The sequence below is a fragment of the Onychostoma macrolepis genome, chromosome 22 (genome assembly GCF_012432095.1).
Source record: "Onychostoma macrolepis isolate SWU-2019 chromosome 22, ASM1243209v1, whole genome shotgun sequence".
In the NCBI taxonomy this organism is placed as follows: Eukaryota; Metazoa; Chordata; class Actinopteri; order Cypriniformes; family Cyprinidae; genus Onychostoma; species Onychostoma macrolepis.
In genome coordinates, this window is record NC_081176.1 from 11,856,155 (window position 1) to 12,144,512 (window position 288,358).

Here is a 288,358-nt window from a genome sequence, read left to right on the forward strand (position 1 = left end):
CTAAAGGGTCGTGTGTTAAAGGATTGTGCTTTCCAACTAACTGGTGTCCTTACCCGATTGTTCCAGCTCCTGTTCAATTGTAGGGTGGTTCCAAATTCATGGAAACAAACAAAGATTGTCCCAGTACCTAAAATATCTAATGCCAATCAGTTAAAAGATTTTAGACCGATTGCTTTAACATCCATGTTAGGTAAATGTATGGAACGAGTACTAATAAGGCATATTTGGAATGGTGTGGTTAAAGATTTGGACCCCCTTCAGTTTGCTTATAGGGGAAAGGATGCTTATCATCATAAGAGATGATGCTGTTATAACCTTATGTGATTTTGTAGCTGAACATATTCAGATGACTACAAATTATGTTAGGATTTTATTTATAGATTTTAGCTCAGCTTTTAATTCGATTCGGATTGATATTCTTTTGCAAAGATTAATTAACTTAGGGGTGAATGGTGATCTTATTTGGTGGATTAAAGACTTTCTTTTAAATCGTCCTCAAAAAGTAGTTGTTAATGATATGGTGTCAAAGACAATTATTGTAAATACAGGAGTTCCACAAGGAACTATTTTATCACCCTTACTTTTCTCATTGTATACAAATTAATTTAAGATACAGGATTCAGATTTTAATTTATTTAAATATGCGGATGATATGGCACTTGTTGGCAGGTTGTGTAAAGTTGGAATAGAGGGAGATATGCGGTATTATAGTTATATAAACTTGCTTCAAAATTGGTGTAAATTGAGTTAACTGGAGATAAATGTAAACAAAACCAAGGAATTGGTCATTAGTAGGAATAAATCAGATTTTATTGAAGGGTTAGAAACTCTGATACTTGATGGACATCAAATAGAGAAGGTTGGAAGTTTTAAATATTTAGGAACATTCATAGACAGTAAATTGATATTTGCTGGTAATGTGGAGTATGTTTTTAAAAAAGCAATGCAGAGATTACATCTTATTAGGAGGTTACAACATTTTGGAGTGAGTCAACATATTTTAGAGATGGTTTATAAGAATCTTGTTGAGAGTGTTATATGTTTTAATATGACTATGTGGTATGGATTATTGCCAGTTAAAGAAAAGCAAAAACTGGGTCGAGTAGTTAAAATTGCTAGTGCAATTGTAGGACAACCACAAAAACAACTGAATGAAATTTACCAAATAAGAGTCAAACAAAAAGCACAGGTCATTATTGAAGATTGTTCTCATCCCTTGAATATTAAATTTCAGCTTTTACCGTCAAAAAGACGTTTTAGGCAACCTCAAGTAAGGAAAAATGTGTATCAAATGTCATTTGTGCCAACTGCTGTTAGAATTTTAAATGCTAGGATCTGAGTGCGAGAAGGGGTGATTGTGTTTTTTTTTTTTTTTTTTTGTAAATTTTGTGATGTTTAAATGTATTTGTGTGGTGAAGCCAAAGACAAATTTCCACTTGTGGACAATAAAGTGACTAAACTAAACTAAACTATACTTTTTATCATTGAAATTATGACCTTACCTGTCTAGTATCTTTCTGAAAGGGGGGGGGGCACTGATTATTTTCAAGGCTAAATAATCTAAATGCAAGTCAAACCCAATCATACATAAACATTTTAAAGGATTTACCAATTTTGCAGAATTCACACATTCCACAGATTTCAAACAATACAGTCCGATGGCTTATTGTGCCCTACTTGTCATGATAATAGCACGTATAACCCCCACATTTCTGAACATTATCACCTGGCCCTCATGCATCAAGCACACATTTGAGCAAACAAGTTAAGCCCAGAAAAGAAAACAGAACCAGTTAAGTATATTTTAAAATATAGTTTTAAATATTGCATTACAAATATTATTTTTTTAATTCGACTTGAACTTATCATTTACTGTAATAACAATTTAATTTGCAATAAAACTCAAAATGGTAACAAATAAGATATTAATAATCAATATTATATTTTGTCACTGATGTTACGTCCCAGGACATATGTTTATATATATTTTTTTCTGTGTGTGTTGTTTGTTTCTCCCCCACCCCACCCAACTCGCAAGTAGGAGGTAATGGCCGCCACCTGTCACCAATGATTGGCTGTTCACACTGATTGGAGGATGAGAGGGAGCAGTGGGGATTTAAGCAGCATTTCCACCACAGAACTGTGCGTGAGAAAAAATTTTGCTGATGAAACCTTACACAATACATAGATTTGCTTCACATTTGAAGGACTGTTACCAGAGGCGGACAAAGTACACAACTTCCTTACTTAAGTAAAAGTACGGAAGTACATGTTTTTAAAACTTAAGTATCAAAAGTAAATGCCTTGTTTTATTGTTGTATACTTACAATAACTTATGCCACTAAGGCAACCTACTGAATACACTGATTAGCTTGTATTATCTTTGGAATTAAGAGCTTTTATTTTACAAAACATTGAAATGGAACAACTGAATGAAGATAATCATCTTTATTTTTATCTAACACTCCTACAACTACATTGAACTCATTTTAATACTTGTTTAAAAGTTTAAAGTTCTTTTTCATAGAGATATTGAACAGAGCAAACATTGAAAAGAAAACAAACCATTAATCTCTTATATATATGGTAAAGTGAGGGCAGTCAATTTTGACAGATATATTACGCTACCATTTGTATTGCCATAGTTTAACTACAAAAATTAAACTATAGTTACTATAATGAAACTATGGTAAATTTGTGGTTACTGAAGTTACTACAAATAGCATAATTATGGTTATGTAGTCAGATAATAGTAAATTTGTGGATACTGTGATTTTACTGCAAATACCATAGTTATGGTTACTATAGTAAAAATATGGTTAATTTTCCAAAGGGCTTTAATGAGTTAACACCTGCCTTTTTAGAGCGCTTTTAGCTGTGCAGTAGCGCAGACGTTTACATTAGTTTAGTGGGGAAGATCCAGAGGTTGCCAGATTTGCGTAAAATATATCAGCCAAATGTCCATTCAATGCTAGGCGGAAAACTGCAGGCTTAGAAATTCTGTAAGACTTGGCAACACAGGAAGGTCCTGGCAGATCGCAGGCCGGATTTTCACAGAAAAAAAGGTTCAGTGAATCTGAAATGCACACACTGTAGAAACTGCTACATATAACGACTTTCTACTTGGGGACCTTGATATAAAAAATACAATATTTGTCTTTCAAATATAGTGAAGTTAAAGTCGCAAGTTTCCAGAAAAATAATACTCGATGAAAGTACAGATACTCAAAACGTGTACTTGAGTACAATACTCAAGTAAATTTACTTCATTATTGTCCACCTCTGAGTGTTACAGAATGACATAATGGTGTTCCTCAATAATATAAACACGTGCCCAACCTGATCATGTCTAAAAGGTGTTTGCCAACCAGATTCATTTAAAATAATTCACTTTTGTCAATTTTTTTGTCACATTAGTAGGCTTTCTGAGATTTGAAGGTTGAATGTGGTATGGGGAACTTTTAAATAATGTAGGCTACAGGTGTAAAATATGAAGATAGCCTATTGAATATAAAGTTTATTTTTAGGGGTAAGAATTTCACCCTCTCAATTTAACACAGAATAGCTTCTTGTTCATTTATGAACATAAAACTGAACTTTGATTTTTGTGATTTTTAATTTGTGTTCAAAAAATTGACAACAACATGGTGCCCTAAAGGTTATTGTGCAATTTAGAGATATGTGAGGTGCATGGGGCACAGACGAAACACATTGTATCAACTCAAGGCCTAAACATTTTGGTTAAACTGATGGAGGCCACAACTGCATCTGACATTACAATTAGTAACTGAATAAGAGTAAATTCATTAATACTGAGTTTGTGAATTAGTAATTTACTAATGTAACAAGCAAATGGTGTTCTAACTGCACTCAGTCTAGTCTTTACAGTATATCTTAAGGTTCATGAAAGAACTAATATGAACCTTTTACCACAACAAAGGTTAAAAAAAATAACTGCTAAATAACCAGTGGATCATTATAGAACCTTTAAGCTCAACTTTGAACCTTTTTGATGGCTAGAAGTTCATATTTGCACTTTAAAGTTCTTTTTTTAACTCTAAAGGTTCAATCTCTTGTACACAAGAGTGTACCAGTGACATCTAGTGGCCACTTTCAAATGATCCACACATCTTGTCGATTCCAGTTTCAACACAAAAGCAATGCTCAGCAATAGCAGCTGAGTCTTCATTCTGAGAATCCTTGTCCACACATGGAAGTCTTACAACATTTTGAAATGTCAATTTACTAATAAAATGTTTAAAAATGTTGTTCTGTTACTACTTATACATACTTTAAACATGATTCAGGTTGATATGACAGGCTTGTGCTGTAAACTGAGATGAGAGGTATTTCAACATCAGTGTCTTGGAGGTATGACCGTAGGTTTATGAGAAGTTCTTATGCAATTCAGTGGAAATTAGTGATGGAAAAATTAAGCTTTGCGAAGCACCTAGGCTTCCCCTCAACTGTATCAAAAGGTTCATTACTCGAAGCTTTTCAAGACGATGCACACTAACGACATCTTGTGGTCAAAAGGTGGAAAAAGCTGCCTTAGCGTCCCAGACGACCCAGCCATTTTTGGATTGTTTCAGATAATAAATCAGTTTGTGCTATCAAAATAAAGCAAAGAAAGTATTCACTCTAATAGGTCTTTTACATGCCAGTCATTGTTTTACACAATATATGAATGAGTCTGTGAATAAATTTGTGGAAACAAAATAGGCAAGAATATATGATATGCATATATGATCAAAATAAAAGAAGATTATCAGAATGGTCAGCTGAAGTGATTGTGAAGCGGGAATTAATACAAAATGAACATGCACAAAACTACATGTACAAATATTTATTCGTATGATTTATTCAAAGAAGGTGAGTGACACTTCAAACTGCGAAAGTGGTTCGATCGTGTTATTTTAAACAGAACAGGAAGCAGTCACGTTTTTATTTTTATTTTATTGAACAAATATAACAACAAGTACAATGTCACAATTAAGAGCAAAAATAAACACTAATTCAGAAGACAAAAAGCCAGTGAAGGGAAGTAAAATAAAAGCAAGTCAAAATAAAAATAAATACAAATAAAATTGAGCCAGGGGTAACAAAAACTTAAACTAAATTCAAGAGAGAGAGAAAAGCCTTGAGACCCTTTTGGTTTTCATTACAAAAAAGCTGAAATATTATACTTTGTGCAGATTGTAACAGACTTTAATGCTTTGGCATTGTTAGAAGAAGAGATGGTACCCAAATAACATTTAAGGTCTTTGCAAAAAATTATAAAAAGAGGTTTGACAGACAAAACTTACACTTGTGTACAAAAAACTTGGCTAGAAAAATAAATAGATTTATAAGAAAATATTTGTCTTTTAAATTTTGGTCAGAATTATAAAATCCAAATAAGACATCCTTAAACATCAAAGAAAAGTTGACTAATAAAGAAGCACGTACAAACAGACAAAATTTCTCCCAAAAAGTAGCTACATGAATACAGTCCCAAAAAAGATGAGGAACAGACTCGTCTTCCACTCCACAGAAGGAGCAAAGGGGATCCAACTCTGGAAACAGGAAGCAGTCACGTGGTTGTGTGCGAAACGAAGCTTCGGACGTCACAGATCACGTGGTTTTGGCAAAGGCCGTTTCTCAATACCAAGTACGCAAAGAGGGGAGTGTGGACTGCAGAGGACGGGAGGACGCAAGTCCGGTAATTCTGCAAATGAAACAGCAGCGTACTTGATAACATCAGTCAGCTCGCCTTGGCTACTCCGGTTATCCTCACTGTATGTTTTTACAATACGACGAAATATGATATCAAACACCACTGCCTCTTTTCGTTTTCTTTTAAACATATTAATAGCCGCAAAAATGTAATTCAGGGAACGTACATACATTACAGTGAAACAAAATATTATATCAAACAGCATTGCCTCTTTTCTGTTTCATTTAAAATAGCCACAAAAATGTGGTTCATGCAACACGTACATGCATTACAATAAAACGAAATGATATCAAACACTGCCTTTTCATTTTCTTCAAAATATAAAGCACAACCCTATTCGTTTTCATTTTAAAAATATAAAACATATTAATATGTGGTTTAGGTAATAAGTCAAGTCACCTTTATTTATATAGCGCGTTTAACAATACAGATTGTGTCAAAGCACTTAACAGTAACAAATTGGAGGATAGAGTGTCAGTAATGTATAATGATAAGATTAAACACTCAATTAAATGGTTAAAAACACACTAAGGACAGTTTTTCAGCAAGTGGAGAATTAAACGTTTCAAGCCAGTCACTGTCCATATTGAAGGCCGAGGACACAACTGGTGACTTAATTGTAATGCTTGTTTTCCAACCTTATAGAACTGCATGGACATTACTTGCCTGAGAAGAAATATAAAAATTCTGTAAATGTTTTCTTTTTTTTCAGTGAGTGTGTGATGAACATTTGTATGGGAATCACATAGTTCTGAAACTTGTGAAAATGGTTGCTGTATATTTGTTTTTCATGCTATATCAACAATACTGATGTGCTGATACCCAATTTTGTTTAAAAAATAATAATTCTTCAAATATACGGACTAGAATTGCCTGTACTGGACAGTATTGTTTTATTTAGCAATCCTATTGTTGAGTTAGATATCTGTTAGTTTTGGTGCTGTAATTGAATTTTATCTGAAGATGTTGCTGTTAACAGATTAAACATCTTGTCTGACATTGAAAAAAAAAATATATATATGTGCACATATACTCCGATTATCTTCACTGAATGTATAATAAAATGAAATGTCAAATTGTACTTAAACAACAGACTTTTCTCCTATGCCTATTCTTGCATTCAGATCTGCATCCAGTCCCCTTAAAATAAAAAAGTGATCGTAAAAATTCAGTCAACGTTACTGGATTTTTTTTTTTTTTTTTTTTTATATGTTAGACTTGGATATATGTCACAATATATAAAAGATCTGTTTCTATTTCACATTCATTGTTTCAGATTCTAATGTACACAGGTTGGAAGAAGCTCAGACTTTCAAATTAATAATGCAGAATTAATAAAAACATACATGTACACAAGTAATATTGAATGATTAATCTTGTTTAGTGTTCATACAAATCTTTTGGTTTTATTTACAGGTGGAGCAGAGGCAGGAAAAGGGTCTGGTCAGAAAAGAGATGGGTCGAATACGCACGAGTCTGGGAGTGCATTATGGGGCCTGAAATCATGATGTTTGGATTAAATCCATAATGAAACGATTCAAATATTGCTAAGCATAATTCTGATTGTAAAATTTAACACTAACATATATCAAATGAACTAAAAGTGAAAGTAAGAAATGTGAATGTTAAATTGTTGTCTGTATGTACAAAGATCTGAATCTGTATTCTCAGTATGTCCCATTTTTATATTTTTAAATATTTGTAGGCCATAATTCATTTTGCATTTTTATACATCATATATTATGCATTATGCATACACACTTGCATCATACTTCTTCTTTTTTTGCATCATACTCATATTTATATATTACATAAAATGTCTTCATTTTTTTTGTATTTAAGTTTAAGTCTGTTTTAATGCACAAATATATATGGACATGGCATTGTGTTTGGTACATTTCCAGAGTGCTTATTGCTGTTTTTTAATATCTGTGACCGAATCCTTTGCTAGTGTCATCCCCCTGTTGTTTTTCTGGCCCCAGAGACCTCACCTCTTTACATGTTGTGCAGCCCAAAATTGATTTTTGAATCTGAGGTCAGTTGTATTTAGTATTAATTTATGAGCTTTAATAATACAAGTTTGAACTAAAGACTAAATTTGTGTCATGTATTTGTGTGTCACTGAAGATCTTGACAACCATTTGAGAGAGAAACGTGCATCTTAATAATCAAATGCATTAGTATAATGTAATCAAATCTTACGCAATTACTTATATTGATTTAGGATATAATGCTGCACCTCAGACTGCCATCAGTCTACTGATTGAATGTAAAATGTATCTGCAGTTTCTCACATCATGTAAAGTGTATTTATGATCACCAGCCATTATCAAAAGTCAGCTGTACAGGGAATGTAATGGTATTGGGATAAATAAACTTGAATGAATGATAGTCAAGTTGGGACAGGAAAGATCAAATCTGTTACATATACAGATGACATGCTCCTTACAACAGCTGGATAAATTTACTAAAGTATGGATATAAGGCAGGCTGCCAGTAGAATGGAGGCAACGCAATTTAAATTCCCTTTGCAAAACTAAGAAATGCTTCTTCATTAGCTGATAGTTAAACCTTTTGCCCTCATAACATAAATACATATGTAGCCTATCTGTAATAGTAACCTACTTCCTAATACAAACAGACGGATTAAATGTACGAAATAAATACAAACCACAGGATGGCAGGCATTTACAGTATCCAGCTAATAGTCCAGGCACAATAATGAATGTAGTGTTTCAATAGCGTCTGTCTGCGGACTGCAAGAGAGGGGCGTAACTGGAAGGAGGCGTAACTTGAAGAAAGGGGCGTAACTTGAAGTTGTCCAAATCACACAGAACCACGGGAGATGTCAAAACGAGATGTTATTGGCAAGATGGACGCTTGTATAGAGACAGGGTGAGAATATTTTTTTCCCCCCGAAATAACCGTTTAAATTGAAGTGTGTTAGTCATTTTCATACAGTGGTATTGTTTATGGAGTTAATCATCTTTTAAAACTAAGGTGTAAGCAATATATAATTCAAAAGGTGTAAAGAAGCTATCCCCCAGTTTCACAGACAAGGCTAGTCAAGAGTAGTCCCAGACTAAAATGCATGTCTGGGCTGTTTTAATTGAAAACAACTTGAACTGACTGATCTTAAAATAATTGTTTTGTCTCAAGATGCACATCAGTAGTGTTTTTATCCAAGGCATGTTTATAAAAGCTACTCAAATGTCCTAATTGAACTATGACCTAATCCTGGCTTAATCTAAACCCTGTCTGTGACCTACATAATATATAGCATATTTGTGCTGACTGAACTGGTGAGCAGAAGGTTCCTGGTTCGTCACCGGTGTGTCCTTCAGCAAGGCTCTTTTCTCCAGGTTGATCCAGAGGATTGTGGGTCCCTGTAATAAGAGCACTGTAAATCACTTTGGATAAAAGCTTCATGACATTTTTTGATGATGCTTTTGAAGCTTCTGAAAGTCAGCCTTCATTGTATGAACAGAGACCAGCAGAACAAACTTGACCAATATCACATCCTCAATGTATTTTGGTCTTTCTCTAGATGTTCTCGCTGGCTCTGGGGTCACTGATGATGAAGAGACCACAGCAGCATCTGGTCCAGATGAGGGCAGGTGCAGTGATGGAGCGTCTCATTCATGGCACTGGACCATTTCCAGGATGCTGCTGTGGACTCTCCATCCTCAGCGCTCACAGCAGTCTGCAGACTTTTCAGATCATACAAAAAACGCCCAAACATAATACAAAATCAGTCATTTTAACAGTACAATGTCATCTGAACTCCGTATTAGAAGTAACAAAATGATCTTACTTTATCCTTTTGTTTGAGGTTTTCCCTTTTTTTCACAAATGTCGCTGTCACCTTGCCTTGCAGGCCTGCTCCACCACAGAAGATCTGCAGCAAATGCACAGGAATCAAGAATCAGAAAAGTGCTGTAATAGCTCTGTTTGAAATTACAATAATTACAATAAACTACAATTTAAGATTTAAAAGATGTTTAATTCATTTCAATAGTGTACTCACTGAGAGACTTTGATGGCAGCATTCCTTCATCAGTCACTCTTCAGCGGATAAACACTTGTGTGTCTCTTCTGTCCCTGTAACATCCAGACAAGATTCAGTCAGCTCTGTGATTATCTGCTCAATACTGCATTTACATGTTGAGGTAGCTGCTGATGTAACTCCCTTTTTATCCAACACAAATGTTCCTTAAATTATTAATATTACTAATGGATAAATAAAATAGATAACTTATGTTCAGTTACTTTATGTAGATTTGTTTGTTTACATGACTTACATTCATCTAAAGCAGTGTTGACGACAGTGAACTCTACATAACAGCACACATACATAACACACTCAGATCTGTTTCATGTCTATTAGATGTGCTCATCTACTGATCAAAGATAATCCTGTCAGATGTTAAATAAACATTTAGTAATCATCTTTAAGATGTATATGGTTTATGTAAATCCACTTTTGAGACGTATGTGTACTTAATGGAGCTCTCCTGTTAGTTATGCATTATAAAACGTGTTTTTACAGCAAAATCACAAATATGCTATATATTATGTAGGTCACAGACAGGGTTTAGATTAAGCCAGGATTAGGTCATAGTTCAATTAGGACATTTGAGTAGCTTTTATAAACGTGCCTTGGATAAAAACACTACTGATGTGCATCTTGAGACAAAACAATTATTTTAAGATCAGTCAGTTCAAGTTGCTTTCAGTTAAAACAGCCCAGACATGCATTTTAGTCTGGGACTACTCTTGACTAGCCTTGTCTGTGAAACCGGGGGATAGCTTCTTTACACCTTTTGAATTATATATTGCTTAGGTACACCTTAGTTTTAAAAGATGATTAACTACATAAACAATACCACTGTATGAAAATCTTCTCGTTTTGACATCTCGCGTGGTTCTGTGTGATTTGGACAACTTCCAGTTACGCCCCTCTCTTGCAGTCCGCAGACAGACGTCAGTAAAAAACCACAAAGACGAAAACGAAAGTAACATTAATCTACACACGTAAACAAAGAAGCTATTGCTGGGAATGAAGATGTCAGAATGACTAAATGAGACAGATCGAATCGCTTCAGAAGTCAAACACAGAGCAGTTTAATGTCACGGAATACTTTACCAGACACTGGAATTTTGTTTGGATTCTTGCGACGTGACAAACAACAGGCCTAAAGGACAAAAAAAATGTGCTTCAGATACTTCTAAATTCTCTTTTTGTGCACAAAACTGTAAGTTTGAATAATTTCTCTATCACAGTTATTTTGGGAAATAAAATAGGGCTTTCAGAGTGTATATGTAAACGCGATTTAAAATTTAATTTACAGGAGGCCTAACGTTATCTTATTCCGGGTTTGTTTTTGTTTTTTTCTTCATAGGCTATATTCCGATCAGAGATAATCAGACGAAGAACATTCCAGAAATTACATGTATAATATGAAGTTTATTGGAAAGGGGTTTTGAAAATCGAAACTGGGCTGTTTAAAAACTGTTGTTTTTGAGACGCGGAATCGATGGTCTTTAGCAACTCTCTCTCTCTCTCTCTCTCTCTCTCTCTCTCTTTCTAAAAAGAACGTAGCATAAATCTGCTTTTAATAAAGTGCATATTTCTGTTAACATAGCATTTTTATTATATTATATATTAGTTATGTAGTATGGCCACTATAATTCAGGTTACATGTAATCAATTGGTTATTTTAGGAGCACATGACTGTAAAATTATATTAAACTTCAATACAAAAACGTAACAAACTGGGATCAATTTAAGCACAGTGTCTATTTCATGAACTTATAATTGGAGCCATGTGTCAGTTAAACTCATTAAAGGATCTGAAATGATTAAGAATTCATTAAAATGGCAATATTTTTTATTGTAACTCACTTTTTTATTTTTTTGCCAGCTCAGTGTTCTTCATTATTTTCTTGAATAATAACTGCCATGTTGCATCTAAGTAACATCATCATCTCCAGGTCAAACTGAACGGCTGATATTTTTTTTTTTTACAAACCAGTGTTGATCTGTTCAGCTGCAGTATGTCAGAGAAGCGAAGGAAGGACTCTCTGTCTGAGATGAGTCTCTCGGAGAAACAGAGGTAAGACTGAGTCTGTTTTCAGAGAACCATTTTAAACTCTGTCAAGGTATCTTTTTTTTTTTCTTTCTTGTATGAATAACAAAACTTTAACAAGCATTGTTTTATATTTGCAGATGCTTTGCAATCTATGTAATTATGTAATTTTTAACAAAGCATCTTAAAAACAGACCTGTTGCTCAGAACAGTGCTTCTGCTATGGCTGTAGATGATTTGGGACTATAAATTCATCATTTGTCATCATTGCAAATCATTATAGGTAATAGACATGACTAAAAATGAACATAAAAACATTTTAAAAAGTAGCCAGTATATATTAAATATCTAACATCTGAAAAGCAAAATCATTTACAATTAATCAAATTTACAGTCACAGTTCAGCACTAAACCTCAGCACTGGGTATGTAGATAGTGATGTAAAACAGACATTTATTGACAGACAATAACTACACAGTTAATTTAATTGAAGTATGCTGACTGAACTGTGTAGCGACAGCATCTCAACTGTCCATTGAAAAAAAAAAAAAGTTCAGTTAGTCAAGTATTTTTAAAAATCATGAAACATATATATTTAATCTCACATCTTAACTACATTAGAACTCCTTAAACCAATGTGAGCCAGTAAAGTAGAATGATTGTTAACTTTTAAACTGTAAATTATGTGTGCATGCATGCATTTTTCTGGAGGAATAGAGAAAGCACATGCAGATATCAGACACACATGAATCTCATGTAGTCATTTTTTATTTTCTTTTTGTCTATCTACTCTTGGTATCATTAGTGTAATATCAGGCTCACATGTGTCCAGCTCTGTGTCTGTGAAGAGTGACCAGTCAAAAGGTGACATGCCGAACCTCAGTGAGAAAAAAACATCATCAATCAAAAGGTATTTCATGTGTTGTACATTATAGCATTGCATTATTTCTTCACTGTGGTATATGTGATATAACCTGCTCCACCCTCTTAGGATGAGAGGAAAGAAAATGAGGATCCAGGAATTGAAGGAAAAAAATGTGCTAAGGGGATCTGCCTTTATGTTGTTGAAGTTAGCTTATTTAAGAAATTCATAATAACTATTATTAAAGCAAAAACATTGTTGAGTGGATGATGCATGATGTGTTGTTTATTTAAACTGCAGAGGTAAAAATAGATTAAAATTTGGTCAGGAGTTATTTTCAGTAATTCAGTTGCACAGGGTCCGTCCATAGTCGGGAGGACAGATGCACAGCTATACTGCATTTAATTACCATTTTCAACATTTAACGCTTTTAAATGAGACTGAAGTATCTGCTGTAGTAAAATGTTTTACTTTTTCCATCTCTGTTCTTGTGTCATCAGTGATAGATCAGATTCAGATGTTTTCAGCTCTGTGTCTGTGAAGAGTGACCAGTCAAAAGGTGACATGCCGAACCGCAGTGAGAAAAACAATCAACTACAAAAAGGTATTTCATGTGCTGTATATTATAGCATTGCATTGTTTCTCTGCTTTGGTTTTTGTGAGAGAACCAGACTGAATACGTTTGTAAATTATGAAACACAGTGTCTGGTAACCTTGATTGAACTCGGTTTGGATTTTCTTTCCAGTAATACAGTTACACAGGCAGCCACAACAAGCTTACATTTACCATGGAAAAGAGATCATGCAACCAAACATAAATGTTCATCAATCCATCAATAGTCGTGATGGACAGATGCACATCTATACTGCATTTAATTATCATATGCAACATTAAAACCTTTTCAAATGAGACTGAAGTAACTCCTGTAGTTAAAAAAAAATGTTATTTGTGTCTTTAGTGATAGATCAGGTTCACCTGTATTCAGCTCTGTGTCTGTGAAGAGTGACCAGTCAAAAGGTGACATGCCGAACCTCAGTGAGAAAAAACATCATCAATCAAAAGGTATTTCATGTGTTGTACATTATAGCATTGCATTATTTCTTCACTGTGGTATATGTGATATAACCTGCTCCACCCTCTTAGGATGAGAGGAAAGAAAATGAGGATCCAGGAATTGAAGGAAAAAAATGTGCTAAGGGGATCTGCCTTTATGTTGTTGAAGTTAGCTTATTTAAGAAATTCATAATAACTATTATTAAAGCAAAAAACATTGTTGAGTGGATGATGCATGATGTGTTGTTTATTTAAACTGCAGAGGTAAAAATAGATTAAAATTTGGTCAGGAGTTATTTTCAGTAATTCAGTTGCACAGGGTCCGTCCATAGTCGGGGAGGACAGATGCACAGCTATACTGCATTTAATTACCATTTTCAACATTTAACGCTTTTTAAATGAGACTGAAGTATCTGCTGTAGTAAAATGTTTTACTTTTTTCCATCTCTGTTCTTTGTGTCATCAGTGATAGATCAGATTCAGATGTTTTCAGCTCTGTGTCTGTGAAGAGTGACCAGTCAAAAGGTGACATGCCGAACCGCAGTGAGAAAAAACAATCAACTACAAGAAGGTATTTCATGTGCTGTATATTATAGCATTGCATTGTTTCTCTGCCTTGGTTTTTGTGAGAGAATCAGACTGAATACGTTTGTAAATGATGGAACACAGCGTCTGGTAACCTTGATTGAACTCGGTTTGGATTTTCTTTCCAGTAATACAGTTACACAGGCAGCCACAACAAGCTTACATTTACCATGGAAAAGAGATCATGCAACCAAACATAAATGTTCATCAATCCATCAATAGTCGTGATGGACAGATGCACATCTATACTGCATTTAATTATCATATGCAACATTAAAACCTTTTCAAATGAGACTGAAGTAACTCCTGTAGTTAAAAAAAAATGTTATTTGTGTCTTTAGTGTAAGGTCAGGTTCACCTGTATCCAGCTCTGTGTCTGTGAAGAGTGACCAGTCAAAAGGTGACATGCCGAACCTCAGTAAGAAAAAACCATCATCAATCAAAAGGTATTTCATGTGTTGTACATTATAGCATTGCATTATTTCTTCACTGTGGTATATGTGATATAACCTGACTGTAAAGAACAATAAATAAATGAACACAATGGATGCTTCTCATTTCTTATTTGTGCATCCTCTTTACCTTTCCTTGAGTCTGAGCTCCACCCTCTTAGGATGAGAGGAAAGAAAATGAGGATGCAGGAATTGAAGGAAAAAAATGTGCTAAGGGGATCTGCCTTTATGTTGTTGAAGTTAGCTTATTTAAGAAATTACTATTATTAAAGCAAAAAACATTGTTGAGTGGATGATGCATGATGTATTGTTTATTTAAACTGCAGAGGTAAAAAATAGATTAAAATTTGGTCAGGAGTTATTTTCAGTAATTCAGTTGCACAGTCCATAGTCGGGGAGGACAGATGTACAGCTATACTGCATTTAATTACCAGTTTCAAAATTTAACGCTTTTTAAATGAGACTGAAGCATCTGCTGTAATAAAATGTTTTACTTTTTCCATCTCTGTTCTTTGTGTCATCAGTGATAGATCAGATTCAGATGTTTTCAGCTCTGTGTCTGTGAAGAGTGACCAGTCAAAAGGTGACATGCCGAACCTCAGTGAGAAAAAACCATCATCAATCAAAAGGTATTTTGTGTGTTTTTATTTTTGGTCACACATAGACTGTGAATACAGTGAATACTTATTATGAAACTTTTTAGTTTCAAATATTTATCACAGTACTCACAGCCAATGCTTTCCTTTTTATTTCTGTGATAGTTTGCCTGGATATTCAGTGTTTTTTTTTCTTTATTTGCTCACAGACTTCAATATGAGACATTAGATTCAAACTCCCAGACTCGCAGGAACCACAAGAATTTCACAGACAATCTTCTGTGGATCTTCCAGGTAGGAAAAATATATTTTCATAAGTTTTTTTTTTTTTTTTTCAACTACTGCATGTGCATCTGTGGTTTCATTTTAGTGCAACTTGTTTTCTTAAGACACTAATAGTTTACGGAGGAAGAAAATTAATGTCTCTGTTACAATAACTCAGACAAACAAGGGACTTACTATTATTGTTGTTCTGTCTTCTTTTTTTGGCTGTGTTTGTAGAATCTTGAGAGGAAAATAATATAATTTCTGAAAAATGAGCTGGACAATTTTAAGAAAATATTACAAAAAGAGAACACACAAAACTTTGTGATGGACTTTAATGAGAATAGATGCAGTATCAAAGAAGCAGCTCTTGATCTCACACTCCACTTCTTGAGAGATATGAAGCAAGATGAAGCTGCTGATACTCTAGAAGGTAAGAGACCCACCATAAGTAAGAATTTTAACTGATTAATACTATCAGTTAAATGGTTTAAAAGGTTTTTTTTATCATTATTTTTTTATTAGTTTTTTTTTTTTCACAAATATTTAGTAAAAATGCAGTCTGGGAATGTGTCGTCACAGCGGCAATGCATTCTGGGAATTTAGGGCAAGGGAGCTACAGCGGAGACTGAGTGGTTTTAGTTATAGGTAGACGTTTTATATTATTTAATGTTTATATTATTCTTCTTAAGATCGTGTTGCAGTGGTTAAGGCTTACTGTATCATCAATTGCTATATCCCTTTGCACGGCCGGTGTGAAAAACGTGCTTTCTCCGCGTTAGAAAGCCGAAAAAGCCGAGGTTTTATCTGCAGACATTGATAAGGGCTATGGCTGTTGATCATTCCAACACGATCTAAGTTGAATCATATAAACATTAAATATGTCTACATTCACTATGGAACTCGGTGTCACGGGTTGGGAGGAACGAAGACTCAAGTGCTGGCAAAAGGAATCTTCTTTATTAACAAATTATAAAATAAACAAAAACACAACTGAAACCACCCCGAAGGGGAAAAAGCCAGAGCAAACACAAGTACTGAAAACAAGACATACACGAGGCACAGGGCAGACGTAAATAACAGGCATACCTGGCACAAAAGTGAGACGAACGAGAGCAGAACAGAAAACACAGGGAGCTTAAGAAGGGACAGCAATCAGGAACACAGCTGGGGCAAATTAAACAATAATGAGGTGAGTGGAGTTTGGGGAATTGAACTGGGAGACAGTGACCTCTGGTGGTGAGAGGGAGCGTCGTGGACCCGGATTCATGACAGGACCCCCTCTAAGGAATGGCTCCCAGACATTTCCAAGCACCCAACCAGGGGATGGCCAGGCGGAACGGAGCAGGGGAAGGGGAGGGATGGGGGGGCCAGGTCCATGTGCTGGTGGGGGACCTGGAGACTGAGGCAGCGCCGGCGGGATGGGGACCCAGGGCAGAACCAGCGGCCACCACAGCAGCGTGTGCGGAGCTGCCACCCTGAAACGGGCAATGGCTGGCTCCGCTGCTTCGGGAGCCTTGTGAACGGGCGCCGCCGCCTCGAGAGGATCGTGAGCGGGCACCGCCGCCTCGAGAGGTTCGTGAGCGGGCACCGCCGCCTCGGGAACCTTGTGTGCGGACACCGCCGCCTCGGGAACCTTGTGTGCGGACACCGCCGCCTCGGGAACCTTGTGTGCGGACACCGCCGCCTCGGGAACCTTGTGTGCGGACACCGCCGCCTCGGGAACCCTGTGCGGACACCGCCGCCTCGGGAACCTTGTGTGCGGACACCGCCGCCTCGGGAGGACGCGGCGGACACCGCCGCCTCGGGAACCTGTGTGCGGACACCGCCGCCTCGGGAACCCTGTGTGCGGACACCGCCGCCTCGGGAACCTTGTGCGGACACCGCCGCTGAGGACCGCGAGCGGACACCGCCGCCTGAACCCTGTGCGGACACCGCCGCTGGGATCCTGTGAGGATCGTGAGCGTTACCGCCGCTCGACGATCGTGAACGCCAACGCCGCTGACGATCGTGAACGGCTACCGCCGCCTGAACCTTGTGTGCGGACACCGCCGCTGGAACCTTGTGTGCGGGCACCGCAGCCTCGAGGAACTGTGAGCGGGCACCGCCGCCTCGAGGAACTGTGAGCGGGCACCGCCGCCGAGAGGTTCGCGAGCGGCACCGCCGCCGAGAGGTTCGCGAGCGGGCACCGCCGCTGGGAGCTTTGTGAGCGGGCACCGCCGCCGAGAGGTTCGCGAGCGGGCACCGCCGCCTCGGGAGCTTTGTGAGCGGGCACCGCCTGGAGCTTTGTGAGCGGGCACCGCCGCCTGGAGGAACTGTGAGCGGGCACCGCCGCCGAGAGCTTTGTGAGCGGGCACCGCCACCGGAGGAACTGTGAGCGGGCACCGCCGAGAGGTTCGTGAGCGGCACCGCCGCCTGGAGGAACTGTGAGCGGGCACCGCCGCCGAGGTTCGTGAGCGGGCACCGCCGAGAGGTTCGTGAGCGGGCACCGCCGAGAGGTTCGTGAGCGGCACCGCCGCCGAGAGGTTCGTGAGCGGGCACCGCCGCCGAGAGGTTCGTGAGCGGGCACCGCCGCCGAGAGGTTCGTGAGCGGGCACCGCCGCCTGAGGAACTGTGAGCGGGCACCGCCGAGAGGTTCGTGAGCGGGCACCGCCGCCTGGAGCTTTGTGAGCGGGCACCGCCGCTGGAGGTTCGCGAGCGGGCACCGCCGAGAGGTTCGCGAGTGGGAACCGCCGCTCGGAGGAACTGTGAGCGGGCACCGCCGCTGGGAGCTTTGTGTGCGGGCACCGCCGCCGAGAGCCTTGTGAGCGGGCACCGCCGCCGAGAAGGCCTGAGATGAGCCCTGCCCTCAGAGAAAAGCTCCGCGGATATCCCCGCCGTAGCTTTGTGAGCGGGCGCTGGAGCCTTGTGAGTGGTGCCGCCGCCCTCACCGACATCAGCGGAGGATCCTCCACACTGCGCCTCGGCCCGGGCGGCCAAAGAAAGACCCCGAGACACTGGAAGTGGCTGGCACGATCCGAGGAGGTCTTGGAGCAACAGCCCAGATTGGGAGGGGGCACCCTCCCGCAGCTCCACCTCCTTCAAGTAGATGACGTGGTCGACCATCTCCCAATAGGACCTATCTCCCCAGCTCCTCCCGGTTGACAGGCTCATCCAGGCCCGCTAAAACAGCTGGATGAGGTTGCTCCTCTAATCCCCAGCTCCTGGCCTACCTCAAGAGGTCTTCGCGTAATACCCAAAAGGGCGATTGTCTTGTGGGCAAGGATGTGGCCCACTGGCTGGGGCCTGATTCCTCTGTCGACCAGGAGTTGGTACAAGAAGATTCCCATTGCCGCTGAGTCTTCAAATGTCTCGCTCACTGTCACGGGTTGGGAGGAACGAAGACTCAAGTGCTGGCAAAAGGAATCTTCTTTATTAACAAATTATAAAATAAACAAAACACAACTGAAACCACTCAAGGGGAAAAAGCCAGAGCAAACACAAGTACTGAAAACAAGACATACACGAGGCACAGGGCAGACGTAAATAACAGGCATACCTGGCACAAAAGTGAGACGAACGAGAGCAGAACAGAAAACACAGGGAGCTTAAGAAGGGACAGCAATCAGGAACACAGCTGGGGCAAATTAAACAATAATGAGGTGAGTGGAGTTTGGGGAATTGAACGGGGAGACAGTGACCTCTGGTGGTGAGAGGGAGCGTCGTGGACCCGGATTCATGACACTCGGATGAAAATTAAACTGAAACTCGTATGGTAAACATCTAAAATAAAATGTGGCTTTATAATTCATCTCTGTAGATTTAATATATTATAGATACAGTGATTTGCATTAAACTGTAAGCCCTCACACCACTAATAGAAGGAAATCATATATGGTAATGTTATTTGCGGTAGCTCGTTAATACCCGGCCACTTTTTGTACGGATTAAGTTTCGTTATTTGATCGCTTGCATAGTTGTTCGGCATCGGTTCGGTCAAGTCAATGTATTTATTTACATAGCATCCACAATACACATTGTTTCAAAGCAGCTTCAAGTTCTGTTACCTCTATAATGGCTTGAATCTTAAAGGAACACTCCACTTTTTTTGGAAATAGGCTCATTCTCCAACTCCTTCAGAGTTAATAAGTTGAGTTTTACCGTTTTTGAATCCATTCAGCCGATCTCCGGATCTGGCGATAGCACTTTAGCATAGCTTAGCATAGATCATTGAATCCTCTTAGACCAGTAGCATCACGTTCAAAAATGTTTCGATAGTTTTCCTATTTAAAACTTGACTCTTCTGTAGTTATATCGTGTACTAAGACCGGCGGAAAATGAAAAGTTGTGATTTTCTAGGCTGATATGATTAGGAACTACTCTCATTCCGGTGTAATAATCAAGGAACTTTGCCGCGGCAGGAGGCGCAGTGATATTACGCAGCACCTGAAAGTAGTCCCCAGCTAGGTAAACTAGTTATAATATAGCTGGGGACTACTTTCAGGCGCTGCGTAATATCACTGCGCCTCCAGTCAGTTTTAGGACTGTCTGATGTAGCATTACATAATACAAGCCCTCCAAAAACTCATATATGACCAATTTTGTCTTTGATTTTGGATAACTTTAAAAAAGAAACTCCGTTTCCACATACCACTTTTTTGTCAAATTAGTAGTTCACAACCCCAGGGTGCCACTCAGTCAGTTTTAGGACTGTCTGATGTAGCATTACATAATAAAAGCCATACAAAAACCGCATATATGAACAGTTTTGTTTTTAAATTCAGATATTTCTAAAATGGAAATTCCCTGTTTCCACAGACCAGTTTCAATTCATTTTAATAGTTCACTAACCCAGGGTGTCACTGAGTCAGTTTCAGGGCTGTCTGATGTAGCAATACATAATAAAAGCCCTTTTATTTTAAAGGGATGGTTTACTGGGTTTTTTCTAGGCTTGATTGTGTTTATGGGGTGCAGTCTAACATGTCTTCATGCTTCGTTTTTTTTAAAAACGCATTATTTTTCATATAATTTACCTTTATTCCACACCGCTCTGTCCCTTCTCTGACAAACGCCTCGATTATTTCCTGTTTTTAAGAAGCCCCTCCCTCAGAAATACACGATGGGCTCTGATTGGTTAGCTGACTCAGTGTGTTGTGATTCACTAAACCTCCGAGCGTGCGTCTAAATGTCCCGCCCCTCAGCTCAGCGGCATGTGCTCCGGTTGTGTTGTAAACAATGGCGTCGTCTATATTGCTTATCAATTTGAGCCTGATTGAGACGCAGAGGATATTAGTGAAGAGGATCGCGCAGAACCTGTGCAAGCACGGCCCTTAATGGTATGTTTGTTTGTTGTCTCATACTTTTAGATACGCTGTTATTATGCTACTGCTTATGTTAGCTTTTAATATACGGTTTTATTCTGATTAAAGCTTTAATACAGTACGGCACCGCACACGCGTCCATGTATAATGCTTCTCATTGCTATGTGAAAATGTATAATTGGAACAGCTTGTTGGAGCTGATCTGACGATCTGAATGAGAGATGGAGACATGCAGAGCAGGGCGACTTGTGGAACAGGATTGAGAACGGCTGTTTTAGAACATTGATTTTGAAACTTGTGAATCCATTAGAATTGTTAGAAGACAAAATCGCGATTCATATATGAATAGATTTTTACATGCACCCCTAGTTTTCTCTTCCTCTTCTCTAAAGCAGCACAGCATGGCCTCGCCCCCTTCCTTACATGTTCCTGAGGGCGGGGTTTATCTGAGTCTGTGACGTATCAGACCCGGGAAGTAGTTCGTTGTAGTCCCGTACCAGACGTTTTTGTAGGCATTAAACTTCCAGAATTTTAAAAGACGATATCTCTGTTTGCATTGAACTTTCAGCGCTGCAACTTTGCAGATATCGTTTATGCTCAAACAGCAACATTACATACTAACTAACGTTAATGTACCTGAATTTAAAGACAAAACTGGTCATATATGAGGTTTTTGTAGGGCTTTTATTATGTAAGTGACACCCTGGGCTGGTGTACTGTTAATCTAAAGTGAAACTTTTTTTGTGGAGACGGGGTTTTATTTTTATAACTATGTGAATTTACAGATACAAAATGGTTATATGCAAGTTGTAAAAGCCTTTCTTTTTGTTATTTCTCATCAGACGGTTTTTTCATATTAATTGGTCTATTTATTTATTTATATCAGACCAATTTAAACTTTTTTTTTTTTTATTCATTCATTCATTCATTGACAGAGAAACTGACTCAATAAATGAAAGCTAAAGATTGCTTTTCCTCTGATCTGTTTTAACACGCTATTACCGTAACGCGTAGTATATGCGTGCACCACAAAATAACGTGGGGGCTAGAATGACAGTGTTTTTCAAAGTGGAGGCTGGCCTGACCGCAGTATACAGGTGCTGGTCATATAATTAGAATATCATCAAAAAGTTGATTTATTTCACTAATTCCATTCAAAAAGTGAAACTTGTATATTATATTCATTCATTACACACATACTGATATATTTCAAATGTTTATTTCTTTTAATTTTGATGATTAGAGCTTACAGTTCATGAAAGTCAAAAATCAGTATCTCAAAATATTAGAATATTTACATTTGAGTTTGAATAAATGACCATCCCTACAGTATAAATTCTGGGTATCTCTTGTTCTTTGAAACCACAATAATGGGGAAGACTGCTGACTTGGCAATGATCCAGAAGACGAACATTGACACCCTCCACAAACAGGGTAAGTCATAGAAGGTCATTACCGAAAGGTGTGGCTGTTTACAGAGTGCTGTATCAAAGCATATTAAATGCAAAGTTGACTGGAAGGAAGAATTTGGTTAGGAAAAGGTGCACAAGCAACAGGGATGACCGCAAGCTTGAGAATACAGTCAAGCAAAGCCGATTCAAACACTTGGGAGAGCTTCACAAGGAGTGGACTGAAGCTGGAGTCAGTGTATCAAGAGTCACCACGCTCAGACATCTTCAGGAAAAGGGCTACCAAGCCACTTCTGAACCAGAGACAACGTCAGAAGCATCTTAACTGGGCTGTGGAGAAAAAGAACTGGACTGTTGCTCAGTGGTCCAAAGTCCTCTTTTCAGATGAAAGTAAATTTTACATTTCATTTGGAAATCAAGGTCCCAGAGTCTGAAGGAAGAGTGGAGAGGCACAGAATCCATGTTGCTTGAAGTCCAGTGTGAAGTTTCCACAGCCTGTGATGATTTGGGCTGCCATGTCATCTGCTGGTGTTGGTCCACTGTGTTTTCAATGCAGCCATCTACCAGGAAATTCTGTTGACAAGCTTTATGGAGATGCTGATTTCATTTTCCAGCAGGACTTGGCACCTGCCCACACTGCCAAAGGTACCAGAAGCTGGTTCAATGACCATGGTGTTACTGTGCTTGATTGGCCAGCAAACTCGTCTGACCTGAACCCCATAGAGAATCTATGGGGTATTGTCAAGAGGAAGATGAGAGACACCAGATCCAACAATGCAGATGAGCTGAAGGCCACTATCAGAGCAACCTGGGCTCTCATAACACCTGAGCAGTGCCACAGACTGATCGACTCCATGCCACGCCGCATTGCTGCAGTAATTCAGGCAAAAGGAGCCCCAACTAAGTATTGAGTGCTGTACATGCTCATACTTTTCATTTTCATACTTTTCAGTTGGCCAAGATTTCTAAAAATCCTTTCTTTGTATTGGTCTTAAGTAATATTCTAATATTTTGAGATACTGATTTTTGACTTTCATGAGCTGTAAGCTCTAATCATCAAAATTAAAAGAAATAAACATTTGAAATATATCAGTCTGTGTGTAATGAATGAATATAATATACAAGTTTCACTTTTTCAATGGAATTAGTGAAATAAATCAACTTTTTGATGATATTCTAATTATATGACCAGCACCTGTATATGACTAGTGGATGAAAAGTCCCGAACTGCAAATTGATGGGATTTTTGTGATATTAGGTTTTTTCCGCATGTCTAACAGTTAACAGGCAGCGCTCCAGTCTATCCGCACAGCATGTCGACATGTTACAAAATAAAATAAAAAAATAGACACGTACACTGAGGTAGGCCTACTTTATATTTTTACAGAGTGTCTATTTACACTAAGTGCAAATAGCCCGCCTTGTTGGCAAAGACTATTTACACTAACTCCGCACACTAACGTGTGATTGGGTTAGTCAACACTAAAAAGACGCTAATTCAGCATCAGTTTCAGTAGTGTAGATGGTAAGGCACATGCTTTTTGACGCGATCGACCTGATTTCGAGGCCGCCTTTTGCCGAACTTTTTTTCTCCCTTTTCAAATCTCATATCGCATCACAAAGGCATTTATTTTCAATAAAAATGAAGGAAATAATCAAAAAGTTTAAAATAAAAGTATTGGGTAGGGTTAGGGTAGGTGTAGGGAGGGCTTTGTCCCAATAAAGTGGCATCCATTTAATAATTTGAATTAAAACTATAATTTACACTCAATACGTTATTATTGCATACTGTTTTATAATGTACTACAATACTGAGGTGCAGATAATTGCCACTATTTGCAATAAGTAGTATAAATAGCAGAAAATCTTTCTATTTTAACATAGTGTAAATAGAATCTATAGCTATTTGCACTTAGTGTAAATAGCATATCGTTAAAAAATACTGCTATTTTCACTTAGTGTAAATAGAATCCATCACTATTTGCACTTATTGTAAATTGTATCTATCGCTAACAAATATGCTATTTGCACTTGCACTGTCTGATCTGATGGGAAAGCGACTATGCTGTTCTTTAAAGCGCATAGAAGGATCCAGTGTGTGTTTTAGTTTTGTCATCTTAATTTGTTAATTATTTATTTGATATGAAGAGTTTAGATGCAAAAGCCTCTAAGTGCCGTCTGAAATATTCTTCTAAAATTAGCATTTTTATCAGGCTGCTATATTTATGTTCAGTTATTTCACTTTAATTGTACAGAAAAGGGCCTATACATTGCCATTAGAGTAAAATTACTGAACCTAAACATAGGAGCCTGATAAAAATGCTAATTTTAGATGAAAATTTCCAATGGCACTTAGAGGCTTTTGCATCTGAACTCTTCATATATATTTAGTGTAGGCCTATTTATTTTATTCTTTTTTTTATTTCTATTATTTTATTCTGTTTTTCTCTGTTCTCAGAAGCACTGCTGGTACATGATAATTTGAAGATGTGTGAATGCCATTGCATTGCATAAAGGATGCCATTGCTCTGTATGCTGCTGTTTGCGCGTTAAATTAAAATATTTGTTTGTATTTTTAATGTATCATCACAGATGCTTGTCCATTCTTTTTTTTTTAAATACTAATTTATTATTCTAATTTTATCAGTTAACAGTTAATGTTCAGATAACAAGCAGCGGTTGTCGGTCAGGAAAATTAACCGCAATGAGCATCCCTAATCTGTATTTTTCTTCTGTTGTTTAGATGAGCTGTTCTTCATTCATCAGCTAAAATATAGCCTAAAAAAGAAGTACCAATGTGTGTTTGAAGGAATTGCAAAGCAAGGCGATTCTACGCTTATGAATAACATCTACACAGATCTCTATATCACTCAGGGTGGTAGTGAACAGGTCAATACTGAACATGAGGTAAGACAGATTGAAGTTACTTCCAGACGTCATGAATCACAGGAGATACAGGTTGAATGCAAAAACTTATTTGAAGCTCCTGAACAACAAGACAAGCAGATCAGAACTGTACTGACAAAAGGAGTTGCTGGCATTGGAAAAACCATCTCTGTGCAAAAGTTTGTTCTGGATTGGGTGAAGGAAAAGAAAATCAAGACATCAGCTTCATATTTCCTCTTCCATTCAGAGAGATGAACTTAAAGGAGAAAGAAACACAAAGCTTGATGGGTCTGCTAAATGAGTTTTTTCCAGAGACAAAAAGACTGAACCTTACAAAAAGAAATCAGTTTGAAGTTCTGTTCATTCTTGATGGATTGGATGAATGTCGTCTTCCTCTAAACTTTGAGGGTAATGAGACGTGGTCTGATGTATCGTCACCAGCCTCTCTGGATGTTCTCATAACAAACCTCATCAAGGGAAATCTGCTTCCTTCTGCTCTCATCTGGATCACCACCAGACCAGCAGCTGCCAGTAAGATTCCTCCTGACTGTATCGACCGGCTGACAGAGATCAATGATGTACAAAAGGAGGAGTACTTCAGAAAAAGATTCACAGACGAGAATCAGGCCAAAGAAATCTTTGGTCATGTTAAACAGTCAAAGAGTCTCTTTATCATGTGCCACATCCCAGTCTTCTGCTGGATTTCAGCCACTGTTCTCCAAAACATTTTAGAGGAGAAAAGAAATAATGATCTGAAAAACGATCAGGCTGATGATGCCTCCAAAACACTGCAGGAATCAAATACTGAAGACACTCCCAAGACTCTGACACAAATGTACACACACTTTCTCCGCTTTCAGATCCAGCAGAGCAGACGAAAGTATGATGGAAAATACACACCAGATGTTTCCTGGGATAAAGATGCCATTCTTTCACTGGGAAAACTGGCATTTCAACAGCTGGAAAAAAACAACCTGATCTTCTATGACACAGACCTGGAAGCTTGTGGTATTGATGTCTATAAAGCATCAGTCTATTCAGGCATGTGTACCCAGATCTTTAAGGAGGAAACAGGGATCATTCTTTGTACCATGTACTGCTTTGTTCACTTGAGCATTCAAGAGTTTATTGCAGCCCTTTATGCACATCTGTTTCTAGATATGAATAAGAAAAGTGTGTTTGTTCATGAGTCTACAGAACAGGAAAGCAAAAATGAAGCCATGATTGATTTGCTCAAGACTGCAGTGGACAAGGCACTCGAGAGTGACAATGGACATCTGGACCTTTTCCTTCGTTTCCTCCTCGGTCTGTCAATCCAGTCCAATCGACAACTCTTACGAGGTCTGTTGACACAGCAAGACAGCAATGACCAAATCAAAAAAGAAATAGTTCAGTACATCAAGCAGAAATTTGAAGCTAATCTGTCTCCAGAGAGATCCATCAATCTGTTCTACTGTCTGAATGAACTGAATGATCAAACTCTGGTGAAAGAGATTCAGACTCACCTCAGCAAAGGAAGTCTCTCATCTTCTGATCTTTCACCTGCCCAGTGGTCTGCTTTGGTCTTTGTGTTGTTGACATCAGAGGAGGAGCTGGAGGAGTTTGAGCTTCAGAAATTCAAGAAATCATATGAGTGTCTCATTAGATTATCAGCAGTCATCAAAACCTCCAAAAGAGCTCTGTGAGTCATCTAACATGAGTTTTTTTGGCTCTCATCAGAAAAATTAATATAGTCTACCTGTCTATAGTGATTCTTAGCATGTACCAAGTATAAATATGCTTCAAAAGCAAGATAAAATGTTCTCTTTTTCTTTAAAGTATGCAGTCCAGTAAAATTAAAGTCACTCATCAAGTAAATGTTTTGTAGGTTAAATAATTGTGGCTTAACAAACAAAAGCTGTTCAGCTATGGCTACAGTTCTTGGATCTGATAACAATCTGAAAGAGCTGAACCTGAACAATAATAATCTGGAGGATTCAGGAGTGAAGCTGCTTTGCACTGCACTGTTGAATATAAAGTGTAAATTGGAGATACTGAGGTAAGCTGTGAGAAAAGTTGCTAATGATCGGTGAAATGGCCAATGATGAGTTTTCTACTTTGCCGTCTCCTTTGCTCAGAAACATGAACAATGTGCTCAATTTACAAATTTGTAATTTAATATATGTTTTATTTGTAATTTAATATAACTTAATTTTATTTTTACATAATATAACTTTATATTTATATAATAAATAATGTTTTATATTAATTTATATAATTTAGCCGATATATTATTTATATAATAAATAAAATATAACATTTTGTTTGAGTGATGGGGTATGATAATGGTTTATATAATGATGATAAGGGTCGCCCCATGAAGTTAAAATGAGCATTATTTCAATTTTATATTTTGCATTTAAATTATCTAAAGGAAATTTGGTTAGCCTTACACCGGCCAAACACATTAACCTTTATTGTTTAATGCTTGCAACAAGTACTTTGTTCTTGTAAATTCTCCTTCTCATGTTCATCATTTTAGTCTGTGTAAGTGTGGTCTAACAGAGGAAAGCTGTTCAGCTCTCGCTACAGTCCTGAGATCAAACTCCAGTCTGAAAGGGCTTGACATGAGCAACAATAATCTGCAGGATTCAGGAGTGAAGAAACTCCAGAACGGATTAAAAAATACAAACTGCACACTGAAGAAACTCAGGTGAGTTCGGTGAACCACTGTTTGGTTTTAATAATATTATTCTATTTTGTTAAACGTTAACGTATTATGGTAGTAAACTAAAGAAAAGGAAAAGAAATGCTTCTGTCAGATGTTGAATTATGTTCTTCTCTGATCAAAAGAGGAAAAAGTCAAGAAAAAATCCATTTTTTTTTTTTTTTTTTTTAAACCTTTTTGTAGTTGCAAACTTAGGAGAAAAAAAACTTGAAAAGTGCTTTTTCCCCATTTTTGAACAGACACCACTATCATTACAACAAAGACTACTAAAGTCAACAGATTGTACTAATAGATCTACCAATCTCTGTATAAAAATAACATAATGATGCTGCCATCCTTCTGAGGTAATTTTTACCCCCCTGTAACTCCGAATCTCTGGTGAAAATTGTCATTTTGAATCCCCTCTACAAATGTGACCCTGGACCACAAAACCAGTCTTAAGTGTCAATTTTACGAAATTGAGTGTATGGAATGTATGGTTTGTTAGGATCGGACAATATTTGGCTGAGATACAACTATTTGAAAATCTGGAATCTGAGGGTGCAAAAAAATCTAAATATTGAGACAATCGCCTTTTAAAGTTGTCCAAATGCAGTTCTTAGCAATGCATATTACTAATCAAAAATTAAGTTTTCATATATTTATGGTAAGAAATTTACAAAATATCTTCATGGAACATGATCTTTACTTTATATCCTAATGATTTTTGGCATAAAATAAAAATTGATCATTTTGACCCATACAATGTATTTTTGGCTATTGCAACAAATATACCCCAGCAACTTAAGACTGGTTTTGTGGTCCAGGGACACAAGTTAGTGAATTACCCAATAAATATACATCAGTGACATTTAATACTTTGGCTTTTATCACTGTACATGTTTATCTTTCTTCAGAATTATATTTTTTTTTTTGAGAAAATCAAAGATTTTATTAAAATAAAATCTATTCTGTAGACTTTCAGATTGCAGTATCACTGAAGAAGGTTATAAAGCTCTGGCTTCAGCTCTGAGATCAAACCCTTCACACCTGATAGAGCTGGATCTCACAGGAAATGATCCTGGACAATCAGGAGTGAAGCAGCTCAATGATTTACTACAGGATCCAAACTATCAACTGAAGACACTGAGGTATGTTTCCTTAAAAAATAATAAAGTGTAATATTTTTAAGACAGTTTAGCTAATTTTTTTTTGACAGTCAAAAGGCCAGTTTATAAAGGGTTTAAAGGTCCCATGGCATGAAAATTTCACTTTATGAGGTTTTTTAACATTAATATGAGTCCCCCTAACCTGACTATGGTCCTCCAGTGGCTAGAAATGGCGATAGGTGTAAACCGAGCCCTGGGTATCCTGCTTCGCCTTTGAGAAAATGAAAGCTCAGATGCCCCGATCTGGAATCTTCCCTATATGTCGTCATACAGGGAAAGGTTACCTCCCCTTTCTCTGCTTTGCCCGCCCATGAGAAGATGAGCTACTACCGTGTGAGGCAGCGCAATATTTTTTTATTTTCCTCCAGAGACATCATGGCTTGCAAACGAGCGAAGCATGACAGTTGCTCAGTGTTTGGATGAACAAATGAACACCAAAGTATTTTTTTTAGTTCCTTCCTCTGAGCCTATGGCTAGCATTAGCTACATGATAATAACTGTAACAGCATACATAAACAAACCAACTAAAGTACCATATCCAGACACAGTATTTTAAACTAACCATTCGGAGACGTCCTGCTGTAGCCGCTGAGTTGCAACTTCTTCATCCGGTGCTTCTCCATCCGGATCAGATTCTGGGTCAAACTGAAAAACTTAAACGACTGCGTGTCTATGAGCCATTGCGATACATCCACTGTCAACATTAGCGCATGGTAGCGCAAGCTGGTTAAGGCCACACACCCACCCTCCACCTTTCCCTGCCTCTCTCGTCCTTAAAGCTACAGACACAGGAATGGCGCGTCTAAGGAAAGCTCATTGTGGGACTGGCTCATAGTGGCTGAAATTCTGCACCAAGGCTGAATTTCGGGAAACAGACCTCAGATACAGTATTAGGGACCACTTAGGCCTATATAAAAGCATCCAAAAAGCAGCATGTCATGGGACCTTTAAAAATGAGTAAAGGCTCTTTTACAAGTTTGTGAAAACAAATTATCATAAGGCAAGTAATGTCAGTGTACTTCTGTCTCCAGGTTGTTAAAGAATCCTGCTGCAGATGAAGCCTGTCAGTATGTGACAGGAATTGTGGGTAAAAACCCGTTACTCCTGAGAGAGCTGAATCTGAGTGAACGTGAACTAGGAGACACACGAGTGAATCAGATCACTGCTCTACTGAAGGATAAACACTGTAAACTCAACACTCTGATGTGAGTATTGTGTTCATTCACTATTACACTTTTAAAGAATCTTAAATAAATCAGGTGATCATAACAAAATAATTTTCTGTGATCACTTAATATTGGCATCAATTACTTTGTTTTTGTAAATTCTCCCTCTCCTCTTCATCATTTTAGTCTGCATAAGTGTGGTCTAACAGAGGAAAGCTGTTCAGCTCTCGCTACAGTCCTGAGATCAAACTCCAGTCTGAAAGAACTTGACATGAGCAACAATAATCTGCAGGATTCAGGAGTCAAGAAACTCCAGAACGGATTAGAAAATACAAACTGCACACTGGAGAAACTCAGGTGAGTTCAATTTTGCGATTGACTGGTTGAAGCCCTCAGAGACGCCGATATTCATGATTATTTTTTTCACCATTAAACATGTCTTTGGAAAACCATTAGCAATAGAAACCATTTAGTTTAAAATAATATGTTTGACAATTTAAATGCTGTAAGAAATATTCATATCAAAGTATATTTTAAATATAACCTAGTAATTGTGACAATGGTGACAAACTAACTTAGAAAGCTGTATGTTTTGTACCATTCATTGAATATGCACTATGAGAACAATAAGGAAAAAAAGATTGACCCACTAATGACCGTTTTTGCTCTGCTTAGAAATATTGTCTTGAATGTATGTACATTCAACATTTCAGGGAAGAGTGTTACGCATCACTAGACATGCAGAAATAAAAGAAAAAAAATAGATATAAAATATTTTGTAAATAGATACAATTATTCCAAAATGTTATGAATTGTGTCAGCTGTCTGACACCGTTTTATGTAAATTTAGCAAGCTGTGGCAGTTGTGGCAATATTATTTTTCCAACCAAAACTGTTGCTAAGTGAAAGTTAGGTGGTATTTTTTGACTTGACAATTATCTGCTATTTAAGCTTCTTATTATGAGACCAAATTCTAAACATTAACTCATCCAAGACTATACTTGATATAGACTTTCAGGATGTTCAGACCCGGTATTCTGTATCTTTTCTAACTGATTCAACTTATGGAATCAGACTAAATGTTTTTATGTAGTTGTAGCATATTTGCTTTATGAGATGAACATAATTAATCATAACGGGTTATCAATTATATATCCATCTTCAGGAATTAGCTGTAGTATTAATAGTACAATAAAATGATTAGTTCGTCCGCAGTACGGACCCTTCTATTGACTCTAACGAAAATTATTTTTCTGGCCCCGACAAATAATTTCCTTACTGAAACATTGCTCTCCGAGCATTGTAACAAGACCGGACGTTAAAGTGACTTCGTTCTGAGAGCAGCAGACACAGACAACCAAGTGTGAATCGCACGCAAGAGAGAGTATGGCAGGATTTTAACATCAGCTAACTACAACCTGTTATGAACCATTAGATAATCACATCACCTTAATTAAAAGGGGTCGAAGCCTAGAAGCGCATCTAGATAGTTAACAAGCGGTTACTTGCATGGGTTTTGTGGGTGCTGAGTAAAGCATCTTGGCGCATGTATAATGCGTAGATTCCTGGTGGATTCCTTTAGGAGTGAAAGCTTCGTCATCCCAGCCATGGCTTGATTAGTCCGAAGTGAATCGACAAAGTTACTGATCTTTAAACTGCCAGAAGATCGGACTCCCCCCGGAAGGGGAGCCATGAGGTTTCCAAGGTGATAAGTGTGTCTCCAGGGCACCGAAAGTAAAAAGGGACTAACCTTTTGGTGTGGGAGAAGTTTTATCTGTTTTCCCTGTAACACCCATTTTGGTTAGTTTGACCAATAACAAGGCTCATAGTTTCAGCGGGAAAGTGTTTCTTTGTCCCACTTGACACCTCATTTGCATGTTTTACGACTGATCTGGAGACTGGTGTAATTTTCCCCACAGTACAGTAAAAATAGTGTGATGCATTTCATGATCACATAGTGTACATCATTGTGTGAGGAATAAAGAGCAGACCATTTTGATATCAAGAAAGAGACATCTAAAAGGTATTAAACCAGAGATACCTTCATACATCTGAATACGAGTGTTTAGAGCTTACTAACACGAATAACGAGTGGTAACTAGGCTAATATAATAAGGAAACATACAAACAACACATGCATATACCAGATACATTTGTAACTGATTAATTATGGTCTAAATAAAGAAAATGCCTCTATGTGTGTGTTATGTATCTTGTAATCTTGGGGGTAGTCCACAGGCCTGGTACCGAGGGTCATTTAGTTCTCTTGGAATGTGTTTGAAGTCCGATGGAGACACAAGATAGTCGATCTGTTTAGCATATTTTGACACTGGGGGGGACAACCCTTGGCAATTAGCACCCATATAACCGTAGAATGTGGGGCCAGGCTGTGAATTATATGCAAATGTCAAAAGGCTAAAAGGGTCTCTTTAAGACATAAAGTCCCAACGACCATCAAGGATCATAAGCAGATGTTACATAGTGTTCAAATCAAACTTCAGAAGGTATAGCTTTTTTTTTTTCCATCAAAATTTGCAAGGCTGGTGGATTTCTTTTTTACTAGATGTTGACTGATCGGTTTTGCAGATTACTGGTAACTGATTCGGTTATCGGTACAAATCTTAAAGGGGTCATATGATGCTATTTTAAAGATCATTATTTTGTGTATTTGGTGTAACAGAATATGTTGACATGCTTTAATGTTCAAAAAACACATTATTTTTCAAATACTGTACATTATTGTAGTTCCTCTATGCCCCGCCTCTCTCAAATATGCCGTTTTCTACACAGACAAGCACAGTCTGCTCTGATTGGCCAGCTGACCCAGTGCATTGCGATTGGCCGAACATCACAAGCGCGTGTCAGAAATGTAACGCCCCTTACCATAATCGTGAGCTTCAGCTTTCAAAGTAAATTTAAAGACAGTTAATAATGTCCTTAGTTTTACCATCAGTTCAAGCAGAATGGGGAACAGAGTCGCCTGACAGACACAGTGATGATGCTCGTATGTATTTGCAGTACACAAGCCGCAGTTAAGACGATTTCGGACGGGCTGTACGCTGTGATGTAACCCTGTTCCCCTCACACACACACACACACACGCGCGACACACTACTCTGCACTGTGCAAAACTCCGCATTTGAACAATCAATAGCAAATACTTAAACTAATAACAAAACATACTTACAGTCGCTGATTGAGCAGCACCAGATTGTCATAGCAAAGTCGGAACTGATCCTTTGTTTAGAAATATCCTTTGTGCACAGCCAGCCTTGTACTCACCTAGGTTCATGAAACTGTTGTCCATAAATTGCTTTGCACAAATTCAAACATTTGGGTTGTGTTGTTCTGTTGTAAACAGATCTTAACCAATGAGTCCTAATTGCATCTACTTTCGGAAGGCCAAATAAATAGCTTTTTCTTTTGCATAGAAACAGACAGCATTTCCCTGACATGGCTTCTTTGCGTGCACATTTGGGGGCGGCATTACGCAAATATTTCCACATCGTGATGTAGACATGTGGAGGCGTGTTTGAATGAGGCGTTTTAACCCGGTCTGGATCACCCTTCTCTTTTAGGCAGAATGAATCCTTTTATGGAGACTTTGAGCTTTGTAACTCTGCAGATCTTATATATGCACAAACAGCTACATAACTCACTAAAGAAAAGGAAAACAAGAAACTGCATCATATGACCCCTTTAATTTTTACCTAAAGTCTATCTGGTAGTTTTTTTTGGGTTGTGCTCATTGCTGTAGTGGCTAAAAAGGGTTTGCTGTCATTATACAGGACTAGAGCGGCCTCTAGGAGTGTGTTTTGACATGAGAGACTGTGCGCTGAAGAAAGCAGGACACTTCAGATGTACACTTAAAACATGTTTTTTTGTCATAATAGAGTAAGTAATTTGTTGACTAGATGCTGCTTTAGTAGAGAAAGAACAGCAGTATGTTTGCTGTCATTGCAGAGAAGACACTAAATAGTATATCAGGCGGTTAAAACAATATGACAAATATACACAAGTCTGACCCAAATTTTTAATGTCATAATTGTTACTGTACACATTAGTTTTTGTCTGTGGCTTTCTGTGGTTCTAATAATGTCTGTATGCTTCATGTAGAGAGCTATAATATAGATCGCCCTGTTTCTTTTTGTTTGCTCTGTTTATTTCAAACACTGAACTTAAAACTCATCGATGCCAGTTTGTTCATTGTAAAAGTGAACGTTTGCCTGTTTGGTGATTAGATTAACTGTTTTGGACTGGAGTGTCCGATGTGCGGTACCTGTAAGTTGTCCTGGCTATTTTGTGGAGAAAAGTGATCTCTGTCTTGCAAAATAATGCTCAAGAGGCAGAGTTCCAGAAGTCAGAATTAGTTTATTTCAAGAAGAAAACAAAGCCGAGATGCCTGCAGAACATCTGAATCTGTCTCTGTCCAGACTACCTTTGTACAACTTCATAGTCAAACGAATTTTCAAAAGATTTACATGTGAATTGGAGAGAAATCAATCAACCAATCAATTAGTCATCAAGTTTTTTCAATAAACGGTTATATACAGTGGGTACGGAAAGTATTCAGACCCCATTAAATTTTTCGCCATTTGCTAAAATCATTTAAGTTCATTTTTTTTTCCTCATTAATGTACACACAGTACCCCATATTGACAGAAAAACACAGAATTGTTGACATTTTTGCAGATTTATTAAAAAGAAAACTGAAATATCACATGGTCCTAAGTATTCAGACCCTTTGCTGTGACACTCATATATTTAACTTAGGTGCTGTCCATTTCTTCTGATCATCCTTGAGATGGTTCTACACCTTCATTTGAGTCCAGCTGTGTTTGATTATACTGATTGGACTTGATTAGGAAAGCCACACACCTGTCTATATAAGATCTTACAGCTCACAGTGTATGTCAGAGCAAATGAGAATCATGAGGTCAAAGGAACTGCCTGAAGAGCTCAGAGACAGAATTGTGGCAAGGCACAGATCTGGCCAAGGTTACAAAAAAAATTCTGCTGCACTTAAGGTTCCTAAGAGCACAGTGGCCTCAATAATCCTTAAATGGAAGACATTTGGGACGACCAGAACCCTTCCTAGAGCTGGCCGTCCGGCCAAACTGAGCTATCGGGGGAGAAGAGCCTTGGTGAGAGAGGTAAAGAAGAACCCAAAGATCACTGTGGCTGAGCTCCAGAGATGCAGTCGGGAGATGGGAGATGGGAGAAAGTTGTAGAAAGTAAACCATCACTGCAGCCCTCCACCAGTCGGGGCTTTATGGCAGAGTGGCCCGACGGAAGCCTCTCCTCAGTGCAAGACACATGAAAGCCCGCATGGAGTTTAAGATGGTGAGAAATAAGATTCTCTGGTCTGATGAGACCAAGATAGAACTTTTTGGCCTTAATTCTAAGCGGTATGTGAGGAGAAAACCAGGCACTGCTCATCACCTGTCCAATACAGTCCCAACAGTGAAGCATGGTGGTGGCAGCATCATGCTGTGGGGGTGTTTTTCAGCTGCAGGGACAGGACGACTGGTTGAAATCGAGGGAAAGATGAATGTGGCCAAGTACAGGGATATCCTGGACGAAGACCTTCTCCAGAGTGCTCAGGACCTCAGACTGGGCCGAAGGTTTACCTTCCAACAAGACAATGACCCTAAGCACACAGCTAAAATAACGAAGGAGTGGCTTCACAACAACTCTGTGACTATTCTTGAATAGCCCAGCCAGAGCCCTGACTTAAACCCAATTGAGCATCTCTGGAGAGACCTAAAATGGCTGTCCACCAACGCTACCATCCAACCTGACAGAACTGGAGAGGATCTGCAAGGAGGAATGGCAGAGGATCCCCAAATCCAGGTGTGAAAACTTGTTGCATCTTTCCCAAAAAGACTCATGGCTGTATTAGATCAAAAGGGTGCTTCTACTAAATACTGAGCAAAGGGTCTGAATACTTAGAACCATGTGATATTTCAGTTTTTCTTTTTAATAAATCTGCAAAAATGTCAACAATTCTGTGTTTTTCTGTCAATATGGGGTGCTGTGTGTACATTGATGAGGAAAAAAAATGAACTTAAATGATTTTAGCAAATGGCTGCAATATAACAAAGAGTGAAACATTTAAGGGGGTCTGAATACTTTCCGTACCCACTGTATATTTATTAAGATCAGTGTTTTTCAGTAAACTTCAATATTAAAGTCATGCATTTTTAAAGAACAGCAATATATTTACACAAATTATTATAGTAAAAAGCAATAAAAAGCTCAGTAGCAGCAGGGATTGTCGGTGGGGGGAATGAATGACCCCAACTGCTCCCCGGGCGCCGCAGCAATATGGCTGCCCACTGCTCCAGATGTTTGTTCACTCTGTGTGTGTGCGTACGTGTGTTTGTTAACTACTCACTGCTGTGTGTGTGGACTTGGATCACCATACTTGGAACCACATCACAGCCTTTCTTTTCAATTAAGATATAATTATTCCAATTTTGTGTAGTCCTGCTTTTGATGCATTGGCCAGGATAATGTATGGGCCACTGCCAACTGTCAGCTGATATTTTAACCTTGGTGATATACTCGTCAACCACTAATTTGTACTTTTCCTTAAGTATGAAACTGGAGTGTCCCAATTAAACACTTCCTGTAATTGTTTCTGTGTTTTACACCACTGTAGAATTTTGTCCTTCTCTTCCTTGCAGAACTGCTTCCGCACAGTGAAATTTGTATGCCGACCAGAATTAAATGTATATTTCATGTCTTATCCAGGGGCGTAAATTTCATCTAACAGTAGGGGGGGACAATAAACATAAAATTTCTCAAGAGCAATTTTTGAAGGAGACCCAAATAATACAGCCAAAATTGTACTTGTCAGGATAGATATGCGTACACAGCATGGACCGTGTTTAAATATGAGTTCGGTTCACCACGCGGTCATATTATAATTGTTATTTTGTATTATCTATAGTATTTTAGGTTTCATCTGAAACCGAGTATGTCTCTTTAGATATTCAGCCGCATTAAGCCCACTGATCTGCCACTTAACATCATATTGAGCAAAACCCAACACATAGGTAGGTCTACAATATTAGCCTAATATCAGTTCACACACAAGCTTATCGCCGTGTTAGTTGCAGTGGGTGACAAGCTACGGTATTAAACTTGTTAACCTTATAATCGCACATAGAATAAACATCGGATATCATAATTTTTTTTGTCATGACTAATTTATTAATGATTTAGCATCATCTGTATTAAAGAGAAAGAATCATTTCACCCGATGTTTAAATAGAATAAAATAGCCTTGACAGCCTAAGTTACTTACATGACTAACTGTTACTGAGGAACTTGCTCTCTCTCACCGGACTCCTGTGTGTGCCGGTAAAAGAGGAAAGCAGGCAGTGGACCAAACCACTGTGAGGCAAGGGGAGGGGGAATCAAAACACTTCTGAACTTAAAACGCTTTTTTGCGTTTATTTTGTTTTACTACTCACACAATTAATTTAAGTATATGTCCATTGTATTATTTTTAATACACAGAGTCGCTTGTAATGATATTTTTAGGGGGGACAACCCTCAGCTAGGGGGGGTCCTGTCCCCCCCGTCCCCCCCGGGATTTACGCCTATGGTCTTATCACAGCATTTTATGGGGTTTGGACTATGCCATTCCAAAATTTTATTTTCTTGTTTTCTCACCATTCTGAGGTAGAGTTGCTCATACGTTGTGGATCATTCAGATAATCGACTTTTACACCTTTATAGTTTTAGATAATTAAATCTTTGAAAGTGACTGTAAGCTGTAGAAATTCTGGCCAGTTGATGTCTAACACATTAAAGCTTTCCTGGCCTCCATATTCAGTAGTCAGTTTTTGCTTTGCAGCTAACATCATTTGTACAAGGAATGAAATAAAATTCACTTCAGAGATTTATATTGTTCAAGTAATTTCTAGAATAACTGATTAATCAGTGGAATGTTACATTGCCATTCCTGTTTTAGACTTTCAAGCTGCAGTATCACTGAAGAAGGTTATAAAGCTCTGGCTTCAGCTCTGAGATCAAACCCTTCACACCTGATAGAGCTGGATCTCACAGGAAATGATCCTGGACAATCAGGAGTGAAGCAGCTTCTTGATTCTCCAAAGGATCCAAAGTGTAAACTACAACTGAGGTCAGATATGATTAAAAAATAATTCAGTCATGCTTATTATTTATGTTATTATTTATGGAAATATTGGTTCATTATTGCAGTCTGTTGCATCAAAAAACAATCAAAGATAACACAAAGTTAGCTGCTATTTTTTTTATCACACTAAGTTTAGTATTAATTTGAATTTAATAAATTTAATTTAATTTGTAAAATTTAATTTAACTTGTTTTATCTTCCCCTCTGCAGGTTTTTGAGTCCTGCTGCAGATGAAGCCTGTCAGTATGTGACTGGAATTGTGAGTAAAAACCTGTTACTCCTGAGAGAACTGAATCTGAGTGAACGTGAACTAGGAGACACACGAGTGAATCAGATCGCTGCTCTACTGCAGGATAAACACTGTAAACTCAACACACTGATGTGAGTATTTCACATTGTTTAATATGTTACAGGTGTTTTCATTTGTTTTTTCCCCATTTGTTTTTGTTTTTTTTAAGAAAAAATTTGGCTTTATTTTTGTCATTAGATTAGGGATAAAGTTGAAATTATAGTATTAATTAGCACTAAATTGGCCAAGTTTCATTTTGGAAACAATATAGTGTTTTTACTCTACCAACACAGTTCCAAAGCAAAGCAACAGTAGAAACGTTGACCATCTCCAATCACCACATAGTAGACGGTGTTATGTTCTTGAATGAAATTGATTCAATTAAAGAATTTGACATACAATGACAAAGATATAAGATATATTACTAAATTTAAAATACAAACTATCAAAATGTACACGGACCCCTGTATAAAACTATTTCAATATTTTCAATAACAGTTTTGGATTAAGGCTGTCAAAATAAACTGAAGCATGTTTCATGTCTTTGTTTTCTTTCTCTGCAGGTTGAATAATAACAATATTACAGAAGAGGGTTGTGCTGCTCTGACTTCAGCATTTAATTCAAATCCTTCAAACCTGATAGAGCTGGATCTGAGTGGAAATAAACTAGGAAACTCAGGAATTAAGAAGATCTGTCAATTATTGAAAAATCAACAATGCAAATTGGAGAAACTAAGGTGTGTATGGTCTGTTTACACTTAGAATAGATTCTCATTTTCAGGGTTTGTATTTTAATTTTAATGTAATATAATACAGGACATTGCCTCCCAATTGAGGAAAGATATTAAAAATAAAATAAAATAAAACGCCAGAGATAAATAGTATGTTTCTATTTTTAGCCTACAAACAGTATTGGATTAATAAGAGGCAATATTTTTCCAGGGACATTTTTACTTTTATAGTGGCAAAGTTTCTAGTATAGTAAAGATACCTTTGTCATTTTTATGTTCCATTAATTTCATTCAAGAACAGTAGACAGTGGAGATGGTCAATGTTTCTGTTGTTGCTTTGCTTTGGAACTGTTTGTTGGTGGAGCAAAAATGCTATATTGTGACTAAAATAAAAATTGACTGAGACCAACTTGTCTGCACTTCACTACAATTAAATTTACATCTGCTTCTCACTGAGGTACAATGCCATGTTGGTGTGTGTGCCGTTTTTCATAGCTGTTTTTAGCTGATGGTACATACTGATAATTGCTATTCAACTTCATATGATAAAATTTTAAATTCCACTGAACATTCTGATTGTTTGTGCTTCTGCAGTAATGAAATTGTTTACATTTACATTTAGTCATTTAGCAGACGCTTTTATCCAAAGCAACTTACAAATGAGGACAATGGAAGCAATGAAAATCAACAAAAGAGCAATGATATGCAAGTGCTGTAACAAGTCACAATTAGCTTAATGCAGTATACGTAGCAAGGTTTTTTTTAAACTATATAATAAATAAAAGAAAAACAATAGAAAAGAATAGAGCAAGCTAGTGTTAGAGCCACAATGAACCACAATGTTAATTTTCATTAATGTTTTTATTTTTTGTAGACTTTCAGACTGCAGTATCACTGAAGAAGGTTATAAAGCTCTGGCTTCAGCTCTGAGATCAAACCCTTCACACCTGATAGAGCTGGATCTCACAGGAAATGATCCTGGACAATCAGGAGTGAAGCAACTCAATGATTTACTGCAGGATCCAAACTGTCAACTGAAGACACTGAGGAAATTAATCCTTCAAAACTTTATTAAAATTGTTTTGATTCATTGTTATAATTAGTGAATTATAACAAAGTTATCTAATCTAAATTTCTCTACTACTTCCTGTAGGTTTCTGAAAAGTCCTGCTGCAAAGGAAGTGTGTGATTATCTCACTAAAGTTCTGGGTAAAAGTCCATTATTACTGAAACAACTGGATCTGAGTGGAGATAAATTAGGAGACCTGGATGAGGAGAAGCTCTCTGCTCTTTTGATGGACTCTCATAGCAAAGTGGAGAAAATCAAGTGAGTGAACATGATTTATTCATTGTGGCCTGGTTTCACAAACAGGGTTTAGACTAAGCCAGGATTAGGCCATAGTTCAATGAGGACATTACTCAATTACAACATTACTGGTGTCCATCTTGAGACAAAACAAAGGCATTGATATATTTTAAGATCAGTCAGTGCAAGTTTCTTTCAGTTGAAACAGCTCAGACTAATATTTTAGTCTGTGACTAGGCTTAAACCGGGGGTATAACTTCTATTCTATTCATATTCAATGTACTGTAAAAGACTGTCAGTCACATGTGTGAGCAGATATGAAGAGCTGTTGATCTGATGTGTGTTGAATATGTGCTCATAATAAATAATGCTGTTTTTGTGTTCAGGCTGAATAATTGTAAGCTGACAGAGAAAAGCTGTTCAGTTCTAGCTACTGTTCTCTCCTCCAAAACCATCCTGAAAGAGATGAACCTGAACAACAGCCGTCTGCTGGACTCAGGAGTCAAAGAGATCTGTGAGGGACTGAAGAGTCCTGTGTGTGAGCTGAAGATACTCAAGTGAGTACATTTCACCATCAGCAACAATCAACACCACTAGACTGCGTTACTTTATCGATTTATCATTAAAATATATGGACATGACCTCAATCATTTTTGATGAACTCAGTAATACACATTGTGTTTTATGATGTTTGTTTGTGTACAAAAGAAAATCACCAAAATTTTAATCAGTTGTGCTGCTTCTGTCCTCTCATCTGCTCTCTGTGTTGGAGGGGCGGTGATCAGTCATCTCCTCCACACACATAGAACAGACAGCAACAGCTGAAGAGAATGTTTTACTCAAGAGTAATAGATGTTTTAGTACAGGGGTAGGCAACGTCGGTCCTGGAGTACCGATGTCCTGCAAAGTTTAGCTCCAATCCTGAAAAAACCTCACCTGCCTGTAGCCCTAGTAATTCTGAAGACCTCGATTAGCTTGTTCAGGTGTGTTTGATTGGGGTTGGAGCTAAACTCTGCAGGACAGCAGCACTCCAGGACCGACATTGCCTATCCCTGTTTTAGTAGGTGTTTTCTTGATGACTACAGAATTCCAGCCAGAGATTTTGTAGTATTTAATCCAAATTAACTTTCAAAACCACAATGCATGTGTGTCCAATAATTTTAAGGGCTGGGGAAAATAAACAGCAAATATTAATATTGCAAATATTAAATTGTTAATGCATTAAATAATATCAGATTAACGCATTGTCTGTTGTTTTTCTTCCTGAAGTAACTATGCTAATGGCCACATGCTTAGGCTAGTGTTACAGTCTATAATATTCATGTGCTGCTCATCAGCTCCACAACACAAGAGAGAATGGCCGACTGAGGCCGTCTTATAGTAATAATGTTATAAACCTGAGTGTTTAATACTATAAATTTTATTTACAGAGCAACAGTGGAATTACAATACTAATGGTCATGACTGGTCTAATTTCTTTGCTTTTAATGTTATATGTTATAAACCATAGAGCTTATGTTTTGGTGTAAAACCGCAGGGAGACATTAAAGCTTTTGTTGACAACAGATTTGTAAACGATTCTCATTTTATCGTTATATCACAATTTTTGTTCAAACAATATAGCGTCCAAAATATATTTATTGTGACAGGCCTAACCACCTAGGAATATTACATATCTGGTGATGATGATGATGATGATGATGAAAATGTTATACTTTTTTTGAAACAACGTTACTTTTTCTAACAACAGTGTTTAACTAAAACTTCAATGAAAACTTAACATTAATAAAAATAAAAATGAACACTGAATTATTTTCTGCAATATAATTCCCATGTTCTTCTGAAATGTGCTGCAACTTATATTCCAAAGCAACTTCATCAAACTAAAATGCAGTCAACTAAACATGGAAGAAGTCACAAGGCTTAGCTGACTCTGTGTCGGCCATTGTGACCACCACCCCGCCAAGGTGTCATGCAAAATGCATTTTTATGCATGTGAAAGGTGCTGCTTTTCTGACATATTGGGATGAGAGTAAAGTGCAAAGCCTTGTTTGCATAAATATTTTAGAAACAGAATGTTACATTGCGAATATGGAAAGATTTGGGTCCATGCCAAATGAGATGTACTTGAGCTCTTTTGTTCAGAGTTCACATTACTGTAGACATACTTCTGTCAGATTAATTATTTTCTTCTCTGATCAGAAGAGGAAAGAATAAATAAAATGCTTTTAACCCTTTTTTTAATCTCTTTTCAAACTAGACTTTCAAGCTGCAGTATCACTGAAGAAGGTTATAAAGCTCTGGCTTCAGCTCTGAGATCAAACCCTTCACACCTGATAGAGCTGGATCTCACAGGAAATGATCCTGGACAATCAGGAGTGCGGCAGCTCAATGATTTACTGCAAAGTCAATGGTATTCACTGAAAACAGTGAGGTGAGACATTATGAAATATATAACAAAAATGATATGTAGATTATTTCTAGAGACATTCTTTTAGTAATACAATCTGTTGCATGCATCAACGTAAATTCAAGATAAACTATTTCACACTCAGAATCAGGGACCGGTTGCACCAGCTAGATGTAAAATAAATAAAATAAAAAAAAAGGTTGGGTACAAACCATACTCCGGGCTTAGCTAGGTCTAGCTTTCCAATAAATATTTACATCTGTTGCTGCAACCAAAACTACGACCAGTGTAGACAATGCGCATCAACGCAGACACATTCTACCACAGTGATAGTTGAGACTCCATTCACATTGCTTCTGCTACAAACTTAAATGTACCAATAATAAAGAACTGAACTGCTCATGACATCATAACTGTTGAAACCTCAAGTGTCATGATTTCACTGATTAAACATTTCTTAACAAGTCAGCATTTTTATATCTGAAGCTTCCCTGCACATTCTTACAATGCAAACATCCTAAGCATGTAAATTAGAGATGCACCAAAACAAATTTTTAACTGAAACAACAAAACCAAAATTAAAGTTTTAATTTAGCCTGAAACTGAAAATAAATTCTGTTTAATAATAATTTAGTTAATCGAATTTATTTTAATAATCAACACTCAAAGAAAAAAAGTTAAAATACAACATTCGGAGTCTGTAATTACAACTTGTTTGACAGATTTATTCATGGCAGATTTATTCAAATACACTTCAAAAAATAAAGACAGCGGGTTAAGGGAAAAAAGGAATATGCAACAGTGCACGTATTTATCGTGTATTTATCAATCCTCTCTAGAGTTATTGTTTCTAGCTGACTAATAAGTTTGTGGACAATGAATGGCTTTTCTGAGGTAAATGTAACATTACGTGACACTGTTTGCAAGCTGTTTTATTGGCATCTTTCTGTGGTTGAAACACTGATTGAGAGATTAAATTAGACATAATAAAGTTGTGCGGTATCTTTCAAAATACCTTCTTATGTTCATTCATGTTTATTTCATGCAGTAAATGGTGCAACAGGTATTAGTTCTGCGCAGAGCGATCCTCCCTATCGCAAAATACGCAAGCTTGCTCTCAAAGATGATTTAATTTTAGTTTTGTTTTGAATTTGGCCAGCGTTATGAAAACATGAATGATCATTTCTTTTAAAGGGGTCATTGGATGCAAAATTCAAGTGGTTTGAACATAAATGTGTATTGGAAGTGTGTGTACACATCCATCCTATAATGATAAAAATCCACCCAGAGGTTTTTTAATAATCCCCATTTTAAAATTCCCTTTCTCAAATCAGACTGTTCTGAGATTCCTGTCAGGATTATGTAGTTCTGAAAACAGTGCTGATTTTGACAGGGTAAAGGTGTTTTTTACACTACCATTGAGAAATTTTAACCAAAGTATGTTATAGACTTTTCATTAAGACCCTAAAGAATCATATCAACTTGTGGAAAATGGGCTTCCGATGACCCCTTTAATGCGGTGCGCTGTTGTTATTTGTACGTAAAAATCAGTCAAATCATGTAACATGAATGTCGTACAGTCTCTTGCTCGAGGCTAAAAAAATTAGTTGAAAGCATACTAAGCTGCGGAAGAGATACTGTTTCTCAAGCACTTTCCGCGAGTGGGATTCGAGACGGAGTGAAACACGGACAAATGCGTTTCGTTCATTTGTTCATCACCAGTCATACCCCACTCAACACCTTCCCCAACACAGTTTTGCGCAGGGCCCCCAGAAGTCTAGGATCGGCACTGGTTCTGTGCATGATTTTAAGTACATTTTATGCCCAGCCTAGTCTGACAACTAGATGTACATCCTGCTGATGCAACTGACCCCAAATGCTGTTTTTCCATTATGTAATTATTTATAGTTGATTGTAATCGATTGATTACAATTTATTCCTGCTTTATTCCTTTATTCCTCATCTTCCCTTCTGCAGGTTTTTGGGTCCTGCTGCAGATGAAGCCTGTCAGTATGTGACTGGAATTGTGGGTAAAAACGCGTTACTCCTGAGAGAACTGAATCTGAGTGAACGTGAACTAGGAGACACACGAGTGAATCAGATCGCTGCTCTACTGCAGGATAAACACTGTAAACTCAACACACTGACGTGAGAATTTGATATATTAATATTTTACAAAATATATACAGTAAGTACTTACATTTTACATTTATTACATTTTCAGTATCTATCAGCATCAAAGTCTTATCAAAGAATGTCATCAAGGTTTTGAGAACTAACATTAGTTAAACCCTCATATAGATTTATCCTTCTGTTAATGTAGTTGTGTATTGTGGCTGAAATAAACTGTAAGAAAATGTTTCATGTCTTTGTTTTCTTTCTATGCAGGCTGAATAATAACAATATCACAGAAGAAGGTTGTGCTGCTCTGACTTCAGCATTTAATTCAAATCCTTCAAACCTGATAGAGCTGGATCTGAGTGGAAATAAACTAGGAGACTCAGGAATAGAGAAGATCTGTCCTCTTTTGAAAAATAAAAGATGCAGATTAAAGAAACTGAAGTGAGTATTTTAATTTATCTGCGATTCTACATGTAGAATGACATATCTTTGATTAGATTAACTGAAAACATTAAAGCCTGAACACTATAATTTCTGTTTTACTATTTTCACCTCTGTTTCAGTGTGACTGAGGCTAATATTCTGCCTAACAACTCCTTTTGTGTTTCACTGAATAAAACAATTTATGATAATTTGAAACAATGTGAGGGTGAATACATTATTCAAAAAATGTTTAACTTTTTGGTGAATGTTTTATTTAAGATGTTATTAGGTATTGGTTATTGTATACATAAGGTACTGGTTAATGCATATATTTATGGAGTCTGTTTGAGATTTTTTGCAAATATTGTCAATAGAAACACATTAGATTAGCATACATTTTTGCATACTCTGCTGTATTATACATCTTTTTAATATTCATGTTTTTTTTTATTTGTTTTAGTGATGAACATGCAATAGTTTGTAACAAAATATTTATGAAGTCCAGTAGTATGATAATCTGTGTCTCAACAAAGAATAACCAACTGTTTTGTTCATAGATTGTCAAACTGCAGTATCACTGAAGAAGGTTATAAAGCTCTGGCTTCAGCTCTGAGATCAAACCCTTCACACCTGATAGAGCTGGATCTCACAGGAAATGATCCTGGACAATCAGGAGTGAAGGAGCTCTATCATTTACTACAAGATCAAAACTCTTCACTGAAGACCATCAGGAAATTAAACCTTCAATTATTTATTAAAATTGTACATCTAAAATAACCTTTCTTGCTGCAACGTTACATCAATAATAATTTGAGATGCCTTGTCTTGTTTTGATTCATTCTTTAGTTAATCACATTACATAGTAATATAATTTTATTTTGTTTAAATCCACAACTCATGTAACAGCACATGGATTGTGGATTTAAACAAAAGAAAATTATATTAGGGATGCACCATTTTTTTTTTTTTTTATTATTATTATTTTTTTTTTTATGAGCCGGTTTTTGAAAATATTTTTGGCTGAAAATATGAGCCAAAAAGTTGTGGGTTTTGTAGAACTAACATTATATATATATATATTTATAAAATCTGTAAAATCTGTTGCATAGAACTGAATAAAAATAACATTGATATGTAATATTAATATAATTTCTATCCAGTTTTATTGTTTTACTCTCAATAAAAGTGTGGTTATTTCATCGGCTTGTTTATTTTTTTATTTATTTATTTATTTTTTTATTCCATATTAAAATGATTGAATTAAATTTAAAAGTCTTACAAAATGATTTTATATTATTCAATAAAATAATTAATAATTATTAAAAAGCATTTTCAATTTTAGGCCAGATTGCATCCAGAATTTTCAGTTTTGGTTTTGGCCCAGAATTTTCATTTTGGTGCATCCCTAAATTAAATTATAGCAAGGTTATCTAATCTAAATTTCTCTACTGCTTCCTGTAGGTTTTTGAAAAGTCCTGCTGCAGAGGAAGCATGTGAGTATTTCACTAAAGTTCTGGGTAAAAGTCCATTATTACTGACAGAACTGGATCTGAGTGAAGATAAATTAGGAGACCTGGATGGAGAGAAACTATCTGCTCTTTTGATGGACTCTCATAGCAAAGTGGAGAAAATCAAGTGAGTGAACATGATTTTATATATTATGTCTTCTGTTTATTGAGTGTAAAAGACTGAGTCACATGTGAGAGCAGATATGAAGAGCTGTTGATCTGATGTGTGTTGAATATGTGCTGATAATAAATAATGCTGTTTTTGTGTTCAGGCTGAATAATTGTGAGCTGACAGAGAAAAGCTGTTCAGTTCTAGCTACTGTTCTCTCCTCCAAAACCATCCTGAAAGAGATGAACCTGAACAACAGCCGTCTGCTGGACTCAGGAGTCAAAGAGATCTGTGAGGGACTGAAGAATCCTGTGTGTGAGCTGAAGATACTCAAGTGAGTACATTTCACCATCAGTATTGATGCTGGAGACTTGAGTCTTTATGTAAGGATCAAACATCTGCTTCTGTCAAGTTCATTTTGCGATTTAGTTTTTATTAATTTTCCCCTCGTTGGTGAAATGGTGGGGTCATGTGATGTTAGTAATAAATAGTATAGTGAATAAATGAAATAATCTTAACTAAAGGACATTTGAAACCACGTATTTCTGTACGTTTTGAAATAAGGTGCATTAAAAGTCAGTAAATCCTTGATTAATATGAATATTTGAATTAAAAACATGTCTCCACATACTATTCAATACAACTCTGGTGCATTAATCTATTAAATAACAGTGAACGTTTTTGGATATGAGCAGATTAAATTTATTTTAGTGAACAAAGTACCACATTTCAACTATGGTTTTGTTAGGGTGGTTACACAAAATGTTATTTTATCCTTGCTTCTAAGAAAAGCTTCTTGTGGCCGTGAACATTTAATTTTAACGTGGCTTTAAGCACTATGCATCATTAAAGTTTCACTTTCACCACGTAAAGCCGGTAAATGTCTCCACATCAGTAAGCGATAAAACGAGCATCTTCCTCCAAAGACTTGTCGCATTTCGGGGCAAAGCAAAAAAAACATTGTTGAACAACAATATAAAATGCGGGAAACTATTCATTGGTTATTAATTGAATTACAAATTATACTACAACTGGAAAATACTATAAATTGATAAACTGTCCGGCGTGATGACGTTTAATGTCTCCGACAGCGCCTGTAGTCCCATTTAGCAACTTGTTAGCAACCGTCTTTTTTAAGAAACATAACCGTTTTAAAAAATTACAAGTGGGGTGTAACTGGTGTGTTTTATGTCGTAGAATAAAACGTGAAAGTATCTTGAGCATGTGTGAACCACGGACCTTATTTAAGGGATTTAACCAAAATCTTATTCAAAAAACCCATTGACTTTGGGACGATGGAACCGGAAGAACCGCTAAAATGCACTCGCTTCTGGGTTTTCGCCTACAAAGTGACATCATAGTTCCACCACTCTATATTGAGGAACTTGCTGCTTTGACAAGGGGCGGGCCAGTACTGAAACACCGTCTAAGCTGTTCGCCAATTACAACGCACTGGGACAGCTAACCAATCACAACACATTTCGTTTTTTCGGAAGGCGGGCCTTCATCAAACCCAGAACTAATCGAATCGTTTTTGTCAGGCTGGGGAGAAAGGTATTGTAATAATATAAATTATGTGAAAAATAATGCGATTTTCGAACCACCAAGCATGAGAGCATGTTCTAGTACACCCCAAAACAAAATCAAGACTTTGTAAAAGAGCATAATAGGACCCCTTTAAAAAACAAGACCTGCCTCGGCTACCTAGGTTGTATATGAAATCATGAAATCAAAATTATAGAAATTTAGAGAAACAGTGTCTCATCCTGACTTAAAAATGTTATTTATTTGTTTTTTTTGTTTGTTTGTTTCTCCAAATGCAGGTTAAGATACTGTTATATGACAGGTGAAGGTTGTTCTGCTGTGACTTCAGCTCTGAAATCAAACCCATCACACCTGAGAGAGCTGGACCTGAGTATGAATGAACTAGGAGAATCTGGAGTGAAAAACCTCAGTGATCTACTGATGAACCCACAATGCAAGCTGGAGAAACTACAGTTAGTATCATTATACTGTACAACAGTTACAGTTTGATTAAAGTTTATTTTAAGACTACAGGTCTTAAGTTACATTGTTAATAGCAGTACACTTTCTGTTTTTTTTTTATCTGGTAAGTATTTGGTTAATTTCCAGTATTTGATAAAAGTGTAATGATTGTGTACATATAGAAATTTGCCTTTTAAACAGGGAACGTTAAATAAATACTTAAAAAGTGAAAGAAGAAACTGTATCTTCCTGCATACAGAACTAGTGAGATGGTTTCAAAGAAAAATTACTGTTAACTAAATGGCTGCTGTTACTCCTCAATAAGGTGATCATTACAGATCTGAATAATTGTTCTTTCTCTTTCTGTCTTCAGTCTGTGGAGATGCAGTATTACAGAGAAACAGTGTCTCATCCTGACTTCAGCTCTGAAATCAAACCCATCACACTTGAGAGAACTGGACCTGAGTAAGAATGAATTAAAAAACACAGGAGTGAATCACTTATGTGACGTACTGATGGATTCAGACTGTAAACTGAAGAGATTGAGGTCAGTAACATTCACATACAAGAATCAAAATGCTTAAAATCTCTTAAACCAAAACACTTTATACTCAAGCCACGTTTACACTAGTGCCTTTTCATTTTAAAACACCGTTGATCCTCATCCATACTGGCATTTCAGAAAAGATATCTGACCACACTACATGAAAATGCTGCTACAAATGAAATTTATTGCCATTGTGAATTAATTTGTAGCATCAATTTGAAATACTAAAATTATGAATCAAACTGTTCGAATTATTCTTATTTTCCATTGAACAGTTATACTTTACACCACTTATGTCAACAAAAGCAGCAGAAGGGCTGAATGAAAATGCCAAATTTAATTTAGGAGGTGGTTCTTTTGGACAAGCAGAAATACAGCGATTACCTTGGTTACCCCTGTAAGCAGTGTTGCACTTGTAAATACTGTTTTATTAGGCATTATACGTTGAATTAAGAAATTATGATCCGCACTCACGAGAACAGTCTTCTTTTTCCGGTTTATTTAACAATCATCACCACTGGGGAAAATAATTATATTAGGCATTATACGGAAATAACATGAGAAAATGTCAACAAAACCTTTTTGGAGAAAGTCCGTTTCATTCATAATGATGCCAAGCATGCAGTTCCATGTCCATTCGCGCATTATGGTAATATGATAAGGACTCAGGGAACGATCCAGAAGACCCAATCAGGGGGTGAATGTGGGCAGCCACGCCTTCAAAAGTCACTGTTTTGGTCCGTCTAGACTAAAACATGACCCCCGAGTTTTCAAACTAAAACATGGTCTGCATCATTTCCAGAACTCTCCGTTTTCAAGGGTCAAAAACTCTGAAGTAGTGTGGACGCCAGGCGGAACTGCAGCAAAAGTTATGCGTTTTAAAACAAAAATGCACTAGTGTGAACTTAGCCTCAATATCTCGTGGTGAGTCTGAGATCACAGTATATTCCTCACCTTAATGATTTGTTTTTAAGACGATCTCTCTACATCTCTTTGTCTCTTTCTAGTCTATATGACTGTAGCATTACAGATGTTTCTTCTTTAACTCAGTCTTTGACAAACACAAAAGCACTGCAGGTTTTAAAAGTGCTTGATCTGAGTAACAATATGATTGGAGACTCAAAGCAGCAGCTCATTGATGTGCTACAAGACTCAAACTGTAAACTGAGGTGAGTAAACATCAATCGCACATCGCAAGGATCAGGATTGAGAACCGCTGTCTTAAGTACATTACAGTATAAGAAAAACAATTGTTCTAGCAAAAAGATAAACGCTTTTCGTCAATCAGCAACAAGATGAACACTTTTAACAATACTACCGCAAGCCTTCTATTAACAGTGAAGTCCTCTGGTTTAATTTGACAGAAAATACAGTCAGTAACTGAGGCACAAGCTGATAGCAGTTGTGTTTGAATGAAACAAGTGAGAGCACAGCGGTGTGATATGAGAAAAGTGAAAGAAACGTTGGTCTAAAAATAGGCTACTTGTATGATTGTGTTTTATTCTTCATTAATAACACACCTCGGAATGTCACAACAAACCAATTAGAATCAGGTATTCCAAGTAGCTTTGTAATCATTTCAGTTATTTACTAAGACCAATATAAACATGTTTAAACAAGAGGATAAATGGCTTTAACTAGTGGAACATTTAACTGAAAGATTTTTGTTTTAAGGAAAACTCACATTTGTATTTGTCCTTTATCATTTATTATATATGCCGTACAATGTTTAGCATGTGTTTCTCTTTATAGTGACTCAACAGGAGCCACGCAAACAGACATATGAATGGAATTCGTGTTCTAAATGTATTATATTTAAAATACAAAAACTGTTTTAGAATTATATATACAAGATCATGTAAATGTAATTTTTAGTAAAAAAACAAAAAAAACAAACATACTGTAATTGGAATTAGTTTTTGAAATTTGTTCCTCTAAATATTTTTTCTCTTCTTTTGCACCTTGCAGAGTAGATGAAGATCCATTGTCAAGAGTCCCTGATAGAGGTCAACGGCCAAAAGATGATGAATGCTGTATATCATAGATTGGAATCATGATGAGAGGAGCAGGAAACATCAGGTGAGGATCCACAAAAGAGCTTCACTGCTGTGTCTATGAGGAGAAATAAATGTGTAAATGTGATCCATACAGCTGAAGAGACTCAGACTTTACAAATGATCATTTTGTTTTATATAAAGGTGGAACATAGGAGGAAGAAGCTCAGACGAGTCTGTCTGGCTCTTCAGTTTAAGGCCTACAAATATAATAACAGTTGGATTAAACTCATCCATAATGATTCAAATGTTTCTAGTCATAATAATAATAATAAGTTTAATTTATATAGCGCTTTACAAATCAAAACATAAACACAACAAAAACACCGCCAGGTAGGCAGGCCTGGTGGGTTCCGGTAGCCGGATTAAACACCGTTTGCACACAACCTCTGCGCACCAGCGAGAATCAGAAAAATGAATTGTCTAGTTGAAGTCCAAGTCTGTTTATAAGTGTGTAGATGTAAAATCACATTTAAACAAGACAATTGTATCGAAAGATAAAAGCAAGTCTATAATGTAAAATTTCCATGTCATTTCAAGTAGTTACATGATCTCGCTTACATTTTATACACATTGTTATTCTATTTTATTTTATATTAAGTTATTTATGTCACGGTTGATAGAATCATTGTCTCGTCCTTGCTTGTCTGCTGTGGTGTGCTGTCAGTGGGTGTGTCCGAGCTCGTGATTACGGGCTGATCAGTCCCAGCTGTGGCTCATTACTGGGGCTATTTAAGATCAGCTAACGCTCCTTTGTCAGATCCTCAGAGTTTCTCAGCGTTCCGGTCCTGCACGTTCTGTCTACTGGTGTGTTCCTGTTTCTGTCTGGTGTCTGAGGATTTCTCAGCTGGACTTGGCTGCCCATTGCGTCCCTGCGCCGGTCTTCCATCCACGCTGTGCACGAGCTCTGTTCTGTTTATGTGACTTCTCATTAAACTGTTGTATATCCGCAATTGAATCCTTCTCTCTTGATTTCATAACAATTTATGTCTGTCTGTTGTTAATGTACAGTTATCCAGCATATTGTCTTTGTTCTGTGGATGGAATCTCTCCTTCATCAGTCCAGACCAACTAAACATTTTAATGTAATAACAGCACATAATGTAATAAGGATTACATTATTATTGCAATAAAATATTCATAATGTAATAATTTTCTCAAAGCGTAATAAAATCTCAAGCTTATAATGTAATAACAATTATTACATTACGAGAAATTTATTACATTATAAACTCACCAAAAATATTGTCATATTGTCATAATTTTAATAGGCTTTTTAAACATTAAAACATTGGTTAAACTACCTATGAAATGCACCATATTTAAATATTTATGCAATTATTATTATAAAAAAAAAAAACTCTTTCTCCTTATTTATTCCTTCCCTTGCTAGCTTGTACTTATTTAAACAATGCCTGAGACTTGGTGTTACAAGCACTTCGTTTGTCGGATTGCCTCTTCAAGATGAATCGCTTTATGTATTCCCCAATTGTAAGTCGCTTTGTATAAAAGCGTCTGCAAAATGACTAAATGTAAATGTAAATTATTATTATTATCATCATCATGGTACATTACTTCTTATATATACATAAGCCAAAGACACTTAGGCTTTAGTTACAAGAGAATATGCTAACACTTTAGAATAGGGAACACTTATTCACTATTAACCAAATTGCCTATCACAGCTATGCTGACGATACCCAGATTTACCTAGCCTTATCACCAAATGACTACAGCCCCAATGACTCCCTCTGCCAATGCATTGATGAAATAAACTGTTGGATGTGCCAGAACTTTCTTCAGTTAAACAAGGAGAAAACTGAAGTCATCGCATTTGGAAACAAAGATGAAGTTATCAAGGTGAATGCATACCTTGACTCTAGGGGTCAATCAACTAAAAATCAAGTCAAAAATCTTGGGGTGATTCTGGAGACAGTTTTAGTAGTCATGTCAAAGCAGTAACTAAATCAGCATACTATCATCTCAAAAACATTGCAAGAATTAGATGTTTTGTTTCCAGTCAAGACTTGGAGAAACTTGTTCATGCCTTTATCACCAGCAGGGTGGATTATTGTAATGGTCTCCTCACCGGCCTTCCAAAGAAGACCATTAGACAGCTGCAGCTCATCCAGAACGCTGCTGCCAGGATTCTGACTAGAACCAGAAAATCTGAGCATATCACACCAGTCCTCAGGTCCTTACACTGGCTTCCAGTTACATTTAGGATTGATTTGAAAGTACTTTTACTCATTTATAAATCTCTCAATGGCCTAGGACCTAAATACATTGGAGATATGCTCACTGAATATAAACCTAACAGACCACTCAGATCATTAGGATCGAGTCAGTTAGAAATACCAAGGGTTCACACAAAACAAGGGGAGTCTGCTTTTAGCTATTATGCCGCCCGCAGTTGGAACCAGCTTCCAGAAGAGATCAGATGTGCTAAAACATTAGCCACATTTAAATCCAGACTTGAAACTCATCTGTTTAGCTGTGCATTTGTTGAATGAGCACTGTGCTACGTCCGAACTGATTGCACTATGTATAATCATTTTCTATTCTTAAATGTTTTAAATTCTTTTTAAATCAATTTTTAAAATCACTTTGTTTTTATTGTTGTGATTATTATTATTTTTAATTTCTTGTTATTATGTTTAATGACTATTTCACTTTCTTTTATGTAAAGTACTTTGAATTATCACTGTGTATGAAATGTTCTATATAAATAAAAGGGAGCATACTTTGCACACATTCTGGGCTACGGGTAATGCATTCAGAATTGTAATAAAATGTTTTTGTTTTTTCTTGATGCTAACAGGAACAAATGTCCCCTCACTAAAGTTCAACAGTAGTTTGGTTATTCTATATAAATGCTAAAATTAATCTCAGATGTGAACATATTTGCTTTGCTTAATCCATTCATGTACAAATTAATTCTAATATATATATAGAATATATATAGAGAAATATATATTTCATTTTAGAATGAATTTGTTTGTTTGTACAATCACACACAAACACACAAATTAAAGGAAATATATATATTTCTTATAATAATATTATATTAAACCGGTTTTAAAAACATATTTTTTCCTTTGCTATACTGATACTTTGAGTTATTTTTACAACATATATTTACAGCATGTATAACTTTTGTTGTCAAATTATATATAAAAATTATATATATATATATATATATATATATAATTTATTTTTATTCTCTGTAACACTTTATTTTAGTGTCTCTTAACTAGTTGCTTATTAGCATGAATGTTACTAAAATATTAGCCATTTATTAGTAGTAATTAAGCACATATTAATGCCTTATTCTACATGACCTTATTCTACATCCCTAATCCTACCCAATACCTAAACTTAACAACTACCTTATTAACTATTAATACGCAGCAAATTAGGAATTTATTGAGGAAAAGTCGTAGTTAAGGCAAGGCAAGTATATTCTGTCACTCATCTCAGTTCATCGGTTCAACGGACATGTCTTACATATAATTATATAATTAGAGAGTGGAAACTGTTAATTTGGTGCAAAGTTAAAATGTGTTTCTGGGTCAAAGTGACAAAAATGATGAAGCATGTCATAATCACAGAATTAGTAAGCTTTATATATATATATATATATATATATATATATATATAAGTTCACAGTGTAGCCTAATAAGCCTCATTTCCTTTTAATGTAATAGCTTATTTTACATAAACTGTTATAACATGTTGTAGTCAAATTTATTATATTGAAAGATAATAATATTGTAAATATTGTTTTAAATTGTGTGCTGGTATTATGAACTGTGATTACATTATAAGTTGCCACAGTGTGTTAATAATGTAATAAATTTACAATAACCTATTACATTATGTGAAAAATTGTTATTACATTGAAAAATTATTACATTATGAGCTCAATTTTATTATGTTTTGAGAAAATTATTACATTATGAACATTTTATTACAATAATAGTGTAATACATATTAAATTATGTGCAGTTATTACATTATGAGTTGCTATAACCAGTTAACAGCATTTGTGTCTTTCACTCTGCTCTAGAGTCAAATGCATTTTCTCTTCCTTTCCACCCCATTTACATTTGCATGTACAGAATATACAATGATTTGTTTGAAATATTTATTTTTAATTTATTGAAGCTTCATAAGCAGATGCAGAGAAATTCTCCTTTTTAAATAAAGGTGTGAAACATAAAGCTATGTGAGTAATCATGCTGCTCTGGCTAATATGTAAAGACATAAATGTTCCCGTTGTATGTATATTTAAAGGGATAATTCACCCAAAAGATTGGTTGCCAATATTTTTTCAAGACATCATCTTTTATGTTCCACAGACAAATGAAAGAAACATACAGATTTAAAACTACTTGAGAGGGAATAAATGATGGGTGAATAAATGATTTTAAATGTTATTTTTGTATGAACTGTCCAGATATTTTGACTGAAGTAAATCTGTTAAACACTCAGAATTAAATGAATTACCTAGAAATTGTAAGTAACATGACTGAAGAAGTGTTCAAGTGTTTGTTCACACCAAGATCAAGGCAGCAGGATCTCAAACTGAGGTCTTCTGGATCAGCACTGATGTTGAAGGTGGAGGTTTCGAGACTTCAGCCCCTGATCTTTATGAGGATCCATCAGTAAGAAAACAGAAATAATCACCAAATGCACGGTAAAACGAGATAAACTTTCAAGAAGTCAAGAATCAAAGAGACCTGCTGCATATCAGTGAATTCACTTCTTATGGAAATGCTATATTGATTTTAAGATAAGATTTGCTGCTGTATGATTCAACTTGGTTATATTCTGCTGGTTTCTTCCAGAGTCTGTGTTTCTGGTGTTTGTGATTGTCAGAGATCTAGTTTGATTCACCTTCAGTCTGTCTCTGAATTTGTCTTCCAAAAATTTGCTCTTATTGTTCTGTCTGTTGATTTGAGCTAACGTGGTCATGTTCAAGTAACTACGTTATCATAAATTAGCTGCATTCCTGAAGCCAGCTGAAAGTTAATCCAAAGGAGAAATGTGTGTTCTTTTGTGTGAAATTAGTTTTTCAAAACAAGAGTGTCATTTTCATGTCAATAGTTCCTGTTTTCACCTCATTCATTGTGCCAATGTCTCCAGGTCACCTGTAATTCACCTTTGCAAATTAATTAAATAAGTTTTTTGGTAGATTTGAAACATCAGACTTTAAAACCAAGCAGAATTTGATTAGACAGCGATTGAACGAGGGCAGGAGGTAATCATAACATCTGAAGAAGTTTGTAGGACCTTTAAAGGGGTACTTGGTAGGGTACTTGAGGAGTGTAGGGAGGAGCTTAGTGTCATTTACAGTCATCTGTTTCAAGTGTCTGTGGATACTTGCTATGTACCGACTGCCTGGAAATTTTCATTGGTTACACTTTATTTCGATAGTCCACTTTAGACATTCTACTAACTATAACTAACTTTGTAACTACATGTCAACTAATTCTCAGTAGGGTAGGTTTATAGGGTTAGTAGAATAAGTTGACATCTAAAGTTTCTGATAGTCAGTATATGTTGTATGTTGTGGACCCATCAAAATAAAGTGTTAGAAGATATTAAGCAGACAGTCTACTAATACTCTAATGACTGCTAGTTGACATGTAGTTGCAAAGTTAGACTACTTACTGTTAGTAGAATGTCTAAAGTGGACCATCGAAATAAAGTGTTACCTTTTCATTTATAGTGCCTGTTTCAAAAATATCAAAACTAGCAGTTTTAAATGATCGTTGTCGGGTAGCTTTGACATCTATTGTCATGAAGAGTTTTGAAAAAATAGTGTTAGATCGTGTTCTTTCTGAGGTGCAAAACAAACTTGATCCTTTACAATTTGCATATAGGAGGGGGAGGAGCACAGAAGACGCCCACTTGTACTGTATATGCTGCATAGACTCTATTGTCATCTTGATCAACCAAAGAGATACGCCTGTGTTATGTTTATAGATTTCTCATCTGCATTTAATACTATACGACCACATATTCTAATGGAAAGACTGTTTAAGCTGGTCGTGAATAGCAGACTCATTAGATGGGTTCAGTCTTTTTTGACTGATAGATTACAGTGTGTTAGGATAAGCTCTGCTTTGTCTTTCCCTATTGTTACCAACACAGGGGCCCCACAGGAAAGTACTATCTCTTTACCATACAAATGAATGTAGAGGTTCCTCATCTGATGTTTTTAATGTCAAATATGCAGATGATACAGCAATTGTTGGTTTGATCACTGAAGATAAAGTGGAGTATTGTAGAGGTGTGGATGAGTTTGTTGATTGATGTCAATCTAGTTTTCTTCAGTTAAACATCAGGAGAATTAAAGAAATGATTTTTGACTTAAGAACAAGAAGAGACACACACCAACAAATAACTTTTAATGATGAGTGTATTGAAGTTGTAAATGAATATAAATATCTAGGGACAATCACTGATGTAAAACTGACATGTTATGTAAATACAGTTTACAAGAAGGGCTGCAGCGATTGTATTTCATGCGTAAGCTTCGACAGTTCGGTGTGGATATTCTGTCGTTCATTTGTGGAGAGTATTTTGACTCTCAGCTTTGTTGCTTGGTATTTCTCACTGTCATTAGTAAATAAGAACAAACTAAATAAAATTGTTAATGTGGCTAGTAAGATCGCAGGTAAACAACAGTAGGCTATAGTATGTCAAAACTATGAATTTTGAGCTGTGAGGAAAAGCCATGCAATTCTTGAATATGAGTTATTACCATCTGGTCGAAGGTACAGGGTACCATTATCACGGACTGCCCGTGCACAAAGATCTTTTATATCCTCCAGTATAGCTCTGTTAAATGCATTTTTGTGATATCACAGTTGTCATTTTACATCTATGGCGGTGATTCTGTTGTTGTGAAAGGGATGTTGTTTGAGGCTGGTTGTATTTGTTATGTATTGTAACCTGTTGATGTTTGTTTGTATTTGTTAATTACTGTTGTTGAACACTGAAGAGTTGCCACAGATGCGAAAATAATTTCTGAAAGGACAATAAACTAAACTATAACTGAATGCTAGAATATTTCCAGGCTATCAATGTCTTTTTGGGCGATATATCACCAAATTCATAAATGAAAACATCTCAAAACCAACAGCCGTTAGTGTGTTTATACACACATGCATGTATTTCGCATTAAATGTTAACAGCTTCAAATAACATTGTTTTAACACATGTAAAGTTTATTATACTAATTTGTATTAAAGTTTAAAATTATTACTAATTCATACAGCTGGGGGAAAAAAATCATTATGCGGCATTAATAGAAACATAGGTACATATACACATGTGTTATACTGAATGTTGGTTTAGGATTCATATGAATGATCATTTAGTTTTATTTACATTAGAAATACAGGAGGGAGAAGAGCTCAGATGAGGTGAAATGTTGTTGAGATTAATTTAATCCCCAACATGAATACAACGATTACTACACCTTTTAAACTTTATTGTTGTGCTTTGTCTTTATTTTTTATAGGAAACACCACCTTATTAATCAGAAATGCATTAATAATATGAGCAATCTCATATTATTAGCTTTATTCATAAGGAAATAATGCTGCATCCCTAGTACTGATATATGCTAAATGTATCTGCAGTTTCTAAAGATCACCACTAGAGTCCATCACACCACATGAAGTGTGTTTATCAGCGGGCAAAGTAATCCGGGATGGACATACATTTTTCAGGTCTTCATCAAGGTTGTAAGGGAATATTCCGCCTCAAATGTTTCTCCTCAGGACCGAGTGTTGGTAATAAAGCGGAGCTCAACAGGCTTCACGACCAAAGTTAACACTGTAAGTCTCAGTTTGCTCTAATTTTTTTTTATACTAAATTATATAGTGATGGCAAAATGAAAACTTCTGAAGAGAGGAATTCTGTACATATTTTTAGACTGATGATTTTGTGGACTTGATGACACAAATAGGCAGAAGAGCTGAACATATTACAGAATAAATGAAACTGATAGTGAACACGAGACCTCTTTATTGTTATTTAAAAGTATAAGCAGTTAAATGTAAAAAAAAAAATAAGTTGATTATATAAATGTTTTAGAATATAAGCGCATAAACAAATGTGCATAGATGAATCTGTGTCATATAATCCTTTTTTTTTTTTTTTTTTTTACAAAATTCTCAATTATGACTGATTTAATGTCAAACGATGCATATGAAACCGGTAAAGTTGGTAAATTCAGTGATACTGAATATGTCGAGTCTCTGTTCTGCTACTGTTACTTCAGAAAGTCCAAAGTCTGTAGTTCTGATGTTTGTGATTTGTGATGATTGTTTTTTCCCCTGTTGAGCTATAGAATGCCTTCAAGTCCAAACATCCACAGTATCAGATCATATGTAACATCAGTGTGTAGAGAGACGGAATCTACCTCAGTCACTGACACTGACTTAACCTCACCAGAAACACCTGAAAAACAAACAGGGACCGTTTTAATTGGTCTATCTCTGTCAGTAGCCGATTCAGTTGAGGTTAGTGACTTTCTTAACAGACTGTTATCAGTGTGTTGAGGTGCTGTGAAGGTTTTGGGGATCTTTTGGTTTTGTTGTATTTTGATTTTTGGTCAGTTTTGTGCTTTTATTTCAAAGTCTTTGGTCTCCTGCCTTGTATTTTCTTTAAATACAGTCCCTTTACCTTACTGTGGGAAATGACAGTACAGAAAGCAAATGAACTGAGAAATTGTTAAATCTAATTGTTTCCTGAATGTTTTTTTTTTTTGTTTTTTGTTTTTTTACACTAAATGTTAAAATGGCATTACATGCATATTGTAGGTAATAATAATAGGTAAGTAGGTAAGATCTATCTAAAACACAAAATATTCATTGCTACATAAATTATACTTCTACAATCTGCAATGTACAATGGTGAATAAGATGTTTATTATTTACCATTATTTTTATGTTTTATTTTACTTATTTATTAGCTAAATAGTTAAGTTGCTGTTTTGTCAGAAAGTCTTTTTCAATTGAGTTAAGGATTAAATTCAAAATTTTCTCTAATTAATAAAAAAAAAAAAAAAAGAAAGAAAAATAGGCAAGTTTATTTATATAGCACATTTCATACACAAATTTGCTTTTCATAAAAAAGTGCATAAAATAAAATAGCATAAAAGGAAATAAAATAAAAATACAAAGTAGGAAATAAAAATAATAAGATGAAATAAGATGTACAAATTTATTTAAAAGTATAAAGAGATACAGTGCACCAGGATGCAGAAAACTACATACTGTAAAGTCAAACAACAAACGGCTTGTAGAAATGAACTGAAAGTGTTCAAAACAAGCCTGCTAATAAATTCATCTCTGAGAATAAAAATAAAAAAAGTTACTGTAATGAACTGATCGTGTTTATAGACGGTGCCGTTTCCATGTCTCAAACAGACACTTTATTACGCTTTTTTTTTTTTTTTCTTCGCCTATTGACCCAAATGGAGGGCGTCAGAACGCCCAGACAACCCTACTAGAGCTGGGCTTTTCTCAACAGTGATCAGGAATTAGTGCTTCACAGAAGTATGGAGTTCTCTCTCTTTTAACAAGATTGTTACATTGTAAGTAAGTTTTAACTTTAACTAGTTATTTGGGGGTTTAATTAAATTTGAATTTAAAATATTGCAGATATGTTGTAGACGAAAATGATGCAGCCAGAAATTACATGAACAAACTTTATAAACTATTATAAGGGACATTATTTTTTATTTTTTATTTTATTATTTTATTGTTAGAGTACAGTCTACTTTTTATTCGTGTCTTGCGAAGAAAAACACTGCAGATACATTACCAAGTGTCAAGTTGTCGGACATTGGACAATCATAATTCAATTCAATTCAAGTTTATTTGTATAGCGCTTTTCATGATACAAATCGTTGCAAAGCAGCTTTACAGAAAATTTTATATATAGAACCCATTATATATACTATCTACAGTGGATGGAGACAGTAAAGTGAAGCCCCGGTATATTTCTGACGTACAGATGTATTCCAAGCGCTTGCGCTGTTTTTGACATGTACAAACGGATTTTCCAATCATTACAAGCGATGTAACACATCCAGTGTAGTCAGTCCCAAGCTGTAAGAAATGAGGAAAATAAAACAACCTCAATAGAATGGTGCCAAAGAGGCCATTACAGCAAATTCAGTAGTATAAGGCAATTTAAAAAAAATACAGTAAGTCTCTGTATGTGGGGTCTGACATCACAGAAAATTCCCATGATGCAAAGGGTATTACAGTTATGTACTGTAAAGGGAATTTGCAGTATTATACTGGGTGATATACAGTAAATAACTGTATAAATTACAGAAATGTCTAACAGTGTACTTAAAGGTATTTCATGTGCTGTACATTGTAACATTGCATTATGTCTTCAATGTGGTACATTTGATGTAACCTGACTGAGTAAAACAGTTAATGACTGAACACAATGTCTGATAACCAGGTCTGGAGCTTATTTCAATTAATCGAAATAAACAATAGCCATTAGGGGGCATAAATTCACCATGGAAAGTAGATAATTCAACCGAACATTACCTCTATCCGTCCGTCCATCCATAGTGATGAAGGACAAATAAAGGACTGCATTTAATTACCATTTGCTACATTAGAACTTTCAAATGAGACTTGTGTATCTTGTATCTTCTGTATATATGTATATATCTTTTTTTGTTTGTTTGTTTGTTTGTTTGTCAGTGTGAGATCAGGTTCGCATGTGTCCAGCTCTGTGTCTGTGAAGAGTGATTGTTTAAAAGGTGACATGCCGAACTTCAGTGAGAAAAAAACATCAGCCAAAGGGTATTTCATGTGTTTCTTATTTTTGGTCATGCACACATAGACTGTGAAAACAGTAGGTACTTATTTTAAATATTTATCACAGTACTCACAACTAATGCTTTCCTTTTCTCTTTGCTAAAAATGTTTACAAGAGATTTCTGTGATAGTTTGGCTGAATACACAATATTTTATTATTGAAGAGTGACCAGTCAAAAGGTGACATGCCCGAACCTCAGTGAGAAAAAACCATCATCAATCAAAAGGTATTTTGTGTGTTTCTTATTTTTGGTCACACATAGACTGTGAATACAGTGAATACTTATTATGAAACTTTTTAGTTTCAAATATTTATCACAGTACTCACAGCCAATGCTTTCCTTTTTATTTCTGTGATAGTTTGGCTGAATACACAATATTTTATTTTGATTATTTGCTTACAGACTTCAGTATGAGACATTAGATTCAAACTCCCAGACTCACAGGAACCACAAGAATTTCAGAGACAATCTTCTGTGCATCTTCCATGTAGGAAATCATATTTTCATAACGTTTTGTATTTCTAAATAAGTTATCGGATTTATTTTCTAATTATTTTCCTTTTTAAGAACACAAAATAAAAATGAAAATGATACAAGATCTTATATGAAATTGTATAAACAAAGTTTGTCATGCTTGTTCAATGAACCATAAACAACTGCAATGTGCATCTGTGGAAACTGTTTCCTGTTTACGGAGGAAGAAAATTAATGCCACTGTTCTAATTAGGACATTAAAGATACCTTTCTACTGACTCTGACGAACAAGAGACTTATTATTGCTGTTGTTCCGTCTTCTTTTTTTGGCTTTGTTTGTAGAATCTTGAGAGAAAAATCATACAATTTCTGAAAAATGAACTGTAAAATTTTAAGAAAATATTACAAAAAGGCAACACACAAAACTTTGTGAAGGACTTTAATGACAATAGATGCAGTATCAAAGAAGCAGCTCTTGATCTCACACTCTACTTCCTGAGAGAGATGAAGCAAGATGAAGCTGCTGAGACTCTGGAAGGTAAGAGACTCGTGACTACCTGCCATATTGTCTATTATAAATGTAGGGAAGAACATTTCTATAAAACATATCTGTATTTTTCTTCTGTTGTTTAGATGAGCTGTTCTTCATTCATCAGCTAAAATGTAGCCTAAAAAAGAAGTACCAATGTGTGTTTGAAGGAATTGCAAAGCAAGGTGATTCTACGCTTCTGAATAACATCTACACAGATCTCTGTATCACTCAGGGTTGTAGTGAACAGATCTACTGAACATGAGGTAAGACAGATTGAAGTTACTTCCAGACGTCATGAATCACAGGAGATACAGGTTGAATGCAAAAACTTATTTGAAGCACCTGAACAAGACAAGCAGATCAGAGCTGTACTGACAAAAGGAGTTGCTGGCATTGGAAAATCCATGTCTGTGCAAAAGTTTGTTCTGGATTGGGCTGAAGGCAAAGAAAATCAAGATATCCGCTTCATATTTCCTCTTCCATTCAGAGAGATGAACTTAAAGGAGAAAGAAAAACTAAGTTTGATGGATCTTATAAATCAGTTTTTCCCAGAGACAAAAAAGACTGAACCTTACAAAAAGAAATCACTTTGAAGTCCTGTTCATTCTTGATGGATTGGATGAATGTCGATTTCCTCTAAACTTTGACGGTAATGAGACATGGCATGATGTTTCATCACCAGCCTCTCTGGATGTTCTCTTGACAAACCTCATCAAGGGAAATCTGCTTCCTTCTGCTCTCATCTGGATCACCACCAGACCAGCAGCAGCCAGTAAGATTCCTCCTGACTGTATCGACCGGTTGACAGAGGTCCGAGGATTCAATGATGCACAAAAGGAGAAGTACTTCAAAAAAAAGTTTCACAGATGAATATCTGGCAAAAGAAATCACTTATCACGTTAAAAAACAAAGAGTCTCTTTATCATGTGTAAGGAGTGAAATTATCTCCTTTATGAAATTAACTCAGGAACTCACAGATACCATGCAATAAAGCCATGAAACTAACCTGGAGAAGAGATCTCCAAAGACAACAAAAGATCTCCAAAGAGAACAGACAACACCACCCTAACCTAACTTATCTTCTTTGATCATTTACGACCCCCTTCTTCACCCTGCCATCTCTGCATCTCCCTCTTTCTCCCCAAAAGGGTTCACTCAAAGTTAATTAAGAATATGCAAATACCACATATCATGTATCTTGTGAACCTGTTGTTTTTCCCTTTCATGTTTGGTATCATTTTAAAGGTCTCGGTGCGATGGGTAAACTGGTCTCAATTTCACAGCAGTCACTTATATGATGGGAAATATTGGAAACTTAAGTGAACTCTGTGCCTCTGTTGTGGGGGCGGTCTCATTTCAAAACCTGATAAACATTGCTCTACAGGTGTGACCATTTGGGGCACGAGAACAGCTCCTAGAGAGGTTTCTCATCCCCCATAGATCTAATCTGTTTTGGGGCAGAGAATAAATGTTTATGGGCCTTTTGTTCTGGTAGTATTTAAGGGAAAGTTGCAAATAAGGCGGGGCGATTTGTAGCCAGATCAGCCCGTAGTGTGGAGGGTATTTAATATGTTCCATACTATGTATCTTCTTCTCGAAGCCAGGTAAACATTTTGTTCTTAGATTCATCTTTGAACAACTATTATGTATTTTCTTATTTTTTAATTGGCTTCTTATTGTTTTATTATGTAATTGGCAAGATACGTTTACCTGAGTAATAATAAATTGTTATATTTGATTTATTCTGATCTCTTCTGAAATCATTTTTTCAAGTAGATTAATGGTAGGGGTATTTCCACAAATCTGCGTTCAGGACTGATCACACCAAAGCACTAATGGATGAGCCATGGGGAGCACCATGAAGGAGACTTTGGATTTCTGACTGTCGCTGGTTTAACACGGTGTAGCTCTCGTGGTTATAGGAAAAATACACTCTTTGTTATGCGCATGCAGGCGCAGCTCACTTAAAGGTATTATAATCACTCTGCACCCTCTGAGTAAGTTCAGAACTGACGTGTTTGTGTCATGGATTCACTAAAAAATCGGCCGAAGTGTAATTCCTATGCGATACCTAGTCCCTAATGAACGAAGAATTGAAAGTATGAGATTTTCGGAATAATCAAATATCTAAGTTAATGTACAATCGATATCTGTGATCAGTTTAATTATAAATATTGTCTAAATTTAATGATCACTTGAAATTGGAGTCAGATCAAGCACGGAGCTAGACTAAAATTGAAACTAGATCCTGATAAATTCAGAAGCGCAAGTAAAAGACCGAATACGCGTTCAACCTTTGACCAGGCCGCTGGATTCCATTGTTTGGGCTAGCGGGTGGAGTCTTACACATGTGCCACATCCCAGTCTTCTGCTGGATTTCAGCCACTGTTCTCCAGAACATTTTAGAGGAGAAAAGAAATAATGATCTGAAAAACGATTAGGCTGATGATACCTCCAAAACACTGCAGGAATCAAATACTGTAGACACTCCCAAGACTCTGACACAAATGTACACACACTTTCTCCGCTTTCAGATGCTGCAGAGCAGACGAAAGTATGATGGAGAATACACACCAGATGTTTCCTGGGATAAACATGCCATCCTTTCACTGGGGAAACTGGCATTTCATCAGCTGGAAAAAAAACAATGTGATCTTCTATGACACAGATCTGGAAGCCTGTGGTATTGATGCCTCTAAAGCATCAGTGTATTCAGGCATGTGTACCCAGATCTTTAAGGAGGAAACAGGGATCATTCTTGGTACCATGTACTGCTTTGTTCACTTTAGCATTCAAGAGTTTATTGCAGCCCTTTATGCACATCTGTTTCTAGACCTCAACAAGAAAAGTGTGTTTGTTCATGAGTCTACAGAACAGGAAAACAAAAATGAAACCGTGACTGATTTGCTCAAGACTGCAGTGGACAAGGCACTTGAGAGTGACAGTGGACATCTGGACCTTTTTCTTCGCTTCCTTCTCGGTATGTCACTCCAGTCCAATCGACTACTTTTACGAGGTCTGTTGATGCAGGAAGGCAGCAATGAACAAAGCAAAAAGGAAATAGTGCAGTACATCAAGCAGAAATTAGAAGTTAATCTGCCTCCAGAGAGATCCATAAATCTGTTCCATTGCCTGAATGAACTGAACGACCAAACTCTGGTGAAAGAGATTCAAACCCACCTTAGCAAAGGAAGTCTCTCATCTTCTGATCTTTCACCTGGCCAGTGGTCTGCTTTGGCCTTTGTGTTGTTGACATCAGAGGAGGAGCTGGAGGAGTTTGAGCTTCAGAAATTCAAGAAATCAGACGAGTGTCTCATTAGACTATCAGCAGTCATTAAAACCTCCAAAAGAGCTCTGTAAGTCATTTAATATTAGTGTTTTGCTCTCATCAGAAAAATACACTAATCTACCTATCTATAGGGATTCCTAGTCATATACCAAGTGTAAGTATATTTAAAAAGCATGAACATTTTTTTGTCTTTTAAAGAATGCATCAATGAAAATTGAAGTCACTCATCAAAAAAAATAAATAAATAAATAAATATATATATATATATATATATATATATATATATAATTTTAACATTTTTTTGGTAGATTAAATGATTGTAACTTAACAGACAAAAGTTGTTCAGCTCTGGCTGTGGTTCTTGGATCAGATACCAATCTGAAAGAGCTGAACAATATGAGCAATAATAATCTGCAGGATTCAGGAGTGAAGCTGCTCTGCACTGGACTGAGGAATATACAGTGTAAATTGGAGATACTGAGGTAAGTTGTGTAACAACAGACAAAAGGCTGACATGATGCTGTGGACCTTTTGTTTGTCTCTATATTCAGTCATGAGGTGTTTTTAAATATTTTTTTAAGTTCATTTGAACAAGGAACACAATTCTAAAGCTGTTTCCTTTTTATTGGTTAAAATTGTTCAGGACATTCCTAACATAACTGATGATAATAAAATTTCGGTTCTAAATTGTCAAACTGCAGTATCACTGAAGAAGGGTATAAAGCTCTGGCTTCAGCTCTGAGATCAAACCCTTCACACCTGATAGAGCTGGATCTCACAGGAAATGATCCTGGACAATCAGGAGTGAAGCAGCTCAGTGATTTACTACAGGATCCAAACTGAGTTGAGATGTGGTTAAGAAAAAAATAATAATAATGAAATGAATGATATGCTGGCCAATTACAAACCCGATTCCATAAAAGTTGGGACACTGTACAAATTGTGAATAAAAACATTCAAATTTCAATATTTTATTCAGAATACAACATGGATGACATATCAAATGTTTAAACTGAGAAAATTTATCATTTTAAGGGAAAAATAAGTTGATTTTAAATTTCATGGCATCAACACATCTCAAAAAAGTTGGGACAAGGCCATGTTTACCACTGTGTGGCATGCCCTCTTCTTTTTATAACAGTCTGCAAACGGCTGGGGACTGAGGAGACAAGATGCTCAAGTTTAGGAATAGGAATGTTGTTCCATTCTTGTCTAATACAGGCTTCTAGTTGCTCAACTGTCTTAGGTCTTCTTTGTCGCATCTTCCTCTTTATGATGCGCCAAATGTTTTCTATAGGTGAAAGATTTGGACTGCAGGCTGGCCATTTCAGTACCCGGATCCTACCTCTAAGCAGCCATGATGTTGTAATTGATGCAGTATGTGGTCTGGCATTGTCATGTTGGAAAATGCAAGGTCTTCCCTGAAAGAGACAACGTCTGGATGGGAGCATATGTTGTTCTAGAACTTGGATATACCTTTCAGCATTGATGGTGCCTTTCCAGATGTGTAAGCTGCCCATGCCACACGCACTCATGCAACCCCATACCATCAGAGATGCAGGCTTCTGAACGGAGCGCTGATAACAACTTGGGTTGTCCTTGTCCTCTTTAGTCCGGAAAGCCACACCCCCTGAACACATATATGCTCACAGACCAGAATATGTTTGGAATTGGGGAACTGCTGGGCTACATCATGTGTCATTCACCAGTGAGAACTTTATAGCACAGTTAGTAAAAGTACTACAATCCCAGGAAGGAAGATCGGGTTGTTGATGTTAGTCTACCATTCTCTCTCTGTCTGCACAGCGTGCATGAACACGTTGATGACCACTTAACGGGGTCATGGCGTTGCTAAAAAGAACATTATTTTGTGTATTTGGTGTAATTCAATGTGTTTATGCGGTTTGAGGTTCAAAAAACACATTATTTTCCACATACTGTACATTATTGATGCTCCTCTATGCCCTGCCTTTCTGAAACGCACCGATTTTTACAAAGCTCATTGTTCTGAGAAGTGAGGCGTGCTCTGATTGGCCAGCTATCCAGTGCGTTGTGGTTGGCGGAATACTTCAAGCGTGAGACGGAAATGTTACGCCCCTTACCGTATTGTGATGCTGTGCGATGACACAAAAACAATAAAACCCATTTTAAACGAGGCATTTGTTGCATCCAGTGGGGACATAATTACTGATTATAATGACTTATACTGTCTTTTTACGTGTCACATTGCATCGCACCGCGTAAACATTACCATGGCTGCATTTGTGATCGGAGAAATGACAAACAACAACCACTACTCTTCACTGCGTTTCAAACTCACATTTGAATAGTTAGTAGCAGAAACTACTTACAGGCTGTGAGTCAGAAGCGTCAGACTGTCCTTGCAAAGTTGGAATTGCCCCACTTTATAGAAACAGCCTTTGTGTGAGCCAGCATTGTAGGCTACTCTTCCAGGTTCAGGAAATAGTCCTCCGTAAAATGCGCTGCACAGAGCACACACTGTAATATTTGGGTTGAACTGTTCTGGAACAGTGTTGTAAATCTAACTTAACCACTGATTTCTAGTTGTGTCCTCTTTTGGAAGCCCAAACAAAGTACTTTCACTTTTACAACGAAACACAGCGTCTCCAGGACATGGCGCCGGCAGCAGCAACAACACTACTGTGAGAATAATAGTTTTGAATTCTTTCTTTGCGTATACGTTTGGGCAGTGTTATGCAGATCTTCCCACACCGTGACGTAGACGTGGGGGCGAGTTTAAATGAGCCGTTTTAAGAAGGTGTGGCAGAGTCTTAACTTTTATAAAGAATATCTCTTTGGTTTTGAGACTTTAGTCTTTGCAACTTCAGGGATCTTATCTAAGCACAAATAGCTTGAAACACTCTAAAGAGAAAGGAAAACTTGAAATCGCATCATATGGCCCCTTTAACTTAATGATTGCTATCGGGATGTGAAGAGACTTTCAACCAGCATAACAAAAAATGTTTCTGAAGGCAATCACCTATTGCACCTTTAACTGAAAAAGTATTAAACCATCAAAAGGACAGTTATAAAAGCTTTGAAATTACTAAAAGCTCAATTACAAGCTTATGAAAACTAATCATAATAAAGCAAGTAATATCAATATCAATGTACTTCCTCTATCTGCAGGTTTTTGAGAAGTCCTGCTGCAGATGAAGCATGTCAGTATGTGACTGGATTTGTGGGTAAAAACCCGTTACTCCTGAGAGAGCTGAATCTGAGTGAACATGAACTAGGCGACACACGAGTGAATCAGATCACTGCTCTACTACAGGATAAACACTGTAAACTGAATACACTGATGTGAGTAATGTTTTCATTTATTATTGTAGATTTAAGCTATTTTAAAGGAATCATTTGACCAAAACAGTGATTCTCAGTAGTCAATGAATATTGGCATCAAGTACTTTGTGTTTGTAAATTTCCCTATCATGTTCATCATTTTAGTCTGCGTAAGTGTGGTCTAACAGAGGAAAGCTGTTCAGCTCTCGCTACAGTCCTGAGCTCAAACTCCAGTCTGAAAGAGCTTGACATGAGCAACAATAATCTGCAGGATTCTGGAGTAAAGAAATTCCAGAATGGATTAGAAAATACAAACTGCACACTGGAGAAACTCAGGTGAGTTAAATTTTATGATTGTTTGATTGTAACCCACAGAGACTTAAAGCTGTAGTCTGTAAGTTTTGCCTCTTTGTCGCCATCTCTATTTGAAAACCTGGAATTGCAGCTCTGTGCAGAATTATCTTCCTTGCGTAGGGTTGTGCTCCGGCACGGCTCCAGCGCGGATGAATCTAATGTTTTGAGAAGTATGTGTGCTAGTCTGTCAGTCACCGCACCGGTGTGGATACTGTTCTTAGGAATCACAGATTCTAGCCTATGTCTTGGAATATATGTCCCAAATAAGAATTTTCACCGTATATTGCCATCTGAACAGGTAAGTAACAAGTCTGCCATGTTTGTTCTGACCAACTGAGGAAAAAAGCATTACAATCAATCATGCTACCAATAGTGATTAAATCTAACGATCGGTTAGCTCATTTCACATCTATCCTTGCAAATTATTATTATTTTTATACTTTATTCACAAATTATTAATGTTTACAACATCAGCATTGCGTGACTATGAGTATAGTGTGTATTAGTGTGTAGATTTCAATTTCTGTACAATTTCTGTATTAGACAATCTCTAATTGTCATACCATTTAAATTTCATATTAAGAAATTATTTTAACCCAAAAAGCAAACTATGCTCCCTTCGAACTGGTTTTCTTTAAAAATACATATCTTGTCTAATCCCAGGCTATCTGTAATCAGAAGCACATTTAAAACTGGAATATAATTTAATTTCATTCACTTGTGTTTCATAAACACATAATTATTTCTGGATTACAATCCGCCATCAAAATGATCAGTTTAATTATTCCAGCTGCTGTGAGAAAAGGCTATAAACGATCTGCCACCTGCAGGATCCTCACATGCGATAGCATATTAGCCGGGACAACTTCTTTGTTTAAAGAGGTGACATAATGACGCAGTGCCATGCTCGAATTTCCCACGAAAACCTACCCGTACCACTCAAATTAGAAATCATTATTATAAGCTAACCGTTGTGAATCGGGCTAAAGTAAGGCAATAGTTTTGAACACTGGCTGTTATGTACTTGCTCAAATATTGATTTCGGATCATTTTTAACCAAAAAAGTTACGGACTGCAGCTTTAAGCACTGATCTTAAATCTTCATTAAACATGTCTATGGAAAACGTTTAAATTAGAATAATCTATTTACAATTTAAATACTTCAAATACTAGCTTAGAAAACAATATTTTTGTATAGGCACCAGAGATGTCACACATACACATCTTTTACTCAAATAGAAGTATAGATACTGTTTAAAAAATGTAAATGATGTTTAAAAAGACTCTAAAAAAAGTGTAGTCAGTACATCAACTTTTACCACTCAAATTGGTAAAGACGAATGGGCTATGATGTATGATGTAAAAAGTAGCCATTACTACTACCTGTTGTAGTGTCACGCTGGTATCTGGGCCTCGCATCATATTAATACAAAATAACTTACATTTCAAACTTTGTTAGCTAATGAATGTATCTAGATAGAACATGTAGAAGATTTTATTATAAAATATTAAATTATTATGATGAAAAATGTTACAGTAATTTAATAATTTTTGTCAGCAAGTTTTATGCATCCACTGAAACAAAAAAATTGCCACTGTACACTGGAGAAAAACATACAGATATAAATATTTACTTCTATTAGATTGAGTTTCCATGCCAGATAATTAAGATCGAGCCCCGTATGCCGAATCCTGTCAGAAAATAGAAGTTTTGTCTGGTATCCGTCAGCAGATTTGTCGAAACCTAAAAGCTGTTAATAACAAGTCTTGTCTGGTACCCAAAACTATATTAGGGCAATTCCATGCAAATATCAAAAAGTAAATAAACTCACTTTGTCTAAACAGCGATGATTCTTGAATTTATAAGGGCTAGATTTATGACGTCAAGATGCTTCAGTGCTGTGTCATGTCCGTAACGTTTTAAACATTTAAATAAGTTTTTATCATATATTAATTATTAATGCAATGAACTTGAAACGTTCTGTACAAAGCCAACTTATAGCCATTCTAATTATGATCAACAACTCATCTCCATTCTTTGCTCTTTTCAACCACAATAATCCGTTACGGATGTGACCGTTATGGACGCTTCATATTAAATCTTATGCATACCGGCATGCATGTTTATTGCTGATGACTGATAGCCTGACTGATACTGTGTAGGTTTTCTGCTGTGGTCTGTTTCAGGCCAAAGAGAACATTGTGGAGATTCAGCCTATGAATGTGTGGGTCAGAAATATGAAAAGGCAGACTGAAGGACAAATCACCAAAACTATTTCAAATGTCATATAATGTTCATTGTCAATCTTATCTTATTTAACATTTATGTGTTTTAAATAACTTGTGTTGCTATCTGCGCTGCAGATTTTGTGTCTTCAGCACAAGAGATGTACTGTGGGGCTACATCAGTCTTATTTTTGTCTAAATATTTTTCTTCATTACAAATCTTGTTTGGTTTTATTTTGCATTATTGCATGTTAAAAATAATTCACTTCGTTGAGCAAATGCAAAATGTGAAACTGCAATCTTATTCGCAGACTATAGCATTTTATAAATAATTGTACATTATATTTTTTATAGTTTCATATGTCCAGCATATTTAACTTAACCCGTTTTGTATCTTAATTATTTAATGCATAAGTGAGTGGCATCCGTTAACGGTGGCATCCGTTAAATCTTGATCAATGAATTGCAGCCCCGGCCCGTTAGAACATTGTAAAACATCAAATAGCCTTTGATATTACAGATTATAACTGCATCTGTCTCAGATGTAGACTGGTGAAGATTTATTTTTACGCAGATCCCACACTCTAGCATTAACCTAATATAAATATGGTTTATTATTTATATTCAAATGTTTGTGCATAGAAGTATTAATGCATGTAATTCACTTTATTTATGTTTTAGGACATTTCTAGAACTGATTAATCTGTGGAATGTTATATTTTCATTTCTGTTCTAGACTTTCAGACTGCAGTATCACTGAAGACGGTTATAAAGATCTGGCTTCAGCTCTGAGATCAAACCCTTCACACCTGATAGAGCTGGATCTCACAGGAAATGATCCCGGACAATCAGGAGTGAAGCAGCTCAATGATTTACTACATGATCCAAACTGTCAACTGAAGACACTGAGGTGAGTTAAATGATATGCTGGATAATTATTTATAAAAATGTTACAGGGCAGATGCTGTTAGGGGACTATAAAGGCCTCTTCACACCAAGAACAACAACTGTAACAATATTGGTATTGTTGGGACATGGACTCTTTCAATATATATTGAGAGCACACTCGCTGTAGAACTATTATTACAATTTACATCAAAGTTTAATTTTCACATTTTTCTCATTAGAATTGAGAAATTAATTGAATCCTGCTTCATCTTCTCTTCTGCAGGTTTTTGGGACCTGATGCAGAAGAAGCCTGTCAGTATGTGACTGGAATTGTGGGTAAAAACCCGTTACTCCTGAGAGAGCTGAATCTGAGTGAACATGAACTAGGAGACACACGAGTGAATCAGATCGCTGCTCTACTGCAGGATAAACACTGCAAACTCAACACATTGACGTGAGTATTTCACACGGTTTTATATACGTTATGTGTTGGTCCATGTACATTTTACTATTTAGTTTTTTTATTTAAAATTAAATAAGCAGAGAACAACACTTTTATTAATTTTTCTTCTTTCTTTTTTACTTTTTCTTTTTGTCATCAGGTTCAATGGTAGAAATGAGGCTTGAATATTTTGTTTCCAAAAGTGGGCGAGCATAAAAAGCCCCTTTCCACTGATTGGCCAACCAAAGATCAATCCGTGCCTTCATCGGTTCTTCTTCAACTGTGTGTAATAGTAAAATAGTCTTTTAATTTTTTAAGGTCTTATTGCATCATACCTCTCCAATTAAATTACTGAACCTAGGAATTCTTCGAAACAAACCATAGTCAACTACTCAGGTCAGAACCTAATGTGGCTCTTTTCTGTTTAATGGTTATGTGTGTTAGAGGAATATGAGTTATAGTACCTTAGCCTACTTCTTAGACACACATGCTGTTTTATTTAGCTGTTCAGGTATCAATGTCTGTGTGGCAAGCCGTGAGACCCACTGGACAGCAAAGTTCGGACGTATTAGCTGAGGTCGTTTAAACTGAAGGTAGGTTCTGAACAATGACTCCAGCCCAGGACCCCCAGCCCCCATGTCCTGTCCTGGGTTATTGCTTTCTGTGGCTTTTTAAGATGGGTTAAAAAAAAAAAAAACATCAGTCTTTTAAAATGAGAATCAATTCTCAGCCGGTGTACATGGACCATGCATGCTTAAAGGAGAAGTTCACTTCCAGAACAAAAATTTACAGATAATGTACTCACCCTCTTGTCATCCAATATGTTCATGTCTTTCTTTCTTCAGTCGTAAAGAAACTATATTTTTTGAGAAAAACATTTCAGGATTTCTCTCCATATAGTAAACTTCAATGGTGCCTGCGAGTTTGAACTTCCAAAATGCAGTTTAAATGCAGCTTCAAAGGGCTCTAAACGATCCCAGCCAAGGAAGAAGGAACTTATCCAGCAAAACGACTGGTTATTTAAAAAAATAAATAAATTACAATTTATATACTTTTAACCTCAAATGCTCGTCTTGTATAGCTCTGTGTGTACTCTGTGTATTCCGGTTCAAGACATTTAGGGTAGGTCAAAAAACTCCCATCTCATTTTCTTCTCCAACTTCAATTTTTTATTTTTTTTATTTAAAGAACTTATGACGGCACCAGTTGATCTTTGGTTTACCTTTTTTTTTTTTTTTTTGAAAATGCGAATAAATGCGTGGTTTTCTCATTCTACTTATTTTAGTTCATAATAATAAACAAACTATTAAAATGTACACAGGCCCATGTGAAAATCTTTCAAATATAAGTGTATTTGATATTTTCAGTATTTGGATTGGATTAAGACTGTCATTGTTAAAATTAAAGAAGCTTTCAATGTAAACTGATGAATGTTTCCTCTTTGTCTTCTTTCCCTGCAGGCTGAATAATAACAGTATTACAACAGAAGGTTGTGCTGCTCTGATTTCAGCATTTAATTCAAATCCTTCAAACCTGATAGAGCTGGATCTGAGTGGAAATAAATTAGGAAACACAGGAATGAAGAAGATCTGTCGTTTGTTGAAAAATCGACAGTTCAGATTAGAGAAACTGAGGTATGTATGGTCCATTTGCACTGGCTAAGAATTTATTCTCATTTTTCAAAGATTATATTTTAATTTTAATACAATATAATACAGGAAGTGGTCATCCAATTGAGAGGAGAAATCAAAACCATAAAAAACACCTTGAACGACATGGCCAGAGATGAAGAGTTTATTTCTGTGTATTGCCTACTAGCAGTATTGGATTAACTTTTCCAATGAGATTTATACTTTTTTAGCTGATGGCATGTGTTGATAATTGCCATTCAAATTTATATGATAAACATTTCAAACTCTACTGATCATTTTGAATTAGTTTGAGTCATTGTTCATCAGGTAATGGCTGATCAAGTTCTAGTGAGATTGTTGTATTTTGTCTTTGTGCAGTAATGAAATAATTTGAACCACAATGTTCATTTTAATTGTTTATTTTATTTTCTATAGACTTTCAGACTGCAGTATCACTGAAGAAGATTATAAAGCTCTGGCTTCAGCTCTGAGATCAAACCCTTCACACCTGATAGAGCTGGATCTCACAGGAAATGATCCTGGACAATCAGGAGTGAAGCAGCTCAATCATTTACTACAGGATCCAAACTGTCAGCTGAAGACACTGAGGTAAGAGAAATATTATTTCAGTAAAACAATCTGTTCCATCAAAGTAAATTCAAAATAGACCATTTCACACCCACACAACAATCCAGTGCTGTTTTTCATTGTACCACATTTAGTAGAGAACTGAATTGAATTCTGCTTCATCTTCTCTTCTGCAGGTTTTTGGGTCCTGCTGCAGATGAAGCCTGTCAGTATGTGACTGGAATTGTGGGTAAAAACCCGTTACTCCTGAGAGAGCTGAATCTGAGTGGACGAGAACTAGGAGACACAGGAGTGAATCAGATCGCTGCTCTACTGCAGGATAAACACTGTCAACTCAACACACTGATGTGAGTATTTCACATGACTGAAAATTTATTAAAAAATCGTAGTTGTGTCTTTCTCAGTTTCAGTTGGACATCATCTGAAATTCACAAAATCACAAATTACTAAAGCAAAAGCACTGCAAAATTACTGTTTACCAACACTGTGTCACATTCTCCATTTAGTTTCTTTGCCTTAGAGTTTTCTTGTTCCTGTTTGGGTTAGGGGTGTTTCTGCTAGTTAGTTTCCTTGGTTGTTAATTACACACGTGGTCAGAATTGTTGGTAACCTTGGTAAATATGATCAAAGAAGGCTGTGAAAATAAATCAGCATTGTGAATTATTTTGATCTTTTATTTAAAAAATTTACAAAAATCGAACCTTTCACTGGAGAATAAGAATTTAAAATGGGGGGAAATATCATTATGAAATAAATGTTTTTCTCTAATAAGCATCGGACATAATTAACGATACCCTTTTATTCAGCTATATTAACAGCTCTAAATTTTCTCCTATAATGCCTGATGAGGTTAGAGAACACCTGACAAGAGATCAGAGACCATTCCTTCATCCAGAATCACTCCAGACCCTTTAGATTCCCAGCCAGCTCCATGTTGGTGCTTCTTCTCTTCAGTTCACCCCACTCATTTTCTATAGGGTTCAGGTCAGAGGATTGGAATGGCCAAAGCAGAAGCTTGGTTTTGTGCTCAGTGACCCATTTTTGTGTTGTTTTTGAGGTTTGTGTTTGGATTATTGTACAGTTAGAAGATCCAAACATGGCCCATTGTAAGATTTCTAACAGAGTCAGTCACTTGTTGATTTTTTATCTGTTGGTATTTAGATTAGATTAGATTCAACTTTATTGTCATTACACAAGTACAGGTACAGGGCAACGAAATGCAGTTTAGGTCTAACCAGAAGTGCAATAGCAGCAAGTGCAGTATATACAATGGTTGAATAAGTGCAGGACAAGGATATGTACTGAATATATGTATAAATATATATAGAAAGATGGTTATTAATATAAACAGAATTTACAGGTGAATATGTATAGTGAATAAATATACAGATGGCTATTACTATAAACAGAATTTACAGGTGATATGTACTATATAATATATATACAGATGACTATTACTATAAACAAGGTGTAAAAGTGCAGTGGAAGTGATTGCATATTACAATTAGACATACGGTGCAAAATGTTAATGTAAACATTGATAATGTAAACATTGATAATGTAAACAACAGTCGGCAGTGCAAATGAGCATAGTCCAATTTAGGTATGGTAGTGCAAGATACAAAAGTAAACAGTTGTTACTGTAATAAACATTTACATTCAGTAGTGCAAATAAGGCAGATGTGAGGTAGGAGAGAAGAGTTAATAATATATGAGGAAGTGGATCAACGGGGGGTAGAGTTCAGTAAAGAGACAGCTCTGGGGAAGAAACTGTTCTTTAGTCTGCTGGTCCTGGTCCGGAGGCACCTGAAACGCCTGCCGGAGGGCAGGAGAGAAAACAGTCTGTGGGCTGGGTGAGAGGAGTCCTTAAGGATGCTGCGAGCTCGATGCAGACAGCGTTTCCTCTGGATGTGTTCGATGGCAGGTAGTGGAGTCCCTGTGATGCGCTGGGCAGTTTTCACCACCGCTGCAGTGCCTTGCGCTCCGCAACAGAGCAGCTCCCATACCATACTGTGACACAGTTGGTCAGGATGCTTTCTATTGCGCAGCGATAGAAGTTCACCAGGATAGCAGAGGAGAGCTGATTCTTCCTCAGTGTCCTCAGAAAGAAGAGGCGCTGGTGAGCCTTCTTGACCAGGCTGGAGGTGTTGGTTTTCCACAACATGTCCGCCGAGATGTGGATCCCCAGGAACTTGAAACTGGAGACACGCTCAACAGCCATTCCATTGATGTGGATGGTGTCGTGTGTGCCTCTTGATTCCTTCCTGAAGTCCACGATGAGCTCCTTCGTTTTGGTGGTGTTGAGGAGCAGGTTATTATCAGTGCACCATGTGGCCAGGTGCTGGATCTCCTCCCTGTAGGCAGTCTCATCGTTGTTACTGATGAGGCCAATCACCGTGGTGTCGTCTGCAAACTTGACGATGGAATTAGATCCATACACAGGCTTGCAGTCGGAGGTGAAGAGGGAGTAGAGAAACGGGCTTAGCACACAGCCCTGTGGTACACCAGTGTTAAGTGTGATGGATGTGGAGCAGGTGAATCCTGATCGAACATTCTGGGGTCTGTTGGTCAGGAAGTCCAAAATCCAGTTACACATTGAGGTATTGATGCCCAGGTCTCCAAGTTTGGCTATTAACTTGGTTGGGATGACAGTGTTGAATGCTGAGCTGAAGTCAACAAACAGCATACGTGCATAAGTGTTCTTATTGTCCAGGTGAGTGAGCACAGAGTGCAGTGCCATGGAAACTGCGTCCTCTGTGCTCCTATTGCTACGGTAGGCAAACTGGTGTGAGTCCAATGTGGATGGTAGAGAGTCTTTTAGGTGTTCCAGGACCAGCCGCTCAAAGCACTTCATGACGATGGGTGTGAGTGCTACAGGGCGGTAGTCATTGGGGCACCTCGGACTAGAGTGTTTTGGCACTGGCACAATGGAAGTGCATTTAAAGCATGTTGGTACGGCTGCTTGGGCAAGAGACAGGTTGAAAATGTCTGTAAAAACCCCAGCGAGCTGCTCCGCACATGCCCTGAGAACACGACCAGGGATGTTGTCTGGTCCAGCAGCCTTGTGCGCGCTGATCCGGCTCAGTGCCTTGCAGACATCTGTGGAGGAGAGTATGATTGGTGGGTGGTCAGCTGAGGGATTGAGCTTGGTGGCAGTTTCTCTGTTGTCTCTTTCAAAGCGAGCATAAAAGTAATTTGATAGAATCCATGATGCCATGTGTCTAAACAAGATGTCCAGGACCTCCAGCAGAAATATAGGCCCACAACATCAAAAATACAGCAGTATATTTCATTGTACACATGGGGTACTTTTTATCCCTGTGTAGAACCTGGTCGAAAAGAACGCACACACATATTTAACTTAAAAAAAAAACATTCCACTGGAACTGAGCTTCAGTCATCAACTCGTAAAAGTTACAAATGACCAATCCAACGCTCACAGTATCTGACTAAGCTTCCTGTCGGTTCTCCTTATCATCTCATGAAGCTGGGAGGAGAACATCTGGCCATTCTTTGAAGCACAGGATTTTCAATGTTGGTCTTGACCAGTTTACCATAAATAAAGTCGAATAAACAGACAGTACAAAGCACGGGGAATCTGGATATGCTCCATGCCCAGACCCTCCCTAAATTCTCTGACTGCTTTTGACCATAATTCAATGATGGTATCAACAAGGAAAGACAGATATATGTTAACCAGACTTGAACAAACCTACAGCACAGATATCCTGGTGACCTCAGAGCAAACCCCCTTTTCCAAGTTGCATTCCAAGACGATGCCGTCTCTGGTGCTCGGACATCAAAGACACTCTAGTCACACAGAGACGGAAAAGACTGCTGCTATTAAAAGCAATATATCCAAGAGACAATACATATACAAATGTGGTATTTTATGTTTCATATATCTGACTGTAGTTATCAGAACTTAGGATATTTTAATCTGTGACTTAAACCATTTAGTAGGTAAAATTATAGGTATTCAATATATAACTATCTCATGTTTGGTATTAAATTTCACGTTATGATGAGTCCAGAACATTGAAATAGATGAATGTTGACTTTTAGCCTCACAAGGTATGATTATAACACTTTGTAGAAATCTGCTAGTATATTGTGGCTCAGGTGACATATTTATGAGCAGATAATGTATGCACAAAATATTAGTCATGTGGGACGGGGCTCCACCCTACAAAGACAATGTGATTGGGTCAGACAGTGACTAGGATGGACTTAATTCTGTCCGATAAAACAGACACCCCAAATTTGAACAGTGCTCAGAACAAAGAACGGGGTGAACAACTGGTGAACTTGCAAGAGACTTGGCTGAAAGTCTGGGCGTTGCCCCTCGATCGTGCTGTGAAACATCTGGCTGATCATCAAAAGACTTAGACACCACTGGCCACGTCTGACCAAAGAAAACTTGCAAGCGGCTGCGTAAGATAACTTCAAAACTCGCTATTCGCGCGCTACCAGAGAGTCATCAAATCCAAAGGAGGAATCCCGAGTGACGTCACGCGACAACAACACGTCAGCAGGAAAAGTCCTGGGTTCCTTTCAGCAACTCTTCAAGAAGCCTTCAATTCAACTTCAAACTCACAGCAAGTAAAACAGACAAATCTCTTATTCACTGAATCTGGTTGAATTGAATGAATCGTTAAAAGATAACAATAACTGAGTCTTCCGTTTGTGACGTCCCCATAAGGTCGTCTTTAATTCTCAAGAAAAGAGAATAGTTACCTTCCTTCAAACTGCTTTGATCTTGCCATAATATGTGTATGTGTGTGTATGTGTTTTGGTTATTTGTATTGTGCCTTAGAATAGTAAATAAACGCTCGATTCATTTTTAATGAATAGTCTGGTGCCTTGATTTTCAAATCATTAAACTATTTGCCATAGATCGTGTTACCTGTTGCTCAGGCAAATTTCCCAATCAATCCTGTATTCTTATCAACAATAAGAAGCTTTGCTGAATTATACGTATTAATACTCGCGGGACGAGTTGTTAATAAGGTATAAATTATACAATTTTGATTAATATCAATTAATCAGATCAAAACCGAATTTCTACGATTTGGTTCCCTAAAGCTAAAATGTATAAATGAAGGATAAAACCTTTCATAACGTTACACCTGTGTTCAGCAAACCCATCTTGAGAGTTTGCTGCTAAAATGCTATTTTTTAGTTTCATCTGACCATAGAAGCCAGTCCCATTTGAAGTTCCAGTCATGTCTGATAACTGAATATGCTGTTTTTGCATGAGAGCATGTTCTTTTCTTGGTTTTTTTTTCTTCTTTTTTTTCTTGAAAACTCACTCAAACTCTCCTTCTCACCGTGCATTAGGACGATATAGATGCATGTCCTCTTCCAGGCAGATTTGTAACATTTTATGTTGATTGGAAATTCTTAATTATTGCCCTGATGGTGGAAATGGGAATTTTCACTGCTCTAGCTCTTTTCTTAAAGCCACTTCACTAATTTGTGAAGCTCAGTTATATTTTGCTGCACATCAGAAATATATTCTTTGGTTTTTTCTCATTGTGATGGATAATTAAGGGAATTTGGCCTTTGTTTTGTTTTCCCTCCTATTTATATTCCTGTGAAAACAGGAAGCCATGGCTGGATAATTTCACGTTCATAATCACCCTGGAGTGCTCAAAATTGTAAATATAAATGGAAATATACTTCACAGATATTTTACTCATAAGATTTTTTAGGGGTACCAATAATTGTGTCCAACTTGTATTTGGAAAAAAAAAAAGAAAAAAGAAATTCATAATGAGATTTCCACCATCTTCAATTGTTTTAGTTCAATGAAAGGTTATATATATATATATATATATATATATATATATATATATATATATATATATATATATATATTTTTTTTAAGTAAAGATCAAAAGGATTAATAATGCAGGTTTATTTTCACAGCCTTCTTTGTGGTCATATTTACCAAGGGACCAACAATTCTGACCACGTGTGTTTCTTCACACATATTCTGTCTCATCACCTGTCTAAGCTCTGAGTTTTCCTTAGTTATTTTTTATCCAATCTCGTTTATATCTAGTGTTTGTGCTACTTCTATAATTGACTGTTTGTTCCCTATGGATTTAACTTTATTAAAAATACTCTTTGTGGAATCCTTCTCATGCACTTTATTAGCACAACCACGCGTTACAAATTGTGCCATGACAATAAAAACCTTCAGATGGACAGATTCCTTTATATCTTTTGTTTATTTGTGAAGATTAAATGGTAATAGAAGTTACTAAATGAAATGGGAAAATATATAGAGAAAAAAATAATTTGAAAGCAATAAAGAACAAGCATAAATGAAGTACAACACGTGTGTTTGCCCTCTTGAAGTAGCGCACACACACACACACACAAATCCTTAAATTTAGCTTATCATACAGTAGATCTGATCCATTGTCTTTGTCTTTCTGTCTTCAGTCTGTGTAGATGCAGTATTACAGAGAAACAGTGTCTCATCCTGACTTCAGCTCTGAAATCAAACCCATCACACCTGAGAGAACTGAATCTCAGTGAGAATCAAATAAAAAACACAGGAGTTAATCACTTGTGTGATGTTCTGAAAGATTCATACTGTAAACTGGAGAGATTAAGGTCAGTAACTTTCACATACAAGAACTGAAATGTTTAAAATCACTTCAGTTTAAGCCAAAACACTTCATACTGAATCGCTTATGAAGAGGCTGAGTTCACAGTTTATTTGTGAAAAATAATTCATTATATAGATTTGTTTTGTAATCTGGTTAAAGTAATATCACTTATTGTCTGTGCTTCTTTCTAGTCTAAATGACTGTGGCATTACAGATATTTCTTTTATAACTCGGACTTTGACGAACACAAAAACACTGCAGTTTTTAAAAGAGCTTGATCTGAGGAACAATAACGTAGGAGACTCAAAGAAGCAACTCAGAGATAAGCAACGAGACTCAAACTGTAAACTTGAGGTGAGTAAATGACCCTTGCGGTATAAAAGAGATCTTCATTTACCACTGATATGCAGAAGTATTTTTTAAAAAGTAATTTAGCTTTATTGAAACAAAGGGCTTGGGTTAGAGAGCAAACCAGTTAAATAGATGTAGATAGATCGAAGTGAAAAAAAATCAGTGCAGATTCCAGCTTCAGCTCACAGTCGTCCAGCATCACATGATCAATGTCTTTTTGGTGAGATGGCTCTAAACTGTAATTCATAAATGAAAACACTTCAAAACCAACAGCTATTATGAATTCAGTGTGTTTGTACACACATGTATTTATTTTAGAGTAAATGTAAACAGCTTCAAATAGCATTGTTTTAACAATGTGAAGTTTATTATACTAACTCTGTTACTTTTAAAATAATTACTAATGCATACAGCTGGAACAAATGAAACAATGTAGCATTAAAAGAAACATGTACACGTGGGTGATACTGAATGATGAATGTTGGTTTAGTGTTCATACAAATGATAATTTTGTTTTATTTGCAGGTGAACTAGAAGAAGGAGAAGAGCTCAGATGAGGTGAATTAGCAGGACTAAAGCACTGGATATGTTCAGTAATAGGTCAAAATCATAATGATTCTGAGACTAAACTAATCCATAATGAACTAAAATATTGCTAATCATAATTGTGATCGTCAAATTGAGATCTCAAATATATCAAATGCAACACAAAAGTGAAGGCCTAAAATGAAAGTTAAAGTATTGTGGGCTGCATATATAGATTCAAATCATTACCATCAATGTATTTTTTTATGTATATGCAAAATGCAATTGTACATGTGTATATTTTTACACTACATCTGTCTTATATTATATATATATCTCATAATGTCAGTTATATGTCTCTGTAAATGCACATACTGTATATTGTCTTAGTTATGTGAAGAAACATCATTGTAAGAGTTTGGTACATTGCACATGAGAAAATAAAGCTTTAACTGATGTATGGAGTCTCTCCACCTCCGGACTAACTAAGCATTAGTTTTTCCAGTCTTCCATGTTTGAAGTTGCTTTCTCTTGCACTGGTCCATGTAGTTTAATGCATTTGTTTAATGATTGCAATCTCCTCTTTTGCTATTGCATTGTATAATATGTACTTGCATTGTAAATATATAGTTAAGAACTTGATCTCTTTTTTGTTTCTTTGAAAGCTACATTAGTTCACTAAACAGCTTGAAACTTTGGCTTGAAACAACCATATGAATGGACTTAAAAGGGATAGTTCACCCAGAAATGAAAATAGTCATCATTTACTCGCCATGTGGTCGAATGCCATATGCCCTTCTTTATTTTTCGAACCATAAAAAGATAAAAAAAATAAAAATGCCCTGCACGTGCTTGTCTATTCTTTATGCGCTGTTCGTTTGGGGTGGGTGCTCGGGCTGTTTATTCCACATTTGTGCCGTTTATGGAGGATTTATGATATTTTTTACATTTATATAAATAAATTACAAATATTTTTTAATAGGTTTTTTTATGCAAAAACAGCTTTTTATGTAAAATTCACTTTATAAAATACCCACATTCCTAATTTTAATTAATGGGGATAACATGGCCAGTGTGCCATAATTTAATGCCTAATTGTTTCCATCTATTTGAAAATAAACACTTAAAAAAATAATAATAATAATAACTACAGCTACCAGATGGCTCTAGAGCATTACTCAATGGCTCATTTGCCATTTCCATATAGGTATAGATCCTTTTTAGAAGTTTTTTTTTTTTTTTTTAGATTTATGTTAAGAGATAATAAAATCATTATTGTAATAATATAAAATGACTCTTTGTCAAAGTTTAGCATTTTGTTTGTACTGAAATATCTTTTTTTTTTTTTTTTTTTTTGGAATTATGACATGATTACAGTCAAACCTGCATGTGGTGTTATATTTGTGGATTAGTGTGAATATATGTGTGTGTTTGCATTTATTCTCCATCATGGATGTGCTGTGATGTCCCTCCATCATTTCTGTGTGTGTGAGTGTAATCATTCTGCATTGTGAAGGTGTGGAAGAGCTGCCACTATATTTTCTTGTATTTTGTGGTCTGCATTGTGGTGGATTTAGCGATTGTATTTGACAAATTAAAAAGACAAATTATTGATTTTATCAAACGTCCCGAGAGTAACTTTTTTTTTTCCACACTAACATACAACCAGATATCAATCCAGTTTATTTTTATTTATTTTTTCTTGACAAGCATACAAAGTCTCATGCCATTTAGATAAAGATAACTTATTATTATTATTATTATTATTATTTCAGTAAACGTCATTTGGGGTCAAAAAGACCTTGAACAGTGCCTAAGTGCCTAAGGGCTATAATGGCAGTGTATGGCGATCAACATCAAGCTTTTAGGTTTGGGTTAAGACTGTCAATGTTGTTCATTGTTGAAGAAGGTTTGGAAATAAACTAAAGAATGTAATTTTTCTCTCTGCAGCCTAAATAACAACAGTATTATGGCAGAAGGTTGTGCTGCTCTGACAGCGTTTAATTCAAATCCTTCAAACCTGATAGAGCTGGATCTGAGTGGAAATAAACTAGAAAACTCTGAAATTAAGAAGATCTGTCCTCTGTTGAAAAATGTGCAATGCAGAGTGTGTAGTTTCACTTGTGTAGGCTATATTTCTGCATGTTAATGCATTTATTAATGTAAATTGGTGAGACTGAGGTAACATTCTTCTACTGTACAAGCAATGTTCCCTCTAAGCTGCGCGCGCGCGGGGGCCGCGCAGAGAAATACACACGCAAAGTTGAGTTGGGAAAGCCATTTGATTGTATTCTAGTAAAAACGAAAGAATTGCAATGCTCGGGTAAACCGCTATACAGCTGCTGCCGCAATAGAGTAAGAACCGGTGAATGTTGTTTACAGGTTTCATAGAAAGAGAAAGATGTGCGCCAAATGAGTCGCTGTAGAAACCGAATACTTCAACGTTTGCGGACGTAATAGCTCAAATTGAGAGCCAAAGCAAACGCAATGACGTGAAATAAAACGTCCTCATGCATTAAAGAAGAGTGGCTTGATTAAGTGCTGGAAATAGCGGATGATGGGCACAGAACGGTAACAAAACTCTGAGACATTTACAGTCACACACAGGTGTATTGTGCAAACTGTACTTCATAGGTAGCTATAGAGTTCACGTTTTATTTATTTTTATTTATTTATTTATTTTATATTTAACTTACAGATCTCAGTTTAAATGCTTCAGTTTGTTTTCTATTCTCTGCTTCAGTTGTTTTGATATTATATTATGTTAGGCCTATATTTTAAACCTAATAAATAACTGACCTTGTTTTTTTTTTTTTTTTTTTAATGGAGCCACTTATGCTCATCAAGGCTGTATTTATTTTAATAAATGTATTTTACTTAATATTTTTTTGGAATCTTTTTTCTTTGATTTTTTGATTAGGTTAATAAAAAGTTAAAAAGAACAGCATTAATTAAAAATATAAATATTTTCTAACAATATAAGTCTTTACTATCACTTTTTATCCATTTAACACATCCTTGCTGAATAAAAGTATTAATTAAAAAAAAAAAATAAGAAAGAAAAAATTTACTGACACCAAACTTTTGAATAGTAGTGTATATTGTAACACAAAATTTCTATTTTGAATAAACACTGTTCTTTTTAACTTTTTATTTCTCAAAGAATCCTGAAAAATATCACAGGTCCCAAAAAAAAATATTAAGCAGCACAATTTTTTCCAACATTAATTATAAATTAGCATATTAGAATGATTTCTGAAGGATCATGTGACACTGAAAATTCAGCTTTGCTTCACAGGAATAAATTATATTTTAAAGTATATTAAAATAGAAAACTTTTACTTTAAATTGCAATAATATTTCACAATATTATTTTGTGAAATAATATTCAGTATTTTTTTTTATCAAATAGATGCAGCCTTGATGAGCCTAAGAAACGTCTTTAAAAAATGTACTGATCCAAAACTTTTGAATGGCGGTGTATTGTACTGTAAAAATGTTTTCTCAGATAGCCTAAAATGTACATCATTTAGTTACATCAAGGGTCCAATCAAATATAAATAGCACATTAAAGTGAACAGTTACACACTTTTGTGTGCGCGCTGTACATGTCTGGTATAAAGCTGGAGTTGAAAACCTCTGTGTTGTACTGAGCCACTCATAGTTCAAGCTGAAAATACTAAAGTTAGTAATCTTACTAACTGTATGGAACTAAATGGCTACTCTGAATGTTCAAAAACTTGATAATCATGGATCTAAGCTGCTGTCCTTTCTCTTTCTGTCTTCAGTCTATGTGATTGCAGTATTACAGAGAAACAGTGTCTCATCCTGACATCAGCTCTGAAATCAAACCGATCACACCTGAGAGAGCTGGACCTCAGTGAGAATAAAATAGAAAACAAAGGAGTGGATCACTTATGTTATGTACTGAAGGATTCACACTGTAAACTGAAGAGATTGAGGTGAGGAGCATCATTAACTAGAGTCAAAATCAAGATGAAATTCCAAGGTAATTCATAACTGGGTACTAATGCTTTAAAATTTTAATATGAATTGATATATAAATACTAAAATGTAATATTTACATTAAGTTTTATGCACAGATGCAGCATTGACCTTAAACATTTTGTACAAGATCTGCATGCGATTGAGCATTAAGTGGATTTTCTGGGGGCTAAGGCTAAGAATTTTGAACTTCATGTTATTTAGCATGCTCAGTGGAATAACCATAATTCCTTGCACTTTAATAATTTAATTATGGTGTTTGGTCAAAGCATGAACAATTATAAGAATGTGTGCATAAGCGATATTTGGAATTAACAGGTCTTTGAGCTCTAATTAATATTTAGATTGTTTTTTTTTTTTTGGTGAAGTTATGGTTTTGCTTTCACTTTGAAGTTTCCAATTGTTTTTCTTCTTGTTCATGATGCTTAAATATAAACTCTATTTTCACCTTCATGAAGATTACAAGGGAAATATTCTGCCTCAAATGATTCTCCTCAGGACTGAGTGTTGGTAATCAGATTGAGCTCAACAGTGTTAAGTTCTTTATACTAAATTATATAGCGATGGCAAAATGAATGAGACCCTTTTATTGTTATTTATAAATTGTATTAAACGGTCAAACGTTTCACATAATTCTGAGTTATGACTGTATAATATTAAAAGATGCATATGTATGAAACAGATCAAATAATTCTCTACTCAGACCACGATATTGAATATGTTGAGTGGCTTCTCTGTTCTGCTGCTGTTACTTCAGAAAGTCCAAAGTCTCTAGTTCTGATGATTTTTGTTTTTTCCATTTGAGCTATGAGAATGACCTTAAGTCCAAACATCTACAGTATCAGATTGTTTCTCTGTACTTTAACACCAGTGTGTAGAGAGACAGAATCTCCTGCAGTCATTGATACTGACCTTCACTTCATCGGAAACACCTGAAAAACAAACAAGAACCATTTTAATTTGTCTATCTCTGTCAGTTCAGTTCAGTTGAGTTCTTCAGTTGAGGTTTGTGAATTTCTTAACAGACTGTTATCAGTGTATTGAGGTGCTGTGAAGGTTTTGGGGATCTTTTGGTTTTGTTCTGTCTTGATCTTTGTTCAGGTTTGTGCTTTTATTTCGAAGTCTTTGGTCTCCCACCCTGTATTTTCTGTAAACGCAGACTCTTACTGCAGGAAAAGACAGTACAGAAAGCAAATTAACTGAGAAATTGATAAATCTAATTGTTTCCTGAAGGTTTTTTATTTTATTTTATTTTTACACACTAAAACACTAAAAACTTTTTTACATCAAATATTAAAATGGCGTTACATGCATATTGTAGATAAGATAATGTGATATCTAAAACACATAAGATTCATTGTACAGAAAGTTTTTTTCAAATGCATTAAGGATTAAATCCTATTTTTTTTTCTCTGATCAACAAAAATTCAATGAAAAATGTCCAAGGCAAGTTTATTTATATCGCACATTTCATACACAAATTAGTTTTTCAGAAAATAGCATAAAAGAAATACATTAATAAAAAGTAGGATATAAATAAAAATGAAATAAAATGTAAAAATGTATTCAACAGTATAAAGAGATACAGTGCACCAGGATGCAGAAAACTACATACTGTAAACCCAAACAACAAATGGTTTGTGGAAATGAACTGGAAGCAGTCAAAACAAACAGGCTAATCAACTCATCACTAAGAATAAGACAAAAATAAGTTACTGTAATGAACTGATCTGCTGTGTTTCTGAAAGGTTTCCGTGTCCCAAACAGACACTTTATTAGGCTACTCCCTTTTACTCCCCTAATGACACAGAACGCCCAGTCAAACCCTGTTTGTACTAAAGCTAGCCTTTTCTCAACAGTGATCAGGAATTATAAGTGCTTCACAGAAGTCTGGATTATGCTCTCTTTTTTCAGCAAGATTGTTACATTGCAAGTAAGTTTTAACCTCAACTAGTTATTTGGGGGTTTTGGTTATATTAGCATTTACAATATTGCAGATATTTCATTTTATATTATTATTTTATTGTTAAAGTACAGTCTTCTTTTTATTCGTGTCTTGCAAAGAAAAACACAGTACTGCAAAAACATTACCAAGTGTGAGGTCGTCGGACATTGGACAATCATAATGTAAATACAGCACAAATGTATAAGGAACGACTTGCAGATACAAATGGGGTAAATAGTGTTTGTTTGTGTGTGTGTGTGTGTGTATTTTTCCTATAATAAATTGAACATTTGCTGACCGCATATCACATTATTACATTATCAGCACTGTTGAAAACATGTTTCAGGAATACAGTGATACACATAATGATATTCTGGTATTTGTGTAGGCTGTCCAGAAGGAATTTGTTGTCATTTGGGCTATAGGGCAGTGCATCTCAAACACTGATTCCAAGACAACGGAAATATCAGGGTTTAAAAGAGACAAGGGAATCGTTGTTGGTGCAGTAGTTTCAAAGACATTATTCAATCTAATCTGTGCATTAGTGTGCTGTTAACGTGCTATGTTTAAAATGTTTGTGCATGTTACCTACAAACACATAAGACTCAATGCTAAAGAAATTATTTTAATTTACTTTTATTACATTGTACAATGGCAATTTCAATGGCTTGACTTAAATTACTTGAATTGGGATGTTGCTATTTTGTCAGGCAGTCTTTGTCAAAATTCAGTTTTCTAGGCATTCCCAAGAATTATGTAAGTAAGGATTTTGTAATGAAAAAGCACATTACAAACATAATGGAGTGAATACAATTCATCAAGATAAAATGAAATAAAATAATTTTTTAACAGTTTGTAAAAGCAAAAACAAAAATGCCACAGACAAACATAGAATTCTTGTTCGTATTTCAGAGGTTGTTACTCTGAACAGACAAAGCTTCTAGAAAATACTTTTAAAAAATGACAAATTTTGAAGATTAATATATTTCTGAAAGATTTATTTTATGCTGTTGTTTTGTGATTATGTGGCATAGAAAGTATTTTTTACTTTTACTTCTTATTCATTTTTTCTTTAATAGCTACCATCATAGTAACATGTTGTCATCTCCAGATCATACTGAATGGCTGATTGTCTTCACAAATCAATTATTTACTGTGTGCACTGGCATTTTTGCTGCTGTATGTCAGAAGAGTGAGGAAAACACTGTCCGTGTAAGATGAGTCTCCCAGAGGAAGAGCGGTAAGACTGTTTCTATCTTCAATTAATCATTTGAAGAACAAAACCTTGTCAACAAGGAGTGTTTAATATTTTATGTATATTTGCAAAAACTGTGCAAATTGCCCACAAGTTTTGTACCTACTTATGGGTTAAAAATGAAACTATTATTTTGAAGAAATCAAAATATGTATGACAAACAGAGCTTTATACTGTAGGTGTGTCACAGTTAACATAGGCCTACTACGTAATAATTAATGTAACCAGCACTTCTGCCATGACTGTTGATGTTTTGGGATTATGAATGAATAATTTCAGTTAAAAGACACTCCAAATGACTAAATATTATTATTATTATTATTATTATTTTATTTTTTTTAAGTACAAAAACTAGACAATATACATTTGAAATTTGAAGCAATGAAATCTGGAAGAAGAAAAAAATATATATATATTTTTTTTTCTTATCCTGTAAACATTTTCAGCCTTTCATTCACTGCACACAGTTCAAGTCAGTTTTTCTGATTAAACTAGTTACTTTGTTAGTTTACTATGGTATTTTAGTTTGTACTTTCTCATTTAATGCACATCTGGATTCACTGTCGTAAAGTTTTAGAATCACAGGTGTTTTACAGGAAAGTGTAAATTATAAAGGGTTAAGAACCAGTGCTTCACTTTATTGCAGTTTAACCATGATTTCATTGCTGCAGGCCTGATCATTTATTATATAAGTCTCAGACCAGGACATAGTTTGTTAAACTGTAGAAGTGCGGTGCTAAAAAGCTTCATACTGAGACTGTTACTTGTTCTCTCTCTGTTCTTTGTGTCATTGTTAGATCTGGCTCACATGTGTTCAGCTCTGTGTCTGCGAAGAGTGACTGGTCACATGAGTTGAATCCACCAAACTTAAGTGAAAAAACACCATCATCACCTACCAAAAGGTATTTCAATTGTTTTACATTATAGTGTTACATTAGCTCCACTGTGGTGTACATTTATATAAAATTTAATAACTGAATAAAACAATAAATCATAGAATGAAATCTGAAAAAACAAAAAAATAAAATAAATATTTCCTAAGGCTGTAAACCTTTTCAGCCTTTCATTCACTGCACACAGTTCAAGTCAGTTTTGCTGATATAACTAGTTGCTTTATTAATTTATTTATGGTATTTTTGTAGGTACTAATTTAATGCACATCTGGATTCACTGTCATAAAGTTTTAGAATCACAGGTGTTTTACAGGAAAGTGTAAATTATAAAGGGTTAGGAACCAGTGCTTCACTTTATTGTAGTTTAACCATGATTTCATTGCTGCAGGCCTGATCACTTATCAGTCTCATACCAGGACATAGTTTGTGTTAAACTGTAGAAAGTTTTAAGTGCGGTGCTAAAAATCTTCATATTGAGACTTCTATTTTTTCTCTCTCTGCTCTTTGTGTCCTTAGTGTAAGATCAGGGTCACATGTGTTCAGCTCTGTGTCTGTGAAGAGTGACTGGTCACATGATTTGATAGGCAAGGCAAGTTTATTTATATAGCACATTTCATACACAGTGGTAATTCAAAGTGCTTTACATAAAAGGAAGTGAAATAGTCATTAAAAATAATAATAAAAACAAGGAATTAAAAAATAATAATAATCACAAAAATAAAAACAAAATGATATAAAAATTGATTTTAAAAGAATTTAAAACATTTAAGAATAGAAAATGATTATACATAGTGCAATCAGTTCGGACGTAGCACAGTGCTCATTCAACAAATGCACAGCTAAACAGATGAGTTTTGAGTCTGGATTTAAATGTGGCTAATGTTTTAGCACATCGGATCTCTTCTGGAAGCTGGTTCCAACTGCGGGCGGCATAATAGCTAAAAGCGGACTCCCCTTGTTTTGAGTAAACCTTTGGTATTTCTAACTGACTCGATCCTAATGATCTGAGTGGTCCGTTAGGTTTATATTCAGTGAGCATATCTGCAATGTATTTAGGTCCTAGGCCATTGAGAGATTTATAAACGAGTAAAAGTACTTTAAAGTCAATCCTAAATGTAACTGGAAGCCAGTGTAAGGACCTGAGGACTGGTGTGATATGCACAAATTTTCTGGTTCTAGTCAGAATCCTGGCAGCAGCGTTCTGGATGAGCTGCAGCTGTAATGGTCTTCTTTGGAAGGCCGGTGAGGAGACCATTACAGTAATCCACCCTGCTGGTGATAAAGGCATGAACAAGTTTCTCCAAGTCTTGACTAGAAACAAAACATCTAATTCTTGCAATGTTTTTGAGATGATAGTATGCTGATTTAGTTACTGCTTTGACATGACTACTAAAACTGTCTCCAGAATCACCCCAAGATTTTTGACTTGATTTTTAGTTGATTGACCACTAGACTCAAGGTATGCATTCACCTTGAGAACTTCATCTTTGTTTCCAAATGCAATGACTTCAGTTTTCTCCTTGTTTAACTGAAGAAAGTTCTGGCACATCCAACTGTTAATTTCATCAATGCATTGGCAGAGGGAGTCAATGGGGCTGTAGTCATTTGGAGATAAAGGCTAGGTAAATCTGGGTATCGTCAGCATAGCTGTGATAGGCAATTTGGTTCTTTCTCATTATTTGACTTAGTGGGAGCATATACAGGCAAAACAGGAGTGGTGCAAGAATTGAGCCTTGTGGGACTCCACATGTCATGGACGTCCACTTAGACTTATGCTCTACTATAATCACATAATAACCTCTCCCTTCTAAGTATGACCTGAACCATATGAGTACCATCCCAGAAAGCCCGACCCAGTTTTCCAGTCTCTCTAGAAGTTATGATCAACAGTGTCAAATGCAGCACTAAGATCTAGTAGTACCAGCACTGATATTTTGCCAGAATCAGAATTGAAGCGAATATCATTTATTATCTTAATAAGCGCAGTCTCTGTGCTGTGATGCTCTCCACATTGAAAGCATGAAGGCTGTCTTTATAGATTTTATAGTGAATTTCAAGTTTTGTCTTCCGCCACATCCGCCCAGCTTTTCTGCATTGTCTTTTCATACTCTGAACTACTGTTGATTTTCTCCATGGTGATTTTTGTCTGCCATTCTTCTTGCAGACCCTTGCCGGAGCAATATCATCAATAACATTCTTAACTTTTGAGTTAAATGAATTCAGGAGAAGATCAACAGAGTCTGCAGAATTGCTTGATGTTAAGGATATAGCCTTCATAAATAACGCACTAGTGTTCTCGTTAATGCATCTCTTTCTGACAGAGACAGATCTACATTCAGTGGTAACAGAGATCAATATATGAAAGAAAATACAGAAGTGATCAGATAGTGCTACATCCTTAATAACATGATGAAATGTTTAGACCTCTACTGATGAGTAAATCTAGAGTGTGTCCACGATTGTGTGTGGGTGATTGTGCACATGCTGAATCAGGTCAAAAGTGTTTAAAACAGTTATAATTTCTTATATGTATAAGGAACCACTTGCAGATACAAATGGGGTAAATAGTGTTTGTGTGTGTGTGTGTGTGTGTGTGTGTGTGTGTGTGTTTTTTTTTCCTATAATAAATTGAACATTTGCTGACCGCATATCACATTATTACATTATCAGCACTGTTGAAAACATGTTTCAGGAATACAGTGATACACATAATGATATTCTGGTATTTGTGTAGGCTGTCCAGAAGGAATTTGTTGTCATTTGGGCTATAGGGCAGTGCATCTCAAACACTGATTCCAAGACAACGGAAATATCAGGGTTTAAAAGAGACAAGGGAATCGTTGTTGGTGCAGTAGTTTCAAAGACATTATTCAATCTAATCTGTGCATTAGTGTGCTGTTAACGTGCTATGTTTAAAATGTTTGTGCATGTTACCTACAAACACATAAGACTCAATGCTAAAGAAATTATTTTAATTTACTTTTATTACATTGTACAATGGCAATTTCAATGGCTTGACTTAAATTACTTGAATTGGGATGTTGCTATTTTGTCAGGCAGTCTTTGTCAAAATTCAGTTTTCTAGGCATTCCCAAGAATTATGTAATTAAGGATTTTGTAATGAAAAAGCACATTACAAACATAATGGAGTGAATACAATTCATCAAGATAAAATGAAATAAAATAATTTTTTAACAGTTTGTAAAAACAAAAATGCCTTTTTAATAATTTATTTTGCATCTTTTGCATTTTTGATTTCTGCATTATCTATATGAATATTAAAATCCCCTGCAATAGTAAAACAGTCAAACTCTGAGGAAATCATTGATAACAGTTCTGTGAACTCTTCAACAAAGGATGGAGAGTATTTTGGAGGCCTGTAAATAATGATGAACAGAATGCGTGGAGCACCTTTCAGCACAATACCTAGGTATTCAAAAGACAAATACTGACCAAATGACACTGGCTTGCATTGATAAACATCTTTAAATAGAGCAGCTACACCTCCACCTCTCCTAACAGTCCTGCAGACACTTATAAAATTAAAGTTAGGAGGGGCTGTTTCATTTAGCACAGTTGCACTGCAGCTGTCTTCAAGCCATGTTTCATTTAGAAACATAAAATACAGGTTGTTTGTGGTTATTAAATCATTGATCAGAAATGATTTATTTTTTAGTGAGCGAATGTTTAAAAATGCTAACTTGATGGAATTACATTTTGTTTCTATAGCAATCTTAGATTGACGCATTATAGGCCGCAGACTAGATGGGTCAGCCGTATGGTTTGAGAAGGCCTTAGACTTTCTATCACGTGATAAAACAGAAATAGAGAAGGCTACAGGCACATTGGGTTCCCGCTTGTTCTGTGAACATTTGTGAATGTTGCTGCTAATATAGCGGGGACCTGACACATATCACTGAGAACTGTTATCAGTTGTTTTTGGTTCACCTACGGCCGATGGAGGAGGGTTTGGGCCTTAGCGTTGTAGCAGTGGTCGGAGAGCTCTCACAGGAGGAGGAGGGAGAGCTGGGCCTGCAGTCTTTGGTAGTTGTGGGGCCCGCCGTTTTTTAGTTGATATCTGGGGGCTTGCAGCGAAAGAGTGGGAGAGTTTGGTCCCAGCATACACCAGTTCCTCCATTTCTGTGAGAAGCTTAGAAGTGGAGATGCTGGAGAGAGGGATAGTGTGTCTGGCGAGCGGGGCTCTGGCTCTGGTGTTTCCAGTGGCTGTGAAATGTTGTCCTGGCTTCCCTGGCTGTTTTCCAGAAAGTTGTCCTCGGGTGCTGAGTCTTGGAGCTGTTGTAGTACGTCACAGTCTGTCTGTGATGAGCTCGTTGGGCAGGGCTCAGCCGGGATAGTTTCCATGAGGAAAGCTTGTTTTGGCTGCGTGGTGTTATCAGTGTCCTTGTGGGATGTGTCAACCACATGATGACTCTGAGGCTGACATGAAGTCCTGTGGTCACTCATACTCTGTCCAGGTGTGTGTGTACCATTGAGGCCGAGTGGATTGGCACACACCACTGAAGGATGACGGAGGGAGAAATAGATATTGTCCTTTAGCACTCTTGCACCAAGTTTGTTTGGGTGGAGGCCATCCAGCTTAAACATCATTGTCGATGAAGTTGACTCCTTTTGTACTGCAGGTTTTTGTAGCCATGTATTCAGCCCAAGCAGCCGTGAAAACATGTTAGTTCCCCTTGCTGGGAGTGGTCCACTGATGAACGACTGAACTTCAAGTCTTTGAAGTGTTTCAAAGAGTTCACTGAAATCCTTCTTAAGGAGTTCTGACTGCTCTTTCCGAATATCATTCTTCCCCACATGGATGATGACTCGATTTGCAGTCTTGTGCTTAATCAGAATGTTCCGAAGTTCCTTGTTCACATCAGAGACGGTTGCTTGAGGAAAGCAGCATGTAGTTGTAGTCCTGCTACTGATATTTCTGATAACAGAGTCACCCACTATCAGAGTCCTGGGCTTGGCCGTGCCCTGAGCTGAACGCCGCTGCCTGCTCGACCCTGGGCACCTGTTTGTAGCGATGTTAGCTGCTGGCTGATTCGATCCATGTTTTGTCACATTTGGGGATTCTTCACTCACATTCATTAATTCTTCAAATCTGTTCTCAAGATAGGGGATTGTAGAGTGCCAGTATTTACAAGTCTTGTCATAGCCGTATCTGGGGTAGAGGATGCTACGGCAGCAATACGAGATACTCGTGACAATCTGATGTCTCGAGTGCCTTTGGGTCTCGCTCCTTGTTTGTGCCATTGATTAGTCTGTCGATCAGTTTCAGCTTGTTCCTCTACACTTTGTATAAACTGTTGAGATTCACTAGATTCACAGGACTCACCAGCTGTATGCTGAGGGGGTTTGTGATGACAGCCTGCTGTGTGTTCCACCTGTTTTGGAGGTCCAGCAAGTAACTTTGTTTCAAGAAGCACAATCCTTTGTAGAAGTCTGTGGCAGTTCATGCAGCATGTAGATTCCACAAGAGGCATTTTCTCTCATCTGTTTGAATGTAGACAGCTGTGTTTTCCCGTCTCCTGAATGTAATCTGCTGGCAGTGGGAAGCAAAGAGTCTTCTTTTTCCAAAAAATGTTGTTTGAGCACTGTGCTGATATGCTGAAGTTAAAATCTTAGAGAAATCTGAGAAAAGTACATGAATAGGGAGCGAAGCGCAGAGCAATAAGCAGGAGTGTCCGAACAGTAGCGAAGCCGGAAGCGACCAAACTTAAGTTTGATACCTCCAAACTTAAGTGAGAAAATACCATCAACACCTACCAAAAGGTATTTCATGTGTTTAATGTGTCTAATGTAACATTATAGTGTTACATTAGCTCCACTGTGGTGTACATGTATGTAAAACGTATAACTGAATAAAATAGAATGAAATCTAGAGCATCTGGAGTTTCTTTCCAATAATACCATTACACAGGTAGCCACTGGGGGACATACATTCACTATGGAAACTGCATCAGGCCACTGAATATACATACATACATGAGAAGGAAAAATGCACAGCTATAGTGGATTTAATTACACTAAATCTCTTAAAATGAGACTGAAGTATATCTCCTGTAATAAAGTGTTTTCTTTCTCTCTCCTCTTTGTGTCATCAGTGTGAGATCAGCCTCACATTTGTTCAGCTCTGTGTCTCTGAAGAGTGACCATTCAAAAAAGGATACCAACTTCAGGGAGAAAACACCATCATCGCCTACCAAAAGGTATTTTATGTGTTTTGAATTATGACTTTGTGTTAACTGTGATAAAAATTACAAAATAAAACAAGACTCTTAGAGTGTTACATGGCTTTCATTCATCCTATGTAATGATTGTGTTTCTGCCTGCCTCCATTTTGCAGCTTACCATATACCCACTTCTTTCATATTTTTCAGAATAAGACTGAAGGTAAAGTGTGTTTTTTTTTCTCTGTTCTTTGTGTCATTAGTGTAAGATCAGGCTCACATGTGTTCAGCTCTGTGTCTGTGAAGAGTGACCAGTCAATGTTTCAACCACCACAGAAATTCAGAGAGGAAACACTATCATCTGCCAAAAGGTATTTCACGTGTCTCGTGTTGTTGATCACACTATGTTAGAAAATAATTCTGTGACTACATTTCACAACTACATTTCACATAAACCCTTTTTCTTTACTGATGAATGCAGAGTAGGAATAAAATGCTGGTTTGATTGATTGATGGTTCGACCCAAATGATAAAGACAACTGTGCTCCTGTTAGATTCCATGTGTTTTCTTTCTTTCTTGGTGTGATTTAGTTACAAAGGACAGAAGACAACAGTAAATATCGGTGCAGAATATACACGGTGGCAAACATTAAAAGCACAGAAGGGATTGAAGAGTGATGTGGAACTGGCAACTTTTCTTCTCAACAGGTGTGAACACAAGATACCACAGTTTACCTCGCACTGTTAAATTTACAACATAAATAAGCTACCATGCCATAATTTGGAATTCATTTTTGCAAGAGAGTAAGCCATAACATTTAACTTGACTTTTGCAAATTTGCTGCTTTGAATTTTGGGGGGGAAAAAAACCAAAAAAAAAAAAACTGATCTCAAGATCAGTATACCATTATCAGCATGCCATTTATCTGTTCACAAAGTGCTTTTTCCAAAGGATATATTGGATATATCAATATTGTCTTGAAACACACCATTTTATTTTAAATTACTGTGAACACTGATCAAATTTATTTTGCTAACAGGGTTCAATATGAAAAATCAGACTCAGAATTCCAGACGTACCGCCTCCGTAAAGAGTTCAGTGAAAATCGCCTCTGGATTTTCCAGGTAGGAAGGTCTTCCTTGGCTTTTGAACAGCCATAATTTTAGAACTATACCAAAAATCACACAAAATTATAATGGTATAGCAAAGTAGTGTAATATCTTATGTTAGGTTATGTTGCATTTTTAGTCTCACAATTTATCAAATAAAAAATAGGCTATTTATTAACAAAATTGAAGTAGTTTTGTCTATTTTATGTTCTGGTAAATTTGTAGTTAAATTTATAACTAGCACAACTTCATTGATGTTTGTACTGTTGCTTGACTGCAATTTGTTCTCAATGTAAAATGTATATGATTCAAAGGGTTACTCCGCTCCAAAATGAAAATTTTGTCATTAATCACTTACCGCCATGTCATTCCAAACCCATAAAAGCTTTGTTTGTTTTCGGAACACAATTTAAGATATTTTGGATGAGAACCGGGAGGCTTCTGACTGTTCCATTGACTGACAAACAATTAACAATGTCAAGGCCCAGAAAAGTATGAAAGACATCGTCAAAATAGTCCATCTGCGATCATTGGTTCAACTGTAATTTTACAAAACTACGAGAATACTTTTTGTACGCAAAGAAAAAAAAAATGACGACTTTATTCAACAATTCGTCTCCTCTGCGTCAGCGTAGCACCATTTTGAAGAGTATCCTCTGGACGCAAACTGTGTGCGCTGTTCTGTGTCAGCCGCACCACAGGGATACACTTTCTATGTTTGTTTACTCTTTGATTTGAACGAAAACAGCGTATCCGTGTGGCTTCAGCATATTCTCGTAGCTTTGGAAAATTATGGTTGAACCACTGATGGCAGATGGACTATTTTGATGATGTCTTTCATACTTTTCTGGGCCTTGACAGTGTTAATTGTTTGGCAGTCAATAGGACAGTCACAAGCCTCCCGGTTTACATCCAAAATATCTTAAATTGTGTTCCGAAGACGAACGAAGCTTTTACGGGTTTGGAACAACATGGGGGTAAGTGATTAATGACAAAATGTTCATTTTGGGGTGGAGTAACCCTTTAAGCATATGTTTAATTTGTTTTACTCTGTTTTTTGCACGTTTTTAGGATCTTGAGAACAAAATAATCGTATTTTTGAAAAATGAGCTGGAAAAGTTGAAGAAAATACTACAAAAAGAGAACACACAATACTTTGTGCAAGACTTTAATGAGGGCATGTGCAGTATCAAAGAAGCAGCTCTGGATATCACACTCTACTTCCTAAGAGAGATGAAGCAAGATAAACTTGCAGATACTCTGGAGGGTAAGATGCTCATGAAATAACAATACTAGATAGATACAAGATATTGTCATGTATACATTCTAAGAGTGATGCATAACTATGTGCTTTTACTAATTTCTGTGTATTTAGATGAACTCGTCCTCATTCATCAGCGACAGCTGAAATCAAACCTGAAGAGAAAGTATCAATGCGTGTTTGAAGGAATTGCAAAGCATGGTGACTCTACACTTCTGAATAACATCTACACAGATCTCTATATCACTCTGGGTGGACGTGAACAGGTCAATACTGAACATGAGGTAAGACAGATTGAGGCAGCTTTCAGGCGTGCTGACTCACAAGAGATACAGGTTGAATGCACAAATTTGTTTGAATCATCTGAACAAGACAAGCAGATCAGAACTGTACTGACAAAAGGAGTTGCTGGCATCGGAAAATCAGTCTCTGTGCAAAAGTTTGTTCTGGATTGGGCTGAAGAAAAAGAAAATCAGGACATCAGCTTTGTATTTCCGCTTCCTTTCCGGGAGATGAACTTAAAGGAGGAAGAAAAGCAAAGCTTGATGAGCCTTATAAGTCAGTTTTTCCCAGAGACCAAAGGACTGAACCTTACAAGAAGGAATCAGTTCAAAGTTCTGTTCATCCTAGATGGATTGGATGAATGCCGACTTCCTCTAAACTTTGAGGGTAATGAAACGTGGCGTGATGTATCGTCACCAGCCTCTCTGGATGTTCTCCTGACAAACCTCATCAAGGGAAATCTGCTTCCTTCTGCTCTCATCTGGATCACCACCAGACCAGCAGCTGCCAGTAAGATTCCTCCTGACTGTATCGACCGGCTGACAGAGATACGAGGATTCAATGATGCACAAAAGGAGGAGTACTTCAGAAAAAGATTCACAGATGAAAATCAGGCCAACAAAATTGTTGATCTTGTTAAACAATCAAAGAGTCTCTTTATCATGTGCTACATCCCAGTCTTCTGCTGGATTACAGCCACTGTTCTCCAGAACATTTTGGAAATTAAAAGAAATAGTTATATGAAAAATGCCAAGGTTGTTGATGCCTCAAATACTGAAGACACTCCCAAGACTCTGACACAAATGTACACCCACTTTCTCCGCTTTCAGATCCAGCAGAGCAGAAGAAAGTATGATGTTTCCTGGGATAAAGATGCCATCCTTTCACTGGGAAAACTGGCGTTTCAACAGCTGGAAAGAAACAACCTGATATTTTATGACACAGACCTGGAAGCCTGTGGTATTGATGTCTTTAAAGCATCAGTGTATTCAGGCATGTGTACCCAGATCTTTAAGGAGGAAACAGGGATCATTCTTGGTACCATGTATTGCTTTGTTCACTTGAGCATTCAAGAGTTTATTGCAGCCCTTTATGCACATCTGTGTCTAGACCTTAACAACAAAAATGTGTTTGATCAAGAGTCTACAGAACAGGACAACAAAAATGAAACCTTGATTGATTTGCTCAAAATTGCAGTGGACAAGGCACTTGAGAGTGACAGTGGACATCTGGACCTTTTCCTTCGATTCCTCCTCGGTCTTTCTCTTGAGTCCAATCGTCCACTTTTAAGAGGTCTGTTGGCACAGCAAGACAGCAATGACCAGAGCTACAAGGAAATAGTTCAGTACATCAAGCAGAAATTAGACTGTAGTCTATCTCCAGAGAGATCCATCAATCTGTTCCATTGCCTGAATGAACTGAACGACCAAACTCTGGTGAAAGAAATTCAAAGCCAACTTAACAAAGGAAGTCTCTCATCTGCTGACCTTTCTCCTGGCCAGTGGTCTGCTGTGGCTTTTGTGTTGTTGACTTCAGAAGAGGAGCTGGAGGAATTTGATCTACAGAAATTCAAGAAATCAGATGAGTGTTTCTTTAGACTACTGGAAGTTGTCAAAACCTCCAAAAGAGCTCTGTAAGTCATTTTTGCACTCATTTGAAAAGCACATTAAGACACCTATAATTAGTTTTGAACCTATACCATGCATCTTTGATATCTATTTACATATATAATATATCCTTTATATATCATTTATTTAGGTCTAATGATTGTTCAGTCAGATCAGATCACAGAGCGGAATTGCTCTTTCTTAATAGCTAGCAGAAAATAAGTGCTATTTAGTGCTATGGTTACCTCACTGACTATAGCAAAACTTGACAAAAAAAAAAAAGACAGCTTGATACTTATCTAAATCAAGCAAACAAGTGATCTAATGATAACTAGCTTAACAATGATTGCCATTTCAATTCAATTCAATTTTCACTTTATTGTTGGAATTTCTTCGCATCCCATAGCGTTTACTGTCTGACATTAATTCACTGCAGTACACATTACACAATACAATACAAACACAAAAATACACATTGGTACATATCCATCTACAATGCAGAAAGATTAAGTTCCCTCCTTTCCTGCCTACTTAGACCCCCAATTCTGATTCATTAATTTCACTGACTGATGGACAAAATATTTACGTAATCTGTTCAATCTGGCATATGGTACTCTCAGTCTTCTATTCGATGGCAAAAGTTGATATTCCTCATACAAAATATGGGAAAAATCAGACATGATTTTACCTGTCAGGGACAACATTTAGAACTGTATTGATTAAATGCAGCCATCGAGAAGACAAGTTTAATTTCTAAGTAACTGTTGAAAGAATAAGCATCAAATGCTCCACACACATGCCATATAGTAGCCAGGTCTTCCTCTTTCTGTTTACGGACATGACATAACCATGCAAAGACGAATGATTAATATTTGTATTTAGCAAATATATTGTATGTATTCAATTTCAGTTTGTATGTTGGTATTTTTCCCGTTGTAGGTTAAATGATTGTGGCTTAACAGACAGAAGCTGTTCAGCTCTGGCTACAGCTCTTGTATCAGACTCCAGTCTGAAAGAGTTGAAAATGAACAATAATAATCTGCAGGATTCAGGAGTGAAGCAACTCTGCATTGGACTGAAAAGTATAAATTGTAAATTAGAGATACTGAGGTAAGGAGCATGTATTGTACATTTTTTACATTTTAGAATGTATACACGTTGACAAACTGTTTATTTTCAGGCTCAGTAAGTGTGATCTAACAGGGAAAAGTTGTTCAGCTCTGGCTTCAGTTCTCCGTTCAGACTCCAGCAGTCTGAAAGATCTTGACCTGAGCAATAATAATCTGCAGGATTCAGGAGTGAAGCTGCTCTCTGATGGACTGAAAGAGAACCACAAACTAGAGAAACTCAGGTGAGTTGATGTGTAACATATTGAAGGTCTCTAGGACTTTTTGTTTGCCTCATATTCAGCCAGGCTCTACAGTGTGACATATATGAAATTTTCTTCTAAAATGATCATTTTTATCAGGCTGCTATGTATATGTTCAGTTATTTCACTTAAATGGCAATGAAAATAACCTATTCATTGGCTTTAAAGTGAAATGACTGAACCTACACATAGGAGCCTGATAAAAATGCTCATTTTAGAAGAAAATTTCAAACGGCACTTAGAGGCTTTTGCATCTGAACTCTTCATATGTTGCACATACTAAGAAAAAATCAGTCTGTGTGGTGAATAAATTTACCACAGTAGCATGTGTGCGATACAGTTTTGCAATGTGTGTGAGCCTGTTTACAAACCTGTTGTCCAACAGAGAACATTTAATGACGTGATTTCACTCCAAATTCACTTCATAACATTAGTCGTGTTTTAAATAATTTTTTTGTGTTTTGAGGTGTTTTCATATCAGAGAATGGGGTAGAAAACATATTATTTTATAGTATTCTACACAGTGATAAAGGCTATGTTGATTAGCATTGCATTATAAATATACCTGATTGATGGAAGATGGATGGAAGAACATGGACAAAACATATATTGTCACAATTTTATGTTTATTTTCTTCATTTGTAATCAGTTAAAAGTCTCTATATCTGCATTTTATTCAGCTGCAGTGAGAGCTGAATGCTTTTGTCAATGTTAGGTTTTCCTGCAACGCCATAAGTTATATTACTTCTGTGAGTCTCACTTGTGGGGTTTTTGCATGAGGGTGCCCTTCGGCTTCCAGTGTGAATAAAACAGACATTATATTACACATGATTACTCACTAATGCTCATAACACCCTGTTTTGGGTAAAAATATGAAAAACTTCTGTCTAAAGAAATCTGAAGTAAACATATGTTAATCCATACGTCTTTCTCCAGTGTAGAGAAGTGTACTTTTTACTCTCAGGGGATGCACAGATTTCCTGACAAAAATTACAGTCACAGATTATTATTATTATTATTATTATTTATATTATTTATGAAATCTTAAACCTTTCTAATGAATTATAGTTATGCATGTTAACAGGCCACCCTGCAGTTTTCTGTGAAATATAATGATACTAATAATTATATAGCCTATATTCATAACCAGATACTCTGTTTTGTATACTATTATGAAATAGTGTTATTACAATAGTAATATTGTAATAACACCAATGCTACATACAAGAAAAGTGAACATGCCTGTACAACCCTATTCAGTCACAAGTTTCTGTTTCTGAAAATATATATTTTTTTATTTAATTGATTAATTATATAATTTATTATTTAGCTGAATGTTACATTTTTACACCTTCTAGACTGTCTGAGTGTAATGTGACAGAACAAGGTTATAAAGCTCTGGCTTCAGCTCTGAGATCAAACCCTTCACACCTGAATGAGCTGGATCTCACAGGAAATGATCCTGGACAATCAGGAGTGAAGGAGCTCAATGATTTACTACAGGATCCAAACTGTCAGCTGAAGACACTGAGGTGAGACATGATGCAATAATACAAAGTAATTGATATGCAGGCAATTTATAATTTGTAAAAAATATTTCATTAATACAGTTTGTTAAAGTAAATCCATCCCTTTCACACAGTTCAGAATCAGATGTTGTTTTTCACCAAGTTTATCTTTAAAATGAATTGAAGCCTGCTTCTCTTCTCCAGGCTTTTGAGATCTGCTGCAGATGAAGCCTGTCAGTATGTTACTGGAGTTGTAGGTAAAAACCCGTTACTCCTGAGAGAGCTGAATCTGAGTGAACGTGAACTAGGAGACACACGAGTGAATCAGATCGCTGCTCTACTGCAGGATAAACACTGTAAACTCAACACACTGATGTGAGTATTTATTATGGTACATTTAAAGTATCTTAAAGATATCATTATAATTAATACTCCTCAGTGATCACTGGATGTTGACATCAAGTTCTTTGTGTATGTAAATTCTCTCATGGTCATCATTTTAGTCTGCGTATGTGTGGTCTAACAGAGGAAAGCTGTTCAGCTCTCGCTGCAGTCTTGAGAGCAAACTCCAGTCTGAAAGAACTTGACATGAGCAACAATAATCTGCAGGATTCAGGAGTAAAGAAACTCCAGAACGGATTAGAAAATACAAACTGCACATTGGAGAAACTTGGGTATGTAAATTAAATGAAAATATTTTATATTTTTTATTTATATTTCTCTTTGGTTCAAATTTAAAAATTACTCTAGTAGACTTAATAGAAAGGAAAGATTCTTCTTATGTCAGCACTTATGAATAGTTTTTTCTTTCACTAACCTGGAAAGGTACAAAACAGTTCTAAACTTGACTTTTTAACAGAGCAGTATATTTTTTAACGATATTTTCAATAATACAAAGTACGTTTTTCAATAAAATGTATTATATAAAAGTATTATTAATATTAATATTACTACACACCTCTCTTCTGTAGACTCTCAGATTGCAGTATCACTGAAGAAAGTTATAAAGCTCTGGCTTCAGCTCTGAAATCAAACCCTTCACACCTGATAGAGCTGGATCTCACAGGAAATGATCCTGGACAATCAGGAGTGAAGGAGCTCATTGATTTACTACAGGATCCAAACTGTCAGCTGAAGACACTGAGGTGAGTGTTATTAAAATAATGAAGTCCAATAATTTTGAAACTTTAGCTGAAAGATTATTAAAGTATTAGATCAGTTCCAGTATAAACATTTCCTGATAATATACGCACCCCCATGTCGTCCAAGATGTCCATGTCTTTCTTTCTTCAGTGGCAATAAATTAAGTTTTTTGAAGAAAACATTACAGGATTTCTCTCCATATAGTGGACTTCAATGGTTCCCAACGGTCTGAACTTCCAAATTGCAGTTTCAATGCAGCTTCAAAGGGCTCTAAACGATCCCAGCCAAGGAATAAGGGTCTTATCTAACAAAACGATATATAATTTTATTTATTTAATTTTTTTATTTAATTTTATTTTTTAAGAAAATGGCAATGAAAATCACCCTTATTCCTCGGCTGGGATTGTGAAACTGCATTGAAACTGCAGTTTGGAAGTTCAAACCGTTGGGAACCATAGAAGTCCACTATATGGAGAATGTTTTCCTCAAAAAACTTAATTTCTTTGCTACTAAAGCCGGAAAGACATGGACATCTTAGATGACATGGGGGTGAGTAAATTATCAGGAAAATTATATAAAAATTATAATTTTTATTCTGGAAGTGAACTAAGCCTTAATTAAACCAAGCTTTGAAATTATTAAAGGCTCTGTCACAAGCGTTTAAAAACAAGTCATAATATGGCAGGTAATGTCAATGTACTTCTCCTCTCTGCAGGTTTTTGGGCCCTGCAGAAGAGAAAGCCTGTCAGTATGTGACTGGAATTGTGGGTAAAAACCCATTACTTCTGAGAGAGCTGAATCTGAGTGAACATGAACTAGGAGACACACGAGTGAATCAGATCGCTGCTCTACTGCAGGATAAACATTGTAAACTCAACAAACTGACGTGAGTATTGTTTTTTATTTATTACATATTTAAAGTATCTTAAAGAATTCAGATGACCAAAATAAAATAATTCTCAGTACTCACTGAATGTTGCCATCAAGTACTTTGTGTTTGTAATTTTCTCTCTTGTTCATCATTTTAGGCTGCGTAATTGTGGTCTAACAGAGGAAAGCTGTTCAGCTCTCGCTACAGTCCTGAGATCAAACTCCAGTCTGAAAGAGCTTGACATGAGCAACAATAATCTGCAGGATTCAGGAGTGAAGAAACTTGGATTAGAAAATACAAACTGCACATTGGAAAAACTCAGGTGAGTGATTTCAATCATAGTGTTAACACTAGAACTGCCATGACGGTCAAAATGACCGTTTTGAAATGTATATGTACAATAACTTTGTTGAATAAAAAAATACAATCTTGCTGGTTTGTGACTTTTCCTAAAAGTGTTTCTATTTTTATTTACAATAGATTTTATATAAATTACATAAAAGGCAAAACAAATATGAGCATTTCTACCTATTAAAGCCATAACGGTCATATTGACCGCTTTAAATCTCGCGCGATTCTATTGTTCTTTCCCGCGGTTTATTGTCTCTGTCAGCGTCTCCAGTACTATTAGCATATGCTCATTTGATTATAAATACAAATTCTTGGACTACAAATTATTATTGCCTTTTAAAAAATGGCAGCATCGCAGTTGACACAAGGTCCCAACCAAAAGCACAATCAACCCCCGCAACTGACACCAAAACGGAGACAGTGCCAGGTGCGGAGAATCTGCAAACAAAATAAAACGCGGGACACCTGTTGCAAATGCCACAAACCCGTGTGTGGAAATTGTGCGAGAAGAACAGAAGTAACTTGTGTTGACTGTGAATCTTAAATAGCCGAGCATGATATAGATATATTTATTTAATATAAAATTTGTAGCGTAATTGTTTTATGGTTCCAAACTTCGTCGTGACTCTTTTAACTTTAGAGCTGCTTGTTTCCAGCTTATGTTCTGTGTTATAATGTATCATAAATGTTGTAAAAAAAAAATCATAATCAAATAGATCATTTTAAATGTTATTTTGTTGTTCTGAGTTATGTAAAATAAATACAGAGAAATACTGAATATGCAATAATTACATTTTACTATGAAATGATGCGAATATTTCTAAATTTATAATTATCATTTTTAACTAAATAAAAAGTCTACATGTTGGTGTTATTTGTTTTTTTTAAAGATATCCTAACACAGTTAATACATTAATCTCTCATTTGGGCAATTTATTTAGAGATTATAGAGTTTATAATATAGCGGTCTAGTAGTTTTGGAATTCTGGCGCTTCTAGTGTTAAACCATTTTTAACACTAGAAAACTAAAGAAATGGCAAACAAATTTTCTTCTTTAGCAGTAATGGTTTATGGTTTTTTGTTGTTTGTTTGTTTGTGTTTAATCTAACGTTTTGTTCACCCTCTTCGCCTTACCTTTTTTTTTTTTTCTTTTTTTTTTTTTTACAATTTAAAATAATTTCTAAAAAGTTTTTACATGTTTCAATTGTATTATGTAAGACATTTTATTTTGAACTTTTCTGTAGACTCTCTAACTGCAGTATCACTGAAGAAGGTTATAAAGCTCTGGCTTCAGCTCTGAGATCAAACCCTTCACACCTGATAGAGCTGGATCTCACAGGAAATGATCCTGGACAATCAGGAGTGAAGCAGCTCATTGATTTACTTCAGCATGGACATTATCAATTGAAGACTATCAGGTGATTAAAACTTCACATTTTTTGAACTTATTGAAAGACACAAAGTCCACTGTATGAAACTAGGTAAAAGGCTCAAATGGTCTACTATGGAACTGGAATGACAGCAAGAGGAATTTATAGAGTCTCAATACTAAGAATTTCAACACAAACACTCCACTGAATTTAATTTCCAACAGTTTCATGACAAAATATAATTACTTCAATGATTTGAAAATAAGTACACTCTACTGTAGAAATGCACAGTACATAAAATTAAGATGAAATTATGAAAAAGAAAACCCATACAAAATTTAAAAATATATAAGAATAAGAAGAGGAATAATAAAAATTCATAAAAACTACTTCCTGTAGGTTTTTGAAAAGTCGTGCTGCACAGGAAGCGTGTGAGTATCTCACTGAAGCTCTGGGTACAAATCCATTATTACTGAAAGAACTGGATCTGAGTGAAGATAAATTAGGAGATCTGGATGGAGAGAAGCTCTCTGCTCTTTTGATGGACTCTCATAGCAAAGTAGAGAAAATGAAGTGAGTGAACATGATTTTATACATTATATCTTCTCTTTATTCAGTTGAAAAGACTGAGTCACATGTGAGAGCAGATATTAAGATCTGTTGATCTGATGTGTGTTGAATAATAAATAATGCTGTTTTTGTGTTCAGGCTGAATAATTGTGAGCTGACAGAGAAAAGCTGTTCAGTTCTAGCTACTGTTCTCTCCTCCAAAACCATCCTGAAAGAGATGAACCTGAACAACAGCCGTCTGCTGGACTCAGGAGTCAAAGAGATCTGTGAGGGACTGAAGAATCCTGTGTGTGAGCTGAAGATACTCAAGTGAGTACATTTCATCATCAGCTACATTCAACACCACATCAATCACTGGAATATTATATATCCATTCAGTCGGCTCAAAAATACTTTGTATTGTGATTATGTATTTAACTGTAGTGCGATTTAGTCAATTTATGATTCAGACTATTGTGCAGTTATTAATTTGATATACAGTGTTAACTTAAGTTTTTTTTAAATTTTCTGTAGACTCTCCAACTGCGGTATCACTGAAGAAGGTTATAAAGCTCTGGCTTCAGCTCTGAGATCAAACCCTTCACACCTGATAGAGCTGGATCTCACAGGAAATGATCCTGGACAATCAGGAGTGAAGGAGCTCATTGATTTACTACAGGATCCAAACTGTCAACTGAAGACACTGAGGTGAGTGTTCTCGATATAATAAAGTGCAATAGAACTGATAGAACTCAAACTAGTAGTAATGACAGTTTTCAAAAATATTAGAAATTGATTTTCAATTAGTTAACAGATTAACCACTAATGTTAAGAATAGAAAAATGAAGAAAATTTGAAATTTAAAGCAACATAGAATGCATTTTCTACAGATCTCGCACACCATGAGAGCCATGTTGTCCCCAGACAATTAAAGACAGGGTGGCCATATGTGCCATTTATACAGGGCATGTCCTGGCCAGGATTTGGTAACACTTTATTTTGATTGTCCATTTTAGACATTCTACTAACAGTAAGTAACTTTGAAACTACATGACTAGTAGTCATTAGAGTATTAGTAGACTGTCTGCTTAATATCTTCTAACACTTTATTTTGATGGGTCCACAAAATACAACATACTGACTATGAGAAACTTGGCAACCCTAAACCTACCCTACTGAGAGTTAGTTGACATGTAGTTACAAAGTTACTTATATTTAGTAGAATGTCTAAAGTGGACTATCGAAATGAAGTGTAACCCAGGATTTTTATATTGCCTAAAACATCCAAAGTAGTTTGACCAATAACATGCATGTATTGTACATAATCGACCAATAATGGCGCGTGAGAAGGTGAGAATGATGAAAGCGATGTAAATACGCACATGTGTTTGTTCATTCCTTCGACTTGAAGCTGTGCACCGATCATTGTATGACACCAAAGTACAGCGAGAGCGATTTGAAAGCATAAGGAGCTGTCTGCTCTGCTCTCATAGCTCTCATGAAATAATGTCATACAACTATCAATCTGCACAGTGCAAACAGCCAAAACATGGATATTTTACACAATATAGAAATCCTGGCAAGGGTGCGTCCCTTAAAAATGGACCGTATGGTCACCCTAATTAAAGATGCACAGAGAGCGCTCCCCTCCAGTGGTGCCAACTTATGATCCTGGCAACTTTTTTTCAAAAAGCACCTAGCAACAAATTTAGCTAATTTTACATTTTATTCAGCATCTTTTAGACAATTTTGAAAAGTTGCTAACTCAAGTGCTAAAATGCATGCATTTTCACCCTAAATGACATGATTTTCACTCCAATTTTCTCTGTCACACACTCAGTCACAAGACATGGTCACGTTCTGGCTGAAAGAGTGCATTGTGTGTGACATTAACTCCGGTGGCAGCTCAGCTGACTTCAACTGCAATAACATGCGTTCGAGACAAACTTATTTTAAAATCACTTATGATTATTACTCATTTGTTTTCTGTTTCTTAAGGAATGGTTTTAAGATTACAATGTGAGGTTTATCATTAAAACTGGTTTTGTCAAAGCTTGTATTTTTTAACTAAAATTATTTAAATCATTGTTTTATGGTCATTATTATTTTATTTTATTTAGTTGTTTCAAAATGTTGATCATATGGAAACCTTTGAAATGATTACTGGCCCTTTCACATACTTTCACAAAAGTCATTATGTGGCAGGTAATGTCCTTGTACTTGTTCTGTCTGCAGGTTTTTGGGTTCTGCTGCAGATGAAGCCTGTCGGTATGTGACTGGAATTGTGGGTAAAAACCCATTACTTCTGAGAGTGCTGAATCTGAGTGAACATGAACTAGGAGACTCGAATGTTAATCGACTCGCTGTTCTACTGCAGGATAAACATTGTCAACTCAACACACTGATGTGAGTATTTTGTTTATTATGGCATATTTAAGCATCCATACTGCGATGTTTTGGCTTCACTTTTCTATAGTGGAAAGAAGTGGAGATTGTCATCCATCTTTTTGCATCCCAATTTGCATACTTGTGCACTATTCCACTACTTACACTACTCGTGTTAACTCTAAAAATTCAGAAAAGAAAAAGTGCAGTTTAAATACCCAGATGATGCACTTAATTAACTGATAATTACTTTAGAACTTTAGACACTTGATGCACTCAACCATCGCAGCTTTAATTACGTAGTGGAGATGGAGGGGCAGCAGACTCCAATGATGACAAAATACCCTTGTATAATTCATACACTACATGGTTGAGTGGATAGTGCATAAACTTGGTTACGTGGAAATGTAATAGGTTATAGACTACAAGTTATCTTATTTAAAATATAGTAAGTAGGGTAACTATTCCAATTACTTTATTTATAACTGATTACATTTGGTTACTTTTTGATTATTTTTCTGTATTTCTAACAAATGTTTAAAACTGTTAAAACTGTGAAAGTGATCCCAGTGATATTGTTCATCTATATCTTTATTCTTATAGTTGTGGTGTGAACTCTGCTATTCTTTTAAATTTAAAATGATATTTAGTACTTCATCTTTATCTAGTTATCGTTCTTGTTGTGAATGGGCCTTAATGCTTCTGCCAGATATGAAGTATGTTTTTCTTCTCTGATCAGAAGAGAATTTGATTACAATTTAAAATATGTTTTCTGTAGTCTTTCAGACTGCAGTATCACTGAAGAAGGTTATAAAGCTCTGGCTTCAGCTCTGAGATCAAACCCTTCACACCTGATAGAGCTGGATCTCACAGGAAATGATCCTGGACAATCAGGAGTGAAAGAGCTCAATGATTTACTACAGGATCCAAACTATCAACTGAAGACACTGAGGTGAGTGATTTTAGTGTATGTTTTGAGCAATATTTTCTATGTTTTCTATAGTTGCAAACTGAATTGAATCCTGTTTCATCTTCTCTTCTGCAGGTTTTTGGGTCCTGCTGCAGATGAAGCCTGTCAGTATGTGACTGGAATTGTGGGGGAAAACCCATTACTCCTGAGAGAACTGAATCTGAGTTTACACGAGCTAGGAGACACAAACATGAAGCGGCTCGCTGCTCTACTGCAGGATAAACACTGTAAACTCAACACACTGATGTGAGTATTTGACATGCTCTAAAATGTTAAATTGCTTTTAATAGTAAAGTTACAGTAGTTGATAATACTGTGTTCTCTTTTGCCTGAATTAGAGACACAATAAAATGTATTAAAATTTAATTGGTTTCTACCCAGAGCTCTGTGGAAATTAGTAAAGTCAACAGTTATTTTAGCTACTGTAGAGGGAGAATACAGTTTGTAGAATTACAGTAGAATATTTTGAAAAATAAATTTTATGATGCTGAATTCTGAGCTGCATTAATTTACAAAGTGCTTTTCAAATAGCAAACTGCTATCATGAGACCAAACATTTAACTTTATTGGGTCATCACACTGTACAGTACTTTTTTGTCTTGTTTTCAGCCCAAATATCTAAAAATTATTTTTGAAACAAGCAAAATAATCTGCCAATGGGGTAAGCAAAATAATCTTGTTTTCTGTTTGAAATAAGATTATTTTACTTACGCCATTGGCAGACTATTTTGCTTGTTCTAAGCAAAAACTCACTTAATTTTGACTTGTTTTTTCTGAAAACAAAACAATATTTTTTTACTTGTCTAAGAAATCCTTCTTTTTTTAGAGTTTTTAGATATCTTGGCTGGAAACAAGACAAAAAAATCTAAGAAAAGCAGTTTTTTGCAGTGCATAGATTTGATTCATTGTCTTTTCTCTTTCTGTCTTCAGTCTGTGTGGATGCAGTATTACAGAGAAACAGTGTCTCATCCTGACTTCAGCTCTGTGTTTAAACCCATCACACCTGAGAGAACTGAACCTCAGTGAGAATAAACTACAAAACAGAGGAGTGAAGATCTTATGTGATATACTGAAGGATTCACACTGTAAACTGGAGAGATTGAGGTGAGGAACATTCACCTACATGAGTTCACATATTTGTGAAAAGGTCTTCACATTATTTGTGCTTTTTTGTGATATGGTGAAATAATAATAATCTCTCTTCCTTTGTCTGTCTATTTTTTGTTATGAGGTTAGCTTCTATCTTATTGTATGCTCTCTTTCTCAATGTAGGTTAAGAGGCTGTGATATGACAGATGAAGGCTGTTCTGCCCTGACTTCAGCTTTGCAATCAAACCCATTACATCTGAGAGAACTGGACCTGAGCAGAAATCAACTAGGGGTTGAAAACCTTGCTGTTCTGCTGAAGAACCCAGAATTCAAACTGGAAATACTAGTGTTAGTAACAGTTTACTGTTTAGGTGTATTTTAAGACAACACGACTCAAGTTACATCATTTATAGCACTGGAATTTCCTCAGTGATCACACTTTATATTAGGTGCGTTTAACACTCCTGGGCCGTTCAGTCATTTTTGACCCATTCGATGAGACTAAGTGTCAATTAAAAAAAGTTGTACCTTGGCTGTTCACGGTCAGAATTGACCAACCCTAGGAATGAATGGGGACAAATGGGGGCTTAACAATTATGTTGAACAAAATCTATTTATTTACCGAAATGAAGGCGTGAGACCATAAAATATCAAATATGCAAAACATTCTCAATCTTCACACATACTCTTACACAGACAGAGAGATGTATAATATTCAAATGTATAACATCTAAGCATAAAACCTAGAATCCTTGCACATCAAATTAGATTGTGAATTAAACTAAAAGTCTGTAGCTCTTCAATAAGGATGTCATTATAGATCTGAGTCATTTCAGTTTTTCTTTTTGTCTTTAGTCTGTGTAGATGCAGTATTACAGAGAAACAGGGTCTCAGTCTAAGTTCAGCTCTGCATTCAAACCTTTCACACCTGCGAGAGCTGGACCTCAGTGAAAATCAACTAAAACACACAGGAGTGATTCACTTATGTGATGTACTGAAGGATTCACTCTGTACACTGGAGAGATTGAGGTGAGGAACATTTACATACATGCAGGAAACAATTGTTTTGGTGTTTGACTGAAACAGAATGAACAGTGTTTGTTTTTTGTTAATATTTCTCCCAATGTAGATTAGGATACTGTGAAATGACAGAAGAAGGTTGTTCTGCTCTGACTTCAGCTCTGAAATCAAACCCATCACACCTGAGAGAACTGAACCTGAGTGGAAATCGACTGGGAGATTCTGGGGTGAAATATCTCTGTGATTTACTCAGGAACCCACAATGCAAGCTGGAAAAACTAGCGTTAGTAACATTATACTGTACAGCTGATACAATATGATTAAAGATGATTATGTAATGGTTTGATGATTCAATATGTATGTCAGTAGCAAGAGCTTTAAACTCTGAAACATTTGAAACTTTGTGACTATAAAATTGTTTCATATACTAAAATGGGACACATCTTTACTGTGAAATGACAAAGAAGTGACAGTAGACTAAAAACCAGTCAAACATGAATGACATTAGATTATTTTAGCAGAGTTGCATGGTTTTCCAGCACTAATAGAACGTTTGACTACAACTACTTTTATTAAGCAGCATTTGTATTTAGTGATGGTATAAACTACACTCAACCAAATTTGATTCATGTACCAAATTTCCTTGTTAAATTTTTCAGTTGTTGTATATTTGATCCTGTATCTTAATCTACATGAATAATATATAGTTATTTTTTGTCTAAGTGAAGATGGTTCCAGACATGTAACTAGTATCCTTAAATCCAGCTTATCCTTATTGGCTTTTGATTATACAATTAAGATTTTTCCTTTTGTATTAGTGACTGTATGGCATTTATCCATGATGTATTTAACTCAAACATAAACTGAACATAGATCTGATTCATTGTATTTTCTCTTTCTGTCTTCAGGCTGGGTAGATGCAGTATTACAGAGAAACAGTGTCTCATCCTGATTCTAGGTCTGTGTTCAAACCCATCACACCTGAGAGAGCTGGACCTGAGTGTGAATCAAATGAAAAACACAGGAGTGAATCACTTATGTGACGTACTGAAGGATTCACACTGTAAACTGGAGAGACTGAGGTCAGTAACATTCATATACAAATCAAAATGCTTAAAATCACTTCATCAGGTTCAACCTGACGTTTTAAGGCCCTGATATACCTGAAGTACAACTGAAGAACATATGGATATGACGACATTTCAGATGAATTCTATGAGTTTGTTGAATTCACCTTAGTCTGTTTTCCATGAAGATGATATACCGTTATGGAACAAAAGGTTTGTTTGTCTCATTTCCCCTGTTTTAGGTTAAGATACTGTGATATAACAGATGAAGGTTGTTCTGCTCTGACTTCAGCTCTGAAATCAAACCCATCACACCTGAGAGAGCTGGATCTTAGTGGGAATAAAGTAAGAAACAAAGGAGTGAAGCAGTTATGTGACATACTGAAGAATTTAGACTGTAAACTGGAGAGATTGAGGTAAGAAGCGCTTGTTCATTAGAGGTGCTCCTGGAGGCCAACATTTTGCAGAGTTTAGCTCCAACCTGCTCCAAAACACCTGCCTGCTGTAATCTTGAATATATCTGCCTGTAGGCCAGAGCACGCTCAAAGAGCGCTAAAAAGCAGTGTCAAAACACGGTGGCGAGAAGAGAGAAGGGAGAAAAGGGAAAAGAAGAGAGAAGGGAGAAGGGAAGATTTTATGGTGTCCTGAGTTTTTAAACTCGGCTTCTGGACACATCCCATCTGGTGTCTTGACCAATTAGATAGGCTATTATCTTAGCTAGGGTTGTTCCTTCCATCATAAATCAGCATGTTATCAGTCACATGGTCCGAATTTTACACACCCTTGCAAAGTATACTTTTGGATGTGATTTCTATAACCAGAATATGATACATTTGACAAAGAATCAATTGGAAGAAACGTTTCAAGCTAGAATTGTCAAACTCATACATACCAAACACGAATAACCCTAAAAATCATTCAGTAGTTATTAAAAAGACATACATAATATGTGCTTAAAACATGATAGTCTAATGTGTGGGTTACATACACAATAATATGCATAGAAATGTCCTTTAGGATGATTTTATGTGCATATGAAAAAGAAAGTCTCTGTGTAGTTCTGTGGAGACCAAAAGACATGTTCTTTGGACAAACACATTTCAGTCTGGTTCTTTGTCTTCTATGTGTGGGGGAAAAGTCAATCTAAAGAAGCTCATGATTTCTCTCGTGGAACACATGTGATGGCCATCTCTTTGACCATTAATCTTGATTATTTACCCCAAATTTGACGATCTCCTTCCTGCGTTGGACTTATCAATAAGTGTTCTTTTGTCTTAATGTTGCAAGCTGTTCTGGAAGAGGCTTGTTGGTTAGGCTTCCTTCAGAGGTCGGCGCTTGGAATCTGATTTATGTCGTTGTCCTGTTTTCGTGGGGCCTCTCTGGAATTCCGGCTCCTCATGTTTCGATGTTCTGATCGAATCTTAGTTTGTCTAACTCGTTCTGATCCTACACACTTTACACTTAATATCACTTAAAGATTTCACATTTTATTTCAGGATGCATAGTGATGTTTTTTTTTTCTTCATGACATGAATTTTGAGGACATAAAACTCCTTTTTTTAATTCAGATGAGATGGTCATTTGGTCCTTGAATAACCTGATGTTCATTTATTTTTAAGGGACTGGAAACATTTCAAAAAAACGAATGAAACAAATGAAAATTGCAAACAATCACATTTTTGGCAGAATGTAATAGAAAACTAGAACTAAATCCCATTAAGGTGTTTCAGAGAGAAATCATTATTTTTATAATTTGTCATGAAATCCAAAAAAAACCCTTTTTTTTTTTTTTTTTTTTTTAAACCAGGTTGCTTATTATTCTAGTGAAATCTTGAGGCACTCCGCGTATTAGTTTCCCATTTAAATAATTTATTTCAATTGTGAAATTTTGTTGAACAAATGTAACTATGATTGCAGTTCATTTTAAACTCTGGGTTAAAGTGAAAGTCTCTTCCTCTGTCTTTTTCTAGCCTAAATGACTGTGGCATTACGGATGTTGCTTGTTTGGCTCAGCCTTTGGCTAAGACGAAAGCATTGCATTTTTTAAAAGAACTTGATCTGAAAAAGAATAAAATAGGAAACTCAAAGAAGCAGCTCAGTAAAGTGCTCAAAGACTCCAACTGTAACCTGAGGTGAGTAAACATCTTTTTGTCATGTCACGCTAACATGATAACTAATAAGATTAGTGTGATCGGTTACACATCTTGTTATTCAAAAAAAGTAATTGAAATATAGTAATATTTGACTTATTACAGCCAACACTGGTTATTTTCTCTTTTGATTTCTTCTTAACAGCCTAGACAGTGAACAGCGCCTGTTCAGAGCTGGTCTAAATCATGTTGGTGGATGGTTTACATTGTGAAATCAACAGGACTGGACCAGACACCATCGGATGAGGGACCACAAAAATGAAAATAAGTATTTGTATGACTTTTAGAACGGGAACATCAATTCATAAATATAAACTATTCAAAATCAACAGCTACACCTACGGCATTAAATAAATGTAAAATGTATTGTAGTACCTTTAATGTGTTGCTATTTAAATAATTACTAATGCATAAAGGTGGAACAAATTACAAATGAAATAAAGCAACATTACTGAGCAAAGAGAAATAGAGCAATAAAATATATCTATGCCAGATATAAAATGAAATATGTTAGTAGGCATTATTATTTTTATTTTTTAGGAAAAAAAGTGAAGGCTCAATTTTTATGGAATAGTCTTCCAATCCACAGAACTGTCTCTGTTTTTAAATATAACTTAAATACATGTGTTTTTACTAATTAGTTCATTCTTGACAGCTTATTGTTTTATTCAGTGCTTTTGCATTTTAATTGTGTATTTTGTGCTTGTTTTATTAAACTGTAAAGATCTACCTGTCTGTTTTATTAATGTCAGGGTACCCATGCTTCTTTTAAGTACTTGAATTTCAGACACATGGATTCAAGGACTGGAAAATGGGAAAACAAACATAGTGCTATTACAGAAATTGAAACTTTATGCACTGCCAAAGCCAGAATGAAAACACTACTTCAAGAAAAGCTGGAAAAGTAGAAAAGTAAAGCCAATCATCAACTCTTGGTGAGTTTTCGTTAGCGCTTGATCATACGTGAGTGTTGAGTGTCACTTGTTCGTTAAAACTTGCTCGCTCACTTTAACTACAGTGGACAAACAGCACCAGAAAATTCACACTGGAGAAAAACCTTGTAAGATGAGATTCAGTCAGTCAGGACATCTGAAAACACATAGGAAGATCCACACTGGAGAGAAGCAGCACACATGATCAGTTTTTACATATGTAAATGGTCTTAAGTCACATCTGCATTCTCATTCTGGAGAAAGACAATGCTACAGTAGATGAAAGAAGCATTAAAAGTTGACCAGAATGTGAACAGAGCCCAACACAGGAAATTCCAATCCTCTTACTTCAGCCATAAAAGCCAAAGTTGCTGTCAATGTGGCACCCTGCCTAGTTTCAAATAAAGGGACAGTTGTGGAAATAGCACAAAGTAGATATTCTCAACAGAAGGAACTCCTCCAGCATTGTCAGTTTAGGCAGTTAACCCAAGATAAATGGAACTTTGTGAGGAGATGAAAACATGGTTACACCCCGAACTAAAATAAATGATTTCTAACTGGCTGTGTGAAAATCTAAGTGATGTGAATACAGATCCGTTATTGTCTGGAGACGTGAAAAGATATGTGATGAGGCTAATTTATAACACTGTTAGCTGTTAAAATGAATTTTATTAATATAGGCATGCACATCGGTCGGCATCAGTAGATGTTAAACTTACAATGCTGCATGTTAAAGCTCATTTGGTGTGAACAGCTGAAGCAAACCACAACATCACCATAAATATCTTCATTATGGTCTGATAAACCATGTTTCATGTAAAAAAACAACCTAAAACTAAAAACCAGTGAACAAAAACTCAGCTTTACCACTTTTATGTATTTACCAAGTGCAGATGTAAGATGAACTGTCATGTAGCTTTAGCTTCTGCTTCTCATCGTGTTGCTCTTGCAAGCCAATAAAGAGAGAAAACTCATTTGTTTTTACTTTTATTTAATTTTTATATTTGTTCACAGACTAATCATTGACTGTAACTCATTTGATCATCAATTTTATTGTAAGACAAGGAAAAAATATGAGACTGGTTGAAAAGTTTTGCCGTTTTGATTTCCCCCAAGAAACTTTTACTTTTTGCGCTCCCTTTGTACATTTTTTGCTCACCTGCAGAACTATTACAAGTGAATGCACAGTTCCTCAGGGTAACACAAAATATTTGCCAGCAAACATGTTTGTACAAAGAAGCATTGTTCAAAGTTCTCAAGTGAACAAAGTTCATCTTCAGGACCAGCGGGTTCAACTTTCATCCATAAGTTTGTTAGTTGATCTTTCATACTTGAAGGTCTATATGGTGGGCACTCAGGTTGATGTCAAAGTTCAGTTTGTTTGAATAATGTTAACGATGTTTTCAGAACTCGGGTGTGCACCGTAGGACCGAAGCTGAGAGCGTAAGTAAGAGGTGGTCTGAATTTGTTTGCAGTGTGTTGGAGGAACAAAGTCGGCAACAGATGTTGGGTGCTTCTCAAATGGAAGGCTGCATATCTTGGCCACGTCATAAAACTGTCAAAATAAAATCTCAGTTTGAAGGTTCCTTTTTAGACAGTCTCATTACACATCCAGTCTAGGCTATTCTATTACTTTGTGTCTTTCATTAATCCAAAATATTTTTGCTCAGATTCAAATTCACAAAAAAAAAATAATAATAATAAAAATAAAATAAATAAATAAATGATAATAATAATAAGCTGAAAATGATTTGAAAATGATAGCCATTCGCACTAAACAGTCTCATTCTAGTGTTTAATGCTGAGCAGGACTCTAATCTTGAAGCCAGAGGGACTGCAGCCTTCTGTTCGACAAGCACCCTCTTTTTCTTTCTGTTGGTGGCGGTAATGCACCTAAAGCTGGCCTGCAACCGCGAATGAACAGAAAAGAAGAAGAAAGCAGCGCCCTCACTCAGCCGTGAATCTTTTGAGGTAAAGAGAGCGGTTCACTGTGTTTATACAATCATAACAACACAATTTCAGTAACATTTTCGAGGCCGTTTGTGTACTGTTTTTTTTTTTTTAGGATATAGCGCCATTTGTGCGTCTTTTCTGGCGTCTTCTGACTGATATAAGCAATTGGTAGTAAGACCTGTAGTGAGTCGAATTATTGTTTGGATGTTTGATTTAATTCTCCGTTTTCTCTTATTCCCTTTTTTAAATTACCTTTTGCAAAATAAATTTAAGTTAGACACTTTTCGTACTTAAAATTAATATATGTGTTGTAGTTACAATACTCAAATTGTTATTAAATTTAATAAGATATTTGAAAAAACAAATCTGTGGTTCTTTTATGTGTGTCACATCGTATGATGTTACACCACACTAAGGATAGAAATGGTAGTTATACTGCTATAAAGAGGAAGTGAGAAGTATTTTATTTAACTTTGAATGTCAAATAAAGAAATTTTGATGCAAACAATATCGTGGTTTTTTTTTTAAACAAAACAAAATTAAAAATATTCAATAAAATTCATTCACTCAGTCAATCAGTATGTTACTGTAACTCTTCATTTCATTTAAGAACACTAAAAAGTTCAAAAAAGAATAAAAAGGAGTTAAACAAATCTTATTTAATTATTTAAAATGCTTCTTAAAGAGACCCTGTCCTCTGGTGTGACGGTACAGGTGTCACATCAGTGGACATAATCTGTCACACCAAAGGATATTTCAGCCTTTTGTGTCAATTTATGACCTTGCTATTCTTAGCTAACCTGTCATTAGCAGTTAGCAAGACACATTTGCATACTTTTCCATGCTTATGTACCTTAACACAGTTTTTAATGAAAAAAATTAAAATTTTCAAGCGACACCTGAAAACTATTTTTTTCCGTCATCACTTGACTTCATATAAAAAAAAAAAGTTGCTTTCTTTCCTTAAACCTCTCCCTGTCTAGCTAGTATTTACTCTGAACAATGCCTGAAACTTTGTATTGCAAGCACTTCCTGTGTCTATTCTCTTTATAATGAATCACTCATTGTATTGCTCGTTTTTAAGTCGTTTTGGATAAAAGCATCTGCTAAATGAATAAATGTAAATATAAAAAATATAATGTAGGGGTGTCGCACCAAAGGACAACAAAACTTAACGCTTTTGTAATGGTTCCAAAAAAGTTAAATATTTGGATAATTCTGAGACAATACCTACCATGTTAACAACATGGGCCTCGAAGAGGGCTTCAGTAACATGACCTTGAATGGGGTACTTCAGCTACTTAAAGTTGTCTGTGGAATTGCCCGATTTAAATAGTGTCACACCAGAGGACATGGTTTTCAGTGACTGGTGTTCAGCACTATAGCACATCGGCCAGTCAGAAAAACTTATCAGCCTATGCCTATATTTTAAAATGCCAAATACCAGCCGATATATTGTCCTTGGTGATAATTCAGTTGATCACTCAGCTCTATTCTGCTGTCTGTTTGTTCTGTTGTCAGCGTTTCTTTGTGTACACTGCACACACACTGCTTGGAATAATTTTGTATAATTTATCAAAAAAAATCATGAAATGATCATAATTTTGCATATCATTTGTCTATTTGTGTTTGAATTTTTATCTTTCTTAAAATTAAACCTTTTTATTTTTAATTTTAGACCTGATGGAGGAGAAAAAGGAAAGTGAATAACACGAAACATCATCATGTCAAAACTGGAGAAATCTTTGAGATGCTCCCTGAAAAGAAGAGCCAAAGAATCGTTCACCTGCCCTCAGTGTGGAAAGAGTTTCCCATCCAAAAAAAGTCTTCAACCTCACATGAAAATCCACACTGGAGAGAAACCGCACACATGTGATCAATGCGGGAAGAGTTTTTCACGAGCAAACACTCTTAAATTACATCTGCGTTCTCATTCTGGAGAAAAAACGTTTAACTCTGATCAATGTGGCAAAAAAAATCTAAGGGCAGAAAACCTGAAGAGGTGCCTGAAAGTTCATACAAAGAAGAAGCTTCACGTGTGTTCTCTGTGTGGAAAGAGTTTTACTCGGCTGGATAATTTAAAATTACACTGGAAAAGACACAACGGTGTAAAGGATCACATTTGCATTGATTGTGGGAAGACCTTTACTAGATCCGATGCATTGAAAGGGCACCAAAGAGTTCACACTGGAGAAAAACCTTACAAGTGTTCACACTGTAACATGAGATTCAGTCAGACTGGGACTCTGAAAATACATGTGAGGACCCACACTGGAGAGAAGCCTTACAAATGTGATCAATGTGGTAAATGTTTTACACAAAAAGGAAGCTTTAATGACCACATGAAAATCCACACTGGAGAGAAGCCGCACACATGTGATCAGTGTGGGAAGAGTTTTGCACAAACAAAAACTCTTAAATTACATCTGCGTTCTCATTCTGGAGAAAGACCATTTAACTGTGATCAGTGTGGCAAAAGATTTCTTAGGGCACAAAACCTGAAGAGGCACCTGAACATTCATACAAAGCAGAAACCTTACATTTGTTTCTGTGGAAAGAGCTTTTCACGAATGGATTATTTAAAATTACACCAGAGAAGTCACAGCGGTGCAAAGGATCATATGTGTTTTGATTGTGGAAATACTTATACGACTGCAGCTGTATTGAATCGCCACCAGAGAATTCACACTGGAGAGAAACCTTACAAGTGTTTACACTGTGACAAGACATTCAGTCAGTATGGAAATCTGAAGAATCATGAGATGATCCACACTGGAGAGAAGCCACACACATGTGATCAGTGTGGAAAGAGTTTCACACTAAAAGGAGCCCTTAAGTCTCACATGAAAATCCACACTGGAGAGAAGCCGTACACATGCGATCAGTGCGGGAAGTGTTTCACACATGCATACACTCTTAAATTACATCTGCGTTCTCACTCTGGAGAAAGACCATATAACTGTGATCAATGTGGTAAAAAATTTCCTAGGGCAGAACACCTGAAGGTTCACCTGAAAGTCCATACAAAGGAGAAGCCTTACATGTGTTCTTCATGTGGAAAGGGTTTTAGTCAGTTGGGTAATTTAAAAGTTCACCAAAAAATGCACAGTGGTGTGAAGGATCACATGTGCTTTCAGTGTGGGAAGACCTTTACTGCAGCTGTGACATTGAAAAAGCACCAGAGAATGCACACTGGAGAAAATGAGAGGGTCCAAATTGGAGAGAAGCCTTTTACATGTGATCAGTGTGGGAAGAGTTTCACTCAGTTAGGATCGCTGCACCGTCATACTAAAAACAGCTGTCTGAAATTAAAGTAGTAAAATTTCACATGGACTTAATATCTCAATTTACCTGCGTTCTCATTCTTGTCTCTCTTCTGATTTTTTTTGTTGCTTCTCCAATCCATTTATTAAATCAATTTCTTATTTTATTATCAACTTTTGATTGTTTATTTTTTATTGCTAGCTGATTCTACTTTGATTGCAAATTGTTTCGTAATTTTTGTAATAGCTGAAAGTTGTGAAGCACCATGATTGTTTTTTGGGCTTTCAACCCAGGGGTATATGCCCCATATAAAATAAAAGCTCTCTATCATATAAATCTGTCCTTAGCAGCTGCATAACAAAACAAAGTTGTCCCAATGAACAAAGTTCATCTTCAGGACCAACGGTTTCAAGTGATTGAAAAAACTGAGATGGGGTTCCTCTGAAAAGAACAATGTCTAAGAAGTTATATTTTCATATATCATATGAAAGTATGCATAGCTTAGTTAAATCATTATGCTCATTTACTGTCTTTTGTGAGGGAAAGAATACATTATAACGAGGAAGTAAAGAGATTTTAAACAGTAAAATCTGCAAATCTTCAATTTCAGGAAACAGACTTTTGATTGTAAGTACAACTTCAATAATAAGCAGCAGTGTGGTCTTGTTTTTACTCATAGCTGACTTTGACAGATTGAAGATATGATCCTGAAAAAGATTTCCATGTCAAAAAAGGTGAACCTATTATGTAATCGACATGGACCAATGGCAGTTTGAAAGGATTTAACAGCCATTGCAAACTTTTGGAACAAGTGAAATAAACTCCAAACTGACTTTTTGTCCAGATATCAGAATGACACCCCCCCCCCCCCCCCCCATCAATTTCACTTAAAGTATCAGGGCCTTAGCACTTTTAAGTGAAACATTTATCTGATATTTCCTTTTCTTGTTCTTGGTCTTTTAAATCGAGAAAGTTTTGTCTCAACTGTTTTCACATAATTTTTGTGTCCATGAACTTATCATTTAATCTTGTTACTCATTTAATCAACAACTTTTATTGTCTTTTTTCCCCCTTTTGGCTTACTGAATCTGTTTGTACCAAGAATAATTTCATAATTTCTGGTATCTGAGCAATGATTATCTATATCATGATTACTTTTGGGGATTTCTATGTTTTAAATCTTTCAAATGCCTGAGATTGAGGTGTCTGGGATTGTAGTGTTATTGTAGTGTTAACTATTTTAATCGATATCCAGTATCACAGACCCAATATACAGTAGCTTCTGAGGATATGGCAAGATGGAGAATTATAATAAATTGTCTTGTGATCGCTACTGATCACATTTGGCTTGGCAGGTCAATGTGTTAGCTAAAGTTTCAGTTAAGATGCATAGCAATATTAATCTAACAGAGGAAACAAGGAAAAACAGAGAATCAGTTAGAAGAGAAAACCCTGAAGCACTGGAGAAATGTTGCACAAGGCTCATTATATATTAATTTCTTTATCTAAACATAAATGAGCTGTTGTCGAAGATCAAATCTGAGGTGACACTGACCTCTGCTGGTGAAAATGAGTTATTGGTTGTGGTTGTGACCAGTCTGTAATATTATTAGAATCAGAATTATCTTTATTCGCCAAGTGTGCACAGACACACAAGGAATTTGTTGTTTTTTAAAGGTGATATTATCAGGTATTTAAAAAGATAGACAACTGGAGCATAAACATTAAAGGATATTTCTAAAGACATTTCCTACAGATACAAATCTATGATGCTGTTTCTTGACGCTGCAACACAGCAATCTCATATAGCCTATATATATATTTTAAATATTTAATTAAATATTGTACAAACATGTTAGCATGATTTAGATTCGGATTCCGGATGAGAACATGATGGGGATTAGTTTACTTTTATAGGCCACGGATAGTAAGATTATTCAGAAGCGTTACTGCAAACGAATAATAGGCTATACATTTCTCTGAATGTTTCCCCCCTTTGCAGCTTTGACTAAATATAATATTTTGCAGTATGTCAAAGGAGCGAGGAGAAGTGTCTCCCTGTGAGATGAGTCTCTCAGAGAAACAGAGGTAAGACTGCGCTTCATACACAATCACAGTTAATAATATACTGCACTGATTTTCTATGGCTGTAGATGTTTTGAGAAGTATTTTTTGTCAGCCTTTCTCAGACACTCATTCACAAGTACATTCAGTATTAGGCTACTGATAAAACTAGTCACAATGTTTTTAGTATTTTAGTTGATTCTTTCCAAAACACATCTGGACTCTTTCAGGTTTTGTGGTTAAGTTATTAGGATGAAGTCTCCAATCAAGACATATTGTGTGTTAAACTCTATAAAGCATGTGAGACTCAAGTATGTGATGTTGGAGAGAAAGGAAAAACCTTAAAACTTAGTGTAGTTTGTGTGAGTTCATAGATGAATTCAAAGACAAAAATAATCACTCAGGAATGATGTAGGTGGGAAACTTCGGAATGCAGGAAATAGTTGGTCGCGCCCTTTTGCCTTGTTCTACTTGCACAGATGACAGAAGGGGCCGTTGATATTGTGGCAGAAAAAACATGGAAAGATTTGAGCAAGGTGCCAAAGTGTTTTGCAAAAGAGCAAAACTGACAACAGGGTGAGCTCTAAATCCAGTTTGTGAGTCTCAGTCGTGATTTACGATTAAGTGGAAAAATCTTACAGGGCAAGAAACCAGCATGTTACTAGCCTTGTTACTGTCTTTAGATTTGGCCACAATTTAATTTGCAACACCAAATGTCTTCAAATGAGAGTCACTGTAGTAAAGTGTTTTGCTCTTTGTGTCATTACCCAGACAGCAAGCAGTGTCGAGTCTGGCCCGCATGGATTTTACACGGGCCAGATGTGGGCTGGATCTGGGCCAAAACTATGTTGCTGTCTGGGTAGTGTATGATCAGGCTCACATGTGTCCAGCTCTGTGTCTATGAAGAGTGACCGTTCAAAAGAAATCCGGTCCCATCCCAATCCCAGAAAAATGACTCCCATTCCCTCCTACTCCCGGTTGTGTGTTTTTTTTGGCTGGAATCTGTCAGTTACAGTAAAAAATACAGTAAAGATCACAGCATGCCCAGATTGCATTTTTTTTTTGTGTGTGTGTGTTATTTTATTGAATTAAAGCCAGTTTAAACTTCATTAAATTTAATGCAAATCATCCATGTAAACACACAGGCACATTAGATAACCAAATTTTCATTTTCATATAACATATAAGTTTCCATTAAGATGAAATCCCACTGTTGCTATGCAAGAACAAGAGAGTGTCCACAGATTCTGGACTGAGGCTGGTGCGCCTCTCTTCAATTAATCTTCCAGCATTCTGGGATTGCCAGCAGCTTCCTGGCAACTGGCACCAGCCCACCTGACATCTCCTGCCAGAAGTTGAGAAGAAGCTGCCTGGTCATCTTTGTAGACTCATTCATATATTTCAGCACCAACTCGCGGCTCCTTGACTCATTAGTGTTACCACGGTCCTCCCTCTCCTCCTCCTGCACACAGCTTGAGAAGAAACTGTGCACCTCTGTGCCTTTGGCCACTAGGTGTGGTGGATCTTCTGAGAAAAAAAGACAGATTGTTATGGTACAACTGAGTTTGCATCATAAGCATAATGTTTTATATAGGGCAAAATACACATGTCTTTATATTGATGAAGGTAATATACAAGTTGCAGGCAGGTTGTGTGTGTGAGTGTACACTGTGTTGCTTTCCATAAGTGAGAGAGAACATTTTGTACTCATATTAGAAATTTCCTTAGAGTGCACTGTCTGTTCTTAGTACTAATGCTATGAATTACCCTGTTGGACACTGGTTCTCTCCTCTATCTCTAGTCTTTCTGTTGTTGCTGCCAGAGTGTTGATAACCTCTTCGTATTCCTCAGCGTTTAGAGTTTTTCTTAAGAAACACCTCAGGCTAGGAGAGAGTGCTGTGGCTATCTTGTGGTAAAGGTGAATTTTGAATTTCCTAATATCCCTTTTAGCTATAGAGGGGGAAAAATAAAATTACATGATAGACATTGTTATTGGATAATGGATATCTGCTGTTAGTTACCAGAATGACCAACAAAACAATTTCAAATGAGGACTGTATTATATTACCTCTTTCACAATAGCACTGTCTCCATCCTGAAGCAACAAACCCCTCAGCAGGGTTGCCTTGATTGAGAGGACAAGGTGAAGACTAGGTGTCTGATCAGTGGAGATGTGCCTGGTAGCCTCATCAAAAGGTTCCAGAAGGCGGATAATGTCTTCAAGAAGGTCTGGGTCTATGTTGTTGTCATAACGGAGTTCATTTCAGTGAAGCAGGATCTCGTGCAGCTTAACAGACAGCAGAGCATCCCTTACAGATTGCAGCATTGCAAGTCTGGTATTCCACCTCGTTTCTACTGCTTGCTTAAGTGATCTGTCCAGCGCTTTTTGTAATCTGAAATTCAAGAAAGAGACAGTGTACACTACACGAGTGATAAAATCTCAGTCAGATTTTTAAAATATTAATGTTTGTTAGAAACACTTTACAATAACAGTACATGAATTATTATGTACTAATACCTTAATTAATAATTACTTGACTATGAACTAATGAAGAGTTAAGACATGTATTAATCAAGAACTAATGAAGAACTAACTTAACTACGACATGAGCCATATGAATTACCTCATGAATAACACCACCTTAATTACATGTTAGTTAATGTATTAATTAACACTTTGAGGTAAACTAAATCAAACATGCTCTAGAAGAAAGATTCATGAAAATGGCACACTGCAAAATTGTTTATAAATTTTCCACCTGCAGCTATGTCACAAACATCAGTGAATGACAGTGGATTTCTTGCAATATTTACGTTTAACCTAACTCATCCAACACACAATGATGCATTCATAATTAAAAACAACTTCATCTCATCCTGTTTGGAGTGATTCCACTGCTGCCCTCCTACAATAATGTATTCATTAAGCAGATGCAATTTTACAAATTAAAATCAGTGTTAGCAGAGTTGATGGTTATGTTATGGATTGGTTTACTGTCTTTATATCATAATAATGCACTGAAATCAGACGTTTGTCTTGTGTTCTTGCTCTTCTTTTGGGCCACTATTGCCCCTTCAAAATGTTAACCTTCCTCCTACCGTTCAGTTCCTTCTCCATCCAAATGCAGCCACATGACCTCTGCTCTTCCACTTTTTTACAAACCACCAAAAAACAGCAAATATCTGATTTAGATGAGCTGAATATGTATAAAACATGTGTAATTGATAACTTTTTAAAGATGTGCCCCTCCAAGACAAGTCATGACACGATACATTGACAACTCATGAATTCATGTTAAGTTATAAGTAATTAATGATGAGTTAATAATATTGTGCCCCCCCCCCCCAAGTAAAGTCATGACATTATGATACATTAACAAGTCATGAATTAATGTTAAGTTAATGATGAGTTAGTAATATTGTGCCCCCCCCCCCCCAAGCAAAGTCATGGCATAATGATACATTAACAAGGCATGAGTTTATGTTAGTTAGTCTATGAGTTGTTAATGATTTATTAATAATGTGTACAGTCAAGTAAAGTCCAATGTGATCTCACGATAATTCATATGTATTTCACGTAAAATGTGGTTCTATAAAACGTACATTTACTTACGTTTTTACAGGCACTAAAACGTACAATACTAACGTATTTTCAGCATCTAAATGTACAAATACTTACGTATTGACAAATGAATCCTTATGAATATTGAAATCGCGGAATTAATTTTATTATTAGTTGCCATATCAGTTACCTTGTTTTCAATTGCATCATTAAATTGTTTACTCGTTTACTTAATATGAAATGATAACATTTCGTTTTATTGTGTGATTTCTGCTGCCGGCTCGTTTCCAATAATAGGCCTACAAGTTAAACAAGACTTAAAGGGGTGGTTTACTGCTTTTTTTCTTTGCTTGATTGTGTTTATGGGGTGCAATATAACATGTCTTCGTGTTTCGTTTGTTAAAAAACGCCTTATTTTTCATATATTTCACCTTTATTGTAAGCCGCTTTCTCCTCTGTCATTTGAACGACCGGTTGACTTCCTGATTCTATGAAACCATTCCCTCAGAAACAGGCAATGTGCTCAGATTGGTTAGTTGGGCCGGTGTGTTGTGATTGGCTAAATGGCGTACTGCACGTTGTCCGGAAACTTCACGCCCATCACCTTCACGGGCGACAGCTGCATGTGCTGCGGTCAAATGTAAATAATGGTGTCAATATTGCCGTCTCAGTTTGAGCCAGAATCAGACCCAGAAAGCAGTAATGAAGAGAGTCAAGCAGAACTTCCGCAAGCACGGCTCTAACAAAACGTTTCTGAATGAAGTTTGCTGTTGTGATTACATATCATTTTTTGAAGTTTGTACACGTTTGTCTTATACACACAAAATGGCATTGAACTAACTGGCTACTAAAACCAAACAGCGTTGGCTTGTATTTACGGTCTTGATCAAATCGAAAAATTACGTCATAAAGTATACATGGAAAATACATTTACAAAATTTGTGCATAATTACAAATTCGGGTCCTAAATGTTTGTACGCGTTTGTCATAGACACACGAAACAGCATTTAACTAACTGGCTACTAAAGACAGCGGTGGCATTTGTTTACGTCCTTGATAAAACTAAAACATTACGTCTGAAATTATACATGCAAATACATTTAAAATGATTAAATCTTAATTACAGGTTGTGGCCAAACAACCGCTGCCTCTGGTTTTAAAGTTGGAACTGCTCCATGTTTTAGTAATAGTTTCTGTGTGAATCCGGCATTGAACTCGTGTAGATTCTGGAAGCTGTCTTCCGTAAAATGAGCAGCACAGAGAGCTAAATTAGGATTGTAATTGTCAGGAACATAATCAAACATAAATTTTAACCATTGTTGACGAACTACAGCGTCCGTAGGAAGCCCGAACACAGAAGACCTGACAGCTGGGTGAAAATAACACCGTTTCGACGGCATGAATACAACTCTCCACTATAACTCTTCCTCTTCGACAAAGCCGCAGAACATGGCCTTGCCCCCTTTTTTGCATGTTCCGGAGGGAGGGGTTTGATGGGTTTTTTACGTATGCAACCCGGGAAGTATCTCGTTGTAGTCCCATAGGACTCGTTTTTGTAGGCATTGAACTTCCTGATTTTTAAAAGACGATATCTCCGCTTACGTTGAACTTTCAGCGCCGCAACTTTGCAGATACTGTTCATGCACCAACAGCAACATTACACACTATTTAAAATGAAAAAAGTGAAATCGCAGTTAACCACCCCTTTAACTTTAAACCTTAAAATAAATAACATTTGAAATCGTTTAACCTTTACTTGTCATGAAATGTTTACTTTGTTTGCCATGGGCCACAAAAGGCGTATTCTCCGACATGCTGTGACTGACAATAGAACTATATAAAAATAAAAATAAAAACACCAAAACCGCAACATAATTACGAAATGAAACTATTTTATTCGTGCGCTGTAATCCAGATCTTCAGAATCCATACGACTGCGAGGAACAGACCCAAATCCAAGCCTTTATTCGACTATCTTCATCTCCATCCCGAGCAGCGAGTCCAGCGACGCGTTCGTAACAATTTCAAATGTTGCCGCTTCAAACTAGAGTAGTGATGTTACGTTCGTGAACGAATCGTTCTTTTTGAACGAATCTTTTAAGTGAACGAGTCGTTCACTGAAATTCCTCCGTCCGCAGCAGCGTGGAGCTATTAGCAGCGCATGCGCACATCAGTGAACCGGGTAGTTGTGTGGACTGTTTCACCCTGTCAAAGAATGACTAAACCTCGAGCCAATAGCCTTCGAGTATGAGATGTGACGGAGCATGTGATTTGTTGAATGTAGTGAACGAATACACCCATCACTGACCGAGTCGCTGTTTTGAGTCTGAACGAGAGAGAGATCTCGTTCGCGAACGAATTGAACGAACTAGTACATGAGTCATGACATGTCGTTCGTGAATGAGTTGAATGAACTGGTGCATGTCGTTCGTGAACGAATTGAACGAACTGGTACATGAGTCATGACATGTCGTTCTTGAATGAATGTGTACCGGGTAGGTCGGTCATTTTAGCATGTGAGTCAGTCTCGTTCAGCAATCAGCAGAAAGTGGATGCAAAGTGCAGCAGGTACTGTGGCAATGTGCACATACGCTTGTTTATATATATTCATATTTAACATAGGCTACAGAACATAACTCCACGATTTATGAATGTGTAAAAGTCCGACCAAACAATAAAAAAAATAATTATGCAAGAAAACCTTATGTTTTGGTCATCTGAACCCATTTTATTTATTTAATGAGTAGATTACACATTTTAATTAAGTCAAATCAGTTTTTTGCAACAAATAGTAATGCAGTACAATCGTTTACTTTAGACATGACACATAAGACACTCTTTTTCGCCCCCTGCTGGCGTATATATGTAATTTGAAGAAATGGTTACTGAACGAATCAGTGAACGAATCTGAACGAGTCATTTTGGTGAACAAACTCAAAATGAACGAATCCCTGGAAAGAATCAAAATTTCCATCACTAAACTAGAGGTTTTACGGCCGAATAATCGAACGCTCATTGGCTCTCGCCTGCCTTCGTCACAGATTGCGACATGCCGTGTTTCTGGTGAGGTGTGTATTTGAATGAGGCTAGCACGCGCAGGCTTTCACGAGTTCACTGAGAGGGAGAGGATCAGGAAAATAATCTGGATAATATTTTCAGTGATTAACAACATAATGTCACAGACCAGTCAGGCCCTTCACTCCACCAATCACAACGTTCCACATCCCCGGAGTTCTAATCACACACACCTGCACCTGATCACCTCCTCATCAGCCCACACTACAAAAGCTCACCACACACACGCTTCATTGTCCGATCTCGTCATTGCTACGTGGACTCAGACATCCCAACATCCTGAAACGAAGAGAACTATATCCTTCCAATATTCTAAGACTGCTTACCTTGTATAACTTACCTCCTGTGTTCCTCCTCCTTGTGTCGCCCTCTCTCTCTGCAGAAGTCCCAGCACGAAGTGTGTGTGTGTGTCACTCCCTGGATTCAACCTGTCTCGTCTACCTGTATTCCTGGAAGAAGAAAAGAGTTATCACCACCTTATCATCCTCACTAGAATTGCTGTTTACAAGACATCTACTCACCTCTCTAGACCTCTCGATTCACCTGTGTGCTGAACCTGTTTTAATAAACCACCTCATACTCACCCATCACCTTTGTGTCCGAGTCCGTCCATAACACATAAAATCTGCTCAAATGAAGATATCAATCTTTCATTTGAAAGCCATGTTTCTAGCATCTGTAAAACTGCGTTTTTCCATATCAAAAACATATCTAAATTGCGACCTATGCTCTCAACGTCAAATGCAGAAATGCTAATTCATGCGTTTATGACCTCAAGGTTAGACTATTGTAAATAAATGATTGTAATTGCATTTATCTGTCTGTCATGTTTTTCTTCTACTGTACAGAAATAGCTATGTTTAGGTGTAGATGTAGGAGTGGGATTAGCGATTATAAAAACTTTTTTAATGCTATACTAAAATGGTTATTTTCTTGCATGTTTATAAAATGGGTAGGTTTAGGTTTGTGGGTAGGTTAAGAGGTCTAAAAGTCTAAATCACTTATTGATAAAATTATAAAAATGCATTGAAAAGAATATCTTAATGATATAAAAGATATGTAAATATTTTAAGTTTTGTCATGACATGGGGGCAAAATATCATTAACTTAACATTAATTCATGACTTGTTAATGTATCATAATGTCATGACTTTACTTGGGGGCACAATATTATTAACTCATCATTAATTACTTATAACTTAACATGAATTCATGAGTTGTCAATAAATCATGTCATGACTTGTCTTGGAGGGGCACATCTTTAAAAAGTTATCAATTACACATGTTTTATACATATTCAGCTCATCTAAATCAGATATTTGGTGTGTTTTGGTGGTTTGTAAAAAAGTGGAAGAGCAGAGGTCACGTGGCTGCATTTGGATGGAAAAGGAACTGAACGGTGGGAGGAAGGTTAACATTTTGAAGGGGCAATAGTGGCCCAAAAGAAGAGCAAGAACTCAAGACAAACATCTGATTTCAGTGCATTATTATGATATAAAGACAATAAACCAATCCATAACATAACCATCAACTCTGCTAACACTGGAGGATCTGAGGTCCTGTATGACCATAGCTGACCCTATTCTGGTCCTATATCTGCATGAACCTAGGTCTGAAGAGTACACATAATATCTAGTAGACAGCAATCCTTGTGGTTGAGAAGTCTGGTGTGGAGGCTGGATCTTGAACTGATGTCTGTCCAGGTTATCGGTCTTCACGAACTGCCCTGAAATGCAATTCAAACAAACAATGTAGTGTGAGGCTCTTACATTCACAATGCTCATTTTGACCTCAGTGGTGAAGTGTGAAGAAAATTCTGCTGGACTGAAATTTAGTCTTTGGTGAACAGTCTTCAAGAGTGCAAATAATATTTTAAGTTTTAAGTATCTTTCAGGCTCGAGTGAGGTTTCCACATGCAACAAAGTCTGCTTGAACAAAAAATTTCACTTCATTTAAAGTTTAGAAAATAATATACATACAGACCGTTACAGTTTGAAGTGAGGTGCATTCACAGTACTGGTTCTGTCTTACCGTTATTCATTTTAATTTCAAATAACTTTTTTATTATCATCTGTGTCTTTTTTTGAATTATGATTGACCCCTCTGTAGGTTGTTGTGTATGAAGTGTCCTTAGAGCAGAGTTAAACAAGATGGCCTTGTAGGACAAACAGGAACCCAGACAGCAACATAGTGTTGGCCCAGTTCCGGCCCACATCTGGCTCACGTGAAATCCATGCAGGCCAGATGTGGGCCAACACTGCTTGCTGTCTGGGAAATATTTGATATTTATTTGATATATATTTTTGGAATATTTGACAAACTTTTGAATGTTTGAGGTCTTACTTACTAGTCAGATGGTTCATGGTGCTTTGGATAAGTTCTTTGACAGAATATCCGCTCCGCTCCAGCTCTGCAGCACAGCCATCAGCATGGAAGAATAGGAACAATATGTCACATAGCCAACAAAATGTAGTATACAATGTCAGGATTATTAGAAATAAACAAACTACAGCAGAGGTGAAATGCAATAATAATAATAATAATAATATACAAAACATACAAAAAATCTTAAGATACCAGAATTCATATTTTTAGGTTTTACAGATGCATGATAATATAGTTGAAATACATTGTGAAAAATTAATATAAAGCTATTTAATAATATTTCTCAGATCACCTGTGTTTCCTGTATCTGTCAGCAGCTCTCATTACAAATTTTCTTGTAACTTCCCCTGTTTTAGGTATTTTTTTCTGACGCTCCTGAAATCACAGTACAATTTATCAATATCTGTTTGCAATGAAAGTTCAAAACGTGTTTGAAATAGTTTCAGCCCATTAGTTCATGTAAGTGACGTCACCGATTGACCCCACAGTGCAGACTTTTAGGTTAAATTAATTATCTTATAGTGACTTCCATTTATCTATTGACAAAGTATCAACAAAAAATTTACAAAACTATCAAAGCTGCTCATCTACACATAAAAGTTGCTTAAAAGCTCAAACGTTCATTAATAAGAGCTCAAATCTATACGTTAGCTTACCTCTAATTGTTAGCCTCTATAGCTAGTTAACGGTTGTGATGGTAACGGTCTTTTTGAAGACACTAAACCACTCCTGTAAAGTAAAGATTCAACAGAAACGTGTCAATTACATGTAAGAAAGTGTCAGTAACGGTTGTATGTATTATTTGTGTAACTTTAGGGACTAAACTTACCTGAAAGCAGTGAAAACAGCAGAGAGACAGCCTCTCGCTACTTGTCAGCTGAATGAAAAAAAAAAAAACTTGTCAGCTGAATGAGTTGACGCCCTGTTACCATGGTAACGCTCCAGTTTAAATATGATTTGAATGCTCAACGCGTGCCCATTGGCCCTGTCCACACGAACGCGGTTATTTTCAAAACAGCAGCTTTTTCTATGCGGTTTGGCCGTTGGTCCTCACGCAAACGCTGCACCAGGTCACTGAAACCGAACATTTTGAAAACTCCTGCCAGGGTGAAGATTTAAAAAAACTCCGGTTACAGTGTTATCGTGTGAAGGCCAATTCACACTGCACTGACAAACGCCAACAAACTCCAACAAACTAGTCTGTTGGAGTTTGTTGGATCAGTGTGTTACCCCTGTTGGCGTTGGTTGGCATTGGTTGGAGTCTTTTGGAGTTTGTTTTCACCCGACTGAACATGCTTATAGATATAGGATTATCCATTTTCTCCCCAGTCAGTGCGAGTTGGTCGGTGTCTGTTGGTGCAGTGTGAACATGACTGTTATTTTTCATAAGATTCTAAATCCAACAGCCAACTTGAGCCAACTTGTTTGTTGGAGTTTGTTGGTGTTTGTCTGTGCGGTGTGAATTGGCCTTAAGACAGCAAAACCAAAGTGTTTGGCTTGTGACGCCGGAGCCTGCGCTGTTATCTCTGCCTACTGGAAACTTTTTCAGGCTTCTGATTGGCCAACATGGCCTAAAACACATCAAAGTTACGCATTTACATAAATAGTACATAAAAGTCAAATAAAATGTCCTGAAACTTCATCATGTATTGTTTAGTAGGCCTACATCAAACTGTAAATTGAATGAGAATGAAAGCAGTGAATGAAAAACATTGTTTGAAGTAAGTTGTATATAAATAAAACAACAGGATATACTATTCTATAATATAACATATCATATCATACATGGGCGTAACCACCATATACCAATATTGGAAAAATACCAATTTGTCCCCCCCAAAAATAAGCCTATATTGTAATATGTGACATATGATATGCCCTTCTTTTATGAACCCTGGTTGTAGCCTAGTGGATCTGTTGTTATTTCCGATTTGCTTTCAGTTTAGGAAAAACAAGGGAAACAAAACTGTGTGACCACCCCCCTTCGATTGTACACTTGGTTGAGTCCGTAAACGCCGGCTTGTGGCATTGTTTGAAAATGGGGGGGGGGGGGTTGGTTTTACCATGGTTACGCCCTTGATATCATATAATATCATATGAGGCATGAATATAATTGCACACGTAAACACAATTAAACACACAATATGAGCTTTATGTTATGCATTTTAAAAATATATTTTCAAAATGCATTTCAATCCCAGACAGCAAGCAGTGTCGGCCCAGATCCAGCCCACATCTGGCCCGCATGGATTTCACACGGGCCAGATGTGGGCTGGATCTGGGCCAAAACTATGTTGCTGTCTGGGATTTAACAGTGTTTCACATATATGTGAATATATTACCTTTCTGTATGGGAAAACATTGGGATTTTAGTCAAAAATATTTGAAATGGATTTTAAATGTGGGTCAAGATCGGCAATACTTATGTGGCCCACATATCTACATTTGATATCTGGCCCATGTCTTGTGTGCCGTCTTAAACCCGGCCGGTACCACCTCTGCTAAACCCAGGCCATGTTTTGCCCACATGCTGTATGCCAGTGCCGGATGAATGGCAAATGTATATATATATTGTGACGGGTATCCCGATCTCTCATCAGCGTTGCCCTGGAAACAAAGGCGGAACACCTGCACCACCTCATCAGGGCTGGGCCGGTCGCACCTGAAGCCAATCAAGCCTCACCCATATAAGCCAGTTGCGGCTGGGTGAGAGGGGAAGAGACTACAGTCCGAGTAAGGCTTAATGTGCGCCTCTTTCTCTCCTCTCTTTGCAGACGCCAGCGAATGACCGACCGACCCAGCCCTAAAGAAGGGAGCTCCGGAATTGTCACCGCACGGCACGAACCACGCACGGAGAGCACCGCACCACAGCCTTCAACCACTCCACACCTATCACGCCACTCTTTATTCAATAAATCCACCCTCCGGGGTATTTATTTGAGCTCTCCTTGTCGCGTGATTCTTCCACCCCGTCACAATATATACATATATATATATATATATAAACAACAGAATATACTATTCTATAATATGCTATATAACAGGGGTTCTCAACCTTTTGCAAGCTGGGCCCCCCCAAAGCTGGTTCATTGCAGTTGGGGATGAATTCATTATTATTATTATTATTATGAGTAGTAGTAGGCCTATCATCATTACTAAGGCTATTGCTATATAATTATATGAGGTTACATGCTTTATTGTTGTTGCTGTTGTTGTTATTATTATTATTATCATTATCAGTATAGGCCTATTATCATTACTAGGCTATTGCTATAATTGGGAATTGGCACCAGACCTCTGATATTAATTTATGCTTTATTATTGTTATTATTACTAGGCCTAATAGTAGGCATCATCTGCATTTTTTACAGAAGCTTGCAGGTAGGTGATGTTAATGTGAGACCTGAGCCTGCTTTGCCTTGCAAAGATCCTCAATTCTTGGCTCAATGTTTGATAAACATAGCCTCAAATCATCCTCAATTTGTGCACGATTGCGGTATTTCGTTTTGAGTGCAGTCATTTTTGAGAATCCTGCCTCACACAAATATGTCGACGCGAAAGGAAGGAGAATCTTCAAAGCGACGTCACAGAGTTCAGGATATTCCTGCATCGATGCTGCCCAGAATGACGAAAGAGGGCAGGAGCTAAAGAGTTCCTTCAGTCTACTGTCACTCTTCAGCTCAATAAGCTGTTCCTGCATATCAATTGATAGCTCGTTTGCTGTGCACACAAACGGATCTCGAACCCACGCAAAAGAGCGATAATCCTCTTTAAAGTACGTCGCAAACTGTTTACTCATTGCTGACAGGTGCTCAGACGCTGATTGAAATAGGGAGGAGAAATCGTGTGACGTGCCTGCATCAGTGATAAAGTCTGCAAGGCTGGGGAACATGTCGCAGTTCCCTCGACTGATGCGGCCATGCCAGAGGTCTAGTTTTTGTGTGAAGGCGTGCACTTTGTCTGCAAGGAGCAAAATATGAGTTTCGCGGCCTTGCAAAGACAGGTTGAGGCCGTTCAAGCGGTCAAATATATCGACCAAATAGGACAGAGACGCAAGCCACATAGTGTCATCCACATGCTTTGCCAGATCTGATCTGATTTCTGTCAAAAACCACTTCACCTCCTCTCGCAGCTCATACAACCGCTGTAACACCCGCCCCCTGGAGAGCCAGCGAACTTCAGTGTGCAGAAGCAGCTGTTCGTGCCCTGACCCCATCTCCTGGCAGAGGACCCCAAACAAGCGAGAGTTTAGCGGCCGTGATTTGATGAGATTTATCATTTTCTCCTGTAGTGTGCGACTGAAGAGGCCGGCAAAACAGGACATCCTCCTCAATCGCCTTGTCCCGCAGATACCTGACATAGGTGAGGAGCTGTGCCTGCCCAGCAATATCAGTGGATTCGTCCAGCTGCAGCGCGTAGTAAGGACTCTTTTTTACAAACTCTATCAGTTGCTCTCTGATATCATTGGACATGTCTACAATTCTCCTAGCGACGGTGTCATTGGACAGTGGTACTGCACCGAGTTTGGCTGCTGCACTATCGCCTATCATTATTCTGCACATGTCTTGCGCTGCCGGCAAAATGAGAGTCTCGGCGATTGTATGCGGTTTACCCAATTTACCGATTCTTTTGGCCACTACATACGATGCCTGCAAACACTGTTTAGACACAGTGCTGTGCACTGAAATGGTTGCCTGTTGCTGATGGAGGCCATCAAGCTTTCTTTTAAAATATTCAGCCGGTTTATTTTTAATGCCAGCATGCTTTGTTTCGAGGTGCCTTTTTAATTTGCAGGGCTTCATACTGTCGTTTGCCAGCACCTCGGTAACACACACGACACACTGAGGTCTCAGATCAGCCGTGACTGTAAACCCAAACTGCAGGTATGCTTCATCGTACCTTCGAAGCTTTTTTGCAGCTGGTGGTGCGTCGGTTGGCTTGTTGGTCCTCACAAGAAATTTCTCCATTTTTGTTATGTGTTTTCAATAAAGTTTAGGCAATATGTAACTGTGTGTGTGGCTATGTTGAGAGACGTATCAGGGGCTAATCAGTCGGGACTTAGGCACGATCTTTAATTAAACAAACAAAATAATTATTTTGCAGACAATTCAGATTTTATTTTAATACTTAACGATTGTAGTGTGTGTGTGTGTGTGTGTGTCTTAGTCGCGTGGGTAGTTTTAGCTAAGTGTACTGCCTAGCAGTTAAAAAAAAAATGACTGGCTAGGGCTGAGATTTGATCTAATCTTTAACAAGAATGTTTGTGGGTTTAGTCTTTAAAAAGACTGTTGGGGTTTTGTAGTAAAGGCCTATGTAAATCGAGATTGATAACAGACTAGCGAGAGCTGGCACAAGCGAACTTGGCAAGAGACTAGACTAGAGTGAATGGAGAGCTATGTCTTCAGTCAATTTAAATGCAGTGATTTATTTTTGTGTGAGAGTTAGTGAATAATTTACATTTACACCCCGCTCTGTAAGCCAGGGCGGGAACGGCGGCGGCGGCCATGCGCATGCGCGATTCATTTGCAGCCTGGACGCGGAGGGGTGTGTGTCTCCTCTCTGCTCTGACTGCTGCGCGAGGCTACTGAGAGACTGACCGCCTGTGAGTGCTTTTGGACGGGAGAGGGGCTCACGTTTTATACGTTTGCAGCCTCTGAAACTTCCGTCCGTCATAAAAATTAATTCGGATGGTTCGATTTTCTGCATTTTTCGCATCCGTAGCAAATATTTTGAGGGGTGTTTTTGACAATTGAGAGCCACGAAATGACGAATATGAAAAAAACGAATACGACAGTATCGGACTCGGTCAGGGTGCAAGGACCTTAAACTTTTGAGGCTCGCGCAGCTTCTCGAGGAGAAATCAAACAAATGAGCGCCGTTTTCTAAAGTCTATGAGCGCAGCACACACAAATAAACTAAATTGACATACTGCAGTTAAATTTCAAAATGTGGTGTTTTTATATTTATAACATTTGAATACAGTTCAGCAACATACATCACACGACCTGACGACCAAGAGAGCTGACAATTGACCATCACTTAATTTACCATCAACTCACGATTGAAAATGTGACACTGATTTCATATGACAGTTCAACAAACAAGTTAATAATATTAAGTCACTTACATTTTAGACGAAATAATGACTGTTTTGGTCTATTTTAGCAGCGAAAATAGATCCGATGAATCCAAAAAAAGATCACAGCATAGCGCACCTCACAGCAACACTCAATCGTGTTTTGAATGATTCAGTGTTTTGAACGAATCGGTTGAGTCAAAGATTCAATGACCCATGCACAAACATCTGTCTCATTCTTGATGAATCGGCCGTTTGAACGAATCGTTTGAATGAACGACTCAATGACTCGCTTAATAAAACCGCCTATCACCTGCATTTGCGCTCACTATCGACAAACCAATCAAATTTGTTCAAAACTCTTTTTTTTTTTTTTAAATCAGTCCAAACACATTTAAATTTTTATTCAGGAGTTATGTATATACAAAACTATAACTTTTTGTGACAGTAGTTTAGTGGAAAAAAAAAATTGCAATTTTTTTTTTTCAGGTTTTTTTCCCTCCCATCCTGTAGCCTACTCGCGCCCGCCCGGGAGAGTGTCCGCGAGCGCCCCACCGGTTGAGAACCACTGCTATATAATATCTCATATGATATTATATAATATCATATGAGGCATGAATATAATTTTGCATACAAGTAAACACATAACACACAACATGAGCTTTATGTTATGCATTTTAAAAATATATTTAACAGTGTTTCACATATATGTGAATATATTACCTTTCTGTATGGGAAAAAAATTGAAACTAACCTAACCTAAAGGGAACGTTCTATTTACGTTCCTAGAAAGTTGCCAGAAAATTCTCTTAAGGTTCCCAGAACGTTCTCCTAATAACCTCTTTACTCCGATACCGCTTCTGTCAGTTATCATCCAGCACTCCCGTCCCTAGAGTATAAGCGGCATGGAAGACCTCAATAATCAGTACTACAAACCATATATCTTGTTTCAAACTATTGTTTAATCATTTAAAGATAATCAGAGCACATTTAACCATCATAAGGAGCACTGAATGAGATTGAATTATCCGTTAATATAAGATTTCTTTATATAACCAAATTCAAGGTTATTTGGGCTAGAAGTGGGTTACACATAGCTGGACTATATCGGGTCTACAGTTAACCGAGACGGTGAAATGACGGCGATTGCTTGCTAGGAATAAAATAATAAATCACAAGATGGCTGGTAAGCTGCTGCGCAGTAATGAACTCTTGAGCTTCTTTCTAGGTAGCCACTAGGGTGCGTAAACATACCATGGAAAGACACCAGGCAAGCAAACATAAATACATCATCTTTAAGCAGGGAAGCTTTCAAAAGTGCTGTAACTTTTCTACACGTTCACTTTACTGCCAAGAGATGATGAGCTACTGTTACAGCTGCCAGTTTTAGTCTGATTCATGTATAAGATTCGTGTATATGAAACGGTAATATTACATTTGTTGAGTGTCTCTATGCTGCTGCTGGTTACTTTGTAAAGTCCAGAGTCTTGGGTCTGTGGTCATGTTAAAGAGATGCAAATTCAGCTTTAACAAATCAAACTGAGGATATCGGAATGGTCAGTCAAAATATTTAAACTGGATTATGATTTATCATGTGACAAACAACAATCGCGATGGAGCGCAGAGGTGTGTTTAACAGCGATCACAAATCGAAAGTGTTTCAAAGTACTTCCGGATTCTGTTCCTGCTGCACAACACCGTCTGAATACTGCGAGTAAGTTTAAATACTAACACGATTACAGTTGTTTTGGGGGAATTATGCACGGATTTCATGTAAGTGTGATTGAAATGTTAATTTATATAATGTCTGCCTGTTTCCTGAGGCAGCCAGACTCAAACACCGTTTAAAGCGAAAGTTTAGCGAATAATATTGTTTTGAAAGGTTTTTATTTTATTTTAATTTTTTGGGCTCCATGTTTGCTTTATTCACTCCGCACATCATAGGTCTATATCTCTGAATGTATAGTAGGCCTATCATTAAATCGAAAGCTCGAAAGTATTCTTAAGTCAGACATTTCCAGCTGGGCCTTTGAGAGCTTGACATAAAAATGTTGTTTGTTTATTTGTTTTTTATTTGTTACATTCTGCGCCAATAGTTCTTCCTATAAATTCCAACTAGCAGCTCCTTTGAATGTTTATAATAAAAATGGCTAAACATCGAGTCTTTTTTACAGTCTATGGTCTATACCAGTGGTTCTCAACCGGTGGGGCGCGAGTAGGCTACAGGATGGGCTTTCAGACTGCAGTATCACTGAAGAAGGTTATAAAGCTCTGGCTTCAGCTCTGAGATCAAACACTTCACACCTGATAGAGCTGGATCTCACAGGAAATGATCCTGGACAATCAGGAGTGAAGCAGCTCTGTGATTTATTACAGGATGGACACTGTTCATTACAAACTGTCAGGTGATAAAACCTTAAAATATTTCAAAATGAACCATGTGAAATCGGCTGTATGAAACTGGATAGAGTACCAGTGTGGAATAGGAATGACATGAACTGGAATTAAATTGCAGTTCAGAAAAATTCAACAGACACACAACAGAATTTGTGACAAAAGTATGTAAAAACATAAATGATCTAAAATTTGTATCATCTTCCTGTAGGTTTTTTGAAAAGTCCTGCTGCACAGGAAGCGTGTGATCATCTCTCTGCAGTTCTGGGTAAAAGTCCATTATTACTGACAGAACTGGATCTGAGTGAAGATAAATTAGGAGATCTGGATTGGGAGAAGCTCTCTGCTCTTTTGATGGACTCTCATAGCAAACTGGAGAAAATCAAGTGAGTGAACATAATTTATACAGTATAACTTATGCTTATTACAAAACTGTGGCTGTCAGTCATATGTGACCCTGGAGCACAAAAGCAACCATAAGTAACACATGTATATTTGTAGCAATAACCAACAATATATTTTAAAGGTGATTTTCTCAATATTTTGACCCCCTCAGATTCCAGATTTTCAAATAGTTGTATTTCTGCCAAATATTATCCTATCCTAACAAACCATACATCAATGGAAAGCTTATTTCCTTAAATCTGACCCTTATGACTGATTTTGTAATGCAGGGTTAAATATGTGTGAGAAGATCTGATGCGTGCGAATATGTGCTGAATAATAAATAATGCTGTTTTTGTGTTTAGGCTGAATAATTGTGATCTGACAGAGAAAAGCTGTTCAGTTCTAGCTACTGTTCTCTCCTCCAAAACCATCCTGAAAGAGATGAACCTGAACAACAGCCATCTGCTGGACTCAGGAGTCAAAGAGATCTGTGAGGGACTGAAGAATCCTGTGTGTGAGCTGAAGATACTCAAGTGAGTACATTTCACCATCAGTTACACTCAACACAACCTCAATGAGGTCAATTTTGCACATTGTCTGGTTATGGAAATTTTATGCATGTTTGAATATATTAGTGTTGCAACTAATGATTATTTAGATAATCGATTAGTTGGCCGATAATTTTTCGATTAATCAGATTTTTAAAAAGCCCACTTTTTTTGTTTTTTTTATTGACACAAAACACACTGTTCCACATTCTGCCAAATGTCCCTCAAGCAAACATGTCAACTGAATGCTATGAAAACAATACAGTGCTTAATTTATTTGACCACCTGTCAAAAAGAAAACACACATATTTTAGGAATCTGTCAAAAAATTGTTTAAATCTAAAAATGTTATTGCCATTTATTGGGCAAATATCAAACTGCAACAACTAAATAGTATTTATTCACATAATCACAAAAATGGCCTCCCATGCCTTTCATAGCAGCTTGCATTCTTGCTGACATTATGTACTTTTTGACTGTAAATGGGTATCTGAAAAAAAATAATGAAGTGCTTGACTATTTTTTCTGCCTTTCTTTCATCGACCAATAATTATATTATAGCATTAGAAATAATTGGAAGATAAACCAATACAGAAAGCTAAAAAGTGATTTTGGTAATTACCAATACTGTTAGTTTAGAGCAGCGGTGGCACAAACCTTACATTATTTAAAAACCTCACATAAATTTGTTTTAATGAATTTAAGCACTGTAGGTCAGGATAATATAAATATTATCAGCCTAGAAAACAGCCTAGAGTGTTGTCTTATTCTAATAGTTTTTTATTCATTCATTCTGTTTATTTCTTATATTTTTTTATTATTATTATTTAAGAAGGCAAAAATAGTGGTAATAGTAATGCTGTGTTGACAAAATATTCAGGTGAAGAGTTGAGCTCTGTTTGTGGCCTGTTGTTTGTCAAACAAACAGCATCTGTCTAGCATCTGTTGTATAAATTAAAATGTGTAAAAAAAGTACTACAGGATTGGAAAAGCGATCATGATGCATAATTATATAATTTAAAGAAAATCTTCAAATTGTCCTGATTCACCAGTCTTAAAGGAAATACAAAGACAAGGCAAGTTTATTTATATAGCACATTTCATACACAATGGTAATTCAAAGTGCTTTACATAAAAGGAAGTGAAATAGTCATTAAAAATAACAATAATAATAATCACAACAATAAAAACAAAATGATTTTGTTTTTATGAACAAAGAAGCTTTTTAGACTCCAACAGTCTTGTGTAAAAGGTGTTGAACCCCACAAACTGCACTTTCAACAAAGCGGCTAAATTTATTCATTCAATATAATTCCAACTTCATCCCTTGTCCAGAACTGAGCGTATTGTCTAAAATAAAATTATGACTGTGTATTGTCACAGTTTCACCGGGCTCCACCATCATGCAACATTAACCATCCTGAGTTCTAGCCACACCTGTTTCAAATCAGCACTTTATTGTCATTCCGCTATTTATGGAGACGTACAGGGGAACAAAATCTTGTATCTCACAGGACCACGGTGCTACACATGTAAACCTATATGAACAAAACATGGGCATGTACTCAAAACATAAAAAGGTACATAAGGCTTAGACATACTATAGACATTTACATGAAACAAACCTATTGCAGAGTTACAGAATACAGTGCAATAGAGACATTCAAGACAAAAAAAATAAAAAATTCCGAAAACACTTCTCACTCCCTCTTTTTCTGGTCTTTAACGTGGCCTCCTTTTTTACTCCTAGATTACACCTCTCTCCTTTTTATCAATCTCCCGTGTCTCCATTCCGTATACATGCTCAATTTAACCATTTAGTGTGACTTTTTCTCATTTCTCTCAACGTAGGTTAAGCTGCTGTTATATGACAGATGAAGGTTGTTCTGCTGTGACTTCAGCTCTGAAATCAAACCCATCACACCTGAGAGAGCTGGACCTGAGTGGGAATGAACTTGGAGACTCTGGAGTGAAAAACCTCAGTGATCTACTGATGAACCCACAATGCAAACTGGAAATACTACCGTTAGTATCAGTATACTGTACAGCAGTTACAGTGTGAAGTACAAGCAAGTACAGTTTACTGTTTAATTAAAGTCACCATGATATCAAAATTGACAGTATTTCAGTGCTTATTATTATGACTGATTTATCTGGGTTCATAATTTATTTCCTAAAATTAATCTACCCTTGTGATCTTTAATCAACATATGTAACGTTCCCTCTCCCTCACAAAAATATCTCTTCTCTCGTCTGATGAGCTGAGGGTAGGAAAACCTGCCAATCACATGAGATCACAATAGAAAATGACAATTATCCAGATTTTCATCAAAAATGAATTCCCAACCTGCATTTTTTCTTGTTCAAAAAGCTTTCACTTAGACATGCATCACAATAAGAAAAACAAAAATGATCATAAAAATTTGTATTTGTTGACTGTAAAATACAATCTTAAAATGTCTTAAAGTAAATTTTGATTCATGAACAATTTTCTTGATTTGTTACATTTAAACTCTATTTTCAAAATTTTAATATTATTTTAAAGTGGTTTTATTTATTTATATATAATATATAATCTTAATTACTTTATAAATCATGAACCCTTTTTTTTTTTTTTTTTTTTGTCTGACTAAAGATGCTCTGGACTTGAAATGTCACTAGTATCCTCAAATCCTAGTTTTTCTTCTGTTTTTGTTTATGGCTGTATGATTGATTATTTACTTATTTTGTTTCAGATTTTTGCAACATTTTAGTTATTGCACTGAATGGCCTTTACTCATGATGAATTTAACGCGCACAAACGTGTAACGTGTCTGACTCGTTCTTTCTCTTTCTGTCTTCAGTCTGTGGGGATGCAGTATTTCAGAGAAACAGTGTCTCATCCTGACTTCAGCTCTGAAATCAAACCCATCACACCTGAGAGAGCTGGACCTCGGTTGGAATAAAATACAAAACACAGGAGTGAATCACCTACATGACGTACTGAAGGATTCATGCTGTAAACTGGAGAGATTGAGGTCAGTAACATTCACATTCAAGAATCAAAAAGTGTTTTATTTAGATCAGCGGTTTTCAATTCCAGTCCTCGCGCCATGCCCCCCCCCACTCTGCATATTTTGCATGTATCTCTAGTTCCCTATCAGTCAGTCACGTTCGACGTAACGTCAGTGTGACTGACTAATGGGATCTCGCCCGAGAGCCCAATCACCTTCGAGTGTTAACAAAACAAGCCAATGACAGTTGGCGTGCGTGTTTCGCCACGCGCACCCCGCCCCGCAGTGCGGGTATAAAGGTAGAGCGTGTGCAAACGCACATCAGCTTTTCGCTTCGGAGCCGAGCCATTCAGCGCGAATCTCCGAGAGTGTCTGCAAGACAGCTACGAAGCAGTTGGTGTTATGGCGCGTCAGCGGAGGTTGCTGTTTCCAGTGCTGCTGCTTCTGACGGCGTGCTGCAGCTCGTCATTCTGCGGTCGCGCCGCAACCTCCCCTGGGCGCTTCAGCGCTTCTCTAAAAGAGTATTTTCCTTTTTTTCTAAAAGAGCAAAATATCTAAAAGAGCTCCACGAGCGACGGGCGTCTTTTTAAAGATGGCTTCCCGCTCGTGTGTTTCTGGATGTGGTTGTTTCCTGGCTTCATCTGACGGTCACGATCGCTGTGTCTCGTGCTTGGGCTTTCAGCACGCTGAAGCAGCGCTCGTGGATGAGTCATGTTCTCATTGTGGGAACATGACCATCGCGATGCTGCGCTCCAGATACCTCCTTGTCAAACGGGGGGTATCCCCCTTGCCATGCCCCGTTCTAGCTCCTCCGGTTCTCGGAGGGCTACTTCGGCTCATGGTCAGGGTGACCTGAGGATTACAGTGAGAGCTTCCCCGTCGAGTGCATCTCCGCGGGCCTCTCACTCCTCCAGCGCATCGCGCCATCTGGTGTTCCCGGACGAGCCCTCGGGATCCCCGGTCAGGGCGGGGCCCAGCATCTCGTTCGGAGCACCAGCGGATGACAGGATGTCGATCGCTGCATTGGAGGGCGAGCTAGGCTCTGGAGATGATGATGATTCGGCTGCGCTGCCTCCATCAGGAAGAGTGGCGTTGTCCGAGTCAGATCCAGAGCTGACTGCTATGCTTTCCCGGGCCGCTGAGAGCGTCGGGCTGCACTGGAGGCCACCTCCTTCTCCTGAACGCTCGAGGCTGGACGATTGGTTCCTGGGGGCGCAGGCCGGTCGCCGGCAGCCGCCTCCGGTTCCATTCTTCCCGGAAGTGCATCAGGAGGTGACTAGGTCTTGGAGGGCACCTTTTTCTGCCCGAAACAGACCTGGCCCCTCCTCCGCCCTCACCACCCTCGATGGTGGGGCGGCCCAAGGGTATGTGGAGATCCCCCCAGTTGAGCGCGCTATTGCCATGCAGCTCTGCCCGCAAAGCGCCGCCGCCTGGAGGGGTAATCCACGCCTTCCGTCTAGGGCCTGTAAGTTCTCGTCCGCTCTGACGGCCAAGGCTTACAGTGCTGCTGGACAGGACGCTTCCGCCCTGCATGCCATGGCCCTCCTGCAAGTCCACCAGGCCAAGGCGTTGAAGCAGTTGCACGAGGGTGGTGCTGACCCAGGTGTGCTGCAGGAACTGCGCACAGCGACGGACCTCGCCCTAAGGGCGACGAAAGTCACGGCGCGGGCCCTAGGTCAGACGATGTCCACACTGGTGGTCCAAGAACGCCATTTATGGCTGACCTTGGCGGATATGAGGGAGTCTGACAAGCATCGCTTCTTGGACTTCCCGATCTCCCAGGCCGGCCTATTCGGCGAAGCGGTGGAGGGCTTTGCCCAACAGTTCTCCGCCGGGGAGGTCCTCCGTCTGCTCGTCGCCGAGGGCGCCCTCCTGCGGCCTCCACCTCCGCTCCAGCTCGGCCCCAGCAGCAGCCTTCACAACGGCCGCAGCGTGGAGCTGGCCGCGGGGAAAGCTGCGCAGCCCGTCTCCGCCCCTGCCAAGCCCATGAGGCGCCAGGGCAAGCGGCGTCCCTGAGACGGGCGACCCGGAGTCTCTGGATCCTGCTCTTCAGGAGATGGTGACCGCACCACTCCTTCCCCCGGAGGAGGGCCGGGAGGAGAATCTTTTGTTCCCTTTTTGTTTTGTTCCGCCACTGGCTCCCCAGCCAGTGGTACCCAAAACCTCAAAAAAAGAGCAGTTTCCTTTTTCTCTGGGTCCCAAGAGGGCCAGGATGGCGGTGCACGAGACACAGTCTCTACACCCCCGTCCCCCTCTCTCTTCGCCAGCGGGCAGCAGGGTCCGGTCCGAGGACGCAATGCCTTCTCCCGCGCCCCCTGCCCAACCGTGGAGCCAGGTAAATGTTGCACCGCACACTCAGACCCCACACTGGGACGCACTGCCTTCCGAGTCGGGTGTCTTCACCAAGGTCGTGGAGGCAGCCCTTGTTCCATTAAGGGAAGCAGGCATTCGCGTTCTCAACTACCTCGACGACTGGCTCATACTGGCCCAGTCTCGAGTGCTGTTGTGCGAACACAGGGACAAGGTGCTCAGTCACCTCACCCGGCTGGGGCTTCGGGTCAACTGGGAAAAGAGCAAACTCTCCCCTTTGCAGAGGATCTCTTTTCTTGGCATGGAGTTGGACTCTGTCAACCTCACAGCACGTCTCTCAGCAGAGCGTGCTCAGTCGATGCTGAATTGCCTGGAGTCTTTCCAGCGCAAGAGGGCGGTTCCACTGAAACAGTTTCAGAGGCTCCTGGGGCATATGGCATCCGCAGCCGCTGTCACGCCGCTCGGGTTGCTTCATATGAGACCGCTTCAGCGTTGGCTTCACGACCGGGTCCCGAGATGGGCATGGCGACGTGGCACGTACCGGGTCTCTCTCACCCCGTCCTGCCGTCAGACCTTCAGCCCATGGTCGGACCTGGCCTTTCTTTGGGCAGGAGTGCCCTTAGTGCAAGTGTCCAGGCATGTTGTTGTATCAACAGATGCCTCTGCCATGGGCTGGGGTGCCGTGTGCAACGGGCACGCAGCTGCGGGGCTCTGGACAGGGCCCCGACTGCAGTGGCATATCAACTGCCTCGAGTTGCTAGCAGTATGGCTTGCTCTGCGCCGCTTCAGATCGCTGCTACACGACAAGCATGTACTGGTCCGTACGGACAACACTGCGACCGTTGCGTACATCAACCACCAGGGTGGTCTACGCTCCCGTCGCATGTCGCAACTCGCCCGCCATCTTCTCCTTTGGAGTCAGAAGCATCTGAGGTCACTTCGCGCCGTTCATGTCCCAGGCGAGCTCAATCGTGCAGCCGACGAGCTCTCACGTCAGCCCGCCCTTCCGGGAGAATGGCAACTCCACCCTGAGACAGTCCAGCTGATTTGGAGACGCTTCGGGGATGCTCAGGTAGACCTGTTTGCCTCCCCAGACACGTCCCATTGCCAGCTATTTTACTCCCTGTCCGAGGGGACCTCGCACGGACGCTGGCATACAGCTGGCCTCGGGGCCTACGCAAATATGCTTCCCCAGTGAGCCTTCTCGCACAGACACTGTGCAAGGTCAGGGAGGACGAGGAGCAGGTCCTCTTGGTGGCGCCTTACTGGCCCAATCGGACTTGGTTCCCCGAACTGATGCTCCTCGCGACAGCCCCTCCTTGGCAAATTCCTCTGAGGAGGGATCTCCTTTCTCAGAGAGGGGGCACCCTCTGGCACCCGCGTCCAGACTTGTGGAATCTCCACGTGTGGTCCCTGGACGGGACGCGGAGGTTCTAGGTGGGCTACCTCCAGCAGTAGTAAACACCATCACTTCAGCTAGAGCCCCGTCTACAAGACATGCTTACAGGCTGAAGTGGAACCTGTTCGTCGATTGGTGCTCTTCCCGCCGGGAAGACCCCCGGAGATGCCCAATCAGGGTTGTGCTATCCTTTCTGCAAGATGGGTTGGAGCGAAGGCTGTCTCCCTCCACCCTCAAAGTGTATGTTGCCGCTATTGCCGCACATCACGATGCAGTAGACGGTAAGTCTGTCGGGAAGCACGACTTGGTCATCAGGTTCCTCAGAGGGGCGAGGAGGTTAAACCCTCCGCGCCCTCATCTGGTACCCTCTTGGGATCTCCCCTCGGTCCTGACGGCCTTGAAGGAGGAGCCCTTCGAGCCTCTGCAGTCAGTAGAGCTTAAGTTTCTGTCGTTGAAGACAGTGCTCCTCACAGCATTGGCCTCGGTCAAGAGGGTAGGGGACCTGCAGGCATTTTCGCTCGATGATTCGTGCCTAGAATTCGGGCCGGGTAACTCTCACGTTGTCCTGAATATGTGTGGATATGTGCCCAAAGTTCCTACCACGCCCTTTAGGGATCAGGTGGTGAACTTGCAAGCGCTGCCTCGGGAGGAGGCAGACCCAGCCATTGCTCTGCTCTGTCCCGTCCGCGCCTTGCGCGTTTATGTGGACCGCACGCAGAGCTTCAGGACCTCAGACCAGCTCTTTGTCTGCTTCGGAGGACAGCAGAAGGGAAAGGCTGTCTCCAAACAAAGACTCGCCCACTGGATAGTGGAGGCTATAGTCTTAGCTTACCAGGCCCGACGCTTGCCGTGCCCCTTCAGAGTAAGAGCACACTCTACGAGAGGTGTTGCTACTTCCTGGGCATTGGCGCGGGGCGCCTCGATAGCAGACATCTGTAGAGCTGCCGGCTGGGCGACACCTAACACGTTTGCGAGGTTCTATAATCTCCGTGTAGAGCCCGTGTCCTCCCGTGTACTCACCTCAGGTGGCCAGTAACTCAGGACCCGCTCGGTGTCGATCACGCTTGCTGCGCCATTCCCCTCTACGGACCGGATACGTGCGCTTTTACTGCTTCTCAGTTCAGTTCCCCTTGGCGAACCCTGTTGAAGTTCCTCCCGCACCCTCGGCAGTCAGGCGTGGCGGCGCGCCAGACGCCAGGTCCAGCACTCGTGTGTTTGCCCAAGGTCAGCCCTTGTGCTGGGCTAGGTGCCCGTGTGTAGTGATTCCCTTTTGGGTGATCCCACATATGTATTTTCCACGGTACGGCTCCCCTCACGGTGAGCCCGTGTCTTCCCTGGCAGAGACCTTCTGCCGTCTCTGCTGTGTATTGATCTCACCCCAGGCTGGCTGAGTCTACCTCAGAGACTTCCATATGTAGTACTGCCTAAGGCAGTCCATATGTGTAATCTCCACATGGTAGCTCCTTCATGCAGGGTTTGGCTTCCGTAGCGTTCCCCTACTTGGAGTACGCTTTCCCAGTGTTACCCATATCCACTGTAGGGAACAGCAGTGGCTGTCATCTCTGCCTAAGCCCTGTCCTATCTTCCGTCCCAACTGGTGTGGGGGGACTTGCCGGCTTCCGCAGGGCACTGGAAGGGGTCAGCAATAGTGGCGTTTTCCAAGGGATCCCATTAGTCAGTCACACTGACGTTACGTCGAACGTGACTGACTGATAGGGAACGTCTCGGTTACGTATGTAACCCTCGTTCCCTGAAGGAGGGAACGGAGACGTAACGTCCCATCGCCACAGTTGCTGTACCACCGCTGTACGGCCGAGGCACACAGTCTCGGCTCCTCAGCGAAAAACTGATGTGCGTTTGCACGCGCTCTACCTTTATACCCGCACTGCGGGGCGGGGTGCGCGTGGCGAAACACGCACGCCAACTGTCATTGGCTTGTTTTGTTAACACTCGAAGGTGATTGGGCTCTCGGGCGAGATCCCATTAGTCAGTCACACTGACGTTACGTCTCCGTTCCCTCCTTCAGGGAACGAGGGTTACATACGTAACCGAGACGTTTAACACACCTCAGATAACCAGCTTGTTAGAAGAGAGCTCCGTGCATGAACTGTGTTCCGATTGATATGATCCCTACACAGTGTTCATTGCTCCTCACTCCCTGAGCAGGGAAATCCGTTCAAGTTTACTTCAGTTTGGAACATTCATTCACGGAATTGCACTGCACAGCGTCTTCACACACAGACGAAACTTTCTAGAGAAGTGTGACATTAAACACCTCTGTAAATAAATACAATTTAAATTCACAAATCACACAATTGAATGCCCTTTGTATGGAACATACACGCTCGCTTTGAACTGGAATCATGGCGGAATATCCTGTGATGTCTGCTTCGCAGGGCACTTACGGTCGAATAGAACAAACGTCTGAAGTGATAAGAGATACATACGAAATATGCAGAGCGGAAGGGCGCGAGGACTGGAATTGAAAACCGCTAAAACATTCTGTTTTAGATGAAACAGAATGAAGTGTGACTTGTCTCATTTCTCTCAATATAGGTTAAGCTACTGTGATATGACAGATGAAGTCTGTTCTGCTGTGACTTCAGCTCTGAAATCAAACCCATCACACCTGAGAGAGCTGGACCTGAGCGGAAATAAACTAGGAGACTTTGGAGTGAAAAACCTCAGTGATCTACTGATGAACCCACAATGCAAGCTGGAGAAACTAGAGTTAGTATCATTATACTGTACAGCAGTTACAGTGCGAAGTACAAGCAAGTACAGTTTACTGTTTAATTAAAGTCACCATGATATCAAAATTGACAGTATTTCAGTGCTTATTATTATGACTGATTTATCTGGGTTCATAATTTATTTCCTAAAATCAATCTACCCTTGTGATCTTTAATCAACATATGTAACATTCCCTCTCCCTCACAAACATATCTCTTCTCTCGTCTGATGAGCTGAGGGTAGGAAAACCTGCCAATCACATGAGATCACAATAGAAAATGACAATTATCCAGATTTTCATCAAAAATGAATTCTCAACCTGCGTTTTTTCTTGTTCAAAAAGCTTTCACTTAGACATGCATCACAATAAGAAAAACAAAAATGATCATAAAAATTTGTATTTGTTGACTGTAAAATACAATCTTAAAATGTCTTAAAGTAAATTTTGATTCATGAACAAAATTTTCTTGATTTGTTACATTTAAACTCTATTTTCAAAATTGTAATGTTATTTTAAAGTGGTTTATATATATATATATATATATACAGTGGGTACGGAAAGTATTCAGACCCCCTTAAATTTTTCACTCTTTGTTATATTGCAGCCATTTGCTAAATTTTTTTTCTCATTAATGTACACACAATACCCCATATTGACAGAAAAACACAGAATTGTTGACATTTTTGCAGATTTATTAAAAAAGAAAAACTGAAATATCACATGGTCCTAAGTATTCAGACCCTTTGCTGTGACACTCATATATTTAACTCAGGTGCTGTCCATTTCTTCTGATCATCCTTGAGATGGTTCTACACCTTCATTTGAGTCCAGCTGTGTTTGATTATACTGATTGGACTTGATTAGGAAAGCCACACACCTGTCTATATAAGACCTTACAGCTCACAGTGCATGTCAGAGCAAATGAGAATCATGAGGTCAAAGGAACTGCCTGAAGAGCTCAGAGACAGAATTGTGGCAAGGCATAGATCTGGCCAAGGTTACAAAAAAAATTCTGCTGCACTTAAGGTTCCTAAGAGCACAGTGGCCTCCATAATCCTTAAATGGAAGACGTTTGGGATGACCAGAACCCTTCCTAGAGCTGGCCGTCCGGCCAAACTGAGCTATCGGGGTAGAAGAGCCTTGGTGAGAGAGGTAAAGAAGAACCCAAAGATCACTGTGGCTGAGCTCCAGAGATGCAGTCAGGAGATGGGAGAAAGTTGTAGAAAGTCAACCATCACTGCAGCCCTCCACCAGTCGGGGCTTTATGGCAGAGTGGCCCGACGGAAGCCTCTCCTCAGTGCAAGACACATGAAAGCCTGCATGGAGTTTGCTAAAAAACACCTGAATAAGATTCTCTGGTCTGATGAGACCAAGATAGAACTTTTTGGCCTTAATTCTAAGCGGTATGTGTGGAGAAAACCAGGCACTGCTCATCACCTGTCCAATACAGTCCCAACAGTGAAGCATGGTGGTGGCAGCATCATGCTGTGGGGGTGTTTTTCAGCTGCAGGGACAGGACGGCTGGTTGCAATCGAGGGAAAGATGAATGCGGCCTAGTACAGGGATATCCTGGACGAAAACCTTCTCCAGAGTGCTCAGGACCTCAGACTGGGCCGAAGGTTTACCTTCCAACAAGACAATGACCCTAAGCACACAGCTAAAATAACGAAGGAGTGGCTTCACAACAACTCTGTGACTGTTCTTGAATGGCCCAGCCAGAGCCCTGACTTAAACCCAATTGAGCATCTGGAGAGACCTAAAAATGGCTGTCCACTAACATTTGCCATCCAACCTGACAGAACTGGAGAGGATCTGCAAGGAGGAATGGCAGAGGATCCCCAAATCCAGGTGTGAAAAACTTGTTGCATCTTTCCCAGAAAGACTCCTGGCTGTATTAGATCAAAAAGGTGCTTCTACTAAATACTGAGCAAAGGGTCTGAATACTTAGGACCATGTGATATTTCAGTTTTTCTTTTTTAATAAATCTGCAAAAATGTCAACAATTCTGTGTTTTTCTGTCAATATGGGGTGCTGTGTGTACATTAATGAGGGAAAAAAAAATGAACTTAAATGATTTTAGCAAATGGCTGCAATATAACAAAGAGTGAAACATTTAAGGGGGTCTGAATACTTTCCGTACCCACTGTATATATATATAATCTTAATTACATTACAGATCATAAACCTTTTTTTTTTGGTTGTTTTTGCTTTTGGTCTGACTAAAGATGCTCCGGACTTGAACTGTGTTCCGACTGATATGATCCCTACACAGTGTTCATTGCTCCTCACTCCCTGAGCAGGGAAATCCGTTGACGTTTACTTCAGTTTGGAACATTCATTCACGGAATTGCACTGCACAGCGTCTTCACACACAGACGAAACTTTCTAGAGAAGTGTGACATTAAACACCTCTGTAAATAAATACAATTTAAATTCACAAATCACACAATTTAATGCCCTTTGAATGGAACATACACGCTCGCTTTGAACTGGAATCATGGCGGAATATCCTGTGATGTCTGCTTCGCAGGGCACTTACGGTCGAATAGAACAAACGTCTGAAGTGATAAGAGATACATACGAAATATGCAGAGCGGGAGGGCGCGAGGACTGGAATTGAAAACCGCTAAAACATTCTGTTTTAGATGAAACAGAATGAAGTGTGACTTGTCTCATTTCTCTCAATATAGGTTAAGAGGCTGTGATATGACAGATGAAGGTTGTTCTGCTGTGACTTCAGCTCTGAAATCAAACCCATCACACCTGAGAGAGCTGAACCTGAGCTGGAACAAACTAGGAGACTCTGGAGTGAAAAACCTAAGTGATCTACTGATGAACCCACAATGCAAGCTGGGGATACTATAGTTAGTATCATTATACTGTACAGCAGTTACAGTGTGAAGTACAAGCAAGTACAGTTTACTGTTTAATTAAAGTCACCATGATATCAAAATTGACAGTATTTCAGTGCTTATTATTATGACTGATTTATCTGGGTTCATAATTTATTTCCTAAAATTAATCCACCCTTGTGATCTTTAATCAACATATGTAACGTTCCCTCTCCCTCACAAAAATATCTCTTCTCTCGTCTGATGAGCTGAGGGTAGGAAAACCTGCCAATCACATGAGATCACAATAGAAAATGACAATTATCCAGATTTTCATCAAAAATGAATTCCCAACCTGCATTTTTTCTTGTTCAAAAAGCTTTCACTTAGACATGCATCACAATAAGAAAAACAAAAATGATCATTAAAAAATGTATTTGTTGACTGTAAAATACAATCTTAAAATGTCTTAAAGTAAATTTTGATTCATGAACAATTTTCTTGATTTGTTACATTTAAACTCTATTTTCAAAATTTTAATATTATTTTAAAGTGGTTTTATTTATTTATATATAATATATAATCTTAATTACATTATAAATCATGAACCTTTTTTTTTTTTTTTTTTTTTGTCTGACTAAAGATGCTCCGGGCTTGAAATGTCACTAGTATCCTCAAATCCTAGTTTTTCTTCTGTTTTTGTTTATGGCTGTATGATTGATTATTTACTTATTTTGTTTTCGGATTTTTGCAACATTTTAGTTATTGCACTGAATGGCCTTTACTCATGATGAATTTAACGCGCACAAACGTGTAACGTGTCTGACTCGTTCTTTCTCTTTCTGTCTTCAGTCTGTCTGGATGCAGTATTTCAGAGAAACAGTGTCTCATCCTGACTTCAGCTCTGAAATCAAACCCATCACACCTGAGAGAGCTGGACCTCGATTGGAATAAAATACAAAACACAGGAGTGAATCACCTACATGACGTACTGAAGGATTCACGCTGTAAACTGGAGAGATTGAGGTCAGTAACATTCACATTCAAGAATCAAAAAGTGTTTTATTTAGATCAGCGGTTTTCAATTCCAGTCCTCGCGCCATGCCCCCCCCCACTCTGCATATTTTGCATGTATCTCTAGTTTATCACACCTCAGATAACCAGCTTGTTAGAAGAGAGCTCCGTGCATGAACTGTGTTCCGATTGATATGATCCCTACACAGTGTTCATTGCTCCTCACTCCCTGAGCAGGGAAATCCGTTCAAGTTTACTTCAGTTTGGAACATTCATTCACGGAATTGCACTGCACAGCGTCTTCACACACAGACGAAACTTTCTAGAGAAGTGTGACATTAAACACCTCTGTAAATAAATACAATTTAAATTCACAAATCACACAATTGAATGCCCTTTGTATGGAACATACACGCTCGCTTTGAACTGGAATCATGGCGGAATATCCTGTGATGTCTGCTTCGCAGGGCACTTACGGTCGAATAGAACAAACGTCTGAAGTGATAAGAGATACATACGAAATATGCAGAGCGGGAGGGCGCGAGGACTGGAATTGAAAACCGCTAAAACATTCTGTTTTAGATGAAACAGAATGAAGTGTGACTTGTCTCATTTCTCTCAACGTAGGTTAAGCTACTGTGATATGACAGATGAAGTCTGTTCTGCTGTGACTTCAGCTCTGAAATCAAACCCATCACACCTGAGAGAGCTGGACCTGAGCAGGAATAAACTAGGAGACTCTGGAGTGAAAAACCTCAGTGATCTACTGATGAACCCACAATGCAAGCTGGAGAAACTAGAGTTAGTATCATTATACTGTACAACAGTTACAGTGTGAAGTACAAGCAAGTACAGTTTACTGTTTAATTAAAGTCACCATGATATCAAAATTGACAGTATTTCAGTGCTTATTATTATGACTGATTTATCTGGGTTCATAATTTATTTCCTAAAATTAATCCACCCTTGTGATCTTTAATCAACATATGTAACATTCCCTCTCCCTCACAAAAATATCTCTTCTCTCGTCTGATGAGCTGAGGGTAGGAAAACTTGCCAATCACATGAGATCACAATAGAAAATGACAATTATCCAGATTTTCATCAAAAATGAATTCCCAACCTGCATTTTTCTTGTTCAAAAAGCTTTCACTTAGACATGCATCACAATAAGAAAAACAAAAATGGTCATAAAAATTTGTATTTGTTGACTGTAAAATACAATCTTAAAATGTCTTAAAGTAAATTTTGATTCATGAACAAAATTTTCTTGATTTGTTACATTTAAACTCTATTTTCAAAATTTTAATGTTATTTTAAAGTGGTTTATATATATATATATATATATAATCTTAATTACATTACAGATCATAAACCTTTTTTTTTTTTTGTCTGACTAAAGATGCTCGGACTTGAACTGTGTTCCGACTGATATGATCCCTACACAGTGTTCATTGCTCCTCACTCCCTGAGCAGGGAAATCCGTTGACGTTTACTTCAGTTTGGAACATTCATTCACGGAATTGCACTGCACAGCGTCTTCACACACAGACGAAACTTTCTAGAGAAGTGTGACATTAAACACCTCTGTAAATAAATACAATTTAAATTCACAAATCACACAATTTAATGCCCTTTGAATGGAACATACACGCTCGCTTTGAACTGGAATCATGGCGGAATATCCTGTGATGTCTGCTTCGCAGGGCACTTACGGTCGAATAGAACAAACGTCTGAAGTGATAAGAGATACATACGAAATATGCAGAGCGGGAGGGCGCGAGGACTGGAATTGAAAACCGCTAAAACATTCTGTTTTAGATGAAACAGAATGAAGTGTGACTTGTCTCATTTCTCTCAATATAGGTTAAGAGGCTGTGATATGACAGATGAAGGTTGTTCTGCTGTGACTTCAGCTCTGAAATCAAACCCATCACACCTGAGAGAGCTGAACCTGAGCTGGAACAAACTAGGAGACTCTGGAGTGAAAAACCTAAGTGATCTACTGATGAACCCACAATGCAAGCTGGGGATACTATAGTTAGTATCATTATACTGTACAGCAGTTACAGTGTGAAGTACAAGCAAGTACAGTTTACTGTTTAATTAAAGTCACCATGATATCAAAATTGACAGTATTTCAGTGCTTATTATTATGACTGATTTATCTGGGTTCATAATTTATTTCCTAAAATTAATCCACCCTTGTGATCTTTAATCAACATATGTAACGTTCCCTCTCCCTCACAAAAATATCTCTTCTCTCGTCTGATGAGCTGAGGGTAGGAAAACCTGCCAATCACATGAGATCACAATAGAAAATGACAATTATCCAGATTTTCATCAAAATGAATTCCCAACCTGCATTTTTCTTGTTCAAAAGCTTTCACTTAGACATGCATCACAATAAGAAAAACAAAAATGATCATTAAAAAATGTATTTGTTGACTGTAAAATACAATCTTAAAATGTCTTAAAGTAAATTTTGATTCATGAACAATTTTCTTGATTTGTTACATTTAAACTCTATTTTCAAAATTTTAATATTATTTTAAAGTGGTTTTATTTATTTATATATAATATATAATCTTAATTACATTATAAATCATGAACCTTTTTTTTTTTTTTTTGTCTGACTAAAGATGCTCCGGCTTGAAATGTCACTAGTATCCTCAAATCCTAGTTTTTCTTCTGTTTTTGTTTATGGCTGTATGATTGATTATTTACTTATTTTGTTTTCGGATTTTTGCAACATTTTAGTTATTGCACTGAATGGCCTTTACTCATGATGAATTTAACGCACAAACGTGTAACGTGTCTGACTCGTTCTTTCTCTTTCTGTCTTCAGTCTGTCTGGATGCAGTATTTCAGAGAAACAGTGTCTCATCCTGACTTCAGCTCTGAAATCAAACCCATCACACCTGAGAGAGCTGGACCTCGATTGGAATAAAATACAAAACACAGGAGTGAATCACCTACATGACGTACTGAAGGATTCACGCTGTAAACTGGAGAGATTGAGGTCAGTAACATTCACATTCAAGAATCAAAAGTGTTTTATTTAGATCAGCGGTTTTCAATTCCAGTCCTCGCCATGCCCCCCACTCTGCATATTTTGCATGTATCTCTAGTTTATCACACCTCAGATAACCAGCTTGTTAGAAGAGAGCTCCGTGCATGAACTGTGTTCGATTGATATGATCCCTACACAGTGTTCATTGCTCCTCACTCCTGAGCAGGGAAATCCGCTCAAGTTTACTTCAGTTTGGAACATTCATTCACGGAATTGCACTGCACAGCGTCTTCACACACAGACGAAACTTTCTAGAGAAGTGTGACATTAAACACCTCTGTAAATAAATACAATTTAAATTCACAAATCACACAATTGAATGCCCTTTGTATGGAACATACACGCTCGCTTTGAACTGGAATCATGGCGGAATATCCTGTGATGTCTGCTTCGCAGGGCACTTACGGTCGAATAGAACAAACGTCTGAAGTGATAAGAGATACATACGAAATATGCAGAGCGGAAGGGCGCGAGGACTGGAATTGAAAATCGCTAAAACATTCTGTTTTAGATGAAACAGAATGAAGTGTGACTTGTCTCATTTCTCTCAACGTAGGTTAAGCTACTGTGATATGACAGATGAAGTCTGTTCTGCTGTGACTTCAGCTCTGAAATCAAACCCATCACACCTGAGAGAGCTGGACCTGAGCAGGAATAAACTAGGAGACTCTGGAGTGAAAAACCTCAGTGATCTACTGATGAACCCACAATGCAAGCTGGAGAAACTAGAGTTAGTATCATTATACTGTACAACAGTTACAGTGTGAAGTACAAGCAAGTACAGTTTACTGTTTAATTAAAGTCACCATGATATCAAAATTGACAGTATTTCAGTGCTTATTATTATGACTGATTTATCTGGGTTCATAATTTATTTCCTAAAATTAATCCACCCTTGTGATCTTTAATCAACATATGTAACATTCCCTCTCCCTCACAAAAATATCTCTTCTCTCGTCTGATGAGCTGAGGGTAGGAAAACTTGCCAATCACATGAGATCACAATAGAAAATGACAATTATCCAGATTTTCATCAAAAATGAATTCTCGACCTGCGTTTTTTCTTGTTCAAAAAGCTTTCACTTAGACATGCATCACAATAAGAAAAACAAAAATGGTCATAAAAATTTGTATTTGTTGACTGTAAAATACAATCTTAAAATGTCTTAAAGTAAATTTTGATTCATGAACAAAATTTTCTTGATTTGTTACATTTAAACTCTATTTTCAAAATTTTAATGTTATTTTAAAGTGGTTTATATATATATATATATATATATATCTTAATTACATTACAGATCATAAACCTTTTGTTTTTGGTCTGACTAAAGATGCTCCGGACTTGAACTGTGTTCCGACTGATATGATCCCTACACAGTGTTCATTGCTCCTCACTCCCTGAGCAGGGAAATCCGTTGACGTTTACTTCAGTTTGGAACATTCATTCACGGAATTGCACTGCACAGCGTCTTCACACACAGACGAAACTTTCTAGAGAAGTGTGACATTAAACACCTCTGTAAATAAATACAATTTAAATTCACAAATCACACAATTGAATGCCCTTTGAATGGAACATACACGCTCGCTTTGAACTGGAATCATGGCGGAATATCCTGTGATGTCTGCTTCGCAGGGCACTTACGGTCGAATAGAACAAACGTCTGAAGTGATAAGAGATACATACGAAATATGCAGAGCGGGAGGCGCGAGGACTGGAATTGAAAACCGCTAAAACATTCTGTTTTAGATGAAACAGAATGAAGTGTGACTTGTCTCATTTCTCTCAATATAGGTTAAGAGTCTGTGATATGACAGATGAAGTCTGTTCTGCTGTGACTTCAGCTCTGAAATCAAACCCATCACACCTGAGAGAGCTGAACCTGAGCTGGAACAAACTAGGAGACTCTGGAGTGAAAACCTCAGTGATCTACTGATGAACCCACAATGCAAGCTGGGGATACTATAGTTAGTATCATTATACTGTACAGCAGTTACAGTGTGAAGTACAAGCAAGTACAGTTTACTGTTTAATTAAAGTCACCATGATATCAAAATTGACAGTATTTCAGTGCTTATTATTATGACTGATTTATCTGGGTTCATAATGAATTCCCAACTCATGCTTTTTCTTGTTCAAAACGCTTTCACTTAGACATGCATCACAATAAGAAAAGTAAAAATTATCATAAAAAATTATATTTGTTGACTGTAAAATACAATCTTAAAATGTCTTAAAGTAAATTTTGATTCATGAACAAAATTTTCTTGATTTGTTATATTTAAACTCTATTTTCAAAATTTTAATATTATTTTAAAGTGGTTTTATTTATTTATATATAATATATAATCTTAATTACATTATAAATCATGAACCCTTTTTTTTTTTTTTTTTTTTTGTCTGACTAAAGATGCTCTGGACTTGAAATGTCACTAGTATCCTCAAATCATAGTTTTTCTTCTGTTTTTGTTTATGGCTGTATGATTGATTATTTACTTATTTTGTTTCAGATTTTTGCAACATTTTAGTTATTGCACTGAATGGCCTTTACTCATGATGAATTTAACGCGCACAAACGTGTAACGTGTCTGACTCGTTCTTTCTTTTTCTGTCTTCAGTCTGCGTGGATGCAGGATTACAGAGAAACAGTGTCTCATCCTGACTTCAGCTCTGAAATCAAACCCATCACACCTGAGAGAGCTGCACCTCGATTGGAATAAAATAAAAAACACAGGAGTGAATCACTTACATTACGTACTGAAGGATTCACACTGTAAACTGCAGAGTTTGAGGTGAGGAACATTCACATACAAGAATCAAAAACTGTTTTATTTAGATCAGCGGTTTTCAATTCCAGTCCTGACTGATATGATCCCTACGCAGTGTTCATTGCTCCTCACTCCCTGAGCAGGGAAATCCGTTCAAGTTTACTTCAGTTTGGAACATTCATTCACGGAATTGCACTGCACAGCGTCTTCACACACAGACGAAACTTTCTAGAGAAGTGTGACATTAAACACCTCTGTAAATAAATACAATTTAAATTCACAAATCACACAATTGAATGCCCTTTGTATGGAACATACACGCTCGCTTTGAACTGGAATCATGGCGGAATATCCTGTGATGTCTGCTTCGCAGGGCACTTACGGTCGAATAGAACAAACGTCTGAAGTGATAAGAGATACATACGAAATATGCAGAGCGGGAGGGCGCGAGGACTGGAATTGAAAACCGCTAAAACATTCTGTTTTAGATGAAACAGAATGAAGTGTGACTTGTCTCATTTCTCTCAATATAGGTTAAGAGTCTGTGATATGACAGATGAAGTCTGTTCTGCTGTGACTTCAGCTCTGAAATCAAACCCATCACACCTGAGAGAGCTGGACCTGAGCTGGAACAAACTAGGAGACTCTGGAGTGAAAAACCTCAGTGATCTACTGATGAACCCACAATGCAAGCTGGGGATACTATAGTTAGTATCATTATACTGTACAGCAGTTACAGTGTGAAGTACAAGCAAGTACAGTTTACTGTTTAATTAAAGTCACCATGATATCAAAATTGACAGTATTTCAGTGCTTATTATTATGACTGATTTATCTGGGTTCATAATGAATTCCCAACCTGCGTTTTTTCTTGTTCAAAACGCTTTCACTTAGACATGCATCACAATAAGAAAAGTAAAAATTATCATAAAAAATTATATTTGTTGACTGTAAAATACAATCTTAAAATGTCTTAAAGTAAATTTTGATTCATGAACAAAATTTTCTTGATTTGTTATATTTAAACTCTATTTTCAAAATTTTAATATTATTTTAAAGTGGTTTTATTTATTTATATATAATATATAATCTTAATTACATTATAAATCATGAACCCTTTTTTTTCTTTTTTTTTTGTCTGACTAAAGATGCTCTGGACTTGAAATGTCACTAGTATCCTCAAATCATAGTTTTTCTTCTGTTTTTGTTTATGGCTGTATGATTGATTATTTACTTATTTTGTTTCAGATTTTTGCAACATTTTAGTTATTGCACTGAATGGCCTTTACTCATGATGAATTTAACGCACAAACGTGTAACGTGTCTGACTCGTTCTTTCTTTTTCTGTCTTCAGTCTGCGTGGATGCAGGATTACAGAGAAACAGTGTCTCATCCTGACTTCAGCTCTGAAATCAAACCCATCACACCTGAGAGAGCTGCACCTCGATTGGAATAAAATAAAAAACACAGGAGTGAATCACTTACATTACGTACTGAAGGATTCACACTGTAAACTGCAGAGTTTGAGGTGAGGAACATTCACATACAAGAATCAAAAACTGTTTTATTTAGATCAGCGGTTTTCAATTCCAGTCCTGACTGATATGATCCCTACGCAGTGTTCATTGCTCCTCACTCCCTGAGCAGGGAAATCCGTTCAAGTTTACTTCAGTTTGGAACATTCATTCACGGAATTGCACTGCACAGCGTCTTCACACACAGACGAAACTTTCTAGACAAGTGTGACATTAAACACCTCTGTAAATAAATACAATTTAAATTCACAAATCACACAATTGAATGCCCTTTGTATGGAACATACACGCTCGCTTTGAACTGGAATCATGGCGGAATATCCTGTGATGTCTGCTTCGCAGGGCACTTACGGTCGAATAGAACAAACGTCTGAAGTGATAAGAGATACATACGAAATATGCAGAGCGGGAGGGCGCGAGGACTGGAATTGAAAACCGCTAAAACATTCTGTTTTAGATGAAACGGAGTGAAGTGTGACTTGTCTCATTTCTCTCAATATAGGTTAAGATACTGTTATATGACAGATGAAGGTTGTTCTGCTGTGACTTCAGCTCTGAAATCAAACCCATCACACCTGAGAGAGCTGAACCTGAGCGGAAATAAACTAGGAGACTCTGGAGTGAAAAACCTCAGTGATCTACTGATGAACCCACAATGCAAGCTGGGGATACTATAGTTAGTATCATTATACTATACAGCTGATACAGTGAAGTACTTGTGGGTGGGTGGGGCACTGTCTCTTCCGTGGCTTGACAATAGTCTTGAGCAAGAGACTGTACGACATTCACGTTCCATGATTTGACTGATTTTTACGTTGAAAGGGCAACAGCGCACCACATTAAAAGAAACGAACATTCATGTTTTCATAACTGCTGGCCAAATTCAAAAACAAAACTAAAATTAAATCATCTTTGAGAGCAAGGGGGCCCCCTGGTGTTTCAGGGGCCCTACGCAACTCGCGTATTTTGCGTATAGGGAGGATAGGCTCTGCACAAGTCACAAGGAAAATGATTTTTGAGCATTCTGTAACAACTTAATTTCATTGTGTTCACTCTACCCAATATATTTCATATTGGAGTTTATTTAATTTATTTGTGTTGAAACTACATGAATAATTTTTGTTGACACAACAGAACAATGACGATTTGACAACAGTTGACAATTTTTGTTTGCAGAAAAAAGGCTTAACAATTCTTATAGATTACACACATCCGACCAGACATTTTTTTACTCCTTTACCCTCAGGCAGACGACTTAGAGCAATTAAAATTTAGTCTGCATGCTTTTTGAACAGTACCTATTGAAGGATGGTCCATGTTTTAAACTCTTCTGGCACTTATGCATCTGTATTTCATTCTTTATAATAGTTGGACTAATGTATGTATGTTTGTACGAATGTGTTTGTGTTTGAGTACTTTGCACAATCTGACTCTGCTTTAGCCTAGATTTAAACTGCTGATTTTGTCTGACAAGAGGAGAATGACACTATTTCGACACACTATTTCCCCGTCTAAACACTGTAAAGCTGATATAAAGCCACCCAGCTTTATATCAAGCTGATGTAAAGCTGCTTTGACACAATTTGCATTGTTAAAAGCGCTATACAAATAATAGTGACTTGACTTGAGCTCACCAGGGAATTCCAGACAATTATGTTGTTTGGCAATGAATAAATTAATAATTTTAACTGGGCAGTGGATCTGTAGTTCCCAGCATGCTTTGCACGAGACTGCATTAGGAGAGTAAATTTAGGGATGGAGTGTTATTTTATGTTTTTTCTGTAAAGGGAAAGACATGTTACTGTTTATATGTTCAGTTATGCTGGACAGTTTCTGTAATGTCTTTGAATTTTGTGGTTACCATCATGCAGAAGAGCAGCGTTTGTGCTTAGACTGTGGCACTTAGTGAGTAATAGCTTTTCGAATGTCAGTTTTTCAACACCAGTTTTTTCTTATTTCTTTATTATTGTGTATAGTTATGAGTGAAACTGCTTGTTTAAACAAAAAATTATAATAATTAGACTTCAGTAAATAAAAAACAAATACATCAATAAATAAATTAGTTGATCCCACATAAGATTTTGCTTGACAAATGTACTGAAGTTGAGCTAAAGACAAACTAGTGTAAATTAATTTGATGTAAACCTGCTAAATTGTGTTGACCAAACTAAGCAGTTTTAATTTGAATTAAGTTCAACTGTAAAAACTTTCTTCAGTAAAATTAAACAAGGTTAATGAATTCATTTTATTTTATTTTTTGACTGTATGGCATTTTCTTATGATGTAATTATTCACTCAAACTTTACATGGATCTGATTCATTGTCTTTTCTTGTCTTCAGTCTGTCGGGATGCAGTATTACAGAGAAACAGTGTCTCATCCTCACTTCAGCTCTGAAATCAAACCCATCACACCTGAGAGAGCTGGACCTGAGTATGAATAAAATAAAAAACACAGGAGTGAATCACTTATGTGACGTACTGAAGGATTCATGCTGTAAACTGGAGAGATTGAGGTGAGGAACATTCACATACAAGCCTCAAAATGCTTAAAATCACTTCAACAGTTTAAACTAAAACACTTTATACTGAATATCTCATGATGAATCTGAGTTCAAATTATGTTTGTACAAAGTTTTTCATTTCTCCTGTACCTGCACTCACTCACATCGTTAACACAACCGTTCACACTGGAGTTTTTCCCTCAGCATTTAAACAGGCTCGTATAACCCCACTTCTTAAGAAACCCACTCTTAACACAATTCTTTTAGGGAACTATAGACCGGTTTCCCTTCTACCTTTCATTGCAAAAACAGCTGCTCGCCTTTCAGCATGTCTAACAGACATTTCTTGCTGGATGAAGGACCATCACCTTCAACTCAACCTAGCTTTGACAGAACTGCTTGTAGTTTCAGCAAACCCATCACTTCATCACAATTTCACCTTCCAGTTAGGCTCATCAACCATAACTCCTTCAAAAACAGCTAGAAACCTTGGAGTTGTGATTGATGATAAGCTGAATTTCTCAGACCACATTGCTAAAACTGCCCGGTCCTGCAGATTTTCTTTATACAATATTAGGAAGATCAGGCTCTTTCTCTCGGAACATGCTTCACAACTCCTTGTTCCAGCTCTTGTTCTGTTCAGACTTTGACTACTGCAATGCTCTCTTGGCAGGTCTTCCAGCCAATTCCACCAAACCTCTACAATTAATCCAAAATGCCGCTGCAAGATTTATCTTTAATGAGCCAAAAAGAATGCACGTCACACCTCGGTTTGCACTGGCTACCAATAGCTGCTCGCATAAAATTCAAGGCATTAATGTTTGCCTACAAAACCACCTCTGGTTCTGCACTCCTTTACCTAAATTCAGTTCTTCAGACTTATGTGCCCCCTAGAAGCTTGCGTTCTGCAAGTGAACGACGCATTATTGTGCCATCCCAAAGAGGCACAAAATCACTTTCACACTTTTTTTTCATTAACTGTTCCCATCTGGTGGAATGACCTGCCCAACTCAATCCGAGCAGCTGAATCCTTACCCATCTTCAAGAAACGGCTAAAACCACATCTCTTCCATCTACTACATGAAGAAAAAAAAACCTTGCTACGTGTACTGCGTTAGGCTAACCGAGACTTGTCATAGCACTTGCATGTTGTTTCTCTTTTGTTGGTATTGATTGCTTCTATTGTCCTCATTTATAAGTTGCTTTGGATAAGTGTCTGGTAAATGACTAAATGTTAATGTAAATGTAAGTTTTTTTCAACTTAGTATTTTGTGATCTGGTGAAATAAACATGATAAACTCTTCCTGTGTCTGTTTATTTGCTCATGAAGATAATGTGACTCATTTTCTTTTCTTCTGTTTTATTTTCTGCTCTCTCTTTCTGCCAACGTAGGTTAAGTGACAGTGGTATGACAGATGAAGGTTGTTCTGCTGTGACTTCAGCTCTGAAATCAAACCCATCACACCTGAGAGTGCTGAACCTCAGCAGGAATAAAATAAAAAACACAGGAGTGAATCACTTATGTGACGTACTGAAGGATTCACACTGTAAACTGCAGAGTTTGAGGTGAGGAACATTCACATACAAGAATCAAAATGATTAAAATTACTTCAACAGTTTAAACAAAAACACTTTATACTAAATAATTCATGATGGGAATGAGAACATATAGTATTTGTGTAAAATTTGTGTAAATCGTAGTGATTTGTTTATAAAAAGATTTCTTCCCGTGTTTCTTGTTTGTCTCTTTCTAGTCTATATGACTGTGGCATTACAGATGTTTCTTCTTTAACTCAGTCTTTGACAAACACAAAAGCACTGCAGTTTCTAACAGAGCTTAATCTGAGAAACAATAACATAGAAAACTCAAAGCAGCAGCTCACTGATGTACTGCGAGACTCAAACTGTAAACTGTGAGTAAATGTCACTTTGTGATTATTAAAGACATCTTCATTTACATATGTGACCCTGGACCACAAAACCAGTCATAAGGGTACTTTTTTATTATTATTGAGATTTATACTAATTATTATGAATAAATAAGCTTTCCATTGATGTATGGTTTGTTAGGATAGGATAATATTTGGCTGAGATACAACTAAATAAAAATCTGGAATCTGAGGGTGCAAAAAAATCTAAATATTGAGAAAATCGCCTTTAAAATTGTCCAAATGAAGTTCTTAGCAATGCATATTACTAAAGAAAAATTAAGTTTTGATATATTTAAGTTAGGAAATTTACAAAATATCTTCAAGAAACATGATTTTTACTTAATATCCTAATGATTTTTGGCATAAAAGAAAAATGGATAATTTTGACTCTTAATTTTGAATGTATTGATGGCTATTGCTACAAATATACACGTGTTACTTATGACTGGTTTTGTGGTCCGCATATAGTCTTGCACAGATTGTAGGGAAGCGCTGATTCATCCAGCATCACATGATCAATGTCTCTGCCTCGTGTGTTTTTTTACTTTGACAAGCAACTCATCAGTTTACGCTTGCTGTACTTTCACTTAACTTTTATTTTACTTAGACCAATACTATGTTTAAACTACTGGAAAAACGGCTTTATCTAGTCAAAATTTCAATCGAAAGCTTTTAGTTTTAATCTAAAATAACATTAGCCTTTGTGCTTTGTCATCAGTCACATAAATCATAATCTCATTGTGTTTCTCCTTTCCATTGTCTCAATAGGAGTCACAGGCTCTTCTGCAGTCACATAATCATCTGAACATAATTCGTGTTTTAAACTGATTATATTTAAATGTTTTAGAAATGTGTTCACAGAAAATAATTTCAGTAACTAATAATTACAGGAATTTCATAAGTGATTAATGTGTTACACTTCACTTTGCATTTTGAATTGAAATATAGTAACTAATTTACAATTTGTTACTGCAAACACTGATTATTATATTTTATGTTTTCTTCCTTACAGTCTAGACTGAGAACAGATGCCAAACCGCACAGATGGATGGTTTACATCCTGGTTCAAATCTTGGATATCATGACTCCTCATTATCAGATGAAGAATCCACAGAAGAGCCTCACTATTGTACTGCATCTATGAAGATAAATTAATATGTGTGATGATGTGATGTCTGTATATGATCATTAAATATTCTAATATAAACTCTGTTATTAAGAGTATCAACCAAAAAAATGAAATCGTTTTTAAGTGAAACTTTTGCACATGTGCTCCCACCTTCACACAATTTTTCTGTCACAAAAAGACAGACTACATGCACACCTTTGCTAGCAGCATAATAATTGCAATAAAGCTCAAAATGACTGAGGAAACTCATTACAGTGCAGGGAAAGATACACTACGGAAGAAAATTGGTATAAAAATAGCAGTGTTTTAGGATTTCTGCTAGTCTTGGTCTTAAAACTGGTCTCAAGACAATTTTTTTTTTTTAAGGTCTCAAGGTCTCTAAATTGCAGGTGCATTGTCTGATTTATTTAGAACCATCATAAATGTGACTTGATAAAACTTCCTGCTTCAAATGCAATCAGTAACAAATTAAATGACAATAAATAATTTGATACCAGTGGATCTCAAAATTATTGTCCACAACAATATTTGAAGGCCCCCCCCTCTCCACCCCCCCAAAATATTTTAGAGCTTAGCGTGACGAGGAAGATGTGTATTCATTATAAAATAACCAAATACTAAGAAATATCTTGAACATTTAGTTGTTTTAGTTTATTTTAATGCTTGTTTTGAAATAATTTAACACTTTACAATAAGGTGTCATTTGTTAACATTAGTGTATTAACTAACATGAACAAACAATGAACAATGCATTTATTACACTATTTATTAATCTTTGTTAATGTTAGATAATGAAAATAGTTGTTCATTGTTTATTCATGTTAGTTCACGGTGCATTAACTAATGTTAACAAGCACAACTTATTTTAATAATGCATTAGTAAATGCTGAAATTAACATTAACTAAGATTAATAAATGCTGTAGAAGTATTGTTTATTCTTAGTTTGTGTTTACTAATGTTGTTAACTAATAACCTTTATTGTAAAGTGTTACCAATAATTTTAAGTTATCTTGAGGTCTCCTTGGAAGTTTGTTGAGGCACCCTAGTGAGTCCCCAGCCCACTGGCTAAGAACCAATGATTTATATTGTAATGACGGGGAAAATAATATTAAGTATTATTTTAAACAAAAATTTGCTTGCATGAGATCTTGATTTTTATGTTGTAACATATATAATTAAGTATTATCACAAGATGGACAGCTGGAAGTAAACATTGATATTTCAGATACATTTGAGAAGTGCTGGTCTGGTCTTGGTCTTGACTTGGTTTTACCCTGGTCTTGTCTTAGTCTCAACCCCTCAATGTCTTGGTCTTGTCTTGGTCTTGGATTAGGTGGTCTTGACTACAACACTAATTTCTGCTTTTATCTTCTGTTAACCTTATTTGTCTTTGACTCAAATAGTTTTATTCTCAACCTACCCCAGATAGCAAACTGACATAGAATCAACGTCGATTTTTGGTTGTAACGGTCAGTATCGATCGTCAATCAAATTTCGATGTTGAATCAACGTTCATTATTTGGTCGGTACATCAGAACGTTATTACGTCGAAAATGAAACATCGATTCAACGTCGAAACGGCTTATCAACCGACACAGCCGACGCATCTGATCGAAATCATAACGTCTGAGACAGGTTGAAACTTGGTCAGAGGAATCAGAGATCTGCGCCTGCACTCTCACAGAGTGGAACAGGCCTGTAACTGTACCCGGGCAACTAAATAGTTTTATTCGTTATTTTATATTTATCCGTCTGTCTCTAAATATTAGCGGAAGATGAAAGCTTTAAAAACAATGAATGACAAAACATTTTAACTCGAGCTTTGTCGAATGTTTTGTTATTTTTTTCTGCAGATATTTTTTACACCGCTGGCATATATAGGATAGGCATTATCATTTTAAAACTCAAATAGCTTCAGTTTTAAGTTATAACTGCATCTGTCTCGGGTGTAGACTGGTGAATTATGTTAATAAACCTATGTGTTCTAGTAGGTCTACTGGCCCATATTCAGATGTTTGTGCGGAGTGTGGGATGCATGACGGGGCGGCCGCGAGATCACTTGCATTTTTTTTTTTCCTAATAATGAAACGACATCAGTTCGAAACTCATAATAGGCCCAACTCATATTAATAAATAATTAAAATTACTACTTTTTTCCCGACACATTCATAATCATTTGGCGACTTTTTCCTGTGCTTTGTGGCAAACTTTATGCGTGTGCTTGAGCGCGGAATTAAGGCTCACTGTGGATTATAAACTTTGGATAAACATACGATTAGGCCTAGTTGGCTTAAATGAACGACTAGTTAAATTGTTGGGGGCAGCTCTATTAAATAGCTACCCGTCTCCACTCTTAGAACTGTCAAGTCCGTAACGGAGAGATCACGTTGACTAGGCTACATTGATTTTCCCTCTGAAACACACACACACACACACACAAAATAAAAAATAAAAAATGTATGAATAGGCAACCTTTCTACATCCGGCAGATATTGCTGCTTATGGCTTGTGCATTGTAAATACAAAATACAAAATAGCCTATGTTATCTCCCCAAAAACTCGTATATAAATAAATAATATAAAACACGTTTATAGACTGATTCTTTTTTGAAGTCTAGACTCTATTTTCGGGAATTTAGAAAAATATAAAGAGATGGTTCAACACAGGTCTAATAGCCTATATGAGAATTTATGTTTTGGCTGCGAATGTCACGTCAATAAAGCTGGAATTGCTCTAATGTGATGCTGGTCTTTGAAATACAGGTACTTCCTTTTTTTGTCCAAAGTTGTGATGCTAGTTTTTGAAACACTGTTTTTTTTTTTGTTTTTTTGCAATTTCAAAACTGTTTTTGTGAACGTTCATAAAAAATGTTTTTGTTATTTATTTATTATAAAGAATCTAGTTAGGTGTGTTGATCTGGCCCTCGTAACTGACCAAGTTTCTCTTGGACCCTTAGAGAAATTAATTGCCCACCCCTGGTCTACATGCAAGCAGGCTTTCTAATAAAATAAGGTGGTTGAGTGTTCATTAAAAAAAAAAAAAAAATTATATATATATATATATATATATATATATAAAGTGCTGCTTTATCCGACAATAACGTGCAGGGTGTCATAGAACTACATTTAAATAAATTAAATGTATGATTTAATAATAATTTAATTAGATTTAAGTTATTTATTTATGCAATGTTCTAATTTTATATGATTATTTATGTAAATTCTGCGCGACTGTGACGTGTTTTAATGCACGTTAGTTCAAACACTGGAGCGGAGGGAGTTGCCATGGAAACGGAGCGGCAACACAACGACTGACAAGCAGGAAGCTCCGTTTCGCTGCTGTTTTTACTGTTTTCGGTAAGTTTAGTTCCTAAAATCTCACAAATATTAAATACAGTTATTCCTGACGCCTCTCTTGCTTGTATTTGACTCGTTTCTGGTGAAATTAGTTCATAGAAATGGTTTAGTGTCTTCGAACAAGTCCGTCAGCATCTTAGCCGTTTTCAGAGGACGTAACGTTAACATTAGGCTAACTCCATAGACAGCTCTTATTGAATGTTTGGGATTTTATTCACATCTTTATGTGTAGATGAGAGGTTTTGACAGTTCTGTAAAAGTTTTGCTGGTAATTTTTCAGTGGGTGATTGGAAATAGGCTCATTTATTTAACCTAAACATATAGCCTACACTGTATCGTTAATCGGTGACGTCACCTACATCAGCGGGACAATTAACTGAATCTAGTTCAAACGTATTTTGATCTCTCATGGTAAACAAATATTGATAAAAAACCGTTCTGTGATTTCAGAAGAAAAACAAAAGCACGGCAAGATGGGAGGCTCCAAGATTTCACAATTTCTGAAGGGAGCCAAGACGGAGAAGTAAGGAACACAAGTGAACAGCTTCTTAACATTTTAAGAGGGCTTTGACATCCACAAGTAAGAAGTATGAGCAATATTAAATAAGTAAACCTAGAAGCAAATTATGTTATGTTAAAAGAATGTTTTTTGTATATTCTGTATTTTTCTACATTTCATCTGCTCTAGCTTGGTTCCTTGTAATAAACCTGGCTGGCATTGTATACTAAATATTGTTGGCTCTGTGACAAATTGCTTCTTATGTTCCTACATTCTTCCATGTTGATGGCCTGCACCCCAGACTCAGAGCGGACCTCCTGTCGGACAACATCTCCCAGGCACAATGAACAATATGGTTGGTAAGTTAACCTCAAACATGCACTAATGTTCAAAATTCAGTGTCTTATGCTCACCAAGCCTGAATTTATTAAAAAATTCAGATTAAAAAAAACAAAAACAAAAAAAAAAACAGTAGTATTACAATTTAAAATAGCTGTTCTCTGTGTGAATATATTGTAAAATGTAAATTATTCCTGTGATCAAAGCTGAATTTTCAGCATCATTACTCCAGTCTTCAGAGCCACATGATCCTTCAGAAATCATTCTAATATACTGATTTGCTGCTCAAGAAACATTTCTGATTATTATCAATGTTGAAAATAGTTGTGCTGCACAATATTTTTGTGTGTTTTTTTTCAGGATTCTTTGATGAATAGAAATTTCAAAAGAACAGCATTAGTTGAAACAGAAAACTTTACACTCATTTTTGATTAATTTAATGCATCCTTGCTGAATAAAAATAAGAATTTCCTTTAAAAAAAATCCTGATAAAAATAAACAAACAAACAAACTTCACACTGTTAAAACATTCACACAAAAATACAACTCAGCACAGGTTACATTCATATTTGGGTCATTCTACAGAAACATCCACTTTTGGTACTTTTGGCAAGATGTCTTAAAATGTATTTCTTTTTTTAACATTTAAACTTAGACCACATTATTAGATTATCTTTTTACATTATGAATACACATAAATGACAGCTTAATGATTTTTAAATATTTTTTGTAGATTTATTTAAAGACCACATGTAAAAAAAAAAAAAAAAAAATTGTCACTGGTGTGTTCTTTGTCAATTTTAGAGGTTTTTATGAAATATTATTTCTCGATTTATTTCAGCACATGTAGTCAGTTACATGAAAACAATGATAATGCAACAAATAAGGAGATTGTTTTATTTATTTTAATCAGGTTTGTTAAAAGTGTGATTGAATGATGTTAGTACATTTGTGCAACCATGTATTTGTTATAACAATGAAAATATTTTGGGGGAAAAAACAGTTATAAACAAGTAATGATGCAATCCTTAAAATCTTAACTCTTGAGTGAAGCAGAATTCAATGGATGTAAAATTATTATCGTGCCACGTGACACATTTTATGTAATGTGACAGGAAAAAAAACACGATAACACCAGTGACAATGAATCAATCACCAGTGACATACATTAGACCAAAGATACTTATTCTTCAACTATAATTAATAGATGAGACTAAATTGTTACGTTTAGCAATTAGTGAAAGCAGTTAGTAAAAGAACATAAACATAAACTGATCTTCACTGGTGTAACCCATAAAGGAGGTGACACCAGTGACAGTAACACCAGTGACAGTTTTCATGAAAAATGCATTTTGCAGAATGTCTGCTGCAAGGTATCAAACCACATGTTGTCAGTCATGGTATACTCGCTAAATTAAGTAGTTTAATCCATTTGTATTCCAGATTTTTGAGTATTCTCAAAATAAAGCACTTTCCCTCTGTACATGGCTGTGGGGACGAGCAGTTTTGTGGTGCTTGGAATTCTTTATAATTAATTAAAAACAAATATTGCCACATTGATGGCTCAAGAAGGTTTAATTGATCAAATAACATATTGTTTCAATTTAAAATATATAAAACAAGTTGTAACCCTAAATCTTTTTCAAGTGTTATATTTCTGTAAAGGCTAGGGACAGAAAAATGTACATTTCTATAGAATGACCCATTTATCAGAAATGCTTCTTTGGTAAAATCAGCATATTAGAATGATTTCTGAAAGATCATGTGACAAGACTGGAGTAATGATGCTGAAAATTCAGCTTTGATCACAGCAATCAATTACATTTTAACATTCACACAAAACATCTCATAACCTCGCAATTCAGTTATATTTGATTAAATAAATAATCTTTTGTCTGAAATAATATGAACAGCAGCTATTCTAATCTTTCTCCTTTTGCTTTCCTGTTTATATCTCGGGATGTCCATCCCAAGGTTACTAGAGATTACACCAGTTCCAGTTTGGATCCAGCCTCGCGTGTGAAGACTTCAGAAGACGCCAACACTCACAAAGACTTCAGATGATGGCAACTAGATGAACATACAAAGCTGCCAAATTATCCTTATATTGTAATCATTGCCCTAAAAGGTAAGTTTGCAGATTTTCAACCAGCTTTGTATTGTTACAGTGTTGGTAATAAATGTAAATGAACAAGGTTTACCTGTTCTCTGAATTACTTGTATAGAGATTTCACCATTTGTGACCTGTGCTGGCAAAATGAGCAAATTTTCAAATAATTGTCACTTTTTCACTTTTCAAAATGATATGAGTTGAAGTGAGATGAAAAATGACTGTGCTACACCCGTTTGAAGTCGATAAAGATAAAGAATTTTGAGAAAAACTGATTTAAAGTTTTCTGAAGGTTCCAAAGCAAAATCACCAACATTAATTATTTCCTCCCAATTATTTTCTTAATAATCATTACTAGATTAATAATCACAAAATAGCAATTTTTTTTTAATTTTATCTTAGTTGTTATTAATATGAATCAATGCAAAAAAAAAAAAAATATGATATGTATATATATATATATATACACACTGTGACGGGAGGAGCCAACGACAGACACAGTGGGTGTGGCGTCAGGCCTCGGAGAGGCTTTTTATTAACAAAATAAAGTGTCCAGGGAAGAAGTGTCTAAAATAAACAGGGGTCTGGTGTCCTCGCTGCTGCGGGGCTTGTGCAGGAGGGCAGTGTTCCAAAAGGAAGGGTCCAGGAAGGGGCGGAGTCCGGCGGCGCACGCCGCCCCACTCGGGTCCGGGCGCGAGGGCGGCGGCTTCATCACAGCGGCGGCTCTTACACGCCGCCCACGGCCTTTGGCAGGACTTGTACGGCCCGACATCCTGGTCCGACGGCCGTAATACGGGTGCGGCTTTTGTCCGGACCGCGGGTTCGGCAGCTCACGTCTTCGGTGGCGCGATGTCCCTCTACGCACCCTTCCTGGACCCACGAGGACACCAGCGTGCATGCACGGGGGAAGAGACCGGTCTCCCGAGGAGAGGCGCGCTGGGCATTTAACAGCGGCGGTGATGAGGCTTCATTCAGTCCAGCTGTGCCTCATCACACGCCGCCAGCCCGCGTTGATCCCACGCCCCTCCTCTCATCCACCCACTCCAGTCGGGAGCCTGGTGAAGGGCGGCGAATAAGGGACGGGGTGGTGATGATAATGAGGGGGAGGGCCACTGATCCGTCACAACACACACACAGGAAAGAAACAAGTAATGTATTACTTTTTTCATTTTACATTTAAACAAAAGCATTCAAGTAAGTAAAACAAATAATCAAATGTAAAAATCACTTTAGTGGGTTCATTATGAATGAATTGATTACAAAAGCAGTTCAGTCAAGAGCAGCGAGTGATTCCCTCTTTTCTTTTATTATTAGATTAGCATTGAGACAGACGGCCTATATATTAGACCTACTGTACTGCACGGATATAATGTCACACATCTGATGTTTTTACCCAACATTTCCCCAAACGTTCACTTAAGACATAACAGATTATTTTTGCATGAATACTTAAATACTGTAATTCCGTGTATGTGTGTATATTTATCGGGATCGCATGCCGTCAGAAGCGCCGTTAAGCTTCGAATGACAGTCAGCGCGAGATGCGAGCGGAGAAAAGGTACTCCTTTCAGAAAACATGTAAATAAAGATATATTTAGATGTTCAAATACTATTTAGAGCATTGGGATCGCTAGAAGAGGGCTTAATGAACTCATTTTTGTGAAAAACTCAAATTCAACCAAAATCAACATCTTTCACTTCTTTTGCCTGTAACTCGAAATTAGCTTGTGTGCATTCCGACTCATTTTGCCAGCACAGGTCACATTTATTAGTAAGCAAAACTCTGCCAAATAATGCAAAATGTTAGGAGGTGATTGTATGTCTCATTTCTTTTTCCTGTGTACTATAACTTCTGAACAGGAACTAATACTTCTTTGACTTGTTTGAGAAGATTTAGATGGAGTGTTTCTCCCTTTTCTCTATTCTATTCTATTCATTTTTTATATACTAATTATTAATCAGTTTGGAAATCTTTTTACCACGTTTACTAAGGAGCACTTTGGGACTGAGTATGTATTTATGATGCAAATGTAAATGCCTGTAAACTAACCTAAAAAGCTGTTACATGCCTTTCTCATAAGGTCCCGCCTGTTAGCAATGCTAATATTATTTAGCGAACGACTCATTAAATGATCCACTATGAAAAAACTGTTTTATCAATGTACTTTTAGGGAGGAACTTGTCAACAAATCTACCTCACAGCGCATCAATGAATAATAATAATAATAATTTTTATTTATATAGCGCCTTTCTAGCACTCAAGGTCGCTTTACAAATCAGGCTTAAGGAACAGAGACAATAGACATCAATACAAAAAAAAAAGAAAAAAGAAAAAAAAAAAAAACCCTGAGTAATATACAGAAACCACTTACAAGATTAGATTACAAACAGAAAGAATGATGAGAAACATCCATAACAGGGTACAGTTCACAGTCAATGACGTGAAGAGTAATAGTCAGAAAAAAAAAGTTTTTTTAAGAGGTTTTTAAAGGAGAGAAGGGAGGATGCCTGACGGATGGTTTGGGGAAGAGCATTCCACAATCTGGGAGCAACAACACTGAAGGCCCTAGCTCCCATTGTCACCAGACGAAATTTAGGGGTGACTAACAATCCCTCACTAGAAGATCTTAATGAACGGGCAGGAACATATGGCAGAAGTAGATCAGATAAATAAGGAGGAGCAATGTTATGGTGGGCTTTATAAGTGAGAATTAGTATTTTGAAGTTTATACGCAAGGAAACCGGGAGCCAATGAAGATGATAAAGGATAGGGGTAATGTGATCGTTCTTTCTAGTGTGAGTAATCAAGCGAGCAGCAGAGTTTTGAACATACTGTAGTCGTTTGATATTATTAGCTGAGATGCCACAAAAAAGTGAATTACAATAATCTAATTGGGATGTAACAAAGGCATGTATAACAGTTTCAACATCTTGCTGACTGAGAGAGGATCGAATACGTGAGATATTACGTAGATGGAATGAAATGAAAGCAGTTTGGCAATTACAGACTGGCGTGTTGGATCAGGGTTAGATCTGAATTCTGCAGGTGGGTAGATCTCCAGGAACAGGATTGGGCGGTCCTGTTATATTGGTTATGTATGATGGATTTTAAACTGTACTGTTTTTACTGCAGGTTTTCTGGATTCCCAGTTGAAGACATCAGTACATCAGATGTTGGCCTGGACAGCTGTATCTACAGTACACTGCACTGACCTCTGCTTTTGCATAGATGGCTGACTACTACCATAGTATTATTGGTATTATGTTCTAAGGCAGGGGTACTCAAGTTCAGAGGCCGCATTTAAACTACATATTGCTATAATATAATATAATATAATATAAACCACAGATTACAATTTGCATCATCAGACTTTAAGACAATATTTGCAGATTTACTGATTTAGAAATACAGTTTATTACTTATCTAAGTCTTGCTTGTCCTTGTCCTATTTAAAATAAGACTGAGCATGAAATAAATATTATATATATATATATATATAATTATTATTTTTATTTTTTAAAGAGTAAAAATCTGGAACAAAAAATTGGATTAAAAGTTCGTTTTGCTATATTGAACAGAGTAGCCTATTGAACAAACTCAAAATGCTAAAACTAAAAACATTCTTGAGCAAACATAGTTCACAAAGTACTTTAGGAAGAAGTAGTATTATTTTTCATATTTATATTTTTAAAATAGATATCACTATTCTCCCACCATGATTCTGAAAAATGTAATTTACTAGAGTTTCTAGAAAAAAAATTGCTGCTGTCCATTTATAGAATACAATATTCAACCAACTGATAAAGTGAAACAAATGATTCATAACTCATAACTTCATGACTTGCTCATGAAGACTTCACTTGTTTCATTCCTGAATGAATCAATGTTTTTTGAACGAATCTCAGTTTAAGTCACTTGTCTCCACCTGCTGGCGTTATGTTGTAATTGATACAATCTTTATTAGAATAAATAACCTTTTTGAAAGTGAAGATGTTTCAATTTTGATCGCTTCTGTATAACGATAAAAAAGACTTTGTAAAGATGTTTCACGTAAGTAAACTGCTCTCTCTGGATCAGCGCGAACGCAGATTTGAACATTACATTGTGATTTAAGGCTTCAATAGACATGAATCCTGTCATTTATGAATAAGATTGCGTGGGTGATTGAATCTGTTCGCGATCTGACTATTTATTTAAATATCCAACAGTATACGACAATAAACATACGACGCGATATGGTTTAACTGTGTTCTTCCAGCCATCTTTGGTATTTTCATAATATTTATAATCCTTCATTGCACAGAATTTGTGCTGTGAGACAGACTTTCACGTGCGCTTTGTGTTTGTTTGTCCTGAAGCTCGAATGCGGCTGCGGTTAAATGCACTTGCATTTTCGAATATTTTTATACGAAATTGATGTACACACAGTCAGTTATGTTTTCAGAGCAGAACAAAACATCTGCTATATCGAAATAGATCTGTGCATTAACTAGCAGTCATTAGAGTATTAGTAGTATGTCTGCTAAATATATGCTAACACTTTCTTTTGATGATTCCCCAACAGACAAACTGACTATAAGTAACTTTGCAAGTACGTCAACATTCTACCGACCCTAACCTTAACCTAAGCCTACTAATACTCTAATGAGAGTTACTTGACATGTAGTTGCAAAGTTGTTTATAGTCAATAGACTAAGGGGACCATCAAAATAAAATGTAACCTAATAAATAAACACTGCATTTTTTTTCAGTTGAAATTATTAATTAGCTCACATTAAAATTAATATTAGCCTCACAGGGAACACTCAAATAACACTCCACACCTAACCACTTACAAGATGTACTGTAGTAAGATACTATGTAGATCTTAAATAATGTCAAGATATATAGTCCATTATAAATGTAAAAGTAGATTTAATATGGTGTTCATTGTTATAAATAATCATTAATCTTAAAAGTTATAACCACAAATGCATAAGCATTATAATGTATTGTAATTGTTATTATGATTATTTATAAGACGATATAACATATTATAAGGTTTTTTTATAATGCATTATGCATTCATTATAATGCCTTAAGAATATCCTTATAATGTATTATAAATATGGGTTTCAAAGAAAGTGTTACCGTAATTTTTTTTTTAAAGTAGCCTGCTTATATAATAATAAAATGTAAAAAAAAAGTAAATTTTGAACAAAATAAAATTGATATGAAAATGTAGCCGTGTGCAGTAATATTGAAAACTGAGAATGTGACGCATCGTGATATTAAGTTGATAATGATAATCGTAATTGAATTGAATCATGAAACCAGTAAATATTCACACCCTTATTTTTAAGATGGCAGTACTGACACACAGAGATTCCAACTATAAACAAAAAGCATAGAAACTGCAATTTTGGTTAAGATGTAAAGTTGTAAAGATTAATTGGGGAAAAAATGTAGATCAAGAATCGTTTTGGAATCGGATCGTGACTCCCAGAATCGGATCGGATCGTGAAGCGCCTGAAGATTCCCAGCCCTACCGTATAGAATATATCATCTTCCTCGTTCTGTGACAAAAACCGCACATCAGCTCACAAAATGAAGTTATTTCAAACACTGACTGATGTTGTGGAGTAAAATCATGTTGTCCTCTTTTGTTGGACAACGCTTCTGTTTTAAGTTGTTTGGGCGTGCAGCGTGGTTAGTTAGAGCACTTAGAGATCGAGCAGCTTTTACTACTGTGATTGTATAGGTTACATTTAATTTATAAAAAAATCAAACTGCCTAATATTTTGAGCGCAACCTGTAATAAAAATACATTAATCTTCAGCATGACGCAGGCCACAAAATTAATGCGGACGGGCCACCTGTTGAGTACCCCTGTCTAAGGTATTATTATAGCAAAACTGAGCACCTGTGACAGTGGAATGTGTAGGTGTAAAGAATAGTCACACGTGCGTATTACAGGTAGTAAATTTACAGTCACAGAGAAAAGTGTTTTTTTTGTTGTTGTTTTTAGGAGTTCCAAATGTTTTTTTACTCTTTCTCTCTAACAAACACAACACAACAGTTACATAATTTCAAATTCTGAGATTCAAATCATATTCTACAAATCACAAATTAAGAAACTTACGTGAATGTGGGGCAAAACACATTCACACACCCGAATCAAAAATGTGAAGTCATGAACAAATTTTGCACATTTGCATATATACAGTCATAGTCAGAACTATTGGCACCCTTGGTAAATATAAACAAAAGTCTGTAAAAATAAATCTGCATTGTCAATCCTTTTTAATAAAAGATCAAAAAGTGGGTGGGGGGAAGCTCATTAGGAGTAATTTTTTTTTTTTCTCTAATACACATTGGCCGCAGTTAATGGCACCCTTTTATTCAGTACTTTTTGCAATCTCCTTTTGCCACAATAACAGCTCTGAGTCTCTCCTATAATGCCTGATGAGTTTGGAGCTCACCTGACAAGAGATCTTTGGAGAGTCTTTGGCCACTCAAACCATCCTCCTCACCTTGCATATAGACAATATAGACACACAGGTAACACTTTACAATAAGGTGTCATTTGTTAACATTAGTTACTGTATTAACTAACATGAACAAACAATGAACAATGCATTTATTTCACTATTTATTAATCTTTGTTAATGTTAGTTAATGAAAATACAGTTGCTCATTCTTTATTCATGTTAGTTCACAGTGCATTAACTAATGTTATCAAACACAACTTGTTATTTTAATAATGCATTAGTAAATGCTGAAATTAACATTTACTAAGATTTATAAATGCTGTAGAAGTATTGTTCATTCTTAGTTCATGTTAACTAATGTTGTTAACTAATGTTAACTAATGAACCTTATTGTAAAGTGTTACCGACACACATCCTCTTCCAGGCAGATCTGTGGCATTGTAAACATACATTACATATTTACATATTTATACATAGTACATATTTATTTTTACAGACTTCTTCGATCATATTAACTAAGGGTGCCAATAATTCTGACCACAACTGTAAAGTAGAACTTTTATGTGAGATCTCACATGACATATCAGAATGTGAGATTCCACTTGCACGCTTGATTAGAATTTGAAATTCGATCAAACTGAATAGAATTGAACTGAATAGAATAGGTAAGTGATAGCATTAATTGGTCAGGTGTTGATGAAAAAGATGCGTCTTTAGACGTTTTTTGAAAATGGCTGCTTGAATTGAGATGGGCAGGTCATTGCAACATGAACTTATCTACAAATACCACAGTTAAATTCTGGAAAAATGAAATATAGCCCCGCATAAATCTGGTATAACAGCCTGTGAATTTCGTAATTTGTGATTTGTAGGATAGGATTTATGCACCTGCAGTGAAGATTTTGAGAAGGTTTTGTTGGTTTGAGAGAGAAAGAAACAAAATACAAGTTTGCAATTCCTAAAACATTTTCTTGATGAAATATTCTCTACAAATACAAATTCCACGGTCGCAGGTGCTCAGTTTTGCTACAATAATTCTAGACACAATAGACATGTACTGTATGCAAATATAAAAAAGGGACATAAACAACTGAATATTCAGGGATGCAAACTTATCACCTTTAAGTGAAAATTGTAATTTTGAATCTAAAATAGATCATTTGCGTGATTTGTGTAGATCCAGAGTGTGAGTGTGAGTAGTATTGACTCATTTTAGATACCTGCTGAAATTGACTTCTTTCAAATGCTCCTGTGTGTATATTTGTGGTTTGGAATTAGTAAAATGTGCTTAGAAAAAAAAATATATAATCCGAATATTGACTGGCTATCGACTATAATGCACACTGTAAAAAATGATATGATGAAAAAGTCATGACAACTTATGTTTTAAAGTTACTTTAACTCATAAAAATAATTTAAGGAATTTCAACTTTTTTTTAAAAGTTATGCTAGATTCAACTTGATTTTTTAAGTCAGTTTAATGTTATTGAAATTCAGGGAGACCAATTTAATTCAGTGAACTTAATTTAAGTTCTAACTTACTGGCACACTGTAAAAAAAAAAAAAAAGTTGAGCCAACTTAAAAGTTTGCTCGACTTATTTTTGTGCACTGTAAAACCCAACAAGTTAGGTTAACTCAAACTGTTTGAGTAAACTTATTGCCTTAAACCATTTAAGTTTATAAAACTAACAATTATGAGTGCTGTGAACTTATTTCAGTTGAGTTCACTAAAATAAGATATACATTGCAATTAAGTGATTATTTGAGTGATAATTGAACATTAGTGATGAACACTTGCTGTTAACAAACATAATCACTGAAGAAAAAGAAACACAAGAACAACTAACTTTAGTCACAGCTTAGATGAAATCAACTGAAATAAAATACACTAAATCTCTCAAGATCTGATTAAACAACCCCACACACAGCATCACCAGCTCCACTTATTAATAACCAGACTGACTTTATTTCTGTCAGACATCTACAGAAGATCTTATTGAGAATGAACTAAGGTTTAGATGTTGATTTATTGTTTCAACTGAAGTAACCATGTTAGAGATCAGTGCCTGCTTTAGTTGGGCTCTTGACTTGACTTTTTTTTTCCTCCTCTTTTTCTCTGGCTGTTGTAACCATGTGTTTCTCAAACATATTTGTTATAACTTGAAAGCCCAGAGAAATGATCAGTAGTTGGTTGTTATATGTTTATAATGACAATCATCTGTTAGCGAACTGATCTCATTGCATGTCTAATCTCTGATTAAATGGATGTTGTTTTGATTATAGTAAAAGTGATTCTATGAGCCAGTGGTTCTGTGACAGTCAGTTAATAGAAAGGACTTTCCAAACAGTTTGTCCACATAACGTTTTAATCTATGTTAGCAATTAGACTCACACAGACATCAAGAATCAGCTTGTGACCTCAACAATAGGCCTATTTCACAACGTGACGTATGCATACCGGAAGTAGGGTAAACTCTTTTCCGGTCCGGTGAATGCGCTAATAGAACAGTGGATAAGATTGAAAGTAATCGGTCCTGTATTGCGCTCTTATGTTTAAACATGAATAAGAAGCAACTGTTTATCGTTTTACAACTTTCCCAACGACTAAATGTACTCCAGACACTGACAGCATCTGACGCTGCAGCGCTGCTGGTGCAAGAGAAGCACGATTACGAGAGCCACCTTTCCCGGTAAATAAAGCTCTTAATGGACTGTAAAACGGTAGAGGATTGAAACTAAACAGTGACTATAATTTTTCACAATATATTTAAAGTAGATTATGCTTATACATTGCCTTATAAACGTAAGGTAGGCTACCATATGGAAGCAGTTACGCTAGCAGTGGAACATTTTAGTAAGGGGAATGTGTTTTCATTATTTGCGTGGTCTTCTGCGGGGTTCTGACCAAATACAATTTAAAACATCTCTGACTGGTATTTTTTTCTCATGTCTGCCCCTCTTTATACTGCTCTCTGTGGTTAAGCTCAGTGGTTCCCAACTAAGTGCATAGATCCACTTCTAACTGTGATGTTCTATGATGGTCTAACTGTTCTATATCTGCATAAACCTGTAATAGATACCAAATTAAACTTAGTCTTATGAATACTTACATCATGAGATTATTATTTTTAGACTGACTGTCTAGACTTGTCATGTTCCAATGTTAACTCAGAACACAAGAATTAATGTTACAGCTGGAAAGGAAGAAATGTTAGTCGTGATTAAGTATGATTAAGTTATTTAAAAATAATATTAAAATTCCTTCACAACATGTTTAGCGCAAACTATTAATATGTTTTATTACTTTATTCTCTGTAATTAGGTGCTCTTCATGAGGCTTTGGAAAAAATAAAGGAGCTGGAAGAACTGGTGTGAAGCCTCAACATCTCTCAAGCTTTGCTGGATAACCAGTTAATAACATCATCCTCATCTACATACCTGCTGTAACATCCTCCTCATCATCCAGTTACATCCTCCTCCTCTTTATTACCCAGCAACATCAACCACATTTTCTTAACACTCAGTAACATCAGACAACTCCTAAACTTGCTCCGCAAACAAGAGCAGGTAGTGCCTTTTAGAGAAGTTGCATAGTCACCCTTAGCCTATTTCATAAGAGAATCCCCATGCTATATGCCAGTGACCATCAGCAGACCCTGGACATGCCAGTGGTAGGTGTGTAGTATTATTATTATTTTTATTTTTTTTCGCTTGGCCCCCCAACAAACACAATTTGTGATGCCTATGCCTATCCAATGGCTTTCACATTAGGGCACTTCTACCAGGCCATAGGGAGGTTTTTCATTTGGGTCCACTTTTCCATCTGGAATGGCACCAAAGTGTGAAGCATCGGGGTGGATGAAGACACCACAAGGAAGAACACAGTTCTCAGCATTGCAGTGAAGAACTTCTGCTGAGCTGCTTTTTCGAACTTGCTTGCAGATGTCATGACAAAACATGTATATCTCATGCACTTTACATGGATTTTTTTTTTTTATTAACTGTTGTCAAAATAAAACTGTTTTGAAGAATACGTTTTTTTCCCCGTTTTTTTTAACTGGGTGCAGAGCCTATACCAGGCCTGCTGTTTGCTTGTGCATTTTTGATTCTTAGTGTTATTTTATAACCAAATTATTAACAATTTTAAACATTCAATAATATTACCCACTTAATTGATGTTTTAAGTCTACAGGTGGTATGGTATTGTGTTTATTTATTTGCCTTTTGTATACGTGCTTATAGAATAGCAAAGTTGTAAGTCAAATTCATTGTAAAGATTTGCATTTCTCAATTTCATTCATGTGATAAAAATAAAAATGTGCCATTGTGTAGTGGAAGACCACTGCTATTTATTGGAAAACAAACAGTTAAAGCCATTTACTATCGGACATCATTCCAATTTATTTAGTGTGGATATATAGTGGGAGCTGAATCTTCAAATGTCATGCCATTTAAATGAAGAGAACATTTTTTGAAACAAACATAATTTGGTGCCCTGAAATCCCCGAACACTGAATAAGGGTTAAAATGACCATTACTATATAACATAAAAGATAGGTCAGTAGGCACAGAAAACATGCATTTTTAATCACATGCCATGATATATATATATTAATCCTGTTAGCAGAGGGTGCTGTTAATAATAAGTTGTTATAGACACTGAGACAACCAATATATTTGAAACAGTCTTATCAGAAAATATACTATCATCATTAGCTAAATCCAGTCTGTATTTACTTCAAGCTGATGTGGCTCCTCATGCTTTCTTATTGACAACACTTGGACCAAATTACCACTTTTCCCTGCAATACTATTTGAGACTGTAGTGTCCACACGTACGCACGCACATTTGTTTTAGTATTAGTGAAGACATTGCTTAGACTTGCATCTGTTTTCTGTCAGGTAAGTTATATCTTTTATAACTCATTTGATAACCATTACCGCAAAACTCTAGATTTAAATAAATAATAATAATTATTATTAATTTAATAAAAAAAACACGTTTCGGCTGATTTATAAGTCTTTTTAACAAGCAAGGACCAGTAAAATGTGCCCACTAATCAGTTGTCATAATATTTCACTATATAAGTGAGGAAAATTGCCCCTCACAAGTATAGTTAAACCAGTATACACAAATAGTTAACTTTTTTTATTAAACCACTTCATCCATAAAGCCAACAAGTGATAAATTGGAAATTAGCTATAATGGCAACTGTCAAATAATACATACTTTGACAATAAAAAAACAAGTTTCTCAAAAAATGATTTAGCCTTCCTTAAAAAACGGTCCACAAAACGGACAACATTGGCTATTCTTACTTTATAAGAAAATAAATTAATGTGATGACGGCGAGAAAACTACTATTCCTAGAGCATTTAAATAATGAATAGAGATAGTAGCGGGCTGAGGCGCAACCGGACGTACCGCTTCCCTACTTCCGCTGTCGGGCGCCATATTGTGAAATAGGCCTATGGTGACCATTATAAAAAAAGGAAATTCATGCTGCAATGCATGCTGGGTACTAGCATAGTACAAAACTTATCCATGGATCCCAGCATGCATTGCTGCATGATTGTTTTTTTTTTAAATGGTCACCATTGTTGAGGTTTTTTCTTTTTTTTTTTCTTTTTTTAAACTTGACATGATTAGTTGAAACAACCAATACTGAAAAGTCCAATCAACTTACAGAGAGCAATTCAGCGCCAGTCAGGATTTTACAAAGTGAGTTGAAATGACTTGTATTTGTAATTTGTTTATACTTAAAAATTGAAAGGGGTGGTTTACTGCTTTTTTTCTTTGCTTGATTGTGTTTATGGGGTGCAATATAACATGTCTTCGTGTTTCGTTTGTTAAAAAACACCTTATTTTTCATATATTTCACCTTTATTGTGAGCCGCTTTCTCCTCTGTCATTTGAACGACCGGTTGACTTCCTGATTCTCTGAAACCACTCCCTCAGAAACAGGCAATGTGCTCAGATTGGTTAGTTGGGCCGGTGTGTTGTGATTGGCTAAAATGGCGTACTGCACGTTGTCCGGAAACTTCACGCCCATCACCTTCACGGGCGACAGCTGCATGTGCTGCGGTCAAATGTAAATAATGGTGTCAATATTGCCGTATCAGTTTGAGCCAGAATCAGACCCAGAAAGCAGTAATGAAGAGAGTCAAGCAGAACTTCTGCAAGCACGGCTCTAACAAACGTTTCTGAATGGAAGTTTGCTGTTGTGATTACATATAATTTTTTGAAGTTTGTACACGTTTGTCTTATACACACAAAATAGCCTCGAACTAACTGGCTACTATAACCAAACAGCGTTGGCTTGTGTTTACGTTCTTGATCAAATCGAAAAAATACGTCATAAAGTATACATGGAAAATACATTTACGAAATTAGTACATAATTACAAATTCGGGTCCAAAATGTTTGTACGCGTTTGTCAAAGACACACAAAATAGCATTTAACTAACTGGGTACTAAAGGCAGCATCGGCATTTGTTTACGACCTTGATAAAACTAAAACATTACGTCTGAAATTATACATGCAAATACATTTAAAATTATGAAATCTTACTTACAGGTTGTGGCCCAACAACAACTGCTCCATGTTTTAGTAATAGTTTCTGTGTGAATCCGGCATTGAACTCGTGTAGATTCTGGAAGCTGTCTTCCGTAAAATGCGCAGCACAGAGAGCTAAATTAGGATTGTAATTGTCAGGAACATAATCAAACATAAATTTTAAGTATTGTTGACGAACTACAGAAGACCTGACAGCTGGGTGAAAATAACACCGTTTCGACGGCATGACTACAACTCTCCACTATAACTCTTCCTCTTCGACAAAACCGCAGAACATGGCCTTGCCCCCTTTTCTGCATGTTCCGGAGGGAGGGGTTGATGGGTTTATTTCATATGCAACCCGGGAAGTATCTCGTTGTAGTCCCATACATGTGCACGCTCTGTATAATCCATTCACAAGTGGAATAGTGACAACTGTATTTACCCAATTACAGGAGTCAATCTGCTGAAACATTCTGCGAGTCACTTCTTAAACTGCTATGATTAAGATAATAGACTAATAGACTAGCAAAAGCAAAATTTAGCAGCTTCTTTTATTTAGATAAAAACTTAAAGCACTTTTTTCACGTCGTTTTTTGTTTAAAATAGACATATGATGTGACAGAAATCGTCCACTAACTAGCAGATGGCATATTTTACGTTATTTACATTAATGAAGATTAGAAATGTACATTTTACATAAAATGTTGTCATTTTATATGAAAATATACAAAATATAATATTTTTGATGCAAATAATTAAAAAAGTACCCCCCAAATGCTGCACAAGCAATTAAAAATTAACTTTGTGTATGACTGATATTACAATTGTGGGTTAGGTATAAAATAACATGATATTTTTTTTATTTGTAACTTGACTATTTAAATTTGCCTATAATTTACTTAATACCTCTTTGTGTGTATTTGATTGTAAATGCAAATGTTATATGGTTTGTGCTAATCGTGTATTTGTAACTGTTTACAAGCTGTATTGTATAAATAATAAAGAAATTATGACTGAATGTGATGTTTAGTATATTATTAATAAATTATTACATAATACAGGCTAATTTATCTATGAAGTATGTGAGATTTCTAAAAGGAGCAGAAAACGTTTATTGTATAACGTCGTTTCAACCAACCGAAAATCAACGTCGATTCAACGTTCGGTGAGTCAACCAACTGCGTCGATTTTCCGTTAGATTTGAATGGAGCGCCTGACGTCGGATCAACACCCCGATGAGCAAACTGATGCCGGATCGACGTCGGAGATCAACGTCGTTTCGACGCCACGAGAAACATCGATTCTACGTTGATTCGATGTTAGTTTGCTATCTGGGACACTTGTATATTTTGTTCATAATGAATCAAAATAGTTTAAGTTAAATAAGCAAACCTTCCAAATGTGCTGCTTCCAGAAGAGATGTTTTGCTGTGAAAAGAGACATGATTTTGATTTCAATTCAGCTGTATTTGGAAGTGAACGTTCTTTGCTCTCTTTTTCTACAATGAAAGTGTTATAGACTAATTAACTTACAGTGTTTTGATTAAATTCACATTAAATACAAAGTCAGTCGTATTAAAAGTATTTTATGGCTTGACACCCATATCTGGTACTTAAGAAAAAAAGACGGGCTTTTATGCGTAGTTAATATTATAGTAGGCTAGGCTACTTTACCTATCGCCCATTTGTCATAAGTCTCTGGGAGCAATGAGTGAGGAAACGAGGAGTACCATCAATATTACTTTTAATGACGATCACCACAGGGAAACATGGAGTACGAGGGTAAGACAAACAATAGGCTTGTTTGAGATGAGCAAAATCTGCGCAGAACCGATCACTGGTGATCACCGCGAGATGCATGCCGGTAATTTATATTCATATAAAAGCAACATAACTGAAATTATATCATGTTTATCAGCAGCACAGCGCATGAGTGAGAATAACGCGATATCTGCCTTTGGTCTCGTTGTATCTGTTCTTCTTCGAGAGCTCAGTACTGTCCGTCTTGACTGCACTTATTTCACTCCTCCCCTCACTGCAGCCGCCTACTCTCGCCTACATTTCAGGCGAGGCGAGGCGCATTTCAAACAAGCCTATTACCAGACATCAGACACGGGGAAAACCAAGGCTTAAGAATACTGGGGAACTAATCACAGAGAACAGAGACAGGTTGGGTAGAAATCAAACACAGCTGGGAGGAATCATGGGAACGGGAAACAGGAAAAACCACATGGACATAAGAGGGAGGGAAACACAGGACATGGGGACACAAGACTGACACCATTATAGACCAACTAACATAATCTATAAAGGTGCAAAATGTATTTACTTACACATATTTGAGAATCAAGATATTTCATGGGATATATCGAATAAAAAAATAAAAATAAAACCCCTGCTGAAAAAAAAAAAACAATAGACACCATTACAAAATTAGTAATGGTTTTTCTGGTTATAATGGGACTTGTATTGGTTTTAATTAACTGTAATGGACCCTGTTGGTCTCTACTGGTAATTGGTTGCCTTCTAATGGTGGCTTGTTAAAACCAATAAATCCTAATGGAATACGTCCCAAAACACACTACAGAAAACCATTTTTTAATTAAAATTTGTTGGTTAAAATTTGATGGTTTGTAATATATGTAATGGTATTTGTAGTGGAAACCATAAAAATTTTCTGTGATGGTTTTATTTATTTATTTAAAAAAATAGACATAAGCCTATATCAGTTATTCAGTGGTATTGTGGCTGCTGTGTGTCACATGACAAGCATGATAAGCATGAGAGCCCCCTCACTCATGCCCCCAAAAATAATGAGTGCATGATGCCCCTGACACTACAATACACATTTTTTTTGTCAAATAAATGAAACATGATGAGATATCTAATTTAGTTGAAATTGTTATAGATTACTTTTAGAGATTGCAGTGATATATGACATGGTGAAAAATGACTGAATGAATAATACTTAAGGTTAAGATGAATTTTAAAATTGTGCCCCCTAAATGCACAAGTGGCCCCTGCCTGGCCCCCCCCCCCAGTGACTGTGGTCTAGAACCGCCCCTGCAGTGACCACGTCTCCTGCTGTGGAGAAAACACATTCTGCAGACACGCTTGTGCCTGGGATATACAAGTATCGCTTTGAGAGCCAAGAGAGGAGGGAAATGTGACCGCATGGACATGCCACCAGTTCATAGGATCTTCAGTGAGAGGCAAAGATGGAGCTTTGCTGTATTTCTCCATTTTCTCCTCAGCCCTGGCGTAGGGTGTTTTAGGTTCTACTGTACCTTCAATGTCAGTGAAAGACTGTCCCAGCAAACTCACAAGCAGCGATGTCGAAGAGGCCATTCGTTTGGGAGCAGAGGGTTTGTCCTCCATGGTGTGTCTGTTCCTTTTGCCCCAAGCACTTCATCCACATTTGTCCTCATAACTGTACACTCAATCTGTGTTTGAACAAAATAATAGAAAATATCATTAAACTAGCAGACCGTGTAAAATGCAACAGCTCACATATTTTAGGATAACTGTTTTTTTCAGTCTTAATTAAAAAACTAATTAATAAAAAATGTACTCACAGCAAGCCACCAATAATAGGCTATTATGAGTGTTTTAAGTTTTAATTTTATTAATTTTACAAGAAACATGATGGAATTACCTCCAACGATGCAGCCTCCTCAGTCACTTCTCTGTATATCTCCAATCTCTCCTCCTCAGTGAGAAAAGGCATTCCCTTAAAATGAGGATCCAGGGCAGAGGCTGTATAAAGGATCTTCTTCTCTGCCTCACTGCTGTACCTCTTCATGACATCTGTTTTGATTGCATTTTTGACCTCGTGGATCATGGGTGAGTCTCTGATGGTGTCTGACATATTCTGGAGGAGTTGTGCAATTGGACACTTACAAAAAATAACTGCAGTTTATTGAAGTACAACTGCAGTGAAACTGCAGTACAAAGCAGTATAAATGCAGTACAATGAAGTACAACTGGACAATTGCAGTATAATGAAGAATATAACTGCAGTTCATTAAAGTTCAAGAGCAGTAAAACTGAAGTGCAACTGTAGATTTGCAGTATAATGAAGTACAGATACAATATAACTGCAGTTCAGTGATGCGCTGAAATGCAGGTGAAGATATCAGATGCAAAAACGTCTAAATCTGTCTGATTAAATTTATTTAATTGTATTTTTTTTTTATGAGCATTTTTTTAAATAAAGCTCCTGTGATTAGGTTCAGTAATTTCACTTTAATGGCAATTATGTCTTCTTGTATAGGCCCTGTACTGCAGTTATGCTGTATTGTGCAACATGTAGCAAGTGCTGTGGTTGGCAAGTGTTTTTTTTTTTTGGATGGATATAAAAGTATAAAACACGTTTTGGTTTGACAACATCGTTCATATGTGAACTATCACAATTAAAGCACAAAGACATAACAACATTACACTCCGAGGCCTTTCACAAGTGCTACAAAAGAGAAGAAACGCTTTCCGGAAGAAGTTCATCAGGTGAGTCGGAGACTGGTCGAGTCATCCAGTTTAGCGGTGAGTATAATGTCTAATGTCCTCCCAGCTAACAAAAATACGTAACTGTTACGTAACCGCAACGTAATCTGGTGACCAAAGTTACGTCGTGGCAACCGGAAAAGTGAAAGGTGCGTATACGCCACAACGTAACTTTGTGACGTCGCCAGTTCGTAACTGCGACGTCGTGGCAACGTTGCGGATCAATAGTTGTGTGCTGGTAATCAGCTGGTAATTTGTTTATAATTATTTATTTTCTATGGGCGGACATGCAGTAGTTTAACCTAATTTATGTCCTCATATGCCCAAACTAATTTAAAGGCTTTTTCAACTGCTGTGAATGATGAATAGACTCAAAATGAATTCAGTTCCATTTATTTTGAAAAACACACAAATACGAACAGTAAAATACACCCAAATTATTAATAAAAACATAGGATATACAGCGAAATATGAATGAAAGCATTCAGGACGTTCTGTGCTCAGCATCATTATAAACAGATATGCTAGCATAATATTTGCTAGCAGACATTTCAGATAATTAAGGAAAGATACCATAATCACAGAGGTATTGATATTAACAAAAGGGTAACACTTTACAACAAGGTTCATTAGTTAACAACATTAGTAAACATGAACTAAGAATGAACAATACTTCTACAGCATTTATTAATCTTAGTTAATGTTAATTTCAGCATTTACTAATGCATTATTAAAATCACAAGTTGTGTTTGTTAACATTACTGCACTGTGAACTAACATGAATAAACAATGAACAACTGTATTTTCATTAACTAACATTAACAAAGATTAATAAATAGTGTAATAAATGCATTGTTCATTGTTTGTTCATGTTAGTTAATACATTAACTAATGTTAACAAATGACACCTTATTGTAAAGTGTTACCAACAAAAGTAGACTGTATAAACATCATTTTTCAAAACAATAAATCTTTAAAATATTGAATGTTTATAAAACATAACAATGACCAATTATAGCCACATTAGAACATATTTCACCCAAAAATGTAAATTGTCATTAATTACTTACCCTCATGTCGCTCCAAACCCATAAGACCCTTTTGTGCAGAACACAAATGAAGATATTTTAACAGATGCCATGTGTACGCATAAAACAGCAATAACAAAAATAGTATGTCTTTATTCACAAATCTCCAAAGCATTTTCACAAAAGCACCATGAGATGGCCAGCTCTCATGCCAACCCAACAGTGATGCATCATGGTGCTCTCGTGAACATGTTATTTTGTAAATAAAATGCAAAGTTTTTTGTGCACACAAAACATTCATATCACTTCATAAATTGAGGTTAAACAACTGGAGTCACATGGGTTTACTTTAATGATGTATTTACTACCTTTCTGAGGCTTGAAAGTGGTAGTTGCATAAACTGTGAAATGGAGGGGCAGAAATTTCTCAGATTTCATTAAAAAGATATACATTTATGTTTCAAAGATGAACAAAAGTCTTACAGGTTCGGAACGGCATGAAGGTGAGTGATGAGAATCTTTGGTTTAACTAAGACATGAGGTAGATCTGTTTCCTCAGGCGCACCGGTAGATCTCTGCCTGATCTCTGATCTTCTGGTTCTTCTGCTCCTTCCACCATCACAATCCTGGATTATTGAGCCACGACGGAAGTTTCCATTTTGAATGCTTTAGCCTGGCGTTTTTTTCACCAGCATCTAAAGTGAGAAAGAAAACAATAACCAAAATGTAAATGTAAAAATAATAATAATAAAAAAACAATGGTTGTCAAAAATGTAAAAGTACACAAGAGTTTTCCCTACTGTTTGGGCATTTCCACCTCAGGGCACAAAAGAGTGGAGACTCACAGGATAAGAACAATTTTCTAGAATTTTTAACACAGTTTTTGGTCACTTCCTATACAGGGCTCCAGACTGCAACCAAATGATTGCATTTTATGACCGTTTTTTCTGCCGGTGCGACTAAATTTTGTGAGCAATCACACTAGCATGACCACTACGTTGCCCCACCTCATAAGCGCTGCTATTTCTGTTGCATATGAGAAACATCAAGCAGAACAAAAGCTAGTGAAACCGCGCTACTCGTTTGAGCTGTGCAGCACGGACCATTTATCAGCTCGGATCAGCGCAGAGCAATCAAACTTCTCCGAGCTCAGAACAGGTTTACTCAGGAAGCAGTGTTGATTTCGCGACGCTGTTACTGCACAGTGCTGCAAGATCCAGTGAGAAGCATTCAAATTCTGCACAGAAATCTGTTATAAACAGGTCAAACAACGCTGACATATAACCAGAAGTAGTAACGCTAACTATAACCGTGGTGTTGTGGCAGAAATAGTTGAATTTCATTACTGTCATGAGCTGGGTTTGCTTCTCTGTCTCTCTCTCTCACACACACTTACACATAAATACATACATACTTACACAATCTTACACTCACACACTCAGGCACGCCCATGCTCGTTCTAGCTCTCTTCTCCACCTGTTTGTCATCACAATCAGCTCTCGCGCTGCTTGGCGGTGACACCTGTTTCCACTCTGCTCTAATTATTGGCTCTATTTCCAGTGGCTGTGCATGCGGCTCTCTGTCGGATTATTGTGTGTGTCATGCTTATGCTCTTGTTTCGCCCTTCATGTCAGGATACCGTCAGGAGTCTTACCATGTCTTGTCTTGCTGTGTTCATCTAAGTTTTCTCGGTGTCCTGTTGCTGCTTCCAGTGAGCCCAGCCCTACGAGCTCTCTCCAAGTCGGGAGTCCTCTGAGCCTGACCTTCTTCAGTTGTGTTTTGTTCTCATCCAGTTCTGTGTCATTGTACGACAGACTGCCTTGTTTTGCGTTTTCATTAAAGACTGTTTTTGACTGACTGCCTTTGCACGTGGATCCTTTATATCATCCGTGACAATTACATTATGCATTTAGGGTTTGTACAACCTTTTGAGAGAGAAATTCAAGCACATTTAAGTATTTCACACAACTATTTACAGCACTTTAATACTTTAAAAGCATACAATTAAAATGTTATTTTTAAAGGAATGACCAAAATATACTTTGTGGTAAACAAACACTTGTAAAATAAAAAAAGGGGCATCAAATTACCACTATAACCAGTAGATGGTGGCAGGGGAACACTTATAGGCTTATTAGTTATTCATTTGTACTTTTTACTTTATATTTTGAAATTATAAAATCACTATTATAAAATTTTAAATCATCAAGAAATCAAATTTTGTAAAATATTTGCTCTTTTTTGTGTATGAAGTAAGAAAAGTCACAAAGTGCACTGAAAAACAAACTCCTCTGACTGAATCACACAAAGCAAGAGAGCTCCTTTTATAATAACTGAAGTTGTTGGTCAGTTCCATATAATACTACAAACAAATAATGGTACATTTAATAAGAGTAGAATATGTTAATTTTCTATATAAAACTTACATTTTGCACGTTACTGTTGTTAATAAAAGTAAATTTTGTGCTTCCCAATTCAAGCTCAGTGCTTTACTGTCAAATGTGCATTACCAAGAAATAAATGTGTAATATTACTAGTAACTACACTTATTAACGCAAAATTATAATAATTTTATGATTTAATTATCTTTATTTTTAATACTCCCACACACCACCCCCAGCTTTACCAAATCTGCTTCTGGCGCCACCATCTGTAGAACTCAGTGGCGCTGGTGCCACTGCTCTAAAAAGTTAGTCTGGAGCCCTGCTATATACAGGTGCATCTCAATAAATTAGAATGTTGTGGAAAAGTTCATTTATTTCAGTAATTCAACTCAAATTGTGAAACTCGTGTATGAAATAAATTAAATGCACATAGACTGAAGTAGTTTAAGTCTTTGGTTGCAATATGCATTGCAAATGTGGTACAATTAAAATTACTATGCAAGTACTAAAAAAAGTCAGCTGCTGAAATGTTAAAAGGATAGTACACAAGAACCGTACCGAAACGGTGACTCTAAAATGGTTATACAAACCAAACCAAATATAAATACTGAAAATGTGTTTGACATTAAAAAAACAAAAAAAAACTTAAGATGCAGTGACCTGTGGCTGAATGGCCTTTGGTTTTATTTAGCTGTGATTGACACACAAACAAAAGGGGCAAAAAGATAATAGCATCGTTGAATACGAGTCAAATATTGCATATTTTTTTAGGGAGCAAACTAAATTTTGTGACTGAGACAGCCCTTAACCACTGACTACTGAGCAAGGGACCTGAGTGATTGACACCCAGAGTTTAGGTCCACACCTGATCACACTCACCTGTTTGTGACTTTATAGTTAGTAAAACTGAAAAACTTGATTAGTTTGTTCAGGTGCACTGCACTATGTTGGAGCAAAACTCTGCATGTAAGTGGACCTTGAGAGACAATGTTGAGATCTCCTGCAATCTATTCTGAACATGACAATTCAGAGAGGCAGGATGACTTCTAGATAGATGACTTACAACACTGGTGTCCAGTCCTGGGCATGGAGGACCAGCGTTCTGCAGAGTTTCTGGTGTGATCCTTGATCAGCTGCTCAGGTCTGCTTAATTGGGGTTGGAGCTAAACCAAACTAAAAAAAGAGAAAGAAGACAACCAATTAATATGTTAATTTGATGTTAAAAAGTTAAAGAAAGATAAAGTAAAAATTTTTGATTCATAAATATGCACAACATCTGAAAATGCACAAAGATGAGAAGAAAGCAATGTGTTTAATGAGAACTTTCAACTTTCACTGAAAAATAAGAAGCAATATTAAGTCACAGATGCATTTTTATTTATTCTTGTTATTCTTATTCTTGAAATAAGTTATAATTACCTTTTGGTTTATTGATGATTTTCAGTCTCTGAAATAGAAACGTTCTATCAGTTATGGATGGCATCATACATACATCATATGTAACGATATTTAATAAGATTTCTAACACCGTGTCTACACCGGACGGCGCAACAAAATACAGTATAACCTGTGCATTGCATTATGGGTATACAATACAAATCACCAGAGGAAAAAATGACTATTTACGTTAATATTTTTAAAAGCTTCTTGCATTTTATTAGAATAAACGAATTAATATTCAAATCACTTGTGTTATTAAAGTTTGTGGTCAGTTTATGTTTTTGAAATAAGTCTCTTATGTTCACCAAGAAAACTGCCTTTATTTGATCATAAATAAAAACAGTAATGTTGTGAAATATTATTATTTAAAATAACTGTTTTCTATATGAATATATTGTAAAATGTAATTTATTCTTGTTTTCGCAAAGCATGATTTCTGAAGGATCATGTGACACTGAAGACTGTAGATTCAGCTTTGATCACTTTTTAAAACATACTGAGATAGGAAATTGTTATTAAAAAATGGTAATTTTACAATATTACTGTTTTACTGTATTTTAATCAAATAAATGCAGCAGTGGTGAGCAAAAAATACTAATACATGACAAATCTGACCCTTAAACTTTAGGTAGTGTATATTTGAGGTATTACTTACTAGACAGATGGTTCATAATGTCTAGAGATGTTCTTCAACAGGAGATACGCTCTAACTCTTGTGCACGGCCGTCAGCATGGAAGAATCTAGGAACATAAACAATCTGTCACAATGCCAGATTTATTTAAAATATAGCAGAGGTGAAATGCAGAAAAGAAAAATAATAATTTACAGAATGTACAATTTAATAACAGAATGTACATTTTTAGGTTTACTTATTTAGTAATGCTCTTACAGTGTTATTTATGTTTGGACATCAAAGCCCTTTTAAAATAACTAACAAGCAAACAAACAAACAAACGCGCACACACACACACACACACACACTCACATATATATATATATATATATAATTTTGCAAAAGAAAATTACAGATGCTTGGTGATATAGGCGATATCAGATCATATATCTTTAGTTATAATTTTAGAGAGATGTAAAATGACTTGACGGATATCTTATTCAACCTGCTGAGATGAGAAGAAGCTGAGAGGAAACGCCGCTTCAGTGCTGATCTGTAGCGCTCGCGGTCAGTGCGCCAGGTGCTTGTGATAGAAAGACAAACAACTGGTTTAATGCTGTTTTTACTATAATAAACACCAACATCTCAATCCAACCAGTGACAACCCTGTGTATAGATGTATTTAACTCTGCTATGGCTCAGCAATTTGTTATAAGCAGTTCTGTAGAGATGAGTCATGTCATTGTCCAGCTCAGTTCAGTTCAATAGCATCAGTACATCATTTATAATAATGGAATAAACAAAATGTACTGAATACAGTGTATTTGTTTGTTTGTTTCTAGGAGAGCATCAACCCCTAATTGACATGAGGAATAAATCATTGAAAAGTGTTCAGTGTACAGTGTACCCCTCTTTGCAGCAGAGGAAGCATTAGGAAAGAGGAGAAGAGAGGAAGTGAAAAGGCTCTCAACAGATGTTGGTGAGACTTTATTTCTGGAAATGCTTCAAAGGTCACTCACATTGTAATTAGCCACAAATGTAAACCTGTTTTTAGATTTTAGTCTTTAAATGAGATCCGTAACTCCAGCTACTTGTAGGTCTACAGTCCTGTATATTTCACACTAAATTGTGATGCAGCCTGAATCATAATCACATCATGTTCATGTGTTGCCAGAGGAGAACTGATCCATAAACTAAACATACGTTCTCCCAAGGGTTTTTTTCTCCATTCTGTCACCTGACAGAGTTTGGGTTCCTTGCCGCTGTTGGATTTTGGCGTTATTTGAGGACTAATAATATTCAGCAATATTATTGAACTGACTCCACCGGCACTATAGATGATGACACCACTGCTATCTAGATGCACTGAAATTATTTTATATTTGATGATTTTTATACAGTTAATCGAAATTAACTGAGTCAACACTGATTTCAACTGAACAATGTTTTACTGTTTAGAGCTGCTTCACAGCAGATGTGAATTCTGTTTGCATCATTATTTTTCTTTTTATCACTGTAAAGCACCTTTAAAACAATCTGTACTGTATAAAGCACTATATAAATAATGGTGACTTGACTTAAATTGGTTCAAATCTTCAAAAAAAAGTGTCAGGCAACCTGAATAAACACAAAATACAGTTTATTAATGAAACTTGCCTTTGTTTTGTGTTAATTTTCTTAGGAATATCTGACAATATTTAGTGCTGGATATACTCAAAAATAGAATAAATCAGGATTTTTTTTTCACAGCGCTGTACACCAGCATTTGTGTTTAGTGTGACATGAATGTGTGGAAATGGACATTTTATCAGCGTGTGATTGCTATTTTCAGGAAATGCACTGGTAACAACTAAAAAAAGATGACCAAAAATATAATTCAACAGAGGATGATGGCTGTGGTGAAACAAGCACTCAAATAATGGTGAGCAGTAATCTACTTTATTTAATTGATCTTTTATTAACTATTATCTTTATAGTTTACTTGAATGTGTAAGTTGCATTGCTGTCTATGCAGGGTCAGAAAACTCTCTGATTTCTTTATAAATATCTTTGTTTGTGTTCCAAAGAGGAAAGAAGGTCTTACGGGTGTGAAACCACACAAGGGTGACTAATTAATGACAGAATTTTCATTTTTGGGTTAGCTATCTCTTTAAAGGCAGCTTTAACTTAACTTTTTAACCTAGGTGTAACAGGTTTGTATTACACAATTTTAATAAACTTCAGTGGAGGCAACAGGTTTCATGTCGGGTGGTGATAACTATAGTGTTATAAGTAAGTAAACAACTCACCCACTTAGATATCACTGCTATGTGTCACATTAAAATAAAACTTGAAATGGCCTGAAAACGTAATGACCGTGTCAGTTATAGTGAGCTTTCAGCTTGATGGAATGAAAGATGTATCTTCGTGTCTGTGACAGTGTTTACAGGGCTTTTATTAAAATGACTCGAATACAGGGGCGCCGTAAGGGCGGGGAGTTAGGACGATTCTAAGGGCCCGACGATGGGGTCCCCCGCCCCGAGGGGGAAAATAGAGCCCTGCATTCCCTGGGCTTCGATTGGGCCAATTTTCACGTCATAGTTCAGACGGGCCAGGCCTGTTTTAGGCTTCTCCTTATTTTTATATTTTAGACGTCCATCAATTAGTGATGAAAAAAAATTGCCGCGCTGGTGGAAACAACACGAGACCGTGCCGTGACTGTGAAGAGCGGCTCGACGGTGTTTAGAGTCCCGCAGCAGCAGCGCGCGCGCCGTCAGCGCAGATGAAGAGTTCTGCTTCAAATACACGCAATACGCTGAAGCTTGCTGGAAAGCCCCAGCAAAAGTAATTACCATGAATGTGTCAGGGGAAAATAGTAAGGAGATATTTGAATTATTTACTAATAAACTAGTGTTTTCTGTGTCAGTGTCGCAAAGATGAAGATATGATCCTGACTCTCTCCTCATTAGACGCGCCTTTAGAGAGAATGCATCTTCACGGATTACAATGAAAGAGTTTTTGTTTTCGATTTGATTTATTTCGTTAAGTAGTAATTTAAAGCTTTCTATAGATATATTTATCATGTCTGTGAGGCATGTTGACTTTCGATTCATTTTTGTGAAGCCCTCCTGGGGTGCATTTCCCGAACAACGACGTAACTCGCTGATTAACCACCATAGTACGATGCATTGTTTTGGAAATGAACTCAAGTCACGACTGTTTCCCGAACACAGTCGCATCTCACCCTGCGTCCCAATGTGCATACTATCCACCCTATCTGCCCTAAATAGTATTGAAAATGACTAATATCACATAGAATTTAGGATGGATAGTATGCACATTGGGACGCAGGCTCAGTCTTTTGAACCACATTGGTTCAGCAACATAGGACCATAATGACGTCACACGCATGTGTTGGAGGAATAACTTCTGCTATTTAACTGATTAGATCTCTAAGATGCTGCTGTATTGAACATGGCACCTGACTAATTTACTATTTTTGGTTCCCTGTCATTGTGCTTTATTTGATGTTTGATTAATCGCAGGTTCCCTCATACGTCATACTCCGGGGTTGCCTTAGGTATTAATGCACATGCGCACTTTTCAGAAATGGTGATTACAAAGGACGCGCAAAAATACATAATTAAAATGCATTTTATATTTAGATAGAATGGAAGATACAGATAGTACTGCATATTAGCTTGCGTGTTGTGCCCAAGAGCATATTTATTTAAGCCCATATATCTTATTAACAAGAAACTATGTTTCTAACCACAGGTCGAGAGCTGCAGTTCCAACCACGTAAGTTTGTGACGCTGATTGCGAACGTTGGTTCGAACTATGGTTTCGGGAAGTTGTCCTTGAACTATGCTGATAACGACGGAACTTGCGACCATAGTTGGCTAACGATGCTTTTGGGAAACGCACCCCTGTTCAAGACGAGACGGCGCATCGTTTTCTTTATTTTATCAAATTATTTTATTTTATAAAAAGTTTTTTTTTTTAATATTGTGAGTGCACACAAATAAAAGTAGACCCTTTACAATCCCGAATGATGTATTACTCTTACCTTTATGAGCAAAAATTACGGCGTAAGTTGTTTCCATTGAAAACAATGCAATTGATTGCGCTGGTGCCTCCACGTCCTGCGCTTTAGCTTCCACTCTCCGCACAAACTACTGGATACAGCGCACATTTATCTAGGTTTAATGTTTAAACATTGTTATATGCTTGAACTGTTTTAGTATATCTATAGATTGTATTTTAGGCAAGTCGTGATGATTTCAGAAGGCTAATTCATCAAACATAAGCTATGATCAGCCTTCCGGTCTGCCGGTGCTGCTTGGTCGTTGCTTTAAGAAAAAATAAACTTATTTAACGAACAAAAAAATGCTCCAAACGTTTTTCTAAATGAACTTAATAAAAAAACGAAACGAAATTTCGAAAATTTGCCATTACATACAAAACTGAACTATTTTAATAGCTGAAACAGTATAACGCGATCGCGATTTCGACCGAGGGGGATTCTAAGATCTGAACATCTGTTCACTGTTAAAAAACGGAGTGTCTATTACACTAAGTGCAAATAGTAAGTTTTAATGTAAGTTTACTAAAAGACGCCAATTAATGAGCAAGACCAGTGGCGTAGATAATAAAACGCGAGCCGGAGGCATTTTTAATGTGATCGACCCAGGTTCGATTCCGCCCTTTACCGAACTCTTTTTTTCTTCTTCTCCATTTTCAAATCTCATATCACATCGGGTGTAGGGAGGGCTTATATTGCCCCATTACGGTGTCATCCATTTAATAATTTGAATTAAAATGATAATTTATTCTCAATATGTTATTATTGCATTTTATAATGCTCTACAATACTAATGGGCAGATAATTGCCACTATTTTAAATAAGTATAAATAGCAGAAAATCCTGCTATTTTAACATAGTGTAAATAGAATCTATAGTTATTTGCAATTAGTGTAAATAGTATCGCTAAGAAAATACTGCTATTTTCACTTAGTGTAAATAGGACCTAACTAAGATTAAATGCTGTAGAAGTATTGCTCATTCTTAGTTCATGTTAACTAATGTTAGCCTAACTAATGAAGTCTTTCCAAAATATTGTTCAAATTGTTTCTGCCTTTCGTTATTATTTTGGAATAAATGTAAAAATTCATAAAAACACTATGAAATGTATAATTATTATTTAAAATATTAAATAAAATAAAAATAATATTAATAAAATACGAACAAATTAAATGTAACAGGGACATCAGTTTATATATATATATATATATACTGTACATAACTGCCTCCTCATTTTAAAACACCACCGCATGCCATGGTGCTATTATAGGCAGTACAATTTAATGCTCAAAAAATGAACCAATCTTGCTCGGACTTGGCTGATGTTTGTTTTTTTCTAGATTAAATATGCTCTTTATTTTAGTTTCAGTTATAAAATTACTGGTTTCTTGAAATATTGTAATTGTAAATTCTTGAAAAGATGTAATTATTCATTGTTATCATTGTGTAAAAGAATGCCGATGTGCAAGACAAAATTCTCTCTGCTTTTATTATTTCCATACAGTGTACACTGTAAAAAAAAAAATTTGAGACGACTCAAAAATCTCCCACAAAAATTAGCTGAGCAAACTCAAAAATCTGCTGGTTGCCTTAAAATTTTAAGTTGGCTCAACATTTTTTTTTTTTTTTTTTTTACAGTGTATACTATTTATGCTGTAAACAATGTAAATGTTCATGTTAAGTATGTTAAAGATACTTAAAAATGTTTAAACATACATGTTTACTTTCCTCTGTATTATTGCACAAGAACAGTGGTTTAAGCAGCAAAAGTTTGTATGTGCATTGTGTTGCACACTTCTGCCCACAGCAGGCTTTCAAGAAAAAAAGTGAAAGAAAAAGTAATGGGGGCCTGTGCCCCAGTAGAGCTTTAGGTCTAGCAACCCCCCTGGTTGCATCCTTCATTGGCTTTAATGCCCTCACAGCGTCCTCTGCATTTGTCACATCTGTTTCAGTGAGAGTGCACATGTCTGACTCTCCTTTTCTGACCTCTGGAGACAGCAAGGTGGCACAAATTGCAGGTTGTTGTTCCAAGTACCTCTCAACCATGTCATAGGCTCTGTTCAACGTTGTTGCAACATCAGCTATCAGTTTATGGTTATTCAGGCCTAGACACTGCTATTTCACCTTTAGACAGTGGCTCGATGTGGTGCTGCAATGGAAGAATGTTGATATTCGTCTGACTCTGCCCAGAAGCCTGGAGCCACTTTAAGCACCCACTTCAATGCGAGATTCGAAACAGCTCACCAAACAGTTTAAAACAGCTCACCAAAGCAAACTTTCTGGGGGAGTTTGTTTTGGCTTCTAAACACCTTTTGAGCCATTGGTCCGTGGCGATTACGCAATCGGTGGGTGTGTTCTGGAGCTCCACCTTCTTTGATGCACAATTTTTTTCCTGGTATACTAACATTAAAAATATTAATTTTATGTTAATTCACAGAACATAAACTAATGTTAAGATACAACTTTAAATTTTAACCCCTTAACTGTCACCCCCCATTTTTGAACGTATACATGAAAGTGCACTATCCAAACTTAAACTCTTATAATTCATGAATGATTTGGAATACAGACATGAGGTTGGACTCTTTTTTAAGAAGACAATCAGCAGATTTCTGCAAAAGTGGAATTATTTTAATAATGTATTAATACATTTTTAACTTAACATTAATTAACATTAATGAATGTTAATAAATTATTGTTCATGTTAACTAGTATAGTTCAAGAACATAGTTTTTAACATTAGTTAATTCAAAACTAACAAACTAAGTATGAACAGCATATGTTTTACTATATTTCTTTGTGTTAGAAAAAAAATCTTTATGTTAGTTCATGGTACAGTAACTGAACTTTTAATTAATAATGTAGTAGTCGATTTTGAACATATCATTAACCAAGATTCATAAATGTGACCCTGGACCACAAAACCAGTCTTAAATCGCTGGGGTATATTTGTAGCAATAGCCAAAACTACATTGTATGGGTCAAAATTATAGATTTTTCTTTTATGCCAAAATCATTTGGATATTAAGTAAAGATCATGTTCCATGAAGATATGTTGTAAATTTCTTACATTAAATGTATCAAAACTTAATGTTTGATTAGTAATATGCATTGCTAAGAACTTCATTTGGACAACTTTAAAGGCGATTTTTTTCAATATTTAGATTTTTTTGCACCCTCAGATTCCAGATTTTCAAATAGTTGTATCTCAGCCAAATATTGTCCTATTCTAACAAACCATATATCACTGGAAAGCTTATTTATTCAGCTCTCAGATGATGTATAAATCTCATAGAGACTAACATTAATAAAAGCTATATAATTATTGTTCATATTAATTAATATAATTAATGTTAATAACTGAAACCTTATTGAAAGTGTTACCAAAATTTTATATATTGTTGTGTGCATGTGTTTGTGTGTGTGTCTCACAGTCTTGATAGTTTGGATTAACCCTTTCATTGCTGTATCCATCAAAACCAGACTGCCAGAAGGTTACTGTAATGCATGTGCCCGCTGGGCACAGTTTTCCTGATGCCACCGGGCTGGCGTTTGCGCTGACGGCTTGGGCCTGCCATCGCTGCTTGCAGCTATATTTACTATTATTATTATTAAACTATAATAATATTATAATATGTGACCCTGGACCACAAAACCAGTCAGGTAAATTTTTTAAAATTGAGATTGATACATCATCTGAAAGCTGAATAAATAAGTTTTCCATTGATGTATGGTTTGTTAGGATAGGACAATAATTGGCTGAGATACAACTATTTGAAAATCTGCAATCTGAGGGTGCAAAGAAATCAAAATACTGAGAAAATCACCTTTAAAGTTGTCCAAATGAAGTCCTTAGCAATGCATATTACTAATCAGAAATTAAGTTTTTATATATTTACGGTAGGAACATGGAACATGATCTTTACTTAATATCCTAATGATTTTTAGCATAAAAAAAAAAATAATAATAATTTTGACCCATACAATGTATTTTTGGCTATTGCTACAGATATACCTGTGCTATGACTGGTTTTGTGGTCCAGGGTCATATATTTTTATATTAACTGGTTAGGGCTATATTTTATATTTATTGTTATATATGCTTATATGCCCTTTCAATTTGTGTATCTCTTTACCTAATTAACATTCTATATAATTAGGCTAGTATTATTAATATGATACCATATATTTTGCAAATACTGTAAATGCCTGACTATTATGCCAATGAAGTTTTGACTTTATGATTATGTACACCCATACGTGAAGATAAATGAGCGTATATTGTGTTTTCATTTACAAATGAAATACGCAAATAATCCATTCCTCAACGAAACACAAAAATATTTATAATCATAGTCTATTAGCCTAAACAAAATAAAAAAATATGTTAAATTCAACCCTTAAACTGCACTTCCGGTAAAAATTTTACGTACTTTATGTAACATTTTTCATGATTAAACATGATAAACAACATTTGATTGCTGTCTACATTGCGCATAATACAGTCCAGCTTAGGCCTATGGTTAATATAATAATTTAATAATGTAATAATTTCTAATAATAATATAACAATTTCTTAATTAAATAAAAAATATTAATAATCCATCTCTGATAATCCCAGGTTGCTATGGTAATGCAGGTTTATTTACCCACTAAACTATTGGCTAAGAGAAAAATATGTCATTCCTTCAACACAAAAAGTCGTAACCATGAGAAATGGATGTTGTTCCCTCAACATTGGATCTTGAGGCCACAACATAAGGATGTTGTTACCTCGACAAAATGATCTCGTGGCCACGACAAAACGAAGTGAACCAAACCCTCGAACCTGAACCGAACCCCACTTGTTCATTTTGAGGCAAATAATTAAATAAAAACAGTTGTAAATTTAAGCGATTAACTATGTTCAGGAGATCACACGTTTTTCCACCTGTCTGGATTGTTACCAAATTACAGTTCATGAATTTGTTATTCTTTTTCATTTCCAAACATCTTTTCAAACATTATAATGCATTTTTTATTGTTGATAAAGGAAAATCTTTAGCATTAGAACATATAATGTTTGATATTTGCTAGTACATCTGTAGATGTCTGTTTGTACGTCATGAAGAAAAAAAGAAAAAAAAAAACTTTTTAGACGGTCCCTAACTTGTTTGCCACACTACAGACATTCTGGACACACTTGGACGTTCGCAAGTAAGTATGCCGTTAAAACAATACTTAACGATTTTGATCGATTGTGAACAATGTAGTAGGTTAATTGACAATCGTTGGTCAATATCATGTTTTTCAATATCATGTCGCTGATTAGAATTTGCAAACATTAACTTTATTACACATATAATTAAGATCTTGAACGCGGTTAAATCTGAATGTGCGAATATAAAACCAACTTTACCCAAGTCTTTCGGTTTGAGGAGTCAATAAACCCCAGCGAATATGCTCTATTAAACTTCTTACATTTACATTTACATTTAGTCATTTTGCAGACGCTTTTATCCAAAGCGACTTTCAATTGGGGAAAGCGATTCATCTTAAAGAGGCAATCAGACAGAGGATGTGCTTGTAACACCAAGTCTCAGGCATTGTTCAAATAAGTACAAGCTAGCAAGGGAAGGACTAAATAAAGAGAAAGATAAAGAAAATGTAAATATTATTATGATTATTATTATTATTAGGTTTAGGATGAAGTCAAGTAGTGTCGAAAGCGATGAGTTTTCAGTTGCTTGAAGATTAACAGGGATCCAGCATTCCGGTATTGTACCGAAATCCGACCCCTGTGGAAAATCTTACCCCTCGCGTGCACGCGCATCACACATTAATACGCAGTGCAGCGACTTTAAATGCATTTCGTCTTTTAACGTCCAATAACATGAATTTACATGTTATGTTAATGCTTTTGAGCACACATCCTCCTTGTTAACCTGTGCTACACCCCCCTGACCAGCACAGGTTAACAAGGTCACAGACTCACAAAATTAATTTTATTATCACATCATGTCATGTTAGGATGTGTGCTCAAAAGCATTAACATAACATGTAAATCTAATTAAATGTTAATCTAGTTTAAACATGTAAATTTAAATTAAATTAAATTAAATTAAATTAATTAGTTTAAAATTAATGGGGGGTGGGGACTTCTGGAGGGGATGTAGATTCTTAATAGTGAGTGGAAGTAGGCGGGTGCTGAGCCTGTGGTTGTTCTATATACAAGCGTCAATGTCTTGAACTTGATGCAAGCTGCAACTTCTTCAGGTTCTGTTACTGTATTTTTGGTTTGTTAAAGAAAAATTGCAACGAATCAGCGGCTGTATGACTAAATAGAATATTTTTGTTACATATTATATCGAGTACCTACATCATAATTACTGGAAAAATAAAAAGATTATTGTGAGATAATTTGAAGTTAAGTAAATTGTGAAATAATGGTCAAAGTGAAAAGGACTGATACAAGAATTTAATTAAAAACTGAATAAATTAGTGCCTATTAGACAACTATATGTAGCCTACTGTTGTTGTTGTTTTGTTTTGTTTTTTCAACTTTTTTAGTTTTAACACTGTTTAATCTCTGCATAGTAAACATATAGAGGCCTGTGTTGTGAGGAGTGATTGGATGTTCTGAAGTAAACACGCTCTCCATCTGAGATGAGTCTCTCAGAGAAACAGAGGTAAGACTTCTTTATAGCCAGTCCTAGAGTTAATAGCTAACTCTCATGCAGTTCTTCTAATATCGCTGCAGATAGATGATAATAATAATAAAATAAAATAAAATATATATATTTTTGAGGTATTAAAATTAACCTCTTCAAAATCTGAAGATGTCGATAAGAAGGGGGGGAAACTTGAAACTGAGTTTAGTTTTAGTTATATGGTTGGTAGGAAAATCACTTGTTTAGAGTGCAGTTGAGGAATGCATGACATAATTGGTGGTTTTTTTCCTTCATGCCGGAAAGGCAGAACAAAAAATAACAAGAGACCAGATATGTTGCATCTGGAGCAGGGTAGGAAACAGTGCAGCTGGTGTGGTTGAATGGACTGAGGAGGGTGATACAATTTGGAGTAATGGTGGTGGCAAGAGAACAAAGTAATGCCAAAGAAAGCTGTTTTGTTATACATAAGTGGAAATAAGGGTATATTACCAAGTGTTAACAATGAAAAATGAACAGAATATATACATATATTTATCAATAAACTATATTTTAAAAACAGGAGAAAAAGGGATGCAAGTGACGTCAAAGAAAAGAAATGAACAAAACAGAAACAGAAAACAGAAAAATCAGATCTAACTCATTATTCAACTTCTAACCAAATTACCAGACAAATAAAAATAAAGCAATTCTTCAATGCCAAGAACCCTAAACTTCCCTACTCTAACTAGTAAACAAAACTTACAAAGGGTGGCATTCACTTTCTTACCCGGGGTGTCGAGGTACCTATATATTGCACTGTAAGTCACGTGACTTCTCACCCATCTGCATTTCCCCTGGACAGGGTAAACGCCATCAAAATGATAAAAAGGAAGGGGGAAAAAACAAAATGGGGGGAAAAAATAGCAAAGTGAGATGGTAAACTAAAAATGGTAGGGATTAAAACTGTCACCAAACAAATGATACTAGCTCAAAGAACAATACAAAAACTCAACACAAGGCAGACAAGCAGGGGAGCAAGGATACTTTCTCTTTCATTTCAACATGATTTTATATGCTGCTGGAAAACTTGATTGATGTCATGCCAGTTTAATGACAGCCTCCCAAACCAACTGGAATTCAGAAAGAGTGAGCCTAAGAAAAATTAGAGAGCGAGGGAAAAAGAGAGAAGCAGGCATGTAACACATAAACATTACAATTTAAGGCTCCTAAGACATTTTAATTCTAGAACAAACATCTTGATCCCATCCCACTGAATCTTTGTGGAGTGACAAGATTTTTATTTTTATTTCCATTGAATCAAATATCAAACACAGAAAAAGTTAAGGAATGTGTCCAAAACATTACATACTTTTGTTAAATTTCTCTTCCTGTGGTTAAGATGTGAATGATAAGGCACAGTTATTGTTGAAGGTCAAATGCATTTGATTCCCATTTGCAACATCAAATGTCTTCATATGAGAATGATGAACCTCTTGTCGTAAAATGTTTTTCTCTCTCTGTTCTTTGTGTCATTAGTGGAAGTTCAGGCTCACGTGTGTCCAGCTCTGTGTCTGTGAAGAGTGACCATTCAAAAGGAGATGGCACACCGAACTTCAGTGAGAAACAAACATCATCTATTAAAAGGTACTTTATTTGTTTTACATTTATAACACTGTAATAGCTCATTTCTGCACTGTGGTATATGTAAGACAACTTCATTAATAAAACAATAAATTTCAGAAAGACATGTCATGTTATCTGCTTCTCTCTTTATTTAACTCTGACTGGAGTTTCTTTCCAGTAACTCAGTTACACAGGAAGTCACTAGGGGGCATACATTCAACATGGAAAGACATCAGACAACCAAATATACATCCAATATACATCCATCTATCCAGCCATATTCATGATCAAATTCACATTTACTGTATACTGTATTTAATTATTGTATTTAATTCTTTACTGAGGGACCTCCTATAATAAGGTGTGTTTTTCTATTTCTGTTCTTTGTGTCATTAGTGTAAGATCAGGCTCACATGTGTCCAGCTCTGTGTCTGTGAAGAGTGACCGTTCAAAAGATTTTGGGCTACCAAATTTCAGAGAGAAAAAAACATCATCTACCAAAAGGTATTTTGTTAGTTTCTCCAATATTAGTAGTTTGTCAAAGGTAGGTTAGCAAATACTATATTTTTTCAGTAGGTGAGACTGAACAGTGGAGAAGCGGAAATCTGGGTTTCAAACTGTATGTAAGCTGGATTTTCTTTTTCAGGAACATTTTTTGAACAAATGTTATGATCAAAAATTAAGAAGAAATTCTGCACTATTTCTAGGTCAATCAAATATGGTTGACAATGATCATGTGACTAATTGTAGGTCAGACCTTTCTTCCACTGAAGCTCAAGAGGTTAACTGACCAAAACGGTACTGTGAATGTCTATGACAGTGCACTGCAGATTTATAGCCAAAATAATTCTGAATTCGCAAACTTAACTGTGGTTGCAAACATGCATTTCTGTGGAGGACAAAATAGCGAGAGCATGTGCAGATATCAGACATGAAAACCTTCTGTAAAGCAAGTTTCTTTCTGTTCTTTGTGTTATTAGTGTAATATCAGGCTCACATGTGTTCAGCTCTATGTCTGAGAAGAGTGACCAGTCACATGATCCTTCACCAAACTTAAGTGGGGAAACACCATCATCTACAAAAAGGTATTGTGTTAGTTTCTCCAACATTAGTAGTTTGTCAACGGTAGGTTAGCAAAGACTGTAGTTTTTTTCTAGCTGATCAGTAGGCGAGACTGAACAGTAGAGAATCGGAAATCTGGGTTTCAAACAGTATGTAAGATGGATAAAGTGTTTTCTTTCTCTCTCCGTTCTTTGTGTTATTAGTGTAAGATCAGGCTCACATGTGTCCAGCTCTCTGTCTGCGAAGAGTGACTGTTCAAAAGATTATGAGCCACCGAACTTCAGAGAGAAAAATCCATCATCTACCAAAAGGTATTTTGTTAGTTTCTCCAACATTAGTAGTTTGTCAAAGGTAGGTTAGCAAAGACTATATTTTTTTCTAGCTGTTCAGTAGGAATTGGAGCAATGGAGAATCTGAAATCTGGGTTTCAAACCATATGTAAGCTGGAATTTTTTCAGGAACATTTTTGAACAGATGTTATGATCAAAAATTAAAAAGAAATTCTGCTCTATTTCTAGGTCAATCAAATATGAGTGACAATGATCATGTGACTAATTGTACAGTAGATAAGATCTTTCTTCCACTGAAGCAAAAACGGTACTGTGAATGTCTGTGACAGTGCACTGTGGATTTATAGCCAATATAATTCTGAATTCGCAAACTTAACTGTGGTTGCAAACTGGCTTATTTCTGTGGAGGACAAGATAGCAAGAGCATGTGCAGATATCAGTCATGAAAACCTTCTGTAGTAAAGCAGTTTTCTTTCTGTTATTTGTGTCATTAGTGTAAGATCAGGCTCACATATGTCCAGCTCTGTGTCTGTGAAGAGTGACCAGTCAAAAGATAAACCACTGAACTTCAGTGAGAAAATATCACCGACCAAAAGGTATTTCATGTGTTTTTCATTTTACCATTGCATTAGCAAATTTCTCAACTGTGGTGTATAATAGAACATGGCTAAATAAAACAATGCCAGACATCATTGAGAAAACACCATCACCTACCAAAAGGTATTTTGTATGTGTCTCCAACATTAATAGTTGTCGAAGGCAAAGCAAAGACTATATTTTATTCTAGCAGTTCAGACAGAATATGCTGTTGAGTCCACATTAGAAATCTGGGTTTCAAAACCCAGAACCTTTTAGGAACAGTTTCATTAAAAACAAAAGGTAAAACAAATGTTATGCACTAAAATTAAGAAACCCCCACTATTTCTAGGTTCTTAATCAAATATGAGCAACATTGATCATGTGACTATTTGTACAGTAAATCAGATTTTTGTCTTCCACTGAAGCTGAAGATGCTTTTTGGATAAACTCAAATTGTGCTGAAGAAAACCATAAGGTTTTCTTCATTTCACTCCAGTCCTGCTGTCGTTAAAGAGACATAACAAATACAATGGTCTATAGTCAGGAGAAAGCACATTGTTGTATATCAGTGCAAACCATTATCTCAACAGTTTTTGGTTTCCATTTTGTCCTGTGAGTGTTAGGGGTTTTTTCACCTACAGACAGTCCCACCACAGAGAAATAAGAGTACATAAAACACATAAGAGTAAACACGGTTAGAAATGACAACTGGACAAAGAATCTGCAATAACATTGTCAACATTGTGCTGCTTCCGTCATGGCTGATGAGAATTTAGCACTGAGGGACTCAACGGTGTCTTCTAAAACAAGAAGGGGGCGGCAAGATTTCTACCAGAAATTATTTTCAGCACCAATTATTTTGTGTAGTGAAAATGAAGGCATATGCAGTCAAACACAGTGAATATTGTGAGACTTTCTCAATTCAGGACAGTTCATTTATTGACACGGTCAAACTAAACCTTAGCAGTGGCATACTGAAGCATCTGTATACTGAAGCAAATTATTCCGAAGTAATGAGTTGAACATAATCTATGTTTTTAAATCAGACATTCATTAATAGATGTTAGAAACTGATTCAAACACTTGGGAGAGCTTCACAAGGAGTGAACTGAAGCTGGAGTCAGTGCATCAAGAGTCACCACGCTCAGACGTCTTCAGGAAAAGGGCTACCAAGCCACTTCTGAACCAGAGACAACGTCAGAAGCATCTTACCTGGGCTGTGGAGAAAAAGAACTGGACTGTTGCTCAGTGGTCCAAAGTCCTCTTTTCAGATGAAAGTAAATTTTGCATTTCATTTGGAAATCAAGGTCCCAGAGTCTGGAGGAAGAGTGGAGAGGCACAGAATCCATGTTGCTTGAAGTCCAGTGTGAAGTTTCCACAGTCAGTGATGATTTGGGCTGCCATGTCATCTGCTGGTGTTGGTCCACTGTGTTTTCTGAAGTCCACAGTCAACGCAGCCATCTACCCGGAAATTTTAGAGCACTTCATGCTTCCTTCTGCTGACAAGCTTTATGGAGATGCTGATTTCATTTTCCAACAGGACTTGGCACCTGCCCACACTGCCAAAGGTACCAAAAGCTGGTTCAATGATCATGGTGTTACTGTGCTTGATTGGCCAGCAAACTCGCCTGACCTGAACCCCATAGAGAATCTATGGGGTATTGTCAAGAAGAAGATGAGAGACATCAGACCCAACAATGCAGATGACCTGGGCCCGTATTCATGAAAAATTGTATTGGTCTTATGAAGTATTCTAATTTGTTGAGATAGTGAATTGGTGGGTTTTTGTTAAATGTGAGCCTAAATCATCACAATTAAAAGAACCAAAGACTTAAACTACTTCAGTCTGTGTGCATTGAATTTATTTAATACACAAGTTTCACAATTTGAGTTGAATTACTGAAATAAATGAACTTTTCCACGACATTCTAATTTATTGAGATGCACCTGTACATGTATTTACATTGTGTGTGTGTATATATATATATATATATATATATATATATATTAGTGGTGGGCCGTTATCGGCGTTAACGTGCTGCGTTAACGTGAGACTCTTATCGGGCGATAAAAAAAATATCGCCGTTAATCTATTCTCAAAGTTGGGTTGGGAGCTGGGTCTATACTACGCAAGCTATGATGACTTTCACCTTGATATTTTAGCGGATGTATACCTAGTCAATTGCACTGTAGGGGTGAGAACGAGTCTTGAACCTGTGTGTATGCGTGCTAACATGGATGCAGCTATGAAGCCGCCGGGTTTGCTTCAGGGAAAATTTATTTTTAAGAAGCTTCCCAATGGAAATCGGCAAGTCATTTCTGTCTCTACGTTACATGGTCACGCTCTCTATATCGCGCGCACAGCGGAGTTCCGCCCCGGTTCGCGCACACACACACACACACACACACAAACAAACAAACAAACAAACGTAAGCGCACACACAAGTGAGCACACTCCCACTCCTATTTGTAAATATTAAGCCGCAAAACGTCTATTTAAATATGACTTCTGTGTGTCTCTGTGTTAATGTATGGCGCAGACGCACGGGTTTGTTCACTACTCATACAGAAGCGCACGACGCTTGCGGCGATATTAACGTCTGTCGTCTCACTAAATGAGGACATAAATACATGAACAACATCTCCAGAACGGCTCTGAGAGTCACTTCATGAGCATTCGAGCGTTTCATTTGAGAAAAACTATCCTCACGGTTTCACTTGCATTGGGCAACGTAATAGACTACTACTACTAAAACTATTAAAACCTTATCTTTAAGGAATAATCATACAATGTCTTCAATGTTATTATCAATATTAAATTCTTGATGACTGCTAGTTGTTTACTTATCTACTTGGCAGAATTCAAATGAGCCATTTTAATCTAGATTAATCTAGATTAATTCCAAGATTACAGTGAGATTAATCTAGATTAAAAAAATTAATCTATGCCCACCACTAATATATATATCTCACTGTAATCTTGGAATTAATCTAGATTAATCTAGATTAATATATTGTGACGGGGTGGAAGAATCACGCGACAAGGAGAGCTCGGATAAATACCCCGTAGGGTGGATTTATTCACAAACAGAAGTAGTGCAAAGTGCAAGGTGGCTGGCTGGTGTGGCGTGGTGCTCTCTGTGTGATTTTCTCCCGGTGCAGTGAATTCGGCGTCTGGCTCTCGTCAGAGCGGGGTCGGTCACTCGCTGGCTTCTGAGAAAAAGAGAGAGACAACACATTAGTCTCCAGCCTGGGCGAACTCTCCCTTTCCTGCAGCCTCACACGGCTTATCTGGCCGTGGGCTGATGAGCCTCAGGTGTGGCCGATCCCGTTGTGATGAGCAGGTGCAGGTGTTCCGTGTTCGTCTCCAGGGCAACGCTGATGAGTTGTCGGGACGCTCGTCACACTATATATATATATATATTAATGAAAGTATGAATCATTTTGTCAGTTTGTTAGAAGCAAAATTCAGTACCTTGCAATAAGAACTTATATTTGAGTAAAATACTTGGGACCCAATTGGCAAAAAGGTTGAAAGTGAATGTGTACCTAAATGTTTAGTTAAAAAATAATAATTCCTTAAGTACTTCCAGAAATAAAACCCTATTGGTAATTCTGATTATTCTTTACTTTGTTTAACATGATCAATGACCAGATTTATTTTGCTGACAGGGTTCAACATGAGAAATTAGACACAAAGGTTCAGAAGTGCCACTTCCACAAGAAGTTCAGAGAAAATCTCCACAGCATATTCCAGGTAGGAAATAAATTTCTTCTAGATCACATTTGTACATTTGTTCTATATGTAAATTATTTATATTTTAAGCATTTTGATACGTGAACGTACACTTTGGTTATTTTTTGTTCTACACCTTTTTTCTTGCTTATTTTTAGGATCTTGAGAACAAAATAATAACATTTTTGAAGTATGAGCTGGAAAAATTTAAGAAAATATTAAAAAAGGAAAACACACAATACTTTGTGAGAGATACAGAGGACATGTGCAGGATCAAAGAAGCAGCTCTTGATCTCACACTCTACTTCCTGAGAGAGATGAAGCAAGATGAAGCTGCTGATACTCTAGAAGGTCAGAGTCTTATGAACGTAGACTGTCAGATTGTCACTTATAAATGTATACAATTTTAATGAGAATAAGTTTTTTTGTTCCTGTGTTTAGACAAGCTGGTCTTCATGCATCTTAAATCAAACCTAAAGAAAAAGTATCAATGTGTGTTTGAAGGAATTGCTAAGCAAGGTGATGCTACGCTTCTGAATAGCATCTACACAGATCTCTATATCACTCAGGGTTGTACTGAACAGGTCAATACTGAACATGAGGTAAGACAGATTGAAGTTACTTCCAGGCGTCATGAATCACAAGAGATACAGGTTGAATGCACAAATTTATTTCAACCTGGAAAAGACAAGAAGATCAAAACTGTACTGACAAAAGGAGTTGCTGGAATCGGAAAATCAGTCTCTGTGCAAAAGTTTGTTCTGGATTGGGCTGAAGGAAGAGAAAATCAAGACATCAGCTTCATATTTCCTCTTCCATTCAGAGAGATGAACTTAAAGGATAAAGAAAAACAAAGTTTGATGGACCTTATAACTCTGTTTTTCCCAGAGACAAAAGGACTGAACCTTGCAAAGAGGAATATGTACAAAGTCCTGTTCATTCTTGATGGATTGGATGAATTTCGTCTTCCTCTGAACTTTGAGTGTAATGAGACGTGGTCTGATGTATCGTCACCAGCCTCTCTGGATGTTCTCCTAACAAACCTCATCAAGGGAAATCTGCTTCCTTCTGCTCTCATCTGGATCACCACCAGACCAGCAGCTGCCAGTAAGATTCCTCCTGACTGTATCGACCGAGTGACAGAGATACGAGGATTCAATGATGCACAAAAGGAGGAGTACTTCAGAAAAAGATTCAAAGATGAGAATCAGGCCAAAGAAATCATTGATCATGTTAAAAAATCAAAGAGTCTCTTTATCATGTGCCACATCCCAGTCTTCTGCTGGATTTCAGCCACTGTTCTCAAGAACATTTTGGAAATGAAAACAAATAATGATCAGAAAAACAATCAGGCAAATAACGTCTCCAAAACACTGCAGGAATCAAATACTGAAGACACTCCCAAGACTCTGACACAAATGTACACACACTTTCTACGCTTTCAGATCCTGCAGAGCAGACGAAAATATGATGGAGAATACACACCAGATATTTCCTGGGATAAAGACGCCATACTTTCACTGGGGAAACTGGCATTTCAACAACTGGAAAGAAACAATGTGATCTTCTATGAATCAGATCTGGAAGCTTGTGGTATTGATGTCTATAAAGCATCAGTGTATTCAGGCATGTGTACCCAGATCTTTAAGGAGGAAAGAGGGATCATTCTTGGTACCATGTACTGCTTTGTTCACTTGAGCATTCAAGAATTTATTGCAGCCCTTTATGCACATCTGTTTCTAGACATTCACAAGAACAGCGTGTTTGTTCATGAGTCTACAGAACAGGACAACAAAAATGAAACCGTGACTGATTTGCTCAAGACTGTAGTTGACAAAGCGCTTGAGAGTGACAATGGACACCTGGACCTTTTCCTTCGATTTCTTCTTGGCCTGTCAATCCAGTCCAATCGCCTACTCTTACAGGGTCTGTTGACACAGCAAGATGACAATGACCAGAGCAAAAAGGAAATCGTTCAGTACATCAAGCATAAATTTGAAGCTAATCTGTCTCCAGAGAGATCCATCAATCTGTTCTACTGTCTGAATGAACTGAACGACCAAACTCTGGTGAAAGAGATTCAGACCCACCTTAGCAAAGGAAGTCTCTCATCTGCTGATCTTTCTCCTGCCCAGTGGTCTGCTATGGCCTTTGTGTTGTTGACATCAAAGGAAGAGCTGGAGGAGTTTGAGCTTCAGAAATTCAAGAAATCAGATGAGTGTCTCATTAGATTATCAGCAGTCATCAAAAACTCCAAAATAGCTCTGTAAGTCATTTAATACAATTTGTTTATTTAGCAGGTTTTTTTGTTAGCAGCAGAAAAACAACATTTATTATAAACTCATCGTTCCACTGTTATTTTCACTCCAATATGAATGTATTGTTAAATTCAATTTCCGTATTTAAGTCTTCTTTTGTTTGATTGATAAAACTTCTCAGTGTTCTAATAATTAACCTCCATATTCTCCACATCAAAAGACAATGGAGTGCTTTCAAATATAAAACTTATTGCCAATAAAGCTATAAATCTTAAAATGGGTTTCTTGTTTGGTTTATGTAGCAAATTTGTCACTTAATCAAAAATACTAATGATTTTGTAGTTGCAATTTCAGTCTAGCCCACCAGTCTGTTTTTATTTAATCTAATGTGACTTGTTTTCCTTGTAGACTGAATGATTGTGACTTAACAGACAGAAGCTGTTCAGCTCTGGCTACAATTCTTGGTTCAGATACCAGTCTGAAAGAAATGAACATGAACAATAATAATCTGCAGGATTCAGGAGTGAAGCTGCTCTGCACTGGACTGGAGAATGTAAAGTGTGAACTGGAGATACTGAGGTAAGTTTTGCGATAACCAACAAAAAACTGATCTCAACCAAACCTAAAGATTATGATTTTGTTTTACATATTCTTTTCAAAATGTAAATTAAATAGACAAATTATGAATTTCACAGTTTACTATCTCCCTTGTTAAAAAATATGGGCATTATGCAAAATGATTAATTTAAATCTCCTTTTGCTTGACTAATAATGTCTAACTTTCATTATCAAGGTGTTGAAAAGTAAAATTTCCTAATATACACTAAAAGCAACTAGGTAAATTTTATCATTACTACCATCTAAATGTAATTGGATGTAGAAGACCTTATAGATATAGATCATTTTGATATAGACATTCTTCCAAGTAAAACATTTCTATTTTGCTTTTGTTTTTTGTATTTATATATTTAGGCAACCGTTAGATGCAGCTCTAGGATTGAGTCAGAATTAAGATCCATTTATTAATTTTGAGCTGGTTAATCCACCACAGAAAGGAAATTTTGAGCTGGTTAATCCACCACAGAAAGGAAGGCTTAACTGTTTTAGCTCAGTGAAACTTGTTTGCTTTCCAGCAAAAATTGTATGTTCCTGGTCCTTCCACACCATAAGTGTGGACTTTAATTAGGCCATTCCAAAACTTAAAGTTTGTTTTTCAACTATTCTGATGTAGAGTTACTTGTATGTTGTGGATCATTCAGATGAAATACTTTCACACCTATAGAGTTTTAGATAATTGAAACATTGGAAGTGAATGTAAGATTATCAGGTGAGTTGATGTCTAACATTTTTAAGGTCTCTGGGCCTTTTGTTTGCATATGTACTTGGCTATCAGTTTTCACTTTTCATTGTAGAATTCATTGTAGAAGATGTCTTTAGGGATTAATATTTTTAACTCTTTCCCTGCCATTGACAATTTATCTTGTCTTTCATGAAAAAAACGCTTCCCGCCAAACATGAGATTTTACGGCTTTCCATGTTTTCACTGTTATATGCTCGGTGACGCTATTATGCATATCTTAAATGAGACCAGAATCTCCCAATCAAAAACACAGGCAAGGAAGACGCAGAAACAAGCGATCTCATGTGTAAGCAGATGCATATGAAAAATAATGTGATCATCAACAGTAAACAGCATATAAAGCAAAACTACCTAATGTTATAGAGTAAATTGTCAATCCAGGAAGTGGTAAAGGACTGTGAAAGCTTTCGGAGTGCTGATGGAAGCAATCTGTTTCATCTGTGCTTTGATCATTGTACTGAATATGATCCAGATGCAGTCTATGATAAAAACTTTTTGCTCAAAATGTTGCTTTTTTACAAAACTTACCTACATTCAAGTGTTGATAAAAATTTTTTTTTTTTGTTAAATTAGAGGCTCTGTTCTTTATTTTGATGTATTGCATGTTCATATATTCATAAAATATAATTTTCGGGGATAATGGAATTTTAGTGAAAATGATCAAAAACGCTGGAGGTGTTAAAAGAGTTAAGGTAAATTCTAGAATAGCTGATTAATTAGTTGAATTTTACATTTTCATTCCTGTTTTAGACTTTCAGACTGCAGTATCACTGAAGAAGGTTATAAAGCTCTGGCATCAGCTCTGAGATCAAACCCTTCACACCTGATAGAGCTGGATCTCACAGGAAATGATCCTGGACAATCAGGAGTGAAGGAGCTCAATGATTTACTGCAGGATCCAAACTGTCAACTGAAGACACTGAGGTGAGACATGGTAAAATAATACAAAATAAATTAAATGTAGGTGAATTATTTATAGAAATATTATTTCACTTTAATACAAACCTGCTGCATTAAAGTAAATTCAAGATAAACTGTTTCACACTTTTGTCCATCTTATTTGGATGTTTTTTTTTTTTTCATCAAGTTTATTTGGGAATAAAATTATATCCTTCATCTCTTCTGCAGGTTTTTGAGTCCTGATGCAGAAGAAGCCTGTCAGCATTTGACTGGAGTTGTGGGTAAAAATCCATTACTCCTGAGAGAGCTGAATCTGAGTGGACATGAACTAGGAGACACACGAGTGAATCAGATCGCTGCTCTACTGCTGGATAAACACTGTCATCTTAACACACTACAGTGAGTATTTTTAATGTAGTTTTATTGCATATTTAGTCTGTGTTAAAGAAATCAGGTGATCTAAACACAGTTCTCTGTAATCACTGTATGTTGAAATCGAGCACTTTGTGTTTGTAAATTCTCCCTCTCCTGTTTAATATTTTAGGCTGCATGATTGTGGTCTAACAGAGGAAAGCTGTTCAGCTCTCGCTACAGTCCTGAGATCAAACTCCAGTCTGAAAGAACTTGACATGAGCAACAATAATCTGCAGGATTCAGGAGTGAAGAAACTCCAGAACGGATTAGAAAATACAAACTGCACACTGCAGAAACTCAGGTGAACCAGTGTTTGGTTTTAATAATAACAATAACTATCTCTTTTGAGTTTTAATAATTATTTATTTTGATCAAAGAAAAATGACTGTAGTAAACCAAATAAGAGGGAAAGACATGCTTGTGTCAGATGATGAATCATGTTTCTCTCCTCTGACCAGAAGAGGAAAGAATAAACGAAATACATTAGACATTTTTTGATATTAAACTTTTTTTGTAGTAATATTAATTATATAATACATTTGATTGTAATAAAACCTCTTCTGTAGACTTTCAAACTGCAGTATCACTGAAGAAGGTTATAAAGCTCTGGCTTCAGCTCTGAGATCAAACCCTTCACACCTGATAGAGCTGGATCTCACAGGAAATGATCCTGGACAATCAGGAGTGAAGCAGCTCAATGATTTACTACAGGATCCAAACTGTCAGCTGAAGACACTGAGGTGAGACATGATGAAATAATACAAAATAAATGTTCAAGTAAATTATTTATAAAAACATTTGTGTAATACAATTTGTTGCAGTAAAGTAAATCTAAGACAAACCCTTTCACACAGTTTCAGAATCAGATGCTATTTTTCACCAAGTTTAGTAGAAAACTGAACTGAATCCTGCTTCATCTTTCCTTCTTTAGGTTTTTGGGACCTGATGCAGATGAAGCCTGTCAGTATGTGACTGGAATCGTGGGTGAAAACCTGTTACTCCTGAGAGAGCTGAATCTGAGTGAACGTGAACTAGGAGACACACGAGTGAATCAGATCGCTGCTCTACTGCAGGATAAACACTGTAAACTCAACACACTGATGTAAGTTTTATATATATATATATATATATATATATATATACAGTGAGGAAAATAAGTATTTGAACACCCTGCTATTTTGCAAGTTCTCCCACTTAGAAATCATGGAGGGTCTGAAATTGTCATCGTGGGTGCATGTCCACCGTGAGAGACATAATCTAAAAAAATCCAGAAATCACAATGTATGATTTTTAACTATTTATTTGTATGATACAGCTGCAAATAAGTATTTGAACACCTGTCTATCAGCTAGAATTCTGACCCTCAAAGACCTGTTAGTCTGCCTTTAAAATGTCCACCTCCACTCCATTTATTATCCTAAATTAGATGCACCTGTTTGAGGTCGTTAGCTGCATAAAGACACCTGTCCATCCCATACAATCAGTAAGAATCCAACTACTAACATGGCCAAGACCAAAGAGCTGTCCAAAGACACTAGAGACAAAATTGTACACCTCCACAAGGCTGGAAAGGGCTACGGAGAAATTGCCAAGCAGCTTGGTGAAAAAAATCTCCCTCGGACTAGGGCTCCATGCAAGATCTCACCTCGTGGGGTCTCAATGATCCTAAGAAAGGTGAGAAATCAGCCCAGAACTACACGGGAGGAGCTGGTCAATGACCTGAAAAGAGCTGGGACCACCGTTTCCAAGGTTACTGTTGGTAATACACTAAGACGTCATGGTTTGAAATCATACATGGCACGGAAGGTTCCCCTGCTTAAACCAGCACATGTCCAGGCCCGACTTAAGTTTGCCAATGACCATTTGGATGATCCAGAGGAGTCATGGGAGAAAGTCATGTGGTCAGATGAGACCAAAATAGAACTTTTTGGTCATAATTCCACTAAACGTGTTTGGAGGAAGAAGAATGATGAGTACCATCCCAAGAACACCATCCCTACTGTGAAGCATGGGGGTGGTAGCATCATGCTTTGGGGGTGTTTTTCTGCACATGGGACAGGGCGACTGCACTGTATTAAGGAGAGGATGACCGGGGCCATGTATTGCGAGATTTTGGGGAACAACCTCCTTCCCTCAGTTAGAGCATTGAAGATGGGTCGAGGCTGGGTCTTCCAACATGACAATGACCCGAAGCACACAGCCAGGATAACCAAGGAGTGGCTCTGTAAGAAGCATATCAAGGTTCTGGCGTGGCCTAGCCAGTCTCCAGACCTAAACCCAATAGAAAATCTTTGGAGGGAGCTCAAAGCCAGAAACCTGACTGATCTAGAGAAGATCTGTGTGGAGGAGTGGGCCAAAATCCCTCCTGGATTTTTTTTTTTAGATTATGTCTCTCACAGTGGACATGCACCTACGATGACAATTTCAGACCCCTCCATGATTTCTAAGTGGGAGAACTTGCAAAATAGCAGGGTGTTCAAATACTTATTTTCCTCACTGTATATTTGCTACAGTGACACTTAAAATCTTGCTGCTAAGTGTGTTTTATCTATCTTTTACAAGAGAGTGCTGACTGAAAGACCATATAGGACTTTTGTAATGTGCTTATCATCATCATCATCCCCACCAGTAATTTTCAACTGTCAACTAATGCATACTGGGAAATATTAAGATGAAACTAAGTCTGTTTTCTCAAATCTGCAGTCTGAATAACAGCGATATCACAGAAGACGGTTGTCGTGTTCTGGCTGCAGCTCTGAATTCAAATTCATCAAATCTGAAAGAGCTGAATCTGAGTAAGAATAAACTCGGAAACTCAGGAATGAAGATTATTTTGACTCTGTTTGAAAATGTACAGTGCAGACTGGAAAAGCTGAAGTAAGTATTTTAAAAGTGCATCCCATTAATTACTCTGCTTATAACGGGCATTTGGAAGGTTCACTTAATTTTACATTTGCAGAATTTCCAACATTTTTGTGGACAGAATGTTTACAGCATTTCACCAGATTTGTAGCAAAGTGTTTATTACGGAGGCCGAGAGAGCTCAACGTGCTGCAACTTCAGAAAACCCATGCAAATAGAAAAAGCACCAGCAAATCAAGAAAACATCTTCATCGGTTTGACAGCAGGTGCTGCAAATGCTCACAACACAACCAAATTAAGAAACGTGCTGCAAATGCTCACAACACAACCAAATAAAGAATTTTATTTGCAGCGCATTTCTTTGGTTGGTTGTGTTGTGAGTATTTGCAGCGCGTTTTTTTTATTTGGTTGTGTTGTTAGCATTTGCAGCGCATGTGTTGTCAAATTGATGAAGTTGTTTTCTTCATTTGCAGATGTTTTTTTTTTTCTTTTGCAGTGCGTTGAGCTCTCTCGGCCACCGTAGTTTATAGTCCTGATGTGAACTAAACACAGAGACTTAAAGGTCACTGTGCAGTTTTCCCCCAAAATAAAAGCTTGAGGCTCTAACATCCAAAGATAAAGAAATAAGACGTAAATATTACTATTATAACTGTATCATTCCAACCATTCTCCAAACTGCTTGTTCAATGTAGGGTTGGAAGCATGGTTTAGGCTTAAGTATTTTACCATAAAATGCAAAATATTACAATATCATTATATATATATATATATATATATATGTTACTTTACAGTATGATTATCATGCAGATCTCATATTGGTGGATAAAAGTAATAGCTTAATTTTTTTATTTGTTCTTCTACAGGTTGAACTGCATCAGTATTACAGGTGAAGGTTGTGCTGCTCTGGCATCAGCATTTAATTCAAACCTCAGAGAGCTGGATCTGAGCGAGAATCAACTAGGAAACTTAGGAGTAACAGAAATCTCCAGTGAGCTGAGAAATTCACAATGCACCCTACAGATACTCAGGTCTGAATTTGGTTAATTTAAACATGAATCAGTGTACAGCTAAAGCTCCAACTAGGGTTGCCAACCATCCCGTATTAGGCGGGACGTCCCATATATTGGGCTTAATTTATGTGTCCCGTACGTGACCTCCCATTTCTGCTAACCACTGACTGATACAACAGCCGGAGTGCTGATCATTTGAAAATGATCACCGATTTCTGTTATCATCTAGTCACAGCCACCCTCACGCAGTATAAGTTAAGCAAATCAGAAATCGTGAACATAACGGTTCAAGGAAGGCTGTGGAATAATTTTGCCAGCTCGTCATTCCCGGCTCACAGCAAGTAACGCTCGCGCTAACGCAAATTCTGTCTGTGTTTTGACTTCAGTAAATCAGTTTTGGTGAATACAAACAAGGTGATTATTTTTCATGAGTCCAACATCCAACCGCGCAAGAGACGTGGGGCCTGTACCATGATGGTAGATGAACAAATTCAGAGTTACAGGATTAGTTTCGAGTTGACAAAACCAAACCACTCCGTCTTTGTTGGTACCATGATGCTGATCATCAACTTTCTTTGTTAACTCAGGCTTTGATCCTGAGCTTGTGGAGCATGTGCACATGAATGTGCGACATCAGTGGCGAACAGCCAATCACAAGCCTTGGTTAAAAGTTAAAGGTTTTGCTAAAGGTTAAAAGATTGAAAAATGTGATTAATTTAAATGCATTTACAATGAAAAAGTACTTGTTAATGAAAGGACAAATAAAATAAATTATCTTGCAATTATGAATAGCAATTACAAATTATCAGTGCAGACACAAGTGAAACTTAAGTTAGTTTATATTGTTGGAAATATACAGCGATAGAGACTCGAACATGTAAGGTCATAGTCATTTTTAAAGCGTTATCTATTGATTCTACAACTTATATACAATCTGTATCTATTAACATTCATTTAAAATAAATTTATAATAACTGTTAAACTAAAATTGCTCGTGTGTAATGGATTAATAATAATATAAATCATATAATTAAATAAATCATAAAATAATGTAATTATCATTAAGGCCAGACCAACTTTTTTTTTTTTTGTACTAGTGACCTTTAATTTGGAGCAAGATAAACTGGGAGAGTGACTTTTGTGTCAGACATGTGTCAGTTTGCTCACATCCGATTGGTCCAATTTCATTTTGAGATCTCTAACTCAGAACATAACCTGCCCCGGAGCAGGTTAGTTGTGGAGTGTAAGCTACTATGGCAATTAACACAGCTAAAAGCCAAGCTACTTTCATGGTACCTAAAACCCAGAGTTGGCGCAAGCTAAACTGAAACTTACCTGGCTAGCCAGCTTCATGGTACAGGCCCGTGATCAGTAAGGGAATTCGTCTTTCATTGTTGTTAAATAGAGAGAAACATTTTACATTTTTCTTGAAAAAGTGTCAAGCACCAAAAGCAGCCCATATTAAATCTATAAGCGGTCTTTAATTGAAAAATATGCATTTTCATATATATATATATATATATATATATATATATATATATATATATATATATAAAAAGCGATTGTCCCGTATTTTAATTTTCTGAAGATGGCAAGCCTATGTTATGAAATCAAGAGAAAGGATTCAATTGCAGATATACAACCGTTTATTGAGAAGTCACTTAGTGGGAACAGAGCTCATGCACAGCATGGATGGAAGACAGGCGCAGGGACGCAATGGGCAGCCAAGTCCAGCTGTGGAATCCTCCGAAGGCAGGGCAGAGACAGGAACACACCAGTAGACAGAACGTGCAGGACTGGAACACTGAGAAACTCTGAGGATCTGACAAAGAGAAGAGCGTTAGCTGATCTTAAATAGCCCCAGTAATGAGCCACAGCTGGGACTGATCAGCCCGTAATCACGAGCTCGGACACACCCACTGACAGCACACCACAGCAGACAAGCAAGGATAAGACAGTGATTCTATCAACCGTGACAGTCTAACTCCAACTGGTCTGTAAACTGGCATTGTGTATCAAGGAACAATTCAGTAATGTTACTTACAGTAGTGAAAAACATGTTTGTGTAGAAAGATTTAGAAAGTATTGACAAACAGATTGCATTTTTGAGGTGCTGGGAAATATAAGTATCCAATTGGTGCGAGGAATGCTAATAGTAATGATGAAGTCATGTTTTGACCTTTGTTTTTTACTTGGTTGTTTTTGTCTTTCTGCAGACTTTCAGACTGCAGTATCACTGAAGATGGTTATAAAGCTCTGGCTTCAGCTCTGAGATCAAACCCTTCACACCTGATAGAGCTGGATCTCACAGGAAATGATCCTGGACAATCAGGAGTGAAGCAGCTCGATGATTTACTACAGGATCCAAACTGTCAGCTGAAGACACTGAGGTGAGATATAATGAAATAATACAAAATAAATGGCATTATGTTGAATTATTAATACAAATATTATTTCACTGAAGCAATCTTTTGTGTCAAGGTAAATTCAAGATAAACCATTTCTCACTGTTTCCCATATTTTTATTACACCAAGTTTAGTTGAATTGAATCCTGCTTCATCATCTGTTCTGCAGGTTTTTGGGTCCTGCTGCAGATGAAGCCTGTCAGGATGTGAATAGAGTTCTGGGTGAAAACCTGTTACACCTGAGAGAGCTGAATCTGAGTGAACATAAACTAGGACTCTCAGGACTGAACAAACTTGCTGCTGTACTGCAGGATAAACACTGTAAACTCAACACACTGATGTAAGTTTTATCATTATCATGATAATTTTTAATACTTTTGAACTTGCTTCTGGGTGTGTTTTATGAATCGTTTACCAGAGAGTGTTGACTTTTAACTAACTCTTGGTAAATATTTAATACAACTATTTATTGTATCTGTATTTTCTGTTAACACAGTCTGAATAACAGCGATATCACAGAAGAAGATTGTCGTGTTCTGACTGCAGCTTTAAATTCAAACTCTTCAAATCTGACAGAGCTGAATCTGAGTGAGACTAAACTCAGAAACTCAGGAATGAAGATCTTCTCGACTCTGTTTAAGAATGAACAGTGTAGACTGAAAAAACTGATGTAAGTATTTTAGTCAATGTGTACAACAAAGGTCAACTTCTAAAAAATATTTATCATGCAAATCTCATGTTGGTGGACTAAAATAGTTAAAGCCAAAGCTACTAGTTGCATAATTGCATGTTAGGGTTATTTGTTTTTCTCTTTTCCACAGGTTTAATTGCATCAGTATTACAGCAGAAGGTTGTGCTGCTCTGACTTCAGCATTTAATTCAAATCCTTCAAACCTGATAGAACTGGATCTGAGTGGAAATAAACTAGAAAACTCTGGAGTGACTGAAATCTGCACTCTACTGGGAAACTCTCAGTGCACATTGCAGATACTCAGGTTTGAATTTGGAGAATTTAAACATGAACAGAAAATATCTGTCAGTGATATATTTTACAGTAGTAAAAATCAGTAGTATGCTTTTGTCTAAAAACATTTTGGCAACATTGGCACATGTTGCATTTTTTGGGCACAGACAATTATAAATATCATATTCTGAAAAATAAAATCTTGTTTTTACTCAATAAGTAACTGAATACATTTGAGACATTGTTTTTTGTCTTCATCTAGACTTTTAGACTGCAGTATCACTGAAGAAGGTTATAAAGCTCTGGCTTCAGCTCTGAGATCAAACCCTTCACACCTGATAGAGCTGGATCTCACAGGAAATGATCCTGGACAATCAGGAGTGGAGCAGCTCAATGAGTTACTACAGGATCCAAACTGTCAGCTGAAGACACTGAGGTGAGATGTGATGAAATAATAACATATAAATGATATGCAGGCTCAATATTCATACAAAATATTATTTCAGTAATACAATAATCTGCAGTTTGGTGCATCTAAGTGTTCTGTGCTATTGGTGACAAATGTCAGCACAGTTTAGTTTTGGTTCAAGCTACAGCACAGTTTAAATAGAAATTATAGATTATAGATTTCTAAAATTATAGAAATAAACTGAATCCTAATTTTGCAGGTTTTTGGGTCCTGCTGCAGATGAAGCCTGCCAATATGTGACTAAAGTTCAGGGTGAAAACCCGTTACTCCTGAGAGAACTGAATCTGAGTAGACATGAACTAGGAGACACACGAGTGAATCAGATCGCTGCTCTACTGCAGGATAAACACTGTAAACTCAACACACTGACGTGAGTATCTTACATCATTTAACGTGTATTTGATAATACTATTTTCTCATTTGTTTGAGACATACGTGTCACAATGTGAAGTATTAAAATTAAACAGGCCATTAAAAACACAAATAATTATAAAATGGCATTTAGCTTTAAAAGTAGGCCAAGTCAGTTTGCTCTTGGGTCAGTAATTATTTCAGTTACTGTAGAGGGAGAACAATTAGTGATCTACCAACTGATCGGCCATCGGTCTTTATCGGCTGATGTTCACACTAATCCTTTTGTAAGGGTAATATGTATAATGTAAACTAAGTCAATTTAGCTCAAAGGGAATCCTTTATGATTGTATAGGGAATTTGAACAGAATCACTGTTTTACAGCTGATCGCTGAATCGGCCTGCGATTAACTAAACGAGCCGTATAACATCAACTCTGCAATGGATATTAAAATCCAAAATATAGTGAAAACACTTAATAAGCACAGTAATGAAATCGGCAGTTTAAGACATTAACTTGTAAGCACAAAACACAAGATATTTCACTTTTTAATATAAATAAGACTTTATTTATATAAACCTAAGACATAAACTAATCTAACACATGAACACATGCATTCACACATTCACACGTTGCAGAAATAGAGAAAGTGATGAAAGGATGAGTTTAAGAGAATGAAAATGTGATATCCCAAGTTATAGCAATATGTGCAATTGCATAGACCTGAAAAACCATCAATCACTTATTTAAACCTCGCATTGAGTTTCTCAATGAGGCTGAAATTTATATTAAATGCACCAGCTCAGTTAGACCTGGAGGTTACTTGCGCGTTGCCTTTGTGTTAAAGGGATTCCCTTCTGTCGTCGTCGTTGCAGGAAAGGGGGTTTCCAGGAGTTGTTTGTTTATTGGAAGTTCAGTAGTCTTTGAAGTGATGTCTTGGGTAGCCAATGGTTGGGCGTTGTCTGACGATGGTTTTGTAGTTAGTTGCTGGTTTAAGTTTGAAGCGGTTGCAGTCGGAGCTGGACTTTGCGACAAACCTAACTTTTGAACACGAAACTCAATGGAAAGAAAAGATACTAAAGTAAAAGAATAAAATGATATATCGAGACTAGGTGTTTTTTCTTCTCATTGTGGTAGCAGCTGGCGTGCAGGCCGAAGTACGCTGGAATGGCGCTCAAAGAGCAGCATCAAAACGTGGTGGCAAAAATAATAAGAATAGAGAAGCTGGATTTGAAAAAGAGATTTTGAAGAAGAGGAAGATTTGATGGTGTCCTGAGTTTTAAAGTCGGCTTCTGGACACATTCCATCTGGTGTCTTGACCAATTTGATAGGCTATTATCTTAGCTAGGGTTGTTCCTTCCATCATAAATCAGCATGTTATCAGTCACATGGTCCGAATTTTACACACTCTTGCAAAGTATAATTCTATAACCAGAATATGATACATCTGACAAAGAATCAATTGGAAGAAACGTTTCAAGCTGGAATTGTCAAACTCATACATGCCAAACACGAATAACCCTTAAGCTATTCCCTAGTTATTCAAAAGACATACATAATATGTGATTAAAACATGATTGTCAATTGTGTGGGTTAAATACATAATATGGAGTTTATTAGTTGCTCATAAGTCCTTTTAAGATGATTTTTGGTGCATATGGAAAAAACTCTGTGAAGTTCTGTGGAGACCAAAAGACATGTTCTTTGGACAAAGGAATTTCAGTCTGGTTCTTTGTCTTCTATGTGTGGGGGAGAAGTCAATCTAAAGAAGCTCATGATTTCTATCACAGATCTACATGTGCTGGTCACGCGGTGTATCTCTTTGGCCATTAATCTTAATCACTTGCCCCAAATTTGACGATCTCCTTCCTGCATTGGACTTATCAATAAGTATTCTTTTGTCTTAATGTTGCAAGCTGTCCTGTGAAAGAGGCTTGCTGGTTAGGCTGTCTTCAGACGGGCTGGTGCTAGGATTTAATTTATGACGTTGTCCTGTTTTCTTGGGGCCTCTCTGGAATTTCGGCTCCTCATGTTTCGATGTTCTGATCGAATCTTAAATGGTCTGACTCGTTCTGATCCTACACTTTAGTCCTGCTTAAATTCAGGGACAGTTTTTATTCAATTATTTTTGGAGCAAGCACACATACAAAACTACTTTAGTGAATGGACACTGGATCAGATTAATCTTCGTTAATTTTTGTTGTTTGTTCATGTTAGTTCACAGTGCATAATGTTAAGAGATGCAACTTTTTATTTGAAAAATGCTGTAGAAGTATTGTTCATCATTAGTTCATGTGAACTAAGGAAACCTTACAGTATGTAGTTTGGAACAGCTTTCCTAAACATGTGCCCCGTTGAGCCAAACGGTGACATTGACATAGAAGAACCAGTCTTAAAATTTATGTCAACCGAATGCACCTGGAATAGAACTAATGTTTCATAACTGCTGTTCAAGAGATTTTCAAGTGAGACTTTCAAATGACAAATTACAGTCAGGCAAATTATCCAAATTCTCCAAAACTTTAGATGATCTGAGATCTGATTCATTGTTTTTTTTTCTCTTTCTGTCTTCAGTCTGTGTGGATGCAGTATTACAGAGAATCAGTGTCTCATCCTGACTTTAGCTCTGAAATCAAACCCATCACACCTGAGAGAGCTGGACCTGAGTGGAAATAAAATAGAAAACAAAGGAGTAAAGCACATATGTGATCTACTGATTGATTTCCGTTGTAAAATGGAGAAATTGAGGTCAGTAACATTCACATACAAGAAACAAAATGCTCAAAATCACTTTGACAGTTTTTAAACAAAGACACTTCATACTCAGTATCTTGTAAAGAGCATTTTGTGATCTGTTGAAATAAAGATGATCCCTCTTCATTTGTCTTTACAGAATGTTTTATTTTCTGCTTTTCTTCTTTTCCCTATGAAGGTTAAGATGCTGTGATGTGACAGATGAAGGTTGTTCTGCTGTAACTTCAGCTCTGAAATCAAACCCATCACACCTGAGAGAGCTGGACCTCAGTGAGAATAAACTAGGAGACTCTGGATTTGAAAACATTAGCAATCTACTGATGAGTCCACAATGCAAGCTGGAAATACTAGCGTTAGTATCATTATACTGTACAGCAGTTACTGTTTAGCCAAACAGGCCCAGTTTACAGTATTTGAACCCTAGCACTGCATCTGTAATGCAACTGTATTTCTGTCACCTTTAATAATAGGTGTCTAAATAGGAAATAATTTAATTTAAAGTATTTGATAAAATGTTTTTAATAAACAGCAGGTTCTGGCATTCAAAACTTAAAAATCAATTAATAACTCAACTATAGACTAAATGGAAGACTATGTCTACTGTTGCTGTTTTTATAAGACAGTCGTCAAGGATCTGAACCTTTGACCTTTTTTTTTTTTTTTCTTCAGACTGTGTAAATGCAGTATTAGAGAGAAGCAGTGTGTCTTTCTGACTTCAGCTCTGAAATCAAACCCATCACACCTGAGAGAACTGGACCTCAGTGGAAATGTACTTAAACACACAAGAGTGACTAAATTTTATGATATACTGAAGGATTCACGCTGTAAACTGGAAAGATTGAGGTGAGGAACATTCACGTACAACAACGAAATGAGTGTTTTGGTATTTTAATGAAACAAAATGAAAAGTTTATCTCATTTCTCTGAATGCAGGTTAAGGTACTGTGCTATAAAAGCTGAAGATTGTTTAGCTCTGACTTCAGCTCTGAAATCAAACCCATCACACCTGAGAGAGCTGGCCTTGAGTGGGAATGAACTAGGCCAGTTGGGAGCAACAAACCTCAGTGATCTACTGATGAGCCCACAATGCAAGCTGGAAAAACTAGAGTTAGTAACATTGTACTGTACAGCAGTTACAGTGTGATTAAAGTTTATTATGCTATTAGCTGATGGACTGATGCATAAGTGCCAGTAGAAAAAACAAAAACAAACCTTGTAGGATTTGAAATCTTTGGCTGTAAAATGTTCATATGCTGAAGTCTTTTCTGCAAAAAAAAAAAAAAAAAAAAAGAGAAGAACAGATGAAAAAACTAACGTAACATGAATGACAGTAGATTGTATTGACAGTTACATGGCTTTTACAGAACCAATACTTTTCACTAAATCAGTTTTTATTAAGCACAATTTGTATGGTTTCTTGGTTTATGGTCATATAATTAGGTTTTCAGGTTTTTGGTGGTGTATTAGTGACAGTATGGTGTTTATTCATGATGCATTAAACACACGTGAACTTAACGTTGTCTTTTCTCTTGTTTTCAGTCTGTGTAGATGCCGTATTACAGAGAAACAGTGTGTCATCCTGACTTCAGCTCTGAAATCAAACCCATCACACCTGAGAGAACTGGACCTCAGTGAGAATCAACTAGGAGACTCTGGAGTTGAAAACCTTGGTGTTTTGTTGAGCAGTTCACAGTGCAAACTGGAAAAACTACAGTTAGTATCATTAGACTGTACAAAAACTTGCATGACAATAGATTATTATGAGTCTGACAGAGTTAAATGGCTTCTGTAACACCAATGGTGCTTTTCATGAAATCTATGAGGTAATGAAATGCATGTTTCTGGAGGTTTAATAATGAAGTAAATACAGACTACTATGATTTATAATAGTAACAGTAACAAACTACACCGGCATGCAGTAAATTTAACTTGACTTCGCTTTCTTCACTTAACCCGTTTAATCCCAAATTTTTTCCAGACATGAAAATATCCAGATGATGTGTCATTCGTAACCCTTTGAAATAAATTTTTTTTTTTTAAATTTTAAACAGATTGATCACATTCTAAAGTTACTATTATGCATAAAAACACTTATACAACATTGATAGGAATACTGAGATACAACAAAAAATACAACCATCAACATATTTAAAAATTGTTATCGTAACATATATCTTAAAATTGTTATATTAGTGCTACCAGTATTACAACATCAATATTGTAACTTATTTGTAACATTTTGTAACTTTTAATTTAGTGCAATATTTTGTCATTGCAACATTTTACTGCAGCCTTCACTAACAACTGCAACTGGATACCTAAATGCACTGTTATCCCACAGGTCACAATTTTGACCATTAACATCAACACTGATTTTATGACAACACTCAACAAAATGTAATAATTGTGAATTCATATATTAACACCAGACACCTTAAAAAATAATTTGGACCAAAAATCTTTATCATATCTTTATGTTAACATATTTTACTAGCCTTTTGTTTTGGAGCTTTGATGCAATCACCATGTTCGACTTCATGCAGCGCTGCACAGATTGATCGAAATCTGACTTGAAGCAGTGCATGCTGGTTACAAGTTTTGTCTGACTTGAGACGCCGCTGACGCCACGTCACTGTCACATGTGGTATCAAAGTACCACGATGGTGCTCTGAGAACAGCCGGCTGACTCAGTCGGCGCAGTTTCTCTAGAGAAGCTGCAGGAGCTCTTATGACGACACAGCTATTTCACGATTGGCCAAAACAGAGGGGCGTTTTTGTCCATGTTACCTGACTGGCTGATGCCATAGTGACGGGTAGGTTTAGGGGTGGGGTCAGGTAAGGGGCGGTGTTAATTTCGTTGGCGAATAATTTTCGTAAAACTAAAACTCATTTTGAATGACAAAAACTATTATGAAAATCATACTTGGTTACTGTCGTAACCTTGGTTCCCTGAGATACGGAACGAGTACTGCGTCTTGATAAAGACGCATATGGGAAAAGCCTTTTTTCTCTTGAACTGAAGCCTTATTCAGTCACGCAGTGAAACTGCACGACTATTGGTTTGTGCAGTGTATAAAATACAAACCAATGGGTCGGCAGCGGAGCTGCAAGAGCCTATGGTGACGAAGTCCGCCCGAATGGGCGGAGCCATCTGGCCATATAAGCAGCTGTTTTGCCATAGGATCCTCAGGTTACTTCGACTGAAGCGACGACTGAGTCGTGCAGCTACCTAGCACAGCAAAGTATGCAGTACTCGTTCTGTATCTCAGGGAACCGAGGTTATGACAGTAACCGAGTACGTTCCCTGTCGATACTCCACTCGTACTGCATCTTGATAAAGACGCATATGGGAACTCAATTCAATCACGCCGTGCTATGGTAGAGGAACGACTACATAATATACTTCCTTAAGCACTCAATGCCCATAGGGAAGCATAATAGTAAACTCCAAGGCTAAACTCATAGAGGTTACGCCCGGCCTGGGTGACCGTTCCAGATGACTCTTATATATTCGGTACTCCCAGGACCGAAGCATGCAAGCAACCAACCAGAGAGCTTGAGCGTGTGCAGGCAAGGACTCTCTGTTAGTATTGTTCCCATACGCAAGTATGCCCATTTAAGCAGAGAGGTTATGAAACCTAGCAATGTGGACGGCGAAGCCCAGCAGGCCGTCGCACAAATCTCTGTAATAGACACACCGCTAGACCACGTCCACAACGAGGCGATGCCTCTTGTGAAGCGGGCTCGTACTTCGATGGGGCATTGTAGGCCCAAGGAAGAGTACGCTAGCGTAACGGCATCCACTATCCATCTGGAGAGCCTTTGCTTCGTAACTGGAAGCCCTCTGGCGCAGTTACCGAAGCTAACAAAGAGTTGTTCCGACCTCCTAAAAGGGCGGATTGCTCAAAGTAGATTCTCAAGGCTCTGACTGGGCAGAGCAAGGATAACTCCCGGTTCTCATTAGAGGGAGGAAGCGCGGAGAGCGTGATGACCTGAGCTCTGAATGGAGTGGAAAGCACTTGGGCACATAATCCTGCCTTGGTTTCAGTGTTGTTAGGCCCGAATTCCAGGCAGGCAGGGCTAGTGGAGAGCACCTGCAGGTCTCCTACTCGCTTGACCAACGCTAGTGCTAAGAGCAGAGCAGTCTTTAGCGACAGTGACCGAAGGGTAGTGGACTATAGCGGCTCAAAGGGAGGGCCCTTCAGGGCTCTCAAAACCATGGGCAAGTCCCATGTAGGGACTGTGAGGGGCCGAGGCGGATTCAGCCTCTTGGCACCCCTCAAGAAGCGGACAACAGAAGTGTTCCTGCCCAACGATTGACCTGCTATAGGGGCGTGTGAGGCCGCTATAGCTGCTACGTAAACCTTGAGTGTGGACGGGGAACGTCCCTTATCCAGCAATTCTTGCAGGAAGGACAGAACCACCGATAAGTCAGAGGTAGACGGGTTTTCACCATGGTCTAGGCACCACGTGGAGGACACGGACCATTTAAGGGCATAGAGGTCTCGTAGACTGTGCTCTAGCCTCAAAAATGGTATTCAGCACGCTCTCTGAGAAGCTCGCAGGCTCCCGTCGAGCGGCCAAAATGTGCAGGGCCCAGAGATCGGCCGAGCGTGCCAAATTGTCCCGTTCGCTTGAGACAGGAGGTCCCATCTCAGAGGAATGGGTCACGGGGCTGCTATGAGCAGCTGAGTCTCTGACAACCAAGGTTGATTTTTCCACAGGGGGGCCACCAAGAGGACCCTGTGTCCCCAATCCTTGATTCGCCTGATAACCTGCAGAATCAGGGCGATCGGGGGGAACGCATAAAGGAGGAGGTTGGGCCGTTCGAGGGCCAATGCATCCTCGACCTTCGAATAATAAGTCAGGCAGTGAGAGTTGTCTCCCGAGGCGAAGAGGTCTACCTCGGCCTCGTCAAAAGATCTCCCAATTTCTCTGAACCATCTGCGGATGGAGCGTCCACTCCTCTGAGGGGACATTGCTCCGAGATAACCTGTCCGCTCCCTGGTTCCATTTGCCCGGTATGTGCACTGCTCTCAGCGAGCGTAGATGGGGTTGAGATCTTTCCAGAAGGCGTTCTGCCAATAGGCAAAGGCGCTTCGAGGAAAAGCCTCCCTGGTGATTTATGTAGGACACCACAGACATGCTGCCCGAGCAGATTAGCACGTGGTGTCCCCTCAGGTCTGGCAGGAAGAACTGGCAGGCTCGACATACTGCTGGCATTTCCAAGCAGTTGATGTAAAGCCTTTTCTTTGCTTTCGACCAATGGCCGAAAGTCAGTCTGCCCTCGCACAGCGCCCCCCAACCTGTGTTGGAGGCATCTGTCGTGACAACCTTTCTTCTGCAAACCATTCCCATGGCCACGTCCCTTCCCTTCCAGTGAGGGTCTTCCTAGGGGGCTAGGGCTGTTATACAGGCCTGGCTCACCCTGATACGCAGACGTCCGTGATGCCACGCGTGTGATGGAACTTGTGCTTTCAGCCAGCGCTGGAGAGGTCGCATGCGAAGCAGACCAAACTGTAGTGCTGACGATGCTGCGGCCATGAGGCCTAGCATCTTTTGAAACGCCTTGAGAGGGCGGGTGGCACCGGTCTCGAAGGAGGTCGCGAGTTCTCGCATGGCCAGAGCATGATCTGGTGCGACTACGGCTCTCATTTGAGTCGAGTCGAGAACTGTACCCAGGAACGATATTCGATGGCTGGAAAACAGTGTGCTCTTGGCGAATTTGACCCTGGGTCCCAGGCGCTCTAGGTGGCTGAGGATGAGGGTTCTGTGCGATAATAGCTCCACCTCTGACTGGGCCAGAACGAGCCAGTCATTGAGGTAGTTGAGAATGCGGATTCCCTGTCTATCTTAGAGGGGAAGAGCCGTGTCCATGCACTTCGTAAAAGTGTGGGGGGCCAGAAACAGTCCAAGGGAAGGACCGTGTACTAATAGGCCACTCTCTCAAAGGCAAATCTCAATAATCGCATGTGATAGGGGGCTATCTGGATGTGAAAGTATGTGTCTTTCAGGTCCAGAGAAAAGAAACAGTTCCCTTGGCAATTTGCGAGAGGATCTGCTTCCGCATGATCATCCTGAACGACCTCTTCATGAGGGCGCGATTCAGGTGTCTGAGAATGAGGATGGCCGGAGACCGCCATCCTTTTGGGGACGAGGAAGTAACGACTGTAGAAGCCTGACTCGCTCTGGGCTGGAGGGACCGTTCTACAGCGGGACCTGAAGCTCGCGATAGGAGGGAGAGGAATGCGCTCTCTCTTGAAAATGTTAGTGTTTTATTTTCCTCGCCATAACAGCGATCAGTTGTGTGGGCGCTATTTGAACGGGCCCAGTGTACACAACAGTATTTACCACAAACACATTGCTGTCGGCACCCGGAGCTGAAGAGGCCGTTTGGGGGCGCTAGACTCGATGCTTTGTAACGCTTCCATAATGAAAGTAGCGCTGGCAAAAATCACTCAAGCCTGAACGCCCAGCCCCGCGATTTTACCGTCTCTTTCTCCGAGGTGACTGGGAGAAAAGAAACGTGAGAGGCGGGGCCGCCCAGCGCAGCATTCTATGATCCGCGCGGAAGGATTGGGCCACTCCATGTAAAGAGGGGCACTAATCCTCACGTGTTAACACAAGCGCTGGCAGATCAAAGTGAGCACGCGGGAAATGGTGGCGTGTAGATCACTCAAGCCTGATCGCTCAGCCTCGCGAGCTCGCCGTTCCTGTCTCCGAGGTGACTGGGAGAAGAGAACGTGAGAGAGGGGGAGGCGGGGCCTGCTACATAGAGGACCACGAGCAAATCAGGACAGAGTCCGGCTGAAAGCATGTTGCCTGTGTGAGTGCAGCTTCAGCGACGCACACACAGAGCTTTCCACTCCGATCTGCCAAAGAGGATAGAGCCGCTCAAAGAATGAGGAGCTCTGATTCTCACGTGTGAACACCGGCGGATCAGAGGGCTGCGGGAGCTCCGTGGCTCTGATGTTTCATTCTCCGAGCTTTGCTGAGAGAGGAGAAACGGCAGAGCGGAGCTGCCTTCATAGAAGGCGGTCAGCTAGCGGGGAAGAGCGAGACTCATACTCTTTTGAGCATTCCATCTTGGTGAGCGCGCAGTCTCTGTGTCGGCTCTTCTGCAGCCACACTCACAGTGGCAGCATTTGCAACAACGCCGAGAAATTTGCTCTTTTTAGAGCACTCACCGGATAGTGGCAGCGAACAGGACCGGAACTGCTGCGATGCTGGAGCGCGAGGAAGGCGGCGGCTCAGCCGAGCAGATTTGAGGTCGCTGGGTCCAGCTACGAGGCGTGTCAACAGCGAGAAGGCTTCTGGGATCAGTGGAGACGAAGTCATCGTCGCTGAAGGAGAAGAAATCTGAGGATCCTATGGCGAAACGGCTGCTTATATGGCCAGATGGCTCCGCCCATTCTGGCGGGCTTCGTCGCCATAGGCTCGTGCAGCTCCGCTGCCGACCCATTGGTTTGTATTTTATACACTGCACAAACCAATAGTCATGCAGTTTCACTGCGTGATTGAATAAGGCTTCAGTTCAGGAGAAAAAAGACTTTTCCCATATGCGTCTTTATCAAGACGCAGTACGAGTGGAGTATCGACAGGGAACTATTGACATTTTCATCAACGAATAAAAACGAGACGAAAATGTTAGGGAGGCAAGGCAAGGCAAGTCAAGTTTATTTATATAGCACATTTCATACACAGTGGTAATTCAAAGTGCTTTACATTAAGTGAAAAGTGAAATAGTCATTAAAAATAATAATAAAAACAAGGAATTAAAAAATAATAATAATCACAACAATGAAAACCAAATGATATAAAAATTGATTTAAAAATAATTTAAAACATTTAAGAATAGAAAATGATTATACATAGTGCAATCAGTTCGGACGCAGCACAGTGCTCATTCAACAAATGCACAGCTAAACAGATGAGTTTCAAGTCTGGATTTAAATATGGCTAATGTTTTAGCACATCTGATCTCTTCTAGAAGCTGGTTCCAACTGCGGGCGGCATAATAGCTAAAAGCGGACTCCCCTTGTTTTGTGTGAACCCTTGGTATTTCTAACTGACTCGATCCTAATGATCTGAGTGGTCTGTTAGGTTTATATTCAGTGAGCATATCTCCAATGTATTTAGGTCCTAGGCCATTGAGAGATTTGTAAATGAGGAAAAGTACTTTAAAATCAATCCTAAATGTAACTGGAAGCCAGTGTAAGGACCTGAGGACTGGTGTGATATGCTCAGATTTTCTGGTTCTAGTCAGAATCCTGGCAGCAGCGTTCTGGATGAGCTTCAGCTGTCTAATGGTCTTCTTTGGAAGGCCAGTGAGGAGACCATTACAATAATCCACCCTGCTGGTGATAAAGGCATGAACAAGTTTCTCCAAGTCTTGACTGGAAACAAAACATCTAATTCTTGCAATGTTTTTTAGATGATAGTATGCTGATTTAGGAGGGACGATTTGGGAAGAGATTCATTCAGAACGAATCTGCTGCGTAGGAGGTTGGATGTGTACATTTGAACCAGGGGGACATAAGCTAACATACACTTGCTGCATGTCTGATAAGACATTCAAAAATGTCAATATGTGGGAGTAAGAGAAGAGCAGACATATGGATAAATTTGACAACGCACGGGAGAACTCAATTCAGTCCGGTTTTCTGAGCGCAGAAGTATATACGGCGTGCCTCACACAGCACACGAGCACTCTTTCGCGTCGCATGAACGGAGAAATACACACAAAATGTTGTCGAATTGTCCGTTTTGACGAGTATTCATGTAAAAACAGTCGATTACGTCTTAAGAGAACATAAACAGTAGGGAGAACGTGTATCAGTACATTGCATCCGTGCATTCGGTTTTAAAGGGATAGCAGCCTAATTTAGTCACTATTGTCCGAGTCATTGATGCTAATCAAGCAACAAAGAAAGACAGAAAGTCACTCACTGCTCTTGACTAAATCACTTTAGTAGCCCTAATAAAGATTAATCTAAATTTATTTATAGAAATAAATATGTCTGCTTGAAAGAATGAAGAATATGGTAAACAAGTTGTTATAAGGAATGCTTAATTAGCCTATATAACCACTGGTATTTCATTGAAAAGACCATGTTTTTGTTCTTCATGAGAAGTGGTTTTATTTAATTTTAATTTAAAGGCATGTTGTGCGTCTCCACAGTTAAATCCGTGTCTATCACGATAAAACCTTAATATCAAACCTATACAGTATAATGAGTTTGGAAATATCAGAGAAATGCAGTTTAAATGCATTGCACTGTAACTAAACCAATTAGATTTTAGCTGACTAAATGTACTGTAGATTTAGTCAACTAAACCTAGACTAAAACTAAAAATAATTTAGATGACTAAAATATGACTAAAACTAAATCAAAATTTGCTATCAAAATTAACACTGGGGGATCATTTTCATTGCATGATTTAGAAACACCCAGCAGTTTGAAAACACCCACAAAGTCAGAAACGCCCACTTTTGCTCTGCAGAGACCTAAATATCGATTCACTGCATGACAATGATCACGTGTGTTTCAGGTTTATCCTAACATCCTCAATTCCAATAATGCTCTTTTACTGTAGTCACAATGTTATATTGAGTCATGTTTATCATAAAACATTGATAAAAGCATATTTACCCCCACTTTGGAATTTAAAGAGTACATGTTTATGTTGAACTTTATTCTTGAACAGATGGTGCTGTATTAAAGGGTTACTCCACCCCAAAATGAAAATTTTGTCATTAATCACTTACCCTCATGTCGTTCCAAACCTGTAAAAGCTTTGTTCGTCTTCGGAACACAATTTATAGGGGTCATATAATGCCCATTTTCTCACAAGTTGATATTATTCTTTAGGGTCATAATGACAAGTCTGTAACATATTTTGGTTAAAATTTCTCATTGGTAGTGTAAAAACACCTTTTTCACCCTGTCAAAAACAGCTCTTGTCAGAGCAAGCGGTATTGTGTCATTCTCCTTTAAATGTTAATGAGCTCTGCTGACTCCGCCCCTCTCTTCCGAGCTGTTCTCTGAGGGATTGTTTACTTTAGCTGCATTCATCCTGAAACTTGAAAGATTAATTTAAAAAACCTTGTACTCACTTTTTCTGGAGGTGAAGCTGGATCACGAATGATTCGCGCGAACATAGACGCATTTAGGTAGATCGAGGGTGCATTCCCTTCAAAAACAAACGTAATCCTCTTCAGCGGCTCAGATGACGGGAGTAAATGGCTACTGCTATGTTCATTATTACATCCAACAACAAAAAACCTCAATCGCTTAGGAGTCATTCTTGTCTACATCTGCTCGGGCGGTGAAACAACTGATGACAGCTCACTCAGGGCGGGACACCAGTGCAGTCTGTGCGAAAACTCTGTTGTCAATCAAACTATTGTGGGAGGGACCTCCGTCCGTGTGACGTCACATGACAGACGTCTCGATTTGAGAAAGGGTTAAACATTTAACAAGATTACAAAAAAACCACTGGGTGGATTTTTATCATAATAGGGTGGTTGTGTACACACACTGCCAACACACATTTCAGTTCAAACAACTTGTAAAAGTGCATGTGGCATTATATGACCCCTTTAAGATATTTTGGATGAAAACCAGGAGACTTGTGACTGTCCCATTGACTGCCAAACAATTAACACTGTCTTGGCCCAGAAAACTATGAAAGACGTCATCAGAATAGTCCATCTGCCATCAGTGGTTCAACCGTAACGTTATGAAGCTACGAGAATACTTTTTGTATGCAAAAAAACAAAAATAACAAATTTATTCAACAATTCGTCTCCTCTGGTTCAGCGTAGCGCCATTTTGGAGAATATTCGCTGGATGCAAGCAACGTACGCTCTTCTGTGTCAGCCACACTACCAGATATGCTGTTTTCCTTCAAATCAAAGCATAAATGCACGTAGAAGACGTATCTGGTAGTGCGGCTGATTCATAATTGGTCACACTTGGGTTGAATCTAGTATCCTCAAATCCTAGCTTGGAATAGCTTGGTTTTCATGTTTTCTGGTGTATTAGTGTGCTATATGACATTTAGTTATGATGCATTTAACTCACACAAACTTAACATGGATATGATTCATTGTCTTTTCTCTTTCTTTCTTCAGTCTGTGTGGATGCAGAATTACAGAGAAACAGTGTCTCATCCTGACTTCAGATCTGTGTTCAAACCCATCACACCTGAGAGAGCTGGACCTCAGTGGGAATAAAATAGAAAACAAAGGAGTGCAGATCCTGTGTGACGTACTGAATCATTCACACTGTAAACTGGAGAGATTGAGGTCAGTGACAAAGAAAATGCTTAAAATCATTTCAGCATTGCAATTTAACAAACGCTTTTACTCAATATCTCACAATGAGTCTGGGTTCACATTATATTTGTGGAAAATATTTCCTGTTGTGGTTTGTGATCTGATGAAAGCAAGATGTGAAATAAACACCTGAGAAGTAACAAACACAGTAATTTCATTACAGATTAGCTTTAAATGTGCAGTGTGGCACAAAGAACCTCAGTAGTATCACTAACAGTCATGAAAAAATGTGTAAGTATAAGACACTTTAAAAATGGCAGGCTACAGAGCGAACAACTGTTTCAGCCAAGTACATGCGCATCAAACCAGAGAGAGTGTAAGCAAAGGAGCGCAAAAAAAGCCATTTGATTAAATATTAGTTTAATGCAAGAAATTATGTTTGTGATAAGAGTAACTGTAATGGTAAATAACATTAACAGAAAATAATATTGATAAGTTACAGAAGAGTGAATGTGTGTTCCTGCAGAACCTTTGTACCATTGTACTTTTATTTTTCTGTATTATATTTTATATATAATTCTTTGATTTTCAAACTTCCCTGTTTCCTTAATTTATATTTTAAGACATCAGGCAACTTCTATTGGTTAATGTGAATTTCACTGTCAAATTTGAGCTCGAAATTTGAAATATCATCAGTCTGGTGTAATTTCAAACAAAATTAATAATCTGGGTGTTAAAGAGTTTTGTGAGAATTTCATATTACATTTTGACCATATGAATAACTGCACCAAATTGCACATTTTTGCTTAGTTTGGAATATAATTGAGGTGTTTTTCCTCCTCAAGTATGAGCCACTATAACTCATTCCTGAATATGAGCCATAAAATCCTAATGTATAAAATATGATACAAATCATAAAACACATACGCAACATTTTTATTTGATATTTTGTATAAAGGTTAACAATTTCCATAAAAAAGAAATATTTTTCTTACTATTATTTCATTTTTTCGGGCTTTACAAGATAATTAACACATTTAAAAAAATATATATATATATATGTAGCAAAAAAAGTTTAAACTTTAGTGATTTTGAAAATACAATAAAACAGTACACAAAATGGTAAAATTAATCAAATGTTTCAAACAGATAAAAGTGCAAAAGTACACAGCTATATTGTTCAATAATATAAAATATCTTTTCTGGCATGTTTTAGTGTGAAATGTGAATATGTTTAAGTAAAAATAAATGTTTGAAAATAAATGCTAAGTATTTAAATATTTAGTGTGGTTCAATAAATGAAGCAACAGTGCAAGTGCACATCGGTAACTGTGCCTTCTGGGTGAAAGTAAAAATAATTTTTCTTCCTCTGTCTCTTTGTCTTTCTCTTTCTAGTCTAAATGACTGTGGCCTTTCAGATGTTGCTTGTATGGCTCAGTCTTTGGCTGAAACAAAAGCACTGCTGTTTTTAAGAGAGCTTGATCTGAGTAACAATAAAATTGGAGACTCAAAGCAGCAGCTCATTGATGTGCTACGAGACTCAAACTGTAAACTGTGGTGAGTAAACATCCTTTTATAGCAGTCTTGTTAAGACAAACAAACATCATGTAAATTGTTTTAAATGTATTATATTTCAAACAAATATTGTAAAGTTTAAAATTAGTAACTAAACTGATTACAGAAATGTAATCTTTGTTACAGTCTACTTTGTAAGAAATTGAAGTAATTGAAATATAGTAACTATTTCAAACTTGTTCTACTCAACACCGTTGTTCTCTTCTGATTCCTCCTTACAGCCTGGAGAAAGAACATTTGCTCAGCTGGAGAGCTGGTGTGAACTACATTGGTAGCTTTGGTGGGTGGTTAACATCCTGGTCTAAAACTCAGGAGGAACCTGTGGAATCAACAGAACAAGAAAAGGTCACCGTCAGCTGAGGAATTCTCAGAAGTTTCTCCATTTAGTACTGTAATAAATCAATATGTGTGGTGGTAATTTTGCCGAGATACTGCTAAACCGCAATTAAGAAATACAAAAATGCCAAACTTACAGCTACTACAACTTCAAATAGCTGCTTAACATATCGAAAGTTTACAGGTGGAAAAGGCTCAAACCTTCAAATGAAATAATGCAGTATTAAAAGAAGCACATGAGTAATGTTAAATATTTATTGTTAGTTTAGTATTCAGTTTAAGGTCTACATCATAAAGATGTTTGGATTAAACTCATTAATTAAGCAATTAGAAAATTGCTTAAATGATACAAACTGAAAGTCTAAAATTAAAATTTAATTATTGTGTGCTACATATACACAGATTCAAATAAGTCCTATCAATATGTTATTTTTTTAATCTCTTTATAACATAATTTTATACCAAATTTTACATTTGTTTTACACAAATAGCCTGTGTCTGTACAGACAGATTTTAATGGTAAAAAACTGTGAAAATGCTACAGAAAAAAAACCTGTTAAATGGTTAACGGTAAGTTCCTGTAAAATTTACAGGGAAAAACCGTCAACTGATGTTCCCAGAATTCAAATTGCATTCAAAATTCATACAATATTTCAAATTTTGTTTGAATTTGATGTTTTTTCTTTGAAATAACTGTTTCTTCTTAGTTTTTTCTTATCAGTTATGTTTATTAGGGTTGTATGTTACATCTAATGTTGTTAAATTAATGTTTATTACATATTTCAGTTTAATGAGTCTCACCCATAGACTGTATAAAAACATGGACGTAGTGTCCGTGACGTCACCCGTAGGTTTCTGAAGAGCATTTTTGAAGCCCAAAGTGGGCAGAGCTGAGTGCCGCCATTGGCAAGCGCACGCGTCACTCCCGGATAATCGAAAATGGGCAAAAAGGCGGCACATGGGTGGGGCTGGTTGCTGAAACCACGCCCACCTAGCTCGCCAGTGGTGACAGCAGTGGCAATCCGCTCTTAATTATGCAGAACTTTAAGGGTCAATATAATTTAAACAGATGAGTTCTAAAAAAATTCACCCCCCTCACAGTTGTCATGAAGGGCAAAATTAGCTATATAGACCAAAATCATTTTTTGAACCAGGTTGTAAACATGTTTTTTTCTGCTGTAAAGTTGGGCATTTTAACATGGGGAGTCTATGGGATTGACTCCCTTTTGCAGCCAGCCTCTAGCGGCCAGTCGATGAATTGCAGTTTTAGTCACTTCAGTGTTGGCTTCACGAGAGAGAGCGGGAGGTTGCCGCTTGGTCTCACCATGATGGTGTTTAGAGCTTGTGTGAATGACACTGTGCACCTTCTATATATGTTATTATTTAAAAGCTGCATGTGATAGGCTTTGGTTTATCATGTGACTTTCTCATTACCACCTGCTTTTGGTGGTTATCAGTGTATTTCAAAGGTACAAAACAGATTTCAGTACTTTAATTGGTTAGTATATTGACATTATATCAGTAAATTAAATTATGTTTTTTAACTGTAAATTTAAGTTAAAACCTAAAATGTTGTTACCATATTTTTTACGGTAGAATACCAGCAACCACAGCTGCCATTTTTTTTACCGTAAATTTTTTTTTACAGTGTACATCAGCCTAGACTAAGCAGTCTATAGTATTGCCAGTTGACAGCATTTATTTACCCAAATTCCCCCGTATTTTAAGTTGTTGCTTTCACAGACAGCAGTCTGGATAGTATAATGCTTTTTGTTTAACAGTTATCGTCTTCCTTTTTGCCATTGTTGGCATATTGTAAATGCAGGATCATATATACTTTAATTTTCTGTCTTTTTTCTTTTCATACTGTGTAACATATAATCATAGTTTTATATGCAAGGCTGAACTACCTTCTATGTTTCTGTTAAGAACTGATCAACAAGTACAAGGTGCAACCAGGAACTGAGAAGTATGCTAATGCTTGAGCGGGCAGAGAGGGAGATATATGTAGTTGTGATTTCTGTGTTCTGGGCCACTTCTTCTCTTCTCATGGGCCACTTCTCATCTGACACTTGACTAGTAAGTGACATTAATAAAAGACTCTTCATCTCCTCCCCAGACTCATTGTCTCTTCTTTTCTGATCCAACAAACTACATGTTATGGCTGGGGGAATGCCCATAATTTAATTATGGTGTTTGGACAAACCATAGAAAATTAGGAGGATGTGTTCATTAAGTTTTTTTTTGTTTTGTTTTGTTTTTTAAGTATAATCTCTCTATTTTCATTAAACAGATATGAAGTTTACAAAGAGAAATATTCTGCATCAAATGTTGTTTCTCAGAACTGAGAGTTAATCACAGGCTTCACGACCGAAGTTATTAATACTAAATTATAGTGATGGCAAAATGAAAATTTCTTTAGACAAGAATACAATTATTTTGTTCATTCACATTTCACACCTGTTCTTTGTTATTTAAAATGAAAGTATTAAAACAGTCAAATGTTATAAAATGTTGATTATATCAATATATTTTAGAATATAATTGAATAAACAAATGTGCACAGAATCTGTATCATGTAAATAGTTTTAAATCACATCTGCATTCACATTCTGGAGAAAAACGATGTTAGATGAAAGAAGCCGTACAAGTCAACCAGCATATGAACAGAGCATAACGCACAGAAAATTCCACTCTTCAGCCATAAAAGCCAGAGATGCTGTCAATGTGGTACCCTGCCTAGTTTCAAATAAAGGGACAGTTGTGGAGACAGCAGATGTTCTCAACAGAAGGAACCCTCCAGCATTGTCAGTTTAGGCAGTTAACCCAAGATAAATGGGTCCAAAAATGAGTACATTCTGTCTATCACATGGAAATTTGTGAGGAGATGAAAACATGGTCACACCACAAACAAAAATAAATTATTTCAAAACGGTTGAGTGAAGATCTAAGTGAAGTGAGTACAGATCCGTTATCGTCTGAAGACCTGTGAAAAGATATATGATGAGGCTAATTTATAACACTGTAGTGTTAACCGTTAAAATTAATTTTATTAATATAGGCATGCACATTGGTTGGCATCAGAGACATGGATGTTAAACTTACAATGTTGCATTTCTTTATAAGTTACTTCATATACTGCATGTTAAAGCTCATTTCATTGGTGTGAACAGCTGAAGCAAACCACACTATCACCATAAATATCTTCATTATAGTCTGATAGTCTGACCGTGGTGGTTCATGTAAAAACAAGCTAAAACTAAAAGCCAGTGAACAAAAACTCACTTTGACATATTTACCAAGTACAAGCCAATAAAGAGAAATATAATTTGTTTTTACTTATATTTAATTTTTATATTTGTTCACAGGCTAATCTTTGACTGAACTTGTAACTCATTTTATCGTCAATGTTTTATTGTAGGACAAGGAAAAAATAAGAGACCGGTGGAAAACCATATTTTGAGTGTGCTTGCAGTTTTGATTGCCCCCAAGAAACTTTCACTTTTGCGCTCCCTTTATACACTTTTTTGCTCACCTGCAGAACTATTACAAGTGAATGCACAGTTCCTCAGGGTGACACAAAATATTTGCCAGCAAACATGTTTATACAAAAAAGCATTGTTCAAAGTTCTCAAGTGAACAAAGTTCATCTTCAGGACCAGCGGTTTCAACTTTCATCCATAAGTTTGTTAGTTGGTCTTTGCTCTTTCATACTTGAAGGCCTATATGGTGGGCACTCAGGTTGATGTCAAAGTTCAGTTTGTGTGAATAATGTGAATGCTGTTTTCTGAACTCGGGTGTGCACCGTAGGACCGAAGCTGAGAGCGCAAGTAAGAGGAAATCTGAATTTGTTTGCAGTGTGTTGGAGGAAGTGTGGGCGAACAAAGTCGGCGACAGATGTTGGGTGCTTCTCAAATGGAAGGCTGCATATCTTGGCCACGTCAAAAAACTCTGTCAAAATAAAATCTCACTTTGAAGGTTCTTAGTACTTAGTAGGCAGCAGTCGCGTAGCTACGGGTGGGCCTCATCTGTGTCCCACCCAATGAGAAGTTTGTAATTTTCCAAATGGATGTAATTTATTAAACGATACTAATAAACGTCTTATTTCACTGTAACTTTATTTATTAACAATATTAAACGCTGTCAATTATAGGTGCATATCATCATACGCTTGTCAAAATGATGATTCATCCATTTCTGTTAGTCCCACCCACAATGTTATGTTTACGACCCATGTTTACGACACAAGGATATAGTAAAATGCGCGCATTTGTGAAGTTAAATTTGAAAATAGCCTAGTGAAGCAAACATAAATCAGATCAATTCTTTCAAAAAGTAAAAGCATTAGCAATAAATCCGGACCGTCTACAGATGAAACCCGACAGACCACCTGAGGGTGCTGGATTTATCGATCAGAAACTATTATATATTTATAACTAATTGCTATTTTCTTACTACTCTAATATACAACTATAGGGTATATTATACTACAATACACAACAGTTTTCTGTAGTCAAGTCAAGTCACCTTTATTTATATAGCACTTTTAACAATACAGATTGTGTCAAAGCAACTTTCCAATATTAAAATAGGAAAATAGTGTCAATAATGTAAAATGACAATATTAAGCACTCAATTTTCAGTTAAAGGCATTTCATTATTGAATTCAATGATGTCATTGTCATCGTCCAGCTCAGTTCAATTTAAATAGTATCTGTGCAATCAAGTCGACGATATCGCTGGAAATTAAGTATCCCAACTGAGCAAGCCAGAGGCGACAGCGGCAAGGAACCAAAACTCCATCGGTGACAGAATGGAGAAAAAAACCTTGGGAGAAACCAGGCTCAGTCGGGGGGCCAGTTCTCCTCTGACCAGACGAACCAGCAGTTCAATTCCAACTGCAGCAAAGTCAGATGCAAAGGATTCATCTGGTTCCCGAGGTCTTGTCCCGATGGCCGTCTAGTACTAAAGTAAAAACTAAAGTATACTACAGTATTTATTACAGTTTATCAGTTCACTATTGTTAATACTACAGTATGCTGTAGCATTCATTAACAAAGTGCTGTAAATACTATATACAGTATAATACATTTTACTATAGTATGGTTCAAAAACACTATAGCATTTACTTTAAATTACTACTTTACTATAAATGACTACTCTTATTCCCTTTTTAAAATTAACTTTTGCAAAATAAATGTGTTTAAGTTAGATACTTTAACGTCCTTAAAATTATGGAGGCTATTGTAAGGGTTAAGGCTAAAATACTTCATATTGAGCCTGTAAAAAAATAAAAATAAAAAAAGCTTCTTTTTTTTTCTTTGTAAAACACCATTTTTGGAGACAAAATACATATTTATATAGTGTGAAGTCTAATGTTTGAGAAAATATAATGGGCCACTAAATCTGTCAATTATTTCATTGTGCCATTAATGTGTCCTATGGTGTGACATTAAAAAACTGTTAATAATATACAAACAGCATGAGTGAGAATTATATTCATTGTTAGACACTTATTTTCATAAAGTGTTATTTATTTAATATTAAATTACGAATAACATTATTTTTTCCCCATGACTTGTTGGACATTTTCAAAACAAACTGTGATAAAGAGACAAACTTTGCTGTCATTGTCAGGAATCCGGTCTGTGAACTTCCATTCACTCACCACCAGAGGTCACTCACTCTCCACAGTTACTTTTGCACTACACTAACTGTTGCACGTCACCTCCGGACTACAGTTCCCATCATCCATTGCACTGACAACACGCACACAGCTCATTGCACTGATCACACACAGCATCAGCCAGATTTAGGGTCCCATTTAAGTCCCATTTGCACACCGTACTCAAGCCATGGACTTTCTCTCCCTCACTGCCGAGTATTGTATGCGCTTATTGCTCCCCTAGCTTTAACTACAGAGCCCTTGATAGTTTGCCTTGCCTTGCCTGTTTTGGATTGTGTTTTCCCCTGCCTGGACTTTCGCTCAGATTATCTCTCTTGTCAAGCCCCTTTGGATATTGTTTGCTGTCGTCTGACCATGCCTGTTTTTGATGACTCTTTGCCTAACATGTGATACTCCTGTTTGCCACTGTTGGACCCTTGCTTGTTTCCTGACCACGCCTCTGTAATAAAGCTCGCACATGGATCCGCATGTCTCTCGTCTCGTTGGATCTGTTACAGTCATCCTTTTGTCATTTTAAGATGACTGATGATTATATCTCCCCTAAAGCAATACTCAACTTTTTTTCTTTTTTTTTTTAAGATATTTGAAAAACAAATCTGTGGTTCTTTTTGTGTGTCACATCGTATGACGTTACATCACACTAAAGGATAGAAATGGTAGTTACCGCTTTAAAGAGGAAGTGAGAAGTATTTTTATTTTAACTTTGAATGTCAAAGAAGAAAGAAATTAAAATTTTGATGCAAACAACATCAACATGTTTTTTAAACAAAACAAAATGAAAAATTATCAATACAATTAATTAATTCAGTCAATCAGTATGTTACTGAAACTCTTCTAGAGCCCCCCCACCCCTCTAATTTTCTCTCTATACTTCCATGTCCTCTCTCTCCCACTCATTTCTCTCCCTCAAATCTTTCGGTCTCAAAAACAATGTATCATCTTTTATATTTATTTTCATGACACTTTATAACTACAAACATCAGAAATTATTTTGATAAATGTAATCTTTACATTTAAGAACAATAAAAAAGTTCAAAAAAGAATAAAAAGGAGTTATCTTATTTAATTATGTAAAATGTTTATTAAAGAGACCTTGTCCTCTTGTGTGTTATCTTTGTCCTCTGTTGTGACGGTACAGGTGTCACATCAGTGCACATTATCTGTCACACCATAGGATGTTTCAGCCTTTTGTGTCAATTAATGACCTTGCTATTCTTAGCTAACCTGTCATTAGCAGTTAGCGAGACACATTTGCATAATTTTTCATGGTTATGTAGCTTAACCCGCAGTTTTTAATTTTAAAAAATATATAATTTAGGGGTGTCGCACCAAAGGACAACAAAACTTTAAACACTTTTATAATGGTTCCAAAAAAGTTAAATATTTGAACAATTCTGAGACAATACCTACCATGTTAAAGGTGGGGTATGTAATTTTTCAAAAACGCTTCGGGGCCGAGTACCAAAATAAACCTGTAGCCAATCAGCAGTAAGGGGCGTGTCTACTCATGATGTGGAGGAGAGAGCGTTCAGTGAACAGCCGAGCCGACCGACAGAAAGATAGGGATGGCGGATAAAAAAACAAAAGAGGAAAACGTCTGCGGAACGATAAGGCAAAAAGTAGGACCCGTGTAAATATTGGATCAGCTTTCAAGCGCTAGAGAGAACTCAAGGAGCGGAAGGCCTGCGATCGGACGACGAGGTTGCTTTATTTCTTCTCGATAGGTTAGTAACACCGTGTCTACACCGGATGCGCCGCAACAGCTAAAGTCTACCTACACTGGACACGATAAAGCAACCGTTGAAAATCATTTGAAATTTGTGTCAGCCCGTCATAAATAGATCGTGGCAGCAGTTTTCTGTCGGGTCGAACTGCACAGCATCCAGTGTAGACAGCATCACTGATTATCATGACTTCTATAGTATTCAGATAAGCCCTTTACACAATCTGACATGGCTGCACTTGGAATTGAACTGCAGGTTTCGTCTGGTCAGAGGAGAACTGGCCCCTGACTGAGCCTGGCTTCTCCCAAGGTTTTTTTCTCCATTCTGTCACAGAGGGAGTTTTGGTTCCTTGCCGCTGTCACCTCTGGCTTGCTCAGTTGGGGACACTTCATTTCTAGCGATTATTGTCGATTTGATTGCACAGATACTATTTAAACTATACTGAGCTAGACAATGGCATCTCTGAATTCAATAATGAAATGCCTTTAACTGAAAATTGAGAAAATTGAGTGTTTAATCTTATCATTATACATTACTGACACTCTATCTTCCAATTTGATACTGTTAAGTGCTTTGACACAATCTGTATTGTTAAAAGCGTTATATAAATAAAGGTGACTTGACTTGACTAGTATTTTGTTGCACCGCTCGCGTCCGGTGTAGACACGGTGTAACATTGGTTTTGCTTTGTTTCACAGAACTAATCGTTGCCTGGGTTGTGTACGTATGTGTGGGGCAGAGCTATCAAAATAGGGGCGAGACGCTTTTGGGGTAGGGGCGTGTTTGTTTTGGTGATTTAAAATATCGACATTGTCTTCCAGAAATCGCTTACCCCACCTTTAACATAATATGGGCTTCACAGAGGGCTTCAGTAACATGACCTTGAATGGGGTACTTCAACTACTTAAAGTTGTCTGTGGAACTGACCAATTTAAAATCAGGATAAATAGTGTCACACCAGAGGACATGGTTTTCAGTGTTTTCAGCGCTGGTTCTTATAACACATCGGCCAGTCAGAAAAACTTATCAGCCTATGCCTATATTTTAAAATGCCAAATACCAGCCGATATATTTTCCTTGGTGATATATCAGTTGACCACTCAGCTCTATTCTGCTGTCTGTTTGTTCTGTTGTCAGCGTCTCTTTGTGTCCACTGCACACACACTGCTTGGAATAATTTTGTTGTATAATTTATAAAAATTCATTAAATGATCATAATTTTGCATAGCATTTGTCTACTTTCTGCTTATCTTTTATGTCCTTATCTTCACATTTGTGTTTGAATTTTTATTTTTCTTAAAATGAAACCTTTTTAGACCTGATGGAGGAGAAAGAGAGGAGAGTGAATAACCCGAAACATCATCATGTCAAAGCTGGAGAAATCTTTGAGGTGCTCCCTGAAAAGAAGAGCCAAAGAATCTTTCACCTGCCCTCAGTGTGGAAAGAGTTTCCCATCCAAAAAAAAGTCTTCAACCTCACATGAAAATCCACTCTGGAGAGAAACCGCACACATGTGATCAATGTAGGAAGAGTTTTTTACAAATTACATCTGCGTTCTCATTCTGGAGAAAAAACATTTATCTCTGATCAATGCGGCAGAATCTTAGGGCAGAAAACCTGAAGAGGTGCCTGATAGTTAATACAAAGAAAAAGCTTCACGTGGTGTGTTCTCTGTGTGGAAAGAGTTTTACTCGGCTGGATAATTTAAAATTACACTGGAAAAGACACAACGGTGTAAAGGATCACATTTGCATTGATTGTGGGAAGACCTTTACTAGATCCGATGCATTGAAAGGGCACCAAAGAGTTCACACTGGAGAAAAACCTTACAAGTGTTCACACTGTAACATGAGATTCAGTCAGACTGGGACTCTGAAAATACATGTGAGGACCCACACTGGAGAGAAGCCTTACAAATGTGATCAATGTGGTAAATGTTTTACACAAAAAGGAAGCTTTAATGATAACCTGAAAATCCACACTGGAGAGAAGCCGCACACATGTGATCAGTGCGGGAAGTGTTTCACACATGCATACACTCTTAAATTACATCTGCGTTCTCACTCTGGAGAAAGACCATATAACTGTGATCAATGTGGTAAAAAATTTCCTAGGGCAGAACACCTGAAGGTCCACCTCACATGTGTTCTTCGTGTGGAAAGAGTTTTAGTCAGCTGGTTTTAGTCACCAAAAAATGCACAGTGGTGTGAAGGATCACATGTGCTTTCAATGTGGGAAGACCTTTACTGCAGCTGTGACATTGAAAAAGCACCAGAGATTTCACACTGGAGAAAATGAGAGGGTCCAAATTGGAGAGAAGCCTTTGGTTTCACTTTATTTTGATGGTCCCTTTAACACACACTGTAAAAAATAAGTGTAATTTTAACTGTAAAATTTTGTAAAAACGCTACTGAAAAAAAAACTGTTAATATGTTAACAGTGAGTTCCTGTACTATATACAGGGAAAAACTGTAAAACATCTAACAAGACATTTCATGTAATTTTACAGTAAAATGCTGTTAACTGTACCATTTTTAGAAGTAAAAATAACAAATCAATGCATAATTTACAGTCAAAAACTGTAACCTGATATTCCCAGAATTCCCTGCGTGACACTCCACATTTGAAGGTATTTTGTTTAAATAATCATGTTTTTTAATAGTTTTTGTTATCAGTTATGTACATTTGGGCTTTGTGTTACATCTGTTGTTTAATGAAAGTTTATTGCATTATTTAAATATCATGTGTGTTACCATGATGGTGTTTTGTGTTTGCATGAATGACTCTGTGCACCTTCTATATATTAATATATACTTCTGCTTGTGGCGAAGCTACGTGTGATGAGCTTTGATTCTTCATGTGGCTTTCTCTTTTACCACCTGCATTATTATGGTGGTTGTCAGTATTTTAATAGCAGTGTGTGTTGTTGAATGTAGTGGTTTACATTCAAATTTCCCTGTTTGTAAATTAAATTAAATTTTACAGTTTTGTTCTGTAAATGTGTTTACAGTTTTTCTGTATTTTTTACAGTGCATTCTATTGACTATAAGTAATGTTGCACCTACATTTCTACTGACTCTCATTAGAGTGTTAGTAGTGTATTAGTTGACTGGTAGGGTTAGGGTTAGATTAAGTTGACACTTTCTTGCAAAGTTACTTATAGTCAGTAGAATATCTGTTGGGAGACCAACACAATAAGGAGTTAGTAGATATGAAGCAGACAGTCTACTAATACTCTTATGAGAGTTTGTGGACATGTAGTTGCAACATTACTTAGTATAAACAGAATGTTCAAAAGGGACCATCAAAATAAAGTGTTACCAAGCCTTTTACATGTGATCAGTGTGGGAAGAGTTTCACTCTAGGATCGCTGCACCGTCATACTAAAAACAGCTGTCTGAAATTAAAGTAGTTCATGTTAAGTTCAAGCACATTTAAAGTGTGTTGCGGCATCCTCACCAAATATGACCCAATAACACATTGACTAATAAAAGCTCTCTTTCATATAAATCTGTACCAAACAGCCTCATCAACATCATTATTATAAGTTGTTACAGAGTTCATCTTTAAGACCAGCTTCAAGTAATATTTGTACAGATAAACTGACACGAATCTAAGATGTACTTTGGTTTTGACTGAAGCTAAATGTAATTATTGTGGACAGTTTCACATGGACTTAATATCTCAAAATTTATCTGCGTTCTCATTCTGCTCTTTGATCTGATTTTTGTCGTTGCTTCACCAATTCATTTATTAGGCAAGGCAAGTTTATTTATATAGCACATTTCATACACAGTGGTAATTCAAAGTGCTTTACATAAAAGGAAGTGAAATAGTCATTAAAAATAATAATAATCACAACAATAAAAACAAGGAATTAAAAAAAATTATCACAACAATAAAAACAAAATGATATAAAAATCGATTTAAAAAGAATAAGAATAGAAAATGATTATACATAGTGCAATCAGTTCGGACGTAGCACAGTGCTCATTCAACAAATGCACAGCTAAACAGATGAGTTTTGAGTCTGGATTTAAATGTGGCTAATGTTTTAGCACATCTGATCTCTTCTGGAAGCTGGTTCCAACTGCGGGCGGCATAATAGCTAAAAGCGGACTCCCCTTGTTTTGTGTGAACCCTTGGTATTTCTAACTGACTCGATCCTAATGATCTGAGTGGTCTGTTAGGTTTATATTCAGTGAGCATATCTGCAATGTATTGAGGTCCTTGGCATTGAGTGATTTATAAACTTTAAAATCAATCCTAAATGTAACTGGAAGCCAGTGTAAGGACCTGAGGACTGGTGTAATATGCTCAGATTTTCTGGTTCTAGTCAGAATCCTGGCAGCAGCGTTCTGGATGAGTTGCAGCTGTCTAATGGTCTTCTTTGGAAGGCCAGTGAGGAGACCATTACAATAATCCACCCTGCTGGTGATAAAGGCATGAACAAGTTTCTCCAAGTCTTGACTGGAAACAAAACATCTAATTCTTGCAATGTTTTTGAGATGATAGTATGCTGATTTATTTACTGCTTTGATATGACTACTAAAACTAAGGTCTGTCTCCAGAATCACCCCACGATTTTTGACTTGATTTTTAGTTGTTTGACCCCTGACCTGAACCATTTGAGTACCATCCCAGAAAGCCCGACCCAGTTTTCCAGTCTCTCTAGAAGTATGTTATGATCGACAGTGTCAAACGCAGCACTAAGATCTAGTAGTACCAGCACTGATATTTTGCCAGAATCAGAATCGAAGCGAATATCATTTATTATCTTAATAAGCACTGTCTCTGTGCTGTGATGCGCTAGGAAACCAGATTGAAAATTGTCCAGGTATCCATTTGAGTTTAAGTATGATTTTTGTCTGCCAGTCTTTTTGCTGACCTTTACCAGAGCAATATCATCAATAACATTCTCAACTTTTGAGTTAAATGAATCCAGGAGAAGATCAACAGAGTCTGCAGAAATGCTTGGTGTTAAAGATATAGCCTTCATAAATAACGCACTAGTGTTCTCATTAATGCATCTCTTTCTGACAGAGACAGATCTAGATTCAGTGGTAACAGAGATCAATACATCAAAGAAAATACGGAAGTGATCAGATAGTGCTACATCCTTAACAACAATGGATGAAATGTTTAGACCTTTACTGATGAGTAAATCTAGAGTGTGTCCACGATTGTGTGTGGGTCCATGCACATGCTGAATCAGGTCAAAAGTGTTTAAAACAGTTATAATTTCTTTTGTAGTTTTGATTTCTGCATTATCTATGTGAATATTGAAATCCCCTGCAATAGTAAAACAGTCAAACTCTGAGGAAATCATTGATAACAGTTCTGTGAACTCTTCAACAAAGGCTGGAGAGTATGTTGGAGGCCTGTAAATAATGATGAACAGAATGCGTGGAGCACCTTTCAGCACAATACCTAGGTATTCAAAAGACAAATACTGACCAAATGACACTTGCTTGCATTTATAAACATCTTTAAATAGAGCAGCTACACCTCCACCTCTCCTAACAGTCCTGCAGACACTTATACAATTAAAGTTAGGAGGGGCTGTTTCATTTAGGACTGTTGCACTGCAGCTGTCTTCAAGCCATGTTTCATTTAGAAACATAAAATACAGGTTGTTTGTGGTTATTAAATCATTGATCAGAAATTATTTATTTTTTTAGTGAGCGAATGTTTAAAAATGCTAACTTAATGGAATTACGTTTTGTCTCTATAGCAATCTTAGATTGATGCATAATAGGCTGCAGACTAGATGAGTCAGCCGTACTGCTTGAGAAGGCCTTAGACTTTCTATCACATGATAAAACAGGGATAGAGAAAGCTACAGGCACACTGGGTTCCCCCTTGTTCTGTGAACATTTGTGAATGTTGCTACTAATATAGCGGGGACCCGACACACATCACTGAGAGCTGTTATCAGTTGTTTTTGGTTCACCTACGGCCGATGGAGGGTTTGGGCCCTGGCGTTGTGGCGTTATTAAATCAATTTCTTATTTTATTATCAACTTTTGATTGTTTATTTTTTATTGCTAGCTGATTCTACTTTGATTGCAAACAGTTTCCTAATTTTTTTGTAATAGCTGAAAGTCGTGAAGCACCATGATTGTTTTTTGGGCTTTCAACCCAGGGGTATATGCCCCACAGCCCCCACCCACCCAGGCACTCACAACCGGGCACTCACCCCTAATGTTATTTGGTTCCCAAGAAATGTCCCAAATGGTAACCAAAGACTAACATTAGGGGAATGTTCTGTGTTTGCTGGTTTCTCACCAAACATGACCCAATAACAAACTGAGCAATAAAAGCTCTCTATCATATAAATCTGTCCTAAGCAGCTGCATAACAAAACCTCAAAGTTGTCACAATGAACAAAGTTCCAACGGTTTCAAGTGATCGAAAAAAACTGAGATGGAGTTCCTCCCAAAAGAACAAGAAGTCTAAGAAGTTATATTTTCATATATCATATGAAAATATGCACAGCTTAGTTAAACCATTATGCTCATTTACTGTCTTTTGTGAGGGAAAGAATATGTTTTAACTAGGAAGTAAAGAAATTTTAGACAGTAAAAAAAAAAAAAAAGAAAATAAATCTGCAATCTGCAGATCTTCAATTTCAGGAAACAGACTTTTGATTGTAAGTACAACTTCAATAATAAGCAGCAGTGTGGTCTTGTTTTTCTCATAGCTGACCTTGACAGATTGAAGAAATAACCCTGAAAAAGATTTCCATGTCAAAAAAGGTGAACCTACTATGTAATTGATATGGACCAATGGCAGTTTGAATGGGTTTAACAGCCATTGCAAACTTTTGGAACAAGTGAAATAAACTCCAAACGGACTTTTTGTCCAGATATCAGAATGACATCTTATTATTTATTTTTTTTCAATCAATTTCACTTAAAGTATATCAGGGCCTTGGCACTTTTAAGTGAGACATTTATCTGATATTTCCTTTTCTTGTTCTTTGTCTTTTAAATCGAGAGAGTTTTGTCTCAGCTGTTTTCACATAATTTTTGTGTCCATGAACTTATCATTTAATCGTGTTACTCATTTTCAAAAAAAAAAAAAAAAATGTTAAAATATTTTCTATTGCTTTTCAATTATGGCAGCATTTCATGTTAAAATAGAGCCAATTAGCCTGACTACGTCAGACTTCGTACTTCCGCTCAATTTCAGTTCGCTTCTGTACTCAGCAAAGCAGTTATTAGCAGGCTAAGAGCCAATACTATGGAGTCAATTTAATGCCGCATATATATCAAGTCAAGTTCAAGTCAAGTTGAGCTTTATTGTCATTCTGCTACATGTGTGGACATATAGTGGAACGAAATGTCGTGTCTCGCAGGACCACGGTGCTACATACTAGTTAGACATGAGATAAACATACAGCAATGCAAATATGGAAAAAAAACAAAAACAAAAAAAACACAATAGGGCTATACAACAGTTTAACCATCTGACTATACATATACTATAAGTACTATAACTACTATACCTAGTTGACTACACATACACAAACTGAGACTGTACAAGAACTTTACATAAATACTGTACATGAAATAGTGCAAAAGAGATATTTGTACATGAGATTGTGCAGGAAATATATATTTTTTTACATTAAATTGTTCAGAAGAGAGATTTTGTGGGAAGCAGCGCATAGTGCAAAAAAAGTTAGTAGTGCAATGTTCCAGTAAACATTTTTTTGTAGTGCAATATTCAAGTAAACATATATTGTCTTATTGAGTCTTTGTTGCAGGGAGTGTTTATAGAAAGTGTCTAGTGTGCATATAGTGGGACGAGTGCGTTACTACAGGTGGTTTGTATAGCCCACTCACCTGTGTGTAGCACACTCAGAATTGCACTTAGGAGAAATTTGTCAATAGTTATTTATGAGTTGGGGGGGCTGAGGTGTTCATGGTTTCAGAGCGGGGACAGGGAGATTGGAGTTAAGAGCTCTCACAGCCTGGGGAAAGAAGCTGTTGAGCAATCTGACAGAACGAGCTTTGATACTCCGGTACCTTTTTCCTGATGGTAGGAGCTGGAAGAGGTTGTGGGAGGGTGGGTGGGGTCCTTCACGATGCTGGAGGCCTTGCTGGAGCATCGTGCAAGGAAAATGTCCAGGATGGAGGGAAGAGGGGCACCGATGATCTTTGCGGCAGTGTTCACTGTCCGTTGTAGGGTCTTGCGGTCAGCAGCACTGCAGTTCCCATACCAGACAGTGATGCAGCTGGTCAGCACACTCTCAATGGTGCCCCTGTAGAAGGTGGTGAGGATGGGTGGAGGGAGACTTGCCCTTTTCAGCCGACGGAGAAAGTAGAGGCGCTGTTGTCCCTTCTTGTTGAGTGACGTGACGTTGGTGGTCCAGGTGAGATCCTTTGTGATGTGCACCCCCAGGAATTTAGTGCTACCGACTCTCTCCACGGTTGAGCCGTCGATGGTCAGTGGGGGGTGGTCAACAGAGTTTCTCCTGAAGTCCATCACAACCTCTTTTGTCTTTCCCACATTGAGGGACAGGTTGTTAGCACCACACCATTCAGCCAGCTGTGCCACTTCCTCTCTGTAGTGCGTTTCATCGTTGTTGCTGATGAGGCCTACCACAGTTGTGTCATCAGCAAACTTGATGATGTGGTTGGAGCTGGACTTGGCAGTGCAGTCGTGGGTCAGCAGTGTGAAGAGCAGCGGGCTGAGCACACAGCCTTGTGGGGCCCCTGTGCTCAGTGTGGTAGTGCTCGAGGTGTTGCGGCCGATACGGACTGACTGAGGTCTTGCAGTTAAAAGTCCAGGATCCAATTACAGAGGGAGGTGTTAATGCCCAGCAGGTTTAGTTTGTGGATGAGCTGTTGTGGGATTATTGTATTGAATGCTGAGCTGAAGTCGATGAACAGCATTCTTACATAGGAGTCTTTCTGTTCCAGGTGAGTAAGAGCTAGGTGGAGAGTGGTGGATATTGCATCGTCCGTGGAACGGTTTGGACGATATGCAAACTGGAGTGGGTCCAGTGTGCTTGGGAGACTGGACTTGATGTGATGCATGACTAACCTCTCAAAGCACTTCATCATGATTGGGGTCAGTGCTATGGGACGATAGTCATTCAGACAGGACACATGTGACTTCTTTGGTACTGGGATTATGGAGGTGGATTTGAGACACGTGGGGACGACTGCCTGGCTCAGCGAGATGTTGAAGATGTCTGTTAAGACATTTGTCAGCTGTGCAGCACAGTCTCTCAGTACACGTCCAGGTATGTTGTCAGGGCCCGCAGCCTTTCGTGGGTTAATCCTGGATAGGGTCTTCCTTACATCGGCTGGGGAGAGACAGAGTACCTGGTCGTTTGGAGATGTAGGTAGTTTCTGTGCAGGCGTGTCGTTCTGTAACTCAAATCGTGAGTAGAATTGGTTGAGTGCCTCTGGTAGGGATGTCTCATCGTCACTGGCCTGTGGCGGTGCCTTGTAGTCAGTGATGGTCTGAATGGCTTGCCACAGGGTCCGAGTGTCTTTACTGTCGCTGAAGTTGTTGTTGATTTTTTTGGCATACTGATGTTTTGCCTTCTTGATGCCATGAGACAGATTGGCTCTTGCTGTTTTGAGGGCTGCTTTATCTCCTGATCTGAATGCTTCATCTCTGGTCTTTAGCAGCCCACGAACCTCTGCTGTCATCCATGGCTTCTGGTTGGCGCGTGTGGTGATGGTCTTGGTGACTGTCACATCATCTATGCACTTTTTGATGTAAGCAGAAGAATGTAAAGAAAGTATGCAAAGAATGTAAAGAATGTATGCAAAAGAAAATAAAGTTTTGCAAAAGAAAATAAGTTTTGCAAAGAAAAATAAAGAATTGCAAAAGAAAATGAAGTATTGCAAAAAGAAAATAAGTTTTGCAAATAAAAATAAAGAATTGCAAAATAGATAAATAAAACAGAGCAAAAGCAATGCTTTTGCAATACATATTTTCCATGGCCATATCTACTAATTTATTTGCAATGCAGCTTTTATTTTGCGTTTCAGTCAAGTTTGAGTTTGCGATACCGTTTTCCCTTTGCGCTTCACGTTTCTGCGCGTCTCACTTTGTGGCGCTGTTTTGACATGGGGGTGGAGTCAGGGGGCGGGGGCGTGTCCAACAGGCCTGGGCATGCCTCCCTGGAAGTGACGTCATCGGCCCGAGACGCAGATCACAGCTGATCCAGGCACCGTCATTGAGCAGAGGCATGCGGGCGGATCGTTTCCTTTTATTCACTAGCTTTAAAACATGCATGCTTTCATTTTATTAGCAAATGTATATGTGTTTTAGCAGCGTTTGCTCAAGTTAAAGAAGTTGTTAATATGAACATCTGCTGTTTATTTCTCTCAATGTGTGCACACTTTTATAGCATTAAAATGTGTACTGTTTCATTTGGTTAACTAAATGTGCATTAATAGTGCTTGTTTAAAATCTCTTAACCTGTGCACAGCGCTCTTTGTTTACATTAGTTCAGAGTTACTGCTAGTTTTAATGTAAAAGAATGCAATTAACTTCACAAACTATACATTAAAAAGGTCTAAGACTCAAGCTTCATATCCATCTCGACTTTGTTTTTCATTTACATAACTCCTGGCATAAATTAAGAAATGACTGGCACTGTAAGTTTAAAAAAAAAAAATGAAGCTTGAGTCTTTTTGGTTTAAATTTCTCGTGGCCACGAGATATTAATGGGTAAACAAACCAGCGTGACCATAGCAACCTGGGATTATCAGAGATGTATTTATTAATATTTTATTTTTAATTAAGAAATTATAAAAAAAAAAATAGATTATTAAATTATTATATTAACACCACCACGGGGTAATTTTACCCATGGCTGTTTTTCAAATAGGCTACATAATATATTTTCAATTAAAAATATCCAAGTCTTACATTCATTGACTTTTACTAAAATTGTGTTATTTACAATCCCCTGTTTATTGTTAAAAAAATTGTTTAGATAAAACCAGAACAAAAATGGGGCATTTATACCTATAAGCGCCATCAAGACAAATTTACGCATAATTCCTGTCATCAAGTTCAAATGAAGATGTTTTAGATGTTTATTCCTCTACTCATAAATGTTCAAACTTTGGATTAAATATTAATTTGTGTTTGCAATTTTTATCATTTATGGTTCGCTACTGTGTTGCTTATTTTTCCTGAAAAAATCTGAACTATGATGTAATGAATAAAACAATTTTTATGATTACCCCAAGTTTATTGGTGTTGTTCTCTTATTCAAATGATAAATTATATAACTAAACAAATTAATTAATTAGGTGAAACTGTGCACTTGAATTTGTCATTGTACATCCTTTGCAATGTGGTGAATTAGTATTGCTTATAATAGTCTATTTAGGGTGTTTTAGTCATTTAAATAACATGGGTTATCTTGAAACATTTTATTAGCTATAATATTACAACACCCAAATATGTATTTATTTCCTCGTAATTCTCGTTGTCATTGCAGACTGGTTTATATTCATCATTAAGAAAAGTGATTAGTGTAACCTGCTTAAAAATAGCTGTGACCTTAAAACAACAGGACAAAAACATAGCTGATGACTAAAAATAATAATTTTATGACTCTAGACATTGTGAAGACAGTGGCATAATACAGTGACATACTACGTTTTTAGCCATATCAAAACAGTAGTCATGGCATGGGTGAATTTGACCCGCTGGCGCTTTTAGGTGTACAGCGACCTCTGGTGGTTGAAGTGTTAACCATAGGCTACATACTGGACTGTATCGCGATGTAGACAACATTCGAATTAAGTTTATTATGAATAAATGTTACATAAAGTATAATAAAATAGGCCGACAAGAAAACATTTTATCCATCCCACAAGTCTTGTAAGTCCATGTATTTTATTAGTATTAGTAATATTTGTATATTTGTTGTTATGTATTTGATTTATTTTCCCTTCATTTCGATCTCTTAACGTTCAGGGCTGTATAATAATAATAATAATAATAATAATAGCCTAATATACACATATATTACATAAAAAGACACGATCAACGGACTGTGGGATGGATAAATATATTTGATCAGTCTCTGATAATCCCAGGTTGCTATGGTCACGCGGGTTTGTTTATGCATGATTAAACTCATGGCCATGACATACAGTATTATCATGTTCCTACGACTTAATATCTCGTGGCCAAGACAAAACTAAACCAAAAAGACTCAAGCTTAATTTTTTTTTTTAAACTTCCAGTGCCAGTCATTTCTTAATTTATGCCAGGAGTTATGTAAATGAAAAACGAAGTCGAGATGGATATGAAGCTTGAGTCTTAGACCTTTTTAATGATGTATAGTTTGTGAAGTTAATTGCATTCTTTTACATTAAAACTAGCAGTAACTCTGAACTACTGTAAACAAAGAGCGCTGTGCACAGGTTAAGAGATTTTAAACAAGCACTATTAATGCACATTTAGTTAACCAAATGAAACAGTACATATTTTAATGCTATAAAAGTGTGCACACATTGAGAGAAATAAACAGCAGATGTTCATATTAACAACTTCTTTAACTTGAGCAAACGCTGCTAAAACACATATACATTTGTTAATAAAATGAAAGCATGCATGTTTTAAAGCTAGTGAATAAAAGGAAACGATCCGCCCGCATGCCTCTGCTCAATGACGGTGCCTGGATCAGCTGTGATCTGCGTCTCGGGCCGATGACGTCACTTCCAGGAGGCATGCCCAGGCCTGTTGGACACGCCCCGCCCCTGACTCCACCCCATGTCAAAACAGCGCCACAAAGTGAGACGCGCAGAAACGTGAAGCGCAAAGGGAAAACGGTATCGCAAGCTCAAACTTGACTGAAACGCAAAATAAAAGCTGCATTGCAAATAAATTAGTAGATATGGCCATGGAAAATATGTATTGCAAAAGCATTGCTTTTGCTCTGTTTTATTTATCTATTTTGCAATTCTTTATTTTTATTTGCAAAACTTATTTTCTTTTTGCAATACTTCATTTTCTTTTGCAATTCTTTATTTTTCTTTGCAAAACTTATTTTCTTTTGCAAAACTTTATTTTCTTTTGCATATATATGCGGCATTAAATTGACTCCATACAATACCTTTAAAGGCCAATTTCTGAAGCCAGATTAGTGCCATCTGGTGGGAGTAAAATAAGAAAAACATCTGCAACCCCATAGATTCCTGCATAGCTCTATATAAAAGGCCTATACATTCTCTAATTGTTTTAAGACATAAATACTTATTTTTAATTAAGTTGTGGGTTAGGATATATATTTAGACATATATATTTAGACAACTTTTTGTAAAGGTTTAGTTTTTTTTTTTTTTTTTTGGTTTGAAATGTTTGGTTTGAAAAGCATCAGTTTTTACATTATTATTACTACAGTCAAACCTGAACACAGGGAAAGCATTTTGTTACACAAAATATTAAAATTCTATAAAAGGTAACAAAAATGAACAGGAATCAGAGTTTAATCCTTCTGGGTCTGATCTGATTTCAACCTCTTATTTCAGTTTTCTGAGTTATTATGGTTATATGGTTATAACCATACCAGTTCATTTTAATGTGTATATTTGTGTATGTGTGTGTGAGTGTGAGTGTGTGTGTGTGTGAGTGGATGTGTTTGTTTTGTACTCTTGATTCAGAGTATAACCCCTTTCTTGCTGTCCACTTTTTTTTTTTTTTTACTGCATTGTAGTTGAATTATTACTTTTATTTTATGTATTTGCTATGTTACATGTTACATTCACACCAGTTCATAGGTGTGTGTGTGTGTGTGCGCGCAAGTGGATGTGCTGGTTTTGCACTCTTGATGTTTTAATTTCACCCTGGCTGTCATTGCTGTGTACTTTTGTTCTGCATTGTGGCAGATTTGTAGATTGTACAAATTGTTTTTGTCAACTGTTTTTGTCAATTTCCCATTCATTTCCTATGGTCGGTCAAAAAAAGAGCACAAGTGTGACTATTTTTTATTTTATTTTTACGACCACTTAGCCTGCTCGAATCAAACCCTCAATGTTTTTGTGTGTTCACCTTCCAAATGCCATAAAAGTCACCAAGTTTCGTACCATTCCGATGAAGTTGTGATTTTTAAAAATTCAAAAGTGACAGAAGAGCACCCGAGGGTTAAATAGAAAGCCTAAAATTTCTTTGGTCGAAAATCAGATTTTTTCCAACTTTAATATTATTATGATTACATTGGTCATTTTCTGAAATCATCCATATAATATACACACTGGCTAGAGACACACCCCAAAGCGGATGAGTTCTGGTGTTCTGAGCAGCGCTGAGAAGGGCTCTGTCACTGCAGTGAACGCGCACCGTTAAACCTCGAAGCTGTAATTTAGCTCCGCGAGACCGTGATTTAGGAAAGGCCTGGAAAATAAAGACGTCGTTGCTGTTCATCGTTCACAAAGTCTATGAACACATGAACAGTTGATGTCGCCATCAGCTTTGCTTTGGAATCGTACCACGTGACAAGCAACAAGCGCAAAAGACAGAAAAAAACATTGAAAGCCTTTCAAATACTCGCACGTAAGTTTTAGCACCTCTTCGATTACAGTTATTTGGCGAAGCAGACAGAATGTGATATACGCATGATTTAGATAACTGCAAACGAATAATAGGCTATACATTTCTCTGAATGTTTTCCCCCTTTGCAGCTTTGACTAAATAGAATATTTTGCAGTATGTCAAAGGAGCGAGGAGAAGTGTCTCCCTGTGAGATGAGTCTCTCAGAGAAACAGAGGTAAGACTGCGCTTCATACACAATCACAGTTAATAATATACTGCACTGATTTTCTATGGCTGTAGATGTTTTGAGAAGTATTTTTTGTCAGCCTTTCTCAGACACTCATTCACAAGTACATTCAGTATTAGGCTACTGATAAAACTAGTCACAATGTTTTTAGTATTTTAGTTGATTCTTTCCAAAACACATCTGGACTCTTTCAGGTTTTGTGGTTAAGTTATTAGGATGAAGTCTCCAATCAAGACATATTGTGTGTTAAACTCTATAAAGCATGTGAGACTGAAGTATGTGATGTTGGAGAGAAAGGAAAAACCTTAAAACTTAGTGTAGTTTGTGTGAGTTCATAGATGAATTCAAAGACAAAAATAATCACTCAGGAATGATGTAGGTGGGAAACTTCGGAATGCAGGAAATAGTTGGTGCGCCCTTTTGCCTTGTTCTACTTGCACAGATGACAGAAGGGGCCGTTGATATTGTGGCAGAAAAAACATGGAAAGATTTGAGCAAGGTGCCAAAGTGTTTTGCAAAAGAGCAAAACTGACAACAGGGTGAGCTGCTGGGAGAATGCAGTTCATGAGTCTCATCTGTGACTTACAATTAAGTGGACAAATATTGCAGGGCGAGAAACCAGCATGTTACTAGCCTTGTTACTGTCTTTAGATTTGGCCACAATTTAATTTGCAACACCAAATGTCTTCAAATGAGAGTCACTGTAGTAAAGTGTTTTGCTCTTTGTGTCATTACCCAGACAGCAAGCAGTGTAGACCCACATCTGGCCCACAAGGATTTCACACGGGCCAGATGTGGGCTGGATCTGGGCCAAAACTATGTTGCTGTCTGGGTAGTTTACGATCAGGCTCACACGTGTCCAGCTCTGTGTCTGTGAAGAGTGACTGTTCAAAAGAAAACCCACCGGAATTCAGTGAGAAAAAAACACCATCTACCAAATGGTATTTCATGTGTTTTACATTACAGTAATGTGTTAGCCAATTTCTCCACTTCTTTTTTAATGTGATAAAATTTGACTCAACCCAGCAAGCAATTTTGCGTTTAAAAGATGTCTATTAGCTGTTCAAACACAGCCCAGACGTCTAGGCTAAAACAAGGCAAAATTTGGGATGTCAGTGAAAATTTAATAGACGTCTAATCGTAGCCCAAGAATAGACTAGTCATCAGTTAGATCACTATTGAACGACTACATGTATACATCTAATAGACAGTGAATATGGGTCTAGGCTAAAACAAGACTGAATTTGGGCTGTCAGTGAATATTTAATAGACATCTAACCATAGCCCAAGAATAGACTAGTCATCAAATAGACAGCTATTGAATGACTATACATATACACATCTAATAGACAACAAAATGACAATCCATCCAAACAAATTAAATATACAGCTTTTATTAAGTAATATTTTTAACAACTTAAGACAATAAAAAATGATAAAAAAAATACTAAAGAATTAATGACAATACAACTAAATATAAATATTATGATAAAAAAATATTGAATTTGTAACAACTTAAGATAATAAAAATATAAAAATGATAAGATATTAAAAAAAAAAAAAAAAGATTACTTAGTGCTCCCTCATGCAAAAAGAACATTCAAAACGCAACAGGGATCTCTACTAACTTTCGTCTCGCGTTGCCTCATGTCTCAGTAGGGCTACAATTGCCATCTAGCGGTTGGGAATTGTAATTGCATTTTTATTTATAAAATGAAAGACAGTTGAATAATATCAATAATATCGTATCATGTGTATGAATGTTACATTTAACAGCTTGTGGGAAGTGTGACATCATATTATCAAATGCAAGTAAACTTTTGAAACATTTAAATTATTTTTGGCATAATAAATAATACTATATTTAATAGGGCTGGGTAAAAAAATATTGATATCTCGATATTAATCGATTCTCATTTTTACGGAACTATATCAATTTTTAAATCCCAAGAATCGATTAGTCTAGTCTGTTTTCAGTTAATGGAAGGAAGGTTGAAGAGCACCTCCCATCCAATATATCGCAATAAGTATTGTGCTTTGGTACTTTTAAATTCTGTCCATTGTATTGCAGTATTCAAACAATAAATGTCGTTTTGGCACTGTTTAATGTGGAGTGACGGATCGCTAGCGCCTTAGTTCAACAGTCGCGGCAGTGGGTAGCCCTGCTGGAAAAACCAGCATAGACCAGCATAGCTGGTCATACCAGCAAGACCAGCATATGTTGTGTTTTGGTGCTGGAATGCTGGTGGTATGCTGGTGACCAGCACGGGATGCTGGTGGGATGCTGGTGACCAGCACGGGATGCTGGTGGGATGCTGGTGACCAGCATGGGATGCTGGTGGTATGCTGGTGACCAGCATGGGATGCTGGTGGGATGCTGCTGGTGGGATGCTGGTGACCAGCATGGCATGCTGGTGGGATGCTGGTGACCAGCATGGGATGCTGGTGGTATGCTGGTGACCAGCACGGGATGCTGGTGGTATGCTGGTGACCAGCATGGGATGCTGGTGGGATGCTGGTGAACAGCACGGGATGCTGGTGGTATGCTGGTGACCAGCATGGGATGCTGGTGGGATGCTGGTGAACAGCACGGGATGCTGGTGGTATGCTGGTGACCAGCATGGGATACTGGTGGTATCCCAGGTAGCCAAAATGCGGTTGCCAGACTCTTGTGAGTTATGGGAGTGAATGACGCGCCAGAATCGGCCCGAGTACGCTGGTCCAAGTCCGGTTGCCGAAACTGAGCCGACATTGCCGGCATCGGGCCACAATCACGCCAGCATAGATTATACAATTAGCCGGTACTGGCCCGAGTCTGGATACCAAATGGAAATGTATATGAAATACAAACCAATATTAATTTAATTAATAACAACAACAAAATTTACCAAAACAATATTTTATATATATATATATAGCCTACATGGATATGTAAAAAGTATGAGAATTTATTTGAATTTATTATTGAAAATTTGATATCAACATATGCATAAAAAAACACTTTAGAACCTCTAAGAACTCCCACAAGTTTATCCTAAAAGAGGACAGAAAAAAGGAAAGAGAGATAAAGAGGGGACACATATAGATACATAGTTAGTCAGATCTCAGTGAACTCAATGGTAAATGGTAAATTTGGAGCATATACCTTAAGAAGAATTTCTTTGTTGTAGGACCTGCTCTCTTCTTCCATGCCTTCTGTTTATAAACTTCTCAGTTTCTCCATCCAGCACACAAAATAAATAAATATGTTTATAAAAAAATATATATCAGAATCAGAATCAGAAAGAGTTTTTATTGCCAAGTATGCTTGCACATACAAGGAATTTCTTTTAGTGTCAAAAGCTTCCAGCTCACAGAGACAACAACGACACACAGACAATAAAAATAAGGTGAGAATAAAAAAGCATTTAACTGTTCTGTAGATTGCCTGGGGGAAGAAACTGTTCTTGTGCTTGGCTGTCCTGGTATATATATGTGTGTGTGTGTGTGTGTGTGTGTGTCAGTCTGGTATATGTGGCACAAGTTTGCCTATTTAAACATGAAGCTGGTTTTCCTAACTTAGCATAAAGACCAGGTAGGAAGAAAAAGTAATCACAAAAATATTAGAAGAAATGTAGCAGGAACATTATTACACTATTCACATAATATGTTGTGTAGTTAAATAATTAAAATTCACTAACAAACTACAAAATACATAACTTTTAAAACAGATCAGATAATGCTAGAGTGTTAAATAAATAAATAACTGCTGCATGACATATATTTAATGAACCTAAATAAAACAATTGAGAAAATGTTTGATAGTCAGCTTAAAAATATATATACTTACAAAGCCAAAGACTAGTTCAAAGTTCTGTGCTGAGCTGTGGTGTGGAGGCTTTGGGGTGCAGCAGCTACTGACACAGAAACAAAGGGGAGAAAAAGAAAATGCATCACTCAATATCAGATAATATTTGTACAAACTGAACATGGAAAATCCAAGACGCAGGATGACTGCTTGACTGATCACTTACAACAATCGGATGACAATCTGAAAAAAGAAAGAAAAAAAAGAATAAATATTTTCATTATTGAAAATAATTATATTTTTTCTTGAATATGACTTTTATTTGTTCCCTGGTGTATACACACATGCATACATGTTTTACTTTTATTGTAATTATTTGTTATTAAAAAGCAGAAATATTATTAGTTTTACTATTATTATCTCATAAGGATAGGCTACATTGGCTTGTGCGAGTCTTCTGTCTCTCGCTCGCTCTACCACACACGATGAGAGAGAGAGTTCAGTATGTGTCAGTGTCGCGCGCTTTCACTCAGACAAATCTGTGAGACAACACTGCTTAAATGTGAAAATATTATTAATGATAATTGTAAAATGAATATATAGGCTACATTTTTACAACTAACGTTACCTTGACCAGGGACGATTCTAGGATTTTCATTTTAGGGGGGCTCAGCCCCCAATGAGGGTATAATAATAAAAAATAAAAAAAAATTTACAAAAAAATTGACTGAAAATTTGTACAAAGAACTGTAGAACCGTTCTACATAAATTCAATTCAAACAATAATTTTTTTTTTTTTTTAATTAATACAAAACACACACACACACACACAATGTTTCAATCTCTGTCAATCAATCTGGTATGCAATTAAAATGAGTGCACTGACTGAGTGCTGTCTGTCACTGTCTTTAATCATTTCTATGCATAACTGTATGGTAGTTAACGCCACATGCACTGTAATATGTTCTATATTGAAAGCTACATTTTCAAATGAAAATAGCAATAATGTGATCGTTTTATAAAGTATGCGTTCATATGTGTTAAGGGCTTTCGCTGAAGGAAACAGCTGTGGTGTGATGAGTGGTGAATGCAGCGAAAACTTTACAGTAGATTGGAAACCGATTGCTCTCCCATGACTTTTTGTAAACTGTATTTATGACAAAGAACTGCATAGATGTAGATATTATAACAATCTATCGATAAACACACACCTTGTCCTCTCCTCTGCGTCATCGCAGTCTGTGGATTGAAGAACGCGCAGAAAGATGTGGAGGAGCCGAAGTCTGCTGCAGTTTTCATTTGAAATTTAAAGGGAAAGAATCGCAAGATTTTTAGGGGGGCTGAGCAGAAACCCCCCTAAAAATGGCCTAGCGATGCCCATGTGCACCTCTTCTCCACCTCTTGCTCATCATAGCAGATTCACGTTGGATAAGAATTAAGAATATCTGAAGAGTTCAGATGCAAAAGCCTCTAAACGCTGTCTGAAATTTTCTTCTAAAATGAGCATTTTTATCAGGCCCCTATATTTATATTCAGTTATTTCACTTTAATTGCATAGAAAATGACCTATACATTACCATTAGAGTAATTACTGAACATAGCAGCCTGATAAAAATGCTAATTTTAGATGAAAATTTCAGATGGCACTTAGAGGCTTTTGCATCTCTTCATCTGCTTGTCTGACATCATGCCTCACCGCTTCTGGTGTTAATATACAAACTGTGTTGATTTCAAACTGAATTGAATTTACAAAAAATGACAAGTAGCCTACACAGTCAGTAATAATAATAATAATAATAAAAAATGACCTCAATTCAGTTGAGGTATTCAAAATATGACAACACTGAATTTTTAAGAGCCATATATGTTATTTGTTTAGGCCTGTTTGTTTAGATAAATGGAACATCAGATGGCTTTGACCTGTAATGTTTGTACAATGTAGTGATTCAGTTAGGCACACTAGGATATATTTATATGTACAAATCAGACAAATATCCATATATGTTATTTGTTTAGGCCTGTTTGTTTAGATAAATGGAACATCAGATGGCTTTGACCTGTAATGTTTGTAATCTCTTTTTTGGCTCATTTTATCTGTAAAAGAAAACCTGCCTAATAATTCTGGACACCTGAAATAAGGAGTTTTTGACTTTCAGCCTTCATGGACAATTATATATAACTTAGAAATGATTAAATACAAAATCAATAGTAGTTATTAAGATTGATGTGGTTTGGAATTGATAAAATTTTCTTGGCAAAAAAATATGACCAGAATATCAACTTGCCTAATAATTCTGCACACAGTGTATATTGATGTGGGGGAAAAAAGTAATTTAAAGCAGTTTAACATAAGGCAGCAACATAAAAAAAGGGGTATTAATACATTCTCAAGGCACTGTATTTGATTCTGTTAATTAATTACTTTTTAAAAGTAACACTGTGTGTGTGTACTTGTAACCCTCAATAAAAATGCAGCCTATCTGAATACACACAAATATAACTGAAATTCATAATATTACAGTAAGGCAAAGATAATAAGTATGACATTTCATAATGTCTGAATAAGTTAAAATGCATTACAGGTTAGTAGGAATTCATAGAAACACAAACATCTATATATGGTATTGTCCTGACGCTTCCCCTTTAAGAAATCCGAGTGTAGTGCGCCTGCAACTGTAGCGCGCATACTTTGAACAGTAACGGTCAAAGAGGAGAAGAAGCTGAGAAATCGAGGGATTAACGTTGTTTAACTTGTTAAAATGTATTTAAAGATGCTAAAAAGGAAGAAATAGTAATACTTATATGATCTGCATCCTAAACGAACAGTTTTGGGTTAACAATATCTGTTGTTGAGCTGGTTTTATTGAATGTGATTAGCAAAGGAGTCCGCCCTTACATAGCAAAAGATATTGTTTAACAACTGATATTAATTAAATATTATTGTATGCTGTTTATAATAAAATGTCATTATATAAAACACTGGAGTAGTGAGTACAATATGTCTGTTATGCCACCATTTTGAGCTGTTTTGAATAACGTTGTGCTTTACGTTTTTTTATAGCGCTATTTTAATTATTTGCATTGATGGATTAATAAGATGTTCTTATGGCCTGTTGTATAGGTCAGGTTTTATGTTCCAGTTAAAAAGTTTGACATTGGACAACGATTCTCCCGTGATATGTGTGCTGTGTACATGGGGAAGAGGTGCATGACAAGCCGGTGTCAGCTAGAGGACCTGCTGCGTTGCCTGGTAACCAATTGGCCATATGCACAGAGCCTCTTTTGAACTTCCGCATAGTTTTAGTTTAGTTTATTCTTGCACAAGAGTAAAATAGATACATATGTATGTATGTATGTATGTATGTATATATACAGTCAGGTCCATGAATATTGGGACATCAACACAATTCTAACATTTTTGGCTCTATACACCACCACAATGGATCTCAAATGAAACGAACAAGATGTGCTTTAACTGCAGACTGTCAGCTTTAATTTGAGGGTATTTACATCCAAATCAGGTGAACGGTGTAGGAATTACAACAGTTTGCATATGTGCCTCCCACTTGTTAAGGGACCAAAAGTAATGGGACAGAATAATAAATCATAAATCAAACTTTCACTTTTTAATACTTGGTTGCAAATACTTTGCAGTCAATTACAGCCTGAAGTCTGGAACGCATAGACATCACCAGACGCTGGGTTTCATCCCTGGTGATGCTCTGCCAGGCCTCTACTGCAACCGTCTTTAGTTCCTGCTTGTTCTTGGGGCATTTTCCCTTCAGTTTTGTCTTCAGCAAGTGAAATGCATGCTCAATTGGATTTAGGTCAGGTGATTGACTTGGCCATTGCATAACAGTCCACTTCTTTCCCTTCAAAAACTCTTTGGTTGCTTTTGCAGTATGCTTTGGGTCATTGTCCATCTGCACTGTGAAGCGCCGTCCAATGAGTTCTGAAGCATTTGGCTGAATATGAGCAGATAATATTGCCCGAAACACTTCATAATTTATCCTGCTGCTTTTGTCAGCAGTCACATCATCAATAAATACAAGAGAACCAGTTCCACTGGCAGCCATACATGCCCACGCCACGACACTACCACCACCACCATGCTTCACTGATGAGGTGGTATGCTTAGGATCATGAGCAGTTCCTTTCCTTCTCCATACTCTTCTCTTCCCATGACTCTGGTACAAGTTGATCTTGGTCTCATCTGTCCATAGGATGTTGTTCCAGAACTGTGAAGGCTTTTTTAGATGTCGTTTGGCAAACTCTAATCTGGCCTTCCTGTTTTTGAGGCTCACCAATGGTTTACATCTTGTGGTGAACCCTCTGTATTCACTCTGGTGAAGTCTTCTCTTGATTGTTGACTTTGACACACATACACCTACCTCCTGGAGAGTGTTCTTGATCTGGCCAACTGTTGTGAATGGTGTTTTCTTCACCAGGGAAAGAATTCTTCGGTCATCCACCACAGTTGTTTTCCGTGGTCTTCCGGGTCTTTTGGTGTTGCTGAGCTCCTTGAGTTGAAAAGTTCCTTTTTAAGAACGTTCCAAACAGTTGTTTTGTCCACGCCTAATGTTTTTGCTATCTCTCTAATGGGTTTGTTTTGTTTTTTCAGCCTAATGATGGCTTGCTTCACTGATAGTGACAGCTCTTTGGATCTCATCTTGACAGTTGACAGCAACAGATTCCAAATGCAAATAGTACACTTGAAATGAACTCTGGACCTTTTATCTGCTCATTGTAATTGGGATAATGAGGGAATAACACACACCTGGCCATGGAACAGCTGAGAAGCCAATTGTCCCATTACTTTTGGTCCCTTAACAAGTGGGAGGCACATATGCAAACTGTTGTAATTCCTACACCGTTCACTTGATTTGGATGTAAATACCCTCAAATTAAAGCTGACAGTCTGCAGTTAAAGCACATCTTGTTTGTTTCATTTGAAATCCATTGTGGTGGTGTATAGAGCCAAAAATGTTATAATTGTGTCGATGTCCCAATATTTATGGACCTGTCTGTATATATGTATATACACAATCCATATACTGTGCATGGAGAGGCAGAAAACCCAAAGGGCTTATTTAGAGCCTCCACCTAAACAATGAAAAAACGAAACAAAAACCGACTTATAAAACTAAAAGAAAAACTTTGATTACAGTAATTAATTTATGTTGTAATTAGTTACAACATATGTCGAAAAAATAAATAATAAAACCCAGAAATAATATACTCAAAAAAAACAACCCATGTGGTATATAAAATAAATTAAAAAAGACAAGATAGATTATTGCATTTAAAATGATCCTTTATACATATTTTATAACAAGCCAGCTCGTAAACTTCCAGTAAAGCTGATTTAATGTTGTGGTTTATATAGGTAGTGTTACGGGGCTGACGAGACGTGAGACGTGCGGGTCCATCTGCAAGCTTTATTTGACAAGAGACGTGGTCATAACAGGCAGGGTCGAACAATGGCAGACAGGTATATCATAGACGAGACAAAGAGTAATCTAAAACAGGCGTGGGTCAGACGACAGCGAACAGTATCAAAAGGGGCTAAACAAGAGATGTAATCCAAAACGTAAGCAAGAGTCCAGGCAGGGGAAAACACAATCCGAAAAAAGGCAAGACTAGGGAAACTAACAGGGCTCTGTAGGGCAGCGATAATGCATACAATACTCGGCAGTGAGGCAGAGAAAGTCCAAGGCTTATAAAGCGTGTCTAATGGGTTTCAGCTGTAATCAGTGCAATATGTAATCTGTGACAGCTGTGTGATCTGTGCGATGGATGATGGGAAATGTAGTAGATGGTGAAGTGCAACAGTAATGTGATCAGTGCAATGAATACTGTGGTGAGTGAGTGACCTCTGGTGGTGAGTGAATGGAAGTTCACAGACCAGATTCGTGACAGAGCCCCCCCCAAAGAGCAGCTTCCAGACGCTCCACACAGTCTATAATCCAGGAGGGAGGCGAAGCGGAGGCGGAACAGGGGAGGGATGGAGGCCAGGTCCATGTGGAAGCGGAGTGGTCTGGGACCAAGGTAGAGCCGGCAGAGCAGGAAACCTGGGCGGAGCCGGCGGGACTGGAGTCCCCCAGGAAGGAGCCGACGGACCTGGTGCCCACCAGGGTGGAGCAGACGGGACTGGAGCCCACCCGGGCGGATTAGACGAGACCGGAGCCCACCAGGGCGGAGCAGACGGGACTGGAGCCCACCCGGGCGGAGCAGAAGACCACCAGAGCCAGACAGCAGACCACCACGGCGAAGCAGACGGAACAGGTGGAGCAGAAGACCACCAGAGCGGAGCAGACGGACCTGAAGACCACCACGGCAGAGCAGATAGAGCAGGAGCATACCATGACGGATCAGGAACCCACAGCAGAGACTGGGACCTAGGGGAAACGGAGGGTGTATTCACACCAGGAAAGTCCGATAGTTCACTTGCTTTGGTCCGGACCAAATAGAATGTTTTTTTTCAAATAGAATTGCGAGTGGAAGCTGAAGTGCGCTTCAGAACATTTAACAAATATGCGGCAAGCTTTAGCCTATTTAGTGCGCTCATGTCACGTTGCTCTATGGTCACGAAAACTCATAATTTGCATGCGTTTTTAAGCATTCCGGTTTGAAAACGAGTGATTTAAGCGATTGAAATGCAAACAACAGCACTATATGCGCGAGCTGTGTGTTTTCTGAACGTGCTTTCTGCAATTGGATCGGATCAAGGCCGGTCCATATTCACACCTTAAACAAACCGTACCAGAGTTCGTTTGGAAGCGGACCGAGAACACCTCTTCAGCTGGGTCTCAGTACGCTCGGTACACAAAAGAAATCTATGAGCACACAGTCCGGCAGATCAGAAAAATATGCGAGCTCTAAGTACTCCTGTACATAATCCTCGGCGATTGCAAGCCCTGCTCGAGGGTTAATAACAGTCTTGCAGTGTCCATACCTGGCCAATATCCACATGAAAAGCCACTGGATCCTTGTGCGGCCGAGTACTCTGTTACGGGCTGACGAGACGTGAGACGTGCGGGTCCATCTGCAAGCTTTATTTGACAAGAGACGTGGTCATAACAGGCAGGGTCGAACAATGGCAGACAGGTATATCATAGACGAGACAAAGAGTAATCTAAAACAGGCGTGGGTCAGACGACAGCGAACAGTATCAAAAGGGGCTAAACAAGAGATGTAATCCAAAACGTAAGCAAGAGTCCAGGCAGGGGAAAACACAATCCGAAAAAAGGCAAGACTAGGGAAACTAACAGGGCTCTGTAGGGCAGCGATAATGCATACAATACTCGGCAGTGAGGCAGAGAAAGTCCAAGGCTTATAAAGCGTGTCTAATGGGTTTCAGCTGTAATCAGTGCAATATGTAATCTGTGACAGCTGTGTGATCTGTGCGATGGATGATGGGAAATGTAGTAGATGGTGAAGTGCAACAGTAATGTGATCAGTGCAATGAATACTGTGGTGAGTGAGTGACCTCTGGTGGTGAGTGAATGGAAGTTCACAGACCAGATTCGTGACAGAGCCCCCCCCAAAGAGCAGCTTCCAGACGCTCCACACAGTCTATAATCCAGGAGGGAGGCGAAGCGGAGGCGGAACAGGGGGAGGGATGGAGGGCCAGGTCCATGTGGAAGCGGAGTGGTCTGGGACCAAGGTAGAGCCGGCAGAGCAGGAAACCTGGGCGGAGCCGGCGGGACTGGAGTCCCCCAGGAAGGAGCCGACGGACCTGGTGCCCACCAGGGTGGAGCAGACGGGACTGGAGCCCACCCGGGCGGATTAGACGAGACCGGAGCCCACCAGGGCGGAGCAGACGGGACTGGAGCCCACCCGGGCGGAGCAGAAGACCACCAGAGCCAGACAGCAGACCACCACGGCGAAGCAGACGGAACAGGTGGAGCAGAAGACCACCAGAGCGGAGCAGACGGACCTGAAGACCACCACGGCAGAGCAGATAGAGCAGGAGCATACCATGACGGATCAGGAACCCACAGCAGAGACTGGGACCTAGGGAAGCGGAGGGTGTATTCACACCAGGAAAGTCCGATAGTTCACTTGCTTTGGTCCGGACCAAATAGAATGTTTTTTTCAAATAGAATTGCGAGTGGAAGCTGAAGTGCGCTTCAGAACATTTAACAAATATGCGGCAAGCTTTAGCCTATTTAGTGCGCTCATGTCACGTTGCTCTATGGTCACGAAAACTCATAATTTGCATGCGTTTTTAAGCATTCCGGTTTGAAAACGAGTGATTTAAGCGATTGAAATGCAAACAACAGCACTATATGCGCGAGCTGTGTGTTTTCTGAACGTGCTTTCTGCAATTGGATCGGATCAAGGCCGGTCCATATTCACACCTTAAACAAACCGTACCAGAGTTCGTTTGGAAGCGGACCGAGAACACCTCTTCAGCTGGGTCTCAGTACGCTCGGTACACAAAAGAAATCTATGAGCACACAGTCCGGCAGATCAGAAAAATATGCGAGCTCTAAGTACTCCTGTACATAATCCTCGAGCGATTGCAAGCCCTGCTCGAGGGTTAATAACAGTCTTGCAGTGTCCATACCTGGCCAATATCCACATGAAAAGCCACTGGATCCTTGTGCGGCCGAGTACTCTGTTACGGGGCTGACGAGACGTGAGACGTGCGGATCAATATGCAAGCTTTATTTGACAAGAGACATGGTCATAACAGGCAGGGTCGAACAATGGCAGACAGGTATATCATAGGCGAGACAAAGAGTAATCTAAAACGGGCGTGGGTCAGACGACAGTGAACAGTATCAAAAGGGGCTAAACGAGAGGTAATCCAAAAGGTAAGCAAGAGTCCAGGCAGGGGAAAACACAATCCGAAAAAAGGCAAGACTAGGGAAACTAACAGGGCTCTGTAGGGCAGCGATAATGCATACAATACTCAGCAGTGAGGCAGAGAAAGTCCAAGGCTTATAAAGCGTGTCTAATGGATGGATGATGGGAAATGTAGTAGATGGTGAAGTGCAACAGTAATGTGATCAGTGCAATGAATACTGTGGTGAGTGAGTGACCTCTGGTGGTGAGTGAATGGAAGTTCACAGACCAGATTTGTGACCGGTAGAGACTCTTGAGACCCTTATAAACCTCTCATGCCTCCTGCTTGTCAGAAATCGAGAAAAAAATTATAATAATTGCAACATGGTAAATAATGATAGCATAACAACAATGATAGATGATGCCTTTAACTCTAGGTAGCTAGAGATGCTATCTCTCAAATGACATCATAATAGTATTATTGATAATAACTTACCTTCATAGTCATGAACACATTTTAAACACTTATAATATTTGCCTTCTCAACTCTATGGCTGTGCAGTAAAATTCACTTTATAGATATACTTTTCATTCATGAAGATGACATGAAAGAAATGTGTCTCCTAGCGAAAAACAAAGACTTTTAAGATGAAAATGTTATTAAATTACCATTATAACTAGTAGATGGCAGCAGAGGATCACTCATTAGCTCAGCTGCCATTTTAACTCCAAATTTGTGTGCTTTTATTGTACTGAAGTATAAAGTATAGCAAGTGCAGGAATCACAAAGTCTCATGTCATTTTATAAATAAATAAATATGCCCCGACACCAACAGCATATAAGGGAGAACTGTTTAAACTAGTTAACTACAAATGAAATAAGTTCATAATTAATGGTATAACAATTAAATAATGCATTAAATATTTTGAAATATTTTTGTTTTAATTTAGTAACTACATTTTAAGTTTTATATTTAACTGTAAAGGCTGCTAAATATATTCAGTCAACACAGATTTGTTAGTATTGTAGTTTTGCTACTCTAAATTTAGTCTGAATCACTTAATGCACAGCGATATGTTGACATTGGCTTGTCTTCCATTATCAATGTCAATCATAGCAATGAGTCCCTGAACAATTTAGCAGATTTACCCACGTAATATTTAACGCCCGCGTTTGTCATTCCTGAAATGGCATACGTGGACGTTTGGTCCTCTTGGATAAACAAAATTTTTTTTCAAATTGTGAATGGATTTTGTACAGAAACTAAGCAAAGGGTGCGCCTCTTACAGCACAGTACAATTGATTGGAAATGACTGAGCTGGCTTATCTAAAACCAGGAAGTAATTGTGCATATGGTCAATTAACAGAGCATTAGTGATTGCTTTGAAATATATTGGATACAGTATTTTTCATACTTTTCCCCGGTTTTCCCTTAACTGAATTGGATGTGTTTTTTTCTCTCTCTCTCTTTTTACATTAAATACAAACTGAACTTTATTACATTTATCGCATGAAATGAACAGTATTATACACCTCAAAGGGAAATTAAGCTGATTTCTGATATCAAATTCTACTTACTGTTTGATGTTTTATTGCTCTGTGTTGTGATGTGATTGTATTTGCTATTATTATTGTTATTGTTGTTGTTGTTGTTACAGTATAGTGTTATTTTTTATATTCAACTTCTGGTCTCCTGGTATAAGCTTCATATCTTCCTCCCCAATTCTTTTCGAGTCTAGAACTGGTCTAGTGGATATTTGCATTGGAGGATGCAATACTGTATGTGTGTGTGTGTGTGTGTGTCATCAATCAATTATCAGTGCCTTAGAATTTTTACATTACATTCTACATCAGGGTGAATTTAAGCAAACTGCAAGTACAGTGTAAGTACTACAAAAACAGTGGAAAAGTGCACCTTTAGAATATTTAAAAAAATCCTATAGGATTAAAATCCCATTAAAATCCTATAGGAACTGTTCCAAAATACGATAGAAATTCCAATTAAAATCCTATACAATTGTCCTATTGGAATCCTATAGGATTTTTTGACAAGGGTATATATTTTTTTTATTCATTTATAATGTTATGTTTTAATATACATGCTGCTAACTCGGAAATTTCAAGATATGCGAGCAAAAATGCTCCTGACACTTAGGCAATACGATACGAGCAAGAGTCAAGAGTGCTGTTTTTGTTTCGTTTGTGTTCGATCCAAATCCGCGTTGATTTGGGCGAATCACTGATTCACTGAGCCATTCATGAAAACAGTGATTTGATTCGCTCCTGAAGGATTCAGCCGTTTTGAAAGAATTGTTTGAATGACTCAGTGATTCAGTCACGAACTTCTGCCACCTGCTGGCCGTTTTTAAGTTTCCCGTCTAAAAGTAGGCATATTACATTATTTTCCAACATATTTCTATATTCAGAATTTAGTATTTAAAACATTAATCTCATAACATTATTTATGCAATTATAAATACAGTCTAAATGAATAAATGCCACATCTAAATGTCACTTCATGCAGCTTCTGTGCAGTGCTAAGATGAGTTTTGTTTAGATTATTTCATGGATAACAATAGCCAGTCATTCATTCACATTAATTACGTATTCAGAGAATAATATCGTCTGTTTTCACTTACATCTATTTATTTATTAAATTTTTATTCATTTTGTAGAATTGAATTATAAATTAAGCTGGTATAGTATCGTAAGACATTTTTATGGTATGGTGACAACCCTATTATACACCACATTCCTTGTTTCAGTTTAACCTAATTCCCACATTTCCTCCGTTGAGTTTAATATCTTTTTTTTTTTTAGATTGTTTGTTCATTCATTCATTCATACAGTAGGCTAGGCTAGCATCACTGGAAAAGACGCCTAGTTGGTACGACAGGGTCACAGAGCATTTTCTTGAAAAGGAACGTAGGGCAGAATTTACATATAAATAAATGGACAATTTTTATGATGTAGGCTGAAAATGAGCTTCCCCTCTTTGAAAGACCAGCAGCCGCCACTGATATATATATATATTTGAAGGAGGGAGAGAGTAGAGAATGATCTCCCGGGTCGCTAAAGACCCGAGGTTTGCTTTTAAGGGTTAACTTAAAATTGTGTAGTTATTGTCAAGATTAATATTTTCATTGACAAAATAAAAATTAAAAAAAGCCTTCGTCAACAAACATTTTTGTCAGTAATGTAGTTTTAGTGACGAATGGAGCTCAAACATAGTTCAGGCAGACCATGATGTGACAGCCAGCATCAGCTGATGCTCAGTAACTCCTCCCACTACAATTAAATAAGATATGTAAGTTCATCTGTTCTCACACTTGCCTCGGTCTGTTGCACAGACATGCACTTACTCTCCTCCATCCCCAACTCCTTATTCAGGCACATGGGCACTTAGCGTCTTATCCTCGTAAATCATCTATCAGCTAATCGTTGCTTAATCTTGTTTAGTCTCATTTACAGACTTGTATCACTTCTGCATGGAATTTAATATCTGTTGCATATCAAAAAAAAAAAAAAATGGTAATTGCATTAGGCTCAGTGAGGTTTGCTTGTGGACAGCTCAAAATTGGAACTCTTGAGAGGAAAGCCTGCCACCAAAATAATGTTCACCACGTCTACAATAATCTTAATCAAACATAGTGGTCCTGACTGAAATGTTGTTATAGAAATTAACAAGATAGATAGATAGATAGATATCATTATTAACATCCTCAAAGTATTATTTTTTAAATTGGAATATGAAATCCTACATGTCATCACCACCAATGTCATAATATGGCTTAGTTTTGCTTTTGTGATGTTTCCACATATATTCATCATCATGTACATAAATGAGTAAAAACTGTTTTAGCCTTGGCTTGCATAGGTTATTGACTCATTGTTCGCTCTGCTGTGTACCTGAGATGACTATAATGAATATTCATATAAAATCCACCCACTGGAAGAGTTTTTACAGGAACTGAATATTACACAACACTGGTTGATGTGAATTCAGACAGGTAGATAAACTCCAACACACTGATGTTCCTTGAAACCACTTACATTAATATTAAAGAATACATCTAAAACAAATTTCAATATTTTGGTTTTATTGCATAAAAACATAAGCAATATAAAACAAAGTAATTGTTTTACCATCAATGTTATCTATCACTGTGTAAACATAATGGGTAGCACTTCAGAATAAGGTCCATTAGTTAACACTAATAAATGCATTAGCTAACATTAACACTAGGTGCGTTTACATGGAGCATTGTAATCGGTTTAAAAGTCCAATCCGAATGAAAATGCTCCATATAAACACCTCAATCGGAATAAAAATGCCCAAACCGAATGAAATTGTAATCGGTTTGAGAGGGGTGGGATAAACCTTTCTATAAACCGAACAAAATTAAAATCCTGCCATGTAAACACTTTAAACCGATTACTTTGCGTCTACGTCATCACGTCCAGAGGTCGGGACGTCAGAACGTGAACGTGATGATGTCGGCAACGGTACATTCTGTGATTTGGGGACACCGACACTACAGTAGAGACTGGGTAATAGTGGAGGTATGAAGTTAAAATTTCCATTATACAGTTAAAAACACATTAGAAAGGAGAACGCTTGCTGTGTGACGGACTGCTCTCATGTCCGGAGTGAAAAACAGACCTGAAATGAAGCGCAATTTTCTGCTTTTCAGCTTAGAAACAACACAGCTGATAGTGAAAGTAGCTCAATGAAAATAAACAACTTGACCAAAAGTTGCCTTTGTCATTTGTATTTGTATAGATGACAAATTCATAATTTCCGATCTGCTTGAATTTATACGTGCTCACGCCATGAATGTTGTACGAAACACGATTGTGATAAAGCAATGCTCCTTTGTTCAGCAACTCTTGGTAAGAAATCGTGTATTTGTTCCATTTAAGTACAGTACAACTTTGTAGTATCAGAATACAATTAATCTCAGCTGCATTACAGAGGGACATATGATTTCTGTGATCGCGTTCTGGCCATAGGACTGAGCGCTCGAATGAACGCAAGGGATTCAAATATTAACCGTTTATTCTAAGCAAGTGCAAACAGATATTAAAAATATTAACGTAAATATGGGCGTTTTTTCCTCTGGTGACTTGTTTTTGTTGTCACTGTAGGCTATTAGCATATCCTAAAATCGAAAGCACAGGCACATGTAAACACCATATCGGATTAGATAACGTCTCATGTAAACAGTTCATCGAATCTTTCAATCGGAATGATTTTAATCGGAATGACAAAAAAGTGTACATGTAAACGCACCTAATGTAACGGGGCTGACGAGACGTGAGGCGTGCGGATCCATTTGCAAGCTTTTATTAAGAAGAGACGTGGTCATAACAGGCAGGGTCGAACAGTGGCAAACAGGTACAGTGGGTAGGGAAGTATTCAGACCCCCTTAAATTTTTCACTCTTTGTTATATTGCAGCCATTTGCTAAAATCATTTAAGTTCATTTTTTTCCTCATTAATGTACACACAGCACCCCATATTGACAGAAAAACACAGAATTTTTGACATTTTTGCAGATTTGTTAAAAAAGAAAAACTGAAATATCACATGGTCCTAAGTATTCAGACCCTTTGCTCAGTATTTAGTAGAAGCACCCTTTTGATCTAATATAGCCATGAGTCTTTTTGGGAAAGATGCAACAAGTTTTTCACACCTGGATTTGGGGATCCTCTGCCATTCCACCTTGCAGATCCTCTCCAGTTCTGTCAGGTTGGATGGTAAACGTTGGTGGACAGCCATTTTTGCTCAATTGGGTTTAAGTCAGGGCTCTGGCTGGGCCATTCAAGAACAGTCACGGAGTTGTGAAGCCACTCCTTCGTTATTTTAGCTGTGTGCTTAGGGTCATTGTCTTGTTGGAAGGTAAACCTTCGGCCCAGTCTGAGGTCCTGAGCACTCTGGAGAAGGTTTTCGTCCAGGATATCCCTGTACTTGGCCGCATTCATCTTTCCCTCGATTGCAACCAGTCGTCCTGTCCCTGCAGCTGAAAAACACCCCCACAGCATGATGCTGCCACCACCATGCTTCACTGCTGGGACTGTATTGGACAGGTGATGAGCAGTGCCTGGTTTTCATACCGAATTAAGAATTAAGGCCAAAAAGTTCTATC

General features: G+C 37.3%; 7 protein-coding genes and 3 long non-coding RNA genes across 25 annotated transcripts in view; 8 read left to right on the top strand and 2 right to left on the bottom strand.

Moving 5' to 3' along the window:
* The first annotated feature begins 13,715 nt into the window (after positions 1 to 13,715).
* Positions 13,716 to 52,461, top strand: LOC131530767 (protein NLRC5-like). The gene is given in 30 exon segments (XM_058761208.1): positions 13,716 to 13,730; positions 14,188 to 14,292; positions 14,648 to 14,752; positions 15,283 to 15,387; positions 15,564 to 15,648; positions 15,856 to 16,051; positions 25,071 to 25,406; positions 25,409 to 26,894; positions 27,081 to 27,251; positions 27,735 to 27,905; positions 28,877 to 29,050; positions 30,100 to 30,273; positions 30,421 to 30,591; positions 38,219 to 38,389; positions 38,615 to 38,785; positions 39,257 to 39,430; positions 40,299 to 40,470; positions 40,576 to 40,751; positions 41,117 to 41,287; positions 42,991 to 43,164; positions 45,118 to 45,288; positions 45,529 to 45,702; positions 46,242 to 46,413; positions 47,144 to 47,319; positions 47,465 to 47,635; positions 49,125 to 49,298; positions 49,661 to 49,834; positions 50,842 to 51,003; positions 51,803 to 51,913; positions 52,033 to 52,461. Coding segments are annotated over 28 exon segments (5,874 nt in total). The 5' UTR covers positions 13,716 to 13,730; positions 14,188 to 14,251; the 3' UTR covers positions 51,879 to 51,913; positions 52,033 to 52,461.
* A 7,145-nt stretch (positions 52,462 to 59,606) lies between these two features.
* Positions 59,607 to 65,039, top strand: LOC131530771 (uncharacterized). Its single transcript, XR_009268482.1, has 7 exons — positions 59,607 to 59,741; positions 60,257 to 60,428; positions 62,640 to 62,741; positions 62,873 to 62,983; positions 63,161 to 63,245; positions 63,575 to 63,770; positions 63,866 to 65,039. It is a non-coding gene; the product is annotated as an uncharacterized LOC131530771 (long non-coding RNA).
* A 21,358-nt stretch (positions 65,040 to 86,397) lies between these two features.
* On the top strand, positions 86,398 to 120,173 carry LOC131530765 (protein NLRC5-like). Of its 5 annotated transcripts, none has more exons than XM_058761204.1 (33): positions 86,398 to 86,555; positions 87,773 to 87,946; positions 91,046 to 91,174; positions 91,987 to 92,091; positions 98,196 to 98,300; positions 98,525 to 98,632; positions 98,853 to 98,969; positions 99,302 to 99,386; positions 100,443 to 100,638; positions 100,747 to 102,547; positions 103,461 to 103,631; positions 103,702 to 103,872; positions 105,249 to 105,422; positions 105,603 to 105,773; positions 105,902 to 106,072; positions 106,370 to 106,543; positions 107,257 to 107,427; positions 107,570 to 107,734; positions 109,008 to 109,181; positions 109,533 to 109,706; positions 109,842 to 110,012; positions 110,217 to 110,390; positions 111,918 to 112,088; positions 112,846 to 113,019; positions 113,113 to 113,283; positions 113,968 to 114,141; positions 114,310 to 114,474; positions 114,982 to 115,155; positions 115,256 to 115,429; positions 116,055 to 116,228; positions 116,456 to 116,629; positions 118,184 to 118,345; positions 118,509 to 120,173. In XM_058761204.1, exons 3-33 carry the CDS (start codon positions 91,152 to 91,154, stop codon positions 118,573 to 118,575), a joined length of 6,381 nt encoding a protein of 2,126 aa, XP_058617187.1. In that variant the 5' UTR covers positions 86,398 to 86,555; positions 87,773 to 87,946; positions 91,046 to 91,151; the 3' UTR covers positions 118,576 to 120,173. The 5 variants fall into 5 exon arrangements, with proteins under 5 accessions (XP_058617187.1, XP_058617189.1, XP_058617186.1 ...); XM_058761203.1 differs by lacking the exons at positions 86,398 to 86,555; positions 87,773 to 87,946 and adding exons at positions 89,847 to 89,922; positions 90,054 to 90,164 and having other exon boundaries at positions 91,014 to 91,174; XM_058761202.1 differs by lacking the exons at positions 86,398 to 86,555; positions 87,773 to 87,946 and adding exons at positions 89,847 to 89,922; positions 90,054 to 90,164.
* A 952-nt stretch (positions 120,174 to 121,125) lies between these two features.
* Positions 121,126 to 125,186, top strand: LOC131530768 (gastrula zinc finger protein XlCGF57.1-like). The gene is made up of 2 exons (XM_058761209.1): positions 121,126 to 121,266; positions 122,927 to 125,186. The coding sequence occupies exon 2, from the start codon at positions 122,973 to 122,975 to the stop codon at positions 124,563 to 124,565; it is 1,593 nt and encodes a 530-aa protein (XP_058617192.1). The 5' UTR covers positions 121,126 to 121,266; positions 122,927 to 122,972; the 3' UTR covers positions 124,566 to 125,186.
* A 2,468-nt stretch (positions 125,187 to 127,654) lies between these two features.
* Positions 127,655 to 134,370, bottom strand: LOC131530770 (uncharacterized). Of its 2 annotated transcripts, none has more exons than XR_009268481.1 (4): positions 133,554 to 134,370; positions 128,645 to 128,969; positions 128,344 to 128,526; positions 127,655 to 128,103 (listed from the first exon to the last, which is right to left on the bottom strand). It is a non-coding gene; the product is annotated as an uncharacterized LOC131530770 (long non-coding RNA). The 2 variants fall into 2 exon arrangements; XR_009268480.1 differs by having other exon boundaries at positions 133,540 to 134,370.
* A 4,490-nt stretch (positions 134,371 to 138,860) lies between these two features.
* Positions 138,861 to 140,565, bottom strand: LOC131530990 (zinc finger BED domain-containing protein 5-like). The gene is made up of 2 exons (XM_058761542.1): positions 139,952 to 140,565; positions 138,861 to 139,896 (listed from the first exon to the last, which is right to left on the bottom strand). Exons 1-2 carry the CDS (start codon positions 140,563 to 140,565, stop codon positions 138,990 to 138,992), a joined length of 1,521 nt encoding a protein of 506 aa, XP_058617525.1. The 3' UTR covers positions 138,861 to 138,989.
* A 2,366-nt stretch (positions 140,566 to 142,931) lies between these two features.
* LOC131530769 (protein NLRC5-like) lies at positions 142,932 to 171,318 on the top strand. The gene is made up of 21 exons (XM_058761210.1): positions 142,932 to 143,388; positions 143,849 to 144,079; positions 144,280 to 144,454; positions 144,818 to 144,988; positions 146,855 to 147,028; positions 147,847 to 148,020; positions 154,262 to 154,435; positions 157,130 to 157,303; positions 158,123 to 158,296; positions 158,912 to 159,085; positions 160,151 to 160,324; positions 161,133 to 161,306; positions 161,914 to 162,087; positions 163,977 to 164,150; positions 164,660 to 164,833; positions 165,481 to 165,654; positions 166,164 to 166,337; positions 168,002 to 168,175; positions 169,556 to 169,729; positions 169,918 to 170,076; positions 171,107 to 171,318. The coding sequence occupies exons 2-21, from the start codon at positions 144,052 to 144,054 to the stop codon at positions 171,114 to 171,116; spliced, it is 3,153 nt and encodes a 1,050-aa protein (XP_058617193.1). The 5' UTR covers positions 142,932 to 143,388; positions 143,849 to 144,051; the 3' UTR covers positions 171,117 to 171,318.
* Positions 171,319 to 174,521: 3,203 nt separating this feature from the next.
* LOC131530869 (uncharacterized) lies at positions 174,522 to 188,812 on the top strand. 3 transcript variants are annotated; one of them, XR_009268535.1, is made up of 6 exons: positions 174,522 to 174,581; positions 175,032 to 175,168; positions 175,382 to 175,439; positions 177,394 to 177,547; positions 180,663 to 180,786; positions 187,324 to 188,812. It is a non-coding gene; the product is annotated as an uncharacterized LOC131530869 (long non-coding RNA). The 3 variants fall into 3 exon arrangements; XR_009268536.1 differs by having other exon boundaries at positions 174,525 to 174,581; positions 175,032 to 175,104; XR_009268534.1 differs by lacking the exons at positions 174,522 to 174,581; positions 175,032 to 175,168 and having other exon boundaries at positions 175,179 to 175,439.
* Positions 188,813 to 209,718: 20,906 nt separating this feature from the next.
* Positions 209,719 to 249,560, top strand: LOC131530879 (NLR family CARD domain-containing protein 3-like). Of its 4 annotated transcripts, XM_058761367.1 has the most exons (32): positions 209,719 to 209,785; positions 211,166 to 211,257; positions 212,755 to 212,862; positions 213,238 to 213,345; positions 213,822 to 213,926; positions 214,107 to 214,214; positions 214,688 to 214,789; positions 218,445 to 218,529; positions 218,667 to 218,859; positions 218,950 to 220,774; positions 221,175 to 221,345; positions 222,877 to 223,050; positions 223,255 to 223,425; positions 223,571 to 223,741; positions 224,007 to 224,180; positions 224,372 to 224,542; positions 226,144 to 226,317; positions 227,166 to 227,330; positions 229,529 to 229,702; positions 229,888 to 230,058; positions 230,215 to 230,388; positions 230,540 to 230,713; positions 230,945 to 231,118; positions 231,351 to 231,521; positions 234,078 to 234,251; positions 234,436 to 234,609; positions 234,927 to 235,100; positions 235,191 to 235,364; positions 235,797 to 235,970; positions 245,395 to 245,568; positions 246,934 to 247,095; positions 247,335 to 249,560. In XM_058761367.1, the coding sequence occupies exons 2-32, from the start codon at positions 211,235 to 211,237 to the stop codon at positions 247,471 to 247,473; spliced, it is 6,411 nt and encodes a 2,136-aa protein (XP_058617350.1). In that variant the 5' UTR covers positions 209,719 to 209,785; positions 211,166 to 211,234; the 3' UTR covers positions 247,474 to 249,560. The 4 variants fall into 4 exon arrangements, with proteins under 4 accessions (XP_058617350.1, XP_058617354.1, XP_058617351.1 ...); XM_058761368.1 differs by lacking the exons at positions 209,719 to 209,785; positions 211,166 to 211,257 and adding an exon at positions 213,415 to 213,464 and having other exon boundaries at positions 212,846 to 212,862; XM_058761370.1 differs by lacking the exons at positions 209,719 to 209,785; positions 211,166 to 211,257; positions 212,755 to 212,862; positions 213,238 to 213,345 and adding an exon at positions 213,478 to 213,639.
* Positions 249,561 to 269,138: 19,578 nt separating this feature from the next.
* Positions 269,139 to 288,358, top strand: part of LOC131530616 (NACHT, LRR and PYD domains-containing protein 12-like) — a 104,518-nt gene continuing 85,298 nt past the window's right edge. For 5 of the 6 annotated variants that reach the window (XR_009268443.1, XM_058760976.1, XM_058760978.1 and 2 more), the window contains exons 1-2: positions 269,139 to 269,403; positions 269,558 to 269,617. The gene's annotated coding sequence lies outside the window, so the exon portion shown is untranslated. Of the gene's footprint in view, positions 269,404 to 269,531; positions 269,618 to 288,358 lie in introns of all 6 variants that reach the window. The other variant, XM_058760977.1, reaches the window with a different exon arrangement.

Coding starts and splice junctions, on each gene's coding strand:
- LOC131530765 (XM_058761204.1), top strand. CDS start 91,152: ATGAGTCTCCCAGAGGAAGAGCG. Junction 107,428..107,569: donor TGTAAACTCAACAAACTGAC/GTGAGTATTGTT, acceptor TCATCATTTTAG/GCTGCGTAATTGTGGTCTAA. Junction 110,391..111,917: donor TGTCAACTGAAGACACTGAG/GTGAGTGTTCTC, acceptor TTCTGTCTGCAG/GTTTTTGGGTTCTGCTGCAG.
- LOC131530768 (XM_058761209.1), top strand. CDS start 122,973: ATGTCAAAACTGGAGAAATCTTTGAGATGCTCCCTGAAAAGAAGAGCC.
- LOC131530990 (XM_058761542.1), bottom strand. CDS start 140,565: ATGGAGAAATTTCTTGTGAGGACCAACAAGCCAACCGACGCACCACCA. Junction 139,897..139,951: donor CAGCTCCTCACCTATGTCAG/GTATCTGCGGGA, acceptor CGGCCTCTTCAG/TCGCACACTACAGGAGAAAA.
- LOC131530769 (XM_058761210.1), top strand. CDS start 144,052: ATGGACACTGTTCATTACAAACTGTCAG. Junction 160,325..161,132: donor TGCAAGCTGGGGATACTATA/GTTAGTATCATT, acceptor TTCTGTCTTCAG/TCTGTCTGGATGCAGTATTT. Junction 161,307..161,913: donor TGTAAACTGGAGAGATTGAG/GTCAGTAACATT, acceptor CTCTCAACGTAG/GTTAAGCTACTGTGATATGA.
- LOC131530879 (XM_058761367.1), top strand. CDS start 211,235: ATGAGTCTCTCAGAGAAACAGAG. Junction 223,742..224,006: donor TGCACACTGCAGAAACTCAG/GTGAACCAGTGT, acceptor CCTCTTCTGTAG/ACTTTCAAACTGCAGTATCA. Junction 227,331..229,528: donor TGCACCCTACAGATACTCAG/GTCTGAATTTGG, acceptor GTCTTTCTGCAG/ACTTTCAGACTGCAGTATCA.